The sequence below is a fragment of the Leptidea sinapis genome, chromosome 9 (assembly GCF_905404315.1).
Source record: "Leptidea sinapis chromosome 9, ilLepSina1.1, whole genome shotgun sequence".
NCBI lineage: Eukaryota > Metazoa > Arthropoda > Insecta > Lepidoptera > Pieridae > Leptidea > Leptidea sinapis.
Genome location: NC_066273.1, coordinates 8878914 through 9095584, shown reverse-complemented (window position 1 = coordinate 9095584; position 216671 = coordinate 8878914). Strand labels below are relative to the sequence as shown.

At 36.1% G+C, this 216671-nt stretch overlaps 13 protein-coding genes and 1 long non-coding RNA gene across 21 annotated transcripts; 7 read left to right on the top strand and 7 right to left on the bottom strand.

The window, feature by feature from the left end:
• Positions 1 to 30466: 30466 nt before the first annotated feature.
• Positions 30467 to 32326, bottom strand: LOC126966240 (uncharacterized). Its single transcript, XM_050810201.1, has 3 exons — positions 32192 to 32326; positions 30844 to 31875; positions 30467 to 30726 (listed from the first exon to the last, which is right to left on the bottom strand). The coding sequence occupies exons 1-3, from the start codon at positions 32238 to 32240 to the stop codon at positions 30539 to 30541; spliced, it is 1269 nt and encodes a 422-aa protein (XP_050666158.1). The 5' UTR covers positions 32241 to 32326; the 3' UTR covers positions 30467 to 30538.
• A 4037-nt stretch (positions 32327 to 36363) lies between these two features.
• Positions 36364 to 37326, top strand: LOC126966289 (uncharacterized). The gene is made up of 2 exons (XR_007729708.1): positions 36364 to 36474; positions 37165 to 37326. It is a non-coding gene; the product is annotated as an uncharacterized LOC126966289 (long non-coding RNA).
• Positions 37327 to 48771: 11445 nt separating this feature from the next.
• LOC126966283 (cytochrome c) lies at positions 48772 to 52127 on the top strand. The gene is made up of 4 exons (XM_050810274.1): positions 48772 to 48936; positions 49426 to 49503; positions 49925 to 50033; positions 51590 to 52127. The coding sequence occupies exons 2-4, from the start codon at positions 49432 to 49434 to the stop codon at positions 51733 to 51735; spliced, it is 327 nt and encodes a 108-aa protein (XP_050666231.1). The 5' UTR covers positions 48772 to 48936; positions 49426 to 49431; the 3' UTR covers positions 51736 to 52127.
• Positions 52128 to 64767: 12640 nt separating this feature from the next.
• On the top strand, positions 64768 to 69279 carry LOC126966273 (sentrin-specific protease 8). Of its 3 annotated transcripts, XM_050810258.1 has the most exons (4): positions 64768 to 64977; positions 65103 to 65142; positions 65243 to 65751; positions 69007 to 69279. In XM_050810258.1, exons 3-4 carry the CDS (start codon positions 65319 to 65321, stop codon positions 69213 to 69215), a joined length of 642 nt encoding a protein of 213 aa, XP_050666215.1. In that variant the 5' UTR covers positions 64768 to 64977; positions 65103 to 65142; positions 65243 to 65318; the 3' UTR covers positions 69216 to 69279. The 3 variants fall into 3 exon arrangements, with proteins under 3 accessions (XP_050666215.1, XP_050666216.1, XP_050666214.1); XM_050810259.1 differs by lacking the exon at positions 65103 to 65142; XM_050810257.1 differs by having other exon boundaries at positions 64769 to 65142.
• Positions 69280 to 71474: 2195 nt separating this feature from the next.
• Positions 71475 to 91835, bottom strand: LOC126966233 (fatty-acid amide hydrolase 2-A-like). The gene is made up of 6 exons (XM_050810193.1): positions 91537 to 91835; positions 83595 to 83814; positions 81661 to 81793; positions 77772 to 77896; positions 74218 to 74352; positions 71475 to 72610 (listed from the first exon to the last, which is right to left on the bottom strand). Exons 1-6 carry the CDS (start codon positions 91723 to 91725, stop codon positions 71817 to 71819), a joined length of 1596 nt encoding a protein of 531 aa, XP_050666150.1. The 5' UTR covers positions 91726 to 91835; the 3' UTR covers positions 71475 to 71816.
• A 1041-nt stretch (positions 91836 to 92876) lies between these two features.
• On the top strand, positions 92877 to 137306 carry LOC126966224 (cytochrome b5 reductase 4). 3 transcript variants are annotated; one of them, XM_050810172.1, is made up of 10 exons: positions 92877 to 93004; positions 101244 to 101592; positions 121551 to 121697; positions 123743 to 123811; positions 123896 to 124521; positions 125192 to 125405; positions 127879 to 128066; positions 133196 to 133296; positions 134683 to 134772; positions 136320 to 137306. In XM_050810172.1, the coding sequence occupies exons 1-10, from the start codon at positions 92963 to 92965 to the stop codon at positions 136549 to 136551; spliced, it is 2058 nt and encodes a 685-aa protein (XP_050666129.1). In that variant the 5' UTR covers positions 92877 to 92962; the 3' UTR covers positions 136552 to 137306. The 3 variants fall into 3 exon arrangements, with proteins under 3 accessions (XP_050666129.1, XP_050666131.1, XP_050666130.1); XM_050810174.1 differs by lacking the exons at positions 92877 to 93004; positions 101244 to 101592 and adding an exon at positions 104305 to 104605; XM_050810173.1 differs by lacking the exons at positions 92877 to 93004; positions 101244 to 101592 and adding an exon at positions 104305 to 104609.
• A 4088-nt stretch (positions 137307 to 141394) lies between these two features.
• LOC126966239 (FAS-associated factor 2) lies at positions 141395 to 151395 on the top strand. Its single transcript, XM_050810199.1, has 7 exons — positions 141395 to 141725; positions 141823 to 142072; positions 142571 to 142754; positions 143481 to 143750; positions 144467 to 144641; positions 145711 to 145848; positions 148896 to 151395. Exons 1-7 carry the CDS (start codon positions 141591 to 141593, stop codon positions 149052 to 149054), a joined length of 1311 nt encoding a protein of 436 aa, XP_050666156.1. The 5' UTR covers positions 141395 to 141590; the 3' UTR covers positions 149055 to 151395.
• A 4160-nt stretch (positions 151396 to 155555) lies between these two features.
• LOC126966272 (uncharacterized) lies at positions 155556 to 156544 on the bottom strand. The gene is made up of 3 exons (XM_050810256.1): positions 156283 to 156544; positions 155840 to 156209; positions 155556 to 155772 (listed from the first exon to the last, which is right to left on the bottom strand). The coding sequence occupies exons 1-3, from the start codon at positions 156462 to 156464 to the stop codon at positions 155647 to 155649; spliced, it is 678 nt and encodes a 225-aa protein (XP_050666213.1). The 5' UTR covers positions 156465 to 156544; the 3' UTR covers positions 155556 to 155646.
• A 1441-nt stretch (positions 156545 to 157985) lies between these two features.
• Positions 157986 to 159913, top strand: LOC126966085 (uncharacterized). The gene is made up of 3 exons (XM_050809960.1): positions 157986 to 158431; positions 159199 to 159458; positions 159520 to 159913. The coding sequence occupies exons 1-3, from the start codon at positions 158065 to 158067 to the stop codon at positions 159772 to 159774; spliced, it is 882 nt and encodes a 293-aa protein (XP_050665917.1). The 5' UTR covers positions 157986 to 158064; the 3' UTR covers positions 159775 to 159913.
• Positions 159914 to 160944: 1031 nt separating this feature from the next.
• LOC126966260 (homologous recombination OB-fold protein-like) lies at positions 160945 to 165137 on the top strand. Its single transcript, XM_050810239.1, has 5 exons — positions 160945 to 161320; positions 161411 to 161731; positions 163401 to 163635; positions 164100 to 164369; positions 164934 to 165137. Exons 1-5 carry the CDS (start codon positions 161294 to 161296, stop codon positions 165017 to 165019), a joined length of 939 nt encoding a protein of 312 aa, XP_050666196.1. The 5' UTR covers positions 160945 to 161293; the 3' UTR covers positions 165020 to 165137.
• A 120-nt stretch (positions 165138 to 165257) lies between these two features.
• On the bottom strand, positions 165258 to 188068 carry LOC126966227 (uncharacterized). 4 transcript variants are annotated; one of them, XM_050810179.1, is made up of 16 exons: positions 187808 to 188068; positions 186276 to 186362; positions 184310 to 184377; positions 183377 to 183415; positions 183323 to 183346; positions 181239 to 181362; positions 180589 to 180658; positions 179736 to 179860; positions 178901 to 179080; positions 178188 to 178331; positions 176208 to 176389; positions 174657 to 174789; positions 173200 to 173319; positions 171725 to 171870; positions 170814 to 170924; positions 165258 to 168833 (listed from the first exon to the last, which is right to left on the bottom strand). In XM_050810179.1, the coding sequence occupies exons 1-16, from the start codon at positions 187911 to 187913 to the stop codon at positions 168594 to 168596; spliced, it is 1899 nt and encodes a 632-aa protein (XP_050666136.1). In that variant the 5' UTR covers positions 187914 to 188068; the 3' UTR covers positions 165258 to 168593. The 4 variants fall into 4 exon arrangements, with proteins under 4 accessions (XP_050666136.1, XP_050666135.1, XP_050666137.1 ...); XM_050810180.1 differs by adding an exon at positions 169304 to 169585 and having other exon boundaries at positions 168703 to 168833; positions 183323 to 183415; XM_050810178.1 differs by having other exon boundaries at positions 183323 to 183415.
• A 2990-nt stretch (positions 188069 to 191058) lies between these two features.
• LOC126966084 (enoyl-[acyl-carrier-protein] reductase, mitochondrial-like) lies at positions 191059 to 194698 on the bottom strand. Its single transcript, XM_050809959.1, has 3 exons — positions 194683 to 194698; positions 193772 to 193837; positions 191059 to 192062 (listed from the first exon to the last, which is right to left on the bottom strand). The coding sequence occupies exons 1-3, from the start codon at positions 194696 to 194698 to the stop codon at positions 191215 to 191217; spliced, it is 930 nt and encodes a 309-aa protein (XP_050665916.1). The 3' UTR covers positions 191059 to 191214.
• Positions 192157 to 193828, bottom strand: LOC126966249 (enoyl-[acyl-carrier-protein] reductase, mitochondrial). The gene is made up of 2 exons (XM_050810224.1): positions 193379 to 193828; positions 192157 to 193185 (listed from the first exon to the last, which is right to left on the bottom strand). Exons 1-2 carry the CDS (start codon positions 193629 to 193631, stop codon positions 192335 to 192337), a joined length of 1104 nt encoding a protein of 367 aa, XP_050666181.1. The 5' UTR covers positions 193632 to 193828; the 3' UTR covers positions 192157 to 192334.
• A 2251-nt stretch (positions 194699 to 196949) lies between the features above and the next one.
• LOC126966254 (uncharacterized) lies at positions 196950 to 216271 on the bottom strand. The gene is made up of 8 exons (XM_050810229.1): positions 216149 to 216271; positions 213337 to 213411; positions 208318 to 208497; positions 203566 to 203685; positions 202595 to 202745; positions 200653 to 200797; positions 197877 to 197955; positions 196950 to 197278 (listed from the first exon to the last, which is right to left on the bottom strand). The coding sequence occupies exons 1-8, from the start codon at positions 216151 to 216153 to the stop codon at positions 197035 to 197037; spliced, it is 999 nt and encodes a 332-aa protein (XP_050666186.1). The 5' UTR covers positions 216154 to 216271; the 3' UTR covers positions 196950 to 197034.
• Positions 216272 to 216671: the final 400 nt, after the last annotated feature.

The window sequence follows — 216671 nt, the reverse complement described above, 5'->3', positions numbered from 1 at the left end:
CCTTGTCGTCATAATTTTCGGTTACGTAATGTTGTGTTCTGACATATGTGACTTTATTTGTTGTGGCGCTGGAGGAAAATGCTGGGAGTTTCATGGAACGAGTTTCGCACCAACGTCTCCATTCTCCAAGAACTTGGCATAAAACAATGCCTTTCGGTGTTAATACAGAGTCAAATTTTTAAGTTCTTCGGACATGTCTGGCGCGTGAGTGAGTCCATTGAGAGCCTTGTGCATAGCAAAGTGGAGGGCACCAGAGGGCGAGGAAGGTCGCACATGCGATGGACTGAAAAAATTAGGTCTGCTGTGGGCGGTCCATTGAACGAGAGTACCAAACTGTCGGCCGCAGGAAAAAGTGGAGAATGCTCGTAGGGCGAATCACATCTGCCCCAAAAGATGTCACTTCGTGATGACCACGACCGCTCTGCCAAGAGTGTAAGGAAGAAGAAGAAAAAGTGACATTCTTTAATATTCAATAACAACATTATATTCCTATGTGCAAATTCTTTCTTAATTTAATTTCTTATACTAAATCATTTAATCATTTACTTAATTTGTGATAATTTTGTAGTGAAACTTCTACATCGACGAATAAAAAAAATAAATCGTCACACTTTTCTGTTACGCTCACCGTTGATGATTATGATGTTAATAATCACTACTTCTTAGATTAAGGATTGGTCTCCTCCTGCACTCCAACTAGATACCGCACTACCTAGAGCAACAGCATTTTTATTACGGCAACTATTAGATGCTTGTGTGAGTGGCATCTTGACACTCAATGGCATCTTTCAAATATTGTATCATACGCTTCGTGTTATTTTACAATGAAAATAATAATGTACAAAATACTTACTGATGATCTGTGATCCCAGTGTCTTTCTTATTTCTTGTAGTATTATTTTTACATAGTTTTAATACGCAGACCGTTCATTTTAGTTTCAATTATTAGCAAAGTTTAACAGAACATGTGACACGACAACGTCACACATTCTTCGAGACTAGCTCGAGTACGCTCATTTGAGCGTAGTATTAATTGCCGCATTTTGCGACTACGCCTGCGGTATCTAGTTGGAGTTTACTTAAGGCGACACTAAATGCCAGCGACCTTGAGCGATATGAGTTCACGGCTGCCGGCCCGCCATCTATGTAACAAAGCCAATATTTTCAAAATTCTTGCGTGGAAAACAGTTTATATGCTTACAATCCTCGTTATTCACTACTAATCTGAATAAATGAACCTACACAAAAAAGTACAAGCTATAAGAATAACTTCTGAGAGAAGTACCAAAAAAAAAAGTCACGCCATGCTAAAAAACTTGTTTAACTTCAAAGAAAAGTGGTAGTTCAAAAAGGCTCGGCAGTGTTAACTATAACCAACAGCAAGGATTAGCAACCTACAAATAAGACTTAAGGATATATGTAACAGGATTAAATAGTGTTCATAGCTCGAAATGCTATACTTTCACCACAAAACTTGTCTAAAAACATCATGTTTGAGTGATTTCTGATTACTCTTCGCCTTAATCTAATCACTACATATTATAAAACTATCTCTCACAGTCATAATAATGAATACTTGTTAATTTCAATCGATTTGTACATTTACTGGAGATACTTATTGATTGTAAGTTTCACTTCTTACGTGTGTATACACACTCTTTTGTTATGTAAATATAGAAAAATACATAGTAATATTGCGCCACATTCGAAATTATCCTTGTGGACAACAAGCCTCCGTCGTTCTTGGTCTTGGTATCAGATTGAGGTTGAACTGTTCATTCTTACATTTCCATTCATATTCGATTTATGAATTAATACAGTGCTTTTATTCAAAAGTTCTTTTTTAGAAGTGTATATTTATCTTATATTACCCATTAAGCTTACATTACAATATGTGACTTAATAGTTCAATCATAATATGCTGTATTTATCTTTAACGACCCAAATTAGGTACCAGATTTTAAATAACTTACTGTTCTCTTTGGGTTCTCTGGAAGGTATCGCTTTAAGCTACCACCACTTTCCATTTAATTAGTTTTTTTTTTTATTAATTTAAGTCCGCAGTAAAGTGTCTACAGGCTAGATAGTCTTCGTATCTTATCGTATAAGTTACTGAACCATTCAATACTTACAATTAAGCAATAAAATTTGTACCAAGTAGTAGTTTTACAAATAATAAAAACCGAAAAGTGTCCCGTATGCTAGTTACTGTTAAACTAAAAATTGCAAGAAGTAATTTACAGCGGAAAACAGGTTATACAGAAACCATTGACTTCATCCGATATGAACACCATACACAGATTGTGATTATTTACAGGGTGTTCGAAATAAAAAACGAATGAAAGGCATAAAAGGTATTTATTTTCTTTCAATTGATTCCTTTAGAATTCTTTTTGATGTAGATAACTATACTAGATACTAGTACCGCTTCGGAAACAATGGCAATCTGAGAGAGATGAAGCGGTGCAAGAAACTCTCCCAGCATTCTTTTGTTGCGCTTTTTTAAATGAAATATACAATATTGTACTGTCATTGCTATTGCTATAAAATAATCATAATCTAGTCCCAGCTGCCTACTCACTTAGACATTCAGCTATAGAGTAGTAGGATTTACGAAAGAGCCATTTTTTAATAAAACGTTTTTCCAAATTTATTATTGTATTGGAACGCGGACAAAGGAGCCTAATTTTTATTAGGCTGGTTAATACATGGTTTTTACCATGTATTTCAAAAAGTCACGTAGTCCACTGAAAGATTATATAATATCAGTAACCTTTGTATGTTAGAAAATTATATATAATTGCTATAGTTCTAAAAAGATTTAAAACTCTTCCATATGTTGCAAGCATTGTATTATAAAGAAGAATAGATATTATTGCAAGAATTCCTACAATCAAAACCGGATTTGGATCAAACATTTCATTATAGACATAATTATAACACATTCATTTATTTGATCACGAATACAAACTGACTCACACATACTTCATTATTCCTCTCACACCTTACTCATCACTCACAACACACCCACCGCACACATACATCTTATTTCTTAGTATACATACTTCTTAGATACACTTCATAGTAGTTAGAATATGTTTGACTGTCTGTAAATAATGTATTAAGTATTAATAAGATATGGAAGAGCGGAGTCATCTAACCCAGGCGCTATAGTGCTTAAAAGGAGGCTCCAATCACGAAAATTGATTTATGTACATACTTGATAAAGAAAATATACATTTTGTATTTATTTGTCCATTTCAATTTATTTATAGATAATGCCTGAACAGTGGCTGGGACTTTATTGGAACGAAGTTCCTTATGGGACGATGCGGAGGGGTACACCAACCGGGAAAAAACGTCCGGAACGTAAGATTATTATTATTTACATATAAATAATTGACAAGTAACAATTATTGGCATTTGACACATTTCTGACAAATAACATTGATTGTTTAATTAATTTATTTAGAGCATTGGTAACAAGGCCCTAACCAAACCAAAATACAATAAACGAATATCTTAAATCTTAATCATATCTAAATAGGCTTATAACTGCAAAATTACATTGACATAAAAGCAAAACATGTACATTTTGTATACCTTTTTGATGTTATTGAAGATAAATTTCTTTGACTATTACGTTGCGTGGGCAAATTTTATGACGTTTGCAACATTAATTATTTTTTTTGGTTTCTTCGTCACTTATTAGGACAGGCAAAGGGTTCAAGCCAATACAGCCGTATTCGTTAATATTTACAATATTGTTCATTCTACAAACGTAGAATAGCACGACGAATAAATAATTTTAAGGATTTGTTTTGTTACGCCAAAGAAGTATAACTTCTTGCGTGTATACATAAGTATACACACACTTTTTTTATTTTAGACAGTGGATATTTTCTTCAACAAAACTGTGTTCACCCACGGTAAAAGATACCCAGAAGAAAGGTTTTCTACGAACTATAACTAATCTGTGGAGTGAGCTTATTTGTGCGGTGTTTCCAGGATGATACGATATGGGTACCTTCAAAAAAGCACGTACAGCTTTCTAAAATGCTGGCAACGCTCCTGTGATTCCTCTGGTGTTGCATGAGAATATGTGCTGCAGTGATTATTTAACATCAAGTGAACCGTACGCCTATTTGACCATTACTTCCATGAAAAAAGAAAATTCTATACGGCGGATATCAAATCAAATCAGTTTCATTAATCTAGGTCAAGGAAATGACATTTATGAATGTAATTTTTTTTTTTACACCATTTTTTGAAAAGGTGGGAGACTCCTATTCACCGGATGCCGGCTAGATTATGCGTACCACAACGGCGCCTATTTCTGTCGTGAAGCAGTAATGTGTTAGCATTACTGTGTTTGGGTCTGAAGGGCACCGTAGCTAGTGAAATTACTGGACAAATGAGACTTGACATCTTGTCTCAAGGTGACGAGCGCAGTTGTAATGCCGCTCAGAATTTTTGGGTTTTTCAATCAATTCAAGGGCGTATCAATTACCATTACATGAACGTCCTTATCTCCTCGTCATTTATTTAAAAAGATCATTAATTTACTGACCCACCACCAGCTTTACATACAAAAAATACAGTGTAATCATTACATATAAAAAAAAATTTACTGGTATGCAAGGCAATGACAGGTGTGTACATCTTACTCTATACATATCACGATATTAATTCTAATACAGTAATATATTATATACAAATAAAATTTGAAAACAAAATGTTATGAACGATGTGGGATTCGAAACTACGACCTCTCGCGTTCCGTGCGAGTGCTCTTTTTAACTGAGCTAACCGTTCGAGTAACGTATCGTCATAAAATGTTGTATGCTTTGTTCAACTCTCAGGTTGTGGCTTCATCTGCTTCATCGATTTACAAATTATTTCAAATGATGACCACCAGGTGACCGGTACCCTCGTTTGCTCCATTTTACAAAGTTGAGACTAAGTTATAAGACACCCTATAGGAAAATCGCATGTAACAACTGTACACGTTGTTAGATTACAGAATTTATACTTTAACAGCGGTCGACGAGGACGGTATCACGACACCCTTTGACCTTAACTTACGTAACACAAAAACTCTAATAGGAAACCTTTATTTAAGTATCGGCCATTATGTGACGTCATCCACGAAGTCTCACTATCAAGACCCCATTTCGCGTGCTTGTTATGCAAATCTGTAGAAACAATAGGAAAAAATATAATATCTATTATGCTAGGACTCTAAGTAGATTCTACTTTATTAATATGATTATATTAATTTTTTATTATTGCAGAGTTCATTTTCTTCCTTTGGTCGTTTTTTAATTTTTTTCTTAGTACTATTGTTTTTTTTTATGATAATAAAGGACGAGACGAGCAGGATATTCAGCTGATGGCTGTTCAGGATTCTTGATAAACACGAAAATTCTGAGTGACACTACAATTGCGCTCGTCACCTTGAAACATAAGATGTTAAGTCTCATTAGCCCAGTAACTTCACTAGCTACGGCGCCCTTCAGACCGAAACACAGTAATGCTTACACATTACTACTTCACGGCAGAAGAAAAAAGCGCCGTTGTGGTACCCATAATCTAGCCGGCATCCTGTGCAAAGAAGCCTCCCACTGGTAAATGCTCTTAGTCGCCTCTTCCAACACCCTTGGGCCTGGGACTTTCTTATTCTTTTTATGCCCCGGGGAAACCCAGGGCAAGCATAGAGATGTCATAAGAATGAGAAACTATTCTATTTCAAACCAAATAGGAAGCAAACAAACAAACAAAAATATTTTTATTTCGTAGGTAAATTGCATCACACTTGAAATATTGCATTTTTACAGGGTAATATAGTGCTGCCATTATTGTGCTTGTAGGATGACGTAGATAGTGATATTACTGGGATAATGAGAATTAACATCGTATGTTTCGAGGTGACGAGCGCAATTGTAGTGTCACTCAGAATTTTCAGGTTTTTCAAGAATCCTTTACGGCCATCAGCTGAATATCCTGCTCGTCTCGTCCCTTATTATCATAAAAAAAAACAATAGTACTAAGAAAAAAATGAAAAAACGACCAGGGGAAGAAAATTAAGTCTGCAATAATAAAAAATTAAAATAATCTAGCTAATGACAATTAACATCTCATGCTGCTCAGAATTTTTCGTTTGTCTAGAATCCTGGACGCCACTGACATGTATGCGAGAAGCGTGGTGTAGTCAAATTCAAATTCAAATTCAAAAACACTTTATTCACGTAGGTCACAGAAATGACACTTATGAATGTCAAAAAAAAATATAAAAATATTGTTTCTTATTGAATTTACCGCTACTTCGTAAAGGGTTGAGCTAATGAGAAGAAGTCGCAAGAAACTCATTGCCACTCTTTTAAGTCAAGATTTACATTTTAGTTGTTTAACAAATCATTTCAATTACAATATATGCAAAGTGACGCAACTCAAATGTCAAAAACTAAAAGGCTGACATGAGTAAGTCAAAAAAAGAAAAAAAAAGTAAATTAATACTTATAAACACAAGAGTTATTGAGTATTGTAGATGCATCAATCCACACATACCGTAAATAAATAGAGGCATTATGTGAGCATTTCATAAAATAAAATATATAATAACTAACTTTAAAGGAAATAATAATAATAAAAAAACACATCAAGCAGACCTCCCGGTAACAAGATTATCCAGCCCCCAGTCGTAAATGAAGTCCATGTGTGTATGTCTTAGATTAAGGATTATAGATATTAAGTATAGCCTCTAGCAAGATAGGCAGAGCTGTAAATACGTGGTGAGAATACGAGATATTAATTTCGTGGTTTTAAAATGACTCTATCACAACCATAGCGCACTTACACTTTCGTTAATAAATAAATTGTATGAAACGCAGACGGTTAGGTTGCGTTAGGCAGTCTTATAGAGTACCTATCAAAGGCTTTTACTAGGAATTTAGCGTAAGCTAAAACTTCCTGGGTGGGTGTTCATTAGTAATTTGGTTATAGAATAACGAAACTAAATTTTCTTTAACGCTAGTGGTATATATATAAATTTATGTTCTTATAAGGTAGGTAAGGTAGGCACTGCCTAATTGTCTATATGAAATACAGGCCACTAATTTCTATATCTTTTGTTCCGCTTACAAAAATAATTATAAAGTAATTATGTTATTTTTTAAAGTGATAACCATCACTTCTGGGACTTATTACACTAATTAATTTGAAAACAAAATTTACTAATAACGATGCGGGAACTCGCACCCGCGACCTTTCGCGTTCCGTGCGAGCGCTCTTTCAGCCAACCGTTCGAGTGACGGAAATTCCATCAATCTCGTATAAACTGTCGGGTTGTGGCTTCATCTACAGGATCTACTTTACAGTTGATAACCTGCTCAATCCCAACATTTGCAAATTAAGAAATTGACTTGAGATGTCGCTGATTCGAATCCGTCTTTCAGGTCTGAGGCATACTTTTTTAAACGGGTGGTAGTTTTTGACTTTCAATATGTGATAAGTGTATCCTATTTTGAATAAAAATATTTGATTTTTGAATTATAGCTCTTTAATACAAAGAAAGACGTTAAGAATACAGTATTATTGTAACCAGTAGGTTACTATTTATGATCAATTAGCATGACACTGGTGGTTTAAATGATTGTTTGTAATTTACGATATTTGTCTTTTAACGATAATATTCACGTCCCACCGGTCAATTACTGCCGCAGCCATTTAATGTTCATGAACAATGTATGTTAGCATGCTTTATTAAAATGGGACGTCTGAGTGTCGGGTGAATATCCTACTGGTCGTCGAACCTATCTAAATACGTAATGCCTACAAGGTTGTCGCTGATTAAACAATTATTTCGTAGCTCTATTTATTTATTGGGCTTACTGGTTCAAAGTTTTTGACTAAGTAACTGTATTGTCTGTTGAGTATATATTGGAGACTTGCAAGAAAACGAATTAATGATTTATTGCAATATGAACTAATCGTAGAGCTAGAGGTGAATTTCTGCGCTATTCGGTGGTCGCTTTTATACCACAAAAACTAACTTTTTCAATTTATGCAATGTTAAAGATGTATGAGATACTTATTTTCAGTCCTTTTAAAATAGTTACTCGAACAAATTAAAACAAGAAACCAAATATGTAACAATCTCTCATCAATCTCAAACCACAATACAATAAAATAAGCTAATTTAAATTTTTAAATAATCCTACTAATATTATTAATGTGAATTTAAGTTTGTTTGTTACACTTTTACGCCGGAGCTACTGAACCGATTTTGATGAAATTTGGTACAGCGATAGCCTAGAGCTTGGCTACATTTTATCCCGGTAAAATCCATGGTTCCCCATGGTTGGTGGTAACAAGTCGATAGCTATAACTGTATCAATAGTGGTTTAGTTTGCCATAGAAATGTTCTTCGAAATAAGATTCATATAATATGTTGGGAACGGGAGCGGAAACGGGAACCGGAACTGGAATAGGCCATGAGTTAATCTTCAATTCCAAACCTGCTTATTATTTTTATAAAGCCCTATATCTACACAGACGATGTCGCGGGCATCTGCTAGTATTTTTTCTTTACTCAATTGTGTACATGACAAGCCCTCCGTAGGAATAAGTATTAGTGGCTACGTGATGCTCGCCTGCCCGCACCCGCCGAAGAACACCCGCGAACCGCCGCTTTTACCCCTTTTAGACAGCAGTTTGGGATACGATGCGTTTCTTACGCAATAAAATAACCGCATCGAACCTGGATTGCAGCGCTGGGCAAACAGGATCCCAACTGCAAAGTTCTAAAGAGGAAAAAGAACCGCGTTCCAGATTCACGTCATCAAAATCGGCGAGCACCTTTCAAACTACCCGTCTAGAACTCCTTTCTTCCTTCTTCTTTCAGATTCCTCAAAACAACTTTATAAGTTTTATTAGTTATAATAATTTTACCAGTGATAGGCTCCTTTGCACCGGATGCCGGCTAGATTAAGAGTACCACAACGGCGCCTATTTCTGCCGTGAAGCAGTTATGTGTAATTGCTGTTTTATGGACTGAAGGGCGCCGGAGCTAGTGAGATTACTGGGCAAATGAGACTTGACATCTTACGTCTCATGGCGACGGGCGCAGTTGTAGTGCCGCTCAGAATTTTTGGGTTTTTCGATAGTTTTGAGCTACACTGTATTGTTATCGGCAGGGCGTATCAATTATCATCAGGTGAACGTTCTACTCAAGAACACCAAGGAAGTATAACTTAATAAGCACACACACACTTTTTTTTAATGCAATGAAGTAACTGATTTAGACAATTACTTACAAAAAATATTGTCACTGTTTAGTACGTATTCTACATTGCAATTAAGTATGATTTAATATTGGTTTAGCTTGACCGTTCTGTAAAATGTATAATTGTATGAAAGCTCGTGTATTTTATGCAAAAAATACATTTCACGCGAAGCCAAGGTAAGGTCACGTTCACAAGCAATTTGTGTACATAATTTTGTATAATTTTCACATCAACGTGAAACTAAGCACTGTGGTTGGGATTATGAAACATGTATGGTGTATAGAAATATTATCGTCATCATCACCAGCCGGAAGACGTCCACTACTGGACAAAAGCCTCCCCCAAATATCTCCACGACGATAGGAACTGCGCTGCCCTCATCCAATGTATTCCGGCAATCTTGACCAGATAGTCGGTCCATCTTGTGCGTCTTCGAGGACTTATCTGACCCACCGGCCGTCTGTCCGTCGAACAATGTGCCCTGCCCACTGCCACTTCAGTTTCTAAACATAATTATTTGTAATAGAGATCAGTAAATAGATATACAATGCTGCAAAAGTGTTGATACGTTACTAGCGCCTGCATCGCGAAACTCTAAATCATCCAAATTGGGACGAATTTTAGGGGAAATAATTAAGATAATTCTTTTTTTCCAAATGATAACGGATTTATTTTCTTTGTACTGAATGACGCGTATCCGTCTCGCTCGGCGTCTAAAGGTGCGCAATTAGAGCTACCAGAGTAATTTATACAAAATCATAATATATATATTTCTATGGAATCGGAGGAGGAGCGTATGCAACACCTAATGTTATGTGATCACCGCCAGTAATATTCTCTTGCAACACAAGATGAATCACAGGAGCGTTACCGAAATTTTAGAAGGTGCACGTGCTTTTTTTTGAAGGTCATATCGTATCGTCAGCGGACACCATTTTTATTATTTAGCGTTTCTGACACCATATTTATAAGATCACTGTGTGAATTATTTATATTGTAATCTGTAATTTGATGTACGATTCCCAATGAAGAAAAAAAGATACGTGTTTGTTATCGGCCAGTGTTTGTTAGTGAACAACATTCTTCTACTTATTATTCCACTTATTATATCTTCCATTATTAACCAGTATCTCCTGCGGGTCATTAAAGCCCCTATCGATTTCTGTATTAACTGAAATTGTCGAGTCTTGTTCCTACCGCCATTTTGAATTACCGTTATACGTAAATTGTCTATGATAATGAGACGATGCAGTGAAGATTGTTTTTTTACAGTATAGCCTACAAATGTCAGCTTTCAGGTTTCGAGGAATTAAAGGGTCTTGAGGATAAAGTTATACAGTAAGAAGGTTCTAAGTATGACCTGTCTGTTAAAAAAAATTGATGTATTGATCCAATAACTGATACAAATAAATGATTGTTTATAAAATGTTTTAACGATTTCGATGTATTTTTAACTATATAAGAATATCTCACATGGATTTATGCTCATAAAATATCAATTTGCCCATAACAATTCGAAACAGTAAGGGTTGTGAGTCCCGGTTTATTTGGTGGATCATTTCAAGTATCAAGCTGAGATCAATAAACCGTACTCAGACTTAATTTACGTAAAACTTAGCTGAGTTCAAGCTTCGGCGCCTATTTCTGCCGTGAAGCAGTAATGTGTAAGCATTACTGTGTTTCGGTCTGAAGGGCGCCGTAGCTAGTGAAATTACTGGGCAAATGAGGCTTAACATCTTAGTCTCAAGGTGACGAGCGCAATTGTAGTGCCGCTCAGAATTTTTGGGTTTTTTGAGAATCCTGAGCGGCACTGCATTGTAATGGGCATGGCGTATCAATTACCATCAGCTGAAAGTCCTGCTCGTCTCGTCCCTTATTATCATAAAAAAAACCTTACTGCGTTGTGGTATGACAGCCTAGTAGATAGGTCAAGCGCGCGATTCATTATATTATATTCATCATTCATTCGACGACCCATATAGCCCAGCGGTTAGTGACCCTGCCTACTGCGCTAGAAGTCCCGGGTCCTAATCCCGGTAGGTGCAAACCTATTTATGATGAATATATAGATGTTTGTTTCTGCGTTATGAATGTTTATATGTATTTATGTAAGTAAGTGTATTAAAAATATCATTGTCTTGTACCCAAAGCAATGCCCAATGCCATGGTGTGGGGCAAGATAATTTGTGTCAAAGTGTGTCAATATTATATTATATTATTATTAGGTATATACAGTACATTGTCGATTATTATTAAACAAACTTTTACATTAGAAAGTATACTAACTAAATAATAACCGTATTAAAAACTTAGTTGATTATTAGTTTGAAATGCGGACTTGATAACATAATATTTTGTATGAGAAACGGAACGTTTTTTTAGATGCGTGATAGTTATGGGTGACAACAGACAGTGTATTATACGACAATTTTAAAACGTCGAACTACAGTAATTGTGATGACGCAAGAAATTCTTGATCTCTTTTTTTATTCGGCTTATAGTCTGAGTTTTTCCTAAGTCGTCGTTATGGTGGACTTAAGCTTAAGCTTAGCTCGCAATCAAAGCGATATTTTTAGATACGGACTTTGACTTAACTCTCTAGATAATTCTGAGTAATGTCTAAGTAAGCTCTATAGATGAAACATGAACAGGTCGTAGGTATCTCACTACTCATGACCCACCTCATACTATCACTATCATCATAGTCACCTATTGCTTAACATAAGGCTTGCTTGTGCTTTCACTTGTTTCAGACGGAATTAAGATATAAAACCTTATCGGACATAATTATTAATTATTGAAATGCTTGCTTAATTTACGACAGTAGTCTTGGATACATAGTGGCCCTTCCAAAGATAAAAACATTATAAGTCATGGAATAGACTTATAACCGTGACAAATTCTAAGTATAAATGGCTGCCTAAAATATAGCAATTGTCGAGAATCGATCAGAGATCTCTGTTTTTAGGTAATCTATTAAAATTAGAAGTTAATCTAGCCTGAAGCCAGGTCAATAATTCGAACTACAACTATTCTTATCCAGCGAGCATCAATTAGTCACCTCAGCCGACTTTATCTAAATAAAATTTATATAGCCCGGTACAAAATAACTTAGTCAGCGCTCCTAAAGAAATATTCACATCGCTAAATTTTTTTCGTCGATGTAAAGCTGTATTTTAGTCCCTGGTACGAGGGACAAAAGTGGCCGATTCTCTCCCGGCAAGACGACTTTTGTCTCTCGTACTAGGGACTAAAAGCGATCTTTTCATCCACCTGGGAAAAAATCGTATACGCACCACGTGAGATAAGTAGGACATTGGCACCCGCGATTGTCAATATTCTGCGGGTGAGAATGACCTACTTTTCTCCCTCGGTGCGTAATATAAGTACTATTTTTAATTAAGTAAATGAAAACATTTTAATTGGTTATTACATTGTAAGTAAGTACGTATATCATTATTTGGAACAAACCCTAGAAATACAGGGATAAATTTACATATACAACAAATAATGTGAACAAAATTTGAAAAAGTTATCTAAATAATTATGAGGATATTATACATGCCTAATCTAATTAAAACTAATATACATCAGGAACCAAAGAAAAAACTATAGTAAGACTTATTTTAGATCAACATAATAATGTGTTTGCACTGATTTGTCCCAAAAAGGTTTGCTACTCAGCATATTAGCTGGGTATAACCCACACTGATTTTTGGTAGCTCCCTTCAAGAAGGCGGAAGGATAATTATGTAATAATAAATAATAACACTACAAACACATACACACAATAGGCACAAACCAATGTACTTATAAATGACCAGAGATTGGAACTACTGTCTTCTTGGATATAGATGATGGCGTTAGATGAAAAGCTTCAGTGGGGTCCACATACTATCGAACTAGCAGATAGACTCAGCTCTGCGGCATACGCCGTTAGAAAGATTAGAGAGTACACGAATGTTGCGACCGCTAGATTAGTGTACTTCAGTTATTTTCAAAGCATTATGACGTTCGGTATTTTACTATGGGGTCATGTATACACTTTTATAATAAAGTCCCAGCCACTGTTCAGGCATTATGTATAAATAAATTTAAATGTTTTATAAAAAAATTGCTCTTTCGTAAATCCTACTACACAGCCTGGGACTATATTATGATTATTTTATAGCAATAGCAATGACAGTCAGACAATATTGTATATTTTATTAAAGAGAAAGAATGTTGGGGGAGTTTCTTGTGCCGCGTCTTCTCTCTCAGAGCGCCATCTGTTTCCGAAGCGGTAGTAGTATCTAGTATATTAGAAATGTCATCAAAAAGTTTCTAAAAGAATCAATTCAAAAAAAAATGCATTTATGCCTTTAAACCTTCACTCATAACACCTATAATATATAAAAGAAAGTCGTGTTAGTTACACTATTTATAACTCAAGAACGGCTTTACCAATTTGGCTGAAAATTGGTGAGGAGGTAGCTTAGAGCCAGGAGACGGACATAGGATATAATGAGTCATAAAATATAAAAAAAAAATACGAAAAAATATTATTATAAAACAAATTATTTTCTGATACATTTTGTATGGATTGACATTTTGATGACATCTCGAGAATAGAAAGAAATCAATAAAGTTTTTTGTTAGTTTCACGCTACATGAGTTATAAAATACAACTGACAGTGCACGTCATGTTATTCAAGTTGACCAGTTGGTGTGTTTGTTTCGAGTTTCTATTAGCTTATTGTGTCGATATTATCATTAACAATGTCACGACCAAGACGATCAAATTATTCCCGACAAAGACGTAATGCAACTAGGATTCGAAATATTGCGAATGAATGGACTGAAGAAGAACAAGAAATTGCAGGTGAAAAGAACCGCGTTAGTATGGATCGTCTTCGTGCTATGAATCACAAGAGCAAAGCGTAGCAGCCCGTAAAACGGATCGGCTGGCAATACGAAATCGTCCAGTAAAACCTCAGAGATCAACAACTTATAGATAATTTTCGACGCACAAGAAGAAGTTTATGAAGTACTGATTTGAATCGCGCAGCGCAGCGTTTCGATGCGATTGCAGTTCTTATACTGTACTGTAGTACTGCTTGCATACTAGCTTTCGCATTGGGCCGATGGACGTTGTTTGCGAGTATGCTGTGGAGAAACGCAAGAATTGTGCTGCCATGTTCTAGAAAACACTCAAAAATACAATGTTTGTTTCCAAATGACCTCATTTGGGGCAGACATCTAAGAACGAGGATTTAATCCGATATTCAAGGTATTTATTTATTTACATACTTACACACAATACAGTAAAAGAATAACATACGTACTATACTTATTCCTATGTATTGTGTATGCTAATTCTAAAAAAAGTTTTTACAAATCAGTAATACGAGTTTTGCTTTTGATATTGTAGATATAAGGACAGATTCACCATCGTATTGGATCACTGCAAACTCTCGAAGATGCACAGCTCAAATTTTTACAATTATACTTCATCGGCAACATGGACAAATAACTTGATCGATGTCAAGAGATCAATGCAGCAATGATACTAGCAATTCTTCAGATATGCAGCAACTACTTAATGAACATTTTGCATGACGAGTTAGCCCGCAAATCTTTAATTTCCAATCCGTCTCGCATTCGTATCTTAAGGCCAATCCTTGAAAGTTTGTGGTATGAATCAAGACAATCCATTTCCGAAGTTCAATCTATATATATATATATATATATATAAGAGATTTCCACGTATATAGTCACTCATCACGATATCTCTGGAACCACTAGAGCTTAAGACTTGAAATTTGGTAGGAATATTCTTTTCACCGAGTAGAGGTCAGCTAAGAACGGATTTTCCAAAATTCCATCCGCAAGAGTTTTTTTTCTATTATGAACAGAACAACGTCTGTAGGGTCAGGGTAATAAATAATTGTGAAAAATTTAAGTCAACGGTACTGCGATTTTCACCATAAAAGTGTGATTTACGCTTCTGTACATTTTCCTCACTTTATACAATAGTTTGTCATGATGTCTACAGCCGATGCGCGATAGTGAAGAGTGCAGGAAACATTGCGTGACAGACACGCAAGCAGCGCAGACAGCACGCTTCCGTCTGCCTATTAACTCATTGTCACTATTCTGTTTTACGAGTATATTTGTTAGGAATAAAACATCCCCTTTTTCTTTCCTTAAATAAGTAATATTCCCTACATATTCTATCGTTATTAGATTTTTAAATCAAAATATCTTACGATACAATTATCCTATAATTAGAGAAGTCTGACAATATTATTTTAAATTCATGACATATTACCAAGTGTGATCATTATAGTTCTACTCTTGATTCATAATAAATATTTACAGTTAGGGGTGATTGCATTGTAATTACGTAGAATCCGTTTTGTCTGACATTATCCGTAAGAAAAGTCTTTTTTTTTTAAAGAAAATACGGGACGGGAATAGAGCGGGGCGTTCAGCTGATGGTAATAGATTGCCCTGCCCATTACAATGCAGTACCACGAAGGATTTTTGAAAAGCCCAACAATTCTAGCACTACAATTGCGCACGTCACCTTGAGACATAAGATGTTATGTCTCATTTGCCCAGTAATTTCACTAGCTACGGCGCCCTTCAGACCGAAACAGTAATGTTTACACATTTCTACTTCACGGAAAAAATGATACTACAAATGACTACAAAAAAAGTTAAGTCATTTGCTGAAACTGTAAATAATGATTTTAAAGTGGCACTGAGTATCCTGCCACTTCTCATAAAAGCTCATATCTGCATTTGTAAATTTTTTTGGTAAAATTTATCCTGTGTCTTATTGGTCATTTCTTGACCTTAATAAAACATATTTTTTGGACCTTAATAACACAAAAACAATATCTGGATGACCGAGCCTTACTCGGAATTTTAGGAATGTACAAAACTTGAACAAAAATGAAATAATAGCACATCTGGTTTCAAACCGGGGTCTTCTGCTTTCCGGATCATCTAATGTCCCATCTGCGCTATTGTATATATTGGCGAAATTAACCTTTGTATTCTAATGTTATTGTAGCTATTTATTCTTAAAACATGGATAAAACTACATTTTTTTTAATTGAAACTAAATAAAAAATAGATTTGTCGTCCCCGAAACTACCTGTATACTAAATTTCATTTAAATCTTTGGAGCCGATTCCGAGATTAAGATTATCTTATATATAAAATTCTCGTGTCACAATGTTAGTTACTGCTCCAAAACGGCTCTACTGATTTTTACAAAACTTTATATGCATATTCAGTAGGTCTGAGATTCGGCTACTATCTAATTTTCATCCCCCTAAATGTTAAGGGTGGTCCACTAATTTTTTTTTGACAATATTTGTTATTTTCATTTTATTTTCGTCCTTCTACATTCAAGAACTATTTTTGTATCACGTTTTTTATATTATTCTGTTCAATCCACCAAAAAGATATAAGGTTGCAAGATGGCAATCATACAATAATTGTAGTACGATATATTTGGTAGGTCTGAGAGTCGGTTGCATCAAAATTTTATAATTGATTTTTTTAATATGTTATAATAAGGCATTACGACGTTTGCTGGGTCAGCTAGTATTATATACATGCAAGAATTGCTCGTTTTAAGATATAAGATATATATATCAGAGCAATTGCCCTGAGTATGTTTGAACTAAGTTCATATGGAATCGAATACAATTAATATTTAATTCGTGATCGATGCGGCAATTAGATATCAACATGTTCGTCACTAGTAGGTCACGAACATTCACAATATGAGCTTTACCTGTAGTAACAGTTAAAGCTCATATTGTGTATCGATTTTTGCTTAATGAAACATCACATCGTCTCTAAAGTAATTTAATTAAGTATTACTTTGGAAAGGATATTGCCGATTTCTCTATTGACTTCGGATTAGTTATCGAATTAAGTGTACAAGAATGATTATTGCATTATATTCGTAAATATATTATCATTACAATAGATTAGGCGCAAACGAATGCATGAATGGCGAACCATAGTCCAGTGATAGTAAGAGTAACACGAAAGACATTTAAAAAAATGTCAGACACGTAAATACGTTACTTAGCTATTATTTTTTGAGTGAAATATAATTTGATCTCAAGGATAACCTCATCGTAACTCCTAACTCAGATCTTATCATCATCTTAACTTGTAAGTAAGATCTTATCCTCATCGTAACAATCAACTCAGATCTGATCCTCATCGTAACTTTTAACTCAGATCTTATTCTCATCGTAAAAATTAACTCAGATCTTATCCTCATCGTAACTCCTAACTCAGACCTCATCCTCATCTTAAATTTTACCTCCGATCTTATCCTCATCGTAACTCTTAACTCAGATCTTATCATCATCTTAATTTGTAACTCAGATATTATCCTAATCGTAACTTTTAACTCAGATCTTATCATCATCTTAATTTGTAACTCAGATATTATCCTAATCGTAACTTTTAACTCAGATCTTATCCTCATTGAAACTCTTAACTCAGATCTTATCATCATCTTAACTTGTAACTCAGATCTTATCCTCATCGCAACTTTCAACTCAGACCTCATCCACATCTTAAATTTTACCTCAGATCTTATCCTCATCGTAATTATTAACTCAGATCTTATCCTCATCTTAACTTCTAACTCAGATATTATCCTCATCGCAACAATTAACACAAAAATTATTAAAAACTGCCGAAACTGTGGCAAAACTCATGGACTTAATAGATGCTCAGCATTTGGAAAAACATGTTTCACATGTAAAAAACCTAATCATTTTCTAAGATGTGTAACCAACGTGATATCAAAGTACATGTGGTACAAGAAGCAGCATCAGAGGAGGCAGCCTCTGATGGATTTTTTTATAGGAGTGGTAGGGACATTACCATACCATGCTGGGAAGTGAGATCCGTTAAGACTTTATTGTGAATGATAAACAGGTAATGGTAAAGATGGACACAGGCGCAGGCTGCAACATTATAGGCAGTCAGATATGTAAATACTTATCTATTTCGGATGAACAAAGCAGGCCCTGTAATAAAAAAGTATTTCAATTAGACGGGAAAAGTGTAAAAGTACAGGGTGAATGTAAGTTATTAATGAAACATCCCAATAAAAATAAATATTTGGTAAAATTCATTGTGATTGAGGGTTCAGTACCAACATTATTAGGTTGTAAAACCTGCATATAATGTGGATTTATTAGTGCTAATACTCAACTTGTGAGTGTTCATAATGTTAATATGGAAGAAGGTGAAATTCCTACTTTAATTAAAAATTTATAAATCCATTTCAGTGACCTGTTTGATGGTGGTCTTGGTTGTCTTCCCAACACAGTTAAATTGCAATTATGTGAAGAGGCACAGCCGGTAATACAAGCTGCTCGGAGAATCCCATTTTCATTACTGCCTGAACTGCGAGAAGAACTTGAAAATATGGAGAACCTTGGGGATATAGAAAAGGTAACAAAACCCACTCAATGGGTTAACAGTTTGGTTTTGGTGAGGAAACCTAATAATAAATTACGGATTTGTCTTGATCCTAGAGCTCTCAATAAGTACATAATTCAACTTAAATTCCAAATACATACACTAGACGAGATTAAAAGTAAAATGCTAAGATATTTGCTTTGCTAGATGCATCGAATGGATTTTGGATGCAAAAATTAGATGAATCTAGTTCTGAATTATGTACTTTTCAGACACCATTTGGTAGGTACAAATTTTGTCGATTGCCTTTTGGTATATCATCAGCTCCTGAAGAATTTCATAGAGTAATTGCACAAATGTTTGAAAATATAGATGGTGTATGTACCTACCTGGATGATGTTTGTCTGTGGGCTTCAAGTGTTGAAGAATTACAGGATAGATTAAATAAGACACTGAAAATAGCCTTACGGAATGGTATTAAATTCAATGAAAGTAAATGTAAATTTTTTGTCAAGGAATTGCTCTTTGTAGGACATAAATTTACAGCGGAAGGGGTATCTCCTGACCCATCAAAGGTTGAAGCAGTAATGAAGATGGCAACTCCTAAAAATAAAAATGATTTGGAAAGGTTTTTTGGAATGTGTAATTATTTGTCACGTTTTATTCCAAATTACTCAAATATAAATGTTCATTTGCGAGAACTGATGAAAAAAGATGTAATTTTTTGTTGGGATCACAATCAAGAAGATTCTTTTAACAAATTAAAGCAGACATTGTGTTCCAGTCCATGTTTAGCTTATTTTGACACAAATAAAGATATTACATTGTCAGTGAATAGTTCTTCCACAGCTTTAGGAGCGGTAATCCTACAAAATGAAAAACCAATTGCTTTTGGTTCTCGATGCTTAACTTCTGCCGAACAAAACTCTTGTCAGTTGGAGAAAGAGATGCTTGCAATAGTCTATGGTTCTTATAAAATGCACCAATATGTGTATGGTCGTAAGGTTTTTGTAGAAACTGATCACAAGCCTTTGGAAATATTATTTAAGAAACCTCTGCATAAAGTACCGGCTAGATTGCAACGAATGATGCTGGCAGTCCAAGGATACAATTTAATTGTGAAATATAAACCTGGCCGGGAATTATTTATTGCTGACACACTTTCTCGAAGCTGTAAAATTACTAAAGAAACTGAATTTAAAATGCAAAATTTAATAGAAAATAATGTAATGCATGTAAGATTGCTTCGAGAAAGTTTGCCAATATCTGATTTATGGCTGAGAAAAATAAAAGGGGCAACTAATAATGATATAGTATTAAGTACCATAAAGTCATTATTGTTAAATGGATGGCCAGACACTGATAATAATTTGACCCCAAATGTCAAACAATATTGGACATATCGTGACGAACTGGCCATACTTGATGGTATTATCCTAAAAGTAAATCTTGTTGTCATCCCAAGCAGTCTAAGAAATGAAATGATGAGAAAAATACATGAAGGTCATGTAGGAATAAATACTTGCAAAATAAGAGCTAGGTCATGTGTATTCTGGCACAAATAAATGTTGACTTGGAGAATTTTGTGAAAAGCTGCATGCCTTGTGCTAAATACATGCCTAATATACAAAAAGAACCTCTGTTAAAACATTCCATACCATAGAAAAAATTCCATGGTGTAAAATAGGTATGGACATTTATGCTTATGACAATAATGACTATTTAGTTGTGATTGACTACTATTCTAAATTCATTGAGGTAGGCAAATTAGATAATTTAACCAGTGACTGTGTCATTAGTCACTGTAAATCAATATTTGCCAGGCATGGCATTCCAGCTTTTGTAGTAACAGATTGTGGGACACAGTTTACTTCAGATAGATTCAGAAGCTTTGCTGATGATGCTTATCAATTTACTCATATTACAACAAGTCCCAAATATTCTCAAGCTAATGGACAAAGTGAAAGTGGTGTTAAGATTAATTTCAAGAGTATTCTAAAAAAATGTAAGGAAGTTGGTTCCGACATATACCTTGGTTTGCTTAATTACAGAAATACTCCCAAGCCATACTTGCCATCACCGGCACAAATGTTATACTCAAGGAATTTGAATTCATTAATACCTGTACCAAAAAAGTGTCTTAAACCCAAGATAGTAAAAGTTAATTATGATGTGTATAATAAGTATTGTGATTCTGTTAGAAAGTGTTATAATAAAAATAGTAAATCTCTATCAAATCTGAGTGGTGAACAGAAAGTAATGTTTAAAAAAGATCTAAATTCAACATGGATTCCTGGTAAAGTGATAAGAAGTATGAACCGACCACAATCATATTTGATGGAAGATCAGAAAGGAAATGTATACTGTAGAAATAGAAAATTCATAATTGATGTACCAAAGTTCAAAATTGAAGGTGAAAATTTAAATGATCAATTATCTGATAATGATAGTGTATCGGAGGACTTGTCAAATAGCACTGACACTTCCAGTAATATTGAAATGTCCAGGAACCAAAGTAATAATCACAATTACTAGAAGTGGCAGGGCAATCAAAGTGCCTGAAAAACTTAATTTGTAATCTCAGTGTGTAACTGTAACTGAAGAAAGGGGATGTTTATAGAATGCTTCATAAACATTTGTTTATGGTACCTATGTTCTATACTGACTTGGGGGTTATCTATGGCTACTCTTCTTGTTGGTCTGGTGCTATTGAAGATTACACGTTTAAAATGTAAGTGCGTTTTATTTAATTTAAGTCCAATTAAATTAACAGCATTGATAATTTCAACAGGTCCGTCGGCAATACTCGTAGCTCAGTGTTTACTTCAGACGCTGTAGACCCGGGTTCGATACATTTACAGCTAGTGTATAGAATTTTTTGGGCTTTGTAAAGTTAATGGAAATTTCAAAATAAATTATAATTAATTCAATTTAAAAGTTAATAAAATTAAATTTAAGTTCAGGATCTAATCGGACATTGTACACAACATGGATCCCAGCCAGGACTGTTGTGGGAAACTCACAAATTGCGATAGTTCCCATGTTTAATCCTCATGAAGACAAGCAAAGGGAACACCTGAACAGTGATCGGAGCTTATAAGGAGATAGCTTGGTAAAGGAAGTGTGAAGAATTGAGGAAGACTGTAGCTGCAGGCCAGGATGTGAACACACAGAAACTTTTGGATTGCTGTAAGGACAATCTTACCAAGCCACAGTTAATTAAAGTGAGAAATTTCCTGCTACGCTACGCCGGGATGTACTCGAAGAACGACGTGAAACACAAGATCAAATCAAGTTAAAAAAAGGGTAAGTGATGCCTAAGTATGCCGAGCAAGCGGTCCCAACGTTCGCCGCTAAGTCCCACGATACGTTCAGGTACCACCCGCTGAAAGTAGCGGAGGTGGCCCTTATTCTTGATCGACGATACCTATCGTAAGCTCTAGTGGCTCTGTGCTCCTCTGTGAGTAAGTCTCTGACCTCTGGTCATCTTTTTCCAGCCGTTGCCAGTCGATCACTGTTTTCATTGGTGGTTGATAGATAACCGGCCGGCTTTGACTTAGGACGACCACACATTGAGCGTAACAGTTTTAAGTAATGCAACGTCAAGTATGTCGGGTCAATGCGTGACGATATCCGGATATCGTGTTGGTTCGTCGGGTGCTTGATCTATCTTTAGCGAATAGAATGGTCTAAATTAAATGCCCAGATACTTAATAAATTAATATAATTCAAAAAAGGATGTGAATTGTACAATGATAGTAGGTCAAGTGACATGAGTACAGATTGAGAGTGACAGATTACATGACAGATGTATGAAGAATCTTCAAGCACCTGATGCGGGTGACGGCAATATTCCCGCGATGGTGTTTTGGTGCAGGCGTTAAGTCTGAACATCCTCCCGGCCGTTGAAAGATCACTTTCAACCTTGAAGTTCCTCGGTTGTCGGCAGCTTGCACAGCCTTACTAGAGACCGGCGCACAGCCTTTATTAGTGGTGATGTCTGCCACTCTCGCTGTTCCATCAGCTCCCGTGTTGAGGCGTAGTCTAGCGAGCGAGAAGCGTACTCTCCCGAGCTTCCAAGAGAGTGGAGGAGCATTGTCATCTGCCAAGAGTACCATATCTCCTATGCCCAGCTTTGATGTACTGCTTTTCCATTTTGTTCTCTGCTGCATCTCAGACAGATATTCACGCTGCCACCTTTGCCAGAAGTGTTGCTGCATTTTTTCTAAGCGTTCATAGCGTTGAAGTTTACTTTCCTTAGAGTCACCCAGATGGTGCGACGGTGGAGCAGTTAACGGTCTCCCGATCAGGAAGTGTCCTGGGGAAAGGGAAAGGAGGTCATTAGGAGAAGAGGATAAGGGGCACATGGGATGGCTGTTCAAAATCGCCTCCACTTGTGTAAACAAAGTATTAAGTTCTTCAAAAGTGAGGTGGCTATTGCCAACGACGCGTTTTAAGTGGAATTTTGCCGATTTAACGCCGGCTTCCCATATACCACCAAAATGAGGAGAGTAAGCCGGAATAAACTTAAACTGGATAGAATTTTGACTTGCAAAATCAAATAGAGGGTTTTGATTTTGCTTGATAAATGATCCTAACTCCCTTGCGGCTGCTACGAAGTTAGTTCCGTTATCACAAAATATTTCCGTTGGTCTACCTCGGCGCGCTGCCTGTTAACCTGTTAACCTGTGCGAGGCATGAAGTAAAATGGGGTGCCTTTTCTTATATGAATAATTTAATTCATTCAATGAGTAACCTGATGTAGAAGAGGCTGTGCCGTCAAATACTACACGGAGCTTGGTAGACTCGCTTTCTTGACGAATGACCGCATGATGACACAAGTAGTACGCTGGGCGAGGGATAGGTGAACTATTATAGTTCGATACAGAGAGCCCTAATTCTGCATATTCTCTTATGAATTCTGTGTATTCAGATTTAAGGTTTGGATTACGCTTGAACCGTTTTTCTAAATTAATGAATCGTTTTTTCGCAAGATTGTAGGCTATCACCTAAACAATCTACTGATTCTTTCAAAGGTAATTTGACACAAAACCTACCTCCTTCATCTCTTATGGTATTAGCGAGAAAGTGCCTTTCACACTCGCCGTCATCTTCACTCATGATTGACTTTTCGGAACTTATTCTAACTCCCAAAATTTAGAAACTAACTGTTCTATATTTTCATTTTGCGATGAAGAGACAATGGCGTGATTACAGTATATCCTATTGCTAGATACTGCTGAATTTATAGGGCCAGAGATTATCCAACCTAACTGTGAACTCCTTAACTTAGGATTGTTTGGTCCTAAAGAACGTTGATCGTTGCCTAGAATGTCCCAGAAGAGATGGGGTCAGCCAACTGAATATTTTCTGGTAATTTAATTGACTTGATGTGAACTTGAGTGAGTCTTTGGTAAACGACCGGTGAGCTCATTTAACACAAAACACGATAACATTGCACTGAAATTACTATTTGATGCTTTCAATTGAATATCACAACTTTCAATTACATTCATTGAAGAAGTGTTGCCTATACCAATGACCTTTAGTGTGTCCATGTGGCGAGACTTTAATGACAGTCTGATCTTTAGGGATTTAGATATAAATGACGATTGGCTTCCGCAATCTAACGAACTATGACCTTTTGATGATCAACTGGTTTCGATACTTCAATGATAGCAGCAGATAATAATACCAGATTTGTATTGTGATTAGAATAGTTAACGATAATTTCATTTTCATCTTGTTCATCAATGAGATCGAGGTGGCTTGAGGAGGATGATGGGCGATGGAGCAGACTATTGTGACGCTCGGTGCAGCCGCGTATACGGCATGGACCCATGCGACACTCGCTTTCGGGGTGACCTTGACTCAAACAATTAACACACAATTTATACTTCGTCACGTCCATCATTCGCTCGTCAACTCCCTTCGCTTTAAACGTTGGACAATCATATATCCTATGACGCTCATTGCAAATAATACACATAAATGTAGTATATTTTGGTTTCTTTCTATAATTATTGCTGGTGCTCGCAAACGACTTTACGACATTGTTTTGATTTTGACCTTACCTTTGAATATAATTATTATTAGCTATAGAACGCACAGGAGCACTGGTCACCTTTGACACGCTAGTAACGTCAAACCGATTATTACGATTCAATGACTCGAGCACATCAGCACGGTCTATCATAAATTTATAAAATTGTTCGAGGGTAGGTACGTCGCCTTCCAAATTGTTGCAATATTCCTCCCATTTTAACAACGTATTGATATCTAACTTAGATGATAACATACCTAAATATTATTAGTACATCCCATTTGTCAGTGGGTTGTCCTAGGCTTGTTAAGGCGCGCAAATTTTTGGTCACGTGGTCAACCAAAAATCGTAGTGTTCGTAGGGAATCAGAGGATTCCCGTGGAAGCTGTTTAATATTAAATAATGATGTTAAATGATGATTAATTAAAATTCTTTTGTTGTCGTATCATAATTGTTCAGCATAATTGTTGGTTTGGCACCTCCAAATTTGAAATAATCCTGGCTGCGTCGCCTTGCAAATAAGATACGAGGTAATGGAATTTATGGATGTCTGATATGCGATCATTCTTATGTATCAGATTTTCAAAAGTATCCCGAAACTCCAACCAACGGAAATATGCGCCATCAAATTTGGCTATTTGAATTTGAGGGAGTTTCAACCCGTATTCGTGGGGGTGATTAGGTTCATCTATGCAACATGACGCGTTGTGACCCGAATTGCGCCTTTTTTCGCATTCTAATTTTTGGAGAATTTTTCGACTAAAGTTTTGGCCTTTGCTATATTCATAATTATATCTTGCTCAATTTTATCGCGTTCCTCAATTTCAGCCGAAATATTTTCATAATTTAAAACCTCTATTTCACTCGGCAAATCATCAACCTTCATAGACAAAGTCTCAAATTTAGTGAGTTTTAAATCTAACTCCGTTAGTTGAACGTTGTTTCGTTCCATTAAACAGGCAATGCTATTTAAATAATTTTTAAATTGTGTAATTTGTCCCTTGGCGGACGTTCTTCTAGTGATTAAATCACGTAAACTTTGTTTATTCATTTCTTCTGTCATTAAATATAACACTTACGAACAAACAACAACAAAACAATATAATTTAAACTTTTCTTTTTTGGTAGTCAGTTAACTAAATATTGATTCTCTTTATTTAAATAGCAATGCAATTTCTGTGTAATTCAATTGAAATGGCTTACATTCCTCGTTCTGGTGGTACTTGCCGCTCTGGGAACCCGGCTTCGCACGCTCAACAGTTCGCTCCCGGCCGGTGCAGGACCCGCGGCCGGCCAATGTAATCCATCGGGATAAGTATGTCCTTGCAAACGGCGCACGGCGATGATAAATATTAGCCTGGAATATTCGAATACGCTAAATATTGTATGTATAAACAATACGAAACGAGAAAACCTAAAATACGAAACCAACGTTACTTCGTAAAATAATTTAATATACTTCCGTTGACCTATTTTACGGAATAGTGAACATACAATTGAATGATTTATGTATTAATTTAGATAATATTGCGATAAATAGCTAAAAGTTAATTCCTTTGTTCATTTTTTTATACATGCAGATAGGTAAAAAAGACGATGCAATTTTGCACAAAATAACAAATTTACGTGCATAAAACGCTGTAAAACTTGTCTAAAAACACTTAATTTACACAAATGACGAACGATTGTGAATATTATTTTGTTAGTTATTAGGTTTTTTAGGAATTAGTTAAGGAAGGACACTTATCTTAGCGGACGAACTCGTAACTGCTCGATGTTAAACTTTAGCTGATTCACTGCTCGAATCTTCTTTGTTTTTCTGCTACATGCCCAGATACTTAATAAATTAATATAATTCAAAAAAGGATGTGAATTGTACAATGATAGTAGGTCAAGTGACATGAGTACAGATTGAGAGTGACAGATTACATGGCAGATGTATGAAGAATCTTCAAGCGCCTGATGCGGGTGACGGCAATGTTCCCGCGATGGTGTTTTGGCGGAATATTTGCGCAGGCGTTAAGTCTGAACAGTGCTATTATTGAAAAGTTCAGTGTATCTGTAAGAGCGTCTAATAAAATCCCGTTTCTATTGATGACACTACTGTTCCAACTGGCGTATTTGGCGTTAAGATCGCCGCCCACTATTACTGCGTCCCCGTGGACGAGTAATGCATTAATATCCGTGTCTAATATTTGCTTATTAGGCGGAAGATAAGCTGAAATAAAAGTGATCGGCTGGTGATTTGCCATATTGACTCGGATGGCAGAGGCCTTGATGTTAGTGTGAGCCAGATCATCGATAGGTATACAGTGTAGAGACCTTTTGAAATAAATGACCACCCATCTGATTGGTGCGATCATTTCTAACTCAGTTATAACTTGTGATACGCGGATTGCGTACACCTAGTTTTAAGAATGTCTTGTAATTATAGGTTTAATTTATATTCGTTAGCGAACTCCTTCACCGAGTCTAGTTGGGGCGTAAGGCGTTGAGCGTTATAGATAGTGCAATTCAAGAAGACGCGCCCCACTAATTTTTGGTTTAGGGGATCGCAGGGTGCGGGGAGTTTGCTCCGAACGTCAGTTGCGAACCGTCACCGGTTTGATGCACACGAGTAGTAGGTACACCCTATGTTGCGAATCCAGAAATCCAGAGTCATCACAAAACTTGCTCTACTTTATATTTTTTTAAATGTCGATTTATGTCCCTTGACCTGTACTTTTCCCGGGGCGTAAAAATAATAGGGGAGTCCCAGGCCCATGGGTGTCGTAAGAGGCGACTAAGGGCTTTATAGAAGTGGGAGAGTCACGCTGCCGTCTTTTGACGTCAGCACAATCGGGCCAGGCTGGTCCGGGTTAATTACCACACTCGCACAGAATACCGGCGTGAAGTAGTGGCCTAGTGCCGCTATGTTTCGCATAGGTTAGTGTCGAGGACCGGTGACCATTCCCCCCCCCCCCGTACACCCGAATATGACAGCGGAACTTAAAAAGATTTTACCCCAGGAGGGTACCGGCTCTACCAGAGTCGGAGAATCCCTCCCCGAGCACTCTAGCTCGGGCTGCCCTTCGTATTCTGGGGAGGACACAGAACCGCGCATGACCAAGGACAAACGAGGCAGTAACACCACGGCACCCCGCTCCACACTCAACGTGGACTTTGCAATATCAGGGGAATTCACTCCAATTTAAACGCCGTCCACCACCACCTTGAGACGGCGCAGCCGGCCTTGTGTTTCCTTACGGAGACGCAGATATCTCGACCTAGCGATACGTCATATTTAACATACCCCGGGTACAAAATTGAGCACAATTTTTTGCCTCATGCCGGGGTATGTGTGTACGTTAGGGAGGATATCTGCTGTCGCCGTCTCGGCAATTTTGAGGGTAGGGACCTGTCCACTCTCTGGCTCCGCGTAGATTTAGAGCCCCATAGTGGTAACGCAGATACGAATCATCTCATGGGCTGCGTTCAAGCGGCAATTGACGACGTGCTTGCACAGATTCCCTACGCTGAAATCGTAGTCTTGGGTGATTTCAACGGGCACAATGCCGAATGGCTTGGATCACGTACCACAGTCTACGTAGGGCGATCTGTGCATAATTTTGCATTGGCTTATGGTCTGTCCCAATTGGTCGAGTCGCCAGCGCGGCTCCCGGATGTGGATAGCCACATGCCGTCCTTATTGGATCTTCTGCTGACTACAAATTCCGATGGTTACCAGGTCTTTGTCGACGCCCCTCACGGAACGTCCGACCATTGCCTGGTCAGGAGTGTAGTGCCTATCCGACGCCAACGTCGCAGACCACCAGCGACCCGCCGCGTTTGGCACTACAAGTCAGCAGATTGGGATAGGATGCGTTCCTTTTTTGCATCCTACCCTTGGGGCAGGGTTTGTTTCCCTTCGGATGATCCTAGTGTGATACTGCAGGGCATGGATATTTTTATACCAAGCTCTGTAGTACCCATCGGTGGCAGATCACAGCCCTGGTTCGATGCGTCAGTTAAAGCAGCACCTGACTACAAAAAACAGGCGTATCGAGCTTGGGTTGCGGCGCTGGGCGCAAAGGATCCGAACTGCACAGTTCTTAAGAGGAAATACAACCGTGCCTCCAGATTTTTTAAGCGGCAAATCGCCCGTGCAAAGTCAAAACACGTCGTCATAATCGGCGAGCAGCTTTCCAGTTCCTCCCGACCGGAACACGCAAGTTCTGGTCGTTGTCGAAAGCTGCTCTTGGTAACTTCAGCCAGTCGTCCATGCCGCCGTTGCACATGAGGAATGACACCCTGGCCCATACGGCAAAAGAGAAAGCCGATCTCTTGTGCACTCTTTTCGCCTCCAACTCGACTCTTGACGACAACGGAAAAACACCGCCGACCATCCCGCGGTGTCAGAGCTCTATGCCTGAAGTACAGTTCAGACAGAAAACTGTTAGGCGAGCTCTGTTTTCGTTGGACATCAGGAAGTCGACCGGGCCGGATGGCATTTCTGCAATCGTGCTTAGAACGTGTGCCCCTGAGTTGACGCCGGTGCTAACGCTTTTATTCCGGCACTCTTATTCTAAAGGCGTAGTCCCTGGCTCATGGAAGTCAGCCCTTGTCCATCCGATCCAAAAAAAAAGGAGACAGTTCGGATCCGGAAAACTACAGGTCTATTGCTATTACCTCCCTGCTCTCCAAAATCATGGAGAGCATAATTAGCCGTCAGCTCTAAGTATATCTAGAGGGTCACCAGTTGATCAACGATCGACAATACGGGTTTCGCCATAGTCGGTCGGCAGGCGATCTTCTGGTATTCCTAACACCTAGATGGGCAGCGGCTATTGAAAGCAAGGGGGAAGGCCTGGCAGTTAGCCTGGATATAGCGAAGGCCTTTGATCGTGTATGGCACAAGGCGCTCCTCTCCAAACTTCCATCATTTGGGCTTCCCGAGAGCTTGTGCAAGTGGACCTCCAGCTTCTATAAGTCAGCAGATTGTGATATGATGCGTTCATTTTTTGCATCCTACCCTTGGTGCAAGTTTTTTTATCCCTTCGCAGGGCATGGATATAACTGCTCTCCAAAATTATGGAACGCATTGTTAACCGCTAGCACTTGGTAAACCTGGAGGTTGAGCAGTTGATCCAAGACCGACATTACGGCTTTCGCCATATCGGTCAGCCGTTGATCTTCTGGTATAGATTTATTCTAGATACAGCGATCGTGGTCTTTGATCGTATATGGCACAAGGCCTGTGAACGCTGGAGTTCCCTAAGGTTGTGTACTATCTCCTACACTGTTTCTTCTGCATATCGATGATATGATGGTTGCTTGGGTTTCAGATGACATATCTCACTTGGAAAATCGTCGATCAGTGCTGGCAGAAACCTGTGTCTTATCGAGTCCTTTCATGAGAAGTTCGCGGAATGAGGTTTAAATATCTTTTGATGTCTTTATCCAATTTAAGGATTAAATTGGACAAAGAAATTAAAAAGGGAAATACAAGATTGCGCCTTCATCATAAAAAAAACCCATTTGTCGTATCACCGCTCTTCGACTAATGCTTTTGTAAATATTATAGCAAGCTACAGTCTTTTTATCCTAAAAAAAAGCAGGCTTAGTGGATCAAGCATTAAAATTAAGGCTTCAATAAATAATGGGAATAATATAATGTGTCCCAAGATGAGATTCAAAAATTAAACCAGAGTTTTTCAAACATATATACCGAAATATTTATTAAGATAATATTATGTATAGCGCCTTATTTTAATAATTCTGTTTATTCCGCAAATTTGAAGAGAGACGTAACAATTAAAACCAATAAGTTAATCGCTGCTATTTTAGTAGAACTAGCAGCATTGCATAAGTCTGAGTGGCATATGGTGCAGCTTTCATAAACTGGACCAATGAGACCAAAACCTCTTCTCTCACAACTATCACTGCAATCCCGGACAATGAAAGTTGTTCCTGTAAAGCAAAAACGTCAAAATTATTCAAAGAGTTTGTTTTCATTTTCTATGTTGAGTGATTAATTACAAAACAAAATATAATTATTATTACATTATTAAATATTGAAAAATTAACCTTTTTGACTAAAAATTTTTGAAACACAAGCATCATGTCCTGTCTTGCAATACTTCGTTGGCGTTAATTTAGTTGGTGACCAACACGATGGGCTGCTGGTACTACTACATGCGAAACATACACGTGGGTGATACATAAGCATTAATTTTGATCTAACGAATTGCGAAATACTTTTCCCTTTAGTTGGATCATGTAATGTATTCGGGGTTCTGTCTTCAGAATGACGATTATTTGATGCAAGTGTATCATTTAATTTAACTTTGGTTGAAGGTTTACTTTTTCTATTTCCGTCGGGTTCACTTTTGTTATCGTTTAAGTCTACATCATTTTTTTGTTGATATTTTGGAACTTGAACATTTGGGTCATAATTGTTATAAAAATTACTCTCTGAATTAGAATTTGCATATTCCTCGTCATTTGGAATGTTCTGAACTCTGTTCAGAGAGTTTTTATGGGGACCCACATTGCTAACTTCAACGGGGAGAACATCCTCATTTTGAAAATTTCTTCGTGTGGAATTTCTTTGAAGTGCCAGTTCATCTTCATTTTCATCTTCAATATCTTTGATAGTCGTGGCTGCATTATTTATCAGCAACGATTCAAATTCAAAAGATTTTTTATTTGAATCAAGTATATAATTGTCTGGATCCGAATTGGGAGTGTTAGTTTTTGAATTGATATTGTAGATGGATTCATCCTCACTAGTATTTTTAGTTTCAGGGTCTGCACTTCTTTGTAACTCTGAAAAAACTTCTGTTTCAACTGTAGTAATATCTGCATTTATTTTTCTTGGTGAATTTACCATAACTTTGTCAAGATCGATTCTCGTTTTCGAACTTACTGCATTTTTCTCTTTTTCATCTGAGTCCGCAAGTTGCTTTAGTTTTGAACATTTAACGAGTCTATGTGATTCTTCATTAAAATTTCCTTTGATAGTTTGTATTGTTTGAGTCGTTGCCAGTTTCTTGTATTGAGTATCATTATCATTAAAAAGTGTTGCTAATGAATCTGCTTTAACTTTTTCATATTGATCTAAAATGGAAATATATTAAGGTGTAACGTAGTTTAAAATTTTAATATTTAATTAATAATTACAATCGGTTGATTCTATTTGCATCTGATGAAGGTGTGTGTAATATTATTTTAAATAATTACTTATTTTAAAATGATACCCTTCACTTCTTGGACTAATTAATTAATTATACGCGGTCGCGGGTTTGAGTCTCGCATCGTTCATAAATTTTGGTTAGAAATTTCATTTGTATTAATATAAGAAGTTTATTCAATTATTTATATTGAAATTAATTAACATGATGTACAATAAAATTAATTAACACGACGCACTTACCATTTAGAAGGGATATCAAAATTATTATAAATATTTTTGTTGGAATCATATTTTATGTAAGCAGCTGTTAGTCTGATGTTTAAGATTGCACTAACAAACTTTAAAAACATTGTGTGATTAAATCTTTAGGGGACCTTGTAAATTAATATCGCTGTATTGTTATTTTCCATCGTGGAAAGGCATTCTTAAGAGTACAATAGACGTTATGCAAAGATGGTTACCAATGTTCCGATTGACTTTGAAGCTATTATACTTTATCAAGTACATATTGTGAGTGCATACACATACTGACTAGTCAATACATTGGCGTTCTATATACGTATGGACATATCATTGGCAGTCTGATAATGGAACGGCAAATGTGTGCTTAAAGACTCAAAAAATATGGTGTGACTTATCACCGGTAAGGTTATTTTATTTATATAAGATTGATTTGCAAAATGCGTTACTAATATATTAAAACGAATGTTGTTTCATTATATATGGTACAATTATTGACAAGTCCCCAGACAAGACCCGCTTGTCAGAATGGGACACATGAATGGACACAGTCAGAAAGGAAAACTATACAGTCCCTCTTTTTTAACCGACTTCAAAAAGGAGAAAGTTATCAGTTCGATCGGTATTTTTTATGTATGTACACCGATTACTCTGTGATTTATGAGCCGATTTACGTGCCGACTTAAAACCTATCAATAGGTAGCACATATAAATATTAGCATTTTATTAATATTAAAGGTGTATTAAATTAAATTTTTAGTTATTTGATACCTTTCAGTTTTTGATCTGGTTTTTTTAAACGTAGTTTTTTTAAGGCCTAGATTTGCAATATTGTATACTGTGTAATTTGACCGCCTTAAAAGAACGTGAATAATTACATAGGTACTAGTGCTATTTACACGTTATCACGGACGTATCCTAATAATAATTGATACTTATTTACACTGCAAATATGTAAAAACTAATATTTTTCAGCTTTCCCGTACACGAGATAATGAAAGAGAATTGGCGTTAATTGGAAGCAAGAGAGAGATGTGAAGAAATTTACAAACCATATTAGTCGAGTGTCATTTGCTCGAATCATTTCCTCAAGGCATATGTATATTTCAGCACTAACGGATTTACGAGAAAACTTTTTTAACATTATAAATATTGAAATCTCTTTCCAATGTCAATAATATAACAATATATATTTAGTCAAATTGCTCGCATACACAAATGTCCAATTTAACCACATTTATAATTTCACGAATTCAGCTGTCATACAAATATATGTTGATATTCGCTAACACTACTTAAACCAAAAAGAAACCCTGGAAAAAGATATCTAAGCTTAAAAGACAAATTTTATTTAATTCAGGGAACTTAACATTTTAATAACCAATTTAACGATTTATTATATGTAAATAAAAAAATTATATTTTAGTGTTAGTTTCTCTTATTAAAGGTTATTAAATTATACTTATTAAATCTAAATCCCTTTAGGACGTAAAGAAGTAACAAATATACATACAAATCAATAAATAAACATACAAACTTTCCCCTTTATAATATGAGTGTGATTTTGATTAAAATCGAAAAAAAACCTCCTACTGAACAGATCTTGATCGGAAAATAAGGACAGACTGACAAACGTAAAACTTATAGCAACCCTTGTTTTGTCAGGGCTTAAAAAAATACCTGACTGCTACTCCACTGATGTTACTGTCCAAATCGGGTTCTAAATTCAAAATATGCAGCTTAAACTGAAAAAATGTCTACATTGCTGTCTATTGACCAACAATATTTTAAACAACTGGAGTAACCGCAGAAATGTATAAAAATGTCAGTCGAAGCTTATTATGGTGAAATTTGTGGCATGTGCCATATTTCGGCTTTGTTTTTGTCTGACGTGAATTCTCTATATGTATAGAACGACATTGAGTCAATGTAATAAATAAATCTTATTGTTTATGATAGGAACTGTCTGTCACTACGCCCTCTGACATAATGTTCATGCACCATGCCTGTTTTCTCTTTGAATAGTTAAACTTTCCTCCAAAAACCTCCGACTGAACATATCTTATCATCTTATTATCTAAACCTATAGCAACCCCTTTTTCGTTAGGGTTTAAAAAAAATCTAACGGCTACTCCACTGATTTCACTGTCCAAATTGGGTTCTAAATTCAACATACGCAGCTTAAACAAAAAATGTTTAAATTGCTGTCTATTGACCAATAATATTTTAAGAAACTGGAGTAAACGAAGAAATATGGCAGTCGAAGCATATGGTTTAATTAATATGGTTTAATTTGTGGCATGTGCCATATTTCGGCTTTGTTTTTGTATGACGCGAATTGTCTATAATATGTTAAGATATTATTGATTTTTATCATTATTATAATAATAATCAGCATCACAACACAAGACCTTTACATGAATCAATAAAACAACAAAAATAAATCGTATTTTATCTATAATAATATAAGGATATTATTTAGTGATGATCGTTTTGCACACCGTAGCAAAGCTGTAGAAAAGCGACGATGTGACGTCATCGATCGTCCAGAGACTCAGAGAAATTATCAAGCGTAGAGAATACGTTGAGCTACGTACAGCACTTGCAGGCTTGACTTTTCTAACTTAAGCGAAACGCAATTCATTGAAAAGAGACAGACATGTCGCACATTGTCCATCTTGAAATGCAAAACAATAACTTGATGCCAATTTATATAATTCATTTCGATCAATGCTGGTGACCAATGAGTGTGTGATTAAAATACTGTTTTAAAGCCAATGATATTATATACAATAAATAGGTAGATATCGCACTAGCGCGCGCAAAATGTTGCAGATTAATTCAGACAATTGTCGTAATTTCATTTAGTCGGCTAATAGCAGCGAGCTAAGCGGAACGTTTTCGTGGCGGGACCTGTGTGTTAAGAAAATGTAAAAACTATGTTTGCAAGATATATAAGAGTGAAGGTATTTCATACCATACGAAATTATATAAAAGAACGTCGTATTTGTATTTTATGACGATTTTATTTCTTATTTACAAATAAATCTCGAATTATTAACGTGGTGGTTCGAGCAAGATAGAGAATATGATGTCAACTGCAGCGCGACAAGGACAAATAGTATGTGTCATAGATTAATCAACCAGAAGTGAAATCGTAGGCAGAATATAGCGTTCGTAACCGCTTGATTACGGAACTTGAGTTTTCTTGTTAGTTAGTGAGCGTCTTTCTTAAATAATATTATAATGATTATAATAAGTTCTGGCTTTCAAAGTCTTATAATAAAGGTGGTATAGAATGAGATTAGTAATAGCAGGCTATTTGATATTTTATTAGTACTTAATCTTGGAATGTATGTAACGTACCAGGAGATCTACTCGCAAAATCGACAACGACACATTTGGAACAATACGATAATACTCCGAATATACCGCATCTACCCTGTCTGCTGCGGGATGATCGAGGTAGTATATTTTAGGAAATGATGTAAAAAAGGCGTTGTTGCCGTGAATGTAATACGAAATTTAATATTTTTTAATAAACAAGTTCGGTATAACCCTTGCTAACTGCAGAAGAATCAATGGATCATTATTGTAATAAACCCTCAACAGAAATACATTCATAAATAGTATAATATACAAGAAATAATAATTGTAAACTTAAAACTTTTTGGGTGCTGTCGTTAGTAAAATTGTAAAAATGGAACCCTTATTGTTAATACATTTTGGTTTTATTTTGATAAGTCTGTATGTTTTAATTATTTTATGTACAAATAATTTATATCATGATTATGGCTATACATTATAATCAATAATATTTTTTTTTAAATCAATAACACCTAATTTACCTAATTTAAATGTAGTTTTACTACTTTATAACTTTTATTACATGAACTCATGAATTAATCGTATTGTAGACATAAATCATGGTGTACGGTAAAAAATCATATCTGGTGAATAATTCTGTGTTTTTGCTATGCAAATACGAAGCAATTAGCAAATTAGATTAATCTCTTTTTCACTTGCGATAATTGCATTTAGTATCCTTCTTTGACGTGTAATAGTAATGTAGTGTGCTATTGCAATGTTAAATTATTCATGTGTGCGTTTGTATCATTTACAAACACCGAATGTTGTCTAGGTAACCTATCAATACTTTTAAATATCATATCATATTGTAAATACGAAAACGCATTCAAGAGTTACATGGTTTGTCTTTTAGCTCTAAAAGCCGTAACAGTGGAAAATCATAATTATGAAGACGAGAATTTGTCATTTCACAGGTTACTGTTTTGAGTTTTTTTTATTTATGTGTTATAAATATTGGAGTTTGAACTTACTTTGAAAGAGTTATGTTAATACTTTCCGTATTTAAATATAAAAACTCATATGATAGCCATTTTTTAGAAAAATGTGCTAAATATTTGTTTCATAGTGTTGTGTAGTCACACTACTGCTATCGATACGAACATCGTAGTATATGGTAATTAATTTGTTTGCTACAAATAACAAGGATTATACTACTCAATATAACTTATTATTATTATAAACTTATTAAATATATAACCACTTTATACGTTCTTAAAACTCTGAGAGCTTTATTAAATGCCATGCCCTTCTTTTTCAAAATTATGTGGGCAAAAGAATCTTTTTTCTATCGATTATATTATTGTTTAAAATTAAATGGAGTAGGTTCCCAGCGGATAAAAAATTTAAAGAAGCAATGCAAAAGAACAAAAAACATTGGAAACATTCTCGGCTTACCTCAAAGCATTTTGTTTTAAATTCTTATTTGGAAGTCTAGAGAAGAAAAGTTCTTTGCAGAGATGCCGTGCAAAAGTTATCCTACTTATATGTGAAAAGTATATTCCCAAATAGACAATATATTAATAGCTCTCTTTACTTTGTTGAAAATAAACGCCACCTATCATTTATGTCTAATTTAATATTTTTGTATTTTTTCTTTATTCCAGAATGTGTCATCAAAATCAAAATTGGTTCAGCCGTTCCGGGGACTACCTGACATAAAGAGACACCCAAAATTATTGTTTTATGCTATTTTATTGATATTAAAACCATTTTATTTATTTGTATAGTACTGGTTCAACTGTCATAAATATAAAACTTTCGCATTACATATTTTTTTACGCACTTAAAATTATTTTTGTATAAGTATAATTATCCAAGGAGAAAAAGGGGGAATAAGTTTGTATAGCATAACGCTGCTAGCGTCCCCTCTTAACATCAAGAGATTTATGTGCTCTGCCTTTTACTCCTGAATCATTTATTGAGCCGCTTATTGATAACACTTGTCGAAAAAAGATACTTAATAAAATTATTGTGAAACAATCGAAAACCTCTACACAATGTCTTAAAAATTAAAAGCTTTGCAGCAAAAGGGCAGAAGTTTAAAACACATAAATCCGACTTCAAAAACTAAAAATTTAACTAATAACTTGATAAATATTTAATTTAATACACCTCTTCCTTATACCTTTAATATTAATAAAATACTATTAAATGTATGTCCTATTGATAGGTTTTTAGTCGTTGCCATATTTTAAATAGTCTTTTTTTTTAAGTAGCTTTGGGTAGGCCTGTAAAGCTATGTCACTATGCCATAAAGGGAACTGCGCTCGATCTTCTGATTTCACATCTAAACAATAAATTTCAGAAGGACGACGTTAATGGCAGGAGATCTCCTGGGACTCCTCTCAGTATGGGGGTACCACAAGGGTATATTCTCGGACCGATCCTCTTCCTTATCTATATAAATGATCTTCCTAATCTTATAGAGAAAAAACATAAGGTAGTATTGTTTGCGGACGACACTTCACTGATTTTCAAAGTGGAAACCAAGCTATGTATGACGAAGTGAACGATGTTATCTGTCATCGTGTACTGGTTTAGCGCTAATAACCTATTGTTAAATAGCAAGAAAACGAAATATATAAAATTTACCATACCAAATGTCAAAAATGTTGAGGCAAGTGTTTTGTTAAACGGAGAGGTGATAAAACCGGTGGAATCTGCTAAATTTCTTGATATTACTCTGGATTCCAAATTACATTGGGGCCCCCATATTGAAGGATTGGCGAACAGACTTAGTTCTGCAGCATACGCGGTTAAAAAGATTAGACAGTTAACTGACATAGATACGGCGCGACTTGTATACTTTAGTTATATTATGTCCTATGGTATATTGCTATGGTGCAACGCTGCCGATATTAATACAGTATTTGTGCTGCAGAAGAGGGCTATTCGCGCTATTTATAACCTAGGTCCTAAAGAATCATTAAGAGCAAAATTCAAAGAAATTAACATCTTGACGGTTGCTTCTCAATATATTCTTGATAGTGTAATGTATGTTCATAGGCAGATAAGTGTATTTGCCAGAAACTGTCACAACCATAATGAACACTAGGAACAGACATAAACTTATGATGCCTACTACTCGGCTAAGTCGAGTTAGTAAGTCTTTTGTGGGGCGATGTATATGCTTTTACAACAAGATCCCAGAAAATGTTCAAAACAAATTATTACGTTACTCAAAAGAATTGTTAAAAAACGTTTGTGTGGTAAAGGTATAACTATAACATAAACGATTTTCTGAATGATACCACAGATTGGGAATGGAGTGACCGCCCTCAGGCTATTAAATAATAAGTTTAATTGTAAAATATTACTTTGTAAACATATTTATTCGATGAAAAAAAAGGCCGCTGAGTTTGTTGTGCCCATTCTTCTCAGGCCTGAGGCATTCATTTTGGAATGGGTGATAGTTTTTTGGCTTTCAATAAGTGATGTCACATCCTATTTTGAATAAAAATATTTGAATTTGAATATAGTCAGCCTAAATGAAAACTCCTATAAAATCCGTACACAAACAAACTAAATTGACATCATACACGTAAACAAAATATTCATAAAATGAAAAATAATGGGCCAAACTATGTTAAATTTAGGGACCAAATGGCAACTTTTCCGCATCAAACTAAATAAGAATCATCGTAATCGGTGTCCATACATAAAAATAAACCTCCTTTTTGAAGTCGGTTAAAAACTGCATCACTAAAAAGTACTAGAAGTATTTTAAAATTCAATTTATTTTTTAATTTTTCAAAATATTTGTCGAACTTATGATTCGACAATTTTTACAATAACAATGTACTAAGTTAACAGTAATTTTCCTTTACCTTTTAGATTCTCCATTTTTTGATGAATCTATTTCTGAATATAATTAATAATTCAATTACTAAATTTCAATTCTGCTGAACGTCTCCTTGAAGTTAATCCACATTATGCACTTTGCACCTTAAAATTCTGTCTTTTCGTCCCAAAATGTACGTATTTGCTGCTCCTTTTAGTATCACCCAGATCTTTTGACACAAGTAGACGACTTCATCAAAATAAGCTTAGAATCGATTCTTAATATGCAGCTGTATGAACAATCTTGGATCCAAGAATATACGGACCCATACGTTGTTATGGTGGTTTAGGGGTTCACAAAATTTCTAGTGTCGTTTCCAGCCTTCCTATCTGGCCATACTTCATGAAATCTCAGAAGTACAATTTTAAGAGCATCCCCTTTATACTTTGAGATTGCTGTCTTGGAATAAGCTAGAAACGCTTTCCTTAATTGCATGCCGAGGTCAAAATTTTCCAGTTTCTCCAAATTCACAGCGGAGCTGAGATAACTTAAACTGCAAATTGACTTTTGAATTGTGGCGATAAACTTAGGCCACAACCTCTGACCGCTCCGCTCATTCGCCTTGAACCAGCCAACAATACCGGCCGGACGGGTAGATGAGGTGATGTGAGGTGCGCGGGCGCCGACATTACTGCCAGGCCACCTGTCAGCAGCTAGCCCGCCTTAGTTTGACACGTACCTCTTGTTTTCTTGACTACGTAATATCATTGCTTTTGTATAATATCTTACTTTTATTTATCTATTTTATTAAGATAGATAGATATAAGTATCTATTGTTATTAAATCAGTTCTCGTAGTTAAATAAATAATTCATTTCCATCCTGCCATCAGCTTTAATTATTTGTCTTCAATACTAACCATTAAAATCAGAGCTTACTCCAACCGAGAATCTAATACATGAAGTGGTATACCTATCATAGTACTAACCCTGTAGACAATTCAATTCAAATATTTTTATTTAAAATAGGATGTGACATCACATATTGAAAGTCAAAAACTACCACCCACCCACACCAATGCCCCAGACCTGAGAAGAATGGGCGCAACAAACTCAGCGGGCTTTGTTTTTCATCAAAAAATATGTTTACAAAGTAATATTGTACAATTAAACTTATTATTTAATAGCCTTATGGCGGTCGCTCCATTCCCAATCTGTGGAATCATTAAGAAAGTCATTTATGTTATAGTAACCTTTACCACACAAACGTTTTTTAACAATTCTTTTGAAAATCGTAATACTTTTGTTTTGAACATTTTCTGGGATCTTTTTGTAAAAGCATATACATCGCCCCTCAAAAGACTTACTAACTCGACTTAGCCGACTCCTCCTCCTCGCGTCGGTTTCCTCAGTGCTGTGGGTCGTGATCATCGCGACAGAGTACTTTGTTGCGTATTATTTGCCGCCATCTGCCCCTATCAGAAGCAGAGTGTAAAGCGTCGTGGACAGTGGTTTCAAGGGCAGTGCGAATCTGATCGGTCCATCGCATGGAGCTCCTTCCTATTGGTCTTCTTCCCTCCACCTTCTCTGTTACCATCAGTCTCTCCAGGTTCTCTTCATCCCTTCTGGCGATGTTGCCGAAGTATTCTAGGACCTTACGCAAGCAGATGGTAGAGTGCCTAGTCACAATACCCGCCGTTCCAGGACCAACACATTAGTTCGGTGTCCTGTCCAAGGTATGCCCAACATCCTTCTCCAGCACCACATTTCGAAGGCATCGATTCGTTTCCGGTCGGCTTTTCTTTATAGCCGACTAGTAGGTATATTAAGTTTATGTTTGTCCGTCGTGTTAACATTATGATTGTCACAGTTTCTAGCAAATTCCTGTGTGTGTAAATGTGCTTATGAACATATAGAACATTATCAAAAATATATTGAGAAGCAACAGTCAAAATGTTTATTTCTTTAAATTTTTTCTTAATGATTCTTTAGGACCTTGGTTATAAGTAGCGCGAATATAAAGTGCGAATCTTCTGCAGCACAAAGATGATATTAATGTCGACTGCACTGCCCCATACCAATATACCATAGGACATAATGCTATCAACATAACTAAAGTATACTAGTCGCGCCGTATCTATGTCAGGTAACTGTCTAATTTTTTTAACCGCATATGCTGCAGAACTAAGCCGATCCTTCAATATGGGGGCCCCATTGCAATTTGGAATCATGAGTAATGCCAAGAAATATAGCAGATTCCACTGGTTTTAATATATTTAGTTTTATGACTATTTAACAATAAGTTATTGGCGCTAAACCACTACACGATGTCAGATAGAGCATTGCTTACTTAGGTATGATTTCAGAATATTTATTATCTCAAAAAAATACAAATTCACTTACTTAAACTAACATGATACACATATTGAGCGGCAAATCGTAGTGTATATACTATACATAATTTTAGTCGTAATATTTAAAGTTACAATAATTACCTATTCACAGAGTTACAATAAATACTAATTAGGTAGATACATTAATAACGAAATAGGTGGGTAACGTATAAAATAAATGTTTACAGTAATCAATGAAATACCTACACTATTTTATTATTTGTTATAATGACAGCTATGAGGGTATTTGTTTATTAAGGTATCGTTCATAGTCATAGCCGTAAGCGGTCTAGTAAATAAGTTATGAGAAATCCTTCAAAAATGGTGTTTTAACGTCTTTCTAAAAACATTGAATATTGTAATTCTTTAATATCTTTTGTTTACTTCGTAATATAAAACTTGGCTTCTTTTTACTTTGAATATGAGCGAAGTGTCATCCGCAAACAACTACCACAAAGGTCCATATCGAGAGGAGTTCCAGGAGATCTTCTGCCATTTTTTTTCAAAAATTTCACTAAGGGTCGGCAACACCAAAACAGGACGATAGTTATTCGGGTCAGAAGTGAGTCCCGATTTAACACGCCATGTTCAATACAGCTATTAAAATCTAGTGCTAGATATGGTGCTATGACGTCAGTTACTTAACTTATTATTTTATCAGCAGTTTTTTTCATTTCTAAAGATCTGAAAGTTTTAATTATTTCTCCTGGGTAACAACCCTGAATTTAAATTTTGTTTACATTCTTTAACATTTTCCAAACGAAGTGACTCAGCAACACTGGTGGACGAGACAAGAGTGCTTGTGATAGAAACTGGAATGTCGAAAAAAAAAAATCTTAAAAGCAGAAGCTACTTTCTGCTCAGATTGGATTTTAGTATCTATTGTTTATTATTAAATTATATTAAAAATTGCAGTCTTTCGCTCCTCCAGATTCCCAGTTGATAACTTTCCATGTCATTTTTATTTTATTTGATACATTTTTAATTATTTCTCTAATATGCATTGACTTAGCAATAGTACCTACATACTTTCTTTAAGTAATTTAGAGTATTTTTTCACATACACTAGAAATGATACATCATGAACTAGGGTTCATATAGCCGTTGTCAGCTCCTATGAATACCTGCTGTTGCCCAGTTATTAAATAACAAGAGACCATCTGAGTTGAATGTCTTTGAAGTAAATATAGAAGCCAACTCTGTTTTAATTATTTTAAATAACATTTATTTAAGTTTTTCCGAATCATTGCCTCTATATTTCTGCATTCGCTTATTATTTACCGAAACAAATATTAACTTTTTAAATGAAGTACATTTGTTTACTTCAATATAAAGTGAGGCTAACTGACCAAAGTGGTCTGATCTCAGTTTACTAATTATTGACTGAGAAATAGGTTTATAAAATATGATAAATAATATGTAAAAAAAAAATTAACAAAAAAACAACCGACTTCAAAAACACTATTCCAAAACATAGATATAATGTGCACTTAAAAGTATCAAATTAATTGCTTATTTTTATAGAATCGAATTAATTAATCTAATTCTAGTTAAGTACGATTATTGTTATTTTTGGAATCGGTGACCTTCCACCGCGACCCGCTCTCACCTCCTCACGACTCAAGCACATCTCACCTATAACTATGTATGTAGTAACAAACCTATCTTGAATGACACCCACTCCAAAAATTACTCTCGCAAGTTCTATGAAAATATAATATGATAAATTATATGATTTTAACAAAGATCTGAATTAATATTAAAGTCACCACAAATCATAATATACTTCTTAGATACTTAAGAGAGCCACCACGGGTAGCCTTTTCTCTGCTAAACACACTTGCCACCTGATGACCACTGGAGTTAAAAATGAGCTGATACTTCCTAAGCCAGTGTTCTGTAACACATTAGATATGAATATTTTCATGGTTCATTAGTAACTCCAGTTCCAGTTGTTTACCTAACAATATTGCATATTTTGGTGCATCAGGTTTATGACTTCACAATAATTATTAAGTATGTTTTTTTTTATGGAATAGGAGGACAAACGAGCGTACGGGTCACCTGTTGTTAAGTGATCACCGCCGCCCATACTCTCTTGCAACACTAGAGGAATCACAGGAGCGTTGCCGGCCTTTAAGGAAGGTGTACGCGCTTTTTTTGAAGGTACCCATGTCGTATCGTCCCGGAAACACCGCACAAGGAAGTTCATTCCACAGCTTTGTAGTACGTGGAAGAAAGCTCCTTGTAAACCGCACTGTGGAGGACCGCCACACATCCAGATGGTGAGGATGATATCCTAACTTGTGGCGTGTCGTGCGAAGGTGGAATTCGGCGGCAGGAATTAGGTAAAACAGCTCTTCGGAACACTCCCCGTGATAAATGCGGTAGAAGACACACAATGAAGCGACGTCTCTGCGCAACGCCAAGTGATCCAGCCGTTCACAGAGTACTGGGTCCCCGACAATTCGAGCTGCTCTGCGTTGCACGCGGTCAAATGGATCGAGCTGATACTGGGGTGCGCCAGACCAGAGATGACAGCAATACTCCATGTGTGGCCGGACCTGCGCTTTGTACAGCGCTAGAATGTGGGCCGGCTTGAAGTATTGCCGTGCTCTATTAATGACGCCCAGTTTCTTTGAAGCCAATTTGGCTTTGCCCTCCAGATGGCCACGGAATTGGCAATTGCTCGAGATTTCGAGACCCAGTATTCGTATTTAGAGAATGTTGGAGGTGTCCAACATATCATTGATATGCATTAGAAACAGCGTAGGAGATAGCACACAGCCTTAGGGAACTCCAGCATTCACGGGCTTCGGGTTCGAGCAATGTCCGTCGACAACGACCTGTATGCTGCGCCCAGTGAGGAAGCTGTTGATCAACTGGTGACCCTCTAGGTATACCAAGAGCTGACGGCTAATTATGCTCTCCATGATTTTGGAGAGCAGGGAGGTAATAGCAATAGGCCTGTAGTTTGCCGGATCCGAACTGTCTCCTTTTTTTTGGATCGGTTGGACAAGGGCTGACTTCCATGAGTCAGGGACAACGCCTTTGGAATAAGAGTGCCGGAATAAACGCGTTAGCACCGGCGTCAACTCAGGGGCACACGTTCTAAGCACGATTGGAGAAATGCCATCCGGCCCGCTCGACTTCCTGACGTCCAACGAAAACAGAGCTCGCCTAACAGTTTTCTGTCTGAACTGTCCTTCAGGCATAGAGCTCTGACACCGCGGGATGGTCGGCGGTGTTTTTGCGTTGTTGTCAAGAGTCGAGTTGGAGGCGAAAAGAGCGCACAGGAGATCGGCTTTCTCTTTTGCCGTATGGGCCAGGGTGTCATTCCTCATGTGCAACGGCGGCATGGACGGCTGGCTGAAGTTACCAAGAGCTGCTTTCGACAACGACCAGAACTTGCGTGTTCCGGTCGGGTAACTGGAAAGCTGCTCGCCGATTTTGACGACATGTTTGGACTTTGCACGGGCGATTTGCCGCTTAAAAAATCTGGATGCACGGTTGTATTTCCTCTTAAGAACTATGCAGTTTGGATCCTTTGTGCCCAGCGCCGCAACCCAAGTTCGATACGCCTGTTTTTTGCAGTCAGATGCTGCTTTACCTGACGCTTCGAACCAGGGCTGTGATCTGCCACCGATCGGTACTACAGAGCTTGGTATAAAAATATCCATGCCCTGTAGTATCACATCGGCTACTGCAACGGCGCAGGCACTAGGATCATCCGAAGGGAAACAAACCCTGCTCCAAGGGTAGGATGCAAAAAAGGAACGCATCCTATCCCAATCTGCTGACTTGTAGTGCCAAACGCGGCGGGTCGCTGGTGGTCTGCGACGTGGGCGTCGTATAGGCACTACACTCCTGACCAGGCAATGGTCGGACGTTCCGAGAGGGGCGTCGACAATGACCTGGTAACCATCGGGATGTGTAGTCAGCAGAAGATCTAATAAGGACGGCATGTGGCTATCCACATCCGGGAGCCGCGTTGACGACTCAACCAATTGGGACAGATCGTACGCCATTGCAAAATTATGCATAGATCGTCCTGCGTAGTCTGTGGTATGTGATCCAAGCCATTCGGCATTGTGCCCGTTGAAATCACCCAAGACTACGATTTCAGCGGAGGGGATCTGTGCAAGCACGTCGTCAATTGCCGCTTGAACGCAGCCCATGAGATGATCGGTTTCTGCGTTACCACTATGGGACCTGTAGACACACGCATAGATGCGGACGCGGTCCTCTAAATCTACACGGAGCCAGAGAGTGGACAGGTTGCCACCCTCAAAATTGCCGAGACGGCGACAGCAGATATCCTCCCTAACGAACACACATACCCCGGCATGAGGCAAAAAATTGTGCTCAATTTTGTACCTGGGGTACGTTAAATATGACGTATCGCTAGGTCGAGATATCTGCGTCTCCGTAAGGAAACACAAGGCCGGCATCGCCGTCTCAAGGTGGTGGTGGACGGCGTTTAATTTGGAGTGAATTCCCCTGATATTGCAAAAGTCCACGTTGAGTGTGGAGCGGGGTGCCGTGGTGTTACTGCCTCGTTTGTCCTTGGTCATGCGCGGTACTGTGCCCTCCCCAGAATACGAAGGGCAGCCCGAGCTAGAGTGCTCGGCGAGGGATTCTCCGACTCTGGTAGAGCCGGTACCCTCCTGGGGTAAAATCTTTTTAAGATCCGCTGTCATATTCGGGTGTAGGGGGGGGGGGGGGGGAATGGTCACCGGTCCTCGACACTAACCTATGCGAAACATAGCGGCACTAGGCCCCTACTTCACGCCGGTATTCTGTGCGAGTGTGGTAATTAACCCGGACCAGCCTGGCCCGATTATGCTGACGTCAAAAGACGGCAGCGTGACTCTCCCAATTCTAAAAAGCCCTTAGTCGCCTCTTACGACACCCATGGGCCTGGGACTCCCCTATTATTTTAATGCCCCGGGGAAAGTACAGGGCACCTGCATAGCAATGCATGTTGGCGGTGTCCAACATATCATTGATATGCAGAAGAAACAGCGTGGGAGATAGCACACAGGCCGGCTACTGGCTTCACGCGTACCCTTCGTCAAATACAGGAACATTTCTTGAGCCTGACACACTCCGAATCGGAACATGTCTACATCTTGGGGTTCCGGTCTGTGCTCCTCATAAATGTCCCTGTGGCAGTGATGTCGACAAGCTAGTACATCACGGACGGTCATGCCGAAAAAGTGTAGGCCGCTTTACGAGGCATGCTGCACTTAACGATATCATACGCCAGTCTCTTGCCACCGGTAACGTGCCAAGTCTACTTAAGCCGACTGGAATTGCAAGAGACGATGGTAAGAGACCTGACGGTATGAGTTTCATTCCATGGAAGATGGGCCGGGTACTGGTATGGAATGCAACCTGTTCAGACAGGCTGGCCCTTTCCCATCTATATGGAACCAACAACAGAGCTGGTGCGGCTTGTTAAGCGGCTGAAAAAGGTGAAGCATGCAAATACGGGGGTCTAGGCTCCGAATATGATTTTGTCCCATTCGGGGTCGAGACCCTTGGTCCGTGGAGTCGTAGCGCTATAAGGCTTTTTAAGGAAATAAAGCAAAAAGGATAGTTGACATGACAGGAGACCGAAGAGGTGGCAGCTACTTCTGACAAAGAATTCCTTTTAATAATATGTTTTAGTTATTTTATTATATAATATTAAGGTTTTTAGTGTTAGGTTAGGTCTCTTCTAGTATATTTTTTTTTTTATTTCTGTAAATAAACAAATAACTTAACAAATACTTACGCTAATGCAAATAAAGATTTGTTCCCTATAATCTATACATTTAATCCAACCCATACAAATAATCTTAAATATTACAAAATGCGTTATTGTGCGTGTATGTAAATTTCTTATATTCACACTTTTTTATTTATCGATATTTAATATTTTGTAGATATTTGTGGCAAGCATGGTGGTAACCATGTTGGATTTAAAAACGGCTACTTGGATTTGAATTGAAGTGCATTGCCACTTTCTATTTCACTACTAGTTATATTGGATTGAAGAGTGCTACTACTTAGAAAATGTTCAATTAGATGCGGGATCTATATTATTGCGCCAGGTATAGAGATAATGTAACCGGGTAGTATAATATTATTATCTATTTTGGCCTTAGAATATTAAAGCTACAGAAGTAGGGTCGCTAACTTCATTACAAATAGAAAGGATAAGCGATAATTAAGGCTGAGATAGAAAGGGACAAAGCTATTGATCTTGCATCTCTATCGCGTAACCCATTTATTGGCCCAATGTCAACTTTGGGGCAAATAAACAAGAATCTGTCATGTCATCGAGCTTGCAAATAGTATTTTTGTTATTTTGTTGTTTTGAAACATATATAAGCATGGTAATGTGGTGGTTAACCGATCCCGGCGCCAGGTTGTCCTCGTCGAAATCACTATCCCATGTGAAGACTACCTCATGAAAGCTGAGAAGGACAAGCAGCAAGCATTTTGTCTTGGCTAACGAGATGACCGACCACACGTTGACTCGACCATCATAGCCCGGATAGGCCTCGATCAATATATAAAAAGGTTCTCGCTAAGCGGTTGGCTAAAATATCAAATACAGATGCCTCTGTCTGCGGCCCTGCCACCGATATTTCAGCCCTTGGGCATCACTTCGCTGCCGGTGGCACTCCAATTTTATAATATTTGTTTTTGTTCTATCTAATAATATAATACATAGTTTTTTATACTTACATATTTTAAAAACTAAGATTTATGAAAGAAAAAAAATACATGTAAATAGATTTTTTTTTGAGTAAAACATGTGAAATATAATAATAAAAATAAAGATCTTATCACTATAAAATTGTAAATCTAACTATTGTACACAGCTCTTTTAATACTATAATATCATTGACCTAAGACTGTTCCTGTCAAAACGATTGCTATCTAAAAGGGGCACGTGGGGACTACTTCTATAGTGTATTCTAAGATTGAGGCAGTCTCAGGGTGTCACATAGTCAGTAGTCACTAGCTGGTAAAAGTATTCTGTGGTCACTAGTCTGTCAAGTGTCATTCAATTACTGAATTGAGTAAGTCAATGTATTCATCAGTATTCAGTAATCATTGTAATTTCAACCAGGCTGTTATACAGTTGTGTCCGTCGTTTGATATAAAATCGTGCAGTTATAACTTTTATTGATTTTGAAAATCAAAAAGTGTAAGTACTATTTACAACTATTCTTTGAATTACATAGAAATATATTTGATTTCTTTCTCGATTTCTGTACGTCTTGTTATCGATCACATAACCTATAGTACGAATTTATACCTTTATATCAGCATTTAGGATAAATAGCCCACATTTAAAATATTATATTTGGTCTTAAATTGCTTAAGCCATTATAACCCGTTCAATTATATGTAATTCTATTGCAAACTTGCACCATATTACGTAACAATGTCATCATACGATTGAACTTCGTATCATTCCCTACTGACATTGAGCCATGAGTTGGTCATGTGTTCCTGACCTAAATTCCTAATGCTCAATCTCGTTCTGATTAGTGCCAAAAACTATTACTCTTGTTGCAGTCTTAGTTACGGTTTATCGCAGTAATTAAGTAACTACTGAAAAAATAATTGTACCAGTGTCTTACGTAAGGAGATTTTGGACTAAATTAAATTATTTTATTTTACTGATTTGCAGAAAACAATGGGTGTACCTGCTGGTAATGCTGAAAACGGAAAGAAAATCTTCGTACAGAGATGTGCACAATGCCATACAGTGAGTAGACAGTTACAATTATTTTCATTTTAATTGTTTCTTTGAATATATTTATATGTTTACAAAAATAGAAATGATGATAAAACCTATAGCAATCCAAGAAAAAAAAATAGCCTAATATTACACAATAATTATTAAACTTACACTATATGAACTTAGTATTTTCTAGATATCTTTACTTCTCACAATAAATTAATTTATCCCAGGCCTTCAGCTTAAAATTACATAATTTTATATCTGTAGGTATTAGGACTTATGTCAAAATAAATCCCCTTTATTTCTTCCTGCATAGTAAATCCCTTAGCAAGTTATAAATACCATTCAATTAGAAGGAAAAGTCATGACTGTCTTAATGAATCACCTCACATTTATTAAATTCATACTAATTCTCTATTTAATTTTTATTTATTAATTATTTTAGGTTGAAGCTGGTGGTAAACACAAAGTAGGACCCAATCTGCATGGATTCATTGGACGCAAGACTGGTCAAGCGGCCGGGTTTTCATACTCGGATGCTAACAAGGCAAAAGGTACATATCAGTGTTTTGCTCTTGTAGTTAGTGAATTGTTATTTAGGTACCTTCTTTTCTTATAGATAGACACTCTTGCAGTAACTATCTAAGCAGGCACGAGATGGTTGGTCGGTATCTGTAGAAGAGCTCTCTTCCATACCATGTTGAATTGAAAGTATTAATATGACTATACAATATAGTCACATACATTGATATTGCACTGTGCAACTATTAGTACTAATTATTGTATGCTAGAGAATTTGTAGGCATAAGGTAGAGGATATGGCTCTTACATAACTCAAACTTAGTTCCTTATCTATATTAAGACCACCAACATCACTTAACTCATTTCTAAATAATAATCTTATATATAAAATTCTCGTGTCACAATGTTCGTTCCCGTACTCCTCCGAAACGGCTTGACCGATTCTCATGAAATTTTGTAAGCATATTGAGTAGGTCTGAGAATCGGCCAACATCTATTTTTCATACCCCTAAATGTTAAGGGTGGTCCACACGAAATTTATTTTTTTATTTTTTTGACATTTTTTTTTTAAATTTGTTGGATTGTGAGTCAGCATTAAAAAATACATACAACTTCAAACTTTCACCCATCTACGATCAACAGTTACTTTTGTATCGCGATCTTAATATCGGCAATACAACGTTTGCTGGGTCAGCTAGTAATAATATATTTTATTTTACTTCCAACTGTAATCCCTATGTATTCCAAAATCATATATCAGATTGGGATGAAACTTTGATAGAATAATATGAAAATGCTAACTATGGCTCCTAACCTTAAAAAATTAAATATATAGGTAACTCATATTTTCATTTGAGGCATTGCAACCTTACCTTAGCATACTCCCAACATAAAGGCCTGCAAACATAAATACATCTCTTGAAACCAGGTATTGTCGATATTATAAATGTTACAAACCACATTGGAATTTGATAGATAATTTATTAACCTTATCATATCTAGGTAAATAGCAAAGAATAGATATTTTGCGTATTCAAGCAATCAATAATTGTGATAAGGGCAGATAAAAAAAAGTGTTTGTGTACTTATGTAATAAACCTTCAAAATAGTGTGTACACCGTCGTTAAAGGCCATCAAAGCTCCTGTGATTCCTCTTGCAACACGCAAGAGTATTCTGTGGGCAGTGGTGATCACTTAACACCAGATGACCAGTACGCTTGTTCATCCTCCTTTACCATACAAAAAAAATTAATAAATAAACGCCAGAAGCAACACTTCTTTGATGTTCAAAAAAAATCCTTAAAAATATTATTTCAATTTGTCATAAACAATATTGTAATAAAGAAGGTATTACTAAAATAAAAAAAGTGAAAATTTTATTTTGTTTCTGCTAACGAAAATGTTTAATATGATATATCAATGCTGCTTAAATATAGCAAAACTAGTAATTAATAAATCTAGATCATGTAACATAATATTATTAGCATTCACATCTTATTTGGCAAACCCTTTCCAGATCAGCTTGTGTATAAACTTATTATTATATAATAAGTGATAATTAGATAATCGGATATTATAAATGTTTTAGGTATCACTTGGAACGAGGACACCCTCTTTGAATACTTGGAGAACCCTAAGAAATATATACCAGGAACCAAGATGGTGTTTGCTGGCTTGAAGAAGGCAAATGAACGTGCAGATCTAATTGCGTACCTCAAAGAAGCTACTAAGTAACTTCAACAAGTTTAGGAAATTATTATAAGAAGCATATTCCAGTCGTTACTGGAACCAACTTCTTATATCTTAGCCCAATCAGTATCATCTCTTATTTTAATGTATTTATTATTCATCCACTCAAATGACAAAATACAATTGGTATTTAATATGAATATCAAATAGATAATGCAAAACCACTGTGTGTGTGAATGTTATTACGTATGACCGTTAGGAGTAGTGCAACATTGCTGTGAATGCTTTTGATGTTATTAAATTATTGAAATAAGTCACTCTTAGATTTTTATTTGTGAAAGTACCCACTTTATGGACCTATTTAATAGTTGCCATCATTGTTACCAATATTAGTTTATATTAAATTTACAATTACTTAATAAAACTGTTAAAAGGTGTTAATTTATTTTAATTTCTATTCTTATATGGAATCTCTTTGCAGCTGTGCATTATGATGGCCCTTTAGTACTTATTATGGACCATGTGTCTCAATGGTGGTCATGTATGGTTGGTTATACTTGCCAGGTGAGGTACTTGGCCATCCGGCTTCACCATTGTCACTGATTCCCGCGTGATGTGGATGAAGTAATGTAATAATCTATTCCCACACCGTGTTGAGAATTAACCCCTTGGACGTGGGACCTCTCCACGGGATGCGTGTCTTGCGCGGCCAGCATCACATGTAAATTGTTTTCAGGCTGTTTCCTTGAGTGCGCGACTGCACCATTTTAGTTTTGAGAATGTTTCAATCTCTCCATGTCTTACGCCCTATATCCACAAAAGAGGAGATGAGATAAGCCGCGAAGCTGTCAGGTTATTTCCACCAAAGCAGAGAGATGTGAGCTGTGCATAGCGTCATATTTTAGTTACACGAGAATTCGGGTGCCGCTCGCCACACGCAGATGCGTGACCGCGATCAAGCGGAGATCCGCTTGATCGCTCGACGCGGCACAAAATTCTACAGACATGCCTTTGGCTGGATATGTAGCTGAATTTTTTAAAATTTTTCCTCATCATAACGCTATGAACTATGTCTATTTGTTGGAAGAATTAATGTTACCGACATTGCGAACAGTGTAACCGCGTGAAGAAGTGCCCATTCTCCTGTGTTTAAAATAACTTTCGAACACATACTGCCAGAATTGTCTCAAATTGATTTGCCCAGCATGAACATGAATTTACTCTGGATGAGCAGGTTATCAATTGTAAAGTAAATCCGGTAGATCACAACCCGAGAGTTGAACAAAACATACCAAGATTATCGGAATATGTGACATGCGTTCGGTTGGCTTAATTTGCTGAATAATGCTGATTTAACAAAAGCCTTATCAGAATATTTCAAGCCAAAACGTTTATTTTGGGTGCGAGCGAAATTCTTAAGCGTAACACAAGATACAAGCGAGTCTGTGCCCTGTGGGTGAATAGACAGCGAGGCTAAGAGGACTATCGAGTCGTGAGTGCGTCGCCATATTGAACACCGTTCTTCGAGATCGGTTCGTTCATTTTCGGAGAACATTTTCCATAGTAATGTATATTTTATTATACACCATCAAAAAGTAGCGAAACAAAGCAACGAACAAAAAGCCCACCGACTTTATTCAAAAAGCTGATATTTTTATACGTGAGAAATTTCGATTGAAAATTAGGATAGGTTCTTTTTCGATGTTTAAGCCTAAATAAAGTGAAAAAAATAAATATTTCAAATCAACAAAATTACAGTGTACCTGGGATATAAAAAGATAACTTCACCAAATTTAATGAATTTTTATTAAAATTAAAAGATTTGTAAAAGAAATATAAAATACCAAAAACTTGGTTATCTAAATTTTTCTGATAAGTTTTGAGGTAGTGTGAAAAGAGTGTAGGTAAAAGCGAAACTTGTAGATCTTTTTATTATCTACTAATTTGCTATTTAACTTTTTTCCATAGGACTTGTAGTTTTGCCGGTACCGATATAAACTGTTTTTTACCCTTAAACACCTTTTCCACTTTCCGACCTCAGATCGCCTGTAATTTATTTTTTCTTTCTTTTTTTGTTAAATTCTCTTCCTTTTCCAATGGGTTTCATCATTTTTTTTTTCACTTTTATCATTTTCAAAGGCTTTAACAGGTCTTGTTAGAAAAACATTCTTAATGAAAGGTTATCATTAATAAATGGTTCTTATTTCTGTCTGTCTAGTCGGTCTGTCTTTAAATGAAATTAATATATCCTACTAATATTATAAATGTGAAAGTTTGTATATCTGGATGTATGTTTGAACTTCTTTAACGCAAAATCTACTGAATAGATTTTGATGAAACTTTACAATAATATAGCTTACACACCAGAATAACAAATAGGCTATAATTTTTAAAAATATAGTGTGAATTATACAAAATATAAAAGAAGTGTGATTGTTACTAATGAATACAACTAGCGCCATCTCTTATCAACTAGCAAGGAAAATATCAATACAATTTATATGGCAAAACAACGTTTGCCGGGTCAGCTACTTTAAAAATATATCTTTCAAATACCTAGACTGTATAATTTAAATTAGTAGGTACATGTTTACAATGTTAATGTTAACCTTTAACTGTAACTTTTGTATGGAATCTTGCATCTAGGGTTATATTATAATATCGATGATCAAACCAATAGGGGCCGCGGTAGGCGCGGAGTGACCACCACCTTCCCTGTTCTACCATGCGGCTATCGGCGCCCTGGATGGCGCCTGTGTTTGAGTGCCTTGGGATAGCCTTGCCTTCTCCCCGCACTAGACGCAGGCCTCCACGCATTGCGATAGACAAGGGTACTCCGGTGTGCCGTGTCTGCCGAGGCACTTCACACACCTAGGCTGTGCTCACAGTTACGTCCCGATTGCCCGAACAACTGGCATCTGTGGCACTGACCGGCCCCCCCCCCCCCCGCTATCGCGAGGAGCTTCGGCCCGGATGCCTTGAAGGGAGCAAACTGATGCCAAATTTTATTAAATTACCTTTATAAGTTGTTGTGTATGTACTTACTAAGCTACTTATATAAGTAACTTAAGTTTTTTAACCATCTCACGGGAACTTTTCAATTTTCCGGTTTTAACTGTCCCACAGAAACTCTTTCATTTTCCGGGATGAAAAGCATCTAAAATGTTGACCGGGTATGTAAGGTACCATAAAGCAAAGTTCGTCCAGCACTTTGGGAGATTAGCTCGTACACACAGAGAAACAAAAAATTCAGGACTTATTCTTGACTTCTTATATCCCCCTAACTTGGTTTTGAGCATTTTTTTTCATTGTATAGAAATTCGATCTCTACAGTTTTATTATAAGTAGGTATAGACTCAAGATTGGTATTTAATTAGTGAAACTCAAGTATTTTTGCAATTTCGTATAATTATGACTTTAACAAAGAAATTAAGCAGTAGACGTTTTTAGAATAGTAGACAGATTTTTAATAAATAAATATAAAAGTAGGCCCTCGGTACGAACAATATTTGAAACCTGTAACTAATAATTCTCAACACTACGATTTGAGACATTGCTACAAATAAATGGTGAGGCATTATGCGTAAACATGTCCTCCCCCCGTTGAAGACCATGCTCTTCAACCTAGGTAATCTTCAGAGGTAGGCAGAGGACACAGTTCTTCAAATGTGAGATGAGTATTTCCCATTACTCTTTTATTATGATATTTTGCGAACTTGAATCCAGCTTCCCAGATGCCGCCGAAGTGAGGGATATAAGCTGTGATGAATGAAAATATTATTCCTTCTATCGACGCAATTTCAGAAAAAGATTGAGAATTATATTAAATTAATTTTATGATAATTTTGAGTTTGTTTGAAGACGGGGACCTTAGGAATGTCTCCGGTACGTTGGTCGTAAGGACGTAGCATGATCCCCCCCGATCGTGCTGTCACCTTGTCGCGGTGAGGGGCTTGCGTGTCCCAAGGATCTGTGGGACTAGGGTGGGTAAATAAAGGGTTATGTAGGATGGAGGCGACGGGCTGTCGGTCGCGAGCCTCGCAGCGTGGCTTAGGCCATCGTCGGCTGCCTCACTCCCTGACCCGTAGGCGTCAGGGGTGAGGGCCGCGAGCAACAAAACTTCTCTAAAACATTACCATGGCGCAAAAGGAGGAGCGGTTGAGGGAAGACAATCCCCCGTCGAACCCAATCCACCGCAAGAGCAAAAATGGTGAGGCACTATGCGTAAACACATCTCAAAATATTCTTGATACTTTCTGTATGTTCATAAGCGAATTAAGAAATTTGCTAGAAACTGCGACAATCATAACGTTAAACATTTTGTGTTTATTTAAATATGTTAGGTTGAAAAGATCGGCCTGTCTGCGTTAATACTCTTTGAATTTTATTGTGCCTTGAAACACGATATTTACTGCTCTGTGTGTGTGTAAATGTCTATTCTAAAGGCACCCTACACACTGCACCATTTTTAATTCAAGATTTGTTTATTATGTTCGAAATTGAATGAGTTCACTGTTTTGATTAGTTATTACGTATGCACTTCAATGTAGAACTATTTGAAGTTTTCTTCAAGTTACATTGAAAATAATTCCAAATTTGTAATTGTAGATTATGCGTACCACAACGGCACCATTTTCTGCCGTGAAGCAAAAATGTGTAAGCATTATTATGGTTTGGTCGGAATGGCACTGTAGCTGTTGTTATTACTGGGCAAATGAGACTTGACATTTTATTTCAAAAATGTTTTATCCGATAAAGATAATTCTAATAGACTCCTATTAAGAAATTGTTCTTCAAGGATTTTTTTTGTCAAATATGGATATCTTTGACCATCCTCGTATGGAATGGGGCAGTTATTGAGTTTTTCGTAGGAAATTTCTCACTAGCAGCCCATAGTTCATAAATGTAGATGGTCGCCCCACATTACGTGGGAATTAAACATAGTGAAACGTGGGTACAGGAATTCAGGAATACAGATGTGAAACTGTGTAATGTTATGTTATTTCTTATTTTGTTAATTTGTTTCGAAATAACAGGAAGTAAAAAATGAATGAATAAATACATAGACACAAGCCACATTTCATGTAGTGTGCATACTCCTTAATCATAGATTATTGTTTATGTTTAAGTCCATAGGTAGGTGACCTCATTCTGTTTATAAACAAAGGCCCCGCCTAAAACTGGCAGTCTCTTTAAAAGTTAGGGTTGTCTAAGAAAAGAAATTGAAAAATAATATTTTTATTTCGTAGCGAAGTGTTTTTCTTTTTTTTATAACATCACCATACTATTGCATATGACCCAAATAACGTACCATTGAAGGGATGTTATACCCTTTCTGGTTCACGTTGTATATATATGTATATATATATATAAATATATATGTATATATATATATATATATATATATATATATATATATATATATATATATATATATATTTTTGTCAACGACTTGAAAAAATAGTTATAGTTACGATTTACTACCTGGGAAGTGGTAGGTACGTCTATAAGACTTACGAATCCGAAGACGATAAGAGCCTAACACTTGGTCAGATTCGAATATATATTCAGATACGGTCATCAGACGGTCCGGGCGTAGGTGGCTCCGCCTTCGTAGTCGCGATGGACATTGGATAATACGACATACCATCGACTATGGTCCGGTACCGGAGCGCGTCCGATGGTTTGGTCTTACTACTACAAGGGCGGCACTGAATTTCGGGAATCAAGGAAGTGACACAACATTACAATTTAAAAATGTATTTATTGCTTTTCGAAGAATTCTCCGTGAAATTTTACACATTTTTCCATACGATGGAACCAATCATTGAAGCAACCATTCCATTCGGAAGTTGGGGTCTCCAAAATGGCCGTTTTGTAGGCGTCCACAGCTTCTTCAGGTGATAAATATCTCTGACCACGCAATTAATTCTTTATTTTAGGAAAAGTATAGAAATCATTAGGGCTTAGGTCGGGGCTATACGGTGGATGGTTAATTAATTCTATGTCTTCTTGCTCTAAAAACTCTTTTGTTCTGTGCGCGGTGTGAGAACTCGCATTGTCGTGATGGAGGATGATGCGGCGGTTGCAATTCTCTTTACGGAGTTCAGAAACGACCTGTGGCAAACAAATGCTAGTATACCATTCTGCATTAACCGTTCTTTGTCCCTCAAGAAGAATAGTCGCAACATGGCCGGTTTTGGAGACAAACGTGGCCACCATTCTTTTTAGCAACACGCCGTGAACGAACAATTTTTATCCTGCGTGGAATCTTTCGAGAGTCCTGACGCACCAAGTAACGCGAGCCGCTTTTTGCTCTTCACAGAGCAAATTCGGTATCCATCGGGAAAACAAGTTTTTTACACCTAATTGTTCATGCAAGATTATTTGTATTTGACTCATGCCAATATCTAAAGTTGCCTGTATTTCGCGGTATGTCACATGTCGATCTTCCTCAATCAGCTTACGCACAGCATCAACGTTTTCTTTGGTAACTGCAGTTTTTGGACGACCTTGACGGGGATCATCACTGAGCTTGACATGTCCACGTTCAAATTCAGCAAACCAGCGATAAATTGTGGTTTTGGATGGGGCTTCATCACCAAATGCAGAAATCATCCGGTCAACACACTGTTTTTGTGTTAAACCACTTCGAAAGTCATAATAAATCATCGCTCTAGAATTTCTCTCTTCTTGAGTCAATTTCATTTTCTCAACGACTAAACAAGTTTGAAAAGACCTTGTGAGAAGACCAAGAATCTTTTTTTAAATAAACAAATGGTATTCGATTTTTAAAACCAAGGAGTTTTCAATTAAAAAGATTTTAATATGACAGGAACAGTGGAAATATTCCATTCCCGATACTTTTAGTGCAGCCCTCGTACCTACTTATTAGTTACTAGCTGACCCGGCAAACGTTGTTTTGCCATATAAAGTATAGCGGCCCGTCCCGGCTTCGCACGGGCATTAAACATTACATTTAGATTTGTTAATTTTAACACATTCATAATAATAATAATAATATGACACATATTCATCCCTTTTTGCGTCGAGCTCCTAAAAAAGAGTAAATAAAAAAAAATAAGAATAATTAAATTCAGATATTATTTAATGATTTTTTTGTATTTGTGTGTTTTTTTTTGTATATTTTTGGGGTTTTTTTTCTTTTTTTTGATATATTTTTTTAATTTTTTGTTTTTTTTTTTCAATTATTGAGGTCATAACCCTAAAAGAAAATACATTTATTTTGTTAGAGCTTCTCTGTAAACAATATTTGATGTTGTTTTATTTTGTGGCAGCAAAATAAATTGATTTTCAGGGGCTCCGACTCGCGATAGACCAACATACAGTTGACCATGAGTAAAACATTTCTTTCGCAGATCGATCCCTACTAATTCGAAGGTTTGGCCTTGGGACTTGTTAATTGTTAATGCGAAAGATGTTTTTACCGGAAATTGAAGCCGTTTAAATGGGATTGGCAGATCAGTTGGGATCATCGGTATCCTCGGTATATGAGCTAGTTGACCACCTGCTGGGCCAGTGATAATAGTTGCTACTATTAAATTGTCCTTTAACTCCTTAATAAGCAGCCTCGTCCCATTACACATGCTCGGAGGGTTTAAATTTCTTAAAAGCATGATTGGGATTCCGATTTTTAACGTCAATTCATGGGGTGGCAGTCCAGAAGGGTTCAACGAATTTAAAAATTCCTGTGGATAATGGACTGCATCTTCAATATTCGTTACAGTGTCGATCGATTTGTATGTTTTTGTTTGGCCGGGGACTTTTTGAACAATCAGATTGTTTATTTCATTGACAGTATCATTCTTAGGTGATACTATAGCCCGAGAACACAGCCAATGGAAGTCTCTTTCGTGCAAATTCTCGATATCAGGGTATACAGAATCTATTAAATTTTCCAAATTATGGAGTATTTGGCCTAGAGACTCATCCAGAAGAATGTCACAATGACCGCTTAAATTTGGAGTTGGAAAAATTCCTTCCCCAAGTTTTAGCAGTTGCTGTGGGAAATCGCTATCAGTGATTCCATGAAGATGAGCTCTCATATTTGTCCTTAATTTTAATGTTTCAATCGTAGTCCATAAGGGAGACGATTTCAAGCATGCCTTGATGATATCTGCTCGCGTGCCTCTGTTAATAACGGGGAGAGTCTGTCGAAAATCTCCAGCAAATACAAAAGTAATCCCGCCCATGACTGCAGAGGAGTTCCTTAGATCCTGTAAGGTTCTGTTCACGGCCTCTATATGTGCTCTATGGCTCATCGTGCATTCGTCCCACATAATCAATGAGGCGTCTTGTAGTAATTTACCAATAGGTCCATTTTTGCGGATGGAACATGTAGATTGTTGTTCAAGATTGACGGATAGTGGAAGTTTAAAAGTAGAATGAGCAGTTTTGCCATCCTTCAAGAGAGTTGCAGCAATTCCTGAGGAAGCAACTGCTATTGCTATCTTCCCTGATTGTCTTATCTTAGCAAGTATCAAATTTGCAAGAAACGTCTTTCCCGTTCCACCAGGTGCATCCAAAAAGAAAACTTTTCTTTTGTCATGAATGACGCTATCGACTATAGTTTCAAAAGCATGTCTTTGATCTGGGACTAACTTTGGCAGGTTTTCATTGACAAAAGCGGTCAAATTATTTGTATCATAGCGATGAGTCATAGTCTCTGCTGCATTGCTTTCTGTACGAACTGATGATGGTAATCCGAAATCACTTAGGCTTTTGTCATTTAATTGCAACAGTTTATTTTCTATTTGTATCAAACCTTCGTTATAAATGTCCTCATTGTATGGTAAGGTGATGTCTTGATTTTGCTGTCTGATTCTGTGTCTAATATCTTCACATAAATCGTCTTTGAAAATGTTCCATAATTTTAATGGTTCCGATGGCTGACAAAATAAAAGTATGACCACAAACAATTCTCTCAATTGTAATGGACATTGAGAAAGCGAAGCTTCTCTGAGAGTATTTTCCCAATGGTCATCGTTTTCTAGCAAACCTCTAGCACGGCAAGCAGCTTGATACGTTTCTTTCAGAACTCCGTCAACGGTTTTCAAGTACTGGAATGAAGTTGGACCGCGTACGTGGTGCAGCAACATCCTAAGATAGAAACACTCGGATTGAGAAGGATGGACACCGTAGACTCTACCTAAAGCGGAATCTTTTTTTATGCCTGGATAGCCAACTACATTCTCACCACGCTTCCTTCTGGTGAACTTATTATTGGCCCATGTGTAGTATTGCGGGACTTCGTGGTAAAGAAGTGTTTTTGCGAATTCATCTTCATTACAGAGCTCAAAAAAAGCCAGCAATCTTGTTTTACGTGGATTTTGGGCCACTTGTACAGCCGTTTCTGTGGTAAAATACACCCTTTGGCCATTTTCTAAGTGGACAGCTAACTGCAAAACTGTAGGATGCCGCTCATGGATCGGGAATTCGAATATTCGCCAAGCAGCTTCGGAAGTACTTATGTAACGGCCATTTACGTAGTTTTCCACTTCATCATTTGGGTTTCTGACGCCAAATGTAGCTTGGTCCGATCCTTTATTTATGTATTTACAAATGTATTTGATGGCTTGAACTGAGTGACAGTACTCTACATTTATGTGAGCATTAAACGTCCTGCACAAAAGTGGAGAATATGGGACAATCCAACTATTATCTATAGTGAAATTTCTGCCTCTGATATTTAGCGAAGCGCTCAGTCCTCCATTTGCGGCATCACGACGACGATAAACTGGATATCCGTCCTCTCCAGTCTGAGTTTCGTTGACTAAACGTCGTGGGTATTTTTTTGTGCAAATACCGTTTTTCATACATGGTGCTGATAAGTTATGTTCTCCGCATGGTCCGTGCACCATATTTTTTGTTACGATATCGTACAATATCGGATCGTTTTGTTGGTTGGGCAGTTCCGCAACTATGACGCTATCAATTTCGTCTGGTTGGATTTTTGTTTCTAGCCAAAACAGCAAATGACAGTGTGGTAAACCTCGCTTCTGCCATTCTACACTTGCCATGTAACATTTCACTTTGCCGAATATTTCATTTTTAACGAATAAATTTAAGAATTTCTTCATTTTCAAATGAAACACCCTTGAAATGATGTCATGACGATCGAAAGATCGCTGATCAGGTAGTAGTTCCGCTTTAATTTCAGGCCATTCGGGGTTGCACGAAAATGTGACAAATAAGTCTGGTCTCCCGTAATTTCAGACATAAGTCATCGCGTCTTGGGTTTTTTCATGCAGGTAACGCGGAGAACCTGTAAATGAAGATGGCAAGATTACGCGTTGACCGATATTTGATGGGTCAACATTTCCGTCTTGATTTAAAGCATCTCTGAGATGAATTTATTCTTCAGCCCTTAGTCTCTGTTGGTTACGACATATGTAATTCAATCGTTCCGATATCATTTTTGCCATCATATCGACAATATATTGACTAAATAAGTCCCTGTAATAATGTAATGCATTTAAACAGTTAGCTCTAACCATCAACCTAAATGCATAAAATTGCATGCACGTCACAGTTTTGTTACGCGCTGTACCTTCCTGCGGAATGGTTAAATAATAACCGTCTTCTCCTTTCACGAACATTAAGAGATACTGTAGTGGATCATACGATCGGTGTAACTCAGAGACCCTTTTAAGTTGGCCGTCTCTTCCGTGGAGCACTATATCTCTGGGGCCTTTTTCTTCGTCAACCAAGAGAACGGCTACCTCGTTTACAGCTGGAGCATTGTATCTACCCGGGTGTGCTGTCTGTGGTGGGCGGTCGGAATGAATAATTAATTTTAAATTATCCGAAGAATTGCGTTCTATGTTTTGTTTAAAGCTTCGTATATATACATTGTGGCTATTCAGTGCGGTCTGTAGTTCGTTAATTAAATCTATTTTCAGCGTTGGAGCTATGTTTGACCTCAATGATAGCTGATCTGCGTCTGAAATGAAATATACCTGCAAGTATTGTGGATTTTGGCCTGGTGGTGGTAAAAGGCTACCAATAAGATGATATACCTGTCCCTCTATTTTAAAAATTACCCTCTCTTATTTCTTTGGCGCCAAACGAAGTCATTTGAAATAGGCTATTGTACTTACGGATGTTGGTTATGAAATGTCTAGATAGCGAATGATTATTTGTCAAAAGATTTTTTATTGGCTGTGGTGGTTCCTGAATACTGGGGAGACTAACTTTTCCAGAAGCACAGCACATGCCATTAGTTTCATCGACCCATTTTTTGGCTGAACACTTAGGGCAGATCTTATTCATGTCGCCGATTTGGACGGAAGACTGTTGAGCATAATCAATCTGTGGATCGTATCTAAAAGCCGATCTTTTACTATGGGCTAAAACTTGATTGCGACTTCTCGCTCTTGACGTCTGTTGTCGTTCTCTCTGATCTTGAAGGCGTTGGAAACGCTCAGAGCTTGATTCCCTAGTGCGAGATTGAATATTTCTGATATTTTGCTCTTCAAGCCGCTGCAAACGCTGAGTACTTGACTCTCGCGCATGCACATGAGAGGTTCTTAGATTTTGTTCAGTAAGGCGCTGCGAACGCTCAAGACTGGACTCTCGCGCGCGTACCTGAGAGGTTCTCAAATTTTGTTGAGCTAGACGCTGTAAACGCTCAAGACTCGATTCTCGCGCGCGTGCTTGAGAGGTTCTCAAATTTTGATCAGCTAGTCGCTCTGAACGCTCAAGACTGGACTCTCGCGCGCGGACTCGAGAAGTCCTCACATTTTGTTCAGCGAGCCGTTGAGAACGCTGCAAACTGGATTCTCGCGCGCGTATTTGAGCGGTTCTCATATTTTGTTCAGCGAGCCGTTGCGAACGCTCGGTACTCGACTCTCTAGCACGCGATTGTGCCACATATTGTCTATGAATTGAAAGACGATTTTCAGTTTCTGATGAAGATTCTTCATTTCGACGTATTTTTGATGCCCTGGCCTGGGAACTATTTCTAGAAAGTTGAGATCTTGATCTTTTAGGCATTTCAAAATGACAAAAGAAAAAATGCCTTTGAACTAAATTAGCATAACTGTAAGCTATATATGCTACTATATTACAACGTACACAACTACCTACTATTTATTAAAATTAAATTGAAAATCATGAAAAATATTCAAGTAATTTATTAGGTTAATAACTAAGTGAACAATATTTTATATAAATGGGTTTAGTTCTGAAAAGAACTTTTTAAAACGGTTTAGTTACTTACTAAACGAATTATTATCAAGCGTAAATTCCGCACACGTCCATCACGTAGGGAGCCGACCGCGCGAGTAAGCCGCGCGGCAAGTTTATTTCGTGATCTTAACCCCCCTCCCGTACCCCTGCCCGAGTGACGCCTACAACGCATAGCTAGCCGAATACAGTTTATTTTTTATTTTTTTTTTAACTCGTGATATCTTTTGAATGGATTGTCAGAATCGAATAATTCAAAAAGTAATATAAAGATATTGAAGCAGTCTTAAATAATACATCATTTATTTTGATAAGGGTTAATACCAAGGTACAAATAAAGAGCTTTTTGTAGCGGTGGTATTTTAATTTCTTTTTTTCAATAAAAAAACGCTTATTGTGACATGACTGTAATAGTTAGAGATATGCTGCCGCTGATTTTTTGTAGATAATGGTGTGTTCTAAAAAAATGTAGTATATCATTTTGTTCTATCATCAATAGTTTTCGCAGCGCACGCGATGTAAGGTAGTTTTTTGATATTTTTTTCACACCTTGGATTACGTTATCGTAATTTTAGTAAGGATGCCTATTTTTTTTGAAAATGAAATATAGCCTATGTCACTCAGAAATGATGTAGCTTTCCAACAGTGAAAGAATTTTTCAAATCTGCCAAGTAGTTTCAGAGCCTATTCAATTCATACAAACAAACAAACAAACAAAAAATCAAACCTTTCCTCTTTATAATATTTGTATAGACTACTACTTAGTAGTACAAGGGTACTCTGTGATTGGGTTGGACCAAATCCGACCATGCTTGTGTCAAAAGTAATTATTAAATATATTCTATGGTCGTGGTTTGACATTCAATGATCACTCATCAGTCTATGAATTCCTTGGCTGTATGGGCTTTTGACCCCTTTGCCTGTCCAGATGGACGAACAGAACCAAAAAAAAAAGTCTATGAATTCATTATTTACAAATTTGGAAAAAAAGACTGTTTCTGAATTCTGATATTATTCGCTTTTCCTTTAGTGGACTCTAAAATTATATGCAAAAATAAGTCATCTGTGGGATACTAAAAGGTGATTTTAATTTTATTTAAATTTATACTTAAGTGAGAATGTTATATTTTTGTGGACTGACGTTATGACATGACAGTGTTTTTATTATTGTTGAATCCTAATCACGTTTTATAATTGAATTTAAGTGTGAATGTGGCTTACAGCAAAACTAAGCTAAATTAAATGGTGAGTACCTACTACATAGTTTAGTTAAAGAGTTAATGTATGTTCTATTTATGTGTGTACACCTAGTTGTTTATTTTCGTTCTTTTTTGTTACTTACCAGATACTTTCTCCGTTTCTGAAAAATTGGAAATAATACTGGGCAATAAAGGAAAAAGAAGACACAAAATAACCTAATAATGTCAAAGGCATCAGTGGTACTTAGTTTTCATGAAACTTTATTACACCAATCTGATATTGAACTCCTAAATGGACCATACTGGTTGAATGATACAATAATATCATTTTACTTTGAATATTTGGAAAAAGTAACATTTATTAAGAGCCAAGATATACTCTTTGTACCACCCGAAGTGACCCAATGTATTAAAATGGTTACACCAGATGAAATTAAAATATTTCTAGAACCCTTAAAAATTGAAGCTAAAAAGTTTGTTTTCTTTGCCCTTAATGATAACAGCGCACCTGACATGGTTGGTGGATCTCACTGGAGTCTGTTAGTATATTCTAGGGATGAGAACAGCTTTTTCCATTATGATTCTATGTGTGGAAGTAATCACAATGTGGCATGGAGTTTTTCTAGTCATTTAATGTCATATTTTTCAAAAGCAGGTAAGCTTTAAGATCAATTTTGGATATGAATAAACATCAAAATGATTTGAGTTTTTAGTGTTTATTCCACCAATATTTGTCTTTAAACAATTCGACATGTGTTTCGCCTCTACACAAGGCATCCTCAGGATGTGATGACTCGCCAAAATCTGGCATGAGACTGTCAGTCATGTGTTAAATTATTTTAAGACAAATATTGGCGGAATTAACACTAAAGAAAACTCAAATCATTTTGATAATTATGGATTTCGGCAAAGTAATGCCTACTTCAATAAATTTTCATGAATAAACATACTTTTATTATTATTGAAGTATGATAGAAGTTGTGAGGACTATAGTGGGCTACTACAACATATTATATAATAAATTATAAATGGATATCATTTAGAAGAACTCCAAAGTTGTAATTTGATTACAACTCACCTTAATTTTAATTGATAACCATTAAACATCATTTAACAATATTATATGATGGCTGGGAGTTTCGTATCATTTCATCTCCTTGTGTCAAACCCCTTTACAAACTGATGTATCTTCATGATGCTTACCAAGTGTTGCAGTATGTTAAATAAATATAATATGCTATAAATATATGAACTATGGTAAATAAATTACATTATAACCAGTAGGTTATTGTGTAAATAGATACTTAATTTCATGTTTTTCAGTAAGAAGTTTTATTGAAACCACCTTTACTAGGTAAACAAGCTGTTCTTGATGCTATGCAAAGTTACAAAATAGATTTGAATTATCCCTTGATCCATTGGCTGTAAGACTATTGTTGTATTTGGGGAGAGGAAAGAAATTGTCAGAGAATTTAAATCAGCACTGCTAAAACATTTTGTTTTTTTTTATAACTCTCCAATTATGGGCTAGATCTTATTCACTGTGCCACTCATATTTACTGCTACCATGACAGTCTTTCCAAAACTTGCCTATACTACAAGAATTACTATAAAAGTTTTCTCTTCTGTCTGGCTTTAATTTCTAAAACCTTATATAATCATCAGAAAATTGTCTTCGTAGATTCAACCACTTAGACATCAAACAGTATGTTGTTGAATTTCAATCAACAGACGTAGATTACCCCACGAATTTTCCCCAATTTTTTTCGAGAATACCAAAATGTGCGGTAAAGAACTTGTTTTTTGCTATAACATAGAGCCGCTCAAGGTTATCCTTTTTGTTTCTCGTGATTCTATTCAAACCACTGAATTAATGCTTGATCCACATTTCTTTGACGCGATTTACGAAGCTATTTCTTTGAGTCTCCATTTTCTGATCTGTATCATTTTCGTGTCTGTTCTGATCTCAATAGTAAATGCTTTATGACATCCTCGGGATGTAGTTATTTTTCATAAATCACTAGCAAGCAATGCATGAACTTTTACTGTCAATTACTCACTGAGACTAAAAAAAGCTACATTGGTTGGTAAAGGTGTTCAGAGTCATATCTGATATATTTTTGTATTACATTACATTACATTGTCATAATAAACAAAAACGAACTCAATGTTAAGATCTCTATGGAGATCGCTGTTTCTAATGTACCAAGGTGCATTCACATTTCCCTTAATACTTCATTATTAATTATAATAGACTAAGCAGCTTTCGCTGTTGTGTTTATATCATTTGCCATATCTATGTCATGCCATACTGGTCAAATGTTTGACCAGTCTATTCTTAAACTGATTAATAGATTTTGATATAACCACATCCTTGGGCAATCTATTCCATATATGAACAACTCTGTTGGTCAGGAAGTGTTTTAATGGATTTGATGATGCTAATTGGTATTCTAGCTTCGTATCATGTCCCCTTAGTCTAGGATTGCTCTTCCTTGGAAACATGCTTTCAAAATTTGGGACATTATAATAATTATTTTGTATTTTGTATTTTTCAATTAGATCACCTCTTTCTTGCCTGCTTTTGAGGGTGCTGAGTCCAAGCTTTGTAAGTCTTTGTTCATATGTAAGATTTTTTCAGTTCCCTTGGCAACTTAGTTAGCTCGCTTCTGTACACTTTCCAACAATTCTATATCCTTAACAAAATATGGATTCCAGACCTGAAATGAATACTCCAGTAATGGTCTAATATAAGTTTTATAGATTTTTAAAAATGTTTTCTTGATGATGTTGAAGAATGCTTTTCTGATTAGGTACAGGATTGAGTTGGCTTTATTCACAGTAGCCACAATGTGTGCTTCCCATTTGAGATCATTGCTTATAGCACATATATGCTCCTAGGTCTTTTTGTGTATCTACAGCTTTTAGTTGCTTATTGTCTAACCAATATGATACTCGGGGATCCTTTTTTCAAATATGTAGAACAGTGGATTTCTTGTCATTCAGTGAAAGTAACCATTCCTTTGTCCAGTGTTCAATAGCTTTTAAATTTTGTTGTAGTTCACCCTGTTGATGTATAAGGTTCCCAAAAGAATTGGTGTCATCCGTGAATAATGAGAATGGGAGACCTATAACATTTTGCAAGTCAGTTAAAAATAATGTGAATAATATTGGTCCCAGTACAGAGCCTTGTGGTATACCACTGCGAACAGGATGTGTACTTAACATTTTGGAAATTCATTTTTAAATTTAATTCTGGAAATGTTGTATGATTTAAATATTTGTGTGTTTGGTGCAGCCCCACAGCGGGATCCCATAAGTCCTTACAGGCATAAGGACTTGGTTGTACAATAAAACTTTATTTTGTAATGACATCTTAGAGTGTCTTCCTAGAAGCCAGTACATATTTTTAAAACAAAGTTCTGAGTGTTCCCCTTTTCTTCTTTATGTGAGCCTTCCAGCGGAGCTTTGTGTCAAGAGTCATGCCCAGATATTTAGCTGTATTTTCGTATGGTACTATTTTCTTATTAATGTAAACTGACTTGTAATCTGGTTTCTTATTACTAAAATTTACATGAATAGACTTACTTTCATTAAGTTTAATTCTCCAGTTTTTAGTCCACTTAACTACTGTGTTTACGGCTATTTGAACTTTCTCTGCTGCCTCTTTATTATAACTATCCACGGCCATTAGAGCTGTATTATCAACAAAGGTCGCACCAGCGTTATTTTCTATTTCAGGAATGTCATTTGTATATAGTAGGAACAGGACTGGACCTAATACACTTCCCTGAGGCACTCCAGCTTTTATCTCCTTAAATTCTGAACAGATATCCTCTTGTCGAATCTTAAAATATCTACAATTATAATTTTTTTAAATGCATTTCTTTTTAACTCTGTATGCTTTTAGGTTTAATACATTTTTCGGATAAGGAATGCATACAACAAAGCAATGGCTACGACTGTGGAGTACATGTTCTATGTAACACAAAAACACTTGCAGAACATGCAACACGTAATGGAGAAATTGCATCGTGTGACATGACTATAAAAATTAACCCATGTGCCAAGAGAAAAGAGATATTAGCCTTAATTCATAATCTCGCCAATTCAGGATAGTAACGTAGTTTTTTGTTAACATATTGTTTTGAATACATTATTTATTATACAACTGATTATTTTTAAAATAAATAAATTACATAATTAATAAAATTATGTTATTAATTTATCCATATGTATAAATGATCAAATAGACAGTTTGAGTCGAATAAAAAATGTTTTTTTTCCTATGTAAACTCTTTGAACTCATTGACTACATTAAAAGTTCCAATTAGGTATATGTTGGATTAGGCCTTGCTGAACCAAAGCAACAATTTACTTTATAGGACAATACTTCATATTCACAAAGGAAAAATATGTTTCAAATTTGAGCAGACAAGCAATTATTATTGATTATATTATTATTATGTAATTAATAACAATATAATTATAGGAAGTCTCGTGTTGGGCGATGTATATATGGAAGCATATGTACAACTGTAAGAAACCAATATATTACGATATACAAAAGAATTGTTAAAAGATGTTTGTGCGGTAAAGCTTACTATAATATAAATTTATTTCTTAATGATTACACATATTGGGCACAAAGTGACCGCCCTCACTGTATTTAAAATATAAATTGGTGACAAAATTCTTTTTTCTTGCGCACATTCCTCTCGGGTCTGAGACACAAAAATTCATATGGGTGGAAATGTTTTTTATGGAAGAGAGAATAAACGAGCATACATGTGACCCTATGTTAAGTGATCACCGCCGCTCACATTCTCCTGCAACTTGCCGGCTTTTAAGATAAGTGTACGCGCTTTTTTTGAAGGTAACCTGAATGTAGGTCTGATGTCGTATCGTCCTGGAAACACCGCACAAGGACGCTCATTTTACAGCTTTGAAGAAAGTTCTTTAAAACCGCACTTTGTAGAGCGCTAGAATGTGGGCCAGCTTGAAGTATTGCCGTGCTCTGTTTATGACGCCCAGCTTTTTTGAAGCCAATTTAGCTTTGCCCTCCAGATGTCCGCGGGATTGGCAATTGCTCGATAAATCGAGACACAGTATTCCGATACTAGGCGAGGCTTTGAGGGAGGCGTTGTCGAGGAGCGGTGATATCAAAATTGTAGCTAATGCGCAAACTTGAGTCTTCTGGAGTTAATAAGACAAGGTTCAATTTACCCCATTCCGCGATCTTCTCAAGTGAGGACTCGATAGAAGATACTGGTTCCTCCCGGCACTCGTCGACCCGAGAGAGACCTACATGGCCCGTGTATACGGGATCACTCTCACGGTCTGCATAGTAATGTATGTCCTCCCAACAAATCATTGATACGCAGAAGAAATAGTGTAGGATAGCCTTGGAGCACTCCAACGTTCACGGGCTTCGAGTTCGAGCAATAACGAGCTGTGTGCTGCGCCCAGTGAGGAAGCTGGAGGTCCACTTCCTATCAAAGGCCTTCACTATATCCAGGCTAACTGCCAGGCCTTCTCCCTTGCTCTCGATAGCCGCCGCCCATTTATGTGTTAGGTATACCAGAAGATCGGCTGCCGACGGACCTTGGCGAAAGCCGCACTGTCGTATATAATTAAGTGAAAACGTGATATTTACGAAGTATCACGTTTACGTACGTGTACACAAAACTCAATTACTCTTGTGATGACTGGCTTTTGGCACATTTTATTTATTTTCATATGATAATCCTACTAATATCTTCGCCTTCTTAGCGTGCGTCCGTGCAGAATGGGATGTCGCTGTGTCAACTTAATAGCTGAGACGCTTGCCCTGCAAGTTTCAGTATAACAACTCTCTCTTTCTCTCTGTTATCCCTACTTAAACATTTTATTGAGATAAAACCTTTAGTTGCGAATGCAACGGGCAAGTACTAATAAATAAATAAAAAATATACAATATTATGTTAACAATCAGAAGAATCCGTCACTATGACTGGCCTATCTCCGTGACCTGGCTCATAACAGCGTCGATATGATCTGACACTGAGCACACACGACCCACCCTCATTTTTACAAACTAGGCATACGGGATCAGATTCCTGATGGTATATAATCACCGCAGCCCATACGCTCCTGTAACACCAGAGGAATCACAAGAGCTTTGCTGACCTTATTAAGCGTTAAATGAACGTACATATGAATTCGAAAACCGAAAACGCATTGGTACATGGCGGGCGAAGATCCGGGGGCTCCGTGGTAAAGTCAGCAGTTGAACCTAATGCGCCATCGACGCTTTATTTAGGAACTTATACCTACATTGTGAATAAATTTCCCAACTCGAGAGGGATTAATCAATAAATACGAAAATCGAAATGCATATTATTGTTAGAATATAAATTTTAATAAAGAAGTAAAGGCAGCGCATTGGGAATCTGTCTTGTAAAGAATATAGTATTACATTTAAAATTGTCATACTTATGTATTCAAAGGGCAAATAATATGCTGATATATGATGTATGACTATGTATATGATGCTTTATGTTAGTCCCAATCCATTAAACTTAAGATATCTCAGCCACCCTGCTTGAGCCAGATAAAAGCACTTAATGGTGCTAGTTTTCCGTATTATACAAATCTTTTATTGTTGCAATGGCAATTGGTCATTAATTGATCCGCACATGTCACAGCCTCCGGTTTTAATTTGTGTGGTTGTTGGTCTAATCAATCTTTCCTTTCTTTGGTTGAAGTATGAGGTTCAATCCAACCTCCAAAGCCTTTTTCTAGTTCTTCAGCAAACGCCAAACACAGCCTGTCATTGTTGTGGTTAGCGATGACTTGAATGCCAATGGGAAGACCATCACAGCTCAGTCCTAGCGGCACCGTTGTTGCCGGGAAACCGAGGCAGTTTATGATGGCGGTGTAGGCGAAGTTCATCGATCTCAAGACCGGTTCGTTGTGATACAGCGCCGGAGTGGGGTGCGTGGGGTATAGGAACACCCCGTCGTCGCCGAGCATCTTCGTGAAAGTATTTTCCAATTCGTCTCGCAATTTCTGATAATGCTTGTATCTGTCACTTTCGTATTGTACACCGCCGAAATCAAAGAGCGCTGTGAAAAGTGCAATCAATGTGTTTCCGGAACAACCGAATATATTCTTGACGATTTCCTTTAACGTTCCAAAAACTGTGTTATCTTTCATTATCAACGAACCGAAAGTTTCGTTTGATTTCATGTTCGCGAACCAGATTGCCAGTGACTTTCTCAACAGCGGAATTTCCTTTTCTTCTGATCGAATACTGTGTTTCTCTTGCAAATATTCGAGTACTTTATGCATCGCTTTAACTATGTCCTTGTCCACGGGATCAGTGAGTGGCGCCTTGCTGTTGATTTGATAAAACACTTTGCACTTTGCGACGTCAACTGGCTGATTTAAATTCAACTTGTGGCTGTTTTCTCCTGAAATAATTTCCAAGATTGGCTTCAAGTCTACTGCATGCCGCACCATGGGACCGACTCCTGTAATCAAAATATTAATAATATAAACTAATCAAATATGACAATTCGGAGTACATTGGATTGTATATATTGTAAACTATTAAAGTGGGAGGCTCCTTTGCACAGAAAGGCGTCTGGATTATGGGTAACACAGCGGCGGCTATTTCTGCCGTGAAGCAGTAATGTGTAAGCCTTATTGTGTTTCGGTGGGAAGGGCGACGGAGCTAGTGAAATTACTGGGCACAGGAGACATCTTGGCTCAAGATTTTAGTAGATCTCTGAATATTTGGGTTTTTCTAGAATTCTGAGCGGCACTGCATTGTAATAGGCAGGGCGTATCTACCACCATCAGCTGAACGTCCTGCTCGTCTCGTCCCTTAATGTCATAAAAAAATCAAAGCTTTAAATATTTGATGAGAGTGGAAATGAGTTCCTGTTTCTCTGTATGTTTGCTCTCATTTAAGTTCAACTTTTCCAACGTGGTGTTAAATGGTTAAAATATGTATTACACATCATTTTGACAATCACTTAAGTGTCGATATTTGATTTTCATCATTTACAGCAGTTTTCAATAACATATCTCTAGTTACGGATATAATGCTACCACCGTTTAACTATCCATAGTTATGTCAAATATAGTTATATTATTAGTTATAGTCCAATGCTTTATGTCGATAGGTTATTGAAATGTAAGTAAGCGTAAAAGGGTAGATTTGTCTACCTCTAGTAAGTTACACTAAGGATAGGTTATAGAAAACGGCCGTTACAAGTTTAGATAGGTATCTACTTATATATACCTAATCATTTTGTATTTTTTATTGTGTCGAACTTTCTTTCGTTGTAGTATGAGCGTTATTTGGATCAGATGTTTGATAGACATACCTACGTAATGTGCTGACCTGCTGGAACCAGTAATGTGATTATGATGACCCACCAATATTAAACGAGCATAAATACACAGGGGTACATGATTGTACGCGATCACCGCACCCAATTCTCTTTTGTAACACCAGAGGAAACGTTGCTAACCTTATAGAGGGTACAATAATCGTACTTACATATAAATTAGAAAACCGAAAACATATGGCGCACGTGAATCGAATGGGGTGTAGGGGGGACACCCCGGCAGGAGTGAACTGCTGTAGCCGTGGCGCTGCCGACCACCTGGATGTGATACTTGTTTATTACGGCAAGAGTAATGCTGGAGCCAGCCGCGACTATATCATAGACGCCATCCAAAAATATATTGAAACCCTGACTCCTATAAGGGATTCATGAAGCCGCATAACCTCGCTGACCACCTGATCGCCCCGTGTATCCTTCCTACGGGGTTTGATCGCTAGACGAGCGAGGGCTCCACAAGAAGCTAAAAAAGAACCCCGAAGACCTGGAGATATTAATGACCAGCGTTTGAAACTTGATGCAGGAGGCCCTGCGGGCGCGCGTGAGACGACATCACACGACGGAACCAGCTGGAGACAGCCCAGTGCAATCTTACTATAAGTAATCGTTTATTTATGATAGCCATTTGTATGATCCGCCTCGCAACATTTTACTAAGTTAACTGTAATATTTTTACTATTATTATATTGTTTGGTGGAAAAAGTGGACTCTGTTATTTGACTTACCTAAGAATGAATTAATATATTCTGTTTTCGGGATCGGATGTTGTCCGCTATTAGATACAATGTTACGTGATGGTTTGTGTCCAAATATTCCGTTGAAATATGCCGGCATGCGGATTGACCCTCCGATGTCGGAACCTGAAATAATTTTAATTGGCTGTCATAAAAGGCTTTTTTTTTCTCAAAATTTATTCGTTTACAATTCTTATTGATATGTCATTTCTAATACTACTATCGCTTCGGAAACAAGTGTTGCTCTGAGAAAGAAGAAGCGGCGCAAGAAACTCTCCCAGCATTCTTTTTTTTACGCTCTTTTTTATGAAATATACAATATTGTACTGTCATTGCTATTACTATAAAATAATCATAATCTAGTCGCAGACTGTCCGATCACTTAGATATTCAGCTGTGGAGTAGTAGGATTTACGACGGAGCCATTCTTTAAAAAAAAAACATTTAAATTTATTTATAGATAATAACGCTTGAACAGTGGCTGGGACTTTATTATAAGAGTGTACACATTTCCCTTAAAGTTATTATGTATCTTATGAGGCCAACTAGTATTGGTTACAAGCAATCCCTTATTTCTAGTGTTATAATAATGAAAATTACTATTAAGAGGAAAAGAGGTGACGATTTTTGTGAACGTATATTAAATTTTCATAAATGTACTGACAATGATCAGTCAAATTTTTCTTTGAGTGACTGTCTATAACCAAGCTGAAATATAACACGAACACCTCTCTTTTGTAGAGCAAACACTATATCAATGTCAGCAGCATGATCCCACAGCAAAATACCGTACGTCATGATGCTGTGAAAATAACTAAAGTACACTAATCTAGCCGTCGCAACATTCGTGTACTCTCTAATCTTTCTAACGGCGTATGCCGCAGAGCTGAGTCTTATCTGCTAGTTAAAATGTAGGTAGTATATTTGTCTCTATTGTAACATAATAATTTATATTAGTAAGCTTATTGGACATACACCGCCATTATAATCAGCATGCCGAGAACTCCCCCCATCAATTCTAAATACTTATAAATAAACTAATTTGCAGAAAAGAATTAAAATACCAAAAAGGTTTTAATCATTTGAGAATATTACTGCCACATTTTATGAAATGCTGTGGTGCATAAAAAAATTGTATGCACGCAAGAAGTTCTTTGGCCTAACGAAGCAAAATCTTTAAAAAAAAATATATTTTAAAATTTTTTTATATGTTATCGTTGTGCTATTTTATGATTTTAGAAACAACAATTTTGTAGAAATATTGCAAGGGTGGCTTTGACAATTAATTATTATATAATGAATACGGCTGTATGGGCTTGCACCCTTTGCCTGTCCTAATAATGGACGAAGAAACGTCAGAAAATTTTAGGAACCAACTTGTTACTTTTCTGTTACAGTGATGCGCGCGCATCTTAAAATTTCACTCTCATGATTTTTTCATAACACGCCTAAAGAAGTATAACTTCAAAAAAGTTTATTCCAAATTTAAATTTTGCCCTGTGCTTCCCTGGGCGTAAAAAGATGTTATTGATATATAACTTGTCAGTCGTTGAGCTGTCAAAAAGCAATTAATAAAATGGACAAGGTTGTAAGTGAATATACAAATAATACACGAACAAAGAGTGCAAAAGAACATCTCTAACGGAGATACAGCACTATAGAAAAGGACAGCGAATCTATTGTTACTGTAAACGAATATGTTGATTGACAAGTTATTAACAGTCAGCCACGCTTGGTATTAGCTCCTTAGTATTTTAAATATGAAACCACTAACTACCGCACACATTGACAACAAAACTGGTCACGCACCTATCGGGCGGTCAAGTCACCTATATGTCTCAGCTAAGAATAATCTGGAGATATCGCAACATTTCCGTAAAAACTAAAACCAATCTGGTACGGACCCTAGTCTTCTCGATTTTTCGTATGGAGCTGAGACTTGGACACTGAAAGCTGCAGACCGCAAACCCATTGACGCCTTTGAGATGCGGTGCTGGAGAAAGATGCTCCATATCCTCTCCATACTGCGTGAACTCAGGATCTCCTCGCGATTGTCTTCCGAATGTCTGCGCAGAGTTTTAGAATACTTCGGTCGCAAGGATGGACGATGGAATACTTGAGAGGCTCATTGTGGTCGGCAAAATAGATGGGAAGAGGCCTAGTGGACGCAGTCCAACACGATGGTTCGACCAGATCCGCTCCGCTCTCGACTCCACGGTTCACAATGCCCTTCACACCGCCAGAGACAGGACTAGATAGAGAATGATCATACGAGAGAAAGTGATACAGAAGGGTGGTCACGACCCTCAGTACTGAGGATTACGACGCAGGAAGGAGGACTAGACACGTAACAAAATTAAAACAAAAAATAACTTATAAACTATATAAAATTGAAAAACTTAGAAAACATATGAAATTGTGATAAAGGCCTTAAACATAATTAAAAACATTATTTTGTAATAATTATTAAAATCTCCGCGGCCTTGATGTGTTAATATACTATGACGTACCGTTATCAGATTAAAGAGAGATACCTAACTAATCAATTTGTACGAATATATTGCCAAGATATGATATACAGTCAAACAAAAACTCAGCTTAAAATTGTTTTTAAACTTTAGCATCCTATTGATTTGTCCAATAGTTCTAATATTCTTTAACGTTATTTTGGATATTAGCACCCTGGCCTCATTTCGAGTACTTCATTTTTTTTAAATTACCCGTAAAAAACCTTTGACTAAGATGATCCAAAACGATGCTTTACCCGATTAAGAACTTGAACCTAACCTAACAACGACTCCGACATATACGTATAACTGACTGTTCCAAATATTGTAGAAACAGAAAACCCGTTATCTGTATACAAATATCTGGGCGATAGTTGTCGGTATCAGTCGTTTCATCCGTTAGTGAGAGCCTGTAAAATACCATAATTGCCGAGCGGAGCGACAACGTTCCTCACTAAGAGTCCGCTATCCCTCCGTCCGTCATCTCACACACCGTGATAGCTGGCGAGCTGAACATTTCACGCAGTATCACAACTCCAGCGGAGCAGCCACCGTCCGTATCGCGCGTGACCGTTAGTTGTTCTTGGAACTGGTTTTACTGCTTCACAGCTCTCTCTCGGCCGGCCATGTGAAGCCTAGTCTGATCCCACCATATTCAGATGACCCGACTTCACACAGACAGACATCAGCCTGGTGTATATACTCTATACGGTTAAATGATCGAGCACAGCCGATCGTTTACAGTAGAAAAGGAGAAAACACGATAGAAAAGGAGAGCGAATCAATAGATTCGATTGTTGGATCTCCATTACAGATGTTCTCTTTTGCACGCTTGTCTGTGTATAGGTACGCTATAAGGTTGTACATTTTATTAACATTTTTTTGACAGCTCGACGACTGACAAGTTATAGTGATGTCCTAAAGGACATAATAATCGATATCGCTTATTTCTTTTTAAATAATATAAATTAATATATATTTTCATATTTATTAATATATAACTGTAGTGTGTGTGTGTGAGAGAGAGATAGAACTTACCAATGCCAAACACGCTGCCCGCCGCTCCCTGCAGCGCTCCTTCTCCGCCGGAGGAACCGCCAACCATCCGCCTGGTGTCGTACGGGTTGTTTGTTCTGCCATAGATGTGGTTGTGAGTCTCCCACCTGTAATATTGTATACTGACATTCGTATGGACGACGCAAAAAACTTTTAGAATAAGATTTCTTTCGATATAAGGTTCCTTGTCTTATGTATCCTCGTAAGATCTAATTCGAGATCGGGTTGTAATAATGACCCACGTTACTCTGTAAAGGTCCTTACAGGCATAAAGGCCGAGCTCTTCATCTAAAAATTTTAAGTGTGACAGATAGCAGATTGACTAGAAATTAAGTGAAAGCATTGTTTAAGACGTTTTGAAGAGATTTTCTAAAAAAAGGTTTATTTTAAAGTAAGTAGGTACTTCCGGTTTTTACCTACTTTAAGCAAAAAATTAAAAATGATACTATTTGAAACTCTTGCAGAATTTTAACTTCAAATTCATATGCACTTGTGCATTATGAATGTGGTTATTTTAATGCATTTCAAAAAACGAGGTAAAATAATTGAATCAATATGTATGGTAACATGCATAATTAGTACTTTTGGAAGTACTGTAGGTTTTAATGGATATCAAAATGATTTAGTTAGCGCTTGTTTTTGTATGTAAATATTTGGAATTTTATAGAAATCAAGAAGAAGAGAATCTCAAGAGATTCTCTAAGAGATCTCTCTCTCTCTTCCGTTAAAACTAAAAAGGGAAAAAGCCTAGTTACTACAATGTTCTTCTTAGTTACTAAAGCCGATATTCTTTTGCATTTCTTTTTTCAAATTTAAATAAAATAAACTACTAGGATATTTTTAATAACAATATTAGATATACATTTAGAACAAAAAATACGGCAGAAGTGAAAACTTAAATTATAAATAAATAATCGCATACACGAAAGGGAAAATATTATATATTATTATAATATCAAATACATATTGTAGTATATCTTGCTTATTCTCAATACCAACCTGATTTATGTCGCTCTGTCACATAATTATTGTTATTTTAGTGATGCATCTAGTGTTCATCTTCTATCTACGTATTACCGCTACCATGTTTATGTTCTCCTGGTGTCTGGTCACATGTCCTGACGCGAGTTTAACATTATTTTATATGCATTCACTGTTTTATACCCATCCTAAGAAAAGTGCTCAACGCCGTTAAAGAAGTTTTCACTTCAAAAGACATTACCATCACCGCTACCATATTTATGTTCTCCTGGTATGTACGTCGTGCGAATGACGTCAGAATATATTAATACTCGCGCCATACATAAGACAATCTCTTCTTCGAACATGATTGCCTGGTACAAAAACACTGTATAGAATTTTCTTACGAATTATCGATGAGGACACGTGTAATGCGCGAGCTTAATATTTTTTAACCATCCCAAGAAAAGAGCTCAACGCCGCCAAAGAAGTTTGCAAGCCAAAAACCCTGAATAAAAATTTTAAAATAATTCTAAATAAAACCATGCCACCGAAGGTCCTTTGCTAGGGATTATAAATGTTTGATTTAGACTCCTGATTTAAATTCACACAGAATCGAGTAAATAATTGTGTAGGATTGTTGATTGAGAAGAATTTTACATTAATTACCATTACATAATTGGAGTTATTATTGGTATTTAAGATATTTTTTCCTCAACATCATGTGCGCACCGACTTGGATGACGACGTGACAAACATTGACAGGTGACACTTTATTCATTTACATCAAGCCCTCTAATTTACGAACTTCAATCACTAAAGTCATCGATGAAATACATACTTTTGGCGCCAGTATTTTAATTTGATTGAACGCCAAAATTTTGGTCCCTTTAAAAGTATCCATCTTTCTTGACTAACCTTAATAAAAAACAACTGAAAGTCGTACATAGTCTGTGAGATGAAATGTGAAATAGTTTCACTCAAATGTCTCAAATCATGAAGGTTGTATGTTAATTCGAATTACCTATTACAAAAAAAAGGGCAATTTCATACTTGAATCCCTATTATTATGCAATGATGGAACGCCAGATATCACGTCTCTGTTTATTCTTAAAGAAACTAGATGGCGCTACTGGTATCATTTAGATAATTAACATTTTAATATTTGCAACATTTTATTACAACAAATGTATTAACTTTTTTTGTTGTACACATAGACAAACGTCTATAAAAACTTATATAAAACTCTTTTTAACACCAAGTATTTAGGTTTTTAGCGGTTTTTACATTGTTTTCCGTAAATGTTGCCATTAAGAAGAGAGAGAAGATGAGAGCTTCTCAGGTGATAAAGTTCTCAATATGCCTGAGTGATGTTCGAGTATTCCGTTTGAAAATAAGAGGGCCCTTAAAAAGTTAAGAGGCCGTCAACTGATTGACAACATTTCCGATGGGCTTAGAGTACATTATTCTCGAATACTTGGACGCCTTTTCTACTGACTGAACAGCGTCTACGTCTAACAGCGTAACCAAAATACTCCGAAACGGCTGAACCGATTTGTATAAAATTTTGTGTGCTAAATGTATTTTTCATACCCCTATATGATAAGGGTGACCCATCCCTAAATGCATTTTTTTTTATTATGATTATTCAGCATTGTAAAATACATAGGTACAACTTCAAATTTTCGCCCTTCAACAATTATTTTTATATAAGTATCGATTTTTATATTATTCTGTTCCATCCTCAAATTCACTATAGGGTTGTAATGGCAATCGAATACAATAATTGTAATACGATATATTTGGTAGATCTGAGAATCGGTTGCATCTATTTTTTATACTTTCCCCAAAAAATTATTTTTAATTACTTTATATGGCAATACAACGTTTGCTGGGTCAGCTAGTAATATTATATATAACACTAACATGGACATAAACAAATATTTTGCAATATTTTGAAGGTAGTGCAAAGTTTAACGTAAAAATAAAATATAGTATCGTTTACTACCTACTACACCGCTTGCGCACGGACTAGTAAAAAAAGAAGGACTCCGCGCCGTGATATTAGCAAGTGTGTGCGGCTACCGCAACTGCAACCTTTATGCTTGTGTGTGTGCGGTTACGGGGTATACCAGTTACACAATTTTTTACACAATATTATTGTTTTTACACTTTTTCACAACGCACGACGGCATTTTTAAAATATTTTATTGCGACGCAAACTGATCTGTCACAGACGATGGCAAATCTCATAATGGCGGCCGATCGGCTTGTATTAATGTAGTGTATGCGTGGGGCTATGTATTTACACGTTAACCGGCTTGTTTTGGTGCCTCACTGTTATGTAAGGTGACACGGAGTCCTTATTTTTTTACTCGTTCGTGCGCTTGCCTTACATTTTCCATTTCTTTTTGATAGACTTTTTTTATGACAATAAGGGACAAGACTAGCAGGACCTTCCTTAAAGGCCGGCAACGCTCTTGTGATTCCTCTGGTGTTGCAAGAGAGTGTGGGCGGCGGTGATCACTTAACACCAGGTGACCCGTACGCTCATTTGTCCTCCTATTCCATAAAAAAAAAACCTTCAGCCGATGATAATACGCCCTGCCCATTATAATGCGGGCTGCTCGGGATTCTTGAAAAACTCAATAATTCTGAGCAGCACTACAACTCGTCACCTTGAGACATAAGATGTTAAGTCTCATTTGCCCAGTAATTTCACTAACTACGGCACTTTCAGACCGAAACACAATACACTCACGGCAGAAATAGGCGCCGTTGTGGTACCCATATTCTAGCCGGCATCCTGTGGAAAGATTTATAATTAGACTTTTTAATATAATATTTTGCAAGGATCATGCATTTGCAGGAGTTTTATAAAGTTTATAGTTATGTTAATACGTATTCTCACCACATGCAAGCCTCGGGCACGTTAGTAGTTCCTATAATGACGGCTCCTTTTGCGCGTAATAACTTAATGGCGTCAGCATCTTCCTCGCAAATGTAATCTCTTCTGAGAACCACGCCGGCTGTCTGATGTAATCCTACAACACCAATCATTATAAGTTATACACCGTGTTAAACTTTCACGTCTAAGCTATGAACCCAATATATCGACACCGTAGCAGTTTATTTATTTATTTACTTTATTGGAGACAAAAACAGAAACAAAAGATTAAATGGACGTAGTTCCTGGAAAACGTTCCAAGCTACAAACATCACATTTTAAGAGAATACGTGTTTAAAGTTTAATAAATATTAGTTTAATCCATACATGTCGGTTGGGCTATTAAGTCATGGTGTCGTTTAAAGAGTAGGGCAAGTACAGTAGCGCTGCCATTTTTAGTCAGTCCGTTAATATGAATAACGCGAGCAGTTTTGTGTTATTAACTCAATTTTGACATAATTGTGGTTTGGAACGTTTTTCTGGAATTACGTCCAAATACACATTCAAATTGTAACTAACTTAAATAATTACAATTGTTTCCTTGGAACGTCTCACTGAGAACATAGATGTCTATCTATATATGTATATATAATGAAAATGGTCATTGTTTGAGGCTCTTTCACGCCTAAACCACTGATCGTATTGACATGAAACTACCACCACCATTCGATGCGAAATTTATCCTAGATGGTTTATGGCTACTTATTTTTCGAATTCCAACGTTCCTTCCTTTTAAAGTTCGCCCAACGAAGCGGGCGGGAATATAAAAGCGACATCTGCTTAGGTGCAAGCGTGCACGTACAATTTACAATACAAGTTAATCGTAGCAAAGGTAAGTAAAACTTGGTAAAAGTAAGCTATATCATTGTAAAACTAGAACATAGAAAACAAAAATAATAAGATTTAAGTTTGATTAGAACTGAATATTTTTTAAGATTAGTTTTATAGGTAAAGTTATGTTATGGTGTTTGTCGGTCGCAGCGCTTGCAACAGTGTGACCCCATTAGTTGTTAAAATAGGTAAATACAATAAAAGTGCCCTGAACAAGTATAGCGTTCTTATAACCGCACCCCGCACAGCTACCTGTGTAAGGTCGCCAAAAATTGTCTATTTTTTAAGATTATTTGAGAAATTTTATTCAGAAATCACTAGAAAAACTACACCTAGCGTGTCATACCCCGGGCAAAATTTTTACTTTTTTTTTATCAACTAGTGGTGCATAAAAGTGGGTAAAATAATATTATTATACATACCTATTAGTTTAGTATGTAGGGGCCACAGTATTAAAATCATAATTTTTTTTTAAACGTAATATTACTTATAATTAAGAAAAACTTCTTAGACGACGACCTTGAAGTACCTCCGGGAAAAAATAATCTTAAATTCAAAATAATTAATGAAACATTCAAGTTTTTAACTTTATTGGCCTTCATATTATGATTAATTGTATTTTTTGTTCTTGTGAAGTTATTTTTTACAATCTGCCTCTCCAAAAAATATTAAATATTGCAATAACTGTAATGTCAGCACGAGCAATGAATGTATAATAGTACAAGTACAGAAGTCTTACTCCGCAAAATCAATTAAAGAAATAGGGACTCTTGCAGGCAAACAATAAGGTGTCATTCAGATCGCACAGGGCTACTAACCTACATTTTTATTCACCTCGAAGTTGCCTCTATTTCTATCGCGTAACTCTTACCTCTTCTAACGACATTAGGGTTGTCTTCTTTACCTAAAACTGTACCTACCTAGTATAAGGTCAACTAATAAAAATAGGTCAGTATTTTCTATAATATAAATAGGTATGTAATCGTAATTTTAAATAAATATTCTTTCGCTTTCAAACCTTCATTAGTTGCAGATAGTAATGTATGCGTTGGAAGACCACGAGTTACCTTTGACACCTATACTGTCCTTCGTCGTAAAGGGAACCCCCAAGAAAGGTTTCTCGAGCTCCAGTTGCTCCGCGGAGTGCGTCCCGGCGCGGATCAGGGCGTCGGCCGCCCGGGCTTCTTTGTGGGCTTCCTCGAAGCGGCTTTCAACGAAGCAGTTCAGAGCAGAATTAATATCGTTGATCCGCCGTATACAGGCCTCAAGGACTTCAACGCTCGTAATCTGAAACGGACGAACGTATTTGAATAATTCAAATAAGACAGCACTGTTGATTTTAATTATTAACGCCCTAATCTCGTCAAAATGCGAGATGTCACGCGCAGCTCGTAGATGTCTGGAGACCCACACCCAGACCGCACCACCACACAATACTGAGAATACCCCTGCCACTTCTGAGCTGGTGTTGAGAATGTCCAGGGCCGGTTGCTTTTTATTTTCCAACTGTAACTGGGCAAAATGTAACTTTTTCGCTAAATCTAATGTAAAAACAGTTACAATTACTCACACGTGTTTTAATCCTTTTAAAAGTGTTTATTATGTGTAAAAAACATGGAATACGGTACTTTTAACGGCAAAGGATTGATACTAAAAAAACACGAAAAGCATTAATTTTGATTATTAGTTAAGATAATTTTTATTATATTTTTAACTATTAAAAATCACATAAACAATGCGAACAAAGCTGACAATAAAATATCGATATAGTTATATATAGAGAAATGTAGAGAATTGTTACAACACTGAATTTAGCTATTATTTAAACGAGCAATTCTTGTATATATATGTATGGGATGCCATATAAGTATATAATCAATCAAGAGCCATAATACCATCCTACAAAAAGGCAACATTAAAAGCCAAATCTGTTTAAAACTAAATAAATATTGCAACACCAGAGGAATTACAAGAGCGTTGCCGACCTTTTGAAAGATAGAAAGATATATGCGCTTTTGAAGAAGGTTTCCACGTCATATCGCCCTGGAAGGAACACAGCATAAGAAGGCTCATTCCACAGCTTGGTAGTGCCTGGAAGAAAGTTCCTTGAAAACCTCACTGTGGAGGACACACACCCAGATGGTGGGAATGATATTGTAATTTGGAATTTGAAATCGCGTTAAAATGTTATCGTAATTGCAATAATAATAATCATAATAATTGTCGTCAAAACAAATTATTCTAAGGGGATCAGTAAGAGAAAATCAACGAGTTGAGTAAAATTTTCACTCATTAAATAAAATAATTGTGATTAAGAAATTGAAGGTTTGATTATTAGCAATGCCAATTTAATATTGTTATTGAATATTAACGACTATGGCTGTATGGGCTTGAACCCTCTGCCTGTCCTAATAATGGAAGAAGTAACTAAAAAAATTAACGAATGTCATAAACGTCAGAAAATTTCTGAAAAGTTTTATTTATTATTATTCACAAAAGTAGTAATAAATAAACAAAATATACACTTGGAGATTTTCAAAAAATATAACTGAGCATTTGAAAACGAACATTTTATAACTATTCATTTTTAAAGGTTAAAAATCGTATCACTGACTTTTTTCTGTCGTAAGCCCTCACAGTTACTTCCGTCAGAAAAAAATTCTGACTTCTGAGCTCCCCAAGAAACCTAAAGAAGTTTTACTTCAGCAATGGAATGAAGCGCACCAAGAGGCTAAATTGCCTAAAAGACTACCAGTCAAACAGACAACTCAATCAGCAATACTACATATAATGTCCCGCCCTGAGTAAAAATTGAAATTTAGTTTAGTATGATAGATAAAATAGTAATTACAATTGGGCGACGAAGTAAAACACGGCTAAGTTTGAAAGCGAACAGTTGTTTAAAACGTAGTGAATTTCGGCTATCTCCGTTTTTTGAAAGATTATAGCCGTCATCTGTCAATCTCTTTATATATCTATGCCGTATTCCTGAAACAGTATGTCTGCAAACATTTGCTGGATTTAGCTAAGGTTAGGTTAGGCTAAGGTACATAGAGCACCCTTATAAAAGCCAGGAGTATAGAAGAGAACGAGAGGCCAGCAAAATCCAAAAAAAGCTTTGTTGACTCAGTTATTTCGTTTTTTCCGTCTAAATCTTAGGTTAATGTTTTTGATTTTTTTTTCCAGTGAATGATCAGTGATTCGTTTTATCACCTACCTTAGTCATTATGTCTTGCAGTAATTGAGAATGAAGTATTAAGGATTAATTAACTACTTTATCATATTTTATTTTAATTGATAAAGCAATAAACAAGTCACTTATGTTTGGGGTAGGTAAGCAATATTATATATCGGGGATAAAAGAAAATTTACGATCGACTTTGTGTTTTTGCCTCAGCAAATATTACTAAAATGAAAGTCATAAAATGAAATATTGCCACATGACACATATTGACAAATACATACACACACACACGCACATTATCGTTTTTTTTATTTCATTTATTTATTATTTACTACTTACTATACTTATTTACTATAATTTTTCTACTATCTCTACACTAGCGTGTTCCACGTGTCAAATAGAAATAACTTTTTTATACTAGCTGTGTTTCCCGGCTTCCGTGTCACAAGCACCTTGCTTAGTGCAGAGCCCCCGCTCAGTATACAAATAGACTATAATGTACTCATATATTCACAATTAAGATTAAGTGTGTGTTAATTTAAATTACTTAGTATGTATTTTAATTTTAGTAAAAAAATATTTATTACGAGTTACCTAGCTACTCATGTGATAGTGGCACATGAGTTACAACCTAGTTACTCATGTAATATTGGTAACATCTATTTAGCGATTCCTTAATTCATGAAACACAATTTGGTGAGCATTCATCCGTTTTGGCAGGTAATACGAATTTATTGGAAGTAATGTAAGAGCATTTATGCACAAGCATAGCCATATAAACACAAGTCATTAATTAATTGGTCCACAAATGATATAATCTATATATATAAAAATGAATTGCTGTTCGTTAGTCTCGCTAAAACTCGAGAACGGCTGGACCGATTTGGCAAATTACCTAAATTTATTATTTCTTGAATTATTTGTGGAAGTCCAGAGAAGGTTTAAAAAGAGAATAAATAGGAAAATGCTGCTAAATTAAATAAAAACAACAAATTTGTTTTTCCTTTGATGTGTCCATACATAATTTCTATGAGAGAATTTATTGTCGCACGGTTTGACAGTTCTGCTGTGAAACAATTTCTTTACGACAGCAGGGTGCATATTTTACGAAGTAATTTTTGATGTTATGATATATTATTGACAAATTCATATAAAACATTATTTTATTTATTATATACAGAACAACGTCAGTCGGGTCAGCTAGTATATATATAAAATTGAATTGCTGTTCGTTAATCTCGCTATAATTCGAGAACGGCTGGACCGATTTGCCTCATTCTGGTCTTGAATTATTTGTAGAAGTCCAGAGAAGGTTTGAAAGGTGAATAAATATGAAAATTCTTGGAATTAAATAAAAACAACACATGTGTCCCCCGTCGTTCAGAAATCAAATTAAAAGAATAGTTTAAAATGAATAACTAATTAGAATCTTTACATCATTCTAACTTTCTCAGGACATAAAAACAAACCCAATTTTAGCTCCCTATAGTAGTAGGTAAACTACAGTTGTTAACTATCTATAAGATTATTTTTATGAAGAATCGAATATAATAATTATTGTAGTACGATACATTTTATGTACGATTTAATATTTTAAAGGGCTGAGAATCGGTCGTCATCTATTTATTATACCACAAAAATTTTAACTATTATTTTTTTTTAATTACTTTATATGGCAATACAACGTTTGCTGGGTCAGCTAGTATATTATAAAGGCGTTAGCGACTGTCTGTTACAATATATACAACATCTATACTTAGAAGTTGTTTCAAGGACTGATGTATCATGGAGATAAAGACATCGTGTTGCGTGTAGTAACATAATTGTTACATCACTACATAATATAAAACAAAGTCCTCTGCCACGTCTGTCTGTCTGTTTGAAATAAACTCAAAAACTACTGCACTGATTTTCCTGCTGTTTTCACCAATGGATAACGCGGCTCTCGAGGAATGTTTTAGTTTTAATTTGTTAAATTTTTGTATACATTAACGATATTTATTGGAGGTGTCGGACAAAAGTAAGCCGTCTGGGAGCTTCAAATAAAAACGCTGTCCAAACCCTTTGAGATATAACAAAATAATGTATGGTGGAATTGTGTATCTTATATAGTACTATAGAAAAGTCGGCGATGGCGTAAGTCTATCTCTTAAGGATAACATACTATATATATTTTAATACTTTAAAATATTGGAAATGTATAAAGCGGTTATGTAAAAGCTGTTGACACAAATACGATATTATTACTTATCATTTTAAACAAGTTAGATATTTTACTCTTTAACACCATATAATTGTTTGAAGCTATACGACCCTCCTCCGCATTTTCTTGCCTACTACAAACATGGAACGGTGTGGGTGAAGGGCATGATCATTCAGAAATACGTTTTTGGTTTTTTTTTTAACTAATTATATAAGATTACACTTACATTATAATAACATTTCGTACAATTAATTAAATAGCCTCACAGACGGATCTGTTTTGTGGCACTCAGGGTGAATTCACGAGAGTAGCGTTATTTATTTATAAGCTACCACAGCATCCATAATATTTCCTACGTTTATACGACAGTAATTTTAACAATTTAAAAACTAAAATCTATAAATATTGTAATATATAATAGAAAAATAAAAATGAAATATGAAAACAAGGTTTCTAAGCCACGTGTGTAAATTAATTATTTTCTTTTTATATTGAGGAAGCGGCATGAATTTATAATTTATACTAGCTGCCCCGACAGACGTTGTTCTGTAGATAGTAAAAAAACAACTATTTTATATTTCAAAACATCAAAAATTATTTCGTAAATATGCTCCCTGTTGTTAGAATGAAATTGTTTCACAGCGGAACTGTCAAACCGTGCGTCACTAAATTCTCTCATAGAAAATATATCCATACAAAACAAATATTGAAAATAAAAATATTTATGGGTCCCAAATCGAAATAAAAACTACCCTATCTCTCAAGTTGGACCCAACTGCACTCCATGAAGTAATCACCATTAAAATCCGTTCATTAGTTTAGGAGTCCATTGAGGACAAACATTGTGACACGAGATTTATATATATTAAGATGTTATAAAATTTAAGAATGTAAAAATGAAAAATGTAATATTGTATGTACCTCTATCGCATTGGACTATTCTAATGTAATGACATTGTGTATTTTGATAAAATAAATAAAAAAACCTATTGACAGAACAGCGACTGTCGGGTCATGTCGCTAGTCATGTTAATAAACAACTACCAAGCAAGTCCATAATTAGAATATTGTTTTATGAATATGAACAGCGATAATGTTACATCCGCGGTACAAAAATATCTAATAGGAAAACAAGTTTTAACAAAACTTGTACTAACGAAATAACGTGCAAATAATCGAGGAAACATTTTACATATTAACTTACAAACGGGAAGTTTGCGCCGTATTTTTAGGGTTCCGTAGACAAATGGCAAAAAACGAAACCCTTATAGATTCGTCATGCCTGTCCGTGTCTGTCACAGCCATTATTTTTCAAAACTATAAGAACTATTCTGTTGAAACTTGGTAAATAGAAGTATTCTGTGAACCGCATAAACGTTTGCACACAAAAATACAATAAATTTTGGGCGTTCCCCATACTTTGATTTCATTAAACTCATACGTGTCTATGGATAAGTCTTCAAAAATAATATTGAGGATTCTGGTATATTTTTTTTCGAAACTGAAGTTTGCGCGAGACACACTTCCAAAGTGGTAAAATGTGTCCCCCCTCCCTCCCTGTTACTTCTAAAATAAGACTAAAAACATTATATTATGATGTACCATGCAATCTAGTAAGTTGCTTTTTTTAATACGATTTTGAGCCTTTTCCATTTAAATAATTTAATATCATTCTCCTTTCTATGCAACCCTTCATGGCGAGTCCGACTCGCGCTTGGCCACTTTTTGTTTGCTGCTGTTACCTACGAATAACCATAGTTTTGACCCGATCTCGATTATTGTTAAACGACGAAACTTATAACGAATATTATTACGTTCGTTAACTCTAACGCCTCCTGTGTTTTAAACGTTTTATTTCTTAAATTATAAAATTTAACATTAACATTAATTAATTTATACGTCTAGATAGTCTCTTTCAATAATAAATAAATAAATTTCGTTTATTTCAAAGATTTTTTAGTGGTTGAGACTTCCCAGTAAGTTGTCTTAGGACACTTGTATTGGGAATATCTCGCAACTTCCTTAGCAGATACATTTTATTTAGTAAACAATATAGAAATACACAGAAATGATTAAAAACCAAATTTTACAATTTACAATTAATTGTGTGTGTGTGAGAGTGAGTGAGTGTGTGCATGTGGGTTTGAATTGGACCTTTAATTGGGTCCATCTATACAATGCGTGTGTTTGTCATGTCAGTCTGATCAGAAGATTTTCCACTTCATCATAAGCAAGACAAGTTGGTCAATTATTTCAAGCTTTTCTGCATAGATGTAATGTCATAGGATATATGCTGTTAGACAACCGATAAAAACAGGCCACGAATATTAGTTTAGTGTGTGTTACAACCTACGTCTTACATTTGCGATTTGTATGACACTCAAAATAGAGGTTTAATTCTAAACTCAATTTTTTTTTTATTTTTTCGCAGCTGTCATAGTCTATCTACACATATAAATGATCTAAGATATCATCATACAACATTAAACATTGTGAATGTATTGTTATGAACTGCACAGCGATAAAATTATGTTTTTAATTAACAATTAAAGTGATAAGCATTATCAGTTGAAACCGTATCGTGTCGGTAATAGGCATAAAAAAGCATTTATTTTTTCAAAATTGATTCCTTTACAATTCTTTTTGATGTCATTTCTAATATACTAGATACTACTACCGCTTGGGAAACAAATGGCGCTCTGAGAGAGAAGAAGCGGCGCAACAAAATCTCACATCATTCATTTTTTTACGCTCTTTTCAATAAAAATATACAATATTGTACAGTCATTTCTATCGCTATAAAATAATCATAATCTAGTCCCAGGCTGTCGGATCTCTTAGATATTCAGCTGTGGAGTAATGGGAGTTACGACAGAGCATTTTTTTTTATAAAACATTTAAATTTATTCATAGATAATGATTGAGCAGTGGCTGGAACTTTATTATAAAAGTGTATAGCTATAATGTATCTTATAAAGCCTACTAGAACTACTTGTTACAAGAAATCCCTTATTTATCTATACTAATATTATAAAGCTGCAGTGTTTGTTTGTTTGTTTGTTTGAACGCGCTAATTTCTGGTACTACTGGTCCGATTTGAATGATTCTTTCAGTGTTGGGTAGTCCATTTATCGAGGAAGGCTATAGGCTATGTTTTTTTTTCAAAATTAGGGATCCGTAATAAAATTGCTATTTTGTAACACAAGGTGTAAAATCGAAAACCAATTTTGGCGTGCGCTGCAAAAACTATTGACAATAGAACAAAATGATGTACAGGCTATAATATAGGCAATATTTACTACTTATAAAACTATCGTGTGAATTATACTTTATATGGCAAAACAACGTTTGCCGGGTCAGCTAGTAGTGTTATAATAATGAAAATCACCATTAAGAGGAAAAAGGTGACAAATTTGTGAACGTTACAATTTCATAAATGTACTGACAATGAACAGTCATAATATTTATTTCTTTAAATTTTTCTTTGAGAGACTGTCTATAACCAAGCTGATATATAGCACGAACAGCTCTCTTTTGCAGGGCAAACACTATATCAATGTCTGCAGCATGACCCCACAGTAAAATACCGTATGTCAGTGATGTGTGCGGTAAGTGTACGAACCTCTTTACGTCTGATTTTTCTGGCGACGGTGACAGCCGGCTCCCTGAGTATGTCACAATTTATCGGCGGTATTCTCTTAGGCTCGTTGGAGTTAAACAGAACGAAGAAAAACCGACCTATTTTCGCTATAAACAATCTCAGAAGATGAAGTACCCTCAACATGAGCGGCACGGGTCTGTCGAACTCCATGTTCGGTATTAGGTTGTTCAGACACCGGGACACCTTGCGCTTTTCGATTTCACTTTGTTTATCAACGAGCGACACAGCGAATAGCGACACCGCAAAAGACTGTGCGCATCACGAACACTGAACAACTAACAAGTGTTAACGCGGCGGCCTAGTGGTGGGCGATCATGAGAAATGCTAATGAAATCATTCGATTATAAAAATGTCTCGAGATATCTCGATTATAACAATTATTAGTTACTGATTTAGTTCGTGAGTCGACGCAGATCAAAGTGAGCAAACACGATTGCTGGTCGGATAAACTCGGGTTGTGTCGGTCGGTTGCGTACATAACGCGGGAAGAAAGGGGATAGCACTATGGGCCACGCTGATTGCGCTCGCACCAAATAATATAGTCACAGCAGTGTACCTACTTTATTAATATAATTATCTGACTTTTTTTAAATTACATTATATACATAAACTGCAACAAACTTGTCAGTATCTTATTATTATACTTTAAGAATATTGTTTTCATGTTGAGTGTTGGATCTAAATTCAACCTAAATAACAAGTAACAACTAAATTATTAAATAAGTACAAATTCTCTGTATTTTTCAAGATACCATATCTCTAATATCTATTATATTGCAACAGGATTAGTTATAGTAATAAGATATGATATTTTCATAATCGATTATAAACATGAGTAATACAAAATAATTCGATTAAAGCAATCATTCATAATCGCCCAGTTGATCACAGCGGATCAACTAGTCTACTAAACAGTGATGCCGTATTCGGTATTAGTGACTCTATATCCGTCTCTTTCACACAGCCGCGCCGGCGAACGCGTCGTATCAGACAACCAAACATCGTCAATTGGTCCCGGAATTGGAAGTCTGAACTCTGAACATGAGTTTATAGGTCTGTCCAGTGTCCAGTGTCCATTCATTAATATTGCTTGTTGTTGCGATGGCCTGGCCGCTGGCGAGTCGAATGTTATCTACTATATATAGCTGTGTGTGTGCTACATTATGAGTGAGATGAGTCCGACACGCCCTAGTTTATATTATAATTTGTTGTAAACAAATAACAATAGACACGTCATACGGTTCTCGGTGTAACATTGACACTTAGATAATAATATTATACGTCTAGATAGAGTAGGTATCTTGCTGTTAGAAAACCTATAAAAACAAGCCAGGAATATTATTAGTTTAGTGTGCGTGACAAGCTGCGTCTTACACTCGCGATTTGTATGACACTTTGTGTTAGTGTGCGTGAATTGCTTAAAATAGAGGTTAGTTTTAAAGTCAATTTTTTTTGACGTTTTCAGAGCTGTATAAATGTTCATAGCAGTGACATTGCGTGTGGTTTCTATTCTACCGTGATTTATAGTGGTTCAGTAGTTCTTCGGTGTTATGCTTGTTATGACTACGGTAACAAGCAGGTTAACCTACTCAAATTGTACTTTTAAATCATTTTTATTGTTTCTAAAATGTGACTGTTATTTACGTTGAGTCCATTGTTTTTTTTTTTTAATTTTAAGTATGTCATTGACTTCTGCTGGGTGTGCCATCTCTGACCATGGACAAACAGACATAGAGAATGTGTACAGTGTAATTTGGCCATTTGTAATATTATCAAATAATTGTCCAATGTTATAGACTATTGACTCACTTTTTACACAAATATGTATACAAGTACCATGGATACAAGATAATGATATATTTAATACAATATACTTACTTAAACATACATAAATACATATAAACATCCATGACTCGGAAACAAACATCCATATTCATCATATTGCATCAGATTGCACCTACTGGGATTCGAACCCGGGACCTCTAGCATAATAGTCTGGGAGTCAGTAACAGTCTTTAACCATTCGGCTGTATGGATTGTCGACTCGTATTATGTTAATACACGCAGTCTACCGCGTCCGTATGTAAGGTGCTCACTCGAGTCGGCACGAGGCTGGAGCCAGTCATTCACCTGATGCACGTCGAGGTGACGATCGTGGCGTGTGTCCATCATCCGGTGACCTACTTTTCTTACATACATACATATAATCACGCCTCTTTCCCGTAGGGGTAGGCAGAGACCACTTCTTTCCACTTGCTACGATCCTTACATACTTGTTTCGCTTCGTCCACTTTCATTATTCCTTTCATACATGCTCTTCGGTTTAGGGTACTCTTGACCTGGTCTTTTTCCAAGACGTCCCTGATTTGATCTTGAAACGTCCGCCTAGGTCTTCCCCTTCTAAAACTTTCATTCACACTGGCCTTATACACTTTCTTCGTCAATCGTTCTTCATTCATTCTCTCGACATGTCCAAACCATCTCAGCCTACCTACTTTTCTTACTATTGTTAATTATTACAATATTTCGTTCAATATATCTGTAGTTCCTTATTCCGGCGGTCTGTCTGTCAGCGGGCTATATCTCGTAAGCTGTCGATTTATATAAGTACTAACTGATACCCGCAACTTCGTCCGCGTAGATAAAGGGCTTTTAAAAAATAATAAGCAAGTCTGGAATTGATCATTATCTCATGTGCTATTCCAGTTCCGGTTCCCGTTTTCGCTCCCGTTTCCAACATATTATAATATGAATCTTATTTCGAGAAAACTTGCAATGGCAAACTTAACCTAGTATTGGTAGGTATATTATAGCTCATCGACGTGAATTACAATTTTTCACAAATCCCGCGGGAGTCATGGATTTTTCCGGGATAAAATGTAGCCTATGTCCTTTCCCAAGCTCTAGTCTATCTCTGTACCAAATTTCATCAAAATCGGTTCAGTAGCACCGGCGTAAAAGCGTAACAAACAAACTTACATTCACATTTATAATATTAGTAGGGATTTCTTATAATATATTGATCCGTCAAACATTGCCTCGTCAAGGGCGGGTTCACCACTATCAGTACTCAATTTATTTTAGACAAAATGAGCACTTGTTTACAGTCTCAGTGAATATCATCACTACAGGAACATGAGATATCATGAGAGATCGGCTTGCGTTATTTGATTTCGATCTCTCACATCTCCCATATACGCTATGTATGTCATATGCTCACATCTCCTCTCCGCTCTGGTGGAAATAACCTGACAACTTCGCGGCTTATCTCCCCTCATCCCCTCTCGGTGGATACCGGGCCTTACAGTCAGTGTACATACGACGTAGTTACCTGGTGTCTTGTTAGTTATTAATTAATACAACGTGTCTATTGTGTTCATCACGGTATTGACACAGTATTGAACGCTAGTTGGCCGTGACCTTAATGTTTCCGCTACATCGACTGCGTCGGCCATGTTTTATCTATTGATGAACACAAACGCTTTTTATAAGTAAGTACAGTTTATAAAGTGGGAGGCTCCTTTGCACAGGATGCCGGCTAGATTATGGGTACCACAACGGTGCCTATTTCTGCCGCGAAGCAGTAACGTGTAAGCATTATTGTCTTTCATTCTGAAAGGCGCTTGAAATTGCTAATGAAATTACTGGGCAAATGAGACTTAACATCTTATGTCTCAAGGAGACCAGCGCAATTGTAGTGCCGTTCAGAATTCTTTTCAAGAATCCTGAGTGGCACTGAATTACCAACACCTGAACGTCCGGCTCGTCTCGTTTCATTTAAAAAAATGTAAGTATATACCATCGCTATCTAATTATCTCTCCTATCTCGTATATCGTCAAGATGGTCAGTCCGGGGACCTGGACTAACTATTTCCAATCCCTACGAGTGCCGCCAATATTGTTTAAAGTTCAGCACAACAGAGACATCCGCTATTATTGCTTGACACCTGTACCACATGTACACAGCCTAGCGAAACTCTCTAACAAAAAAGAGATTGTATGAGACGTGCAGTCATTTATAGATTGACAGATGACGGCTAAAATCTTGTAAAAAAACGGAGAAAACCGAAATCCACTACGTTTTAAGCAACTGTTGGCTTTCAAACGTCAAATGACTGCACGTTTCATGCTAAACTAAATTTCAATTTTTACTCAGGCAGTCCCTCCTCTTATAACGTATTTACATTTACATGAAAAAAAATATATATATACTTTTATTTAAGAGTGATAAAAAATAGCAATATAATATTTAAAATAACAATAATCGTATGAAAACGGGAAAAAAAACTGTGCGGCGCGTGAGTAATTGCTAAAAGGAGCTGACTCAGTACTAAGTTGTGTTGAGTGCTTGAGACACCAACACACTACTAGTTTTCAGCAGCCGCTCGTGACATTTGAAGTAGACAGTAATTTGAAGTAGTTAGTACAGTATTGTAGTCTTCCCATTGTAATAAATTTGTATGCAATATTATAAACTTGGATTGTTTATAATTGGGAATTAAGTAGAAGTCTAGGACAAGTAGGTTAAGCTGAGGACCGCTGGCCAAAATAAACATTCTGGAACTTTCCACGAGGCAAAAGATCAAGAGGTGACCTATCACAAGATGGGATGATGATATTAAAGCAAAAGTTGGTCTAAACTGGACAAAAGTAGCTGAAAACAGGGTCAAATGGGCATCACTGGAGGAGGCTTTCACCCATTCTGGGGTTCCGGTAGATTAAATGAAATTAAGTCTATTAATACTATGATTATGTATTAGGATACACATAAAACAAATAAATAACATAGTATTTTAAATATAGTTATAAGATTCGTTTTGTTTGAATAAATAACATAGAATAAACTAAACAAAACCAACACATATTTAGGTTGCATCAAATTAGCTGTTATAGTTATGTTTAAAGTAAAATTTAACGTTAACAGTATCGCTGACTTTAACATAGACTTTGGAATGTGTTGCACCATCGTATTCCTTGGTATAGTTAAAGTTAAAATTTAACCGCTTTACAAATAAACTTGGTATAAAGTTATAACTGATGATAAACAAAGAAAATGCAAAATGTTTACAATATCGTTGACAACACTGTCAATACAATGATAATTCTGAAGTTTTCCGAATGACAAGCTGCCTTGCAAATAAACGCGGGAAACGTTATACGTCCGAGCAAACAAATCGTAAGCAAAATGTCTGTTTGTAAACATTTTACATATTCTTGGTTTATGCTTAGTTATAACTTTATGCCAATTTTATTTGTAAGGCCGTAAAAGCGAAATATTAAGTCAATATCTAATATTTATTTGAAACTTTTGACAGGCCGCTATTAGGCTATTTAACATTAACAATTGCTTTAGCTGGCGAAGTTTGGACTTGGTTAACATTAAAAGTCATCAAAAAATTGTCTAATTGTGCAACTAATTATTTGTTTAACTGGTACTTTTAACATATTTTTTATTGCTAAAGTTAGTTGGCACAACCAGCCTGAGTTTAAGAAATGTTAATTTACTGGAAATAAAAAGGCCTTTTTATTTTATTTTTTTATTCATTATGCAAAAGTGAACCGTTATTGAGTTAAAAGATTTTTTACTTTTTTCAAAATTGCAACATCAGAAATGTATTAAAAAAGTATCAATTTATAAAAACTGGTTATTTATCAATATTAAAGCAACAATTATCGGTCCTAAATCAAAAATTCGAGACAAAAACAATACTATTTCAATTTTTTGCCTGAAAATCAAAAAAAAAATATTATGGATCTTCACTTGCAGATTACTTTAAAAAAAGGACTGTTTTCTTAGCTCTCCTTCAAAGCAAAACAACTAGAAATTTATTTCAAACAAACTGAAAATAAAATGATCACCAAAGGAATCAGGCGGAAATTCGTATTCGAACTAAACTTGAGGTCGTTCTTCAAGATTTCCATAAGATTCCATAATTAAAAACAATTCTCAATGTAAATAAAAAAAATACATCTATAAAATAGAATTTAGAACCAGTAACAGTTTAGTAGTACCACAGCGTAAATACTAACAGTGGGCCAACGCCTTTGATGTTTTATGAAATGCCGCCTCCCGTCTGACATACGTTATTCTGTCAGGGTTGTCACATTTCTTTTATTTTATACTTAGTTTGTTTCTTATTTCTATCTGTTGGCAGAATGTGTGTACAGGCAGGGTACTAGGATAATAAGTAATACAAATATTTTTAACTAAATTTACAATACTATAACTACATAAATTTCAAACTATCATTACGTAGAAAGAATAATGGCAGCATGTCTGCGTTGGGTAGCTAGGCTGATCCGTTGACCGAAATAGCTGCCAGGGCTTGGGTTTCCAGTAGCCTTAATGAGGCGCGAAGATAATGGCGCCTCTGGGCCCCATGGGCCAACTGTCTGGACACCAAACGGCACAATGATGTATGACTGAGACCAACTTATACATATTTGCAACGCTTGCTGTCTTCGGCAGTCGAAGCAGCAGCCCCAGCACCAACTAACGTAACTTGGACATGAGAAGGAGCCAGAGTGTCGACGCAAGTCGCTTCCCGCACCAGCACCCTTCCCCGTGCCCAAGCCCACCAAGGTCATTCCATCAGGACGCTTGCCATCGCGGCGGGTAATACCATTTGGCTCTATAACAGCTGGTATATTAAGAGCGGCGGCAAATGCCCTGGGGATGACTTCATTAATGCTGGAGTGATGAATGATACGGCCTGCCGATTTTAGGCAGGCTAACTCATGACGCCCAAGAGCATCATTAATTTAAATTCATCATTCATTCATCAGCATTTATTAAGTTAAATTTTTATTAAATTGAACCTTTTTATATATGTTAAAATCCGCGATTAAGCACGATTTGAAGTACAGCTAGCGATGAATATTTTTAAATTTCTTGGCTGTCTGTTTGTCCGAGGTAATCTCTGGAACGGCTGAATCAATTTTGACGCGACTTTCACTGTTTGTTGAAAAAAAAATAGAAGGGGGTGAAAATTTGTATGACTACTTTGAACGGGAGAGTGGAATGACGTTAGTATTTTGAAATGCGCTAACACATCTAACAACCGATATTTGAAAAAAAGAAAGAATGAATACACTTTTTCCTAAACTATATTTTTGGCGGAATAATGCTGCCTCCCGTCAGCTAGTTACGCAGAGGCAGAAGTAGGTAAGTATCATTACGTCATATAAGGAATTCACACTCCCGGAAAACTCGGGAATGACACCCATATTGATTTTATTGAGAAATTAACGTCCGCCATCTTGGATCTCAAAATAGAAGTCATATTCTTAATTCACACTCACGAAAACCTCGAAATTGATACCCATATTGATTTTATGGAAAAGGTCACATCCGCCCTCTTGGATCTCAAAATAGATGTCATATTCTTAATTCTCACTGGCGAAAACCTCGAAAATGATAGATACCCATATTGTTTTTATTGAAAAAGTCACATCCGCCATCTTGGATATCAAATGTCATTTTCTTAATTGACACCGGAATACCTCGAAAATTAATATAACGGAACGTTATCTGTCGTGTTATTATTATTCAGAAATGTAACAATATTTTACTCCGAAACATAGCAACTAAAGGTTTTATTTAAATTACGAACTGGCTTGCAAATTGAAAGCTGTTTATAGAAAAAAAAGAACACCGCGGGAAGCTATATCTTCGATTCTATGCAAATAATCTATAGTTAATTAAATTCTAACTTACCTTTCTTCCGTGTACGGAAACTGATGTAAATCCTTCTTATTGCAGGATTATGACTTACATTCTCTCACAGCACATGAAGTATGAACCAGATTAACCTTAAATTACATAAACAAACCTAATCTTAAATTTGAAAATGCACTACGCGTCACCCCTGGCTTAAGTGTCCCGAGCGAGTTGTATGGCCAATCGGGACGCGCCCTGCCCTCTCGCACCCTGCATGATTGCCCCTTCTTGACATTTTCGTTTGGATGACTGAGGTGAAGAGCTTCTTAAGACAGTGGTATTTTGTTAATGACACTAAGGGACGAAACGAACACTACGTTCAGCTGATGGATACGAACTGACCATTAAAATGCAGTGCCGCTTAGGATTCTTGAAAAACCCAAAAATTCTGAGTGGCACTGCAATCGCGCTCGTCTCTTTGAGACGTAAGATCTTTTGCTCAGTAATTTCACTAGCTACGGATCCCTTCAGACCGAAACACATTACTGTTTCACGGCAGAAATAGGCACCGTTGTACCCATAATCTAGGCGGCATCCTGCAAAGAAGCCTCCCGCTGGTAACTGGTAGTACATAACAATTAATAATTAGTAACAATTAAGACTTATTGTAATTTAGCCTGATTAAAGTGATTATTCCGCATCGCATTTGCTGCGTTCATAATTCCTTCTTTGAGTTCCATGTGACCCCAGATATATAGAAATCAACCGGCCTTAAGTGCGGACTCCTCGCAGGCCACGCAATGGGTCCTCCTCGCCCTAACCAATGATTAGGAAAAAGACAATCGAGCTATCGCCTAACATTGACACCAAAATGTGCAGGACATCCGTCTTGCTACTATATAATCTTTCAAAGTGTTACCCCCTTATTCATAATAGTCTACTAACTTAAAGCATTGCTAATTCACACTCTGTCTTCTTCTATTGACCTAAGACAAAATGAGAAAAAACACTCCGCGGACCATTATGAATAAGGGGGTTATTATTTAAATAATCTATAACCCTTGTGACTTTGAAAATCCTTCACTTACCTTATAATACGTTGGAAAAGGCACTAAACAACTTAGACGGCATTTTATTTTCAAGCACTGGCACTCAGTGCACCGGGAGGCGAACAAAAAATAGCCCTGATACAACAGGTACCAAACAGGTACGACCAATTTGCATTACGAGTGACGACAAAATGTGAATTATGAAAAGCTTATTGCCATCGGCAATTTTTAATTATTAAATTTTATTTCATTTTAAATTTAAATACGTTGTATTGGGTTTATACCTTTTATTAAAAACTATTATTATAATAATAATTATAAAAGACGTTTATTCCAACTGTATTATTCATAATAAAACACTTTTCGAAGGTATAAAGATATATTAGTTCAAACGTGTTTAAGCCTATCGAACGTTCGATAAAATTCCTTATTCATATTCGTTAGATAAATCTCCCATAACTAATACGTCTCTATAGTACGCAATGTTGCCATTTCGTACAAAAAAACATGATTTTAACAAATTTAATAAGGAACTGTCAATGGAAACAGACATCTTTTCAATGTGAATGGTTTGTCAGTTGTCAAAAGTCGATGTCAAAATAATTTCAAAAATCAAGTCGGTTGTCAATCTATGACGGATATCCAACAGCTTTGAGGGGGAAGCGATTTATCAAATTATTTAAAGAACAGCTGATCGATGTCGGCCATGTTTTTTTGCGTTCAAGTGCTTAATATAGGTTTATAGAAGGGTCCTTGTCATATAAGTCACGTCAGCTTTATCGAAGAGATAATGAGCGTTTTAGCTCTACCATGTGATTATGAATACCATTTTTTAACAAGCGTATATTAGCGATGTTTTAAATCTCCGCTAAGTCATTACGAATAAGACAGTAAATGTTCTCACTAGGCACTCAAACAAATTGTATATTTTTTTATAATTCGACTATGTTTTGTTTCAGATAATGGCGGATACCAATGGAGAGGAAGACAAACAGCGATCGTACAGCTCCATGAACAATTTACAAACGCCTTTACCAACAGTGTTTTGCACTGATGCATCTGTCACCAGTGTGCCTTCATCCCAAGTACTGAACAGCTCTGAGTCGAAGCTGTCATTACCATCCGCATTGGGTACTCCCACGTCACCGTTGAAGCTTAACTCCCCCTTATCGCTTCCCACGTCACCCACCCCTTTTGTAAAACTTCAAACGGGTTCTAATAAATCATTCGAGGGGTCGGCGGATACATCAAAAGTAGAGCAGATGAATAGCACAATGAAATCTCCTCGAAATTCTGGATCGGCGACGGGTGAGTGTGCATTTTTTTCCCATTTTATCTTATTCATGGTTTCTGAGGATGGATGTATCTACCTTTTTGTAAGAGTTCTTGTGTTTTTATTTACTTAATTAACATTTTTGAAGTGAAACTTCTTTATCGGCGTTGAGCACTTTTTTTTATGGAATAGGTACTTTTCTTGGGTTGGGTGTTACATGTTAAACTCGCGTCAGGACACGTGACAAATAATATTATTTTATGAATATTAAATGTATTTGGCTTGTTTAAGAGGTGTATTAAATTAAATCTTTAGTATGTTATTTTATACTTTTTAGTTTTTGAAGTCTGTTTTTTTAAACGTAGTTTTTTAACTTCCTATGCTATCACATAGTATATTAGCGGAGTGAAATCGATCGAGCAACGAATTTATATAATTAATAAGCATTCGTAATTCCATAACGTATCTATGTCTAAAATAAACTTAACTCGTTGTCTGCACGACATAAATGTATTAGTGAATTACTGTTCAATCATTATTCGAGAGTAATGCAGAGAGCAGCGGGCACATCCCCATTACAATAATAAACAACACAAGGATGTACTCTACAGCTGATCAATACAAAAATTCCACGCGATTTGAGAAATTTTCCCAAGTAAAGGCTCCTCCACACAGGCACGTTATTATAGGTTGATAAAATCGCATGCGTTATTGTGATGTCTGTTTTCTGTTCATTTTGTGTTAGGATGGCCATGGAGTTACACACTGCTGCGATAATAAAGCCGCAATGTTTGCGTTTCTCCGTCCTGCTATATTCCGATATTAGTTCTAGAATGTTTTGTATCAGGCCGCAATCGATCGTCCACACACCGGCGTTAATAACGTTAGTACTTGTAGGACGTTTGGTTTTGATTAATATTCTAATTTATTTATTTGCTATTAAATGGGGTGGTACAAATTTCGTCTTGGGCAATAATTTTTTTTCAATATAAATTAATTTATTTTATATTTAGACAAAATTATAATTTGATATAATATAAAAAATTGATTAAAGTCAAGATAAGAATTATCCACTTAGAATGCAATGTCAAAATCCTTTACTCTTTGTGGTCAAAAAACTCTTCTATAGAATAAAATGTGTTTTGAAGAAGCCAACTGTGTAAGGATACTTTAAATCTTGAAAAAGGTAACAACTTAAATGATCAGGGATCTTATTGAAAATTTTCATGGCCATCCAGAAGCAATTGTTCTGAAATAAAGTGCTATGGGGAACGACTCTAGTCACTAACCTATATAGCTTTCCTAAGTTCTGTATGAGTACTGTGGGTCATATGTTTATCTGATTTTCCTTCACAAATTTTGCCATCTCGTAAATGTATAGACCGGGAAGTGTCAATAATTTCAGTGACTTGTTTTAACAAGGGCTTGCATGAAACGTCAGGCTTAATACCACAGATTGATCTGATGCACTTTTTCTGTGCAATAAATGCTTTGTTTACTATTGAAGAGTTGCCCAACAATATGACACCATATCTAAGTATGGACTCAACGTAAGCATGTTAAGTAATTAAGGCCGTTTGCCTCGAACTAACTTTCGTCAGCTTATAAAGTGCAAAGGAGAAACTGTTTATTTTGCTACAAACTTTACTTACTTGATGTTTCCAACTTAGATCTCTATCGATAGTCATTTTTATCGACATTTTAGAGTAGTGACATGCATGAGAGTCCTTAAAACTTTTCTATAATATGGATAGTAACATATCATCAGACGAAGAATACTTATACAATCTGTAAAAATATAAGCATATCTGAGATGGTTTGATGCCGGCGCGGCACTCTCTCGTAAGAAATATCGGACGATAAAACGCAGTTGTGTGCAAGGAATCGGGACGCATTATCGCAATAACGCATGCGATATTATCGACTTATAACAACGTGCCTGTGTGGGGTAGCCTTAACTATCGGCAATGCAGACACATGACTCATCCCTATTTAAATACACTCAGTCTTATTGCTGGCTGTTATATTATTATTTTATATATTACTAGCTGACCCGACAGACGTTGTTCTATACATCATAAATAAAATGCTGTTTTTTTATGAATACGGCAATAATATTTCATAACATTAAAAATTATTTCGTAAAATATGCTCCCTGTTGTTGTAATGAAGTTGTTTCACAGCAGAACTGAAAAACCGTGCGTCAATAAATTTTCTCATAGAAAATATGTCCATACAAAACAAATATTGAAAATAATAGTATATTACGCACCTAGGGAGAAATGTAGGTCATTCTAGGTGATAATGTCCTACTCATGTAAGATAAGTGGTGCGTATACGATTTTATTCCCACCTGGATGTAAAGCTCGCTCTTAGTCCTTGGTACGAGAGTACTCGGCCACTGTTGTCCCTCGTACCAGGGACTAAAAGACAGCTTTACATCGAGGTGGAAAAAAAGTAATTATGGGTCCCAGATCGAAATAAAAACTATCCTATCTCTCAAGTTGGACTAAACTGCACTCCACGAAGAAAAAATCCGTTCATTAGTTTAGAATTTCACTGGAAACAAACATCAGGACGCTGGATTTATATATATTAAGATTTTAATAATAAATTAGTCAAGATTCAGTGTTACTCGCTAAGATACAGTATATTGTAGACTGTTCAATGTTGACTGTACACTAATCAGTAATCTGTACTGTAGAGCTTTCAGGCGTCAGTTCTCAGTTGTGTGCTGAACGCGGCTACGAGAGGTTGTGTCGCCGTCCCTCTGGGGCAAACTTACGATCCTAAATATAAAATACCGTAATAGTGAGGTGTCAACGGACTGTTATTGTTATGTATTGTAACGCCATCTTTCGTGTTAAGAGTAAACGAAATAAACTGCACAATTAATTATTAATTGCGTCACCAAGGAATGCGGTGTTAATGCGGTCAAAAATTAATTTCAATTAATGAGTATGTGGGACAATGCCCTGCTGTGAGTGTTGTGGGTGCTGTGCCTGTTGGTGGACCGGCAGACGAAGACATCGACCCCCCGACCTCCAGGCAGGTTGTTCACTGATGTTGTTCTACAATGTTTATAAAATGCATCAATACTTTTCGATTCTGTTTATTTTTGCACTTAACCAAGAAATATGGAGAGATGCTTTAAATATTTGTTATCTATAGTACAGCCATTGTAAAATACTATAGTTGATTGAAAAGAGTGGCCATTGAGGTTATTATAATTATGTTCTTCTCGCAAGCTCAACTTTTTACGAACTTAGCTTAAGCCTAATTGAATAAAGTTTATTTGACTTTGAAATATATATAAACGCTTAGAATCAATGTCAGAGATCCATTTAATTACTTTAATATGTTTTTGTTTATTATGGTTCGTATAAACTCAGTAGTACTCAGTAGACGGGACGTAGTGAGTGTTTTCATAGTTGGAGGCTCCTATGCACAGGATGCCGGCTAGATTATGGGTGCCACAACGACGCGTATTTCTGCCGTGAAGCAGTAACGTGTAAGCATTACTGTGTTTCGTTCTGAATGTCGCCGTAGCTAGTGAAATTACTGGGCAAATGAGACATAAAATCTTATGTCTCAAGGTGACGAGCGCAGGTGCAGTGCCGCTCAGAATTTTTGAGGTTTTTCAAGAATCTGAAGCGGCTTTGTAATGGGCAGGGCGTATCAATTACCATCAGCTGAACGCTCTGCTCGTCTCGTCCCTTATTTTCATAAAATAATAATAATAATGCACTCCGAACTTTACTTATGTTTCAATAATCTCTGAAACTCAATGACTTCCTTTGACCAAGTTGTGATTGGAACTTAAGAACTTTTGATGTGATTTAAATTTTTATTTTACAACTAGTTGACCCGACAAACGTTGTTTTGTATATAATAAATAAAATAATGTTTTTTATGAATTAATCGTAAGAATAATTTCGCATATTTTATGCTCCCTGTTGTCGTAATGAAATTGTTTCACAGCAGAACTGTCAAACCGTCCGTCAATAAATTCTCTCATAGAAAATATGTCCATACAAAACAAATATCGGACGACGGGGGATACATCAAAGGAAAAACAAAATTGTTGTTTTTATTTAATTCCGAACATTTTCATATTTATTCACCTTTTAAACCTTCTCTGGACTTCCACAAATAATTCAAGACCAAAATTAGCCATATCGGTCCAGCCGTTCTCGAGTTTTAACGAGACTAACGAACAACAATTCATTTTTATATATTATATATAGATTTGAATATAGCTTTATATTGTGCCTGTGTGTTGATAATTGATATTTAGAATTCTCCTAATAGTAATGGTTTCTGGATACGTGCAAATATTTAAATAATTGGACATCTTCTAGTGGTTGTAAATACCTCAATTTTTACTTATGACAATTTCAAAATTTGAGCTCAAAAGTCTTATAAACGTTAAATAAATCTCTATTTTATGAATTTAAATTTTCAAATAGCAATAACTTTTGAATGAATGAACCGATTTTCCCGCGGTGGCGGCATTTGACGCTGTTTTTTGAGCCTCAAGAATCTTTGAGTTTCAATTGATCGAACAATCACTTTTTTCGGTTTCCTTACATCAACGATAACTGACGAACGGATCAACAAATTTTTACCGTCTTGATGGCGATCGACGTGGTTTATTGATGTTAAAAACTAATAATTATAGTAATTAGTTTTTGGAATCGATTGGTAAAGTCGTTTAAAAGTAATTCCAATAAAACCACTCATGATATATTTGTTTTACATAACTTAAAATCTACCAATCCGAATCGGTCCGAATTGTATTCAAAAGTTAAGTCAAGCCCTTTCGAATGGCGCTAACCGCAATGAAATCGGTCGAGCCGTTTAAAAGTTATAAGAGGCTTACACACACTCACGCAAACATACATACAGACAGACAGACGTACGGACACCATCGCGGGTATAGTCAGGGAAGCTTCCTAGGACTATAAAACTTCGACATCTGGTGAAAACTCGGTTTTCGAAAAACGGAGTAAAACCAATAACTTCCCGATTTTTGAAGCGGGAATTTAAAAAAGACTCATCATACTGGGTTGGCGCTTATGGAAAATTTAAGGCTTATGGTTTTCTCATGGATGCCATTGTCTGGGAACGGGAAGCACCAGCTTTCAAATAAAAAAAATTATCAAAATCGGTTCAGCCAGTCGAACGTTATAAGGCACCTAAGAAACATAAAAACGTCGTCCTTTTTTGAAGTTGGTTAAAAATAGAGTTCGCAGTCTATAATGTTAAACCGTTAATGTTATATAGAGGAGCTTGTGACGGGCGGTGTATGTGGGAGGCTCGAGGGTGGAGGCGATCATTGTGGGCCGGGAAACTATTGAGTGAATCAAGTTCTCCCGACAGACAGAAGCCGTGGGTGAAATATATTTAACTTTCCTGATATTGTTGTTCAAAACGTTTTTTTTCTAATTCAAAGTTAGTTTTGAACGACAGAAATTATTGTTGTTGTTCAAGGGCATTATACACTGGGTATAATTTAAAGCGGTAGATGCGTAGGCATTATCGAGCGGAAAACTGTAACAAGATAAAAGTGAGGATTCTAAGCACTGGGTGGGAACCACAGCGGTGCTTCTCTATATAATAATCACTTATGGGATACATAAGGAATGTAGTGTTGTAAAGAATGGGTACCTTCAAAAAAGCGCGTACACCTTCCTTAAAGGCCGGCAAAGCTCCTGTGATTCCTCTGGTGTTTCAAGAGAATGTGAGCGGCGGTGATCACTTAACACCAGGTAACCCGTACCTTTTCCATAAAAAAAACATTTTGGTGCTTACGATATAGTAGATGCCCATGCCCAAGGGTGTAGTAAGAGGTGACTCAAGGGCGTATCTAGAAGGAAGAGAGTCACGCTGCCGTCTTATGACGTCAGCACAATCGGGCCAGACTCGTCCGGGTTAATTACCACACTCGCACAAAATACCGGCGTGAAGTAGCGGCCTAGTGCCGCTATGTTTCGCATAGGTTAGTGTCGAGGACCAGAGCCTGCCGCCCTTTATCAGAATATAACAGCGGTCCTTGAACAGGTTTTACCCCAGGAGGGTACCGGCTCTATCAGAGCCGGAAAATCCCTCCCCCAGCATTATCGCTCGGGCCGCCCGTCGTATTCTGGGGAGGTTACAGAACCGCGTATGTACGCGGACAAACGAGGCAGCAACACCACGGCACCCCGCTCCACGCTTAACGTGGACTTTTGCAACATTAGGGGAATCCACTCCAATTTAAACGCCGATGTGGTACGGCGCGCCGTCCAACACCACCTTGAGCCGGCTTTGTGTTTCCTTACGGACACGCAGATATCTCGATCTAGCGATACATCGTACTTAACGTACCCCGGGTAGAAAATTGAGCATAACTTTTTGCCTCATGCCGCGGTATGTGTGTACGTCAGGGAGGATATCTGCTGTCACCGTCTCGGTAATTTTCAGGGTAGGGACCTGTCAACTCTCTGGCTCCGTGTAGATTTTGAAGACCGCATCCACATCTATGCCTGGGTCTGCAGGTTCTATGGTGGTAACACAGAAACGGATCATCTCACGGGCTGCCTTCAAACGGCAATTGACGACGTGCTAGCACAGATCCCCTCCGCTGAAATCGTAGTCTTGGGTGTTTCAACAGGCACAATACCGAATGGGTTAGGTCACGTACCACAGACTACGCAGGGCGATCTGTGCACAATAATTGTCTCTCTCTCGCTCGACGAGTGCCGGGTCAACGTTATGTCTTCTATCGAGTCCTCTCTTGAGAATGTCATGGAATGGGGTAAAATGATTTCTTTAATTTAGCCCCCAGAAGATTCAAGTTTGCGCGTTTGCTACTAAAAAACCTCATTTGTCATATCACCGCTCTTCGATAACACCTCCCTTAAAACCTTAAAATCGGAATATTGGGTCTTGAAATCTCGTGTGATTGCCGATTCCGCGGTCATCTGGAGGGCAAAGCCGAATTGGCTTCGAAGAAGCCTTTTCTAATAAATAAATAATTAGTTTTATTTCCAATATTTGTTTTATATGGACATATTATCTGTGAGAGAATTTATTGACGCACGGTTTGACAGTTCTGCTGTGAAACAATTTCATTAAAACAACAAGGAGCATATTTTACGAAATAGTTCTTGATATTATGAAATATTTTTGACAAATTAATTAAAAAACAGTACTTTATTTATTATCTATAGTACGTCTGTCGGGTCAGCTAGTATAGAATATATTGTATATTATGTAATACAATTGTGTTGCTGCGACTTACTGGCTCTACTGGTTCTACTAATAAGCTTTACGATCCATTATTCAGTGTGGGTCCTCGTATCGTGTAAGGACTCTCAAACACAATTTCGTTTTATGGGCCGTTAGCAGATCTTAGTCGCCCACTCGGGCCGTTTGTGACTTATGCCCGGATCTTATAAACAAGAAACGGATAGTTTTTGGTACGCACGGAAATGTTTACTACGCGACGTATTTGTAAAACTGTTTCTATAAACACGAACCGTTCTGATAGACCATTACCAACGAATGAGAGGGCTAACTGTGAGTAATATATGTATATAATATATATATAATATATATATATATATATATATATATATATATATATATATTATATTATATTTTATTTTTTAATTATAATCGCTTATAAAATGCTCACAGAATATCTTTATTTATTTACGGTGTGTGTGGATGACGCAGCCACTGTATTCAATAACTTTTGTATTAATTTACATTTACTTTTTTGACTTACTCGTGTAAGGCATTGACTATTTGACGTTTGAGTATGTTTGTTGTTGTTTATATTTAAAAAAAAAGCCCGCTGAGTTTCTTGCGCCCATTCTTCTCGGGTCTGAGACAGTCTCTTTTGAATGGGTGGTAGTTTTTGACGTTCAATAAGTGATTTTAAATCCTATTTTGAATAAAAATATTTGAATTTGCATTATTTTACATATTATATTGTAATTGAAATGATTTGTTAATCGATGAAAATGTAAATCTTGATATAAAATAGTGGCAATGAGTTTCTTGCTACTTCTTCTCATTAGCTCAACCCTTTACGAAGTAGCGGTAGATTCAAAATATTTTTTTTTGACATTCATAAGTGTCATTTCCGTGAACTACATGAATAAAGTGATTTTGATTTGATTAATGAAAAGGACGATTTAAGCATTCCTATAATATTGTCAACATTACCAGCCATCTTGCTATACAATAACCGTTCATATTTGGAAGATAAGTTGCAACTTGAAATATTTTTCGTAAAGACAATATTTCTATGTATACAGTTAATTTATGTATTTTTTTCATCTATAAGGCAGGAATTGATATCATTTTAAATTTCAGCTATTATCTTTTCAACGAAAGCGTGATTCTTAATTTTTTTTAAACTATTTTTAATTTGTGAATTGAGTGCAACGAAGCACTTTTTGTGTGTGTGAATGTGTGGTTAAGTTTTTCTTCCAAAATACATTCATTTTCATTTATATCCAAATAATTTAATATACAATAGGTAGGACATCTACAATATTTTTAGAAAGTTGTAGAATCTCCTTTAAATTATATGCGTAGTTGCGAGTTTTTTCGTTTCATTGCATTTTCTGAGAACATTTTCCATAATTATGTATTTTTTATACCATCAAAAAGTAGAGAGAAAAATAACTGATATTTTGACGTGAGTTTTTTGGATTTAAAACATGGTTCTTTTTCGATATTAAGTCAAAATAAGGTGAAAAAATAAATATTACTACTACTACTACTACTCCACAGCTGAATATCTAAGTGATTCGTCAGCCTGGGACTAGATTTTGATTATTTTATAGCAAAAGCAATGACTGTACAATATTGTATATTTCTTTAAAAAGAGCGCAAAAAAAGAATGCTGGGATAGTTTCTAGCGCCGCTTCTTCTCTCTCAGAGCGTCATTTGTTTCCGAAGCGGTAGTAGTATCTAGTATATTAGAAATGACATCAAAAATAATTCTAAAGGAATAAATTTTGAGAAAATAAATGCCATTTATGCCTTTTTATACCTACACTTATCTAGTTAATATGTATTATGTATAGTTCAAAAATCAATTTATTTTATTATGACTGATCACCTCATACATAACGCATACATCGTCCACGTATCTGACAAACATTGACAACAGTGTGTCAAGCGCGCGAACCAATTACCGGCACAATTACGTTTGGCGAGCGCGCATGATCGGAAGATGGTCGAATCGCTGAGCTTGTGGCCCAATTATTTACATAATACGCGTAGCTGACAAAGCACTTCCAAATAATAATAATATAATATTGACACACTCTTACACAAGTTATCTTGCCCCAAAATAGGCTGTCCTATACCCATAGGCAACGATATTTTATATTTATTTTATTTTAAAGCTAAAGTTAAAACAATAGAACAAAGATACTGACAATACACAACAGATGGCAGCACTAGTAACACATTGTGTAGAAATTAGACCTTTAATAATTCAGATAAGTAAGTAACATTAGATACACTACTAATCTTACACTAATCATTAATTAATTATTCTAAACTTTAACAATAAAAATTTTGCAAATTTAATACGAACAGCTGAAAAATACAAATATAAAAATAAAACATAATATTATAGCTGTGAAGACGTTGTATGAATGTTATCACAAGAAATAGGCGTAAAACTAAAGTAATTATTGTTTTACATAAGTAGTGCTACTAATAATTAATTAGTTATTATATTTGTTTAGTTGTCACTAGCATTAAACTAGGCCGGGCCTGTATTTTAATACTAGTTACTTCCAGATACATTGTTTTTTACAGTTACTTCAGTACATAAAAGCGTATATAAGAATTTAATATATGAAAAACAATTTTTAACAGTTCTACGAGAAAATAAATAACATTTGTCTATCATGCATACTGGTTAGTACTTGAGCGGTCAGTAATAAAATTGAGGGTATTCTTAAAAACTTTCGGGTTTACTACAAATACTGTTGACTTGGTTTATTTTTATAGAATAATAATATAGTAAGGTATTATTGATTGGGTTTATTTTGAACTTTTAAAAGTAATAATATATAATAAAGTCTTAAAGATTATAAATTTTATAAATAAATAAACATATAAGGGTAACATGTATACATACATATAGATAAATATACATATTAATTTATTGTACATGTAAAATATTAGCTATTATTATGCATACAATAATTTTATAAGATAAAGGGTAATAAAATAAACAATGAAAGAGAAGATATATATATTTAATACAATATACTTACTTAAACATATATAAATACATAATATATAGATCCGTGACTCGGAAACAAACATTCATATTCGTCATATAAATGATTGCACGGACAGGGATTCGAACCGGGACCATTAGCTCAGTAGGTAGGGTCACACACTAGTTAGGATATCATCCTCACCATCTGGATGTGTGGCGGTCCTCCACAGTGCGGTTTACAAGGAGCTTTCTTCCACGTACTACAAAGCTGTGGAATGAACTTACTTGTGCGGTGTTTCCGGGACGATACGACATGGGTACCTTCAAAAAAAGCGCGTACACCTTCCTTAAAGGCCGGCAACGCTCCTGTGATTCCTCTGGTGTTGCAAGAGAGTATGGGCGGCGGTGATCACTTAACAACAGGTGACCCGTACGCTCGTTTGTCCTCCTATTCCATAAAAAAAAAAAAAACCACTGGGCTATAGGGGTCGTCGACCTAGGTTCAATACCAATGCTACGAGCTAAGGGTTCGTACGTTTTAGACCGTAAGTTTAGACGCCTATTTCTGACGTGAAGCAGTAATGTGTTTCGGACTGAAGGGCGCCGTAGCTAGTGAAATTACTGGGCAAATGAGACCTAACAACTTATGTCTCAAGGTGACGAGCGCAGCCGTAGTGCCGCTCAGAATTATTGGGTCTTTCAAGAATCCTGATCGGCACTGCATTGTAATGGGCAGTGCGTATCAATTACCATCAGTTGAACGTTTTGCTCGTCTCGTCCCTTATTGTCATAAAAAAAAATTAAGACATCCGTCATTTAGTGGTTCCACTGGAAGATCAGCGCTGCTTGCGATAGTAATCAGCATTATGCTGAAGTGTGACCAATTTGCGACAGACACTCCAATTTGTAAATTTGTCTGTGTTATATTTGTTTTTTCTATTATATTATGTAAATATTGTGTTTATTACAAATAAATATATATCATTCTTTCAAAACAATAATAATAAACAAATAAGAGACAAGAACGAAAATTTTTGACGACCTGTATAGCCGAGTGGTTAGCGATCCTACCTACTAAGCTAGAGGTCCCGGGTTCGAATCCCGGTAGGTGCAAGCATTTATATGATGAATATGGATGTTTGTTTCCGAGTCATGGATGTTTAAATGTATTTATGTATGTTTATATGAATTTATGTATGTTTAAGTAAGTATATTGTATTAAATATATCATTGTCTTGTAACACATAACACAGGCTATATATGCTTAACTTGGGGCAAGATAATTTGTGTGAAAAGTGTGTCAATATTATATTAAAAAAAAAAAAAAAAAATGAAAGAAAATGCTAACTTCGTTTTTCTGCCATTTCCCGTCTGAGCAAGTTAGGAGTCAATAATTGATACAGAGACTGCGGAGAGTCGTCAACTAAATATTTAAACGTTGATGTACTCCCGGGAGCGCGCTGTGTTTAATGTGAATGCTTTTAGTCTTATAACTAATAATTTCGGCTTAATATCTTCATTTAGAAACATTTCATGTCAAGTAATTACTTACTTATTAATATTTTAGCCTTTATTATTATAATTGGAATTAAAATTTTGAGCTTAGATTATTAGTCTCCGCTGCGCTCCAACTAGATACTCGTAGAACAGACTGACAGACGTGGCGTAGGACTTTGTTAGGGTTCCGTACCCAAATGGCAAAAGACGGAACCCTTATGGCTTCGTCATGTCTGTCTGTCTGTCCGTCCGTCCGTATGTCAGTGCCACTTTTTTCGAAACCATAAACACTGTACTGTTGCAACTTGGTAAATAGATGTATTCTGTGTAATATGTGTATGTAAACCGCATTAATAGTTTCACACAAACATAGAAAATAAAACAATAAATTTTGGGGGTTCATCAAACCCATACGTGTGGGGTATGTAGGTCTTCAAAAATAATATTGAGGTTTCTAAAGTCTTTTTTTCTAAACTAATAATAAAGAATGGCTTGCGTGAGAGACACTTATAAAGTAATAAAAATTGTCCCCCCCCCCCTCCTGTAACTTCTAAAATAAGTGAAAGATAAAACTAAAAAAAATATAAATATAATATTTATTCGATGAAACAAAAAAGCCCGCTGACTTTGTTGCAAACAAACTTTCAGACTTTCAGGCTTTTTAACAACTTTCTTTTTAGGCATTCATTTTGGAATGGGTGGTAGTTTTTTGACTTTCAATAAGTGATGTCACATCCTATTTTGAATAAAAATATTTGAATTTTAATTTGAATATGATGTACGTTACCATGCAAACTTCCACCGAAAATTGGTTTGAACGAGATCTAGTAAGTTGTTTTTTTTTTACTCGTCTAAAATCGTAAACCGCAATTTACCTTTCATTCCATCAGCTCAAATATTATTTTTATAATTGAAGACCTCTTTATATCATAATAATAATAGTATTGACACACTCTTACACATATTATCTTGCTCCAAACTAGGCATAGCCTGTACTATGGTTGCAGGACAACTACATATTTTAATACAATAATTTATTTACTTTAAACATACATAAATACATAATATTATAAACATCCATGACTCGGAAACAAACATTCAAAATATTCATCATACACAAAATAAAAATGGAAAAACAAAATTTTTTGAACGATGCGGGACACGACCTCTGGCGTTCCGTGCCAGTGCTCTAACCAACTGAGCCAACCGTTCGATTGACGTATCGTCATAAAATCTTATATGCTTTTTTCAACTCTCAGGTTGTGGCTTCATCTACAGGATCTACTTTACAGTTGATAACCTGCTCAACCCCAATATTTGCATATTAGGAAATTGACTTGAGATGTCGCTCTTGTAAATCTAAACAATTAGTTATGTTTTTAAATTGATAACCCTCACTTCTAGGATTACTTAATACACAATTTTTTTTTTAATATTCATCGTATAAATGATTGCATCTACCGGGATTCGAATCCGGGACCTTTAGCACAGTAGGCAGGGTCACTAACCACTGGGCTATAGGGGTCAGGAGTCATATGATAAATTATATTACAGAACTCTTCATGGAAGATTCCGACTCGCACTTGGCTGCTTTTTTATAATATGTAGTGATTATGACGTCGGCTGTGAAATAAAACAATGCTTCGTGTGCGTCCGTGATGAGACTGACAATTAATTACACATCAGCCATAATATTGAATGCAATATTGTTAACCAGTCCGAGCCAGTCCGCTCTACTGTCTGTTCTCTTTGTTCGAAATGTATTTGTGTTGTGCTGTGGGAGGCCGAAGAGGTTCATCTACTGTGGAACGCTCAGGTTGATAAGATCTATTTAACATATAACTACAACTTATATTTTAACTAGCTGACCCGACAGACGTTGGTCTGTACATAATATTCCACCTTTGCACGACACACCACAAGTTAGGTTATCATCCCCACCATCTGGATGCGTGGCGGTCCTCCACAGTGCGGTTTTCAAGGAGCTTTCTTTCACGTACTACAAAGCTCTGGAATGAGCTTCCTTGTGCGGTGTTACCGGGACGATACGACATGGGTACCTTCAAAAAAAAGCGCGTACACCTTCCTTAAAGGCCGGCAACGCTCTTGTGATTCCTCTGGTGTTGCAAGAGAATGTGGGCGGCGGTGATCACTTAACACCAGGTGACCCGTATGCTATACATATATACATATATATATATATACACACTGGAAGCAAACATCAGGACACTGGATTTATATATATTAAGATTTATTTAACATTTAACTCACACTTTATATTTAAATTATCACGATATTAGAAGTTATTGAAAAGACGAAGTCTTCAATTACTATAGAAAACAAATTAACAGTTAAAATTAATGTCCTAAGGTTGACTCCATGGGTAATCTTTTGAGTTTAGTGTGCACTTGTATCTGACTGACACAGAGTTAACTTGAACGGAGCCTTTTATTTATTACAAGTTTTTTATTAGCTTCACACCTGTATGTATGTTTGTTTGTAACCGACTCATTTGGGCGCGATTTCGAACAAATTTAAACGGCCAGATATCGTTAAAACTTCGTAAATTTATCGAGGACCGATGACAATACATTAATTTGATAAAATTATTCCATTTTTCAATTTGCAAAATAAGATTTTTGTTAATATATATAAGTTTCAGCTATCGTCTATAAGGCAGGAAGATATTAATTTTAAATTTCTTTTCTCTTTTTTTGTTCTGTTTTCTATAAAATGCGTGTTTTTTATTTTATTTAACTACGTATAACGTATTTAATGTATTACACAACGAGAATTTTCACATATCAATCTGTCTGTCTGCATCACATTTAAATGTTCATCGCACTCGTTTATTATCCGTCATTACTTTTACATTCCAATAGTAACTGAAACATGTCTATATTATTACACTGTAGTGGTGTTTAAAATTGATAATATATCATTCCTGTTCCATCCGTGCGTAAAATTGTAAAAAAAAAATTCGTTTATTTTTTGATTTTTTCATAAAATTAAATGAAAGGGAATTTGTTTGAATTTATGTGTGTTTTTATTGCTACGTTTAGTCTTGATTTTATAATTTTACCAACCATATAAATAAAGTTAGCGACAAAATTGAATTGTTAAATATTCTTTACGTCATGGAGCGACGTCATTTGACAGCAAATGAAATGCAAAGAGCTGTAGGGATGTTGCAAGCGGGAAGTAATCAATCTTAGGTATCTCGGCATTTTGGCATGTATAGAAGTGTTATTTGTCGTCTTTGGCAGCGCTACAATAATACAAGGGAACCCACTGAACAGTAATCAGGCCGCAAAAGGAGTACAACCACTCGGCAAGACCGGTACATACAACTTACTGCAAGACGCCAGCCGATGTTAACCGCTCGAGAGATAAGTTTGAGGCTACAAAATTCAAGTGGTGTTGATGTAAGTCCCCAAGCTATGCGAAATGGACTGCATGGGTACGGCCTACGAGCTCGACGCCCAATTAGGTGCCCACCGATACGTCAAGGGAATCGCGCTCGTCGAAATGAAAGGTGTAGAGAACGCAGAACATGGACCCAGGAACAATGGGATAAAATTATGTTCTCCGATGAGTCGCGATTCGGGTTTAGGCCTGATACAAGAAGGGTGCGACTGTACCGTCGGCCCGGATGTACTGAAAGACTCAGGTGCATTCAGGAAGATCATCCATACAGCGGCTCAACAGTTATGATATGGGCGGGTATTATGAAGAACAAGCGAACTGAGCTCGTTTTTGTAAATGGAAACATGAACGTTGAAAATGAAATTGGCCTTTATATCATTTTTTTCTTATTCGTTTAGTTCGTGTTTGGTGGTTAGTTCACTTAGTCACTCATGAGGTTAGTTAGGTGGCGCGTCCGCCATTAAATTTATGAGAATACGCGGGTCGCGGAGCGCAGCGCAAGCGTGTGACCGCGTGATTCACCGACGAGAGAGTGGGCGAGGTAGGGGGAGAGGGAACGGGGTGCGGAAGGAGGGATGAGGAAGCGGGGTGTGGCAAAGAGAACTTGACAACTGACGTTGACGCTGACAGTTACAAGTGCGTTCCGAAATGAGCAAATAAAATATGGCGCCAACAGTACTATTTTTAGTACCTATATTACCTATTTGAACAACTTGGGCAAAAGGGGGCTCCCTATCTGACTTCTCTACAGATAAGCCTCGTCTCTCTATAATGACTTGGCTCACGCGACCCTTGTAGATGTTTTTAGTACACTTGAATAGATTTCGTCTTAGTGAGATTTATTCAGAGGTACCCAAATAGCACCATGGTAAAATGTGTCAATTTGCACATTACTGCTTCACGGCAGTTACAACAACAATCACAATCTTCATTGACTGTGCTGTGCTGTGTGCCACAATACGATATAACACACACTATCGTTGCATTTATTCATATTGCGATTTTAATCATCTTAAGCTAACTTTCTTTGTGTACCATCGTCGGCGGCGATTAAGAGAAAGCTCTCCTAATCTCTGCTGGTGATGACCGACAGCAAAAGGAAGGTGTAACGGTGGGTTTTGATGAAATTTAGTACAGAGATAGACAAGAGTTTGGAAAAGGACATAGGCTACCTACCTTTTATCTTAAATAAGAGGTTTGGAGGAGTTGAAATAAGGGGTGGGAGTCCGTCATTATCAAAGATGTCACCATGAATATATATCATTCAACTTTGAATTTAGGTACTTGTTATGAAATAAATAAATAATTGTTCAAGCTTTTTTGAAATTTCGATCTATGTGGGGTTGAATTAAGGAATGAAAGTAAAAAATAGAACTCTAAAAAGTATCTAACAGGAGTACTTTAGAGAAAATATTATTTTTCTCATGGGATACTTTATGACGTGGCCTGTTCACGAATATCAAAACCGCAAAATTTTGATGGAAGAACAAAATAAAGTAGTTTATAAAATTGTATTAAAATTAACAATTTATAGCTAGCCGCATCAGTTTGTATGTGTATTATTTCCAAAGTATTCTAAAAAAGAAAATTTGCTACCCAATTGAATTGAAATTGTTGCAATTCCACGCTGCTGAAGTCGTGGATAAAAGCTAGTATTTAATAGAAAGCTAAATATTTGCTTAACCATTTGAAACCTGTTTTCATCGTTTTATCGAAGGAATCCTGAATTGTTGAAAACCTACCTCTAAGTGAGTTTTCTTCCCTTCGAAAAATTTGCCACATACAAAATAAAAATAAAAACAGTTTACATTTTCAAAAACATTTAAAAATAGATATATGCAAGTCAAAACTACACAAGCAGAAAACTGACTTAAAATTTATATAATTCCTTCAGCGAAATTATAATGGAGTTCTCTTGAAGTTAATCCCGACGGATTAAATAATTATTGTTCTCACTAATTGCCTTGTTAGTAAGAGGCTACGGTTTACTCATAGAAATGTTTCGTATTAACATGAAATTATTATTCACTATAAATAGTAGTTAAAAACACGCTCTTAATAGAAACAGAACTAAAATATAGAAAATTTATTTTGAAATTTAAAATTAACATTAATTCCTACCTTATAGACGATAGATGAAAATTATATAAATTAACAAAAATCTTATTTTGCAAATTGAAAAATTTAATAATTTTATCACATTAATGTATTGTCATCGGTCCTCGATAAATATATGAAGTTTGAGCGAAATCCGGCCGTTTAAAGTGGGTCAAAATTGCGCCTTAATGAGTCGGTTACAAACAAACATACATACAGGTGAAGCTAATAAAAAGCTTGTAAAAACAACAGCTACAGGTGATATCTGAAAATTGTTTTTTTTTTATGGAATAGGAGGACAAACGAACGTACGGGTCACCTGTCGGAAACACCGCACAAGGAAGCTCATTCCACAGCTTTGTAGTACGTGGAAGAAAGCTCCTTGAAAACCGCACTGTGGAGGACCGCCACACATCCAGATGGTGAGGATGATATCCTAACTTGTGGCGTGTCGTGCGAAGGTGGAATTCGGCGGCAGGAATCAAGTTAAGCAGCTCTTCGGAACACTCCCCGTGATAAATGCGGTAGAAGACACACAATGAAGCGACTTCTCTACGCAACGCCAAGTGATCCAGCCGTTCACAGAGCACTGGGTCCCTCACAATTCGAGCTGCTCTACGTTGCACGCGGTCAAATGGATCGAGCTGATATTGGGGTGCGCCAGACCAGAGATGACAGCAATACTCCATGTGTGGCCGGACCTGCGCTTTGTAGAGCGCTAGTATGTGGGCCGGCTTGAAGTATTGCCGTGCTCTATTAATGACTCTCAGTTTCTTTGAAGCCAATTTGGCTTTGCCCTCCAGATGACCACGAAATTGGCAATCACTCGAGATTTCGAGACCCAGTATTCCGATACTAGGCGAGGCTTTAAGGGAAGTGTTGTCGAAGAGCGGTGATACAACAAATGGGTTAATGATTGATTTGTGAATTAGTTTATTACTGTTTTGTAGTTTTCGATTTTCATCAGAGCTATAACAGGTATTTCGCAATGTGGTAAAGTAGCAGGGATTCACCGGTTCTCACCCACTGGTTCTGGCACACTTTTTCGCGACCTCAACTAAAAAAAATTTGGTGTCAAACTGGAGTTTTTATGTTAACGAACGAACTGTTCTGATTGTTTTTGTATACCTGTTATTATATGTATTGTGTTTTTAGCATACATTTTAGATCCAAGTTCTACGAAAGATGAATCACTAAGTATGTTATCTTTGTTTTCATCTTTAAATAGCCTAACTTCTTCTGAGTTTTGGATAGTATTTTTTTTTCTTTCTTGCATAGTAGGAGGTATCGATGCAAAATATGTTTATAAGGTTTTATATATCGGTAAAAATTTATAAATTAAACTATCAGCTTTAAATATTTTTTTTATTGAATTTATTTAACATTAACAAGTTATAGTGAATTTGTACATTACAGTTTTAGAAATATCCAATACAAAAAATCCTGCGCACAGGATGCCGGCTAGATTATGGGTACAACTTATATATTTGATGCGTCATTCTTTCTTCACTCATTCGCTCCACGTGTCCAAACCATTTCAGCATTCCTTTTTCAGTCCTTGTCACACAGCGAGCTCGTATTACCGCATTCGGAATTCTATCAGTCAGTCTTACTTCACACATACTACGCAGTGATCGCATCTCAACTGCGTTAATTCTGCTTTTATGCTTCTTCGGCCATACCCAACTCTCACTTCCATACATTAACGTGGCGACAAGCACTCCATTATGTACAGCCATTCGCGCTTCTATTGGCACAGTCTGGCCGTTTATAATGGCATGCAGCGCTCAATTCACACAGTTTCCCGCAGTCACTCTCCTTTCAATATCACCTTCATATCTTCCGTCTCTTGTAAACATGCTAATTTATATAAATTCATATCTATAATTATTCAAAATTCAAAATACAAATATTTTTATTCAAAATAGGATTTATAATCACTTATTGAACGTCAAAATCTACCACCCATTCAAAAGAGACTGCCTCAGACCTGAGAAGAATGGGCGCAAGAAACTCAGCGCGTTTTTTTTTTATATAAAATATGGATTACAATGTAATATCGTACAATAAACATTTATAATTAAAGAGCCTGAGGGTGTTCGCTTTAATCCCAGTCCGTGGTGTCATTAAGAAAATCGTTTATGCTATAATAACCTTTCCCACACAAACGTTTTTTAACAATTCTTTTAAATTTCGTAACACATTTGTTTTGTACATTTTCTGGGATCATATTGTAGAAGCATATACATCGCCCAACAAAAGACTTACTAACTCGACCCAACCGAGTAGTAGGCATAACAACTTTATGTTTCTTCCTCGTGTTAACATTATGAATGTCACAGTTTCTAGAAAATTTCTCAATGTGCTTATGAACATACAAAACATTATCGAAAATGTATTGAGAAGCAACAATCAAAATGTTTATTTCTTTAAATTTTTCTCTTAATGATTCTTTAGGACTTAGGTTATAAATCGCGCGAATAGCCCTCTTCTGCAGCACAAAGATAGTATTAATATCGGCCGCACTGCCCCATAACAATATACCATAGGACATAATACTATGAAAATAACTAAAGTATACTAATCTCGCCGTATCTATGTCAGTTAACCGTCTAATTTTCTTAACCGCATATGCTGCAGAACTAAGCCTATTCGCCAATCCTTCAATATGGGGGCCCACTGCAATTTGGAATCAAGAGAAGAAGATAATAAATGTATAATCTTTTGCAGGAAATCCCCGAAACAAATGTGCTCTTCAGCCTGGTCACAGCCTGATGGATTGGATTCGCCTGGGCAACTCGGGAAAAGACCTCACCGGTGTGGGGGGACGGATACGGTCTGTCTCACCTACAGAACTATCGCTCCATAATACTCAAAGTAAGCAGTCTTACTTTTATAAGTACCTACTAAACAATATTACAAAGAATTTCATCCTATTTTAAACAGCTAAGTGTAATGATCCAGGAGCTCCTCGCGCGTGTCGTATCTACCTTATTGTTTGCTTAAAGACTGCCAACGCTCGGTTACGACTTATCATCGTATATCATGCCTATCTTATAAATTTGGTGAAGAGATATATATATTCTTGATATAATACAGCTTTAAATGTTTGTTTTATCAATCACTGACACCATAATAATGAAAAGATACTTACAAGATTATAATTTATTGGAATTAAGATGGCCCACAGAAACTACAACATAATATATTCCAGTACATTCATTCATTAAAACATTTACTAGCAATTATTATGACTAAAACTAGATTGACAGTGATGCGGCACTCTATCGCCGGCCGATGTGTCCTGTGACACATAACAAGGTCTACAATTTTCACAGCTATCTTAAGACCGAATCGATTATTACTATATTGAACAACCAAATAAGTTTATATTTAATAAGTCGTTTTTGTTAGATTCTCTTCCTTTTCCTATGGGTTTCACCACGGACTAGTAAAAAAATAAGGACTCCGTGTCACCTTACATAACAGTGTAGCAACAAAGCAAGCCGATTAACGTGTAAATAGCCCCACGCACACACTTATGCTACTACAGGCCGATAGGCGGCCATTATGAGAATTGTTATCGTTAGTGACAGATCAGTTTGCGTCTCAATAAAATATTTTAAAAATGCCGTCGTGCGTTGTGAAAAAGTGTTAAACGATACTTTATAAGTATTTGTGGCCATATATGATTATTTAAGGTTGAAAAAATATTGTAACTAGTATCCCCCGTAAGCGCACACACACTAGTATAACGGTGCTTCACTTGCTAATATCAAGGCGCGGACTCCTTCTTTTTTTACTCGTCCGTGGGGTTTCACCTATATTTTTCCTACTATAATTCTTTTGGTTTCATAAATTATCGAGCCTGGTCTGTACCTGTAACGTAACAAAAACAACTTGGAAAATATGAAATGAAGAAGCCGGAAGGATGACCCCTAAGATATCTTTGTTTATTTTAAACAAAGATAACAAATCTGTAACGTCAGATTGCAAAGTTGCGACAATTTAACAATAACCTTTTTTTTGGGATATAGGTACCTGTTTCTTCCACAATTTCTCTAAACTAATTACCATACTCCGCTCTTTCTTTATTGAAATTGCCGGCTATAGGGTCTCCCCTAGGAAGTCTTGGGAGAGGAGGCTTGTTCAAATAGAGAAAATTATTACAAAGTTACAGGAGTCAAACTGTCAAAAAATTATGTTTGCATTATTAACAATTAATATCCGGACGACTGAGCCTTGCTCGGATTTTTAAGAATGTACAAAACTTGAACAAAAAAAAAACTAATAGGACTTCTGGATTCGAACCGGGGTCTTTAAATAAGTAATATTTTAATATTTACTATTTACTTAACAACGCCATCTGCTGTTGTGTCGTTAAAGCAATTGGTTGCTCACAAAAAATAGTATTATTATTCGCCAATAGATGTCAGGAAGAGTCATATTTTTGAGTTGAGACTACTAAAACGCCTCCTTTTTGTTATTTTTCTTCCAAGTTTATGTTTAAGTTGATTATCGATAAAACACGAATAAAATGACATTTTCTAAAAATGATTCCTAGCTAGATCGATTTATCGCCCCCGAAACGCCCTATATACTAAATTTTATGAAAATCGTTGGAGCCGATTCCGAGATTCCAATTATATATATATATATACAAGAATTGCTCATTTAAAGATATAAGAGTCATTCAAAAAATTATATCCTTTATTCTTACACATATTGTGGTTTGGAAGTTTATTATATTCTTTTTGTTTTAAAAGTCAAAAATCTATTATTTTTTTGGAAAACTTTGCTTCGGCATGACACTAAAGTATCAGCACTGGGCAGTACGATACAGACACGAATATCGTTATTATGGATTAGTGAACTTAGGTTTGCTATGTGTCTGGATATATATTATCAATATTCTATTTCAGATAACGCGTGGCTAGCGATTCGTGGCCGTGTGTATAACATAACACACTATTTGCCATTTCATCCAGGAGGTAAATAATAGTTCGACAACATTTTCTAATGAATATAATATAATATTATATAGATTCGATAACATACTCAGATTTAAATTTAAGGTTCTGAAGAGCTAATGCGTGGCGCCGGAATGGATGCCACAGAACTGTTTGATAAAGTCCATCCCTGGGTCAACTACGATTCTCTCTTAGCAAAATGTTTGGTCGGTCCGCTGAGTTTCGACAGGCCAGATGCCGACGAATTATTTAACACATCGTCGCCGAAAGCAGACCGTCTCAGGGAGCCGTCTAAAGCGCAGGAACTTGTAAGAAAATCGATGGAGAATTTGGCCAATTGCATAACGCCTGTACGGAAGAAAATAACTGCTAAAAGTGAAGAAAATGTGAAAGGCAGTCCACCGAGTAAAATAATGCAGAGTTTGATACAGTCGAGTGACCTCCCTGTCTCAATCAGTCGGAGAGCGGCCGCGAACCTGGCCAGGAAGACCACGGCTAAGGATACACCTCCGCCAGTTCGGTACGACTGGATACAGACGTCTCATAAACTGATACTGTCAATATATACAGGGCAGTTGGTGAACCCTGGCGGGAGCGCCCGATTAGTGGGTGGGTCCCTTCTGATAGAGATTGTGACGGATGGTTGGTTGAGGACATTTCAATTAAATCCAGAGGGTTCACTAAGGGAACCATTACAATTAAAAGTTTTTGCAGAAAGTGGTAAGGTTGAAGTAAGTATAAGTAATTCTAGCGTATAACTTGCACTTTGAGTACCTGACACTCATAGAATAATTTAGTTTTTAGACTCGAACCCGCGACCTCTCCTGTTCAGTACGAGCGCTGTTCCAACTGAGCCAACCGTTCGAGTAACGTCACGTTCATAAATCTTGTTAAGTCTTGTACAACTCTCAGGTTGTGGCTTCATCTACAGGATCTACTTTACAGTTGATAACCTGCTCAACCCCAATATTTGCATATTAGCACAGAAGACATTAGGAAATTGACTTGAGATGTCGCTCTTTCAAATCTAAACAATTTGCTATTTTTTTAAAGTGATAACTCTCATTTCTGGGATTAATTACACAAATAAAACTGAAAATAAAATTTATGAACGATGCGGGACTCGAACCCGCGACCTCTCGCTTTCCGTGCGAGCGCTCTTCCAACTGAGCCAAACGTTCGAGTAACGTTACGTTCATAAACCTTGTAAGCCTTGTTCAACTCTCAGGTAGGTGTAGATGAAGCCACAACAAGACATAAAGTAGAAGATAGGAATAATGTAGAAGTTAGGTTAGGATTTTGTAATTTGGTAAAAAATAATATTATGATCTGTTTATTACGAAGTTTCGATGACAATACAGGGGTACTGAGTTAGATGCATATAATTTAATTATATTTCAGGTTGTAGCAATAAAAGTTGAGAGTAAGGTATGGAAGGAATGTGGTGTGATGACTCTTGGAGACCCCGTCCCGACATCTGCTCCGAGGAGAGTAGAGTGCCGCGTACTGGATGTTGCTCAACTGTCTCATGACACAAGCCTGCTGGTGTTGGCTGCAGTCACGGGACCCGTCATAGTTCCCCTGGGACACCACATAAGGGTTCATCATCAACAAAGTACGTTACAACTAAAGAACTTTTATGCTATAAATTATCAAACGAATTGATAAAATAAATATAAAATAAAAAATAAATAAGCAAAAATAATTTCTGTCAATTTCATCCCATGAAAATGATGAATAATGATCCCAGAGTCCAAACGCAAAAGTCCTAAAAAATCACGCTGAAAACTTAAGTTTTTTTTAACATAAAAATAAAACTGAAAGTTTAATATCGAGTGTGGCCCTCCCTTGCTAAAATGACAGCTTGTATTCGTCGGGGCATGCTATCGATTCTATTCTTAGTTGTTTCTTGTGGAATACGCTCCCACTGCGTAGCAATTACATACTTTAGCTCCCTGATGTTTTGCGAAGCGGGCTGCGCCGATTTTACTCTTCGTTTTAGAATATCCCAAATATGCTCTATGGAATTGAGGTCGGGAATTCGAGCTGGTAAATCCAAATGACGAATCCCTACCTCTTAAATACGCTTCCAGAACGGAGAGCGCGAGCGTTATCGTCCATAAAAATCAAATCTTCTCCAAGAACCGCTAATGCGGGTTGTAAGTAAGGAATTAGGACTTCTGATATGTACAGGTGTGCATTCAAGGTGCCGTTTTCTATGAAGACTAACTTCGTACGGTTAAATACATTAATCGCAGGTTCAGTTATGTTTTGGGCAGAAACTTTTGCGAAACGTTCCCCTTGCCTTCGCAGTACTCGCCGACGTTGGTCCATATAGTGATATTCTGACTTCGTCCGAGAACAATACTCTAACCCAGTCTTTTTGAGTCCACGTCGCACAATTTACAGAGAAGCTAAGTCTAGCAACTCTGTGCTCGCGGAGTAATTTAGGGCCACGGATTGAATGGCGACTGCATGTATTGGCAGCGAGAACCCTCCTCCTGACAGTCCATAAGCTGAATTGCACACCTCTCACTTCCTCTAGAGTCTTTTTGAAGACGACAGGAAGATTTGCGATTTCTCAATAAAAGGCATAAAAAGGCATAAAAAGGCATAAAAGGCATTTATTTTCTCAAAATTGATTCCTTTTTTTTTTTTGATGTCATTTCTTATACTACTAGATACTACTACCGCTTCGGAAACAAATGGCGCTCTGACAGAGAAGAAGCGGCGCAAGAAACTCTCCCAGCATTCTTTTTTTTGCGCTCAATGCTTGGGTCACCAGGAAGCGGTCATCTCGAGTATGGTGCATGGTTTGTTTCCGGACGGAACCATATCGTTGTCAAGTCCTCTGGACAGTCGAATTTATTATTTATTTATTGTTAACTCACATTAAGCCTCTGTGACACATAACATTGACTAAACCCTTCCTCAAGTAACGCTATAATTTTGCTCGCTGTTATCGTTCTATCAACCATTTTAGAGACCTCTTAATATTGGTATCAAGACTCAAAAATATGAAGGAAATAGGACAATCCGAAAATAATTATCTAAAAATGATATGGAGTTAATACGAACTATCAACGATTCCCGCCACGACACGCAATTTCGCGCTACAATAGCGAGGCAGTCCCAACATTATCCTGAAGATGTTATTATATTGGACACGGAGAGCATTAATAGATTTTTGGGTATAGTCAACCGACAGACTATTATTATTAAAAGCCGACTATGTCTTAAATTTGAATTTGGATTAAACTTTTTTATGCACCACAACGCTTCACAAATGTGCCAGTAATATTCTCAAATGATTAAAACCTATTTGGTATTGTATTTTCTAAAATCGGAAAAAATTATCTGAAGATATCTTATATATAAAATTCTCGTGTCACAATGTTCGTTCCCGTACTCCTCCGAAACGGCTTGACCGATTCTCATGAAATTTTGTGAGCATATTGAGTAGGTCTGAGAATCGGCCAACATCTATTGTTCATACCCCTAAATGTTAAGGGTGGTCCACACGAATTTTTTTTTTGATTTTTTTTTTAAATTTAGTTTATATTTATTTTTTTATTTAATTATAGTTTGATTATGAGTCACCCTTAAAAAATACATTCAACTTCAAATTTTCACCCATCTACGATCAACAGTAACTTTTGTATCGCGATTTTAATATCGGCAATACTACGTTTGCTGGGTCAGCTAGTATTATATATAATTAATCTGAAGATGCCAGTGGAACAGGTTATTTACCTAGGTGCCCGTTTTTTTTTTTGCAAAAGAGTGTATTTTACATTCTCCTTGGGTTCTTACTTATTAACAAAATAAATCTTGCATATTATAAAATATAGCTACTTAGGATAAATAATCCAAACTTCTTTCACAATGGTTACAATATTATAATAATAGTGAATTTTAATATCCATTAGTTATCATACTATGATGATGAACAATATATTATATATTCTCAGTGCACTTAAGTTACAGCAATGAAAAATGTGGAAACATTCTCCTGTGAATTTAAACTTATCCAGCAACGAATAAAACTCTACATTTAGGTTTTTGTGTAAAGTTAAAACACATTTCAGATTCGGAGTGCGTCCGATCCTACACCCCTCTGGGAGACGGCTGGGACAGGAGCCGTATTGATCTCACTACACTGAAACTAGCAGTGAAACGATATGACTCGGGACTTCTCTCGCCGTATTTGACGTCGCTAAAGATTGGAGACCTCGTGACGTTGTCGGGGCCTTACGGAACTTTTCAACTACACAAGGTCTGTAACTAGTAAATATCTTAAATATTATGTGACTGCAACTGAGCTAATACTTCGAGTATGTCGAGACGTATCGTCATAAAATCTTGCACGCTTCGTTCAACTTTCAGGTTGTGGCTTCATCTACAGGATCAACTTTACAGTTGATAACCTGCTCAACCCCAATATTTGCATATTAGGAAATTGACTTGAGATGTCGTCCTTGCCAATCTAAAGAGTTTGTTATGTTTTTAAAGTGATAACCCTGACTTCTGCGATTAAATACACAAATAAAACTGAAAACAAAATTTTAAGAACGATGCGGGACTCGAACCCGCGATCTCTCGCGTTCCGTGCGAGCGCTCTTTCCAACTGAGCCAACCGTTCGAGTGACGTATCGTCATAAAATATTGCATGCTTTGTTCAACTCTCAGGTTGTGGCTTCATCTACAGGATCTGCTTTACAGTTGATAACCTGCTCAACCCCAATTGCACTGGAAGAGCACTCGCACGGAACGCGAGAGGTCGTGGTTTCGGGTCCCGCATCGTTCATAAAATTTTGTTTTCAGATTTTATTTGTGTATCAATCCCAAAAGTGAGGGTTATCACTTTAAAAACATAACAAATTGTTTAGTAAATATCTATTCAGGTTTAGTTTCCGGATGGATGAGATATCTTTACAATTAGTATAAAACACGGTCCCTTTACCTGTAAATGCTTGAATTTTGATGCAGCCTTTATCATCACTTACGTAACTTTTCACGGAAGGCTTTTTTTATAATAAACCAAATAAGAATATAATAAATAAATAACCTACATGGCTTACATTCAGGATTGGTCTCCGCTGCGCTCCAATTGGATACCACACTACCAAAGAACAATAGCTTTTCTAATACTTCACACTCAATGGCATCTTTCAAATTTTATTATTTACACTTGTAGTATTTTACATTGAAATTAATAAAATACAAATACTTTCCGATGATAATATGTGATCCCAGTGTCTTTCTTATTTCTTGTAGATTTACTATTCATTTATTTTTACAAAGTTTTACTACGCAACACGGCATTTTAGATTCAATTATTAGCAAAGGTTAACAGAACATGTGGCACGTCAACGTCACACATTGTTCGAGACTGGCTCGAGTAGGTACGCCCGCTTGGGTGTAGAATTAGTTGCCACACTTTGCGACTACGTCTGCGGTATCTAGTTGGAGCGCAGCGGAGACCAAACATTAATCATAACTACATGGTATAAAAAAAATATTATGTTGTGTGTACAAAGTACACATGTTAGAAGTGAAACTTCTTTGGAAAACTAATTTCTAAATCTCGTTTATATTAATTATCCTAATCTGTTCTCCAAACCAAATGTTTTTTGTCAATATTAATAATTATTAGATGTTCTACTTATTCGCGGCCACGCGTTAAATGATACAACGCTAGGAGTGAAGATGTTCTACTTTTTCGCGGCCTCGTGCTAATCCTGCACGATACAAAGCTAGTGGGGAAAATGGTCTAAGTTTTCGCGGCCGCGCGCTGAACCTTCGAGAACCTCGGATACGATATCTATATTGTCAAAATCATAATATTGCGCGGCGGCCATCTTGGATTTAAAAAATGATCCCAAATTCATTCTCTGCACCTTCGAGAACTTCGGGTACGATATCCATATTGTTGATATCATAAATTTGCGCGGCGGCCATCATGGATTTCAAAAATGATCCCAAATTCGTTCTCTGCACCCTCGATAACCTCGGATTCGATATCAATATTGTTGATATCATAATTTTGCGCGGCGACAATTTTGGATTTCAAAAATGATCCCAAATTCGTTCTCTGCACCCTCGAGAACCTGGGATACGATATCCATATTGTTGAAATCATAAATTTGCGCGGCGGCAATTTTGGATTTTAAAAATGATCCCAAATTCGTTCTCTGCACCCTCGAGAACCTCGGATACGATATCCATAATACTGAAATCATAATTTTGCGCGGCGGCCATCTTGGATTTAAAAAAACTAAAAGGCGCGTAACCGAAGATCGATAAAGAAGTTTCACTTCAATTGTGGTTTATCGTACTTCGCTGCGGTTTAGGCTGTTTATTTCGGCTCATATTGTCATCGTTACACGCAGATGACAATCTCACACGATACGTCACAAGCAAAGAAAAATGTCATTTACATGACTCAGAGAGGAACGAATGTATCACCAATAATCAACAGGAAACTACATTTCATTTTATTTCTTTATTCTACATCTGAATGCCTAGCTTATGTAAAACGTCAAAAACAAATGTTAACTTAAAATATGTGAAAACATTAACCGTAGATGCTACCATTGTGTAAGATGTGTGCTCAAGAAGAAATGAAGTCACTTAAGCTTTTTACAAGAAAAGATCTGCCAGGTGAGGTTTTAGACAAAAGATTTATTCGACATAAAAGCATCTGTAGGGGAGGTTTTGTGTGTCAGGCAAAATGTTGCTTTTGATTGTTCATTACATTCTGTAATAGTATCGCCCACCTCCCCTGATTGTTCCAAGTCTGTCTGCAATAACCCTCAATCAAAGAGATTCGTTTGACTCCCTCCTTTATTATGGCTTTAATTACGAGAAGTCCTTTGATATCGTAGCTCCGGGCGACGAGTTGTGAGTGGCAATCAGTACTCGTCCCTGCTAATCGGTCGTGATTGGTAACAGTAATATCGTAGACGTCGCTTAGCTCCACTTTCACTTAACATAATAATTTTCTTCTGAGTCCCAGAGCGGTCTTGTAAAGCTCGATAAAATTGGATTTAAGGGTAAATGTATACACTTTTATAATAAAGTCCCAGCTTAAAGTTCAGGCGTTATCTATGTATAAATAAATTTAATGTTTTTTATTAAAAAATGGCTCTGTCGTAAATCCTACTTCTCCACAGCTGAATTTGTAAGTGATCGGACAGCCTGGGACTAGACTATGATTATTTCTCTTCTACTTCTCTCTCAGAGCACCATTTGTTTCCGAAGCGGTAGAAGTGTCTAATATATTAGAAATGACATCAAAAAGAATTCTAAAGGAATAAATTTTGAGAATATAAATGCCTTTTTGTGCCTTTTAACGATTGCTGCACGCCAAAATCGTCTAATTTTCATGTTACCCGACTACGGTGAAGCAAAAAAGAATTCTCGTATATTGTCTGGTACCTGTGTATTTGTGAGGGTATGTGTGAATGTTAATATGTTCCTTCATAACTTCTAAACTACTAAAAAAATATACCTATTCATTATTGTGTTCTGGTCTGCAGGGCGCCGTAGCTAGTGAAATTTCTGGGCAAATGAGACTTAACATCTGTCTCAAGGTGACGAGCGCAATTGTAGAACCGCTCAGAATTTTTGAGGTTTCTCAAGGATCCTGAGCGCACGGCATTGTAATAGGCAGGGCGTATCAATTATCATCAGCTGAACGTCCTGCTCGTCTCGCCCCATATATTAATAAAAAAAATATTAATTTGACAAATGAGGTAATATTAGAAGCGGAAGTTACTGCTAATAGGTATTGTTGTTATTGAGAAGATCAATACTGTCGCAAATCCATTGCTGCGTGTGCATTATACCTAACTGCTAATTTACAGTTGTCTGACTTTACTTTCTTTTGGCGATATAATAAGCACTTTTGGATTTTGCAAACTATTTTAAAACTACCCAAGTAGATAAATCAAATCAAATCAAAATCAGTTTATTCACGTAGGTCACGGAATACTTATGTATACAGTACTTATGAATGTCATAAAAAAAAATTCTTATTGAATCTACCGCTACTTCGTAAAGGGTTGAGCTAATGAGAAGAAGTAGCAAGAAACTCATTGCCACTTTTTTATATCAAGATTTACATTTAAGTACATGGATTTACAAATCATTTCAAATTACAATATTATATGTAAAATGATGCAACAGACACACTCAAACGTCAAATAGTCAATGAAAAAAAATTTGTAATTTGCAATTCTAAAAAAATAAACCAGCACTATCAATGTTGAGCTAGGTTATGCATTTACCAGTGGGAGGCTCCTTTGCACAGGATGCCGGCTAGATTATGGGTACCACAACGGCGCCTATTTCTGCCGTGAAGCAATATTGTGTAAGCGTTACTGTGTTACGGTCGGAAGGGCGCCGCAGCTAGTGAAATTACTGGGCAAAAGAGACTTTACATCTTATATCTCAAGGTGACCAGCGCAACTGTAGTGCCGTTCAGAATGGTTGGGTATTTCAAGAATCCTGAGCGGCACTGTATTGTAATGGGCAAGGCGATCGATCAAAAAAAGTTATGCTTGCACGCAAGAAGTCATACTTCTTTAGCGTAACAAAGCAAAAATCCTTAAAATTATTTATTCCTCTTGCTATTCTACTTTTGTAGAAAGAACAATATTGTAAAAATCTTGCAAAGATGGCTTTGACAATAATTAATTATTAAATAACAAACACGGCTGTACGGGCCTTTGCCTATCCTAATAATGGACGAAGCAACCAAAAAAAAAGGAACGTATGTCGCAAACGTCAGAAAATTTTAGGAACCAACTTCAACCTGTTACTAGTGTGTTACAGCGATGCGCGCGCATCTTAAAATTTCATTCTCATAATTTTTTCATACCGCACCTAAAGAAGTATAACTTCAAAAATTCAATAATTAAACATTTTGGGGTATAAAAAATAGATAACGACCGATTCTCAGACCTATCAAATATATCGTACATAAATTTTATCATACTACAATAATCATTATATTCGATTACCATCTTGCATCTTTATTGCGTATCTGTGGATGGAATAGAATAATATTAAATTCGCGATACAGAAATGGGTGTTGATCATAATAAAATGCTGAATCATAATAAAATAAAAATAAAAAAATTGTCAAAAAATAAAAAAAAAATATTTAACGGTGGGTGACCCTTATCATTAAGGCGTATGATAATAGATTTTGGCCGATTCTCACACTATCCGATATGCACATAAAATTGCATACAAATTGGTTTAGCTGTTTCGGAGGAGTTTGGTACCAAAAACCGGGACACAAGAATTTTTTATATAAGATAAATTCACCTCGTTATCCAACGAACAATATATGAATATTATTGGGTCTACTATAAATGGGGTCATTTATGCTTTCAGCTGAAATCTGTGAAGACGGTGTATTTCATCGCAGCAGGGACCGGCATCACACCCATGTTGGGACTGATGAGGTTCATGTTGTCTAGGTCCAACCCCAGATGGTGAGTGCTGCCAGTAATGGTTTTTGTATTTTAATAAATTTATCCAAACATTCTTAGACACAAACGCCTTTATTTAAAAACGTTTTCAGGCTAGAGGGAGGGTTATACAATAAATCCTAACACAAATTTTAGAAATGTGACTGCAACAATAAATAGTACTTCAATAGTTTTTTAAATTATTTTTTTTTTGGTTCCCGTCATATGTCCCCTGGCAAGCTATTAAGCAGATGTGGCATTCTTTTTCTTTAAAGTTCTATCGCCAAAGTAATAATTGTTTACTCGAGGTACTTCAAGTTTGCCAGATGTCATCGAACGGGTGCCATGATTATGACAAGTTAAGGTTGGAAAATCTTGAGAGCCATGGTAATTGAAGGGTAATAGGTATTTGTGCGTTTTACTTATAAAATTTGTAATTTGTAATACTCCCAGTATTACCTACAAATTACAAATTTTAAATAACTTTGAGTGATTGCCTTTAAATTTAGTTTTTGTTTTTTTCTTAACAAGAAATTTTAAATTGCTTCGAGTTATACGTTTTAAATGTAAGACCATAACTATCAAGAGCGTAGCTCATAATTGAATCTAGTAATGAGATACAAACATAATAATGGACCTTAAAATTTATGCGATAGAATCTACCTAAAAGTTATACTCCTCCGTCTTCTGTATAACCTGCTGCAGCGTATGTATGTGGTGCTAAAGCCTTCCGGCTTGTTCGGGAGGCTGGAAGTCGTCGAGCCTGCGCACGAGATTCGCGATAACCCTAGAAAACAGCTTATATACAAGGCTAAGAAGTGATATAGGTTTAAATTGAATAGTTTCTGAGGGATCTTAAGTTCAGGAGTACCACCAGCTCTCAGAAGCTCGGCTGTAATTCCATCATCACCCGGCGCCTTGTTGTTTTTAAGCTGTTTCAGGGCCGTACTAATCTCGTACTGGCTGATGTCTGTGATTGTCTGTGAGGATACCGGCTAGATTATGGGTGAAGCATTAATGTGTAAGCATTACTGTGTTTCGGTCTGAAGGGCGCCGTAGCCTGTGTAATTACTGGGCAAATGAGACTTAACGTCTTATGTCTCAAGGTGGCGAGCGCAATTCTAGTGTCGATCAAACCTGTTCTCATACAAAAACCTAAAGGAGGTATTTCTTGTAATCGTGAAATATTCTTTTTTAATATGTTTTGGTTCTAACTACTGGCACCGCTGACAGTGCTAGTAGACCATGGACCCGCCTACTATTACAGTTACGCAACTAGCTACAGCTTATTGATACAGTTTTTGCTTACATCATTATTATTATTTATGTATAAATAATTATTAGTTCGTTTTTTCTTGTGGAAGATACTCGAGTAATCCTCATAGCTCAAATTTTTCTTTCTTTTTGCAGTGAGTCTTTGAACCTGCTATTTTTCAATAAGACTGAGGATGACATTCTCTTTAAGGAGCATTTTGAAGGCGTGGCTCAACAAGATGACAGGTAGCTTTCAGTTATGTCTAGAGCCCGTGGATGGATGTCTTGTGCAAATGTCAAAAATGACAGATTTCTTATTAACTGCCTATGACGTAACATACCACGTGACCTTAGATAATAATTTATACGACTCTCTTGCTGGTAGACAACCGATAAAAACAGGCCAGGAATATAAGTTTAGTGTGTGTGAAAAGCAACATCTTAAACTCGCTGTGCGTGAATTGCTCAAAATAGAGGTTAGTTCTAAAGTCTATTTTTTTTGACGTTTTCACAGCTGTCATAATCTATCTAGACGTATAAATGATCTAAGCACGAGACCATTAATTCCGTTGGTCAAATGAACTTAATTTATTAAAAATAATTCTTAAAGTCAATGGCTGACAAAGTGCTTTTGTGCCTGTTTGATATTCGTCATTTTGGCCATGTAGCGAGAGTCTGCGGTAATAAAACTAGTAAGACAACTTAATGGGCATCGTAGAAGATGGGAAATTATTTACAAAAAATATTGTGTACTTTATTACGTTCGTTCTTGAAGTATAAATAACACGGAAATCTTCCCAGTATTGTACGTTCCTTCGCAGCCATTTCTATTATACGTCAAAATTAGTTCTCTGGACGCTCGCGAGTGGCTCTTCAAACAGGCACAAAAATTTGCGGTCAAACATATGGAACAGCCTGTCCAGTGGTATTTAAACAGGCCAGTGCTATGTATACTACTAGACTAGCTCTGTCGCCTTAAATAATTGCTCACTGATTTACGGTTTCGACGCCGGAACTCGTTTAGTACACTGCGAGCAAGCGACCACTGCACTGTTTTGTAAGCCGTGAACATTGTTTTCAACAAACTAACACCGATTTTGTCTAAAGTGTAATAAAATAAAACAAACCAATAAAACTTTGTCATTATTATTACATCTACGTTTGCAAGACATATTCATGCCTGCTCTCTGCGACACAATTGTTATTACAAGCTTCTTATCTAGTAGTATACATAGTCTTTGGTTGAAATAAATGATTCTCTATAAAATTACGCGTCATAAATTGTGTTCAATTTGAAAAGTACTATATTTTAAATAGTTTTAAAGTACAGTAAAGTAGTGTATTTTATTACTAGAATAGGGCTGGGTGGATGGTGTTCGTCTGTGTTGGTGGCATCCTTCCAAACAAACTTTGTTTAAGTAACTATAGCAAAGCTTACCAGTAAAGTTTTAGTATTGCACAGGATGCCGGCTAGATTATGGGTACCACAACGGCACCTATGCCTGCCGTGAAGCATTAATGTGTAAACATTATTGTGTTTCGGTATGAAGCGCGCCATAGCTAGTGAAATTACTGGGCAAATGAGACTTAACATCTCTTGTCTCAAGGTGACGAGCGCAACTGTAGTGCCGCTCAGAACTGTTGGGTTACTCAAGAATCCTGAGCGGCACTGCATTGTAATGAGCAGGGCGTATCAATTACCATCAGCTGAACGTCCTGCTCGTCTGAATAATAAAGAAACTCAACCCGTTTATTATCAATATTTTTTTGTTTATTTTCCTCTTCATTTTCAGGTTAAAAGTGTTCCACATACTTTCCAACCCGAGCTCGCCGTGGCAGGGTATGAAGGGCCGAATCTGTATGGATACTTTGTGTCAAATTATTGATCAGGACTCGATACATTCCTCTGAAGACGGTAGTCATTTTGCTTGTCTCTGTGGACCTACGGAATTCACATACACTGGCCTAGACTTGTTGAACAAAATAGGATTCAAAGAAAGTTTTATGCACGCTTTTATAGGTTAACAAATGCAGTTTTCATGTAATTAAAGATTTTATATTTGCTAATTTATCACAAATGTAAGTAATGTATGTGCCTATTTTAAGTAATTTAATTTTACTTTAATTCTAATGATTAGATCAAATAATGACGGTAAGGCTATAAAAAGATTTGGGCTAAAATAGTATTTTGGGAAAGTTTCATAGAATAAAAGACATCATATATCTACACGTATTATATTTATTATATAATTCTAAATATTGTAGTGATATTTTGGTGAGCTTTGGCATGATGCGTTCCAGTAATATCTATTTTTAAATAATAGTGAGTTGTTCAGATCTCTAGAGAATATTATTGTAAGGTATAGTGCCCTTGGCTGTAAAATCACGTCCTTTGAGTGAGACTTAGAAGTAATATAATATGTGGGTAGTTGTAAGAATGTAGAGTATTTGTATAACTGTATATAAAATTTTATCTTCTTACATATGCTTCAGTACTTACTACATTATTTATATTGTATAGTATCTTAACTTAAAGAGTAACTTCAAATAATATAAAGAGTTACCATGCCTAGTAAATTATAAGTATAAATTTGTATAAGTAATTCCATCCAATTATGTCCTTTAATAAATTATATGTTAAGTAATATTTATGACAAAAGGCACAAGTTTTGAAAACGATTGGATTTTGTTCTATTCTTTAGTTTCATTTAGAAATGGTATGTATGGGAGGTGAGGTGGCGTATACTTACATAAACATTGAATAAAAAATTGAAACTAAATACTTGCGCGTTATTTTTCTTTTATTATAATAAGTAGTAATATATCAGCGAGGCAGCATTTTATCCATGGCCCGATTATAATACCCGATAGATGGCGTTATTTAAAAGACGTCAAATGCTGCTTCCTTCAGAAATGGCGTTTGAGTGAGGTCTATGCGCACGATACGCCATGTGTCATCTCAATTGACAGTGACGCTTTATTTTAGACGTCATAAGTGACGTTCGTAACTGATGACAGAACTAGTGAACAGGTTGGAGCTCGTTAGAGTAAAAGTGTTCTGTGGTCAGTCGTGTTGCGTTCGGCGGAGTCACACGCAGAGCTCACTGCGCTTTTTATCCGTTTCCATCCGTACCTATTGTGTGTTAATTATTGAAACTAAGTTAGCTTTTGTTGAAGTTTAAAAAGTTTTGGATACTACCAGCACGACCCACATGGCGGCGACAGCAACCAAAAATGGCAGCATGCGTATGGAGGAGTGGAAATTACGAGGTGCTTCCCTTGCTATCACTCTGAGCAAGGCGTTGAAAGGACAGTCTTCCACGTGGCGGAATTCACGGAATTCAAGGCGCTATTTAATTTTAAGTAAATATTAATGTCTGACAGGGCTGAGACATTGAAGTAAGTGATCATTGACAAGCCAGTTTTGCTGGTAAGGTACAAGCAGAGCTTCACCCCATTCCCAATGTCGCGGTTCCGTGGCATACATGGACGCCACAGTCAAATTGAGTGTCAAAAACCATAAAGAAGAATATGTTTTCGTTCTTTACAAAGATTTCACGGAGTACGTACTTCATCATACCAACTCAACATTGACACGGCACGTAGCATTCGCACTCTCAGAAACGCCACGTCGTTGTTTGGCGCTCCCACGCGAATTATTGCCGATCAAGGCTACTGTTTTGCGAGTCGTGAAATCTGTGACTCCAGTAAAATTCAGTTACATTTTATAGCTACTGGTAGCAGTAGAGGAAATGGACAAGTCGAACGAGTTATGCGCACATTGAAAAATATGCTCACAGCTGCAGAGACTGGTAACCGTTCTTGGCAGGATGCTCTTTCTGAAGTCCAGTTGGCGATCAATTGCACCCTTAATCGCCAGACACAATCACCCCTTGGTAGAGATGTAAGAACTTGGTAGACAAAATCAATATGAACAAAATTAGAGCTCAAACTGCAGATAAAATTGCAAGCACTTCCCTATAAAATGACAAAAGACGCTTTAGCTCGACCAAGCTGGGCTAGCGTTATGAACTTATCGATAGGTGACTTTGTGCTTTTAAAAAAACGAAGTGCGTAAACACACAAAAGTGGTAAATGAAATGTTTATATCCCGCGTTTATATCTCGACTGACATGTCAGTAGTTGCGCGCGCAGGCGTCGCGGCCGGCGACATACAGCTACATACATAACCTCAAGTACAAATGACAATTCAAAGTAGCTACTGGTGATGGTGATCGCTAACGCATATCATTAACGATTCAGACTCTAAGCGGACGTACAAGTACGCCCATGATCGTTTGCGAAAAATGCCTGAAGGTCAAGTCGTGATAGATGATTGTGATCATAACGAAGTAGATGCTGAGGCGACTGGGCCTGGTGGTAGTTAACACAATGCTTAATGGTGCTCGATGGAGGTTCCAGTGGGGACACTGGAGGGAGGCGTGTCCCGATGTTATGGCATGTGTTCGATGGAAGCATATTGCCGTGGTGATAGTTTGTTGACGGTAGCGTTTTTTGAAATTTTAAGCAAAGCGTTATTCTATTGACTTAAGATCACGATAATGTTATGCAATAATAGACCTTCAGCCATTTTTGCATCTTTTGTTTTTATCAGCTGTTATGTGAAAAGATTCAGTTGTGACAAACGTAACGTATTTAGTGATTGATGATTTTGTGTGATCAATATTGATAGTGATTTTTGTTTTATCCTTACCTATCCTTTCTGGTCATTATTTGGTCAGAATGACCGAGTCTGATGATTGCTGACTTGTCGGTGGATTTTCTTTGAAGGCGCACACGAGGACGTGTGATGGGGCAGGACGGCAGTCAGCGAGGCAGCGTTTCATCGTAGTCCCGATAGCAATACCCGATAGACGGCGTTATTTAAAAGGCATCAAATGTTTCCTTAAGAAATTGCGTTTGGGTGAGGTCTATGTTCGGTTCCGCACGATACGTCATGTAGTGACGCTTTGTTTTAGATGTCAAAACTGACGTTCGTAACTGATGACAGTACTGGTAAACAGGTTGAAGTCAGCTGTGTTGAGGCCTTCGGCGGAGTCACACGCAGATCTCACTGCGCTTTTTATTCGTTTCCATCCGTAGCTATTGTGTGCTATTATTGAGTCTAATTATTGAAATTACGTAAGCTTTTGTTGAACAAGCCGACTAGACTCTTACTTCGTGTTATTTCTTGAAAATAAACTAAAGTATGCAACGTGGTGAAGAGGGCGACGGGGATCATTCGATTTAATGCCGCACGAATGACCCCGTGCTGATATATATGATTTTATAAGTTCCTCACTTATTTAGCAGCACACGATAATACACGGTATCTCATTACACATTAATATTCACCACCATCAACATACTCGCACTTGTACCGCACTGATCGCGATACAAGTGCGATTGAAGTTCAACGTTACTAATGAATCAATGAACCCAGCGCAGGGCGCACCTCTATATTTACCCCCGATCTGACTCATAACACACTAATACTGACCAATATTAACAATATCACATTCTTTCGAGGCTACAAATGGCAAATCATTAATGTAGACTAGAAATAAGAAAGGTCCTAGGATTGAACCCTGAGGCACACCCAGCCGCATTACAGCTCCTGATGAATGTTGATTATTAATTACTACCTTCTGGGTTCTATTAGCTAAGTATGTAGTAATAAGATCAAATGATATGATGAGCTTATTGATAAGGATAGAATGGTGTAAGCAATCAAGTTCAATACAAATCTATATGTAGCCATTTTTTTATTCCAGTAAGGTAGTGCTTGCCACTATAATATCGACAAAACATTTATAAATAAAAAAGTGTGAATATAAGAAAAAAAGGAAGAAACATGCTGTTGGGTTAACTTAATATCTCTTGATCTTTATATCAATTTGGAATATATGGATTATTATTAGAGAAGATGCCGACTGCTCTCCAGGTAAAAGAGCAGTTGAATGATAAAATAATGTTTCGAACTCATAATAACGTTTATTCAACCCTATAAAAGTTCGGCAACTTCTTTTTATCTAACATTTTAAATTTTATGGATTTGAATCACTTATAATTCATTCTAGTGATTCAATTTTGAGTTGTAATGTTTAGAACTTATGCTGCAAAGCTTTTAATTTTTTAGACGTTGTGAAGCTGTTTTTGATTGTATCACAATAATCTTCATATTAAGTATCTTTATTCGACGAGTGTTATTAATACGCGGCTCAGTAAATGATTTAGGAGTAAAACAGGTGGAACACATGAATCACTTGACGTTCATGGTTAATCTATAACATAAGTTTTCTAGGGATATGATTCTAAAATTATCCACAAAAAAATATTTTCCCTACATTATAATTTTCCATAACCAGGGCATTGGATGTTTTCTTAGCTCAGAATTTTAGATATATACAAAATATAAATTGTTAGTTATAATATTGGGTAATATATTCTTTTTGAAGCAGTCATATTTATTACTATATGATACTACGATGTTCATCGTATCGATGACATTGACTGCACAACACTATGCAACCAATATTTAGCATATTTTCTTAAAAATTGGTATAGAGTTTATTTATTTATATACGGAAACCATAAACATAAGTATATAGTGTCACAAAGTAAATTCAAAATCCAATATTTTATAGGAACGCAAGACATGTAATTATTGATTAAATTATGCGTAATTGGGCTTTCCAAAAACGTAATATAAATAGTAACACTTTTTTTTCGTTATAATAGTACTATAAATCACACTCACAGGTGAAAAGTCTCAAAAATTTGTCTAGACCTAGAGTCTAGAGAAAAGAATATTTTTACTCTAAAGTCTAACGAGGTCTAGATAATTTATGGTTTGTTTATGGAACAGAACTGGAAGATGTCGGAAATATGAAGGATTTGAGTTATCACTTATCAACAAATAATATTATTTTGATCTCGATTCTTTACCAATGTAGAAAGTTTTAAGTTTAAAAGGCATTTCTTTGTGTAAATATTATACATGCTTAGGAGTGTTTATGCGGACCTTTAAGACTTTGCAGTTGTAATAGTTTTTTTTCTGAAAAATGGATCTGGAAGACAATGCAATGGGTTTGACCCCTGAGCAAACTGATAAAATATTACAATTTCAAGATCTAACAGGAATTGAAGATATGTCAATATGTAGAGACGTTCTACAAAGGCACCAATGGGATTTAGAAGTAAATTATAAAATATTGTTGATGTTTTTGGGTCACAAGGTCTGTCTTTATGGGGGCCACGCAGCGACGAAGCTCGTTAATTTATTTTTATTTGTAGGTTGCGATACAGGAACAACTGAATATAAGAGAAGGCAGACCGTCAGTTTTTGCTACGGAAGCAAGAGCCCCGCCAGTTGTTCATGACCACATAGCACAGCAACTTTTCACAGATGACACACCTGAAGGCCCTGGTGGAGTAAGAGGGCTCTTCCAATATGTAGTCAATTTAGTTGTGTCTGTGTGCTACAACACCTTATCATCAGTTGTAAATCTATTATTAAGTCTTATTAGGAATGATGACAGAAGATGTAAGTATCACACTAATTAAATTTTATAGGTGAGTCACTCATAAAGTGAAAGTGGGATGGTTTTATATAGTATTTGGCTTAACCCAGTTTTAATACATAATAATATTATGTTTTGTAGTGGAAGACTCAATGAAAGATTACACTTGGTTACATATTCATATCAGACTAACGATATTTCATATTAATATACAAAGGTTTATTATAGATATATAGATTTGTTTTAAATTCTCAATACATTTGTTTACTTGATACTATGTATTAAATGATGACTTAAGGAGGTCTGTATTAATGGCCTATATAATATGTTCTTTACATGGAAAGTGCACTATAATGTAATATGTGGTGTTAATTGTTGATAAGGATGTAGGCTTTGATGGGTATCTTTTATTTGTGGGTAGACCCCCAATGCCCCGAAGGATGAGCAGTCATAAATTGAGTGACATAAATATTTTTGATAATTTAACTAAATTGATATACAGTGAATATACTTTGTTGCAGTGGCTACCGATCCCCTTGGAGATGTGATGGGATTTATTGAAAACTACAGTTCTCGCTATAACAGTCACCCTGTGTTCTACCAGGGTACATACACTCAAGCCTTAAATGATGCGAAAAATGAGTTAAGATTCCTTATTGTGTACTTGCATTCAGAATCACAGCCGGACACTGTAAATTTTTGCAGGTAATCGTTAGAATTAAATTTCTAAACAATCATATTTTGGAACTTGATAATTTTATTCATAAGTGATTACTGTTTATAATACACAGGGAATTTTTTATATAAGTCCCTACTTATCTTAAAAATTCCTTGTGTATTACCGCTGGTGCATTTCAATGTCAATAGTATTGAAAATGATGTGGCAAAATTCACATATTTGCAAATTAAGTGTATTTGCAATACACTGAAGACAATGATATTATTGACTGCACATTATAAATGCGACTTTGGTGAAAACCTTCTAAATTGTTTATCAGCACACTTCTGCTGTGAAACAAATTCATTATAACAACAGGGATAAATAATTCTTGATGCTATGAAATATTATTGATAAATTAATAAAAAACGTAATTCGTAAAAAATGTAACATAATTTATAAATTTTTCTCACAAGTACTTAAATGGAGATCTATTTCGACCTTCCATTTCCAGGGGAGTCTACAATAAAATAACTCCAATTTAGCAAACTTATACTTTTGAAATGTCATATTCACATGGAACAATTTTTCTGATAATAGTTATAATGGTTGTAATATTGTTGTTCGCGATCCAGACGTCGTGTGTTACAGGTTGTCTTGACATAATTCATGACCCAGTCTGGATAGCTCCCTGGCATTCCTTTTGTACTTTCTATTTGGTGATTACAAAGTATAACAAGACACAAGTTGACTAATATATTTACAAATTACAGAGGCACCCTATCAGATCCTGAAGTGATCGAGTTTATAAATATCCATGCATTATTTTGGGGTTGCTCAATAGATACCACAGAGGGTTGGCGGGTAGCTCAATCCATTGGTGGAAGAAAATACCCATTGCTGTGTGTTATGTGTGTGAGAGACCATCGTATGACAGTAGTGGCCCGAAGTGAAGGGACATGCACTCCTCAACAACTGTTAAATAGGCTACAGCGAGTTGTTACTGAAAATGAACCATATTTGTCTGCTGCTCGGGCAGATAGGTGAGTTGCTTTAGTAATATATCAGGAAAATCAATCTTTGACTTGTCATTTTTGATTCACCTGTGAAATCGATTTTTTTTTACTTTAATAAAACTGTGTGTGCCAATTGCAATATTAAAGTAAGTAATTAATTACAAACAAACAACATTAATATGTACAAAAATAATAGTAAATAAATACAAAATTTACTGCTATTAACTAATACATAAACATCAATACCGTTCATCCAACTTTCTCATAAAAACGCAAGTAATCCATTACAACGACTACCATCCATTCGCAAATATGTATGTCACAAGCAGAGTCGGTATAGGTGAGTTGGTAGGAGCCACCATACAACACACCGGGCTCGCGAACAATATGTGCCTGCGTCTCGAACAATAATTGTCTGGTGCAAAGATTCCACATAGCTCATCATGCAAATTCGGCGCATATATCGCCTCTGAGAATTTTGCACGTAATTGTGGGCTGCTGACGCTTTCACCTCAAGGGAGCTTAATAATAATAAATTGTGGTATACCCCTTTATGTAGTATTCATACATACGAATGTGATTCTGGTTTGGCTGTTAATGTCTTGTGCGCTAATTTCATAACAGCGTACTACGGTGGTCTCATGACGTTACCATATAGCAACGTGAGCAAACAGTTAACCTAAACTTTTCTTCACTTTTATTATTTCTCAACATTTATAACAATAATTTGTCTTTATTCGAAGAGTGGAACGTGAAGTGACAGCACGCCTTAGAGCGGCTCAGGATGAGGCGTACGCTGAGTCGCTAGCGGCCGACCAGGAGAAAGAGCGGAGGCGAGAGGAGGAGCGTGCGGCCCGGGCGCAGCGGGAGCACGATGACCTGCAGCGGAGGAAGGACGCGCAGCGGCTGCAGAGAGAGGTAGGTCATGATGTGGTAGTAATCAAGTAACTAACTCAGGACTGGGCAGGACTGACGTGGAGGCACATACAGCAGCGGTTCAGGTACAGAATACCATTGGGGCTATTCGGTCCCTACGCAACAGGGATATGCACCACTTAGTGGCGTAAAAACAATCTACGCGCGCCTCAGCAAACATTTCCGACTCGCTGCAGTATCGTGGCAGCCCCAATAACATTCTGAACGCATTGTTATACTTATTGCACTGCTTTTGCGCATAGTCGACCCACAGATTGCTCGTGTAAAATGAGGTGCAGTTTTGAAGTGTAATTTTTACTGGCACGGTACAGCGAGGAAATCTGCGAATAATCATATAGCCCTAACAGACATTGGCCTGCGCTCCCTCTCGATATCTGCATCATCCTTCAGCTTTAACTCGAAGGATTATGCAAATATGACATGCCCTGGGCATTTAATTACATCCGCTCTCTTCAGGTATGCCTCTCTACAGTTTTGTATCGGAATCCGATCAATCGTGCGATGGTCCGAAGGCTTTTCTATACCGTATAGGTTGGAGTGTGAAGTGAGGCAGAGCGGTCTAACCTCACCTAAGGTAGAAGCCTAGAGTTCCATACAGTTTGATTGTCGGTATAAGGGATGGGAATGGTTTCCCCTTTGTCTGAAAGTCCATGCACTCGCTCTTTTTGACGTTCAGATCAGACATTATACGAAAAAGATGCTCGCTCGAGTTCGCGGCAGCCCCAACACTATCCTGAGTGTTTTTGCAGATCGGAGGGAGTTCCCCCTTTTACAAAGGTGGATGTAGCTTCACACCAATATAAAATAATTTTGATTTAGGTACCCACTAAATTCAAATTCAAATATTTTTATTCAAAATAGTATTCAAAATCACTTATTGAACGTCAAAAACTACCACCCATTTAAAAAAGACTGCCTCAGACATGAGAAGAATGGGCGCAAGAAACTCAGCGGGCTTTTTAAACTAACATTAGTTTTTAAGTAAAACATTACTAACAGAGATATGGATCTGATCCGAAATAAATGTTTTATTATTATTATTGTTTTTCAGTTGGAAGAGGCTCGTGTTGCTATGAAAGCAAGTCTTCCAGATGAACCCAAGGCAGGTCCCGAAGCCCTTGCGTTACTCATCAGATTACCGACCGGAGAAAGACTGACAAGACGCTTCCTATTTGCAAACACTACTCAGGTAATCTACTATTGTATACTTAGGTCATACTGCTAACTTAAAAAAAAGTCTCACTCCCCGTGTAGTAGACGATTCTTTTTTTTTATGAAATTAAGGGACGAGACGAGCAGGAGTTCAGCTGATGGTAATTGATACGCACTGCCCATTACAATGCAGTGCCGCTCTTGAATAACCCAAAATTCTGAGCGGCACTACATTTGCGCTCATCACCTTGAGACATAAGATGTTAAGTCTCATTTGCCCAGTAATTTCACTAGCTACGGTCACTGACCGAAACACAGTAATGTTTACACATTACTGCTTCACGGCAGATAGAGGCGTCGGTGTGGTACCCATAATCTTGCCGGCATCCTGTGCAAAGGATAAGGCCTACCAGGTGAGTACACCACATAGCAGTGAGGCACACGCGAACCTTCACCTACTTCACCGATCCGACCTATGCGATCAAATTTAATTTCTTTAAAGCTTCCTAAAGACGCTGAAAGATGTAACTATTATTATTATGAAATTACCATTAATGATAGTTACCATTATGCTAAATAGGTTTTCTACTGAATGTACTTATGGACGTAATTCCAACCACACTCATGTCGAAATTGAGTTAAGGACACAAATCTGGTCACGTGATTCATATTAATGGACTGACAAAAAATGGCAGTTCTATTCTCACTCTTTAAATGACTTCATGACTTAGTGGCCCAACTCACATGTATGGAGCACACTAATATTTATTAAACTTTAAACACGAATTCCTTAAGATGTGATGTTTGTGGCTTGGAACGTTTTTCAGGAACTACGTCCTTATAATTGTCTGTCAATAGTGTTATATTAATAAGCTATGTAAGAGCGGACTCTTCTAACACAGGCACTATAGTGCTTAAAAGCAGGCACCAATCATGAATATTGATTTATGTACATATTTGGTAAAGAAAATAAACATTTTATATTTTGTAACAAGCGATTTGAACTATTACATTATTTCTCGTTTATTATAACGCTTAGCGCGCACTATGAAATTTATTCATTGCAATTTTTAAAGTGGGATATCCGCGTAGGTCGTCACTGCTCATAGGGTACAAAATATAATATTACTAGCTGACCCGACAGACGTTGTTCTGTATATAACAAAAAAAAAATACTGTTTTATAGGAATTTGTCAATAATTTTTCATAACATCAAGAATTATTTCGTAACTTGTGCTCCTTGTTGTTATAATGAAATTGTTTCACAGCAGAGTCATCAAACCGTGCGTCAATAAATTCTCTCACAGAAAATATGTCCATACAAAACAAATATTGGATATAAAAATAATTATGGGTCCCAGATCGAAATAAAAAGTATCCTATCTCTCAAGTTGGACTTAACTGCACTCCATGAAGTAATCCCCATTTAAATCGCGGACAAACAACGTGTCACGTAATTTATATACAGGATGTCTCAAAGTTATGGGACATGAAGGGAAAGTACCTTAAATATCGAAGATAGGCTATTCTACTGAAAGAAGACTTTACGTTATTTTTAAAAGTTAGTAATTCTGCATTCAAAGATTTTCTAAAAATTACTGGCCTCGTCTGGGAATCGAACCGACTTAAATGTAAAAAAAAACACCCCTACTCTTATGATGCGAATCCAAATGGCCAAGAACTAATAACTCTTCTTAAGTAACATAGTATTTTAAAAGAAAGTAGTCAATTAAGTGGGTATTTTTTTGTAAATTAATTAATTTAATGCTCAAAATGTGATCCCTCTTGTCTTACGCAAATCGCCAATCTTTTAATGAGTCCGCTGCCTGTTGATTTTCTTATCATTTTATGGCGAATACTCTATATGATATGACACAATTCTGTTTGTAACTCGCCCACGTTCTCGTATCGCTTTTTGTATAGCATATCTTTCACGTATCCCAAAAGAAGAAATCTAATGGTGTAATGTCCGGGGATCTGGCCGGCCATCTAATCGGTCCATTCGTACCAATCCAAGTAGGAAAATATACATTTTACGTTATTCCTTTCTTTTAATATACTATGTTACTTAAGAAGAGTTATTAGTTTTTGGCCATTCTTTCAATTGGCATTATAAAAGTAGGGGTGTATTTTTTTTTACATTTCAGTCATTTTCACCTTCTATATTTAAGGTACTTTCCCTTCATGTCCCATAACTTTGGGACACCCTGTATATTAAGATGTGAGATTTCGCAACTGCAATTTTAAATCGCAAACAATTTTTTAGCGTAGTGCTCGCTATCTCTATGTTACTGTTTCTTACTTATTGATTTTCCATTTTCATTCTTTATTTTTTTAATCTTGAGTAAGGCTACGTAATCTTAATTATCTAACAGATTAATGGTAACAAAAATTGTTTCCCTGCTTAGGAGGCCGCAAATGAGTTTCGCTTAAACAAGCGCTGTTTCATTTAATAAAGTGCCGTAACGCAAATATACGGTCCATAATACAAGACTAGTTTAATAAATACTCTGTGACGTTTATATAATAAACGTAAAAAATAAAAATAAAAATTTCCCTTATTTAAAACAGACATTAACATAATTTGGACTAGTCTCCATTACAATTCTTATTGAACGATTAACTTAGTAGTGATGTAAACAAACATAATCTTTGTTTACATCACTACTAAGTTAATTTATTGATTTAAAAGTAATGTATGTGTGTGTATTTTCATTTTTTTTTATAAAAAATAAGGGACGAGACGAGCAGGACGTTCAGCTGATGGTAATTGATACGCCTAGTCCAGTGCCGCTCAGGTTTCTTGAAAACCTCAGAAAGTTCTGAGCGGCGCTACAACTGCGCTCGTCACCTTGAGACAAGAAGTTAAGTCTCATTTGCCCAGTAATTTCATTAGCTACTTCACTAGCGCCCTTCAGACCGAAACAGTAATGCTTATACATTACTGCTTCACGGCAGAAATAGACGCCGTTGTGGTGCCGATAATCTAGGCCGCATCCTGTGCAAAGGAGCCTCCCACTGGTAGGCTCACTAGTAGGCAGTCTCATGGCAGGTAAATGATTTCAAAATATTATTTTGTTACAGGACCTCTACGACTTTGTATTCAGTCATCCACAGACGCCAGAAGAGTTTGAAATTACAACAAACTTTCCTAAACGTGTCCTCGCTCGGGGTCCATCGAAACTATGTGATGTCGGGCTAAAAGATCGGGACGTTTTGTTTGTTAACGATATCAACGCGTAACGGACTGTTTACGTCTCCCCAGTCCCCGTAGCAACGCGCGCGACTGCGTTATGTGTCAGATTGTTAGTACAGATGATGACACAATACAGTGTAGTGGCTAGACTAATTAATTACCATAAAAATAGCTGGCGAGGGTGCGAATAAATTTCGTTTGAAAATATTTTTGTGAATAGTTTATTGGAATGTTGTAAGGATAATATTAATTAGTGTATAGTCTTTTTTGTTTTTAAAATTACATGAGTTACATGAATAGATTTTCTTAATAAATTCTAATGTTTACGTTTTACAATATTGATTGTGATAAATAAAAGACTTATTATTTAAGTCTGGTTACGTTTTTTTTTTGTAAAGTAAAATTGGTCATTCCTAATATATTGTTTTTACCGTACCTATATGAATTGAATTGGTATACAGGGTGTTAAAAATCCTGTACTATAGAGGCTTATATTGGTATCAAGAAGTGAGTAGAAATAAATATTGATTTAAAAAAAATAAAAAAAAGCACATAAAAAAATATTAACGAGTCCAATTATAAAAGTTTGGACACCTGTCTGCGGCAATTTAAATTTTCCCCCGCCCACACACCCATTTCATTCATGTACCCTGCGAAGAGCGTGCAGCAAAAACAAGTTTTGTATTAATAATAAACACCGCCTTATTCTGAAATCGGAAAAAGTTGTTTTTACTGTAGCATTTAAAATAAAGGATTTTGATTTTTCATCTTATTTTTAGTGGCGTCTCCGCATTCTACTTCAGATACGTGTCAATTATTGCATAGGGTTTTTTTACGGTAGTATATATATCTTAATATTACAATCAGATCAAGGAACAGTATTGTTTATACTTTACGAATATACCAATACCAACTATTCCTACAACCCCCCATTTTCCAATACATAAATAAACAAGAAATCTTTCAGGTTATTGTAAAGCTTACATCCAGTGTTACGTAAATACACCATTATTTCATTGATTCGTCAGTCACATCTTGAGTGACATTCGGTCGATTGTATAGTTCGCTGGTGATTCCATGATACCTCTCTTAGTAGCATAATAAATAAATGATTGGCTGAATGATTATGTTGAGATATATATATATACTAGCTGACCCGACAAACGTTGTTCTGTACATAATAAATAAAATACTGTATTTTATGAATTTGTCAATAATATTTCATAACATCAAGAATTATTTCGTAAAATATGCTCCCTGTTGTTTTAATGGAATTGTTTCACAGCAGAACTGCCAAACCGTGCGTAAATAACAAGTCTTATAGAAAATATGTCCACACAAAACAAATATTGAAAAATAAAATAATTATGGGTCCCAAATCGAAATAAAAACTATCCTATCTCTCAAGTTGGACTAAACTGCACAGTCCATCTGAATTCGTTCATTAGTTGAGGAGTTCACTGGAAACAAACATCAGGACACTGGATTTATATTATATTTATTACGATAATGTTGTATGTACCCCAGTCGCGCGGCAGGGAATCAGGACTATGCAAGCTACATACTGTGTTCACGTGACCACACTGTAATAGAGAGACGATTGTTCGTGAGGGACAGGGAAATAAATGAAAGGCAATAACCGAAATTTATCGATCAAAAATTTTCAAAATTAAAAAAATAATGTGATGCAGATTATTTCAATTTCTTTTAACATTGAAAATGCAATGCATTCCGTTTATAAATCATAATATCTATCTCTCTACACAAATTAAATAATAAAAACAAAATTTTTGAACTACGCGGGACTCGAACCCGTGACCTCTCGCGTTCCGTGCGAGCGACACTTCTTTCCACTGAGGCAACCGTTCGAGTGACGTATCGTTTATAAATTTTGTTTTTAAATTTAATTTGTCTTTAAAGTCATAATACCAAGATTTATTAACTTAACGTTACTCGAACGGTTGGCTTAGTGGAAGAGCGCTCGCACATAACGCGAGAGTTCGCGGGTTCGTGTCCCGCATATCTCGTAAATTTTATTTTTAAAATTAATTGATGTGTACGAGATGTATGTCGATACTATGACATTCAATACATACGCAGTGCATCCGGAATAATTAGAATAATTTTAACATCAGGTATTTGTTCGCACGTTCCGTCACAAAAGCAGATGTAGCGTAAATATGGGCGTGCAAAACGCCTAATCTCGACTGGCCTTATATTTTGTTAATTTCATTCAGTTCGGTTTTAAATAGTTAACATATTCCTTATAATTTATAATAATACGTGGTGTTAGCGATTTGTGAGTACCAAAGGTGCTGAGGGATATAAATGTGTCAGCATTTTATAAATAATATTATAATAATTGTTTTATTATTACAGTTTCTTTTATTTTTGTGTTTTATTTTACAATTCGTCGACTAGTAACAGAAAAGCTTACGTATAATCTTATAAGATAACTAAAAAATGCAGCGGTCACTGAAATTTTCTCCATTTATTGGCTAAAATAGGCACCTCCACCAGTGGGAGGCTACTTTGCACCGAATGCCGGCTAGATTATGGGTACCACAACGGCGCCTTTTCCGTTAAGCACTAATGTGTAAACATAACTGTATTTCGGTTTGAAGGGCGCCGTAGCAGTGAAATTACTAGGCAAATGAGACTGAACATCTTATGTCTCAAGGTGACGAGCGACAATTGTAGTGCCGCTCAGAATTTGTGGGTTTTTCAATAATCCTGAGTGCCACTGCGTTGTAATGGACAGGGCGTATCAATTACCTGTTCGTCTCGTCCCTTATTTTCATTAAAAAAACCTTGTACTACTGAAACGATAGTTAAATATTTCTTTTATGTAGTCCAAATGTCTTAAACAAAGGAGGATGGCGAGAATGCATGTATGTAGAACGTAAGAAAAAAGCAAATCGTAAGTAAGTCTAAAAAAGCGGGAGAAAAAAATATAACCTAAAATTATTGTTCAATCAATAATTTATGTCTATGCCTCATTACTGTCTGCTAAAAGATAATATAATATATGGAAGGTTAGCCAGCAGCTAATAATTTAGCATTCACAATTCATTCTTTTTTCAAGCAGGTATCGAATCTTTTAAGATACTTACCTACAGATCAAAAAACGATTATAATCTTATTGTGAATTACTACCTACTGAATGACTGGTTTGAGTAGGTATAGTATAGATAGTTTGATGGTGTCAGAACATGCAAAAAATTACTGTCATGTCAATTGCGCAAAACGTTCCGTTAGTGCAATTGACTTATTTTTTAATAAATTATAATAATTTATTTCTTTTAACTCCCATTTATCTTAGCGCCTCAATAATTTTTATATAAACTTATGTTTATAATTAACATAAACTTGTACGATACGTCCTTAATTTTTAAATTATGTGGGTCTATTCTCGCCATCCTCCTTTGTTGCCAGTAGGAAAGCCTCATCATTGCCCACGACAACGTAAGGCATATTTTCGATGTGTTACATGAACAGACCTTGGTTTTGGTATATTTAAACTTAAACTTTCTTCCAATTGGTCGACTCCATGCGATATGATCCAACACTCACAAAAACGATATTCTGCATCAACAACGACTAGTAAAACAATTGAGAAATAGTGCCCTGTGCTCTCCTGAGGCGTAGGTAAATATTTTCCGCTTGAACATTCCGTTATTGGTTTTGCCGAAAATTATGTCATAAGTAATTATCAATCACCAGTAAGTAATTGAATTTCAGTAATTTATTTCTTTGCAAAGATTGATGCTTATCAGTAGAGTCAATTGATTCAATAATACAGGTGTATTTTTTTCGAAATAGAATTCGGGTCTGTTTCCGTCAAAAGTTCAAGAAATTAAAAAAAAAATATAATCTGCAGTAACTGTTTTTTTTTTATAAATCGAGGGCATGACTCCTTTCACGACTTATCTTTAAGTCTTGTAGTTTTCGAATTGGCCATCACCGCCCTTCTCAAAAAGATATCCTGTATAGGTAGGTATGTTTTAAAATTTGTGACACAAGTATGCCAGCTATGTTTGAGGTCTCTCGATCGATCCCCGTGTTGCGTAAAGTGGTTTATTTGATTTGTGATTCGTTTTTTTTTTTATTTTACATCTTTACAAAACTTACAGCTATGAAAGCTGTTTTCATGGAACAGTTACGTATTATTGTGTAGTTGGAGTCTGGGAGAGTTTAGCAGGTGGGAGACAATGGGGCTGCGTTCAAGCGGCAATTGACGACGTCCTTGCACAATACCCCTCCGCTGAAATCGTAATCTTGGGTGACTTCAACGGGCACAATACTGAATGGCTCATGGGTCACATACCACAGACTACGCAGGGTGATCTGTGCATAATTTTGTATTGGCGTATGGTTTGTCGCAATCACCTGATGTGGATAGCCACATGCCATCCTTATTAGATCTTCTGCTGACTACACATCCCGATAGTTACCAGGTTTCTGTCGACGCCCCTCTCGGAACGTCCTACCATTGCCTGGTCAGGAGTGTAGTGCCTATCCACCACCCACGTCACAGACCACCAGCGATCCGTCGTGTTTGTCACTACAAGTTAGCAGATCGGGATAGGATGCGTTCCATTTTTGCATCCTACCCTTGGGGCAAGGTTTGTTTCCCTTCGGATGATCCTAGTGCCTGCGCCGTTGCAGTAGCCGCTGTGATACTACAGGGCATGGATATTTTTATACCAAGCTCTGTAGTACCGATCGGTGGCAGATCACAGCCCTGGTTCGATGCGCCAGTTCAAGCAGCATCTGACTGCAAATAACAGGCGTATCGAACTTGGGTTGCGACGCTGGGCTCAAAGGTGCCGCAAAGCAAACCGTGCCTCCAGATTCTAGAAGTGACAAATCACCCGTACGAAATGGAAGCACGTTGTCAAAATTGGCGAGCAGCTTTCCAGTTATCCTACTGGAACACGCAAGTTCTGGTCGTTGTCGAATGCTGCTCTTGGTAACTTCAACCAGCCTTCCCTGCCGCCATTGCACATGAGGAATGACACCCTGGCCCAAATGGCAAAAGAGAAAGCCAATCTTCTGTGCGCTCTTTTTGCCTCCAACTAGATTTTCGACGATAACGGAAAAATACCGCCGACCATTCCGCGGTGTCAGAGCTCTATGCCTGAAATACAGTTCAGACAGAAAACTGTTCGGCGAGCTCTGTTTTCGTTGGACGTCAGGAAGTCACCCCTGTCCATCCGATCAAAAAAAACGAGACAGTTCCGATCCAGCCTACTATAGGCCTATTGCTATTACCTCCCTGCTCTCCAAAATCATGGGGAGCATAAATAACCGCGAGCTCTTGGTATATCTAGAGGGTCACCAGTTGATCAACGTTTTTTTTAGTTTAGATCAGTACGGGTTTCGCAATGGTCGGTTGGCAGGCGATCTTCTGGTATACCTAACACATAGATCGGTGGCGGTTATCGAAAGCAAGTGGGAAGGCCTGGCAGTTAGCCTGGATATAGCGAAGGCCTTTGATCGTGTATGGCACAAGGCGCTTCTCTCAAAACTTCCATCCTATGGGCTACCCTAGAGCTTATGCACCTCAAACTTCTTCACTGGGCGCAGCATACAGCCTCGTCGATGGTTATTGCTCGAACCCGAAGCCCGTGAACGGTGGTGAAACTTGTTTCTTCTATCGCGTTCTCTCTCAAGAACGTCTCGGAATGGGGTAAATTGAACCTTGTCCATTTTAACCCCCAGAAGACTCACGTTTGCGCGTTTACCACTAAAAAAACCCAATTTGTCGTATCTGTCGCCAACACCGCTCTTCGACAACACTTCCCTTAGCCTTGCCTAGTATCGGAATACTGGGTCTCAAAATCTCGAGCGATTGCCAATTCTGGAAGGCAAAGCCAAATTGGCTTAGAAGAAGCTGGGCGTCATAAATACAGCACGGCAATACTTCAAGCCAGCCCACATTCTAGCGCTCTACAAAGCGCAGGTCCGGCCACATATGGAGTATTGCTGTCATCTCTGGTCTGGCGCACCCCAGTATCAGCTCGATCCATTTGACCGCGTGCAACGCAGAGCAGCTCGAATTGTCGGGGACCCAGTGCTCTGCAAACGGCTGGATCAGTTGGCGTTGCGTAGAGACGTCGCTTCATTGTGTGTCTTCTACCGCATTTATCAACGGGAGTGTTCCGAAGAGCTGTTTAACCTGATTCCTGCCCCCGAATTCCACCTTCGCACGACACGCCACAAATTATGATATCATTCCTACCATCTGGATGTGTAGCGGTCCTCCAGTGCGGTTTTCAAGGAGCTTTCTTCCACGGACTACAAAGCTGTGGAATGAGCGGTGCTTCCGGGACGCTAAGACATGGGTATCTTTAAAAAAAGCGAGTACACCTTCCTTAAAGGCTGGCAACGCTCCCGTGATTCCTCTGGTGTTGCAAGAGAATGTGGGCGGCGGTGATCAGTTAACACCAGGTACGCTCGTTTGTCCACCTTTACCATAAAAAAAATAACTGCTTTTCTTGGACTGTATGCATTAGACGAGTAATTGTAGTTAGATGTTAATAAAATTATATGTTTATTAGTATATTTATTATTTATAATTGTTTTGTTTTAATCAGTTTTCAGTTCTCTCCTCAAAATTATTAATTGGTGCCTAGATTATTTTTTCTTCTTTCCTTTTTTCGGGGGAGGTGGAGGCGGGGGCTCGGGTGGAGGAGGTTCTTCAAGAATAATTGGTTTTTCTACTGATGGGTCATCTTCTGGGTCATCATATAAATATTCAGCCTTTAAATAATTATATTAGCATTAATATCCTTAATTATAACAAAATAATTATTCCTAGTTTACTTACTTTAATTTCATCATAAAGTTCTGGTGCACGACTAAATATACTTTCAATAAAATCTTCATAGAATATTTTTCCATCACCTCGCACATTAGCATCTCGAATCATTTCTCTAGTTTCCATTTCATCAAACTTATTTTCATATCCGGTGACGATTTGTTTGAGTTCATCGATGTCCAGAAAATGTCTATTTTCTGTGTCGAAAACCTTGAAAGCTAACTTAATTTCATGTTTCAAGTCTGGCAATATTGTCCATTTGTTGATCATGTATATAAATTGATCTCTAGTGATCATTCTCGTTACTGCTGCTTTAAACCGTTCTGCTTCAGCCATGATCTCTCCGTATGAAGGATAATGGAAGCTTCTTCTGTGAAACCTTAAATAAACATAAAACGTGAAAAACGTGAAAATAATTAAGAATAGCATGAAATTTTATAATGTTAAGCAACTTATTAAGCTCCATAAATGTTTGTATTTTGTTTATCGTTACAACATTAAGAGGTTCTCCTTCACTTGATATCAATTGTGGCTTAGCATTTTGATCAAACCAATCATTTATTTCTGAGAGTTGATCTTCCGTCAAAATGATTTTCACATTACTTAAAGGATTATACGCATCAAAATCGTTCATTATCAAAATTTAAATTTAGCACTAACTATATTATAAAAATATAAAAACAGAAACTATAATCAGATCAGTTCCCAAATAAATTATATATATGCCAAAATTAAAAGATAAATAATAATATAATTGGAAGCGCCTGTCAAGTTTGAGTACTGGCTTGTGTTCGGGTACACTGAGGTATGCGAACTACTTTTGTATAAGGCTAGCTGATGCCCGCAACTTCGTCCGCGTAGATAAAGGGAACCATGGATGTTTCCGGGATAGAGCCTATGTCCTTTCCCAAGCTCTAGTCTATCACTGTACCAAATTTCATCAAAATCGCTTTTGTAGCTCCGGCGTAAAAGCATAGCAACAAACTTATATTCACATTTATAATATTAGTAGGGATTATTTTTAGAATATTTTATATAAAACAAGCTGATGTTGTAATACATATCTCAATCTTCTACATTGAATTGTCTATGTAACTACGAATACTCAAATTACCTACGTTAGAGAAACAATAAACTCAAGTAATGCATAAAATTTGGTTATACCTACTTATATGTTATATCATATAGTTATATGTTATAAACAATAGTTATAAATGCCTACTGACCGCTAGACGGTTACGCCAGTAGACCGCGCTCCCATCACCATCCCAGTTTCGGCGCAGGCGTTATTTTTATATCTGTAATAATTTTTTTTGAATAAGTAAATAAAAAGTTGCCTGTTACAAAATAATATATAGGTTAAGACACAGCATTAGTAGCACTAATAATGTTCGTTTTGTTGCTTTCGTCATATATCAGGACAGTATGTAATGAAAAAATATATGACAGGAAGATCAGAGATTGCTTTCCTGCGAAGGGTTGGGGTGAATCACCGGTATACTTATATCAGCCAGAGCACAGGACATGTGGAAATGAGCTCAAAAGTACTTTAAGATTATCATTTACTAATATTAAAATGACTAACGGCTGTTTTCTTATATAATGTAAGGTACTTATTTAAATATTAAAACTTTAAACATTATTAACTTTATAACATATATTTAAATCGGATTTACTGACGATTCATCGGTGTTGGTAGCGACAAGTTTCGTACAATTCCGAGATCCTTCATCAGTTTGAGCAGGCTAGCGAAACTCTCTAAGAATAAAACGATTCACTTGATTGTATGAAACGTGTAGTTAGTTGTCAGATGACGCCTATAATATTGTGAAAAAGGAGATAGCCAAAATTCACTGCGTTTTAAGCAACTGTTCGCTTTCAAACTTAGCCGGATTTTACTTTGTCGCAATATTGTAATTACTATTTCAAACTTATGTCAAATGACTGCACGTTTCATACTAAACTAAATTTCAATTGTTACTTAGGCAGTCGCGCCTCTTATTACGTAGTATTTACATTCTCTTTGAGTTTGAGTGTAGTAAGGCTGATTTTAGTCTTACGCCGACGGCTCGCGTACCATCAGCGCGCACGGTGGTCAGCGCTGATAGCTACGCGGCCGTACGCGTCGCGCGTCGGCCTCGCGTAGCTGTCGGCGCTGACGATCGCACGAGCGCCTCTGCGCTCTGTGAGCGTTCTTGTGTCGAACGGAGCGGACGTCGTCAGCGCGTACAGTCATGGGAAATCGCGAAGTGGATACAGGTCGAGTTATCGATGAGGTACGCCTGAGGAAGATATTGTGGGATGCATCCGATCCACTCTACAAAAATAAAGATGCAAGAAACAAAGCCTGGGAGGATATTGTGGACGCATTGTTCGAAAATATTTCAGGAGAAGAAAAACAGCAACTTGGTTTGTTTACTTTCTTATTTTATTATCTGAATACCTACACTACAGGACAAAGCCTTTTCAAGTTAAAATATACACGAATCTTGCCAGGGCACGCTTCCAATAGGGCTCACGAAGTACTCGGCAAAATTTTCTCGCAGAGCGTGTCCAGACCTTTTCTTAGGTACAGTTGGCAAGTCCACCATACCCTCAATTGTAAGTGTGTCTTCAATATGATAACCATCTCGATTTTTTATAAAGTTATGCAATACGCAGCATGCTTTAACTATTTTCTTTGTAACATCAAAACTCACATTAATAGGTGTATAAAACACTCTGAACTTGTTTGACATGATACCAAATGTCGATTCTATGTATCGTCTACTCTACTACTACGGCTCAGTCTATAATTAAATATTTTTTTCTTGTGGGTCATATTGGATCGTGCATATGGCTTCAGAATTTTATTTGATATTCCAAACGCACCATCACCCACAATTACATGTTCAACTGGAGTATTTGTTCCAGGCAGTGGCTTTGGTCCTGGAATATTTAAAGTGTTTTGTTCAAGGCTCTTGTATAGTGTACTGTTTTGGAATATAGTCGAGTCCGAGTTTTTTCCATATGTTCCAATGTTTACATATGTAAAACAATAATCTGCATCGCACATAGCTAGCAGAACTATGGAGTAAAAATGTTTATAGTTGTAGAATATTGATCTACCACCGGTTGGATTTACGATTCGGATGTGCTTGCCATCAATAGCTCCGATGCAATTTGGAAAGTTGGTCTTTTGTAGAAAATCGTTAGCAATATTTTGCCACATATCAGGAATATTTGATGGTATACATTCATCGTGTAGCGTTTTCCATATAACTTTACACACTTCGTCCACGATCTTACTGATTGTTGCGATTCCCATCCTAAATGAATCCTGCAAATCTGTATATGTTCGACCCGTAGCAAGAAATCTAAAAAAAAAGTTTTTATTATTTCAGGAAAACTGGTTCAACAAAGGTGGAATGTTTTCCACCTTTGTGGGGGGGCTGTTGCCCGGGACGCGTTTTTTAGAACAAAGAACGCAATTAAAAAAACGCCCTCTGGAAGTGCTGCACCAAAATACAAAAAGTACATCTATTATGACGAATTAAGCTTCCTAGCTCCAACAGTTGAGAATGAAGTTGATGAATCACTGAATGACTCTTCCCTTCCCTCACCCTCAGATAATATATTGGATAGTATGGGGAAAATATTCTGATATATTAATGCAGCAAGTTTTTTCAAACACTCAACACAATGAGCAGATTGACCGTGGTGTTGATTCAGCATCATCACAAAAACCTTGGTTGGAAAAGAGAAAAAGAAGGGCCCCGAAAACAAATCCAGAAAGTTCTCCATTTGAAAAAGAATTATTAACTTTATTAAGTAACCAAACCCCAGATCTTGCCGCTGACGACCTGGCTTTTTTCGCTTCTTTGGGTCCAATTTTAAAACGTTTTGATGTAGGACAAAAGCTGGAGTTTAGATCGAGAGTGCTACGAGAAGCCATGGATATTTGAAATTAGAACAGATCAAATAGCTCTTACTCCAACGACGCGAGAAGATATGCATCATCATACAATTATCACACTCCAGCTTACCCAGAGTACGAAACCAACAATGCGAATCCTGGTTACTCTGGTTATCAAACAGCGAGACTTACTGATGAATAAATAATTATGTGTTCAATTACTTATTATAATTTAATTTTTCTTTTTTATCTGTCCTTATGAAACATTATAATAATAAATATGTTGTTCTCTTACTTTACTATAATTAAACATAATGATAAAACGAGTAAATATGTTTTTTTCTTACCTTAAAGTCACCATTAGTCGTTCAATCGGTGGTATAGGTACACGTCGTAAGCTGCAATGGACCAGTTTATCCTGTATCTTTGCCAGTAATTCGTCAAAAGTTCTAGTTGACATTCGAAAGTAATTAAAGAATTTACTTTCGTCAACCCTCAAACTGCCATATAACAAGACAAAGTCTCCTGCAACGGCTCTCTGCTCAATTAATGGATGAACATAGAGTCTTCGTCGCCGCCGGTTTTTATTTTTTGGGATAGATAATACAAAGCAGCAATAATTAATACACTCTGCATTTTGGTCGTCGTCTGTAGAGTAAGGCGGTCAGTACGATACTAAAACGAGCCACGCTGAGCCTCAGCGCTGACAAACTACGCGCTGAGCTATGAGCGTGAGACTAAAATCAGCCTAACTCAGCTAGGTAAGTTCTATGTTCACGGTTGTGCCCCGTCTAGCATTGAAATGGGAAATTGAAATTTGCATTTAGAAATACTATGCAAAAATAAATATTCTAGTTAATAATAAAGGTACTAATTATTATAGATTGGATAGTGTGCCGATAACTAATTCTGTTAAATATACTTTAATAAGAATTAATATGAATCAAAATAATATGAAAACAGTTTTTAGATTAAATGACATACGCACACACTTCAAGAAAGAATCAAAACAAGATGATCATACTGAAAAATCGCAATATTTGTTTGTCAAATGCCATGTCAAGTTTATAAATAAATCCATGCCAACTATCGCTAACCAGACTCTGCCTTCTCTAATAGAATATTCTTTTTACTCACGTACCTACCTAAACAGTCAGGTTACCGTTTACACCACAGAGTACATTGTAATCTATTGAAAACCATATCCATGGCTTACATAATCTTTGTAATTTAAAAATTGAAGTTTGAATTAGAGTAAAAGTGTTCTGTGAAGTGTGAGTTGAGTTTAAACTTTTAAATTTGGTGGAAAGAATTACTATTTCCTATACTTTAATGTTTTAAATATACATTATACATAGACCGTATTAAGATAATATATTTAATTTAAAACCTATTAATAATAATAAAAAAAATAATGTATATAGGTATTTAGTTTGTAATTTTTGTGTAATAAAATAAAATTTATGGTATATTAGTGATGAATTTAATTAATTCAATGTTTACGTGTTTATATTAATTTTTAAGATAACAGTTTGTTTACTTTAAAAAAACATATAACATTAATCATAATGTTTGAGTCTGATGACTACGATCAGGTAATAATAATTTATGTGAAGTAATCATTTTAGCTGATTTTCATAGTACTTAGATAGTTTATTTACGTATATATATATTTTTTGTTCAAGGTTTTGTCCCAACTAGAAATTCCAGAATTAAACCCTATATCTAAACATATATCCCTGATACCAAATAAATCTGCATCTATTAATAATCTATCCATAATTGAAAATTTTGAACCGCCAGTAACGATTTGTAGAAATAATGATAATTCTGTACAAAAATCAGATGTTCTTGACTGTAAAAAAATACCTTCTCCAAAATATACGAAAAGAAAAATGTTAAACACTCATTTTAATCAGAAGAACAAGAGAAAGTTCCCTGGTCCGGCTGGTTTATTGGAGGGAACTTGTGATGATACAATATGTGAAATGGAAATATTGTCTCAGGTAATAATATTTATTAGCACAGACTGAAAGAGGATCCCTTAGTAGTGGGTGCTGAAATTTACTAATGACATTTAAATAGCATTGTTAATTTTGGGTATATTTAAGAAACAGAAGAAAACAGACCTAAATTCTGAGATATCTCAGATTTAAAATAGAAAGTGAATACCAGTTGCCCATGAATATCTGCAATACCAGACCTCAATAGATTACATTAGTAATTGTATAGGGTAGTTGGCTCACAAAGGAACTATGTGTAATCAGTCTATGGCTGTATTGCATGTTTGTTTCTTCCCATCATTATAGACACTAAACACAAACACAGGCTGATTTATAATATTCTTTATTGAATAAGATAGGGTAAAAAGTTTCTTCACATTTATCAAAACTCATCTCATTGTTTCCTCAGTTTGTTACTTCAATTCATTGTTTGTGTGAGGATGATTACTGTTATTATTAGTAATTAAACAATTATGTAATATTAAATTTATACATTCTATATTCAAAAAGAAATCCCCCAACATATTATTATTTAAATTGAATTAGAAAGACAATTTAATGGCTCCATAATATTTTAACATAATAATTCTTCAATTTATTGACTGATCACTTTCACAGCATCATGATGTACAGTATTTTACTATGGGGTCATGCTGCTGACATTAATATAGTGTTTGCTCTGCAAAAGAGAGCTGTTTGTGCTATATAATATATATATATATATATATATATATGATATTATCAGCTTGGTTATAGACATTCTCTCAAAGAAAAATTTAAATATTTTGACTGTTCATTGTCAGTATATTTATCAAAATTTAATATACATTCACAATAATCGTCATTTTTTTTTGTTTATAGTGATTTTCATTATTATAATACTAGAATTATTACTAGGATTGCTTGTAACTAATTCTAGTAGGCTTCATAAGATACATAATAGCTTTAAGGGTAAATATATATATATATATATATGATATTATCAGCTTGGTTATAGACATTCTCTAAAAGAGAAAATTTAAAGAAATAAATATTTTGACTGTTCATTGTCAGTATATTTATCAAAATTTAATATACATTCACAATAATCATCATTTTTTTTTTGTTAATAGTGATTTTCATTATTATAATACTAGAAATAAGGGATTGCTTGTAACTAATTCTAGTAGGCTTCATAAGATACATAATAGCTTTAAGGGTAAATGTATACACTTTTATAATAAAGGCTCAGCCACTGTTCAGGCATTATCTATAAATAAATTTAAATCTTTTATAACAAAATGGCTCTGTCATAAATCCTATTACTCCACAGCTTAATATCTAAATGATCGGACAGCCTGGGACTAGATTGTGATTATTTTATAGCGATAGAAATGACTACAATATTGTATATTTTTATTGAAAAGAGTGCAAAAAAAGAATGCTGAGAGAGTTTCTTGCGCCGCTTCTTCTCTCTCAGAGCGCCATTTGTTTCCGAAGCGGTAGTAGTATCTAGTATATTAGAAATGACATCAAAAATAAATTTTAAAGGAATAAATTTTAAGGAAATAAATGCCTTTTTGAAGATAGAATGTACAACTTTTGCAGATTTTAGGGTTTAAACACACTTTTATGCAAAATAACATGATTTCTATGATTCTATATTTATAAGGTGTAACATTTATATTTCCAGGATATAAACACATCACAGGTCTCAAACTATCAAACAGGTGTATTTGAAACTCCACTATGGGTTAGACTGTTAGAAGATATACATAAGTTAAGCAATATTGACACAATAAAATCTATTAAGCAACAGGCTCTTGAAGGTAATCTAAGAATGAGGAAAGCGGAAGTTGTCTGTGGTCTTGTTGAAAGTATTGATAGATCTGCTGTGGATCCTCTCATCACACTGCGGGATACTACAGGTACCACTACCATATAACATAACACTAGACAGGCTACTTTAACCGCTAGCTCAACAAAGTTATGAAATAGGTTTGTGAGTTTTTGATGTTCGACAAGTGATTTTAATAAATTTGGGACTTTCGTGTTTTAACAACTAGGCCATTTTTGCAAAAACTACCTATTTTGAATAAAAATTCAAAAGATACTATGAGAACTACTTCAGACTTAAGAACAATGGCCCCAAGAAACTCAGACTCTGAGAAGGCTTGGATTCATTTGATATTGTGGTTAAATATATTTATCAACATTCAGATACTTTTATTCAAAATAGGATATAAAGCACTTATTGAAAGTAAAAACTACCACCCATTCCAAAAGGTATGCCTCAGACCTGAGAAGTACGGAGAAAGAAGAAATTTTATTGAATTTATTATTATGAACTTCAAAATAATTTGCATACTTACACTCAATGTAATTTTTCTAGGGCAGATAAAATGTACACTTCACAGAGATGCATGGACATCCTTCTCAGCATACATAGTATCTGAATACTGTGCTTTTGTGTTATACAAACCTACAGTTCTCACAACTGGCAGTGCTGTCAAGAAACATTACCTCAACATAACTATTAGAAATATTCTACATATTTATAGTTCAACGGTTTTAAATGATGCTGATCAAGATTTTCCCAATGGATTTGTCAAGCAAATAAATAAAGACATGACTATTATAAGTTCTCAGGAGCCAACATCAGGTAAGTTGTAAGTCTACATAACACCAGCCTAGCGAAAATCTAAGAAAAAAGTGATGCACTCGGTCGTTGAAACATGCAGTCATAGATTGTACAAACTTAGCCGGATTATACTTCGTCGCCTATTGTAATTACTATTTGAAACTTATGTCAAATCACTGCATGTTTCATACTAAACTAAATTTCAATTTTTAGTTAGGCAGCCCCGCCTCTTATAAGTAGTATTTACATCCTCTGCATAACACTAGCGGACCTGACAGACGTCTTGTACAAACATCTCCAACTTGAAACTTATAAACATTTTTGAATAAGGTGTACTTAACAATTTGGACCATTTTGATGATTTTTTTTATTAAAATGTAATATGATAACATAATGACCAGTGTGTCTCTTAAGAACTTATAACCTCCAACACTATAGTCATGTTCATTTCCTGAGATAAATACTTATTCTTTCCATGGTCAGTCTTATGTTTTAGACAATAAATGACCCAACCCCCCACAATTTTATCACACAAAACAGAATATAATGAGTATTTATTTTATTTACCTTTTTATTGTATTTCAGGCTTTTACATATCACCTAATAATGAAGAGATTGGTGCTGATCTTTTGGAGGGACTGGAGGGTGCTTTTACTGAGGAAATGTTTTAGGTTTAATAATATATCTACCCAGTGAAGAAGATATTAATCTGTGATTTTTTTGAGACTTATTAATATTAAAAAATTTTAAAAGTGCTTATAAAATTTTTCCCGTTTTATCTCCCAATACATTTCTACTAACTAATAAAATGTATCAATCTACTATATAATAAATGTACTTGCTTTGACTAGAACAAAAACTTAAATTTCGGGAAGAGGATAATTGTAGGTTTAGTAATGGTCATATTCATACAAAGTTCGAAATTATTTTATATTTTATTCGTATATATTACATAGATTTATTCACACTCAGAGCTTACATTTTCGATAAAATATGATACAAGATGCTTATGGTAACTAAACTATGCAATAAATACTTTGGTCTTAATATGGTTTTCAACCGCTATGAAAGGCATTACTATCACTGCTACCATATTTGTTCTCCTGGTGTCTATATAGTAAAACGTCGAGGGCATAACATCATAATATATTAAGGTATACTCGCGTCATACATAAGACAATCTCTTCTTCAACGATGATCGCTTGGTATCAAAACACCGTATAATGCTACCTGTCTCATTTTCTCCCACGTTAAATCTTATGAATGTGTCTGTCTCTTTTTACTGTCGCTTTAAATCATTTTTATAGACCGAGAACGTGTAATGCATTCTATCCCATTCTTTTGCCGGCTGAATCCTATACAAATACCTATTTGTGTCTCTATCAAATACAAAAATATCTATCTGCAAATAATATAATTTCAATTTCATATCGGCTCGCTTTTTCGTTTAATCCAGTTTTAAATCACAACGATTCTAAAGAAGTTTCACTTCAAAAAGGAGCCTATTTTAAAACAATCTAATATAACCAAGTATAGATGAGTAGTACACGTCTAATATACTGTACAAATATGTAATAAACATCAAACATTTTTACCTTAATCTATCTGTAGTATTTTTTCAGCGAAAATTTATACAGCTAAATATAAATATAATAACAAAGATTGAGAACGTCTTGAACTGTTTAAAATATTAACATAAAACTATATATTCTTAGGAACACAAGAAAATCATCAAGACGTGATGTCACCTCTCTTCACTTGCAGCCGACAGACTGCTATATAAGCGGTAGCAGAACAGTTGGTGACCATTCGAAGTCGCTTCCGCTTCGCGCCGCCGTCGTCCCGACTCCAATAGCGAGGACGAACTAGCCAATAAGAGACGGTGTGACGTACCCTCGCCACCGTCATACACCAAAAGGGACCCGCGCCTACAGCGACATGAGCCTCAGGTAGGGCCGTCCTTCCCGCCTGTGACTCACGCGCAAACAGCGGCAGCTCCCATAGGCCCCCCCACACCCGCGGCCGCGCGCCCCGTATGGTGCAAACCCCTGCGACCGTGACCGCGACCGCGACGACGACGGTGACCGCGACCGCGACTCCAACAAAGCCTGCCGCCCGGAGTAAGCTCCCACCACTAGTTTGCGAAGACTTGCCAAACTGGACACACCACTTCCGGGTCCTGACAGAGAAACTGGGCCGCCCGCCCAGCGCCCGACCCTTTGGCAAAGAGGTCAGGTTCACCCCTAGCGATGAGGGCGAGTACCGCCTCATCCAAAGGTACCTGACGGACCAGGAAAAGGTAGAGAAAATCTTTCGCTACTCGTTGCCGGCAGACCGCACTCTTAAAGTAGCGGTCAGGGGACTGCCGGTGATGACTGAACCAGAAGAGATCGAGGAGCACACTCCCAAGGAGTGCCCGCGCCCCACTCTCAGAGCCTCCGACATGTGCAAATTGCGGAGGCCTCCATCCGGCCAACAACTCCTCGTACCCCGTTTTCAAACAGGAGGCACGCAACAAGAAGGCCGGCACAGTGGCGCGCACAACAAGATCGCCGGTTCCGAGTGCGGATCGACCATCATATAATACCACCGCACAAGATCTGCGCGGGCGTACCACAGGGCAGTAGCCCTTCTCCCCTGTTGTACGCCCTGTGTACAAACGACATCCCACTCGGAGCTTCCATCACTCTGGCGCTGTTTGCAGACGACGCGGCGTACATCACCACTTCACTCACATCGAAACACGCCGCGTTGAAGATGCAGTGCCAGCTGGACGAACTACCAGCCTGGCTGAAAAGCTGGCGACTCTCGGCAAATCACAAGCTATCTGCCTATACAGGCAGTCCATTAGCCTACAGAAGCTGAAGTTCTGCGGAGAGGACATCCCGTGGACTTCGACGGTTAAATACCTCAGAGTCACGATCGATCGTCGCCTCAACATGACGCAGCACGTCGAAGACACTGTGACGAAGGCCACCGTCGCCGCAGCGCTCCTCCAGCCTCCCTCTGAAGAACAAGGTGGGGTCTACAAGATCTACATCCGATCCCACCTCACGTACGCAGCACCAGCATGGTACACGCTCGTGACAGGCGGCTCAAAAAAGGAACAGGGAGCATCCGCTCCCCATCCAACTCAGAGAAGAAGATGACCTCAAAGGGGAGCATCCGCTCCCCCACCATCTCAAGAAGAAGATGACCACAAAGGGGTGCACCCGCACCCCCACCCGATGACCTGGGCATATTTATGCCCAGCGCTAGAAACCTGATTCAGGGGGCAAATAAGCCCCGAAAATCATCCCCCACGCGCCCTTCGGGCGCGCATGAGAAGACATCACGTGTGTGGTGACCATTACTTCGTTTGTTGTCGGACTGTGAACATCTCACCGAAACTCGTTGACAGTGACAGGCGGACAGGTTGAAGACGTCTATAAAAGGCGACATATTATCGCTGCAACCGTTGACTAGTTAGGACGTTACTCTGCCCGATTTCTATTCGAATATTAGTCTTTGTGTTGTTTGGAATGTATTCTTAGAAGCTTAAAAACCCTTTTTGATCTTATTTCCTAATTATATATACACACTAGCCGTACCCGCCCGTTTCGCTGGGCTAATTTAGAAAGGAAATAAATTAATGAAGGAATGTTGGAATTCGAAAAATAAGTAGCCACAAACCATCATCGAATGGTGGTAGTTTCATGTCGATACGATCGCTGGTTTAGGCGTGATTGAGCCTCAAACAAACACCATTTTTATTATATATAAGTGGATATACACTCAGGTATATCCCGAGAGGTAGGCAGAGAGCAGTATCACCACACTCATATTTCTAGGTTCTGGTACTGGTGGGTGGTTGTACCACTGTGGTGCTGAGCATTGGCTCACACCACCACCGCCATCGAACACACTCGTTACCGCAAACGCCATAATACAATAACTAGAACAATAGGTTTAAGTGTTATAGATAATAGAATATCAATAAAAAACAAAAAAAATATATGATATTTCGGGACTTAAGAAGGAGAGTACACATTTGTACGTATTTACGCTCTGATTAACAATTTCAAGTTTACATCCCGGAAGTTTAAACTTTGGTTTATATTTAAAAGGGCCGACCGTCAAAAAATGCAGTTTATTTTGAATGTGTGCCTTTAAATATTGCACTGGTTTAACTGTGGTTCTTTACAGAACAACAGTTAAAACAGTCCTTGAAAGTGTAACAGAAATATTCTGTAAGAGATTCAAGATTTAAAACGGCGGGTCCTGCTGTAGGGAGCCGCCATCTTGTTTCATCACTTTAATGTGTTTCGTTAGAATATGTTTGGACAGGGTGGCTGCATGCAGGTACGTGACGGAGCACATCCGGCACCGGTGAGGCCGCCCGCCCCCCTCCACCAGGCTGCTGCCGGTGGAGGGGGTCACTACCGCCTCTGCGCCCAGGTGACATTTGACATGCCGCTGTATCGCGTTCAGTTTTACCGTTCGTATCTGAAACAATTTGACCAACTTTAACAATACAGAACAAGAATAATTCTAGTGGAAATGTGACGGGTGTGGGGATGTCAAGTGAAAGCTTCAGTTAGTTGAGCACCCCAGAAACACAAATATAATTGTTTTCTCGTAGCTTGGTGGCCCAGGACAGAGCTTGTGACTACAAACCAGGCTGCAGCGTTTCCAGCGACTGGCTTGCACAGCCATAACAGGATGCATGCGCACTACGCCTAAGTCCGCCCTTGAAATCATTCAAGGGCTAACAACACTCGACATACTTTCGTCTAAAGCTGTTGGGTGTATGGAAGAATGAAGACTGTCTTACAGATAATCTCTGGAATAGGGTATCAAAGGATTATCCAATCTGTGAAACATGTGTTTTAGGTATCTTATGGTGCCATAAGATACCTAAAACACATGTTTTTCATAAGAACTATCACATACAACTGTGCGAGGAGGATGCTTACCAGTCAGGTGTAAATGAATTAAGAATTTACACAGACGGCTCCAAAATGGCTGCTGGAACTGGTGCCGGTATCTTCTCACAGGGACTGAACATACACACTTCCATACCCTTGGACACACACAGCTCCATCTTCAAATGAGAGTGTGTAGCCATCAAGGAAGCTGCCGCAGTATTAAGAAGAAAAGTACATGGCCACAGAATTAGAATTCTCTCTGACAGTATGGCGGCACTAACAGCGCTGAAGGGTATCAACTCATTGCTAATATACGAGTGTCACCAAATCCTGGAACAAGTTGCCTCTTATAACTGGGTAACTCTGCAATGTATTAAGGGACATAGCGGTTCGTTGGGTAATGATGCAGCGGATGAATTTGCAAGGCGGAACATCGGCAACCCAAGTGACTGCCACTTCTGCGCTCATGGATACACCCGATGAATGAATGTCTCAAGCTGTAGACAATCGAAAGAAGCGATACCTGCATGGTCGCCCAAACTGATACGTAGACTTATCTGCCTTAACAGACATGACATCCGTATAATGGTGGGAACCCTAACGGGTCACACATCACTAAACAATCACCTTTTCACAATTGGCGTAACGGACAGTCCTAAGTGTAGAGGCTGTCTAGCCGAGAACGAAACGGTCACTCACGTTATCCTGGAATGTGCGGGGGTGGCCAACCAACGGACAAACCTTAACTAATACGAGGTCGCTCCAGGAAGTCAGCGAACACCCCAGGAATGTTCTGAACTTCTGGAAGGAGCTGGGCTGGTTGGAGTAACTGGCCAATACTGCACGCAAAATGGACCCATACAAGTGATTAAATTGCGGAAACATAAGCCCCTTTACCAAACTATACCATTCCCGTAGCTAATAATAATTCACTCTCGGATAAAGCGCCAGAGTATTATGAAATGAATTTCGTTGGTAACCTGTTTAAGGGCTCCCTTAGCCCTTAGGACTCATAAATATATTTTATTCTATTTTATTGTGTAGTTAAATTACAATTAATTTATTGAAATGATATACTAGCAACCTCGGTTTGATCACTATTGAACTAATATTCAAGTGTCAAACTCAAGTAAAACTTCTTCATTCAAGCCATCCGCATCATAGAACTTTCTGCATATAAGTCAAAAGAGTAGGTAGTTTGTGACTGCAGCGACCACCATCAATGATACTGAAGAGGTTCTGTACAGGTAAGTAATACTCAAGTGTAATAATATCACTACATATTAAAAAACAGAGTCCTCTGCCCCTTCTATCTGTCTGTCTGTTCGCGATAAGCTCCGAAACTACTGCACCTATCTTCACGCTGTTTTCACCAATGGATACCGTGATTCTCGAGGAAGGTATAAAATGTGTTTTTTAACTTTTTGTATATATTAACAAAATTTGTTGGAGATGTCGGAAAAAAAGAAGAAATCTGGGAGCTCTGAATGAATATATATTGAGATATAATAAATGTCCGGTGGTATTGTGTATTTGATGGGTCATTAAGATCACTCACATCACACATGGTGCACACGTACTGTCTCCTCGTGCCGACTTTAATCATTTTATAAGAGACGTCTTGTTCGGCGCTCAGGGGCCGCACGTCGTTTCGTTCCTTACAATGTACCTGAAACATAATATAACATATAGTAAACCCATATGTATGCTCCACTGTCGTACTCTTCTATTAAAAAAGTGTTGCACACATGTAACCTATTTATACATACATATAGTACATAAAGTTTTTTTTACTGGGACTGTATCCTATACCAGAAGTCGTAGAGAAAAACTGTCGACCGCAGACAGACGACCGCGCTTAAATTCATTCATTCATAGATGTTTGCTTTCATCAAAGACTTTCATCCATAAACGCCATTTGAAGTCGATTAAATGGCCTGGTTTATGGGCACATTTGAAATCATAAAAAATCATCGCAAGAAAATGTTTCAGACGCAGATCCATTTTTCAATGAGACACAATAATTCAATTAAGCTCTCATATAATACATGGAGCAATATTTGAAATTTTTAAGGATGATATTTCTACCCGCTAATAATCACATACTTTAAAATAATTACAATTAGCCAGGGCTAACTGTCTGAGTTAAAAAAAAGAATATATAATAGTATTAGTACGGAAGTCTCACTCCTCCAAAATCAATTAAAGAAATAGGGACTCTTGCGGTCATACAATAAGGTTTAATTCAGATCGCACAACGCTACGAATTTACATTTTTATTCACATAGATGTTGCCTCTCTTTCTATCGCGTCACGCTTACCTCTTCTGACGACATTAGGGTTGACTTCATTACATAAAACTGTACCTACCTAGTATAAAGTTAAAGGATCTATGTAGACATATATAATACAAAGCCTACACTAAACTACAGCCCATATGTGTATCTACAGTGTACACCTATAACGTACCTGTTGATGTACTCGTAGTCTGTATTCAGTGTCGAACGATTGTACGCATGCGCCACACGCATACTTCCGCTGCATTTTAGGCGCTGATTGGGTCTCTTCTTTAACTTTTACTTTTTGTGCAATATTCTTTGGCTTCAGAAGAATAACTGTAAACCACCATGATATTATGTAGGATGTAAATGCGTGTAAGAATGGTATATAGGTAAGGTAATTATCATATTAATTTGAAACGTGGACCTGAAAAATTATTTATTTGTGGACATAAAGAATACTTATATCGGTTATAATTACCCAACATAAAATTTCTTTTAGGGAGAATTACGATCGACAAAATAGTTGATATATCCTAGTTGTTCTCACAAAGTACTCAACGTCAAGTTAAAAGACAAGTAAGACTAGAATCATTCGAAAACAAACATAACTTAACGACATAACATACAAGGAAACTAAAATGGAAGCGGGAGGGTCATAAGATAATATGGAGTTTTAGATTTAATTCCTTCTTTTTTATAAGTTAATATTATAGCTTGGTTATGGTCTCTCAAAGAAATATTTAAAGAAATAAATATTATGACAGTTCATTGTCAGTACAGTAATTTATGAAAATTTTATATACGTTTACATAAATCGTCACCTTTTTGCTCTTATTAGTGATTTTCACTATTATAACACTAGAATTAAGAGATTGCTTCTAACTAATTCTAGTAGGCTTCATAAGATACATAATAGCTTTAAGGGTTAATGTATACACTTTATTAATAAAGTCCCAGCCATTGTTCAGGCATTATTAATACATATAAATAAAATTGGAGTGTCTGTTTGTAATATTGAAACAACTTTTTTTTTCTACATGTATATGAATATATATACATACACCATTAAAACAATTTTTGTCTGTCTGTTTGTTCCGGCTAAACTCGGAAATGGCTGGCTTGACGGACTTTTATTGGCAGGTAGCTGATGTTATAAGGAGTAACTTAGGCTACGTTTATTTTAGAAAATAAAGTAATGTTGCAATGTCCAAGAAACGGTCTAACTCTAAAAATAAATTATATGGCAAAACAACGTTTGCCGGGTCAGCTAGTCCATAAATAAATTTAAATGTTTTATTAAAAATGGCTCTGTCGTAAATCCTACTACTCCACAGCTGAATATCTAAGTGATCGGACAGCCTGGGACTAGATTATGATTATTTTATAGCAATAGCAATGACAGTCCTATATTGTATATTTCATTAAAAAGAGCGCAAAAAATGAATGCTGGGCGATTTTCTTGAGCCGCTTCTTCTCTCTCAGAGCGCCATTTGTTTCCGAAGCGGCAGTAGCATCTAGAATATTAGAAATGACATCAAAAATTATATATTTTGAGAAAATAAATGCCTTTTGTTACTTTAAAAGTTGTGCTCCCAAATAATACCTAATATTGCTACCTAAAACACCTGATATATATTTTTAATAAATTGAAGCCATACGTACTTCTCTTGTGGAGGCTGATGGACGCCCTCGCCACCTCATTATCAACTGTAACTTCCTGCACGTGTATTTGTAAAAAGTTTATGTCGTTGCTTCCTCCCTTGTGTTTCTTATTTATCTCATCTGCAAGTAGGGTCTGTGGTTATGAATCAAATACTTAATAATTAAATCAACTTATTTTATTTTGAGGAAGAATTAATTTTTAGAAAGTGCAATAATTTCATAGAAAAGCGACGCTATTAGTCAGAGCAAATTGAATATTTGTTAGTTCGCTAGTCGCGCTCATCAAGCAAACTGCAAGCGTAAATAACAGGCGATTAAAGTAAACAAACTGGTAGAAATAAAAGATATAAAGTCTAATTTATAAAATTTACCATTACTTTAAACGTAATTATTATTCCAGCATTTTACAACTTTTACATACTTAGTATGGATTTAGCATATTATACGAAATAAATGTAGTAACATACTTGTAAGCGCATTACGATGATATCAAAAAATGAACAAAAACCGTGCATTAATTTTGTCAAAGAGGAGACTTATCATTTTGAGCAAATTTTAACGTACTGTAGAATTGGGAATGATTCAATGAACTTGAATATCTGAACATCAAAAAGTGGCGTCACCATTTTGCCGCGCAGTGTAATACACATGCCTTGCACTGTGCCGGCTTTACTCTTTGGTGGCGGCGCTTTTCAAAGGCAACGGTCGAACTTCGGACGGCATAGGGTAAGACATCTTCTATAGAGAATTAGCTTTCTTTAAAGGAATCTGTTTAAGTTTAATTTGAAATTGCGGGGTAAAAATTATTGTAAAAACACTGCACTCCAAGTATTTAAAGCTAAACAGCTTTTAAGTTTGTTTTTATTAAATTATGAAGTAGTTGAGAGATAATGATTGTAAGGAAGAACTAAGAAAAACAATTTATAACTTGTTTCACATGTTCCATTAATCGAAAGCGACCTATACAAATCGTACCAACTTACCTGTTCGCTGTTCAGGAAATCACTCAGAAAAGAGTGGTTTCGTAAGTATTGAACTTACAAATATCTACTACTCTATATCTACCTACTCTTTTTTACAAAGATCACCAACTGGGCGACCCTGACGGAAACCGTACTGGCTACGCTGAACATCTGGTGCTCCTCTAAGTATCCCAAGAGCTGACGGTTAATAATAAAAAATACACGTCATTTTCAAAGGCATTCTGGTTTAAATACCTGCTTCTGGTTCGAAATAAATGTTCGGTGAATTTACCCTTGAGAGGGTGAATTAGGAGTTGAAATTTACATTGGCTGTTCGTTAATTCTGATGGAAGTAGTACGTTACTTATGGAAGTATTAAGTTACCAGTAAAATTCAAAGTTCTTGGACAGGACTTCAGATAAGTTGGCCAACTCGTTAATGACATACCACAAAGAAGGGCATGATGAACTGCAAGCCTTCTCCGTATAAACTTACCCTTATTAATCTTCTGCAACATATCCGATATATACTGAAAGACCCAGGTATCTTCCTTTCCCTTCACAACCCGTCCTGGTAATATCACTGGTTCACATTCTTTTACTCCATCATCATTGTCTTCGATTACGACCTAAAACGTGCGATGTATTATGCGGATACATAAAACATTTGAGTTATTTTCTTCGTAGTAGTGTGGAAGTTTGTATACTTATATAGATAATATTACATATTAAAATATTATCAGACTTGTGCTATGGTATGTGTGTGATTGTGAGTCTATAATCAGAAATGTAATTCGAGATCAAAAATGTAAACAAAGAAATGCCACTGTCGATATGACAATTCAGAGGTTATCAACATCTTTCTATGTAGTTGAATTATAAACTTATTTTGATTTATAATACATATTACATAAATATCTAAAAATAATTTAAAAATGTCATTATTTGGTAAAAATAATTAGGTTACCAAACATTAAATGAATAATTTTCATATTAAAATTCGCTCGCTGATCCGCGGTCTGAAGAGCTGGATGGCGACGAACAAGACTACTACCAGGTGTAGATGATAGTAGAGGACAAACGAAAGTACGGGCCTCCTGGCGGTGAGTGACTACCGCCGCTCCCACACACACCAGCGATAACGGCCTTTCAAGTACATGATGTCTTTTGAAGGTACTCACCGCAGTCATCGTGGTAAAAACATCTAAACATCGTCCATAGAAGTTCATGTCCGAGATTAGTAATAATAATAATAATATTGACACTTAAATTTGAAGGTACCCGTATTAGGTATTCGTATCGACCCGGAACCACCGTCAAGGAATTTTGATTTTTTTTTTAAAAAGGCATGCAACGCTCTTGTGATTCCTCTGGTATTGCAAGAACATGTGGGCGGCTGTGATCACTTAACATCAGGTGACCACCTCATCCATAAAGATATACGTTTGCACCTACCGGGATTCAAATCCGGGATGCACTAGATGTGCTATTTATTAGTAGTATATAATTTTTGCTTACTTTTCTATGAGATTGACATCTTCAATAATAATGCAGTATTTGTATGATATAATAAGTTTTTGTGGGATAAATAAAATTTAAGTATTATTATTATTACCATTAAGTATTATTATTTACCAGTGGGAGGTTCTTTTGCACAGGATGCCGGCGGCGCCTAATTCTGCCGTAAAGCAGTAATGTGTAAGCATTATTGTGATTCGGTCTTAAGAGCGCCGAACCTAGTGAACTAAATTACTGGGCCAATGAATCTTTACATCTTATGTCTCAAGGTGACGAGCGCAATTGTAGTGCCGCTCAGAATTTCTGGATTTTTCAAGAATCCTGATTAGCACTGCATTGTAATGGGCATGGCGTATTAATTACCATCAGCTGAACGTCCTGCTCGTTTCGTCCTTTACTTTCATTAAAAATAAAAAATTTCGTAGTATACTTTCTCTCGACGTCGTCCGTTATATGTGAATATACAATAATTCTTAGATCGTTAAATAAGATATTCTAAATTAACCAAACCAGATCTATTAAAACTCACCTTGGTTATAATGAGATTTCGTTCAAGTACTGCCGGTTTGAAGGCTGGTACTCTCAACAATTGTTGTATCACACTGTCGGTCTCTTTTACAGCATCTTCTTCAGAAAACGTTATCATCTGTCCCTTTATTGCTTGCTGAATTAAACTCTCTATCTTCGGGTTGAATGCAGTCACCTGTGGATCTACAAATATCTGCTATTTATAATGATATTATAATAAATAGAAGCCTTGACTTGTCTGTCAAAACGAGAGATGTGCCCAGTCTTAAAGGTGGATGTCGAGAATGCATGTATTTTGGGACCCACTGAGAGAAGTGGCGTACATCATGGAAACTTAGTAATTGTAGAACGTAACAAAAATTAAGAAAAAATCAAATCGTAAGTCTAAAGTGGGAGAAAAAAGATATACCTAACAGTAAAATATAACCTAAAACTATTTATTTATTATTTTTATCTATTGTTCAATCAATAATTTATGTCTATGCCTAGTTACTGTCTGCTAAAAGATAATATAATTTAAATGTGGAAGGTTGGCCAGCAGCTAATAATTGAGGATTTACGATTCATTCTTTTTTCAAGAAGTTATCGAATCTTTTAAAGATACTTTTACCTTAAGCGATAATAATCTTATTGAATCTTATTGTGTATTCGTACTGAATTACTGACTAGGTATAGATAGTTTGATGATGTTGGAACATCCTTAAAAAAATGACTTTTATGTCAAACGAATGTTGATATCAATGTCGCAAAACGTTCCGTTAGTACAAGATAACTTATTTTTTAATAAATTACCATAATTTATTTCTCTTGACTTTAACTTAACGAAACAAATTTTACGAAAATCAACCGACTTCAAAAAAACTATAACAAATCAATATAGTATGTACTAAAAAGTAAAAAAATAATTGCGCATTCTTCTACATCTTAATAATCAACTTATTTTTAGAGTTCTTCTTAGTAAAATAAAATATTAAGCAAACTAAAAGTCAATCGAATTATTACAACAATATTATTTAGTTACAATTATTGTTATTTTTGGAATCAGTGTTCTCACGCCGCGGCCCCGCTCTCGTCTCTCGCCTATTCACGATGCTCGGGCGACATCATACCTTAGCTGTCATCGTATCCAGCAATTAATAACAATAATTGAAGCAACATTATATAGTCGTAATTTGACGGATTTTTTTTTGATAACCTTGTTTCACTTTTTTTAGTGAATCTGAAGTACACAAACTAATTTGTCTGGATATTTGAAGACCTATTAAACGTGCTGCTCATATGAGACAGCGCCGTTAAAATGAAACAAACGAAGTCAGGGATAAACGCCTATCTCAATGGAGGAAATTTCAAAGGAGACGTGCAAAGAGCGCATAAATAGGTTCTATCTATTTAAGCGCTTGCGTCATGTTGCAATGCAGCAACGAACGTAAGCACATTGCAATTTAATTATAGAAAAAAATCGGCCGCAGATGACACGATTGATCATCATATTCGACTACAAGACTTACTAGAGGATAACGAGGTTGCGGTAGGTGACTCAAATATCCAGATAGTATATAAAAGGTTCGGCCTAGTATCGTTAATTTGCTCCTAAGAATTGAAGAGTTCCTTTACTTTGTCAAGGATACCATAATCAGAACATAACCAAACTCTCATCAAACTTCCCTCGAAGTATATCCTTCCCAATAAAAAAATGAATCATCGAAATTGGTTGTCGTGATATCGAGTTATTCGTCCATTTATCGCGCACATACTAAATGCAAATTTAAGATGTATATCGTTTTCTCTGGATGCCATTGTCAGAACTGGACCAATTGACATGGCATCACACGGGAGGCACCAGCTTTCCAATAAAAAAGAATCATGAAAATATTTCACCTAGTCGAAAGTTCTAAGGTAAGCAAATATGAAAAAATACCGTCGAATTGAGAATCTACTCCTTTTTTGAAGTCGGTTATATATAGTATGTCAAGCAACTCACACTCTTTGTGATTAATATTTCTTAGTTTTTTATCTGATTTAGGTTTTTTCTTCTTTTCCACAACTGGCTTTTCTGGCTTCGCGATTCTTGCCACTAATTTCTTTCCATTCATTGTCATACCTAGTACAATCTCTGGTGGAATATCTGAAAATATATATATAGAAAACTTCAAAAGCTTCAGTGTGCCTTAACGCCAGAAAATCTGTGTGATTGTCAAAGGATTACATGTTGGGCTAATCTGAAGACTGTCAGATTTTTTAAGTCCATATTATTAATACAGTCCACGGGAAACACAAAAGCAACATACGCACATTGATTTAAATAAACAGTGGGTAGGGGACATCATCAGTGGTGGGGTGCCGACATCAATATCTATCGATTTAGCCTCATGTATTTTCAACTACATTCAAATTCTGGCATTATGCCTCTTTAGAGCTACTTTTTTATGACAATAAGGGACGAGACAGGTACAATGCAGTGCCGCTCAGAATTCTTTAAAACACAAAAATTCTGAGCGCTCGTCACCTTGAGACATAAGATGTTAAGTCTTAATTTGCCCAGTAATTTCACGAGCTACGGCGCCCTTCAGACCGAAACAGAATAATGTTTACACATAACTGCTTTACGTCAGAAATAGGCGCCGTTGAGGTACCCAATATATAGCCGGCATCCTGTGCAAAGGAGCCTTCCACTGGTTTAAATATTTAAGTTACCTTTCAAAGCAAATTTGGTTTTAATTTTAATAGTACTACTATTAATTCTTGGGTCGCTCTTCTCATATTTCTCGGACAGTTCGTTGATCGTTGTCTCCAGAAAATCACTTTCAGCGGGCATAAGATCTGGAACCTTCTCCTCAATAATCTCATCAGTTTCATCTTCTGTAGAACGTGCAACTGGAACAAGTATCATTTCATATTTTTTTTATGTAACGTTCAGCTGATGGTAATTGATACGCCCTGCCCATAACAATGCAGTGTGGCTCGGGATTCTTGAATAACATAATAATTCTAAGCGGCATTACAATTGTGCTCGTCATCTTGAGACTTAAGATGTTAAATCTCATTTGCCCATTTCACTAGCTACGGCGCCCTTCAGACCGAAACAGTAATGCGTACACACTACTGCTTCACGGTAGAAATAGGCGCCGTTGTGGTACCCATAATCTAGCCGGCATCCTGTGTTCAGAATGCCTCCCACTGTAAAAGCGAAGGATGCCTCTCAATGGTAAAATCATCTTTCACATTTCAAATGAACCCCACATTTTTATATTTCTTGAGAAGACAAAGAAGAAAATATTAAATTAAAATTTTTGATAAACATATTTGGTCAATTATTTGAAAATTTACTAAAAATTGTAGCAACCATAACCATAAGGGTCGAAAAATTTCCCTGATGATAACACTCTCGGTTCAGACCAGTATATAAAACACTGCTTTTATTATGTACTAATAAACTAAAATTTATATGTGCTTTGACTTAATTATTCAAAGAGGACTTCAATGATAATGTTCGATTAAAAAAAGCGAAAATAAAACAGTAGATACCTACCGGCTGCATATGGCTGCATTTCTAAATTTTGTGGATTGATGTGTTCAGCGATCTCTTCGGAAACAAGATCTCTTTGAATGCTGCAGTTGTACTGTACTGTCTCATCCCCAGTTTGCATAAAGTCACTGAACCAGATATTCGTTATATAGAGTTATTACGTTTAACTATTAATTCAATATATAGGTAAGCAGTAAGCGGTGGAGTGATCCGGGTTAAAGGGATCAATTTCAAAATCAAAATGTATACTTAACTATATCATATTACAAAATATAAAACCTTTCATTTAATTTTAAAATTAGGACATATCAATGCCAAATTTCGTTATGTCCTTATAACACGGCTTCCTTGTAGCGCCGTTTCATATTACGCGATTTTAAATCTCCCATACATAAGGGAGATTTCCCACATACATATTTCATGTACTGTGAAATTTATAATGATGTGTATAGTTCATACATTCTTCACTTCGCGTACCTTTGCACGTTGCGTGTCAAATGTGTTATTACATTTTTTTTATATGTATTAAAAACCTTAATAAAATAGTAAAACTAGGCAACCATTTGGAAATACTTGTTACGAATTGTGGTTAATTATTATTATTACGAATTTCAAGGTCATATAGACGCAAATCTCTCTATTACGTGTTTTCTTATAACGCGGAACCACTCTACCGCGTTATAGGGAAGCGTACCTGTATTCATGAATCAATATTGCCTTCCTAATAGTAATTAAAAAATTAAGACTTATCTTACATAATTACTGACATTTTACTTTATAACTACGAACATATATTATAGGCATAAATAAAGGTTACAAATTGAATGTCAATGTAAATATACTATAAATAACAGACCTGATTGTGGATTGTGTGTAACCATTAGGAGTTTCATTAGCAGGTACTGCTCTGAGTTTCTGTATTATTTCTGAAACAATAAAAGAAATTAAAAAAGGAGGGATATAAAGGTTCCAATACCACACCATACCAAATAAAGTGGTTTGCAGCAGATCAGAAACAATAAGTAAGTGGCGACTCTGGTGTGTCTAGTTTGGTAGCTTACGGAAATACGGTGAAATATAGCCCTTAAAGCTTCATTTCACAATAATGGCAAAAATGTAGGTAATTATTTTTGATGTATCTATATGTAAATATATGTATTTATGTTATGAGCATAACAGAAATTACGAAAAGCTTAGGTATAGTTTTGCTGTCTGTTTGTCAGTCCATCTATAAATCGCAACAGATCATTTATACGTCTAGATAGACTACGAAAGCTGTGAAAACGTGGAAAAAGGTCGTTTAGAACTAACCTCTATTTCGAGCAATTCACGCACACTAACACAAAGAGTCATACAAATCACGATTGTAAGACGTAGCTTGTCACGCACACTAAACTAATATCCCTAACAGCAACAGACTCTATCTAGACGTATAAATTATCTATCAGTCACAGTTATTTTAGTATTCGCAATCTTAGTCATAGTAAGTTAAATATTAAATCATACCCTGATTGTCTGTAACATCTCGAAGCCTCATATTATTATCGAGTAAATATATTTTGTGATTATTTTCAAAAAGCACCCATCCTCTTTGTTCTAATTGCTGATACTGTGCGGAGGTTATAGTAAGCTGAAAGTTCAATGCAAAAAGTTAAAATATGTATATGTTTAAACTATACATATATGCATATATACAGTAAACTGCCCTTATAAGGCCTTAACGCCATTTCTCACATACATATTTCTGTACTGTGAAATTTATAATGACTTGTACAGCATAAAAATTAGCTTCACGTAACTTTGCAAGTGTGTCAATTGTGTTATAACAAAATTAAATTATTTTATTAAAGAACAATGGCGAAATTTTACCTGACTATAGGAATAACCGTCTAAGGTTAGGATAGTTACAAAAAAAAACTTCGTAGATAAATTGACTTGTTAGATAAAATTGTATTGCAAAAGGAACCGGGGAAATAAATAAAATATTTTCATTTTCACATTATATGCTGTCACAACTATGAAATCACATCCATTTTAGGTTACATCAAGGAAAGCTATCTGTCAATATGACTGACAGCGATGAGCGAATGATCAATGAGTTTCTATACCTGTCACCTATGATCTACCTAATACTAATAATACCTATCAATTATAGTTACCGCAGTTGTTTTGTGCTTTGTTTATTTTAATAAGTAGTTTCTATTTTACCCGGCTTGGTTTTGGACTTGAATAATATCTTTCTCTCGTTTTAAACTCTGAAACTCATTTTGAACTTCTTCTGCTCTCCATTACCGGACTATGATATGCCCTAACGTACGCTGTTTATATAACAATAAACAATTAAACAAAATAAAATATTTTGCTTGTTTAATTTAGTGCTACCTACTTCTACAAAATAAGATCTTGGATTGAGAAAAAGAAATTAGAAAACTAGGTACTTATTTTACCAGTTTTTTAAGATTACAAAAATGGATGAAGGTACTTAATTTAAAAGTCGACCCGAGCCTTAAAATTGGGCGTAGGTTAGGTACACTTTAGAAGTACCTACGACTATGGATTGCGCATTTGACTTCCCTCTTATAAAATTACTTATAAAGCTATGGACAACCAACTCTGGTTTGTTGCAAATAAACTCTTATTACCATTGCATCAAGTAACAAGTTTCCATTTTATCTTAATATGATACTCTTGAGTTGTTGACTGTAGACAGTTTAGTAAGTAGGTATTAATTAATAATAGCTATTTGCCTATGGTAACTGGTTCCTATCCTTAAAGATTTTTGGAATGTAAAAAGTGTTATTCAGTGATGTTGTTGTTGGAATATAATAGATAAGTATATTATAGTTAGAACGCTTAAATAATAAAAAGAAAAACCTAACCTAAAACAAACAAAATAATCATTTATTTCTCCACTATCCCGGTTCTAAATTAAAAATGTATAGTATCAATAGATTCAGAAAATTATAGAGAATTAATTAGTACAGGTCAGTTCTTGAGACGCTACCATTCAATTTCAAACATTTTGTAGTATGAAACTTCGCCATTGTTCTTTGTGTATTAAAAACCTTAATAAAATAGTAAAACTAGGCAAACAATCGGATCTACTTGTTACGAACTGTTATTAATTATTATTTTAAGGTCATTAAAACGCATTATACGAGAATTCACCTATAACGAGGAGCCACTCCACCCCGTTATAGGGAGTATTACCTATGGAGGAAGATATATACCTTTTTCCATACCTATTTTCATGAATTTAGCTGGAGCAGTTATCTTGAACTTACGACTCAATTCTAAACTAGTTCCGCATTGTCTAAACTATTCATAGTTTCTTATTTTGTTATTGCAACTCTAGTTAATAATTATCAACAATAAAATTAACTAAAAGTGTTCAAAAAAATTAGAAAAAAGTCCTAAACCACAATTAGGTGAAAAAAGCGGATAAAAGGGGAAAAATTACAATCTCCTAAACTACGCAAAATCGTAGAGCATACATAGAGGTTATTCGAATACTCATCGCCATGAGGCTTTCAAATTTTAGCTCTGGACATAAAAATCTCGGCCAGCCTGTATAATATATCTATACTCACCTGTGTACAGTTATTATCCACATTGACGGGCGTCGCGGTCGGAACATCTATATTACTGAGGATTTGTGGTTCCTGGACCCCACAGTCTGCCAGCTGTAATATTTAGTAAATAAATGTTATTTGATCTGGCATCAATGTGGCCACTCAAGTTCACACTGTTTCCACCACGAATCTTGAGAGATTCACAAACCAATATTGTATTAAGATATTCAAAAGAATTGTTAAAAAACGTTTGTGTGGTAAAGGTTGCTATATGACTTTCTTAATGATACCACAGATTGGGAATAAAGCGACCGCCCTCAGGCTATTAAATAATAAGTTTAATTGCACAATATTACTTTGTAAACATATTTTTTGATGTAAAAAAGCCCGCTCTTTTTGTTGCGCCCATTCTTCTCAGGTCTGAGGCATTCTTTTTGGAATCGTTGGGAGTTTTTGACTTTCAATAAGTGATGTCACATCCTATTTTGAATAAAAATATTTAAATATGTGTGGACGGTGGTTCATTGTCGTGCTGGCAATGATCAGTGACACACTCCTAACAAGATAATATATGCATGTTGTAGAAAATCTCAGACTTTATCAACTATTAATAACTTTTTATAGTTTCATTTAACCGGACAGCCATAGAGTAGATTATGATCGTAATTAGTACCGCTGCAATTGGACTGATTAAATTGCTGGCGTACTTGTTTAGAGTTTGGAAGATGCTTGAAATGAATCAATAAATGCATTTGAATATTTTATTTGGTAATCAGTGATAATGGTAACAAATGATTCAATTTAATTAAAAAAAATACATTAATATAGTATATTTACATTGCCAAAAGCTATCATTGAAATGTTACAAACCAGACGTATTAGTGTTAAGCATAATAAAGTTTTATCCCTCAACACGTACATAGGGTTGTAGAAATAAGTTTCTGAGACCTTAGATTACTACAATACACATTTTAATAGTTAATATAGTAAATTGAATTTTTTTACCTGCACATTTGTTACACTGTTAGCTTCATTAAGTAGATAATTCTCTTCATCCGGCATTACAAGCTGATCTACGGTATTAAATACAAATGAATTAAGTGTTTCAAATTGTCATATTACATCAAGAAAACCTGACTTAAGTGTAACATTTATAGCTGCTATAACAGAAACAAAAAATTGTTTGGAAAGTACAAAAAATAAAATGACATCTTAGATTAAGAAATGGTCTCCGCTGCGCGACAACTAAATACCTAAGAACAATAGCTTCTTTATCGCGGCAACTATTAGATGCTTGTGTGCGTGGAATATTGACACTCAATGGCATCTTTCAACTTTTGTTATATACATTTCGCACTATTTTACATTGAAATTAATAAAATACAAAATACTTACTGATTATATGTGATACCAGTATCTTTCCTATTTCTTGTAGTATTATTTTTAGTTTCAATTATATCACACATTAGAAGTAAATTTTGCCGCACTTTGCGTATATGCATGCAGTATCTACCTTGAGCGCAGCGGAGACCATGCCTTAATCTAAGAATGACATTGTAATTATTTCTTTCGTGTGTTGCTTCTCAATATATTCTTGATAATGTTATGTATATACATGGGCACATAAGAGAATTTGCAAGAAACTGTCATAACCATAATGTTAACACCAGGAACAAAAATAGACTTATAATGCCTACTGCTCGGATAAGTCCAGTTAGTAAGTCTTTTGTGGGGCGATGTATATGCTTTTACAACAAGATTAAGTGTTCGAAACAAAAGTAGTAAATAGTTCAAAATAATTGTTAAAAAAGTTTTGGTTTATGTGTTTATCTAAAGGTTACTAACACATAAACGACTTTCTTAAAGATAATGTGACCATATTTTTTTATGGACAAAAGAAGGCCGCTGAGTTTTTTGCGCCTTTTTTTTCTTCTCAGGTCTGAGTCATTTTTTTTGAGAATGTGTGGTAGTTATTGACTTCCAAATAAGTGATGTCACATCCTATTTTGAATAAAAATATTTAAATTTTCTTGATTTACTAGATTGTATGAAACGTCCAGTCATTGACAGATTGACAGACGACGGCTATAATCTTGTAAAAAACGGACATAGCCGAAAACCACTTCATTTTTACTGTTCGCTTTCAAACTTAGCCGGATTTCCTATACTTAATCGCCAATCGCCATACTGTAATTACAACTAAGTATTTCAAACCACTGCACATTTCATACAATTCAATTTTTACTAAGGCAGTCCCGCCGCTTATTACGTAATAGGTATTAACATCCTCTCTGTAAGAATCAGATAAACGTCTATAATTCTAATAACCACCACAAAAGCGATCAGCCTGAGGGTACGTGGAAACTTTTTCAGAAACATTTATTTTATTGCCCAAATATATATGTCCAAAATGTTAGTAACACATGAAGAAAACCAAGTGCACACTGACAGCCGAACAATTTTTTTTAAATTACATTGTTTGTAAATATAAATTAACAAATAACATGTGTGCAATTCACACGTGGTAGAAGTGAAAACCTTCAAAAAATTTGGCTTAAAAAAGACATTACTATCACCGCTAACATACTTATGTTCTCCTGGTGTCTATGTATATATCTATACTATCGTCATACATAAGACACTCACTATTTCTTCATCTATGATCGCCTGACACCAAAACACTGTATAAATGCTTCCTATCTCATTCTCTCGCTGGCTGAATCCTATACATTTACCTTTTTGTGTCTCTATCGTCTCCTTTTTTCGTTTCATCGAGTTTCAAATCACAATGATTCTAAAGGTTTCATTTCAATAATAAAAAATACGCTATTTTTATTTTATTTAGTGTCTAAATTGAGAAAACCTAACTATTTAATATTTGTAAGATAAGTCACATAACAGCAGTGTGTGGGAGTGCCCCCACTCTACTGTTGATGTGGCGCGCGGGCGCAATAATAGTTATTAACATTACCTGATACAGACATAAGTTGAGATGAGTTACCGACATCTACATAGTACTGCTGTGGATTGACATCGAATACTGGTTCTGTCTTATTTACTGGAACAATATAAATTTACATACACTAAACACAGAAAGCAATCCAGCTCTTACAAAAATCTATTAGCATTACAATGCTTTTCATGAGGACTGGGAAATGATTCGACAGTCAATCTAGTAATTTGCTGCAAGAACAGATGCATAAAACTACTTTCAGACTATATTTCTACTTAATATGTTAAAAAAATGGCCCAACATTCAAAAAAATTTAACTCTCATATTTATCTTTCTGTGAAATTGTAATACTGATTCATAATTCAAATGTTTCTTAATAACTTTTTTTAATTTCAATGCAATTGAAACAGCAATTTTTATTGAATTATTTTATTTATTTATATTTACAGGAGTGACAATAACAACATATTGGCGTCAACATGTGGTCAATGTCATGAAGCTTCATCAGTTCATAAAGGGGCTTCGACATGGGGAAAAGAATTGAGTTGAAACTCCCAGCCCACCTTTTAAATCATATAACAACTACGCCTACTTAATATAATAGAATACAATTTTTGGTGGCCTGCTCAGGACCAGATAATAATTTAAAAAAAAAATAAAATTTTTATTTGTCAGTGCCACAGAAATGTGATGTAGTGATTTCCTATCAATCGGAACGGTGCGGGCGGGCATGAGAGAACTCGTAGATATACCTAGTACAGGGTATTTCAATATATCTAACTGCGGAAACTCTTACACAACCTGCAACTATACTAATCAAAATAGTAGTCTGGGCTAAAAGTATTTTTGCACTTTATATGAAAACTCAAAACAATTACAATATAAAATATTCTAGGAAATAACACCAAAAGAGAATTCTTATAACAAGTTTTAATACTAACTACCAAAAATTCACAATCAATGTAACATTTACACAATTATTGAACTGAAGTAAATAGAAAAATAATTCAATTCCAAAATAAGTTATATTTACAGATATCTACACCCTCTCCTCCATTGACTATCTAATACACTCCTTTGCAAAAAAATGGGTAGTTTTGATTTTTCTCACAGTTGTAAGCAAATCGATTATGCCTGTCATCAGAGTGACTTCTAACAGTATGATTATTATTCTATTATTATGTGCAACCACTTTAGGGTTATTTTTTCATCCCGGGGCAGCATAAGGCTTTGTGAATTTGATAGGGTGATGCTAGCCCAACTACTTCTGGTTTGCATTCTATTAGTGTGAGTCACTCTGCATTTGAATATTGTGCAAATTTTAGGTGGGAGCCAATCATTAGATTGTGTACCAGGCAGACATTGACTGTCAGTCATCCCCCTAGTAATAAGCACTTGACATTTATACTACCTTCTTAATAAAAGAATTGAAATTAATAAGGGATAAAGCTACATTTTCAGGTCCCTTCCGTTTTCACTGGCAGAATTTCATTTCACTGAACGAATGTTGTAAATTAAACACTGGAGTAACTTAGAGTTTTTATACTCACAAGATAAAAATGTTCCATCAGCCTGCACTACAATTATTTGATTTGCTACATTTTGACTTGTATTTTGTTCTATGTATTCGAAGGTCTCATATACATTGTTTGCCATTTTAACCCCCCAGTGTCCACAAATTTTATTAACACTACATTTTAAAGTAGATTTTTATTACAAAATACAATCTCAATCTCACAAACGTATTAAAAACATACTCGAGTATTATTTTATTTACATTATGCATTTCAAATTTTATTTAAAAAAAAAAAAACAAATTTTACAAAGAAAGCTTCTGTCAAAATTCTAAATATTGTCAGTGTCATTAAGCTTTATTTTTCAAAGAGTAGGTGAGCCATAATCATGTACCACCGGATGTTTGAGAGTTGGTCCAACTTGTCTACTGTGTCGATCCTTATTATAATCCTCGATTATACCAAGGCTAAATACATGTATTTCACAAGTTTCATGCAATTTTCAGATACAAGTTTTATGTAATGTTTTCAAAATATAAATCTTTGTCTACAACAAGACAAAATTTGTAGTAAACTTGTTGGATGAAATTGTTTGTGAACTTCTAGTTGTCTTCTAGTCTACATGCTTATGATCTCCTGTTAAATACTTGTTGAAGGCTTGTAGCTAAGCTTGTAGAAAGACACATCAGTCCAGAAGTTTAATAATTAATATTTCTGCTAAATTGACTACTGGTGAAATTACTTCAGTATGCTTGTGTATCATACAAAATGAAGCAAAATTCAAGGGAAACACGCAAGTACTGCTCGCAATCATTTTCGAGAAGACCATACCAAGAAGGAGCCTGTCCATATTGAATTATTTAAGACTGAAGTGGTTTCAGAAATTTTGTTAGAATGACACTAGTAAAAATTGAGAATTTGCTTCAAAATGTTGCACCATATTTTTTTTATGGAAGAGGAGGACAAACAAGGGTGCCCTGATGTTAAGTGATCACCGATGCCCATATTCTCTTGCAACACCAGAAGAGAGAAGCATTGCCGGCCTTCGTAGGAAGGTGTAGGCGTTTTCTTTTGAAGGTACCCATGTCGTATCATCCCGGAAACACTGAACAAGCTCATTCTACAGCTTTGTTGTACGTGAGGGAAAAATACTTAAAAGCCGCACTGTGAAGGAGCGCCACAGAACCAGATGGTGGTGATGATATCCTAATTTCTGGCGTGTCGTGCGAAGGTGGAATTCGGCAGCAGGTCACAGGTCGATCGGGTGAAACAGCTCTTTGGAACACCTCTCGTGATAAATGAGTTAGAAAACACGGGGTTAAATGGTTCGAGCTGATACTCGGGTGTGCCAGACCAGAAATGACAGCAATACTACTAATATTTTGAAGCAGAATACACATTATCGAGATGCCACCACTCCAGCAGAGTAATTAGCTGTTTGTTTGAGATTTGTAGCTACTGGTGATTAATATTCTTCTTTAATGTATTTGTATCAAAAGCAAAAAGGAGTCAATACATTATTGAAGTTTGTGAGAAGAATTTTAAAGAAGGTATTGAATGAATATTTTAATGTAAGCCGAGATAAATATTGCCAATAAAGTTTGTTTCCTTGAACACTCTATTCTTCTACTTCTTCCACTAGTGAAAAAAAAATGCGGTCCATCCGGTGATAACTTTATCCAGCATGGATTTATGGATACAGTACAAGTTTGATTACAGGATGGTACCAACAGTACAAATATTTATTGTATGTTATTTAGCTTTATACAAAGCATGCATATATCAGCGATTGACAATTATTTATATGAAAAAGTAATTTAAAATATCAATGTGACAATTTAAGAATTCACCTACATTATAATATTATACAGATGTGAATAGAAATTTTTAATACTTAATCTAGATTTATAATCGGGTAATTTTATACACGGTTAGCTATTTTATTAAATAAGTTAACACTCATTCCGTGGGCGTTACGTTGAAGTAATGAAGTACGTACGTTGCGGTTTATCCAAAACCAGTCTATGACCATTTCTGGTACAGCACGAATGAACCTGTCTAACACTTTTAAGCAAATTTTATCTTGTTGAACGAACGTACATGCTTCCAATATAGGTATACATGCTAGCTAGTGTAAGTATATGCAGCTTGCAAAATAGTGGATTACAGGATTCGTACGGGGGGATACCTAGTACATCCCAAAGACATTGTTTTTGGGTTACGAAAGCTCTTTGAAAGTGATTGTATGAGCCCTACACATTATGAAACGCAATTGATGTCTTTATTCGATTGGCAAGTAGCCTATCCGGAATTTTACTTGGATACTATGAAACAGCCCCTAAATCTAATAAATTTATCAATGTCAGAATTATTTTTTAGAAGTAACTATGTACTATGTATGTAGGACGAATAATTGAAATGTCACCAGCAAAAATTTTTACACGCTTTTTAATAGCTTCACCTGTATGTATGTTTGTTTGTAACCGACTCATTTGGGTGCGACCCACTTTAAACGGCCAGATTTCATTCAAACTCCATAGATTTATCTAAGACCGATGACAATACATTAATTTGGTAAAATTATTTCATTAATTTATATAATTTTTTCATCTATCATCAATCAGGCAGAAATTGATGTAAATTTTAAATTCCATCCATTATCTCTTCAAACAAAGCGTTTTTTTTCAAACTATTTTTATTTAATATATTATATATGCTAGGTAGTGTACTACGATGTAATGTTTAATAATAACATTTGGCAGGTCATTATAATATATACGAGAAATAACATCGGTCCAAGAACACTCCCATGGGTTATGCCACTATTTGAATTCTCGTAGAATGATTTTTTGTCTACTTAAAACTGTTAGAAACCATTTCAGATTAAAGATTAATAATTAGCCCAGTACAATTTTTGACATTACGGCGTACCTTATCGGTTATCAGAAAGACAAGAATGAGGATGAAAGTCCCATATATTTACAACTTTCTCCCGTGCTGCAAGCACGTTTTTCTGCTTGTCCTGCAACAAACAAAGTTTAGGTACCAGGTATAACTAGTCTCATGCTAAAAAGAGATAAAAAATCTTACGCAATTTCTAGACTTATATTATTAACATTTCGTGCAAGCCCGGATTTTTTGTAACTTCGTGTTCGTACCCACCTTGTAGTAGTCTGTTGGTAACTATGAACTATGAAGAAAATTTTTATAACACACCTTTTTTCCCCTTCGTCATACTAGTTACTTACTTAACTTAGTGCTATACTAGCGACAATTAAACTTAAATCTGTTGCTTATATTTCATTTAATAACAATTCATTAATACATACTAGGTAACTATAAAAATTTATGATGCATTTGTGAGATACCTTTATTCTGTAAACAGAAGTACCTACCTAAAACAGATTTAAACAATATGTAAAATTCATAATATATATATACCATTATGGTATGGTAAAATCGAAAATATACTTGATTGTAGAAAAACCATCACATTTGGCTGTACCTCTAAAAGCCTGAACAAAACTTTTCAACTCCAATGATTCAAACATTGGTGCTTTGAACTGTCCAGTAACAATTAATTTTATTATATTGTTCATCATCACATCTTTTTGAACTGGAGTAGCTTGTTTGTCCCAATCAAGTAAATTAAATTTACAAAATTGTAAATCTTTTCGTAAGCAAGTCTTTGCCAAAGGTAGGTCAAATGAACATCCATGATAAACAATAGTTCCTTGGCAATCTAATAACTTCAGTAAGACATCTTCAAATCTGCCTCCCATACAATTTAAGGCCAGTACAGGTCTAGTCAAGGAAGTATTAAAACTTGTTAGTTCTTCAGCTTCTTCAAGAGTATGCACAGCATCAGCACCCATAGACAATAAATTTTGTTTTACCGCTTCATAGCCACAATGATTAGCTACTATGTTAAAAGTTTTAAGACCCCAGGCTTTGCAAAGTTGTACCACACATTGTCCACATGAACTGTTAGCTGCATTCTGAATAACTGTTTGGCCATGTTGCAGGGGTCTAAAATCTTTAAGCATTCTGTAGGCCATGCAAGGGGCAATAGCTAGCATTGAAGCTTCTACAATAGGTACATTTGTAGTGATAGGATGTATATCTTTTTCATTATAAATGCCATAATATCTCCAAGTTCCCTTCATTCTTGATGTAAAAATAACTCTTTCTCCAGGGTCGGCAGTGACCACATGACTCCCAATTTCAACAACCTGTCCTACTCCTTCATCACCAGGGATACAGGGCAATTTAGGTAACAATACTTCCTTACCTGCAAAGAAAAATTATTAATACAAAGGCAATAAAGTTTATAAAGGTAAATGAAATAATATCAATAATGAATCATCCAAAATGTAATAAAAAACTTTTATGGTAGAAACAAAATTTATTTACAAATGCATTACAATAGCATAATATTCTGTAAATTCTTAAATAATAATATAAATAAAATACACTGTATTTAACATTATGATTTCTTAGTTAATATTTTAATATTATTGTTTAATGCCAATTTTGAAATAGTTATTGTTTCACCTAAGTAAATTAGCAAAAATCTAATATGAATTTACAGCCAGTAAATCCTTGTGGTGAAACAGCATTTTTCAAAGCCTCTTCAAAATTATCAAACTTAATCATTTTGTGTATTGGTGCCTTGACTTGTTTAGATACCATAAGACTGATAATATCCTTAATCATTTTGTCCTTTTCTGTGGCTGGTGCAGCATGGTTCCATGCTGTCATCCAGAAACCCTCACACTTCATGTCTTTAAAAATAAATGCTGATGTTGGTACAATAACTGGTTCCCTTGACATCCCTCCATAAGTAACCATTACTCCTTTATCATTCAAATATCTGAAGAGCTGTGAGGAACTTTTTCCTCCAACACAGTTTAATGCCAGCAAAGGTTTCTTCAATCCATCCTTAAATATTTGTGTAGATCTCAGTTCTTCTTCAGTCAAAACATATGTAGCACCTAAATTTTGCAAATATTCTTTTAGTTTTGCTATATCTGGTCTATCTCTTACTATATTTACAGTTTTCACACCCCACGCTTTACATATTTGTATTACATATTGGCCACAAGCACTATTTCCCCCATTCTGTATAACAACATCTCCTGCTTGTAAAGGAACAAAGTCCATAAGCATTCTATATGCTGTGCATGGGTTTACAGATATTGTTGCTGCCTCAACATTGCCTAAGTCATCAGGAACTACCAATAATGATTCTTCAGGCAACACAGCATAGTCTCTCCATGTGCCCATTAATGAACGATTCAGAATTACTTTGCTGCTTTTTGATATTCCTTTTACATTCTTTCCAATATCTACAATACTCCCTACACCTTCATTTCCTGGAATTGATGGCAGTGATACTTTGACTGGATACTTTCCTGAAATTAAAATGTTTTATTTTTTATTATGTCCAGACATACTATGAAAATGTCACATAACATTAAAAATATACCTCATTAATTTGATCTTCATATTAATATTCATTCATGTTTTTTGAAATGTTATATCCAGTTATTAAAAAAATAATAAACAAGTAATAGTGCTTGGTTCAACTAATATTAATATATATACCTTGTATGGTATTTATGTCAGCTGGATTAACAGGAGCAGCCAACATTCTGACTAAGACGTCTGTGGGTCCTAAAGCCGGTACTTCAGATTCTCTAAATTTAACCACATGAAGCGGGTCTCCGAACTGGTCATAGACCAGTTGCTTGGACATAAGATTGCGCTGCTGTGTAATTCTTATAATTATTGATGTTTTGTTAGGTTTCAGAAGTGTTAACACACATCTTGAAGCATTTATTGCCGACAGGATCTTCATTTTAACAACAATACTGATAGTACAGTAGTCTATAAAAACAAAATTAATTGTATATTTACAGCATTTTAGTAAAATTTTGTGTTCGCTTAAGACTTAGGAACTAAATAATATTAACAAATAATTACGAATTTTGGGATTACAATTTTTCACTTTATCTTGAATTTTTCGCTGCGCGACAGCGGATAGAGTTGTCACCAAGTTGTCAACTGAGAGTACAGATTAAAAATTACAAAGAATATTTTTACTTTCTGTTGGGCCATTAGACCAGTGTCGAAGCCTTTGAAAATGATAAAAAGTGAGAAAAAAGTATTAGGATGAGACCCATTGGAAAGGGACGAGAATATAACAAAAATGAAAGGTCAAATAAATTACGTGTGACTTTGCCATTTAACTTTTTACCATAGGACTTGTAGTTTTGCCGGAAATCGAGATAAACCGTTTATTACCCCCCACCCCCCTTTTCTACTCCCCGACCTCAGATCGCCCTTAATTTATTTTTCCTTTCATTTCTGTTACATTCTCGTCCTTTGCAATGGGTTTACTACTATTGTTGTTTTTTGGTTTCAAAAATTATCTGGACTACATTAAAACGTGCGAACTAAATCATAAATCATTTTATCAGATTTCTCGCTCACACTTATTGACATATTGGAACTCTCGCTTGCACTGCTAGTGTTGTGTGCAACAAATAAGGGATTTGTCGATAGTCATTAGCAAGTAATTAAGGAAAGGTTAACGAAATAATGCAAAGTATTTTTTTGGGTGTATTTTTAATATCTACTTTTAAAACATACAATATATTAAATGTTATACAACTTAATAAATTAATATAGTTATACATATAATATATAATTTAGAGAAGATATTTTTACCGGGTCACTTTTCAATTCATTAATCACTGTTAACACATTATGAATAACCTTACGAGTTTGGGCGTTAATATCGCTCTTTAATTTTAACAAAGTTAAGTTGGAGAATAATGCGTCCATGGTTCGCTTATGAAAGTATAATGACAATTATAACACAATTTTCACAAACACCAACATTTGACCTTTTGCATTAGTCATCAGCTTCCTGCGTCCGAGCGGCATCCCTTTATCGATAACGAGTTGTTGTTTGTCACATCCCTTTGACGTAATGTTTTATGACTCAGTTCGCATGTTTGTAATGGCCCAACTATAACGACAGAATTTAAACATCAGAAATGTAAAAAATGATATTTGATTTTTCTCTTTTGCATTGGCAACGAGGCTATTAGCCAAATACATAAATACTTATGAAGGGGAGGACAAACGATATGAGTTGATGTTAAGTGATCACCACCACATTCTATTGGAACATCAAAGGAATCACGCGGCACCCATGTCGTATCGTCCTGGACACACCGTACAAGGAAGCTCAATCCTTAGTTTGTTTCTACGTGTAAGAAAGTTCCTTGAAAACTGCACTTTAACGGAACGCTACACATCCAGATAGTGAGGATGATATCCACTTGGACACATGACACGATACTATAGTATGTGGGATTGGCAGCAGGAATCAGATTAAACAGCACTTCAGAACATTCTCCGTGATAAATGTTGTAAAAGACACAATGAATCGACATATCTACGCAACGACAATTGATCTAGCCGTTCGCAGAACTCTGGATCCCCGACATCTAGAGCAGCTTTGCGTTGCATGGTTCAGGCTAATACTCCATAATACTGTACATATTATGTACGTATGTATATACTCCATACGCTTTGTAGAGCACTATACTGGGGGCCGGCTTGATGTGTTGCCTTATTAATATGCTCTATTAATGACCCTAGTTTCTTAGACAATGGTTTGGCTGTACCTTCCAGATAACAGCGGAATCAGCAATTGCTCAAGACCCAGTATTCCGATACTAGCCGAGGCTTTAGGGCGTGTCTAGTCCAAGAACGGTGATACAACAATATATGAGATTTTTTTAGAGTCAACATGCAAGCTTGAGTGTTCTGGGGGTTAATCTGAACAAAGCTCATTGTACCCATTTTTGCGATCTTCTAAAGCGAGGACTCAATAAAAAAAGTTTCTTCCTACACTTGATGGCGATTTCCTGAATGAGTGTCTCTAGTATCAAACAGTGCAGGAGATAGCCACAGACAAATAAAGAGTAGTAGACTAAACATTCATGGATAGTATTTTATTTAAAGACGAAGTGAAGACTCCCTAAATGAAGTGCTGGTGATGCGGCTCGAGTTTTAAATTATGTATTAAGACGTTATTAAATAAATCTAAAATATGGTACTTTCATTGGGATCAAGTGAAACTTGTAATTATGAAGTAAATTAATTTACAAACAAATTTGATATTGTTCCAAAAAAAGCAGTCCTCTACTTTTTTTGTGACAATACAATATTAACACTAAGTTTGTTTGAAAAAATTGAATGACGCATATTATCACGAGTATTTCATTTATATTGCGCGAAAAATTAAGCGTAGGTAAGTTTATTTAATTTTTGGCGAGATGAGTGAACAAGGGGTTCTTCTTGCAATGCTTGCAAATCACTCTTTTAACCATTTACATAACATCATGTTTAATATTGGTTGAGTGTTCTTATAAGGAATAAAGTATGTCATTGAAGCTTGTAAGATACTGGAAATGTTTGATTGTTACTATCTAATATTATGCTCGTTTGTTAAACCTTTTCCACTTTGCACTTTCATATAAGTAGGTACGTAATTAACACTCGGATCGATTACAAATTTTCATGTCAACGTCAAACCACCGAAATCTTTTCTGGAGATCAGTTTGTGAAAATATAGTTTTTCTGTTGCGAACAAACACTGTGTGCAATCTGTACAATTTAATTTTGTATTTAGTTTCCTTGCTACAAAACCGGACTTATACCCAATTCAGTTCATTCGCCTTAAAGAGGAATTACTTACTGCAATTGAGGACAGGAAAGTCTTCAAGGGCAATGCAGTTCCCTGTAAAGTTACAACTAAGTTTCAAGTTTTGCAGCGTTTTTCTATAAGTTACTTTAAACTGCATTGCATTGGGATAATTATTTCAACGTCCGTGGTTGCGTATAACGCCGAAAAAAAGTTCCAAGTGATCTTGGCTAAGGTTGTAGGATAGAATGAACCGTTTAAGTTTTCTTTCTTCAACCAGATCGTCAAAAAGGTGTTTGAAACCCGCTATTAATCTATGTTTGAATCACTCGTTTTTCAGTTGTCGAACGAATTGCGGCACTTTTACTTCTAGGCACTTTTATATACGATGAGTTTAGAGATATAGGAACAGCTGAGCTAGCCGTACTAACTTTAGTTTGAAATGAATGAAGTAAGTCACGTGGGTTATAAATTTATTCTTTGAATATGAGTGTGAATGTTTGGCAAAGTATAAATTCCATTTCCGTTAAAACGTTAATTTCTAAATATTTTCTGAAAATGATCGAAATTCGTCGGACAGAAATCGAGATACGCGAAGGTCTAAGTCTTTCCGAGCTAGAGGGGCAATAGAGCTCGGTGGGGCTGTGGCTTCTGGTGGTGGGTTTACAGATTTCGGTGCTCGGAATCTTCGGGCTCGCGTTAATAGCCAGGAGTTACTTCTGTTGCGGAAACTACGATTACTGAAGCCTTTTTCGTCAAACGCCAATGGGACAGGTCGAGGTGAGCTGAAAGCAATAATATTATTATGGTTATGTATTAAATAATATGAATTTAATTGTTTGTATTGATTGTGTTTCTAAAACTTAGTAAATCGCAATAAGATCCCAATGTTTTAACGACAATTTCTTAAATTCACTCCGGGCGAGTATATTTTTAACAAACTTCGAAAAGGATAAGGACTTTCAATAAGTAGCACATACAAATAATAGTATTTTATTAATATTAGGTATAAGATTCGCATAAGAGGTGTATTAAATTAAATCTTTATTAAGTTATTTCACTTTTCAGTTTTCAAAGTCCTAGTTTTTTAAACGTAGTTTTTTTGTAACCTCTGTTTACTTCGACATTCCATCAGGACATGACTACAGAATAGGACTATTGAATTTAAAATCGAAATAGTAGAATTTTCTATAAAAAAAGTTGAGCATAAAAGACGTTTTCTAACAACCACACCTCACCATGACCCCTGGAGTAAATTATGAAGAACTGGTCAAAAACTTTTAGACATATTGTTATTGATAGATGCAGTAGAAAATGCGCATACGTAAGCTGCGCTTCGGGTATTCTTAAATTAATAATTAAAATATAATTAGTAATACTAACAATGCAGTATCCACAGCAGTTCTCACACGTGCCGGAGCTATTATGGAGGGCAGATCCATTGATGGATTTCGTTTTAATCCTGTAAGTTAATACTTAATACTTTAAATAAAAAATACCATCGTTATAGTAAAACAAAACTCTTACATCAAGGTAACGTAGGTAATACGACATTAAACGCGACATACCGCCTTAAGCCTAAGCTTAGTGTGCAATAAAAAATAAAACTTACAAAATACAAATTTTAAGAAATACTCATAATAAAGGACCAACGCTTTCACATAGCATTGTTTACGATATGTGAGTAGGTACTACCAGCAGAGCTATTCCTATTTCCGTATCGGTATGTATTAAGCAGGCCTGCTGCAGTTATTTTGCAGGTGGGGAATAATTCCACAAATAAAATTGCACTGCAACTGCAAGCCTACTGCAAAGTAAAAGTACCTATTCTTTTAAATTATTTTGACATTTGATCTATAATGACAGCAGTTATTTTGCAGGCTCAATGAAGTAGTTCGTAAGCACTGTAATTTTGGGAAGTTTCAAGTAAACCATATAAATGTTTGGATTATTGATATACCGATCGATAATACATTAATTTAAATTATGTTACCTAGAGTTAATTAAATCACTTTGATGGATTTTTAACAGTAAACAATGAAATATTATACTTATTTATATAAGTAATAAATATTTTCACTACAAATTTTATCTCCATTAAATAATAAATTTAATAAGATATAGATGTTCTAATTGCGTATAACTTAGAAGCAAAATAAGAAATGTGAATATCTCAACATAGTTGTTAATCATCCGAGAGCAAATAGATGGCGCTTATCAGTAAAATATGTGTTAAAAGAGATTTCAGATTCTGTCTCACGAAGAAGTCTCGCGAAGCTAATTAAGTTTTATTTTGATTTTTAATTAGTTAGAACTTCATTTATAATGTATCTACTATTTTCACATTGGCGGTGAGGACAACAGCTCAAACCAAAACATATTTTCAGACAAGAATATGTAAAAACGATACTTTTCAATATCCGCGATGACTAGAATTAACACTCTTCAAGTTTTTAAGCGTTTACTTACCAATTATTAATAAATTTATATCTCTTTTCGACCATTCATTGGTAGAAATTAATTTTCATTATATAGCAACATTACTTGTAGCAATTTTATTGCAGGATTCTTGCAGTAGCAGTGCAATTGCAGTGCAGTAAGCAGGCAGCAGCGCAGTTGCAGTGCAGCATTAGTGCAGTGATGATTAGTGGAATACCCTGCTACGCTTATCATTTGAGTCGTGCAATTTGTTTCACAGAATAACCCTGCTGATCAATTACGTTTTGATTATTATTTGACCAATGAACCCCGCAGTTGGTTGACTAAAATGTTTGTATAGCCAATACACTCATGGACAAATTTAGCGCAAGGCAAGATATATGTTTGATTTTTCTTGTTGTAATAATTGTGCGTACTGGCCACAAACATCCTATAAAAAAATAAAATTTTGTTAATAAAGAATGTTTCTTTTTTTGAATAGTAGTAATAATATAGTAATAGAAGAGTATAATTTTATTATTTAATTAAGTTTTGCCTTGATGGCCTCGTATTAAGAGCGAATCATTACAGCAAATAAACTGAGAATTTTAGATCTAAATGCCATTCAAGTTGCTAGGGCTGCTACTTCAATTATTATTGTAACTGGGCACACCTAGAGACATGTGGCCCAAGCATTACGACTATCCAGAAGGCCTTACAAATAAACTTGGTATAAAGTTATAACTGATGATAAACAAAGAAAATGCAAAATGTGTACAATATCGTTGACAACATTGTCAATACAATGATAATTCTGAAGTTTTCCGAATGACAAGCTGCAAATAAACGCGGGAAACGTTTAACGTTCGAACAAACCATTCGTAAGCAAAATGTATATTTGTAAACATTTTACATATTCTTGGTTTATGCTTAGTTATAACTTTATGCCAATTTTATTTGTAAGGCCGTATATGTTTTATTATTTCTAATTGATATAGTGGGTATAATGTAATAAAAATTAAATATTTATAGTTATAATTATTATAAAACTAGCTTTTACCCACGTCTTCATCCGCGTGGAATAGTTGTTTGGGGAGCATTTTTAATTTTTTATAGACTTTGCCAATAATACACATACAAACTGCTGCGGTTAAGTATAAATTCCCTATTTAAAGATATTTTTATAAACTACTTTATTTTGTTTTTCCATCCTTTACTAAAAGATTTTGCGTGTTTGATATTCGTAACTACGACACATAAGATAGTTTCATAAGGGAAGAACATTTTTTTCTTAAAGTATTCCTGAAAATTTTAAGCGTTCTATTTTTGTATCAAATATAATCAAAACCGAATTGCTAGCTAGTCGTGAAAGCGTGACTTTGTTTGTAATTCAATACGAAATTTCATCTCCTATTTCAAACCCATAAAGGTCGAAATTTTAAAAACGCGAGAACAAATATTTATTTCTTTCTTATCAATTGCCTTAATACAAAGTTTCATGGTATCATCTTTGATAATGAAGAACTTCCATACAAACCTCCACCCCCTATTTTAACCCCTCCAAACCTCTTATTCACGATAAAAGGTAGCCTATGTCCTTTTCCAAGTTCTAGTCTATCACTGTACTTTATTTCATCAAAATATTTTCAGTGCTAAAACACTGCTTGCACTTAGTGCTAAGCACTAAGTTTGATTGTTACATTCACATATTTAATAATATTAGTAAGGATCATAAACCTGCCTGAATATTTAATTTTCTTTACGGTACTCCTATCTCTCCACTTCTGAGAACACACAGGGCACACTGATCTTCGAATAGACCACTTCGGTATTTCTTCTTTGTCGGGTGATGTAGCTTTTTTGAATGCAGGTATTTCCAAAGGGGTCTGAAAAAGAAATGGTATCAATTAGATTGATTGGATGGTTCAGCGCAGATGAATCCATTAAATGTATGTTCATAGGCACATAAGTGAATTTGCCAGAAACTGTCATAACCATAATGTTAACACCAGGAACAGACATAAACTGATGATGCCTACTACTCGGCTTAGTCGAGTTAGGAAGTCTTTTGTGGGGCGATGTATATGCTTTTATAACAAGATCCCAGAAAATGTTCAAAACAAAGGTGTTACGTTATTCAAAAGAATTGTTAAAAAACGTTTGTGTGGTAAAGGTTACTATAACATAAATGACTTTCTTAATGATACCACAGATTGGGAATGGAGCGACCGCCCTCAGGCTATTAAATAATAGGTTTAATTGTACAATGTTACTTTGTAAATGTTACTTTAATTGTAAAACATATTTTTGATGAAAAAAAAAGCCCGCTGAGTTTGTTGCGCCCATTCTTCTCAGGCCTGAGGCATTCACTTTGGAATGGACTATTTTGAATAAAAATATTTGAATTTGAATTTGAATTAATCCACATATATCTATGGGTAAAATGCAACGGGTTGGAAATGCAACGAAACAAACTCATTTCAGTATAATATTAATTTGCCAAATTCCAAGTATTACTTACTTTCAGTATTTCACAAAATAGTTAAGTGTAAAATGTATGCAAGGTGTTTCATATATTAATTACTTTAAGTTTTTAATTATTGTTAAGTTACTTCTAACAAGCGAGAACGGTATCAATTCGTGTGTATTTTTTATGTTTCTCACCTCATGTTGTACATATAAATAACTAACTTTTTAACAAGATGGCTAAATTGTTTTTAAGTGCGTATATGTATATTTGAAGTGTTTTTTTGTTTATTGTATTGTAACGGGGACGCGAGTTCACAAGTTGTTTGCGCTCATTTTTCTTGTAATCAATCGTATCTTACGTTCAGTATGTCTTCTCGTGTTCAGAGCGAACTGCGAATTAGAGTCCCACCGGAAGAGTTTCGTACCATCGTACAATAAATAACACTAAATGTGTCCTTTATACTTTGGTAATAATTATAAACATTTTTTATTTGCGTGCCGGTCATTTTGTTGTTAAGTTGCATTGTCATACCCGCGGTACTCATAAGACACACCAGCTGTTTTGCCATTGAGGCTTATGAGATAAAGTCCGCTAACAGAAGACAGAGGGTAGTCTCGGTGTTAACGCAGTGTCTGAAGACGAAAGTTTTCAACTAGTGTGTGTTGCAGTGATGACTTACTTGGACCTGATGAGAAAGCTCATGGTCGCATTGCGAAACTGAAGTGGCAGTGGGCTGGGCACATAGTTCGATGGACAAGTGGCCGTTGGGGCAGAAAAGGCCTCAAATGGCGATCATGTACCGGAAGACGTAGTGTTGGTAGGCACCACACAAGATGGACCGACGATCTGGTCAAGATCGCCGGAATATGAGGGCAGCGCATGAACGATCGTCGTGGAGATCTTTGCGGGAGACCTTACAGCAGTGGACGTCTTCCGGCTGCTAATGATGGTGATACTTTGGGCACAGAGTAAAAAGAATTATGTAGAGTGTGCAGACTCGTAACGGTCTTTGGATTACAAGATAGTATTGGCAGCGATGATCACTTACCATAAGACGACTCATTTGCTCATATTTTATCTCCCTACTTCATTAAAATAAATTACAAGCTAAGATTCTTCCATTATTATTCATTTTTAAATGTAGATTAAAGTAATTGCATATTATATTCAATAGAGAGCAGTCTGGAAATTCAGCGTCATAATACTAGTTTACCGGTTCAGAGACGGAAGCAGTAAACGCTAGAATGGAAGGTATATCCATGTCACGGCGGGTGGACATGCGAGAGACACGGGAACGTGACACGCTGCGCTCAGTCCCGCGGTAGGGCAGGCTGAGCCCGTGCATACAGATGTCATCTGTGCGTCTGTAAATATAAGTTACAAATATTACGTCAAACTATTCAAATTAAGAGAAATCGCATCGTTTAAAAAGTGACGAGACGTCTTGCTCCCGTTTATCTCATGGTATATATATGATAGAGATACCTTCTACTGTCAGTAATTAAATAATAATAAAGATAAGTCATTCTTATCGCCTTATATTGGGACGCGTTAATTGCAATTTCCATACAAATATAAGCTATACGTCCTCGTATTAGCAGACAGCGTGTTAGGATAATGTGAGTTACCGTCGATAAGTTTATTGGGACAGAAAAGTCAACGATAGTTACGATTTTTCATCTCAAGTAAGCAACAACCGGAGATAGACTGAATATTGGGAACGGTCGTAAATCATTTATACGTCTAGATAGACTCTGACAGCTGTGAAAACGTCGAAAAAAATTGAGTTTAGAACTTACCTCTATTTTGAGCAATTTATTTACACTAACACAATGTGACACATAAATCGCGAATGTAAGACGTAGCTTGTCACGCACACTAAACTAATATTCCTGGCCTGCTTTTATCGGTTGTCTAACAGCAAGAGACTTTATCTAGATGTATAAATTAATTAAGATTATTATCTCCTGCTCATTACAGGGCAGTTTCGCTCTGGACTTATGATTGATTTCTGAACAACATCGCAATTGCGCTTGTCTCTTCGAGTCATAAGATGTTGTCTCAGATATAAATACAAAAAGCGTTTTATAGGGCTTTTTTATAAATTTTGTGTTATTGAGATGTCTCTCAAGGTTTTGGCATGCTCCTAAATTTAATAAGATAGTTGAAAACTTTTTACTTTACTCTTCAGATTTTTCACCGGTTACTTTAGCTGTCATTTCATCATGTATTTGACTTGTATTCCGACTTCGTGATCGAACCATGTCCAACAGAAGTGTATCATTTTCACCCAAATTATCAGACCTGAAATGTATTCATTAATCTTTTAAGAACTGCCCGTCAATATACGAAAGTTGAGTGAAGGTGACGAGATGATGGTGATGGTGAAATCAAAGGTAACCATTAAAAAATTAGGTGTTATCTAGAGAGCGATCCCAACGTAGCAATGTGTCATTGACAAAATTGATTCATGCTCCACTTTGCTGATAATTCTTTTAAAATCTATTGAAGTAGGCGTTACTTTGCGGAAATCCATAATTATCCAAATGATTTGAGTTTTCTTTAGCGTTGATTCCGCCAATATTTGTATAGTGAACTGTATTAAAAAATAATTTGCACACCATAATGTTTGTAATACAGTCCACATTACAAACACTATACTAAAAAAGTTCACTAGACAAATGCGCAAAAAACTCCTAAGTTTTGCACGTGATTATTTTGACTTCAACTGGCCAAACACAATATTTACAGACAAAAAATCATAACGATTTTGTCAACATGGTCGCATAAATTAGTTCCCAATCATTCTTCTGACCGAATTTCAGCTAACATGATGGATATATGCTGGAGCCTGGAAATGTAGTCGAACTTATTCAAATTTCTACTCATGAAAACGCTATAAGCTATGTCGATTTGTTAGAAAATTCAATATTACCGACACTGCGAACAGTTTATCCGCGTGAAGAAGAGCCAGCATTTTCCTATGGTCAAGATAACTGTCGAGTGCATACTGCCATAATTGTCTCAAATTGGTTTGCCCAGCATGTAGATGAATTTATTCTTATTCTATGGCGGTCTAAGTCACCAGATCATAACCCAGTAGAAATTTTATGGGGTTTGAAGGTTTAAATATGGAACAGCAGAAACGAGAGGACTAACAAAAACATTGAGTTGCATTTGTAGTCGTCTAATCGGGTCGATACGTAACCGATTGTTAGATGTTATTGAAAGCCATGGAGCTAAGATTTTAGGTAGTAGTTAGTAGGTAAGTATTAACCCCACAAAACCAAACCATTTGAACCATTAAACACTAAATTTTCTATTGGGTATTTTTTATTCTTTAACCTTACCAAGTTGATGCCATTTCTAATTTTAAAACATAAAAACTTATCATTCTTCAACTTTACTTTTTATTTCATTGAGAATTTCTAAAAAACATTTCCTAAGTGAGGAACTTGTTATCATTTTATAAACAGTTTATGATAAATTAGCTGACTCGGCAAACATTGTTTTGCCATATAAATTATTTTTAATGATCGACTGTTTTTTCTCTGACTTACTTTTTAAAGCCGACATTCACCAGCATAATATAGCATAAGACACAAAAAATGTGGCTTTCTATTGGTAAGAAAATTTTTAAAATCGTTTCAGTAGATGAAAAGATTATCATTATTAGAAAGTTATTTATTTATCGTCAACATTACAATGATTTAAATATTATTTTGCTATTCGGAACTGCTAATTTGATATTCCAACAAATCAAAAATCATGAAAATCAGTGCAGCCGTTTTCCAGATATAAGTATTCGAACAACTGTGTAATGTATGTAGATTGGATCTCCATGCCTCTTCCGTAGACGCTACGCATCACGCCAGGCTAAGCAGCAAATGCAAAACGAAGTAAGCCCTTATAATTAACTATTCAGCACAAACAAATTTCGCTTTCATGGTCTTATTATAAGTAGTAATGTCCATAAAGATCAAATACCAACCTAAGTTATTAAAATTAAAATCCTAACTCCTTACAAGTAACAACCACAAACTTTTAAGATATCGTGGAATTATTTTAAGTAAATGTTAGTATAAAGTAAAGTAACCTACCGATGTAATGTTATAAAAATAAAGTATCTTTCTATACAGGTCTTATACCCATAAAACCCTTTAAAACTATTACAATACATAAATTCGCATTAAGGACATAACCTTCATCGCTGGCGCCCGCGTTCGACAATATTTACATGCAAATAAATTAATAATTTTCATTGTATTTATAGTTCACTTTTTTGTAGGATTATTTAAGATAAACATATATTTTAGTAACTCCTGTGATTTTTGGGAAGCAAGCATAAATAGCTTGCAGATTGCAGATTTCTTTTCTACTTACTTCACACTTCTTTTATATTTTAGATAATTAACACTATAGTTTTATAAATTATAGCCTATTTGTTATTCTGATGTGTAAGCTATATTATTGTAAGGTTTGATTAAAATCCATTCAGTAGTTTTTGCGTTAAAGAAGTACAAACATACATCCAGACATCCAGACATACAATCACATTTATAATATTACTAGTAGCAATATTAGTAGGATAGATTGTGCATGAAAAAGTTTGGATGTCAATTGGTGGACTGTGAGGGTCTAATAAAATGATAACAGCTTAGGTAATGTATGTTCAAGCGAATTTCGACCTACTTCTGTATTATGGCTTTAGAAAGCCTACCTCAAGGTAGATCAAGGTTAAATTTTGTCGATAGTACTTTCTGTATGAAAATACGGGACGAGACGAGCACGACGTTCAGCTGGTGTTAATTGATACGCCCTGCCCATTACAGTGCCACTGCGGATTCTTGTAAAGCCCAAAAATTCTGAGCGGCACTACAATTGCGTTTGTCACCTTGAGACATTAGAAGTTAAGTCTCATTTGCTCAGTAATTTCATTTGCTACGGCACCCTCTAGACCGAAATTTTTACACATTACTGCTTCACGGCAGAAATTAGTAGATTAAGGATTGGTCTCCGCTGCGCTACAACTAGATACCGCACTACCTAAGAACAATTATAGCTTTTTTATTGCGGCAACTATTAGATGCTTGCGTGTGTGGCATCTTGACACTCATTGGCATCTTTCAAATTTTGTAACATACGCTTCGTGTTATTTTATATTGAAATTAATAAAATACAAAATACTTACCGATGATATGTGATCCCAGTATCTTATGTCTTGTAGTATTATTTTTAACGTGCGAGCCTGCGATATCTAGTTGGAGCGCAACGGAGACCAATTCTTAATCTAAGACTGCCAGGTTGTTTTAATTATGTTCCATCTGTTTCAGTAAAACCAGTACAGATTCACATCCTAGCAACTATCCGATCGGCCCACTATTAGAGAGACAACAGAATGACGCACACCTACATAAGAGTTGTAATTCAATGATTCATAGTTCAAGGATAAATTATAAACACAATATAATGAAACAATGGACTAGTGCCCCCTTATTTATCTCTAGCACATCCTAGACGGCTAGTTCTTCGTGATATGATAACAGAGTCATGTGCAGTTTAAAGTAAATAGTTAGGGAGGAGACGAAATAATTGAATCTATTTGTAAGAATTATATTGTCTTTGTTCGTATTTCTAGTAAGTGTAACGACTGAGATCTGTGCAAATTTACACAATGATTATGGAATTTCATTTCTAGGAACGGTTTCTTGACAACTCGTGTATTACTCTCGAAATGTTCACAAGTCAGTTGCAGCACTAATATCAAGTAGGTATTAACCTAACAGCTGGGTTGACTTCGATTATTACTAATGAATGTAGTAATTTTCTATAACTAAAACATACTTCAAAGTTACTAATTAGTAATAGAATAGTTACTAAAACATCATAGATAATACGAAAAATGAATTTTTAAATCGATTGCTACAGATAATTTTTACGGCCGACCGCATTTTGACGGCTTGTCGTATTTTACACAGATAAAGTTTTAAAATTAAAAAAAAATCTTTTATAGTCTATTAAATTACCTTTCTTGTGGTATAGCGTGTAGCTTGTTTTACTCTGTGTATATTTAACGAAAAAAATATCTTTGCACGCCCCCTGCGAGCAGACATAATATGTCTGCTTGGCACTCAAGGGGACACACACAGTCAATAAAAGCAAATGTTTCCACTGAGTAAGTTACAGGCAGCCGACAACACAATAATTGTTTCTCTCAAAGAAGTCGCGATGCGCTGCGGTAGTCATTGGACTTAATTCCAGAAGATCCAATGTCTCAATACGCAACCCGTGACCCAAGTGAGTTTTGTCATTCTCTCAATAACTATGAATAAGAAACAAAATACACTGGATCACGGACTATGGCGCATAACTATGTCGTTTCTGTTCTCTTAATCGTAATAAATAATATAAAGTTGTTTTTAAAGGACAACGTATGCACTTAAAAAAATTAAAGTGAGTCATTTGTCAAGGTTACACTGAGGTTTTAAGAAGTTTAAGTATAAGAATCACACAAATTAATGCAAGTTCAGTTTTCCGATTCATTCCTTTTTGACATCATCATTTATTCTTTTTCTTCATTAAATACTTTGTCTTTTTACTATTGTTTTTGGTGTTCAAGAGAAAATTCATAATGTCATAATGTAATAAATAATAAAGAACCGGTAATAAGGTGCAATAGTTTATAGGTCCTTTTCAAACTCAACTCATGACTTGTCGCCCCATTAGAAGTAATCAAACATTAATACAGCCCAGTATTTACTTGAATAATAACAAATACCTCCAAAAGACGAAAAACAACAATGTTCCTAGCAGGATCGAACCCACAGCTTTCAACGTCATTCTACCAACCAGCTTTATTAACAAATGCGACGGTTTAGTCAATAAAAGGTAGTTTTGCTTCGCTGAGATTACAAAGAAATTGTTGTCCTCCCTTACCGAGACATACTGCGGTATGTACATCCACTTTTGTATGACATGAGCGACATGAAACACGGCGGGCTGGATAGATCTGACTCCGTGGAACTTTGACTGCTTGCTCGTAACTTCATCAGCAATGACGCGTACGGTGACTGTTCGTTGCTCATAAACGATATGCGCATCGGTACATCTTTAGCTCTGTAAAAAGCACACCAAATCGAAACTATAAAATAGATATTTTCAACAAAATTAAATTAATGAAGCTATAACCTAGGACTTTATTAAAAACTAGCTTTTACCCGCGACTTAACAGTTACTATGCGCAATTTTTATTTTATTTTTTAGGATACTTTTTATATAACACACATACAAACTGCTCTTTGGTCTGCTTCGGCGCTCTTCTATGATACAGCGTATATTCCTTGTCATTGTGGACAGTCCCTTTAATAGTATTTCCCGGTGAACTTTAATCTCCTATTTCATTCCCATGTATTTCAAAGTTTCAAAAATGCTCGAACAACTGTTTATAAATTATTTCTTATCAAGTGCCTAAATACAAAGTTTCATGGTTTTATCTTCGATAATGACGAATTTCCATACAAACTACCATCCCTTATTTCAACCCCTCCATATATTTTTTGCAATAAAAGGTAGCCTATGTCATTTTTCAAACTCTAGTCTATCTCTGTACTAAATATATATTATCTATGTATTTATATTAACAAAATCGGTTCGGTGATTTAGGCGTGAGAGCGTACAAACAAACTTACATTCAAATTTATAATATTAGAAGGGGTTAAAGTTGTATATCGGTCATCTTCAATCACAGTTAGGTGAAGACCTTCGCCCACATCAGTAACAGTGTGTCGGTCATCAAGTCATAATTATAATATGTAGATGATTTTGTATTAGCTTTATGTTAGCAGGCTTCCAGATCAGTAAAGTGGTAAAACCTACTTGAAGTTAGTATTCAACATTATATGACTTTGTATTGTTTCGTGTTTTTAGGTTGTTGATTTAAAATTGGTAAATAGGCGTTTCATACGCTTAAGGTTTATATTACCAACGATTTGTGATTACTCATTGACACGTAAGTCTGTCTGTTACTCTGTAACGTAATGTTATGTGATGGTAGTTATTTTACTTAGCCTGGGAATGAACATACTATTCAAAACTTGGAAAAACCCCAGCCCACGGTAAAACGCTCTTTATACTTTTTACTTTAAATTTCAAAATGGTCAAATTAAAATATGACTTTAAACAATTGGTTAGGTTGGCTGTCTATCATTACTTCTGGTACTACATAGGAACAATATACTTAGTGGCCATAAATACTGTTGAAATTAAAAATAAACAAAATATTACATTTAAATTTGGAATCTGTCATTTTTATATGATTGTTCATTGATTTTTCTCATTTTGGCGCCAATATGTTGTACAATATTTTGCGATATTAAAATGGATTGGGGTGATAAAGAGAACCGAATCGCTGTGATTTCATCACACAAAGTACATATGGAGCCAAAAGCAATTTTTAAAACTCTCCATACACTTGGTATTAGTAAAATGTTTGTGTACCGGGCTATTAATAGATATGATGAGACCTCCTCTGTTTGTGACAGAAAAAGATCTGGCCGTCCACGTAATGTTCGTACGAAAAAGGCGGTCAAAGCAGTAAGTGAAAGAATTCGAAGAAATCCTGTCCGAAATCAAAAGATTTTATCTCGGTAGATGAAGATAGCACCTAGAACCATGTCACGTATTTTAAAAGATGACTTAGGACTTGCAGCCTTTATGAGACGTACTGGACATCTCTTAACTGATAATTTAATTAAAGAATAGGGTGCTAATATCGAAACAACTACTGAAGCGGTATACTAAAGAGAGGTCCGACTTCAGTTATGGTTTATTAGGGTATTAGCTATGAAGGAGTGACTGAGCCATACTTTTGTGAAAAAGGTATCAAGACCATTCTTCAGAAGGTAGTTAAGCCCCTGAACAACACCATGTTCAATAACCAAGAATGCTCCTTCCATCAAGACTCGACGCCGGAGGTCATAAAGCTCGGTCTATGCAGTCGTATATGGTTTAAAGGACTCTATAGGACTACGCGCACTTATTCAGCTCCATTCGCGTTTCGCTGAACGATTTAACGATTTTGGTCACACTTATACAGCTCTGCTTCTATCAGCCGCGTACGGCGTCGTAAGAATGAGAATAATAACTTTAAATCACGTCTGCACTCTTTAATCTTTGCGTGCATAATGGTTACGTCAAATCAATGCAGGAACAATACAGGTCGCAACTTGTCGACAAGGAGTCGCGAACCATCCCTGTAAAGAGCTGTTCCGCCGCGTTCGACAGCGAACAGCGCTGTACGCGGCCGAATGCTCTCTATTCATATGCATTCGCATAATAAAAACACATTCACTTTATGCTGGTATGCCGCGAAAGCAGAATGGTCGCGGAAAGCTGAATCGACGCGTACACGTCTCCATACAAAATTGTTGTTTTCTATGGACAAAAGCTGAAAAGAGCTGAATAAGTGCGCGTAGTCTCTATTGCAGCCAACGGAGACCACTTCGAATAAGCTTTTTATATTTGAAATTGTTCACACAAACTAACACACTGGAAAAGTAATTAATTGTTATTTGTAAAAGATTTTTTTTTCTTTGTTTCAGTATTTACGGCAAGACTAGGTAGATGTATATAAATTACAACAGGGCAACGAACCACCGTTCACTAATAAATCGCTCGTAATCGTAAAATGCTGAAAGCATCATTCGACGGCACTCGAGTCTACACTGGGTGATCGAAATATAAGTTTATAGGTTAATGATCGTTAATGTTATGAGCTGAAGTGAGTGTTCACAATTCGTTATTAGGAAGTATAGACAATCCGGGGCTCGAGCCGGGCCTCTGGAGATTACGTCTCTAACGCTATTAACCCACGCCCGATCTCTGCATCATTGATAAATCTCGGTATACAGCCCATACTAACGCGGGAGAGTGGAACCAACATAAACAAACGAACAAACAACACAGAAGTTTAAAAAAAAACAAATGATGTTAAATATTGTTAGTAGTTTTTATTAGGCAGGTACTAGCTGACCCGACAGACGCTGTTCTGTTAGTAGAAAAAAAATGGATATAGTATGTTATTCTTAATAGATAGACATATGCGATAGAAATATATAAAATACACAGTTCTAGCATACATTATTTTGTTATATCTCAAAGAGTTTAGACGGCGTTTTCATCGAAAACTCCAACAGATACCGTTAATGAATACAAAAATATATACATAAACAAAATATAAACTAAAACCTTCCTCGAGAACCACGCTATCCATTGGTGAAAACGGCATGAAAATCGGTGTAGCACTTTTTGAGTGACAGACAGACGGAGGCGGAGGACTTTGTTTTATAATATGTAGTAATGAATCACTCGATGTGAATCATTAAACGAAAGCTGCCAAGCAATTTAGTTGAGCTTGTGTTCTAATGAGCCTTGACTATTACATTACAAGCTAGATTGACGCGAATAAAACAGGTATCAACTAAGTAGGTGCTTGGCCGCGACTTATGAAACCAAACAAGTATATCTGTCACATACTGACTGACTTAGCTGGTGAATATGACCTGGATCATGTATTCAAATACAGTTTTGACAAAAATAAAATACTGATTAAGAAGTATATATAATAAAAGTAAACGACCGCTAGGATACAAATAATGTTAATTTAACGCAATGTTATCAAATTCAAATATTTTTATTCAAAATAGGATTCAAAATAACTTATTAAACGTCAAAAAGTACCACCCATTCAAAATAGTCGGCCTCACACCTGAGAAGAATAGGCGCAAGAAACTCAGCTCACAAAACAGTCTTTTTAAATCCATAAAAGGCATTCTTCTCAAAATTGATTCCTATAGAATTCTTTTTGATGTCATTTCTAATATACTAGACACTACTACCACTTCGGAAACAAATGACGCTCTGAGAGAGAAGAAGCGGCGCAAGAAACTCTCCCAGCATTCTTTTTTTTTGTGCTCTTTTCAATAAAAATATACAATATTGTACAGTCATTTCTATCGCTATAAAATAATCATAATCTAGTCCCAGGCTGTCCGATCACTTAGATATTCAGCTGTGGAGTAATATGATAATAATAAATATAAATATATTAATATATAAGATAGTGCAGATATTTCCACCTATGCCATATGTATATCACGATATCTCTGGCCATAAGGCGTAGAGACTTGAAATTTGGTAGGAATATTCCTTTCGCCGAGCAGAGGTCAGCTAAGAAGGTCAGATTTTACGAAATTCCACCCGCAAGAGTTTTTTTTTTATTATGAACAGAACAACTATTGTCGGGTCTGCTAGTATTTCATTTGTACATTTAAATATGGAACTCTATCTTGTAGCCGCACTTAGTAAAGACCAGTGCTGAAGTTTGAAAATGATAAAAAGTGGAAACAAAAAAATAGTAGGATGAAACCTATTGGAAAAGGAAGAGATTATAACAAAAATGAAGGGTAAAATAAATAATGGGCGATCTGAGGTCGGTTAAGTGGAAAAGGAGGGGTGTTTAAGGGTAAAAAAACGGTTTATCTTGATTTCCGATAAAACTGCAAGCCCTATTGAAAAAGTTAAATAGCAGGTTGTAGGTTGTAAATATATCTACAACTTTCGTTTTACACTTTTTTCACATAACCTCAAAAAAAAACAATTTTTGTTCCATGAAATTTTGTGAAAAGTTACCTTTTAAAATCTCAAATATACCGAAGTTCTTTTGATTTAAAATATTTTTTTTTCAGCTTATCTTGACTCAAACATCGAAAAAAAAAACAACAATTTTCAATCAAAAATTCTCCCGTCAAAATATCAACTTTTTGAAGAACACGTCCGCAAAATATGTTTAACATCTATGATGGCAGTTGATCATAATAACTAATGACTTGTATACGAAGATTTTTAAGAAAATTCAATGATAATCTAGTAAATAAAGGAAACTAAATAACCGCTTACCGGCACAAGCCTCTTGAGCTGTACAGTTTCTTGTATCTAGTTTTCCAATCACTATCGCTTCTCCAACTTGGTGATCTGAAAATATTGTTGTGACATTGTTATAATCAACAGGGAGAACATAACCACACAATTTATGTTTTTAAAGTGTAAACCTCACTGCTAAGATTAATACACAAATAAAATTTGACAACAGAATTTTATGAACGATGCGGTAATCCTAGAAGTGAGGGTTATCACATTAAAAACATAACATATTGCTTAGATTTACAAGAGAATGGAAATGGAAATATTGGGGTTGAGCAGGTTATCAACTGTAAAGTAGATCCTGTAGATGAAGCCACAACCTGAGAGTTGAACAAAGCATACAAGATTTTGTGACGATACGTCACTCGAACAGTTAGCTCAGTTGGTAGAACACTCGCGCGGAACGCGAGAGGTCGTGGGTTCGAGTCACGCATCATTCATAAAATTTTGTTTTCAAATTTTGTTATGTATTAATCCTTGAACATAACTAGCAATATTTTAAGTCTGCATCTCGATATAACCAATACAGTAATAAAGGGAGATGAATAACAGGGAGAAATGATGTAAATTAAACTAATGAGGAAAACAATAAAAAAAAGATAGATAACTAATTTATTAGCTTTTTCTTTTCTTTTATGAAAATAAGGGACGAGACGAGCAGGACGTTCAGCTGATGGAAATTTATACGACCTGCCAGTTACAATGCAGTGCCGCTCAAGATGATTGAAAAACCCAAAAATTCTGAGCGTCACTACAACTGCGCTCGTCACCTTGAGACATAAGATTAGTCTAATTTCCCAATAATTTCACTAGCTACGGCGCCCCTCAGACCGAAACACAGTAATGCTTACACACTACTCCTTAACGACGACTTCACGACAGAAATAGGCGCCGTTGTGGTACCCATAATCTAGCCGGCATCCGGTGCAAAGGAGCCTCCCACTGGTATAGCTATATACAAAAAATTCACTACTACTGTAATAAATTCAGTGGGAGGCGCATCCTTTGCACAGGATGACTATCCTTCGTCTGCATTATTTTCAATAACGAAGCCATAGCTGGTTATTCATTTTAGTAGGATCTATTTCTTTTTTTCAAATTAATTTACTTTATGATAAAGTCTTTAGATGCTATCTCTAAATAAATTTAAGTGTTATTCAAAGCAGACTCCACGCAAATGTAAGTGGCTTAACTGTAAAATACGTGACCGATGAGACTATTATGATTGTCTTTAGCAGTCACAAATATTCTTAATATTAATAGCTTATATCATTTATACGTCTAGATAGACTATGACAACTGTGAAAATGTCGAAAACATTGTGTTTAGAACTAACCTCTACTTATTCACGCACACTAACACAAACTGTCATACAAATTGCGAGTGTAAGACGTAGCTTGTCACTCACAGTAAACTTATATTCCTGGACTGTTTTTATCGGTTGTCTAACAGCAAGAGACTCTATCTAGACGCAGAAATTATCTAAGATAAGGTAAGTTTCATTATTGGGAGAGTTTCAGCGCTGTTTGCGAATCGGTTGTAGCCAATTGAGATAAAAAATATCTCAAGATTTATTTTTGAAAAATTATGATTTATCCTTTTAGTTTTTTTGTTATTATCATGATCATTAATTCGGATTTTGTACACACTTTCTAATTATTTTCATACCTAACACTAGCCCCATTACTTTAAGACATGGCTTCGCTATCAGCTAGTGACAGTTAATCAATTTACTAAAGTACACCAAGCTTAGACACAACATTAACTGCTGTATTTTCTTAGACACAATTTGTCCACGGTAAGTTCCTACATAATATATTTTTTTTTTATGGCAGTAAGGGACGAGACGTGCAGGACGTTTCCTGATATGGTGCGCCCTGGGTTAAAACTTAGTATCCCGTAGCACGAATTATGAGTTAAAAAATATTGTAATTGATAGAGCTTTAGTCCACGATTATAATGCTACCAATCTAATTACAACGTAATGCACCTTCCAGAGAAAAAAAGCATTATAACCTAACCTCAAATTATGACATTTTTAAGGGTTGGGACATTTTTATGGGGAGGAAAGTAAGGGTAACGCCTAGAATACGTTTCTGGCACTCTGGCTCGTGCGTTGTTTTAACTGTTCTAACATAACCTAACCAATTTTATAAATTATAGTTGTTAGAGCTTTGGTCCACGATTATAGAGCTACTAATCTTATTACAAGGTAATGCACAGCTTTCAAGAAATTAACGAAAAAAAAATTACAACCTCTAAACGGGTAAAACTCGTAAATAAAACACAGAGCACAGGAACAGTCACGCAACTATGATAGAAACAGAATAAAGATTAAACATTATAGGAAAACGGAATAAACATTAAAGTTAATTTAAAAAAAAATAGTGTTCGCCTGCCCTGCCCATTACAATGCAGTGCCGCTCAGAATTCTTGAAAAATCCAAAAATTCTTAGCGGCACCACAATTGCGCTCATCTCTTTGAGACGTAAAATGATAAGTCTCATTTGCCCAGTAATATCACTAGCTACGGCGCCCTTAAGACCGAAATACAGTACCTAATGCTTACACATTACTGCTTCACGGCAGAAATAGCCGTCGTTGTGGTACCAATATTCTAGTTGGCATCCTGTGCAAAGGAGCCTTCCACTGGTGAAATATAATAATTATAGTATCACAAGGCACGTTAATATTTATGCATTTTAAATTTCTTGAGTCGCTGTTAGAGGTAAATCGTACACAAAGAACCTTGCAAGAGTTCTTGAACTGTTTAGTTAACAATACTTACTGCATAATGGATTCTTTTTTCAATATGTATTCAATAAGTATTTACAAATGTATATGTTATATAGAATTATTGATGAAAACAATTCATGTTATTTATTTGTGTAATTAAAGTCATGACTGATTTTTATTTTGACAGAACACTTCAAATTTGTAGACAATTAATTCAATATGGATAGAGTTTGTTGAAAAGTTTTTATTTTGGATTATGTGTTGTAAAGTAAAGTCCTCGTACGTTTTTTACTATGGCGACCACGTACCGGAAGTCGCAGTGTTGGTAGGCTCCCCACAAGATGGACCGACGATCTGGTTAAATTGGTACTATATAAATTGATTGGATGTCAGAAGTTTATACTGTAGAAGAAATGAGTTGCGAGACTTTTTTACAAGTTATGTTTTTGATGTCATTGCTGATGATATTGCTGATCAGGGAGGCTTCTTTGTATTGGTCGCGCTGGATAGATACAACAGCGGTGCCTTTTTCTTAGCGGGCAAAAATTTTGTGTTTCAGTTTAGGCTAAGGGAAT

Excerpts from the sequence above, each read along its gene's own strand:
- LOC126966260 (XM_050810239.1), top strand. The coding sequence starts at position 161,294 with ATGTTTGAGTCTGATGACTACGATCAG. Across the intron at positions 161,321-161,410 it reads AGTCTGATGACTACGATCAG|GTTTTGTCCCAACTAGAAAT; the intron begins GTAATAATAATT and ends TTTTTGTTCAAG. Across the intron at positions 163,636-164,099 it reads CACACTGCGGGATACTACAG|GGCAGATAAAATGTACACTT; the intron begins GTACCACTACCA and ends TAATTTTTCTAG.
- LOC126966227 (XM_050810178.1), bottom strand. The coding sequence starts at position 187,913 with ATGGCAAACAATGTATATGAGACCTTCGAATACATAGAACAAAATACA. Across the intron at positions 184,378-186,275 it reads TCAACTTATGTCTGTATCAG|ATCAGCTTGTAATGCCGGAT; the intron begins GTAATGTTAATA and ends TTAATACCGTAG. Across the intron at positions 178,332-178,900 it reads AACCAAATTTGCTTTGAAAG|ATATTCCACCAGAGATTGTA; the intron begins GTAACTTAAATA and ends ATATATTTTCAG.
- LOC126966085 (XM_050809960.1), top strand. The coding sequence starts at position 158,065 with ATGGGAAATCGCGAAGTGGATACAGGTCGAGTTATCGATGAGGTACGC. Across the intron at positions 158,432-159,198 it reads AGTCCACCATACCCTCAATT|TTTTTATTATTTCAGGAAAA; the intron begins GTAAGTGTGTCT and ends CTAAAAAAAAAG. Across the intron at positions 159,459-159,519 it reads ATAATATATTGGATAGTATG|ATTGACCGTGGTGTTGATTC; the intron begins GGGAAAATATTC and ends CACAATGAGCAG.
- LOC126966224 (XM_050810172.1), top strand. The coding sequence starts at position 92,963 with ATGACACTTTGTGTTAGTGTGCGTGAATTGCTTAAAATAGAG. Across the intron at positions 93,005-101,243 it reads GTGAATTGCTTAAAATAGAG|ATAATGGCGGATACCAATGG; the intron begins GTTAGTTTTAAA and ends GTTTTGTTTCAG. Across the intron at positions 101,593-121,550 it reads AAATTCTGGATCGGCGACGG|GAAATCCCCGAAACAAATGT; the intron begins GTGAGTGTGCAT and ends AATCTTTTGCAG.
- LOC126966254 (XM_050810229.1), bottom strand. Across the intron at positions 203,686-208,317 it reads ACATACCGCAGTATGTCTCG|GTCTGATAATTTGGGTGAAA; the intron begins GTAAGGGAGGAC and ends AATACATTTCAG. Across the intron at positions 202,746-203,565 it reads ACCGGTGAAAAATCTGAAGA|ACGCACAGATGACATCTGTA; the intron begins GTAAAGTAAAAA and ends TTATATTTACAG.
- LOC126966240 (XM_050810201.1), bottom strand. The coding sequence starts at position 32,240 with ATGATTCCAACAAAAATATTTATAATAATTTTGATATCCCTTCTAAAT. Across the intron at positions 31,876-32,191 it reads TTTGATATCCCTTCTAAATG|ATCAATATGAAAAAGTTAAA; the intron begins GTAAGTGCGTCG and ends TTTCCATTTTAG. Across the intron at positions 30,727-30,843 it reads AAAAATTTTTAGTCAAAAAG|GAACAACTTTCATTGTCCGG; the intron begins GTTAATTTTTCA and ends TTTGCTTTACAG.
- LOC126966283 (XM_050810274.1), top strand. The coding sequence starts at position 49,432 with ATGGGTGTACCTGCTGGTAATGCTGAAAACGGAAAGAAAATCTTCGTA. Across the intron at positions 49,504-49,924 it reads GATGTGCACAATGCCATACA|GTTGAAGCTGGTGGTAAACA; the intron begins GTGAGTAGACAG and ends TAATTATTTTAG. Across the intron at positions 50,034-51,589 it reads GGATGCTAACAAGGCAAAAG|GTATCACTTGGAACGAGGAC; the intron begins GTACATATCAGT and ends TAAATGTTTTAG.
- LOC126966272 (XM_050810256.1), bottom strand. The coding sequence starts at position 156,464 with ATGAACGATTTTGATGCGTATAATCCTTTAAGTAATGTGAAAATCATT. Across the intron at positions 156,210-156,282 it reads ACATTTATGGAGCTTAATAA|GTTTCACAGAAGAAGCTTCC; the intron begins GTTGCTTAACAT and ends TGTTTATTTAAG. Across the intron at positions 155,773-155,839 it reads AACTTTATGATGAAATTAAA|GCTGAATATTTATATGATGA; the intron begins GTAAGTAAACTA and ends AATTATTTAAAG.
- LOC126966239 (XM_050810199.1), top strand. The coding sequence starts at position 141,591 with ATGGATCTGGAAGACAATGCAATGGGTTTGACCCCTGAGCAAACTGAT. Across the intron at positions 142,755-143,480 it reads GACACTGTAAATTTTTGCAG|AGGCACCCTATCAGATCCTG; the intron begins GTAATCGTTAGA and ends TACAAATTACAG. Across the intron at positions 144,642-145,710 it reads CGCAGCGGCTGCAGAGAGAG|TTGGAAGAGGCTCGTGTTGC; the intron begins GTAGGTCATGAT and ends ATTGTTTTTCAG.
- LOC126966273 (XM_050810259.1), top strand. The coding sequence starts at position 65,319 with ATGTCAAAGGCATCAGTGGTACTTAGTTTTCATGAAACTTTATTACAC. Across the intron at positions 65,752-69,006 it reads GTCATATTTTTCAAAAGCAG|GTTTAATACATTTTTCGGAT; the intron begins GTAAGCTTTAAG and ends GTATGCTTTTAG.
- LOC126966249 (XM_050810224.1), bottom strand. The coding sequence starts at position 193,631 with ATGAAGATCCTGTCGGCAATAAATGCTTCAAGATGTGTGTTAACACTT. Across the intron at positions 193,186-193,378 it reads TGACATAAATACCATACAAG|GAAAGTATCCAGTCAAAGTA; the intron begins GTATATATATTA and ends TTTTAATTTCAG.
- LOC126966084 (XM_050809959.1), bottom strand. Across the intron at positions 192,063-193,771 it reads TCAAGATAAAGTGAAAAATT|GTAAGGAAGTATTGTTACCT; the intron begins GTAATCCCAAAA and ends TTTTCTTTGCAG.
- LOC126966233 (XM_050810193.1), bottom strand. The coding sequence starts at position 91,725 with ATGGAGTTCGACAGACCCGTGCCGCTCATGTTGAGGGTACTTCATCTT. Across the intron at positions 83,815-91,536 it reads GAAAAATCAGACGTAAAGAG|ATTACGAGCGTTGAAGTCCT; the intron begins GTTCGTACACTT and ends CGTCCGTTTCAG. Across the intron at positions 72,611-74,217 it reads ATATATTAATTCATTCTTAG|GAGTCGGTCCCATGGTGCGG; the intron begins GTAAGTCAAATA and ends TTTTGATTACAG.